General features: G+C 40.1%; 11 protein-coding genes and 1 long non-coding RNA gene across 21 annotated transcripts; 6 read left to right on the top strand and 6 right to left on the bottom strand.

Annotated features, from left to right (window-relative positions):
• Positions 1-1,881: 1,881 nt before the first annotated feature.
• On the bottom strand, positions 1,882-13,198 carry emilin3b (elastin microfibril interfacer 3b). The gene is made up of 4 exons (XM_066702400.1): positions 12,567-13,198; positions 5,402-5,521; positions 4,437-4,747; positions 1,882-4,011 (listed from the first exon to the last, which is right to left on the bottom strand). The coding sequence occupies exons 1-4, from the start codon at positions 12,731-12,733 to the stop codon at positions 2,213-2,215; spliced, it is 2,397 nt and encodes a 798-aa protein (XP_066558497.1). The 5' UTR covers positions 12,734-13,198; the 3' UTR covers positions 1,882-2,212.
• Positions 13,199-73,479: 60,281 nt separating this feature from the next.
• Positions 73,480-76,434, bottom strand: aar2 (AAR2 splicing factor). The gene is made up of 4 exons (XM_066702399.1): positions 76,350-76,434; positions 75,179-75,943; positions 74,696-74,925; positions 73,480-74,575 (listed from the first exon to the last, which is right to left on the bottom strand). Exons 2-4 carry the CDS (start codon positions 75,939-75,941, stop codon positions 74,408-74,410), a joined length of 1,161 nt encoding a protein of 386 aa, XP_066558496.1. The 5' UTR covers positions 75,942-75,943; positions 76,350-76,434; the 3' UTR covers positions 73,480-74,407.
• A 2,221-nt stretch (positions 76,435-78,655) lies between these two features.
• LOC136748547 (uncharacterized) lies at positions 78,656-82,830 on the bottom strand. Its single transcript, XR_010816592.1, has 5 exons — positions 82,464-82,830; positions 81,111-81,248; positions 80,641-80,709; positions 79,087-79,227; positions 78,656-78,985 (listed from the first exon to the last, which is right to left on the bottom strand). It is a non-coding gene; the product is annotated as an uncharacterized LOC136748547 (long non-coding RNA).
• Positions 82,831-83,937: 1,107 nt separating this feature from the next.
• prpf6 (PRP6 pre-mRNA processing factor 6 homolog (S. cerevisiae)) lies at positions 83,938-108,039 on the bottom strand. The gene is made up of 21 exons (XM_066702398.1): positions 107,682-108,039; positions 106,856-107,021; positions 106,439-106,557; positions 106,228-106,306; positions 105,870-106,046; positions 104,369-104,521; positions 103,987-104,081; positions 103,509-103,665; positions 101,385-101,547; positions 98,387-98,505; positions 97,720-97,938; positions 95,681-95,803; positions 95,406-95,527; positions 94,584-94,722; positions 93,970-94,089; positions 91,960-92,136; positions 91,589-91,722; positions 91,183-91,274; positions 85,611-85,725; positions 85,113-85,239; positions 83,938-84,755 (listed from the first exon to the last, which is right to left on the bottom strand). The coding sequence occupies exons 1-21, from the start codon at positions 108,002-108,004 to the stop codon at positions 84,603-84,605; spliced, it is 3,072 nt and encodes a 1,023-aa protein (XP_066558495.1). The 5' UTR covers positions 108,005-108,039; the 3' UTR covers positions 83,938-84,602.
• Positions 108,040-120,474: 12,435 nt separating this feature from the next.
• Positions 120,475-159,484, top strand: LOC136748544 (sterile alpha motif domain-containing protein 10). Its single transcript, XM_066702397.1, has 5 exons — positions 120,475-120,630; positions 141,151-141,332; positions 151,641-151,809; positions 155,327-155,467; positions 158,798-159,484. The coding sequence occupies exons 1-5, from the start codon at positions 120,618-120,620 to the stop codon at positions 158,818-158,820; spliced, it is 528 nt and encodes a 175-aa protein (XP_066558494.1). The 5' UTR covers positions 120,475-120,617; the 3' UTR covers positions 158,821-159,484.
• A 6,866-nt stretch (positions 159,485-166,350) lies between these two features.
• On the top strand, positions 166,351-187,074 carry znf512b (zinc finger protein 512B). Of its 2 annotated transcripts, XM_066702395.1 has the most exons (18): positions 166,351-166,442; positions 166,725-166,982; positions 168,210-168,335; positions 174,254-174,333; positions 175,376-175,504; positions 176,124-176,296; positions 176,441-176,667; positions 178,207-178,278; positions 179,571-179,702; positions 180,329-180,453; positions 181,070-181,162; positions 182,163-182,261; positions 182,716-182,898; positions 183,180-183,395; positions 183,693-183,794; positions 184,203-184,265; positions 184,526-184,624; positions 185,475-187,074. In XM_066702395.1, the coding sequence occupies exons 3-18, from the start codon at positions 168,212-168,214 to the stop codon at positions 185,772-185,774; spliced, it is 2,217 nt and encodes a 738-aa protein (XP_066558492.1). In that variant the 5' UTR covers positions 166,351-166,442; positions 166,725-166,982; positions 168,210-168,211; the 3' UTR covers positions 185,775-187,074. The 2 variants fall into 2 exon arrangements, with proteins under 2 accessions (XP_066558492.1, XP_066558493.1); XM_066702396.1 differs by lacking the exon at positions 175,376-175,504.
• A 3,537-nt stretch (positions 187,075-190,611) lies between these two features.
• Positions 190,612-212,249, top strand: LOC136748542 (uridine-cytidine kinase-like 1). Of its 4 annotated transcripts, none has more exons than XM_066702391.1 (15): positions 190,612-190,697; positions 197,286-197,479; positions 197,988-198,094; positions 199,329-199,499; positions 200,078-200,149; positions 200,752-200,941; positions 201,423-201,484; positions 205,039-205,058; positions 206,547-206,645; positions 207,334-207,427; positions 207,756-207,818; positions 208,028-208,150; positions 208,333-208,440; positions 208,551-208,707; positions 210,005-212,249. In XM_066702391.1, the coding sequence occupies exons 1-15, from the start codon at positions 190,624-190,626 to the stop codon at positions 210,082-210,084; spliced, it is 1,614 nt and encodes a 537-aa protein (XP_066558488.1). In that variant the 5' UTR covers positions 190,612-190,623; the 3' UTR covers positions 210,085-212,249. The 4 variants fall into 4 exon arrangements, with proteins under 4 accessions (XP_066558488.1, XP_066558489.1, XP_066558490.1 ...); XM_066702392.1 differs by lacking the exon at positions 205,039-205,058 and adding an exon at positions 203,874-203,890; XM_066702393.1 differs by lacking the exon at positions 190,612-190,697 and adding an exon at positions 192,812-193,229.
• Positions 212,250-221,420: 9,171 nt separating this feature from the next.
• On the top strand, positions 221,421-222,313 carry LOC136748541 (corticoliberin-2-like). Its single transcript, XM_066702390.1, has one exon. The coding sequence runs from the start codon at positions 221,430-221,432 to the stop codon at positions 221,958-221,960; it is 531 nt and encodes a 176-aa protein (XP_066558487.1). The 5' UTR covers positions 221,421-221,429; the 3' UTR covers positions 221,961-222,313.
• Positions 222,308-230,111, bottom strand: LOC136748540 (tripartite motif-containing protein 54). Of its 3 annotated transcripts, none has more exons than XM_066702386.1 (11): positions 229,858-230,111; positions 227,926-228,089; positions 226,731-226,905; positions 226,545-226,640; positions 226,169-226,402; positions 225,993-226,015; positions 225,782-225,906; positions 225,165-225,340; positions 224,533-224,907; positions 223,629-223,746; positions 222,308-223,305 (listed from the first exon to the last, which is right to left on the bottom strand). In XM_066702386.1, exons 1-10 carry the CDS (start codon positions 230,020-230,022, stop codon positions 223,654-223,656), a joined length of 1,626 nt encoding a protein of 541 aa, XP_066558483.1. In that variant the 5' UTR covers positions 230,023-230,111; the 3' UTR covers positions 222,308-223,305; positions 223,629-223,653. The 3 variants fall into 3 exon arrangements, with proteins under 3 accessions (XP_066558483.1, XP_066558484.1, XP_066558485.1); XM_066702387.1 differs by lacking the exon at positions 222,308-223,305 and adding an exon at positions 224,028-224,144 and having other exon boundaries at positions 223,660-223,746; XM_066702388.1 differs by lacking the exons at positions 222,308-223,305; positions 224,533-224,907 and adding an exon at positions 224,028-224,144 and having other exon boundaries at positions 223,660-223,746.
• A 4,611-nt stretch (positions 230,112-234,722) lies between these two features.
• On the bottom strand, positions 234,723-252,537 carry dnajc5aa (DnaJ (Hsp40) homolog, subfamily C, member 5aa). 2 transcript variants are annotated; one of them, XM_066702384.1, is made up of 5 exons: positions 252,376-252,537; positions 240,909-241,037; positions 239,354-239,567; positions 238,903-239,074; positions 234,723-236,845 (listed from the first exon to the last, which is right to left on the bottom strand). In XM_066702384.1, exons 2-5 carry the CDS (start codon positions 241,016-241,018, stop codon positions 236,742-236,744), a joined length of 600 nt encoding a protein of 199 aa, XP_066558481.1. In that variant the 5' UTR covers positions 241,019-241,037; positions 252,376-252,537; the 3' UTR covers positions 234,723-236,741. The 2 variants fall into 2 exon arrangements, with proteins under 2 accessions (XP_066558481.1, XP_066558482.1); XM_066702385.1 differs by lacking the exon at positions 252,376-252,537 and adding an exon at positions 241,712-241,788.
• Positions 252,538-252,633: 96 nt separating this feature from the next.
• LOC136748537 (glucose-induced degradation protein 8-B homolog) lies at positions 252,634-256,319 on the top strand. Of its 3 annotated transcripts, none has more exons than XM_066702383.1 (5): positions 252,634-252,658; positions 253,790-253,917; positions 254,324-254,520; positions 254,774-254,971; positions 255,191-256,319. In XM_066702383.1, the coding sequence occupies exons 2-5, from the start codon at positions 253,797-253,799 to the stop codon at positions 255,362-255,364; spliced, it is 690 nt and encodes a 229-aa protein (XP_066558480.1). In that variant the 5' UTR covers positions 252,634-252,658; positions 253,790-253,796; the 3' UTR covers positions 255,365-256,319. The 3 variants fall into 3 exon arrangements, with proteins under 3 accessions (XP_066558480.1, XP_066558479.1, XP_066558478.1); XM_066702382.1 differs by lacking the exon at positions 252,634-252,658 and adding an exon at positions 252,951-253,037; XM_066702381.1 differs by lacking the exon at positions 252,634-252,658 and adding an exon at positions 253,022-253,153.
• Positions 256,320-257,587: 1,268 nt separating this feature from the next.
• Positions 257,588-268,004, top strand: LOC136748536 (voltage-gated purine nucleotide uniporter SLC17A9). Its single transcript, XM_066702380.1, has 13 exons — positions 257,588-258,188; positions 259,995-260,192; positions 261,831-261,970; positions 262,240-262,339; positions 263,617-263,747; positions 263,929-264,025; positions 264,449-264,545; positions 265,350-265,437; positions 265,760-265,794; positions 266,063-266,178; positions 266,758-266,813; positions 267,076-267,105; positions 267,355-268,004. Exons 1-13 carry the CDS (start codon positions 258,058-258,060, stop codon positions 267,531-267,533), a joined length of 1,398 nt encoding a protein of 465 aa, XP_066558477.1. The 5' UTR covers positions 257,588-258,057; the 3' UTR covers positions 267,534-268,004.
• The last annotated feature ends 216 nt before the right edge of the window (positions 268,005-268,220 follow it).

Genomic DNA, 268,220 nt, shown 5'->3' with positions numbered 1-268,220 from the left:
GAATTAAGGGTTACATTAAGTAATCGAGAGCTCGGTTGGAACCAGAACGAGCAGGGCAGGGGCTCCTCCAGGACTAGGGTTAAGAACCACTAGTTTAAAGTTTTAATGAGGGCCATTCTTTTTACCCTCCCTTCCCCCACCTATTAATTGCACTGGTTTATTTTTCCTCACCACTTGATAATGCAGTGTGAGAAGCCTGTTTAATATAATGACAACAGAAGTTTCCAGAATCTACAGCCTTGCAGGAAATAGGTGAAAACCATGGTGCAGCTTGTCAGAGAATACGTGGGAGAAAAACAAGACACTACAAGCCTTTAAAATATAAAAACGTGAGAGAGCGCGAGACATCTACAGCACTGCAAGAATATGTGTAGAGAGGAGTTGACACTCAAGCTCTGCTGCAGACAGCAGTGTGATCAAACCCCATCTGTTTCTGCCTCTCATGCTTTATCTAGTATCTTAGCCATTAGTGAAAGGATTGGCCTCCAGCACTTGTGCTTCCAAAGGACCATTGTTGGGGGTGCAATCTCCGCCAATCTGCCTGTTCTACAGCAGATTAAAAGCCTAATGACAGTTTTATCATTCTCTACATCTGGGCTCAAGTCACGATGGGAATTTGATGGTGATTAAGCTGCTCCAGCTTACAATGACAAGACTGTTCAGCTCAGACTGTGTGCGAGCCAGATACCGAAGTCTCACCTCACATGGCGGCTGATGGCAGCTGATTTTTATCTTAATCGGCTGCCATGACAATCTGCTTTTTGTCAGTAATGTATGGCACTCAGCATCTCTTTTGGTTAACTGCTGTTGTTTTGGCAAACAAATTTATGAATCATGATTTCAATGTTCCTCCAGTGAAAGAACAAACTTGCAATTTAGGCTGGCCTGGTTTCACTCTAATGAAGCAAGAGGTTCATTATACAGGTTTGGATAACAGTAACAAAGCACCTGTTTGCCAAACAAAAGAGAAATCACATGTATCTTTGTTTCCTCACGCTTTGTGTCATGCGTGGTATGAAGGCGGCGATTTTTCTAGCACACAAAGAAAAACGTGTTTGGTTACAACTTCTTGACAACAATTGTTTCTTTTACAAATACCTGTTGTTTTCTTTAGAACCTTTATTATATAGAAAGTGCAAATATTTCAAGTGTTTCTCATGCTTATTCCAGCAGAGTTTTTATACCGAAACTAACTTATTTTGTGACTTAATCTAGCGATCAACTGCTATAATGCCTAACCTTCATTATTCAATGTCTAGTTAAGCACTTTAGTTGGTTGGCCATCCGTTTGTCTTTCTTTTTTGGAAATGACAACAATTTGGTTTCAGCAGAATTCAATCACATTTAATCACAGGTGTGTGCATTTCAACTAGCGAATTAGAACCGAATTACATTTGAAGTGTGCATTTTGAACTTGAATAGTTGTCTGTTTTTAATTGTAGTTTAATTGGATTTGGCATTGGTTCATTAAACAATCAGCTGCAAAAATATATATCCTGTAAATGTATATTTTATTCATATATACACTTTGTATAGCATTAGCTGCAGAGGTGTGTTTATAGTTTACAGGTTTTTATCTTCTACAGAACTTTCTAACTGTTTCGTAAAATAAAAAATAAAGAAAAAGTAAAAATTATATATTTGAAAATTAAGAATATGATGTCATGCTCTATCGTATACTTTTGAGTCATTTTTTGTTTTAGCTAGTCATGCACTTTATTTTAACTTGGGTGTTTTACTGCCACCTTGTGGACAATTTGCGAACAATCCACAGATATTTGTGCAAATACATTTACCACTGCAGATATTATTTGCATCATGGGTTCTCTAACAATATATAATTGAAACCACTGACCGGAAAGAAAGACAAGGAAATTAAGATTATTTTTTTACAAATTCATATTTTTCACACAAAAACAAATGTGTACAAAAAAGTTTAGCACCCTTGAAACAGAAAAAAAAAAAAAAAAGACTTGCCAGTAGAAACCCGTAGCAGCTTATTAGTTTCTGGTATAATTTTTCCTTTAAAAATATTACTAATAGTAATATGTCACATTGCAGTCTCTTTTTATTTCTTCATATAAGTTAAAAATGTCAGTATATCCATATAAAAGTGAAAAAATGCCCCATTAATACAAAACCTGGAAAAAAAAAATCTTCAACCTCTATACAACCACAACCCCCATCCCGTTTTTTTCTCAGTTGATGCAAATTAATGATCTCCTCTTGTTTCTGCTTCCCCCGTTTTGTTGAGGCAGTCTTTAAGTCCTTCTTTCAGCTCCACTAGCTGACTCGAGTGGTTGGAAATGGTCCCGTTCATCTGCGAGAGGTAACTGTTGGAGTGGCTCTCCAGCTCCGCCCGGATCCTCTCCAGGTCCTCTGCCAAGTCCCCCAGGTTTCCACAGAGCCCCTCTACCTGCGTCACTCGGCCGTCCACCAGGGTGACCTCCCTCTGCACCCCCAGCGCCGTGTTCTTGCAGCCCTGTACCTCTCCGTACAGCCGGTGCTTCAGGCCCTGCAGCTCCCCCTTCAGCTGGTGGAGCCGGCGCTCGCTGAGGCTCAGCTGGGAGGCTTGTCTCCCTACCAGCTGGTGGATACTCTGTACCTGGTCTGCTATCTTGAGCTCCTGCTGCTGCCAGGTGGAATTAGCGTGGCTCACCTCCCGAGAAAACAGGCTCACAGAGTCCCGCAGGCCCTTGAGGGTGCGGTTGACGGAGTTGACGTTGATCTTTAGGAGCGTGATCTCGCCCTGGATGGAGCCTTCCTCTTCCTCCCTCGCCAGCTTGGCCAAGATCTGCTGCAGCGTGCTGTTGAGCCGGTTCAAGAAGTCGGAGTGCACATCCAGTTGTCCAGACACTCTCTTCTCCGTGTCCCGGCACTCCTCCATCTCTGTGTGCAGCTTCTGCACATCCCCGGTGGCCTGTGTGCAGCCAGAGGAGCACAGGGTCTCCAGGTTAGACAGTTGCTTCTGCATGCCATCCAGCTCGCCCTCCATCCGCCTTCGAATGGCCTGCAGCTCTAGTGCAGGAACAGCCTGACCTTCAAGAAGAGCTGGGGAGGTGGCGTTACTGAGCTGCTCGACCGCGACGAGACGATCCTCCAGAACCTTCAACTTCTCATCCAGAATGTTCTTGAATCCATCCAGGCCAATAACCAAGCTCCCCTGCCCCTGGGGATCAGCACTGTCTTTCTCAGTAGAATTCAACCTGGCTTCTATATCTTCCAGACGTCCATCAATCGAAGTGACATCCCCATGCAATATGGACTGAATGTTTCTTAGTGATTCGGTCAGGTGCTTCACTGCTTCCTCCAGCAGCAGGACCCGGTTCGACAGGCTGGACACTTGGCCACAGCAGCTCTCTGTCAATGTCAGGCCCTGAATCTGTGCCTGCAGGTTTCCTAGCTCCTTCTTCAGGCCAGTCTCTGTTCCATCCAGAGTCTGCTGCATCTGCTGCTGCCCGGTGAGATGGTCCTGATGACACTGGCGCTGGATCTCCCCAATGCGGGTCTCACACTGAATCTCCAGCCCAGAGAAGCGCCTCTCGAAGCCGTCGAGGATCTCGGCCCGTATCCCTGCCAGCTTTGAATCCACAAGCTCCTCTATGGCAGTCTGGGAGATCACAGTAGAGGGTCTCCCTTTGGCAGAGTCCAGCAGGTGCTTCAGCTTCCCATCGTGGCCCAACACCGTGCCTTGGAGTTCGGTCAGCTCGTCTTTCACCGCCGTCACCCTCCCTGCCAGGTCCCCAAATCCAGGGAAATCCTCCCCTCCCGCCAGGCCATCGGGGGAGCCGGCAGGAAGGACTCCGAAGCCCACGCCGATGTCGGAGGGGCGAGGAGGGGTGTTGAGCAAGGAGCCCAGCATTTTGTTGGTGTCTTCACGCATGGACAGGCGCAGGCTGTCCTCCAGGCCAGTCACCATGCTGTTGAGCGAGTCGAAGCCCTGGGACAGCCGCCGCAGCTCCTCCTCCATTCGGTCCACGCGCTCCCCCAGGAGACCCTGGAACTTGTGAGCTGCAGGAGAGAAGGAAAGATCGGCCACATTAACCCTTTGGAAGACTGTCACTGTGGAAACCTAAGGGCAGTGGGGGCTGTGACACTGTATGCATGTTTTTTACAAATGTTTGGATGGATTGATATTATTATTATTCAAAAAGGAATACATTTAAAACAGGTTTGTATTCAAACTGAGGAGTCATTGTCTCCAATCACCAGTGTCTGAAAAGTGGTGGTGTTTAGAGTGGTTGCTGGGGCAACCCTGCCCATGTGACTGTCATATCCCCTCACCCCCACACTGTGTGACTCTCTTTTCCTGTCTTGCACAATATTTCTGCTGAGTAAAAACACATCTCCACTTGTGGTGCAGTGGAGTGGAAGTGAATGTCAGTCATCAACATGTCTGAAAGCTCTCTCTGTCATGAGCAATGACTCTGACTCACCATAGTGAGCTTTCGTGTGGCCAGGTGGCATGTGCCCCGTAGGGATGGGCTGTCCAACCGGGAAGGGCTTCATTGGCTCGAGGTGCCCAGTGGGGGGAGACTTGTGGTCGGGGTGTCCTCTGGGGTGTCCCCGGGGGTGCCCCTTGAAGCCCGGGGGAGTCATGGAGCCCTTGAAGGGAGGCATCATGTCCGGGAGAGACGTGGGACCCTCGTAGCAGCCCTCCCCTGAGAAGCCAGGGCAGCACCTCCACTCCAGCTCCGTCACTGTCTTGTAGCCAACCTTGTATTTGGGCTTGTAGAAAGTCCGATACCTGAGAAAGAATATGGTATAATCTCAGTTTCATGGAGCCAGTCCACTATATACCTCTGTTTTTCATTATTTTCTTTTTCTTTTTTTTTTTACATGATTTACATTATTTAGTTTTGACTTTTGTTCTTGTGATATATCAAATAAATGTAGTTTGAAAGGAGCACTTCCACAGTAATTTATGATTCTGGACTCGGCTACCATCAGACAACAACCAATTACATCCTGAAGAGGCAACTGCTCTGTACAAGCTTCACTCATGGAAAAACTTATAATTTTGTTAGTTTAGAAGGATATATAGAATATATTGAATTTTCCAATTGCTATTATTGTTCTATTTCACTGATATATTGTCTGTTGCACATCGTTATCTTGACACGAGAGGTCAGGGTCAGGGCAATTTATCTTGTGTCAAACTGGGATGAACTTCTAGAACCTTCGTTTTTTCAGTTTTTTTTATAAATTGTAGTAAGCAGCAGTTTTAACAACTGCTAAACTATGCCCTCTTCTGGTATTCCATTGTACTACATGTTCAGTTTTATATTAAATTGCAGTACTAGCAGTGTTGACAACTGCAATTCCTTTACAATCGCATTTGCATAGCCTATTTTGTTCATTTGTGATCAGTGAGACAGACACTCACTGATCCTCTACTTACATGACCACTGGGCATTTCTGCCCCCAGGCACACTTGGTGTATTCGGCCTTGACGTAGGTAGAAGTCCCATCCTGCATCGTGCATGTGATATTCCTCTGGACGACATATGCACAATAGTTTCTAAGAAAGAGAGAGAGAGAGAGAGAGTGAGAGAGAAGAGAGGAATTAAAAAACAGGAAGTCACCTTGTTGTCCTGCCAACATTCTGCCGGATTGGAAGTGTGTCCAGTGCAACAGAACCCGACTGCACAGCTGCGACAATGAGGAATTTGGAAACAGACGGAAAGCTGGATGAAAGAGGAATCCATTGCTTTTTTTGCTTCATGTTTCGTTCGTTTGTTTTACTCAAATGTAGCATCAAAACATCGGCTTTAAAACTCACCTGCTTCCAGTACACCACAAATATACCCTTTATCCTTAGATCAGTAATAGAAGTTGCAAAAACACTGGCAGACTGCGCCAACAGCTGAAAGCTTCATTTGCATGGAAAGTGACGAGGCAGGCGTGTGTTGAAGCACTCCTTCCCTTGTTTTTATCGGCCTCACAGTCAAAATGGTTACTAGGTGGGATATCATAGACATAACTCAATACACAGCACATAATTCAACACCATTGCCTATCCCAGCAGGAGATCTTCTTAAAGGGGAGCCAAAGACCGATGGACTTTGTGTAAAACTCATTCTCAGGAGAGGGGATCTTTAACAAGGTCTTTCTAACAGTTTTCTAAAGCAGACATAGTGCCTCAGAGTTGACACACTACAGGTTTGGTTAACAGAAACCAAATGTGCATTAAAACAGATTTTGGTGTTGTAATTTGTCCACACCTCCGTTCACAGCTAGAGAACATATTGACATCACATCTCAGTGGAGATCCACAGAGTGATAGAGTGAAGCTGCTATAAGGTGAACTGCACATTTGTAGACATGGCATAGCATGTCAAAGCCAATGAAAGCTACATATGAATGCTGTATGGGAACAATAATGGTATTTTAGTGATCGTTGAACTAATAATAATGGAATTAAAGTTGACTCGGCTCTTTCTGTTCAATAAGACTTTTGTTTTTCTTACAATGAAAATATGCCATGTGGGCGTACTGTTGTTAGTGCAGTATAAATACAACTATCTGGCCTCAAAGCTGCAGGTTTAAAGTTGGAAACAGACACAGGGATATAATGTTCCTTCCAGATCTGCACTGAAGAATCTCCATTTCGAATCCTATCTGCCATGGAAAATGAGTTAGTGGCTTTTACAAGCTGGCAGCTTTGTATCTGGCTAATAGAGACAGTGTTGGCAGTAATTACTTCAGTGCCCAGAAGTCTTTTCCTTCACATTTTATGAGGTATGTCAAGCCTATAAATCATGGGGGAAGCAGGATCACGGAGAGTTCGCCTGGGAAAGGCAACGAGGTTAGAGTTTCTAATGGGCCGTTTTCAGCATGCGGAGAAGATAGGAAGCTTGTAGGTTAATTGGCTGGATGAAATCACAATCACAGCTGGGTAAAATCAGCATCTCAAAAGCAAGACTGCTGTCACTGTCAGCCAATGAAGAAAGCTACGCTCGCTGCACTGAGACAGAAAACATGATATTATTCTTGAGCATACTGGTCATCTTTTGAAGAACTGATCCATATTTATTTGTGTGTCTCCCAGCAAATAAATGACGCCAACCAAATAGCAGTGGGGACCTTTCAAAGAATTCAAGATCAACATCAGTTATGTGCTATATGTTTTCAGCATATTACTTTCCGGACACCATTGTAATCAGTGTTAGATATGCACAAAGCAACCAATTTGGGAGTAGCAGCAGAGATTTTTTTTTTTTTTGTTGCTGTTGTTTTTGTCACTTGGAAATATAAGCAGCCTGTTTATGTGTTCATTGCGCAGCCCATTTCCACAGCGTTGCTGGAATACGGTATCACTTCGATGGAAGGCTATGAGAACGTCCCCTAAGAGGAACGGACTTCACCCAACTGGTCAGGTCAGCTGGAGGCTTGAGGAGAACCGCGATTTGGTCATCAGGTGCACATCTGGGAAAATTTATGAAAAATGTAAAGTTCCCAGCAAAAAGATCCAGATGTTATGAAAATAATCCCACTCCACTGCCTGCCTGTGTCATTTTTATTTCTTGAGATATTCAATCTGAACCTCACGTGTCTTTCCCCAGTCTCCGGCAAAAGGACAGGCATGAGACACCACTGGAGCGCAAGCACAGCCCTCTTCTCTTGTCCCCTGGGAGCAGTGTTGAGTTACAAAAACCGGCACAGGTTCAGATTCTGTGGGATGCATGCATTTTAAGTGGATATTGTTAATCACCAAAGAAAAGTAGGAATTGGCTTTTGAGTTATTTTCTTTTAGCATGGATGGCTTTTTTTTCTCCACAAAATATTCTTCTGCCACATCATCATCACTGAGTACCTGGCAATTTTACAAAAAGGACTGCACAGCCACTAGAATTTGAACATATTCCCCCCAGCTATTCACACATACTAAAACCTCTGGTAAGTCAGAGGTTTAAAAGCATACAAAACTATTCACATAGTGGCGTGCTAAGTTTGCAGCTCAGAAGCTACTTGCTGACCTATCATTACACTGCAAGTACAGCACATTCGCCTGCATAGCAGCTCTTTACAGTAAAAGGTATTTTGGGTTTCAAGAGCCAAATGTGGTTCTGAAGTCACATCTATCAGTCAATCAATTAGCCCATAGCAAATACTTTTAAGATGTGGCTCTTTTGGGTTCAGTTTGGTTTCAGTTTGAGTTTTCAGTTTGGCAAATCTTCCTTCCAAATCCTTCCCAAGATAAATATAATTAGAAGACGTCAGCCCTGGAACACAAAATATTTGCTACGTGGTAGAAATCAACCAAATTCAGGAAGACAAATCCTGGCCTCTACCTCGTTCAGAAATGACCTGATAATTAGGAAATTTGCTTTCTGCAATCCATCACATCTCTTTTTCAGTGACAGGAAATGAAGTAATGATGGTACAAGTTTAAAACACTCATTCAAAACCTCTACATACACCTAACATATATAATATTTGTACAAAATGACCCCAGAAAATAAACAAATAGATAAAGGGTCTAAGTTATGATAAGGGCTACTACAACAAGGCATGACTTCTCTTTTAATCCTGCAGATGCCCTCAGCTATTTCTGTCCAGCAAAAAGTAGTCCTTATCAGCGGGCCTGTGCTCATACTTCAGGACAAGTGCATTTTCAATCCATCTTAATGACACCGAGCAGGGATATTTGAGTTTATGCTGCTTTCATATCAAAGGCTTCCTGCAAACAAAGTGAGCGTGCTGCTCGCTGCTTTCAAAATATTTGCATTTTTTGGGTGAATACTTTTTTGGCAAGTCTGGTCCCACTATAAATATTTTCAGGATACCGTTACAGTTCGCATATGCCTCGGCTTCATCCCCGGAGGAAAAGAGAATTCCCTTTCAGATTCCCATATGGCGAATTTTGTTAAATATTATTGCAAGCCACTTTCTTCTTTTTTTTTCTCGTAATGAAATTGTATACGATGACTTTCAGGCAATTAAACCACGCGATCCTTTCACCTGTAGTCATGAGAAGCTGACCACAAGCTGACCTTCCTACAGATTTATTGTTGGGGGGAAAATAAATCCTCACTCTGCGGTTTCAGCAGCTTAGCAAATGATCTCAGCCGAGAGTCTCCTTTTAAGATTTTTCCTTTTTAATTTGGCTAATTCAAAATGATGAAATAAGCACCTGCACGAGTTGGAGCCTTTTGACTGCAGACAAAGTAACTATGATGTTACTGCAATGTCTTCTTCTCGAGTAACAGAAACTTCTCCTTTCACCTTGCATTGCTCCCACAATTCCTAGCAACTTTTGGTCCATATGGACAGTACAGGGTGTTGGGTACAGCACCGTACCTTATCAACCAGACCAAACATCTTGGGATACTATATTTATAAACATTCATTCACCTATTGCATTATATCTGGAATGAAGAGTTGCCATACAGATATTTCTGGGACATATAATAAATGTATAATTCAATGAATCTGAAAGATCTGCTCAAAAGGCACCTATCATATCTGCCACTAACCAACTGCAAACGAGACGTGCAGCATTCGCGTCATTATGAAGCTATTATCACATATCATGTCTGGAGGTCATGTATTACAGAAGAACTCTGCCAAATTAGACACGGTTTACCATGACATTGTAAGATTTCAGTATAAAGGCATAAAATGTAGAAATCCAGCAGGTATTGTCTGACGAAATCTGGGCCAGGACCAAATCAGCAAACTTAGTAAAACAACTCACTGGAATATCCTACAAAGTCTTCCAAAGGTTAATGCACTGTGGGAAAAGCAACCACATTTAAAACAGGGCTGTATCATGACACAAGGATGAACCTGTGTTGGGAAAGGGAGCAGAAGCATGTTGTAAGTAAATTTGTCATCTGCCCAACGTGTAACGCTCACAACATCAAGCTGTTTGTTGGAGTCAGCCCTGGAAGATACGTTTGTGACTTTGGTATCTGATTCCCAGATTTGCCGGGAGCTCAAAAATTCTTGGGGGAATAGAAAACGCTCCAGAAGACATGGAAGAATTCAGAAGATCGCTGAGTTTTGTATTTAGAGTGAAAAAATCTAAAAACCTGCAAGGCCAGAGTCACAATAAAAGCATCCCCCTGCAAACCAGGACAAGTTTACTTCATGCTTTATTCTTCATGATCAGCTGCAGTTACCATGCTACTGTATTTTAATATAAAACTAGAGTAATTTTACACCAGCTGTCCAACTTTATTGCAGTTATTATGTTCTGCAGGGATCCTTGAGTTGGAATTGCAGTGCAGTTGTCTTCCTTTGGGGAAATCATTGTTACTATAACCAAATAGCTCTTCCAGGCTCAACCCCAGTTTGAAGTCCAGTCTTTTGAGACATGCAGGGCTTTCAGAGCTCTGTGCCACCCAGGACTGATGCTGTGATCAAACCCAGACTCATGCATCTTGTATAAATCTACCTGGAACAAACAGAAGAGCTCAGATGCAGAAAACATTAAAAAAAAGATTACTGGCATCATATATTCTTCTCTGTTGCTTTTAAATTATGATCAAATCATATTTAATTTCTTATTAAGTTATCAATTCAAAACTGTTACTGGAGTGTGGAGCTGGGCAGGGGCTGAATGAATTAAAGCGTCAAATGCTTACAAAGCTGAACATTTTTTGGGGGGATAGTGTTGAGGCCACTCTGTAAAAAATGTGACTCAAACAAGATTAATTCAAAGCAGCAGGGGTTCATTTTGCAGCTCCTCAGTGGAAGCTACCTTCAAATAAAAACAGTGGCCAAAGTGCAAGTGCTCTCCCTCCCAACAAAGAAGAATGGATGGGCAAAAATCATCAAAGATGGGAAAACAGAGACTAATGATCTGTACTTTAGGGTGAAGCGAGAGTTTATTGTGGGGGCACGTCCGCTGCCTATACAGTACGGTGTGGCTTTTGTGATCATTGTCTGAGATGTCACTCCCAATAAGAACTTGCTCATAATGGTCTCTCACCGGGAACTGATTTTCTCAAAAGGGGGAACGGCTGTCAAATCACATGCTCCACTGCAGAGATGAAAAAGCGTCCTGTGTGAGGGAGACGATTCTGTTGAACTCGGCTACACGAATTCCCACTCAACTGACATTCATGCGAGACGAGAAACCCCTTTTCTAAATGGTCAAACTACTCAGCACCTGCCTGGTGTGATTAAAGCTTCTTCGACCTGGTAGTTTTTTTCTGCCATCAACCCACATTCAACACTAGTGGCTAATGAAGAGTTTACTTGTGCAATACTCACACTTTCCCTGACATTTTTATTTGCCTTTCGATTTCGATTAGCTTTTTTATGTGCAAACTGTGACACAGTCCTGAAACGTCATGTCCCCTCAGAGGCACTGCTCTGTTGTTACAGCCTCAACAGCTGTCGAAGATATTGCTTCCAGTTTGGATGTATCCCCCTAGTACTCTCCAGCAGAGGTGAGCTTTTGACCAACCCCCCCAATTTAAAAAACACTGAGTGCCACAGAAATACACTCAAAGAAGTCTGTGTTCAGGCAAGTTTTGAGTGTTATTGCCAATTGACTTCAGATTCCACTCAGGTCACGAAAGCTGTTTTAATCTGTTACTGCACTGCCCGTCAGCAAAATCAAATCTTGCCTGCAGACTTCTGACTGCAAAAGAAGGTATCCACCTGATTTTCCAATTTCCTTATTTACAACACTTGCTGTGAGTATAAATATATATATTAAGCTCTGGTGTTTAAATAACATGTTTCCAAGCTGGCCTCTGAAACGGTGTATTGCCACTGGCTGGACTTAAACTTCACTAAACTTTGCTGTGGTTTCAATGGCAAAAGAAAGCGTGTGCTGACATCACAGAGGGAGACACTCCAGCTTGTGTGGAAGAGCGATTCAATCCTATGTTATTTTGCACTGACATGAGCTGAAGCAGGCGTATTATCCTGGAAAGCAGCAGGTAGCATACAAACTGTCCAGAGAGATCAAACTCCAAAGGGAAAATGAGCAAAAGAAAAAAAGTTTTGTCTCTGTGACTTTGAACGTCTTTCCTTACATGCTTTTTATTTTTTCCTCCTGTGGAATCTCACTTAACTTATATTTACATGTATAGTGGTGTTGCATCATTACCTAATCAAAATAATCAGCCCACAACATTTCAAGAAATCAATAGGCATCTTCAATTTGAGAGAACAGGAGTTGCATGTGTTTTTTAAACTGTCAGTTATTCGTTAACAATCAGTCAAGCAGCACCTAGATTATATCAAGAATGACATTTTTTTTACACTTTTCTCTATATGATCCAGTCTTCATCATTTGTTATCCAAGCTTCCTAGGATATAAGAGTCCACTTTATTCTTAGTACACTGTGAGATATGTCCCTGATCATGTGGAAAAACATCTCACACACCTTTCAACCACCAACTGTTGCATCTGTTGCATTCCTCTCACCTGACATCCATGCCTGATTACATGTTTGCCAGCCTACTAGGAACAGGGAGCATTAAACTTTCCAACTTTCTGAATATTTAAGGATCGGCTTTACCTTCAAGATCTAACAGATGTCAGTCACACTCAGATTTCTTGTTTGTGATCAAGAAGGAAAAAACATAATGAGAATACTTACTTGTGTCGGCTCATCGGTTTGCCTGGAGTGAAATGAGGGTTTGGCCCAGATTTGTAAAGGTTGTATCTGTAAGGGCTTCCATAGAAGGTCCCTTTGGCATCAGCTAGAGATAAGAAAACTCCAAACAGGAATGGGTGGAGAACCACCTGTGAAAATGCCAGCTTCATTTCTGCACAGCTAGTGTTGTCAAACAGAAAAAATAAAAAGCTTGCACGACAATATAAAACAAAAAATGAATGAATTAAAAACAAAATCAGTGTCAAGTTTCCACTTGAAAGTCCTCCTTTTAATTGGTAAAAGAGCAGGTCCTCAAAATCCTGGTTTTGTCCCAAGGCTTTGAAGTTGAGCAGTTGAGATTTCAGACTGACATTAAGGGAATTTGCAGCTGAAACATCTGTACCATAACATCTCCTCCTTTTCTTGGACTTGGAAGGATGCTTTCAGAAATATATATATAGAGAGAAAGGGAGACACAGAGAGAGAGAGAGAGAGAGAGATAGAGAGAGAGAAGTCAGGGCAGAGACAGAGGGGAAAAAGGGAGAGAAAGTATGAGAGACAGTAGGAGAGCTACTGCATGCACTACACTTCTTGATGCTGACCTGCTAACTAGGCTTTCTGAGCCAGCTCTGCTTCCCTCTGAACTACAGCCTGCTGGTATCTCTTCAAGGAGGCAGGCTGCCGGGGCAGGATTTGCATATCCCGCCCAACTGCAGCCTTGAAATGCTATACCCAGGGACACCAGAGGGAAATAAATCCTCTCTCCAATCGGAATTTGAGGGAAACCTCATAAACCAACCAAAACCTTGGTGGCAGGCTCCCTTCTCCTCCCCTCAATCGTTCCAGTGACCGGACATCAAAGAAAGCTGGGAGAATTCCCCGGCACTGTGTACCCGAGTGGACCACTGATGGAGAGACAAAAAGCGGTGTCTAACCCCACACAAATACCCCCAGTCCTCCTGCACAACATATGCTAACCCCCCTCACTGCAAATCTTAAGAGCAGTGTTCAACATTAATCTACTGGTACAGAAAATAAAGTGTGTCTCTGTTTGTGCATCTGTATCTCGATCAATCTTTATATCTGTCTGTAGGATGTATGCTGCCACAATTCTTAAGTATTCTGCTTGATGCAGCTATTGTTAGGATTTAAAATTGGATAGGTGGTCTCTTACTGATGCAATACAAAGAGTCAGGTGTCAAGTATTTCCATTTTGCACTGTTAAAGCAGTATCACTGCTTAGAATAAAGAGTTGGAACATATTCAACAGTGGGAAATTTAACTCTTATTGTGCTTATTGTCAGTTTGTTTATTGTTTGTTTATTGTGTGGTGCACGGAGATCCCCCTAAAAAGAGCAGGTGGCCGCCCACAAAAAATCAATTAGCCCACCCAGATCTCTCTCTACATGCACATCCAGAGGTGTGAAATCTACAGGAAACACCTGGACAGAACCCTTATCTGTCAGTGGATAATGGCAGCAAACTAAGATAGGAAAATGTTAATGCACCACCGAGTTCCATTGATCTCTGGGCAACAATCCTTATTTTGGCTGATTTAAACAGGTGGTTGGTAGTGAAGAGTGTACAATCACTTTATTGCTTTTTTCTTTGGTGATGTTTGCTTCCACAGTCTCTGCTCCTTTTGTGAATACAGCACAACGCAATTAACACAGAGATAGGAGGCTCGGTCAGGTCTCATTGTGCCACTGTAACTTGAACAGAGCAAGGGGGCTGAGTGAGTATGCAAAGTCAGCATAGCCCTGTTTAGACATTGGCTCACCCACATTCATCACTTACAATAATTACAATAATCAAAAAAGAGATCAGGTCAACCTTCTACTCTGTCAGAATGGCACTTTTGCCATTCAACCAACCTTTTCAAATATTTAAGTGGGAAAACACACCACTTGAGAGAGCAGATAAGATATAGATGCCTAGCATTTGGTGAGTTAAAGACACCTGTGTAAAACATAAAAAATGTCAAATTAAAAGATAAAAGGTGCGTCATAAAACACAGTAAGAAACAGAGTGCCATGAACTTCAAAGTTCTTCCATATCAGTGGCTTAAAGCAATTGAACATGACAATGAATCAATGGGCTTACTTAAAGATTTACTTTAAAATATTTTGAAAAAAATACTATTTAAAGCAAGCTGATATTTCCAATATGGCTTTTTTATCAGTAATCTTCCCTGTCACTCTAAGGGGGAGAAAAGGTTGGGAGAGGGGTCACAATGGCATAAACTCTACATATGTATTAATTCAATCAGGAAAAGAAGGTTTCCAATTCCCTGCGCTCCTCGTACAGGAGATATAAGGTAATGCCAGCTAATAGCCCATTACTGTAATCATTCCTGTCTTCCCTTGGCTAAAGTAGAGCCATAGAGTCAGGTGCTGAACAGCTCACTGTAACAGATTCCAGATGGGATAATCATGGGTCTTAGATCTATCTGTTCAGAGGGCATTTGCCTTGAAATGCCATTGTAGTGCCTGGACCAAACTGTTTTAAAAACCAAAGACGATTGGTAATCAAATCGTGCATATATTCTACGGGAGTTATCGTTGCTTGGCCCCAGGTGCACGCAAACAATACTTCCACGATTCTGACAGGAAGCAGGTTTCAAAAGATTCCAATGTCTGACTTGCATGCATAAGGAGTCTGTCATTTATGGCGCAATTTTCTTTAAGATTAGTTTAATATGTTGCTCCGAATTCTTCTCTGTATGGTCTATAAACATCTGTGAGCAGTTTCAGATAAGGAGCGCTTATCGGTTTAAAAAATAGCTTCCATACAGTTCAGCTAATGGAAAAACAGGATCTTATTAAGGTGCTGGCCTTTCATCTCACACCTCCTGGAAATGCTAATATTCTGTAGATAGAATGCAAGAAATTGCCCCCATCCCCCCACCAAAAACAAAAAGTGCAGGTAATGTCAAGTACATGATTTATTTCTTGATGTTGTTGTTTTTGACAAATGTATTCATTTAACCCCTCCAGTGTTTTTTTTCTGTTTTTTTTCCTAAATCTGTATATTTTTTGATCCCTTATCTGCTATAAAATCAAACACTCTGAGGTCTGGACAGAAGCCAGAAAAGAGGATGGTTTGGAAAACACAGAGGCAATATCCTCATCTGACCCCTTAAGGTCAAGCTGCTGTATGCAAGGCCATACTACACATATCGAAGCATTCGTAATCTTCTCTTCTTATTCATATTCATATTATTATTACTTTCTAACCTGGTGTTTTGTCTAGTTGGTCTGTTTCAATTACATGTTTTCTAATCACAGGAACCGTATCCAGCTCTTTCATCACTGTTTAAATATTCTCGCCTGGTATCTCCTGGAAGGATTTTACACACTGCTCAGTTGGAGGGGGTTGTTGTCCAGTAGAAGAGCAAATCTGAATGTCAAACATGACGCACAAAACTCAAAATGTATTACCTTAGCCCACATTTTTTGTATTTTTATCATCAAAGGGAATAAAAACGTATTTGTTCAGACTGCACACTCAAGAGAAAAGGGAAAACGCTTTCACTCGGATGAAAGTGTCCCGAATGGCCGCCAATTGGCTGTATCCAAGTTTTCAACTGCCACACATTGCAATCACATGAAGTTACAAACTATCGACACACTTGTAATTAAATCTTTCTGTAAAACAGCACCGCACGATAGTTTATGTAACCTCAGCGGTGCATGTCTTTTGAAATTAATTTATTTTGTTTTGTTTTTTTTATTTATCCTAACTGTAATATTGTAAAGGGGCAGCCAGCGATCAGGAACAGATTCCAGAGCTGTGACATACAATCTCCAGCGCGGCAACACTCGATATGTATACACAGTAGTGACCAGGGAAATAGCCTGTTTTTAATAATACAAGAGAAGCCACATGTAGTTTTGCCCAGCTGCTAAATGTATTCATCTTGGAACCGACTTGTACACATGTGTATGTAGTTGGTGGGGCCTAATGAACAGATATGTACATTGCCAACCCTCACTTAAGAAACATGAGGGTGCAGAACATGCTGTTTTCTTTCCAAGGCTAATATGGAGCAGATATACTCATGTTCCTCTGAAGAATCGGAGAGACACCAGGGTAGTTCTGACCATGATAGCTTGTCTGACCTCATCGCAAAGCACAAAATGTTTGGCTGTTAACCTTTAATGCAAACATTAAAGCGAATCTCCCATTATAGTGTCTCTAAATGGATAGGCAAGGACCAGTTTTTTGGACTGGACAAACAGAAGATGTATTAGAGAGCTTCTCCATGTCACCACACTGTTCGAACCCACTGCTCGTTATAATCAGGCACCCGGTCTACATTCCACAAACACTGGCGTTTACCCTCAAAAGATACACAGCCCGTTTGCAAGACGGTGGCGAAGAGGGGCAGGGGGACATTGACCTTATGTGACACTCAAAAACCAACTCAGTTTTGCCTCTGCTCATGTCTCTCTGAGGGTAGGTTCAAACTCCACAGAGCAGGTAACCAATGACACTATTTTGAAAGACAAATGCATAAAAACTAAATCAATGAAAAAATCATTAAAAGCAATGTAAGGTTCTTTGATACGTCTACTCCATAAAATAAACACTCTCTTAAAACTCTGTGATATGTTCTTATTTTCATGTGATAAAAAACAAAACAGGAAAACCTATCCTTTACTTCGCTTGTTCAGTAGTTTTCTAAAGGAAAGTGGACCTAGTAACAGCACCTCTGAGGGAAATACAAAAAAGAGAGCAAAGAAATATGCTTTCAGCCGTGCCAGACTTTGCTTACTTCAAGGACTGGGGGTTGGCGGAGGTAAACTGTCTTAAATTTCAGATCGCTTTTTTTAGGGACTATAAACACTACAAATTTCTGTTTAAATCCTGACACTGGTGACATTTTTACTGTCCCCAACTCAGTGGCTTAGCATTTAAGAGGCTTCCCTTTGTGTTTGATTGATGATGGCCTTTAGCGGCCAGGGATTGTGGTCGACACGGCCGGCACAGCGGGAGTTGGTCCGACAGGGTCACTTTCCCAGTGGAGGACACACTCACAGATTGCTCTGAAGGGAGCTTTTAAATTATGTTATGTTAACTGTTGCCCACCAGCCCAACTCAAGTAGCTTAACAAAGCATGCCTCTTGAAATTGGATTCCTCATTCATGTCTGCAACCCGTTTCTGAAGTGGTTTGATAATCTTGCATAACAAACTCCTTGTTGCTGTTGTAGGAGATTGTTAGTGTATCTTGAAATTATATGATTATTTTTGTAAGCTTGTCACTTTGCACTTTTTAATCTCCAAGTTTAACTTTTTTTAATTTATGCATTCATGTTTTGAAAATAAATAGTTAAAAGCTGTATTTTTGCATCCCCCCAACTGTGAACGGAAATTAATTAATTTTGTTTTTCAGTGTGCTGAAAACATAGCTTCTCTTCTGTATTACTAAGGTAATACAATGTGTAAGACTAGTCATAGGTTTGGTCCTTATATTGCCATCACATTTTCCTAAAAATAGGAATACGCAAAAATAAAATCAGACAAAGTACTTTATCAATTATTTTCTTTTAAAAAGTTATTACAGAGATAGTTTAAATGTTTTACCAGTCTTTTGCTTTTGAACTTTTCCTTCTGAAGAACACTAGGTAAAAATAACTATTATCCTTAGCACTGTAAAGTCAAGGTTAAAGTTTAGCATTTTTTTATTTGACTTGAAACCTTTCCACAAAAGTGATTTTGCAGGGAGAAGTGACATCATCGAGTCAGGCAGTCATTGTGTTCAGGAATGCTGGGCAGGTTTTTCCAAGGGTTTGTCAGACAGGAGGCACTTTGTTAATTCACAAATCAGCCTGGATAGAAACACACTATGCCCTCTTCAGGGAGAGAGGTTTTCAAAGAGGTTAGAGTAAGCCTGCTGTAGTAAAAGAAGTAAAGCAATCAAAAATTGGCCTGTACACTGCTGAACGTATATGAACTGCACACTGGAGGTTCCGGATCTGGACTCCTTGACAGGCAAACAACCACAACTGGGAAACAGAGAATGCAATTTTTCAAGATTATTATTAAATCTACTTATTGTATGTGTATGTGTATGTGTATAAAGAAAACCAGCCACAACATCCAAGGAAATGAAGACACACTAGAAAAAGTTAGTTTACAGTTGTTGTTTGTTTCTGTTCCAATTACTTATAATTTCATATGTGCAAGTAAAATGTCACTTCCTGAGCATTCCAGTTCCTACAAAATACTTCAGTTTATATGAGTGGGGATTGCAGAGGATTTCGAATCATTGCTGCTTCTCATACATGCTATTAAGATCCCTTTCCTCCGTAGGTTAGTACTTTAGATCAAGTGAGCATCTGGTTTTAATTACATCCACAACCACCCCCCCAACCACACACACAACCCACTAACCTCATCACAGAAAACCATCAAGCCCAAACACAATGTCTCTCTTTCTTTGACACAAGTGCCTAACTCACGGTTTACCTAATTTCCAAATCGCTGTTAGTCTAACAAGCGGCTGCAAGCTATCAAGCCCTGGTCTTAATTTTCACTGAACACAATCTCTTTTCTGCTCTGCGCCCCTTTTAAATGGTTTATAGACCCATATTAAGGAGTGTGACTCATCGGCAGTGACAATATTAACGTGTGCTTGTGCGTTTTTGGAGGTGCGGTGGTGTGTTTTAAGTTAACTCTGAAAAGGTGGACTTTAATTGAGGAAATCTTTCTTTCACCCCCTTTTGCTTTTCTTTTTAAATGAGCCTCTCGTGTTTTCAAAGCCATTTCTGCTCTTAAATAAAATGTAACCAGAATGGAGATCAATCCCATCTGATAACTCCTGTAACGTGATCCCAACGATGGTAACCTTGTGGTTTTTGAATGACAGATTTTTTGCACCGTTTTTCCTGTATACTGAAAGAAAACTGCACTTGAAATGTGAGTCTGATGTGTAAGAGCCATGTTCTGTCCAAAATCTATTTTCATGGCACACTCAAATCAGCATCAGGGCAATATAATCATATGACCAAATGCAGTTGAAATACACAAGAGCAGTCAATGATGTAACTGAACTCATAATGAAATCACCCCAGCCTTGTGCAAAGTTGTTTCATTTCACAGCACTGGTCTTAAGAAATTATCTGAATTTCAAATGAATGATTCCAATTTAACTCTGAAGAAATTACAAAAATCAGGACATTAAAGGCTGGTCAGAGGCTCCTTTAAACAGAAGTCGTCTTTGAAAAGAACAGAATATTTAATTAAGATTTCTTGTTGTCCTAAAAGAACATGTGCTTTGTATATTTCCCCCATTGTCCTCCACCTCTTTTGTACTGCAAATGACGTTAGGATTTAATTTAAAAACGAACTACAAGATGAATTACTCTAGTAGCTACTTCTCCCTACCATGCTACACTGAAACAGTTGATCTTCTAAGATGGGAGGAAAAAAACTTTACTGCCAGTATCAATGTTCTGTTACATATTAATTCAGAGCCAAGTATCCAAACCGTGGTAGTATGTTTCATGAGAGTCAAAAGCCTCGTTTGTTTGATTGCTTAAATATCATGAGACTGGATTCCATTTCTGTCTTTTTGTTGTTGTTGAGGTTTTCTTTTAACACCATAAACCTGCAGATATGATTTAAATAACTGGCAATGACTCTGGCTGATCTCAAACTAAGATAAACATTGAAGGAGTCTATAGATTCTGCAGATGGAGTTGTTGGGAGAGAATATCCAAGTTCATATACCCTCCATGCCAAGTCAGAGACTGATGACAAGTGAATATCTTCCAGGATTCACTGAAGCCATAAATAGCACAGCATAAATACTCTTGTTTGTTCATTTAAAGAGTAATTGGCATGGAAATTCCACTAAGCACTGTATATAAATGGGTATTACATTTCTTTAGGCAAGAGCAAAGGGGTAAATCCAAATGTCTACACATCATTTTACAACAGTTACACTTTGGAAAGACTGTCTACGTTGGGGTGCATGCTTATTTTTCAGGGGGTCTTTGAGGTTCAGAAACAGTTTTACCCTCTTACCCTCACACACAGCTCTGTAGAAAGTACGCTAGTTTGCAGCAAAGCAGTCTGGCACACAGACAGACTGGCCAAAGCTCAAATTGGAGGCATAGAAACACAACTTCCATTATACTGCTGGCATAATCAACAAAACAACTTTTCTCTCTATATATATATATATAAAACAACATGCTGGTAACGATAAGGCCAGCTTTGTGTCAGGATGTTTGTGTTGGCATATGTCAGTTGATGTGTCGTAAACTTACAGGTGATTACCTATGGGAACGCTATGGCGCAGAGGCTTAATTTAGAAGCTGGTCTGAGGTAATTACCCCAACAGGAGTGACTCAGGGTGCTGTTGCAGGAGCCAGCTGAAACTGTTTCCATTATTATATGGAAAGTTGTAGGCGCCGCCGGCTCAATGCCCTGCATTATGGGACAGGCTCATTACAGCTGTTCGCACCTCGGCCCGTCACCCATATTCCTGCAGTCCAACAGCTAACACCCTCCACTCATACTTTCTGGCCTTGAAGAAAGCCTGTGATTTCTTTTCCTTTTTCGTCTGTCTTTTCCATCAATGGGACCCTGCCGGCTCTTCTAGGTTGCCCATAAAAGATCTACGAAGAATGTGAGATTCACCGTCTTCTTTTCTACACCCTCTGTCCTTTATACCCACATATCTTGGGGATTGTCCTGGTACAGCATCTTCCACTCGCTTCAAATCATGTCAAGCAGGAATCTTCTCATTATTGTCAAGTGCTCCTCTCGAGCAAAGCAGTTTGAAGCTCTCTGTGGCCACTTTCTTCAACAGGGCTTCTGACTTTTGTTAAAGGGACTTGGATAATATTCAGTTGTGAGCCGACACCTGGCAGATGAAATTCAATGTGGACAAGTGCAAGGTATTACATGCAGGTAACAAAAATGTCCACTATAATTACACTATGGGAGGAATAGAACTGAATGAAGAAACACATGAGAAAGACCTAGGAATCTACGTGGACTCCTCACTTTCTCCATCCAAACAATGTGGGGAAGCAATAAAAAAGGCAAACAGAATGTTAGGGTATATTGTCAAAAGTGTAGAATTGAGAACAAGGGCAGTGATGTTCAGACTGTACAATGCACTAGTTAGAGCTCATCTGGATACTGTGGACAGTTCTGGGCTCCACATTTCAAGAAAGATATCGCTGCTCTAGAGGCAGTTCAGAGGAGAGCAACCAGACTTATTCCAGGTCTGAAGGGAATGTCCTACTGAGAGACTGAGGACCTGAACCTTTTCACCCTGGAACAGAGGAGACTACGTGGGGACTTGAATCAATTCTTCAAAATCATGAAGGGCATCAACCACATCAAACCAGAGGAGCTATTCCAGATCAGCAGGGACACACGCACCCGGGGACACAAATGGAAATTGGGCTTCAAGGCATTCAAGAGAGAAAACAGGAGACACTTCTTCACACAGAGAGTTGTCACAATCTGGAACAAACTCCCCAGCGATGTGGCTGAAGTGACAATTTGGGAACATTCAAAAATAGACTTGATAGGATCCTTGGATCACTTAGTTATTAATGGACATCAAAAGAGCACGATGGGTCAAATGGCCTCCTCTTGTTTGTAAACTTTCTTATGTTTCTTAAGTCCATGAATGGCCCTGTCAGTATGAGGTCGACCGCTGTGATCCAAATACAATGATGATGGAGTTGTGAAGAGTGATAGTGGGGCTCCAGTCCTGCGCCTGTGCTTCACTGGTGATGTTTTCCAGGCAGATTCTGATAAACTCCCTCTCGCAGTCTTAATGGGCTGTGGGCTGCCTCCTGACTTCCTGTTTAGCGCTCTCTCCAGGGGGTAGTCAGAGCTCCACTCTTGCCCTGACAATGCAGTCCTTTGTTTCCCAAACCAGTTCAGTACCAAGCTTGCAGCTCAGCTGGCCCCCTTCTCTCACTCCCTTCCTCTCCGTATTTGTATACCACATTTTCTCACCTTATTCTAACAAAGACCTTGATTTGGGACGAAATGTTTCTGTCCCCTCAGCTACCTTCCATTTTCTGAGATTTAATCCATCCTCTACACTCAGAAGGAATGTGCGCAAAAGTCTTCATTTCTTTTCACCCCCCCCAAGCAAACTCTAACAAGTTACATACTTCAACTGTGTATACCTGGCCGAGCCCATTCCTAGGCTTTTGCAAAGGGCATCTTTGGCCTCTCAGCCTCAGCTGTTGAGAAAAGACTTATCCCGTTAATCTGCAATAAAACCGTCAACACCAATAACCTTTGGCAGGTTTCTCTTTTGGCCTTTCTTCAAAGAGGAGTCTGTCGAAAATCTCCTCAGTCACATCCATGCCCACCACTTCCAAAGCCATCGGCTGATCCCAAAGCTAAACAAACACGCTCAACACTCAAACTTACATCACTTTAGCATTCAAACCTTTTTGGAATTTCTTCACATTTTTAGGCAAGACAACCTGTTCAATATCCCACACATTTCTTCAGACAAAAATCATAAACTTGAAAAGAATAAGCGCACTACAAAATGTATGTAGTAAACCTTTGATCTATAGATATACAGTACTGTGCAAAAGTTTTAGGCAGGTGTGAAAAAATGCTGTAAAGTAAGAATGCTTTCAAAAATAGACATGTTAATAGATTATATTCATTCAACTAAATGCAAAGTGAGTGAACTTAAGAAAAATCTACATCAAATCCATATTTGGTGTGACCACCCTTTGCCTTAAAAACAGCATAAATTCTTCTAGGTACACTTGCACACAGTCAGGGATTTTGTAGGCATATAGTCATGTGTCTGATTAAACAATTATACCAAACAGGTGCTAATGATCATCAATTCAATATGTAGGTTGAAACACAATCATTAACTGAAACAGAAACAGCTGTGTAGGAGGAATAAAACGGGGTGAGGAACAGCCAAACTCAGCTAACAAGGTGAGGTTGCTGAAGACAGTTTAGTGTCAAAAGTCATACACCATGACTGAGCACAGCAACAAGACACAAGGTAGTTATACTGCATCAGTAAGGTCTCTCCCAGGCAGACTTTTCAAGGCAGACAGGGGTTTCCAGATGTGCTGTCCAAGCTCTTTTGAAGAAGCACAAAGAAACAGGCAGTGTCGAGGACCATAGACGCAGTGGTCGGCCAAGGAAACTTACTGCAACAGATGAAAGACACATCATGCTTACTTCCCTTCACAATCGGAAGATGTCCAGCAGTGCCATCAGCTCAGAATTTGCAGAAAACAGTGGGACCCTGGTACACCATCTACTGTCTGGAGAAGTCTGGTCAGAAGTGGCCTTCATGGAAGACTTGCAGCCAAAAAGCCATACCTCCAACATGGCAACAAGGCCATGTGACTCAACTATGCATGAAAACACAGGAACTGGGGTGCAAAAAAATGGCAGCAGGTGCTCTGGACTGGACTGGACTCAAAATCTGAAATATGTGGCTGTAGCAGAAGGCAGTTTGTTCCCGAAGGGCTGGAGAGCGATACACGAATGAGTGTCTGCAGGCAACAGTGAAGCATGGTAGAGGTTCCTTGCAAGTTTGGGGCTGCATTTCTGCAAATGGAGTTGGGGATTTGGTCAGAATGAATGGTCTCCTCAATGCTGAGAAGTACAGGCAGATACTTATCCATCATGCAATACCATCAGGGAGGCATCTGATTGGCCCCAAATTTATTCTGCAGCATGACAACGACCCCAAACATACGGTGACAGTCATTAAGAACTATCTTCAGCGTAAAGAAGAACAAGGAGTCCTGGAAGTGATGGCATGGCCCCCACAGAGCCCTGATCTCAACATCATCGAGTCTGTCTGGGATTACATGAAGAGAGAGAAGCAACTGAGGCTGCCTAAATCCACAGAAGAACTGTGGTTAGTTCTCCAAGATGTTTGGGCCAACCTACCTGCCGAGTTCCTTCAAAAACTGTGTGCAAGAATTGATGCTGTTTTGAAGACAAAGGGTGGTCACACCAAATATGGATTTGATGTAGATTTGTCTTCTGTTCACTCAATTTGCATTTAGTTAATTGATAAATATAATCTATTAACATGTCTATTTTTGAAAGCATTCTTACTTTACAGCATTTTTTTACACCTGTCTAAAACTTTTGCACAGTACTGTATATAATTTATAAAAACATTTAATTTGCAGAAAATAAGAAGTGAGTGATGTTCACTAAGACAATTTTGATTTTGTTTTTTTCTTACAAGCCTTTATTGTGAACGTAATATGCCCTCAAGTAAAAGAAAGTAGCTAAAAAATATTACTAACCTTTACCGTTTTCTTAATTTCCTGTCAGGTAGGCCATAAAACCTCATATGGACCTTTGTTTTGTGTGGAATTTGGGCTCCAAATACCTGCTGAAGAGATACAGGAAGCGGAATATTACCATCAAACACAGTGCTGAGAGTTCAAACGTGTCTGTGAAATATAAGGTCAGTCCAAACATTACAATAGTCTGGGTATTTATCGCATGGGGACCTTCTATTCTTAGAGACGGTGACAGCAGGTCAGGCTGTGGTATTTGTCACATCCGCATGATATGTTTGCTACACCCTGTGGTGTGTTGGGCCGCTGTGCAGTGCGGAAGTGGAGACACTGTTGCAACCAAATGTTAGGAACACAAGAAAAAGCAATTTATTTATTTTTCTGCTGCTACACATTGAAGCAAACAGAGCGATGTTGACCTATTCATCAAACGCATAACTTGCTATCTTGTCGGCCGGAGACACATCTGACCAATGGAGAGCTGCAGGTTTTGGAGTAGCTGGGTGGGCCGATGCTGTGTGTCTGGGGCTAAGAGCCTTGCAGTTGCGTTATTGTGCAAAGTTCATTTTAAGATCCAAGGAGTCTCTCTAACTTTGTAAGCACATTACTTTCAACAACACTAAATCCCCCAAAGTCTTCACCTCTTTGGGTCCTTTTTTTCATGTAAATTTGGAATCTCTTCCCAACAGTCCTATAGGATCATTGCTGGCAGCTGTCCTTCCCTGAGGTTGGGCAATGAAATGTGACAGAAACAGTCTGCACCTTCATCCTATTCCACTTTCATGTTTTGTTATTAAATGTGTTCACTCTGAGATTTTCCTGAAAACGTTAAAAGTTTGACATCTGACTGAATTTCTTGGCAAATCTCCAGCCCCTGCAGAATAATTCAGCATGCCAGTGTTTTAAAAGCATGGTCAACAGAAAGCAAGTACAGTGAGGGAAAAAGTATTTGATCCCCTGCTGATTTTGTACGTTTGCCCACTGACAAAGAAATGATCAGTCTATAATTTTAATGGTAGGTGTATTTTAACACTGGCTAGGCCACTCCAGGACCTTAATGTGCTTCTTCTTGAGCCACTCCTTTGTTGCCTTGGCTGTGTGTTTTGGGTCATTGTCATGCTGGAATACCCATCCACGACCCATTTTCAATGCCCTGGCTGAGGGAAGGAGGTTCTCACCCAAGATTTGACGATACATGGCCCCGTCCATCATCCCTTTGATGCGGTGCAGTTGTCCTGTCCCCTTAGCAGAAAACCCCCCCCAAAGCATAATGTTTCCACCTCCATGTTTGACGGTGGGGATGGTGTTCTTGGGGTCATTCCTCCTCCTCCAAACACGGCGAGTTGAGTTGATGCCAAAGAGCTCGATTTTGGTCTCATCTGACCACAACACTTTCACCCAGTTCTCCTCTGAATCATTCAGATGTTCATTGGCAAACTTCAGACGGGCCTGTACATGTGCTTTCTTGAGCAGGGGGACCTTGCTGGTGCTGCAGGATTTCAGTCCTTCACGGCGTAGTGTTACCAATTGTTTTCTTGGTGACTATGGTCCCAGCTGCCTTGAGATCATTAACAAGATCCTCCCGTGTAGTTCTGGGCTGATTCCTCACGGTTCTCATGATCATTGAAACTCCACGAGGTGAGATCTTGCATGGAGCCCCAGACCGAGGGAGACTGACAGCTATTTTGTGTTTCTTCCATTTGCGAATAATCGCACCAACTGTTGTCACCTTCTCACCAAGCTGCTTGGCGATGGTCTTGTAGCCCATTCCAGCCTTGTGTAGGTCAACAATCTTGTCCCTGACATCCTTGGACAGCTCTTTGGTCTTGGCCATGGTGGAGAGTTTGGAATCTGATTGATTGATTGCTTCTGTGGACAGGTGTCTTTTATACAGGTAACGAGCTGAGATTAGGAGCACTCCCTTTAAGAGAGTGCTCCTAATCTCAGCTCGTTACCTGTATAAAAGACACCTGGGAGCCAGAAATCTTGCTGATTGATAGGGGATCAAATACTTATTTCCCTCATTAACATGCAAATCAATGTATAACTTTTTTGAAATGCATTTTTCTGGATTTTTTTGTTGTTATTCTGTCTCTCACTGTTGAAATACACCTACCATTAAAATTATATTGAGCCCTAACCACTACTCCACACTGAAGAAGGTACATTTTGGTTTCTAATAGAACATCCTATGCTGCATATGAAAAGGTAATGGTTCCTTGAAAAACAGCATAAATAGTGTGACTGGACAATAACAGCAGCACTGTACTCTGTAACATATGACTAAAGGCAACACTTCACCTGTTCAAGCTATTTGACAGCAGTGATTACTTTGATTTAAACCTCTGTGAAGCTAAATTGAAATGTGGAGCTAATTGTTCATGGTGTGTGCTAGTTTAGTACCAGGCAAACATTATAGCTACTGCTCCCTGCTATTACCAAAACCACAGGAAAAAACTAAAAAACATTTTCTTTGTTGATTTCTTTCTTAGCATTAGCCTTAGATATTCCCCTGTGAAGTCTACACATTAATTCTGTTTCAGCCTGAAGGTTCAAAGAAAAAGGAGCTGGTTCTGTGAAAACTAATATCTTACGATTACTGTAGTCTGTGTGAACAGACCTCAGTTATACCAAATGCCCTGAGGGAAGCAGTTATACATTTCTATAAATAGGGCTCACTTTTTAGTTATTTAGTATCATACATTTGAAGCCTGTGTCAATTTGTAATGTATGAAGTGTGCCATTTATAGAAAATAATTGTCACACACTGAGGAAAATACTGAGCTGAAGGCCAGCAGACATCATAAGGAGAAATATGAAACCAAAGACAGTTAGGTGGCTTCTTGTCAACTTACAATGCTGATTTCATTTATAGAACAATGAACTTACTTCAAAATATGTATGTCTAAAAGTATATAGACTGTCCATAATCCAAATGTAATTAATAAAATCTCATAGTGTGATTTTGGGCATGATTAAAATATGTAAAATTTTGGGATGGTCTTCATTTTAATCAGACTCAAATTGAATGCCAGGCATCTGCACACCAAAAATTCGACATTATTCTTTATAGTCATACAAAAAGTGGGTAGCCCTTCAAAACTTGAAAGAAAACTTACAGAAAATGCACAGTACATTCAACAGCTGTTCAAATTATAATTCCCTCTTTAAAGTTTAACTTCTGCAGTTGGTTTCTTTCATTTTAAAAGTAATTAAAAGGTTTCTGTGCATGATCATACCATTGACGTTAGCTTACCATAAACCAGCTCTTTTAAAGTATGAGTTAGGTCATGAGAAATTGAAAAATAGATCCTATTCTTAAAGTTAGTCTCTGCAAATTTGGCCTCTCAGTTTAAAAAATATTGCTTCCGTATTTAAAGTTTATTCGATTTCTCTCTAAATTGCCTGCTGTGCTTATATAAAAACAAACTGTGTGTGTATATATACATAATATATATATATATATATATATATATATATATATATATATATATATATATATATATTACAATCATTAAATGGATTTGGCAAACCTTTTTATATTTTTGCATTTCTAATTGGTATCACAGTTGTGGCCCATATATTCGATGGGACTAGGTAGATCGCAAAAGTGCATGCTTTAAAAATGAAACCCTTCATTTAATTTTAAATACTATTCCTGCCTTCTATTTACTAGTCTCATAAGGCAGTTTTCTTTGCTTGCCAATTATTTCCTTTCCTCTTTCCAAAGGTAAATACTGTTGTGTACGCATAGTTGTGCCCTGCAAATTTTCACTCATTTCTGGGAGCATTTAGGTAGAAGAAATGAAATAAAAACTTTTGGAGGAGCACTAGTAATTATTACAACTTGTGCTCTGCTTTTATTTAAAGTACAGCTATGTGTGTTGGAATGACATTATATATAAGTATATTTTCGTGCATAGATATACCTACCATAATAACTTAAGAACTCATGAATGTGTGGTCTTAAGAAGCAGTATTATAGAAACCTGCCACAAATCTGTTAAACAACCAAGAGTTACCTTTTTCCCACTAAAAGTTGACTTGCCTCTGTTGACTTTACTAGCGAAATTGGGTCTCAATAAGGGTTTGTTTTCCATGCAAACTTAAGACATTTTAAGGGTGAGATGTAAAATGTATATGAGGGAAGAAAAACAAGAAAAGTTTGGCAATGTTTGGTTCCAATACAGGAATGATCCTGCTGTGTCATAACAACCTCATGATTATTCATCCAAAACGGGGGATAGAAATAAATGAAAACATGACTTGGCTCTTATAAACAGTTATTTATTTGAGTGGGCAGAACTTTACAATTAAATGTTAACATAAAGCTAGAACCTATAATTACTTAAGAGTAAGTCATTGTTATTCCCCAATACTGATTTCCTTAGTACTGGGTTATTAATTCCCATTTGAAGCAGGTGATTGCTATTCACATCATTCACATTGTACAGGTATGTCATTATACAACAAAAGAGTTCTCAAAGGTGCATTTCCACACTTGTGAAAAGTGTGATGACTTCCTGGGATATAATTATATAGCAGGCTACACATTTATCACATTAGTCAAAATAAAAGGTCTTCACCCAAAATGACTGGTTTTGATCATTTGTAAGGGAGCTTGAATCAATGTCTTGTAGTGTTGTAGTATTACCTATGTCCAGACGCTCACAGTGGGTCTATCCATAATTGTTTTGTCTGGCACAACATTCTTAGCCACCACAACATTAAGTTAATACGAATACCAAGCAGAGGAGCACGTTATCGGGTTTCTTGAACATTTTCTTCCCTTCGCTTGTTTTGTTTGGAACTAGATGTATTTTGTGGTGTTGCTGTGAGTTTTGTCTCGAAGGGGTTATTGATTAAGAACCACAAAGTGGCATTATTCATCTTTTGCCTTCTACACTTGTATGTTTTAATCCTGATAGCTCTTTCAGAGGGTGTGCAACTCTGATTGCATGGGTCTGAGAGGAGGGAGCTCATGGCACATCTCGATAAGTTCCCAGAGTGTCTCTTTTAATGACACCTTCTTTGCGACCAGTTAAACAGCGGTTTCACCTGAAAGGGCCAGAGGGCTAATCCTGCCTGAATGCGGCAGGGAGGAATACAGGAAAGGTTGACCCACTGAAAGGGCAGTGCAAGGATCAGTGGTGAATGCACAGAGAGATTGGAAGTGTACTGAAGCAGAACGAGAGCTATACGAGCCCAACAATGGGCACAATGGGGCTGTGACCTGGTGAATGGAGCCGGAGCGAAAAGGCACATTGATAGCCAGGATTGGAATGCAGATGAAGGGTTATGGGTGGCACAAGGACCCACAGTGCCACCTGCCCCATCAGGCTTCAGCTCCCTCCCACCCACCCAACCCTACTCTGAACTGTAATCGCCATCCATACTCAACCACACAGAGCTCCTGGTTCTGCACTTTCAAGAGCTATGTTTCAAACTGCCCACCTGCGCCAGGTAGACTGAAGAGATGACCCCATGGGTATTTATTTGTTTATTTTGTGGGGTCCAATCCACAGCAGCATCTACCTGTGCTTATATTGCCCTATTTAGCGGCACTTCTGTGAAGGGGAGCCAAACTCTGCAGTGTGCCACTTGTAAAACAGTTGACGTTTATATCAGATGAGTGAGTGGAGCGATGATAAGGAAAACAGTGAACATTGACTTTTGAAGTAACAGAGGAGAGTAACGATCCCAGTCTCATGCTGAGACGCTTTAAAGGAATCTACAACAGGGGGGTTTGTCCAGAAAATATAACTATCACCAATGTTTTAACAAAACTCCATTGCACTCCCGTTCAAGAAGAGAGCATGCATTCATGAAACAGGAGGACCCCAGCCGCTGGAGTTGCAGGCACTTTAACTGCGCGGAGGTATGGAGTTTCTCTGTCGCAGTCTTGCATGACATCAGACTTCAACAAATGTAGCTACACATGATGATGAATAATGCTGTATGTTTTGGAAGCCTGCCATTTCTGCTCTGTGAGCCATAGAACAGATCTTAAACACAGTTACATGCCTGATGGAAGTAATAAAGACTATATTAAAAACTCCCAAGCAAATTGTTCCCTGTATAGCTGCAGACAGATTTTTCTTTGGAGTTGCCACTGGCGTGATTGTGGTGTAATGGCTAAAATAACGCATGAACAGAGAAGTACACTTTGACCATGATATCATCTGTTCTGTTGAAGCAGATTGATAACTGGTTCCTGCCGTTCGCCTTTCACACTCTCAGGGCAAAACTAAAAGCACCCAGACTGTGAACTTCCATGCATAAGCTTATTAGGCACACAGAGTCTTAAGGGACTTGTAAATCTTATTTTAAAACATGCAATTTGATGCTTTTTTATGCAGAGGTGGTTGCAATTCTTTGACGATTACGTGAAAGTAATCCGCTGTTTGTTTCTTTTTTGTTTTTGTGGGGCCGGGAGAAAGGACCGTTTTGTGTAACTGGCTCAGGCTAAGTTTGGATTCACTTCTCTTCACGTCAGCTGGAACGCTGGATTGCCAGAATTAAAGTGTTTTTTCATTTCAGTGTTGATTTTTGCACCTGTGAAATGTCCCACACACAAAAAACAACAACACAAAATGCAACACCAATTGGTACTTGTACATTCCCTAACTCTGTGGGATTATTACCAGATGTTCTGAACGCCCCCCAACACAAAACTGTTAACATTCTGACACATCTTCAATTAATCCCTGCATCTGACAGTTAGATATTCAGAGAAGACCCTGCAGCCAGTTCAAGAGACCTAGAGGGAGCCCCAAGCAGCACTTGGGAGATGGACTGCACAATTGAAAACAGACTACAAATTCAAAGAGAAAGCACATTTCTCACATAGGGCAGTCCTTATACACCTAAATGTTATCTTAATATATATATATATATACATATATATATATATATATATATACACCGATCAACCATAACATTATGACCACTGACAGGTGAAGTGAATAACACTGATAATCTTGTTATCATGGCACCTGTCAGTGGGTGGGATATATTAGGCAGCAAGTGAACATTTTGTCCTCAAAGTTGATGTGTTTGAAGCAGGAAAAATGGGCAAGTGTAAGGATCTGAGCGACTTTGACAAGGGCCAAATTGTGATGGCTAGACGACTGGGTCAGAGCATCTCCAAAACTGCAGCTCTTGTGGGGTGTTCCCGGTCTGCAGTGGTCAGTACCTATCAAAAGTGGTCCAAGGAAGGAAAAGTGGTGAACCGGCGGCAGGGTCATGGGCGGCCAAGGCTCATTGATGCACGTGGGGAGCGAAGGCTGGCCTGTGTGGTCCAATCCAACAGACAAGCTACTGTAGCTCAAATTGCTGAAAAAGTGAATGCTGGTTCTGATAGAAAGGTGTCAGAACACACAGCGCATCGCAGTTTGTTGCGTTTGGGTCTGCGTAGCTGCAGACCAGTCAATGTGTCCATACTGACCCCTGTCCACTGCCGAAAGCGCCTACAATGGGCACGTGAGCATCAGAGTGAGCATCAGAACTGGACCACGGAGCAATGGAAGAAGGTGGCCTGGTCTGATGAATCACGAGTTCAAGGTGTTGACTTGGCCTCCAAATTCCCCAGATCTCAATCCAATCGAGCATATGTGGGATGTGCTGGACAAACAAGTCCGATCCATGGAGGCCCCACCTCGCATCTTGGTGCCAGATACACAGCACACCTTCAGAGGTCTAGTGGAGTCCATGCCTCGACGGGTCAGGGCTGTTTTGGCGACAAAAGGCGGACCTACACAATATTAGGCAGGTGGTCATAATGTTATGGCTGATCAGTGTATATAAAATGTCTATATAAAACAGGCCTTTTTATTACAATGTAGCTCTGGTGTTGTAAGGGTAACTGAAACGTTGTTTACAAGGGTTAAGTACAGTAACAGGAGGCGTACAGTGTTTAGGACAGACAGGAGCATGGAATTGGAGATTCATTTAGTTTCCCTCTTAGTGAGTCTAGAAAAACTGGGTGAAAGTTAAATACTGTATCAAAATAACCCAATGGTGTGGTAAGCATGTTCACATCCTTAAACACACAGGAAGTGCATAAGAAACTGAATTGTATTAAGTCATTTTGCAGAAAGCTTTTTAAAATCTTAATTGGAGGGTAGCAGTGTTAAATATCGCTTTATAAAACGACAGTGATTGTAGAGGCTCTGTGATTTTGGTTAGCCTGAAAAGTCTTAACATTTTAAAATAGAAGTTGAAGTGTTGTTTTTTTCAAGAAATCTACTATAGTAGAGTAAGATGTGTGGCAGGTCTGGAAAGCACAGTTTATTCCCTGGAGAACAGTTTTAAGGTAACAGCTTCTAGATTTCTGGAATATACAGCAGATCTCCACTATTCCCACATTCACATTCTCTACCCAACCCTTTTTCCAACGATCAAAACCTCACAGTAAGAGAGAGAGCAATTTAAAGTGGAATAAACTTGTTCCCCTTTCTGGTAAATCATACATAAAGAGTATTCAAACAAACTCTGCAGAGAAACCCATGGAAGCAGCTGTTACATCCCTCTCTGGTTAGCGCTGGTTCACGTTTTGGTTACAGTTGATTTCCTGTGCTGTCCTCTTATAGTATCAAAAGACTTGAGCTGCTAAAATTCAAATAGTGTGTTTGATATTTGGACACTGGATGGACTCCATGATATGTGAGACACTTTACATATTTGGAGAAGCCCTGGGGAACTCCGGTCTTCTCATAAAATATATATAGAACTGGACTGGATCTGGATCACAGCCAAGGTGCTTTGGGTGTTCTGCGCTATACGTTGTGTGGCCAGGACTGGGATTCAGCATTTTATCCAAATAAAGGCACCTTCATAGACAGCTCATTTCCAAATACAATAGAGGGGGGGCGGGGGATGCCTGGATTCTGTCCAAGTAGTAATACAGTCACTACAAGACCCTATACCAACTGCCACATAATCAAGGGGAAAGTATTTCAGGCAGGGAGTAACGTAAATCTAGCTCAAGTCCAGAATCCTAATCCTAATAGGGATTTGCCTAAACAGTATGCATATACAAAGGTCACATGGACGACTTGCAATGGCTGGCAATGCCCCTCACTTATAGAACTGGTAATTCAAGTCACAGCTCTCATTAATAGAGGCAAACAGCACTGGGACATAGTTGTTCAGCCCATCTGGAACACAAAAATAAAGGACAAGGGGCAATACAGGTATGCAGAGAGAAGCACCTGGATTGCCGCTTGTCATCGACTTAACCTAACAGTCTGAAAAATGAATGAATTCTGTTCCCATTTGACTATAACTTCCACGACACATTAACTGGACATATTTCAGCCTTTGGGGCATTGTTGACCACAGTCTACATTCACATTTAAATGAACTGTTCTGTTGTACTACCAAGTCTGAGTGTTTTCTGTCAGAAATGTTTGAGTACCAGTCTAGTTAGGTGTGTGGGGGGAGAGACCTCATTAATAGGGAGGGTGCAATTGTTTGCCGTTCCCCCAGCCTTCACAAAATGTTTACTTTTGGCACTGGGGGATAAAATTCAGACCCAAAACGTTAAGCTTTTTGAAGTGCTCCCGACAAAGATAGTCTGTTTGTCTCTTCAATTAGGTCATGGCTGACTGTTTGTCCTATGTTTTCTGGAGGGTGGAGATTGCCCTTCTGTTCTTCTGGCTCAGAGCGTGTTTGTGTGTGCAAGGAGAGCAGGAATCTTGAACTAGTGTGAATACCACTGACATTGCAATGTAGTGCCAATGGCACAGGGGACGATTGTTAGAATGAAAGACAAGGGTGAAGCAAAGCACTTGTGAAATGCCCTGCCTTATTATTTCACAGTGAGCTGCAAAGGAATACATGTGGTGTCTGTTTTAAAATGCTAAAACCTGTTTCTCACTTATAGTTTCCCATTTTCATGGATCTGATGGAAATTCTGCTTGGGCTGTAGTTAATGTAAACCTTCACATCTTTTATTTTCCTGTCATTGCCAGTCGAGTGTCTTTTATCCAAAAAGGGCTTCCTAACGGCAGGCTCAAATTAAACATACGACGGAGAAAAGAACTCCATTAAAAGAAGTGAAAAAGCCGTTTGAAATGCCACGCTGAGGTAATGCGTCCAGGGATCTTGAGGAAGCTGGGTGGTCCTGGCAGCTGGCACATGTAACATCTCCAGAGACAGCTGTGCAAGTTGCAAGTCCACTGGCATCCCGAGACACAGCTCTATTAGGGCACTGGGTTTCTCACGCCCATTCTTGACGGTACTGAATGATTTCAGTGAAAGTTGTCAAGCGTAACACACACAATCTGAGGTCCGCTTTGTCTGCGCTGTTTACTTTGTTTAATTCATCCATTGCCCGTAAAGTGTCTACTCTTCTATCTATCTACTCAAAGAATCAAAACCAATTATATGCCAAACAAATAGTGTACTTTGAGTCTAACAGCAGCATTATGCCTACAAAGTAACCGATAATGAATGAGATGCAGATGGGAGAAAAATAAATGTGAGTCAAATTAAATATATAGATAAAGTAAATAAATACAAATCTAGGTTCCACTTCCATCACAATTGTTATCCACTGAGAATATTTTATTTCCAAAGACATTTTCTGAATCTGAGGTTATGTCATGGTTGGTATTAATTAATCAGATTATATACATTATATACAATCTGATTTCTAAATGAGAAATATTAGAAAAATATGAATGCTGCATTTAGGTTCCAGTGTTTATATATATAATTATTATTTTATTTCTTTCCTACAAAGGCATCATTTATTTAAAAAAAAAAGTTTTGGCTGAGATTATAGAGGCACTTTCCACAAACAAGAAGCGTATGCCATCATCTTAACCCCACGGAATAAGAGACGCCAGTATTTTCCCTTGGCTTGGAACAGCTCTGCTTTTGTCAGTAAAGACATCTGTAATGAGACAAATTAATAAATATATATTTTTTTTCCAGTAAAGAAAATGAGACAGCTAATTAGAACTTCTGCCAGGAGGTCACCAACAGTTCATTAAAAAAATTGTCCTTTATAACCACGCCCTGAGACTGAATGTTAATATTGGACAGCAGTGCTGAAAATACGTGCTCAGTCCGTGCCTTCCTGCCGTCACCTTATGTATTTTAGGGTGATTATCTGTTAGGGTGTTTTGTGATCTTTTCACCAGTTTTGTGATCTTTTCACCAAACATCCATGAAGGAACTGCATGTGCTGAGGAAAATGATGGACAGAGGAAGACTTGATGGCTCGTTGATCCCATTGCAAAGACAATCTTAGAATTTGAATGTCTCAGGATTGCCCAAGAACAGTGCTGGCCAGGAAATGGCGGACGAATGACGAATAATTCGCTATGGGAATTACGAGGGTATATGCAAGATCTTCCAAAATTACATGGGCATATGGTGTATACCTGCGTATGCCCTCGAGCACAGCACTGCTCAAGAAGGATAATTGAATGGTGACATTGAGATTGTGGATACAATATCTTGATATGATGAGGTTACAGGACGGTTAAATTAAGATCTTTATTTTAAATATCTTTTGATAAAATGTATTAGTTTTATTTTGTCTTATACAGTGGCTCCAGCAGGCCACCACAGCGGACTGACATTTTTAATTGTTAATCAGTGACACTGTGCCTTATCTGTGCTGCTTACAGATTTGAAGTGAAAAACCACCCAATCTCAGCACTGGATCGGTACACCTTGAGAAAGAGTAACTTCTTTTGCATTTTCCTCTTAAGATGCATAAGGGCACCCCGCTTTCATTTCTTCTGGTCCTGCTGCCTTTGCACCTCAATGAACATGTAAACTCTCCTTCCCCAGTCCTGCACACCATACTAAACAGCTTACAACAAAGAGGAAAGGGGTGAGGGACTCCTTTCAAAAATCATGCCTATTCCACTGAAGAATACTACCAGTGTATGTCTTTATTTCCCAGATCTGCTTCAGCTGAAGAAGACTGTGAGGCGATAGTCATTCTGCTAATATCCTGCTTTCCGGGTTTCAGGTTAGGTAAGACTGATCTTCTGTGACCTTTCACATCAAACATGAAAGGGAGAGAGCCCGAGAGGGAACGTTTGGGAAGCAGTGCAGACACACAGAGAGCGGGCAGTCATGGTTATTACGGTGATGAAACAGGACCTTTCCACAAATATACAGCAGTGTTCAAATTATAAATCATTCAATCACTAGTCAAAGCTCCCCATTCATGAAGTTTTTAATATATTTTGTTTTGCAGGAAGTAATCTTGTCATGCATGGAGAACACAAAATATTTTACAGAAAGGCGTCTATTGGGATGAATGCTAGCAGAACATGCTTTGCTTCTTCTTGTTTTTGGAAATAAATGTACTTCGAAGGAGTCAGAATTGGAGATTTTTGTTTGCGGTGTAGATCCATCGTGTAGAGAGATGAAATCACTGTATTAAAGTTGAAAACTCCAGTTATTGAATCAGTATGGTCATTTCCCAACGTAAATCTTGGATGTGACCAGATGTTCCCACTTATTGAATGTAAATAAAGTTCAACATACAATTGCTTTCTAAACGTACATATTAATAAGGTCGGTTGTTGTATAGTCACTGCAGAGATGTCTAGCCACACACGAAGAGCAGGCTAGGAAGCGACATCTATTAATGTTTGCTCAAAATGTGACTTAATTAAAACATCTTGGTTTATTTAGGTTGGATATCCCTTGAGAAGAGAAACTAAAATGTCTTACTATCTCTATGAGTTATCATTCAGTTTACATTACTACACTCATAATCACCAAGTGAATTGATCTTAGCATGAAGCTGAAAAACAAAACAAAACAAAACAAGAAACGTCTGGAGCTGTAAAGGACCATAAATAGGGCAAGAGGGAAAGGCAGATTGGGGTGGTCTGATTATCTAGAAAACGTATGAGAATCCAGCCAGACGAGACTTCACTTAATATGTGGGTAGCCTGTAGATCATTGTCTCTGTGTTGATCTAGTCCTATTGGCGAACTCTCTCTTATACAAATCTGTATTCCAATGGGAGACGGGGGTGTAAAAGTCCCATACTGGCCTTTGACCCACGAGTCCATTAGAGACCCCAGCTAACTCAGCCAGGCTCTCTCTGCCGTCTGCTGCGTCTACTACATTTCCACGCTTCCTGTGTCCCAAGTGGGCAGTGCACTGACAGCTATGATAAAAACTGACCTGGAAGACAATCACCACTGTAAAGTACACAGGAGTCGATCAAATACTGTGTTGAAGGAAGAGGTGATTTTTTAAGATTTTGACGAAAGTTCTTTTCACAGGCCTTACGATTTTCCCACAGGAGACACTGTTAAAAACTGATATTGATCTTTATCATATTCTCATTACAGTAACTTACAGTCTATTTTTACCAGCAGCGCAACATTTCACATCACTCAGACTTGCGGAGGAGCGTTTCCCAAGAAAAACACGCCTGATTTTAATCTTCTGTGGAAAAACGTCTGTGGAGTCAATATTTTCTCACAGATCTGCAGGTCGGGACTTAGTGTGTTACTTATAAGACAACGTCATGACAGGCAGGGTGACCTTTGAACTGAATGCCAGTGAGATGCCATGTTCAACTGCTAATGAGTGGAAATATTGGGCATGCCACTTTGAGGTTTGTATTTCCATACACAGCTCTTCACTGGAAAGTAATTGTATAGGATCTTTATGGCAATCCTACTGCTTTTCACAGGCCTGCATCCTCTGAGATAAGATGTATCTAACCTTATTAAGATTCAGCAGGAAATGTATTTGTGGTAACAAAGCGTTCCTCTGTGCCCAAACGACATTGTCATGAATTAAATGTTTGTATGGAGGAGTGATTCCAAATATATTCTATTAATTTTCCAGTAAGGGAAGCCAATTCAGTCTATATTCTTCTCATCACAATATAATTAATTTCCCAAAGCTGTGAAGCTGGGAGTTTTCTTAGTCTAATCAGATAAACAATGGTTCATTAAAGAAATGTAAGTTTAAGATAATGATTTTCCTGTGGTGTCAATGGAATTCTTAGGGTACGGTCTTTGTTAATTTATGCCCTTAGTCAGCCATGGTTGTACTGGGGTAAGACCAGATTTCTAAGATGTGTTTTTCTTACCTGCTCATGTTCTTGCAGCAGTACTTGATTATCTTGCTTGACTAATGCAATAAGCAGTGGAGTCACAGTGCAATTTCTGCGGATAGTATGTTTAAAACTGTGACTTTGTGATGTTCTGTCTCTTTGACACTTGACCGCAAAAATGGTTGACTAGACCAAATCAGGCACTGGTCTTATGTATAGGCATGTTAACAGAAAGTCCCTTCACTGTGTTTTGCCTTTCTGTGGCAGTTTAATCAAGCCTGGTAAATAGTTGATCTGCACTAAGAAAGAGAGCACTTTAGCATATTGAAACTAGGCCATTGGTTAAGTTGCTTCCTGGTGAGATCTACTCAAAATAATTGAGCCTGGGGACAGGTTTAAGGGATTAACCCAACCCCTTGCCCCAAAATCAGATTTACTGTTAGTGTCTGCTGAAGCCTTCCCAATCCTTCCCCCACTAGGTTTCAAAAGAAAGAAGCCAATAAAGATATCAAAGCTTAACCTCTTAATCCTCTTTCATTCGAGACACTTTTATGTGCCATTCAAGGAAATCAAGGTAAAGCTGTCTTGGATGGCAGACTCCCGATCAACTTATATTGTGATGGAAGTTGCTTCCTTGCTCTAAGCTCTGGTGATACAGAGCTACCTCCTAAAGCTCCCATACTTAAGAGGAGAGAGGAATGTTATGGAAACCGGGGCATGTTTGTTTTGGGATATGATAGGTTTATTTTTGCAACCCCCACCCTATAACATGGACACAAGTTGCACCAGAAATGCATTGCAAAAATGGGAGTCAACTGAATATCTGTACTGTCCCAGTTATACTACATATAGTGCTGAATTTCAAGGGTATGAGTTACTGATTCACTCCCACCGTGGTGTCTGTGCACAGCACCTACTCACTGAATACAGCCTGCACAATCTATTTTTCACCTCTTCCAATCTCCACCGCACTCTCTGTAGAAAGAAAACGGCGGAAGTGTGTTTGTTTTTGTGGTTTGTGGATCACCATTTCAGATCAGCGGGCTTCCAGAGCGGCTTCTAATCCATTTGATTAGCTGAACTTCAGAACCCTGACAGAAACAAAAGGTCCTTTGAACAGAGAGCCCCTGCTTACAGCACCATGTGATTTCGAGGAATCTTTAGCTCACACATATCTTTTTTCTTGCATTTCTGTTTTCCTCTCAACATGTATCTCGAGAGTGCCTGTTTCCTGATCTTTCTGTTTAGACACAAAAAAAGGGACATTTCTGACACCCACATAAAACAGGGAAAACGATAACATTATTGTGTACTTTAAAGCTTACTTTAAATCAATGCACAGTGGTACCAGAGCTGTTGCACAACATCAGCTGTCACCTGCATCTGCTTCTAGGTCTGCTGTTCAGGGAGGACAGTACTCGTGATTTCATTTTTGTTTCATTCTACGAGCAATCAAATTAGGAAAGATGAATTCTCTTTCTTCCTTCAATAGGCCTATTCTCTTTACCCGGATCTCTTCTGGAAGAAATTGACAGATGTGCTGTATTTTCTGTCCAGATTTGACTCGCATTTGATACTGCACCATAAGGAGCGTGTGCTTGCAAGAAGAACTGCCACTTCTAGTTTGCACATGGCACTTAGTAATCACAGAGAACAAAGTTATTATCCTTTTCCCCTTTGGATTGCTATTTAAAACTCTCAGGACAATACTCAATGGTTCATACATCATTTGAAACCATCTTTCACAGTGTTTCAGACAATGGCAGACTGTTCCAACTATTTAATGAGAGAAATTAAGATTAATAAATTGGATTCCCTCATGTTACTTTTGCAAACTCTACAGGAAAATACATTATATATATATATATATATATATATATATGCTTTGCAGGCTGTGAAAGCTGTAATCATTAAGAGTAAAAGCTATTCTGAAATGCAAAACCCTTATGTGTTTTATGTTCTCAGTGAAGACACTTTTTAGCACTTTTTCCATGTTTCTGTGTTCCTGGACGATGGTTTTAAATGCACCCAAGGGCTTTTCCTAATGGGAATTTTCAGCTCACATCAAAGATGTACGCCTTTGAGACAATAAACAGCAAAAGATATTAAACATTATTTTTAGGCTTACTGCCGAAATGCATAAACGGTCTTATCCCAAAAACTGGATGCGCTTGAAATATAAAACAAGCTTTCCTTTTTCTGTTTTTGGCACCATCTGAGATCTGTAAAACAGGGTGTACTTGAGTGCTTGTTTACAGCACCATAACAAAATAGCAGCAGCAGATGTTGTTTAAGGGGATGTCTTATTGGAGCCGACATTGCATGCCCTGCCCCATGATGTAAGTTAACATTTCCTAAATAATGAAAATAATGTTTTGAACTATAATATACTCTATTGCATTATTAAACCTATAAACAACACAGGAGTCTGGCTATAAGCACCTACAATGGTTTATTCAGATATGAAATCACATCGTCTTTCTGCCAATTAACCTGGCTGTCAATTTGTTATTATGGGCCTAATAAGTTAGTCAGGCCAGTACATATGTGAACAGTAGATACTGTGACATACATAACAGCTTACTATATATATTTACAATATAATCATTATAAATGATCTTAATTTAAATAATTTAAGATTTGTATTTAAACTGCTGGTATTACTTTGTTTCCCTAAATCCTTTCCCAACTTATGTGTAATTGTAGCTAACAAAACAAAAAAAAGCCTTCGCTCAGACTCCAGTGTGGTGTGTAGGGAAAACATTACTTGCACGACTCACAAGCACAACAAATGGAGGTAAATAATTACAAAAGTTCAGTAATGCAATCAGTACAAAATACAAAAGTGATACGTCTCCTCTCCACTATGTCAGATACCGTATCACTTTTACCTTTCACTTTTTTCCCCGCCCTTTTTACACATAACGCCTACACCTTGAGATTTTTAGTTTTTTCTATCAGATGGAACTGCTTATGACATTTGCTTATTGATGCAATACGGAGCACGAGTTACGAATAACACGGCCCTGAGAGGCGCTGAGCAGACCAGAGACTGCTGATGTCACCATGCTAGAGCTGGCCGGATGGCTTCAGAGTACTTGTTGCTTGACAAATAAGTGCATGCCAGCGAATAAAGTGCTCGGGGCAAAGGCCACAGTTTTTATTTCCCATCCCACCACATGCCGGGCAAACAACAAGTCATCTGAGAGAGGTAATATAGGCTGAGAACAATCCTGTTGATATGTCTGAGATTTGAAGTTCAAAAGCATGAGAATTAAATCAAGGAGCCAATAAGAGCAGAATGTTCTCGCTGGAGTGCTACCTCAGGAAATTACAGATATAAAGTAAATACTATAATGCAGCGTAATACCTAGAACAGGTACTTAACTAATAATTATATTAAAACTGAAGAGCTTTTATTAAGTACATGTGTTCATACATGCTGCTGGGGGCTGGGAATTATATTTTCAGTTCTGTGATACATGATGTAACTGATGCTAATTTGTAATGTATCTACAATGTAACTATAGTGCCTGCAAGCAGAAGAGTATGGCTTACTTGTGTGCCTCCTTACTATGCCCATTGTTCTGGGTGTGATCCTCCCACTGAGTAAACGAAAGCTGGGGCCGCGCTGGGTAGCGGTAATTGTCACTTTCAGGTCTCACAAAACCTCAAGCCCTGCCGTCTCACAGTGAGGCTTGGGTCATCTGTGGTTCTTGCGGCGCAAGCCAGAAACATCTGGGATCAATTGTCCTTCTGAGCATAACAGCTGGAAAGCATTCCTACAGTTCTGAACAGATCTGTCATCTGCATCAAGCCACTTGGAGCAAGGAAGGGAGACTTCTAGGGATTGGTAAGGTACAGTGAAGTTTGGATCAAGCTGAAAACAGTTCAGGCACTCCGTCCGCATTTGATATATTATGTGAACACGTTTGATTCTGGAGCAAAACCAAACTAGTTAATATTTTCCTGTGCCTGATGTTCAAGGCTGACTGGAAGGAGTCATATTGCAGGGGGAACAAGCTGGCTTTATCCAGCATGAACTCCAATTATATTACACAAGCACTTTATACCCTGCATTAAGAATGTTATCTTCTTTCAACATTTGGACAAAACTAAAGGAACAATTCAAGTTTCAGGCTAGTATGTGACTCCACTAATCAGACTGGTTCAGTGTAGTTTGTCATGGCTGACTAAGTTGATGAGTACGCTGTCACTTCTTGTTTGGCCGGGCTGCCTCTGTGTCCTGTTTGACAGCCTTGAGGACAGCAGGGAGTTCTTGTCCAGTTCATAAGGTTAGGCCTAACCCGGCTTGGAGCCTGGCTGATGGGTAAGAAGCCTGATGCAGCGGGACAGGGGTGTGAGGAGAGGTCACTGAGCCACAGCCATTTGCTAACAAGGCCTGACAACACTAGCTCATGGCTATGACTGGGAAATGTAGGAACGTCAGTTGGCTATAATCCACTCACACTTGGCCATGTTATACACTTTCCCTTTGGGTAAGATTTCAATACTCCAGAACCCCCTGAACAAACATAAGGCACAAGTCCAAGTGTGGAAGGTCTTTATCTCAAAGGACACTGCGCAAACCTGCAATACCAAAGATTCCAGAGAATAAGGCAAAACACTGATCCGCAAAGCTATCATTGTGGTAAGTACACTTGTCATAAGGTATAACAAAGGTTTCGTGTTGTGATATTGTCAGTTCAGCTTAGTGTGTTGTGTTGTGGGTAATTTCACTCTTCATTCCAGCTCAAATATGAATCTTTTCATTTTCTCATGGTAATCAGTGGGCTAACTGTGATTTGATATTGACCAAGAGTTCATGAAATGCTGCTCAAATTAATTTATTGGACATTTCATAGGACTGATATTTTCAGAGCCCATACTGAACAAATCCTTTTAACATTGCTTGTTTCTAATTGCTGTAAACAAACCTATTTCATAAGATGGCATGATTCCCTGCATACACACAGACCTCAGCAAGCAAAACACCAAGACGTGCATTATTCAAAATAAGCCACAAAGGGAGCCTTGGAAATCACAAATCCCGACGACAACAATTTGAAAGACCGGCTTTAATCCATTAGTTCAGAACTCATTCTTTACATTTACACTGATGTGTTATTAACATTTGGCAAGGACCACGTCATTGTTCTTGCATTTCATGAGTAACTCAGTATTTACTGTAATACATTAAATACTTTTATATGTTAAATGTGATTTCCATGGAGAGCACTTCAAATGCCGCATTGTTGAATTGCTGATTTCATTCTCAGCAGACAAGCAACATCTGTTTGGGGCCACATCTGGCTGCGAAAGGCATTAACTCACCCAGGCTGAAATTAGTTAAAACTCACCCTCCTGGGATTACTGTATTTTCTACTAGACCAGTACAGTTGGTCTTTGCATGTGACAATGAAAATAGCATTTCCATACTATATTGAATCAGTCAAATAATGTAAAAAGTGAAGATTAGCAGAACCACACTTGCACATTTGCTTCATTGTAGACAGAGCATTATTGTGGAAAGGATACGATTTTAACTAAAAATGTGTTTTGAACATCCGTCACAGGCCACTTCTGGACAGCCTCCGTGTAGTAAGGTTTTTGCCAGGAGGGTCTCTGCATAAGATCCCTGTACCTCTTGTTCAACAGGAGCCCACAGACAAGTTCAACACTAACAGCCATGACAGAGATCTCAGGATATAGCTGACCCTGGTATAAAGCCTCTAATGCAATCCAAGCCTAAATCAAATCATTTAAACATATGTAAATAAAACATATATAACACATGTAAAAATTGTAAATCTGGACGGATGTCCATAGGTAATTTTTTCACTGTGGACGTTCCTTTTCAATACAAGTCCTTTCAAAGTTTGTTCTCCGTCAATGTAATAAAATATAACATCAGATCTGCCATAACAATAATCAAGCTGTGTTTATATTCCTCACTAATATGCTTTTAATAAGCAGTTGGCGACCCAATAAGAGGCCCATGGTTCCTGCAATGTGATTGGTTTGTGATTGGTTATAGAACCCACTGGCAGTAGTTGACTTGTATATTGAACGGAAACTTAATATCCTTTATTTCAGGTAAAGCTACGCTTGGTTTGCTAGTTCATTAACACAGTTTGGATTTTGTGCTTATTAGAGTGATGACAAAATGCATACAATAGGAAATAATGTAGTTACCGACATTATTATAACATTTCACCAAAATGTCTTCCAATGTCTGCTGACTTCTTCCTTAATGGACCCAGGTATTAACCCCTGAGCTTTTTGTTTTAGTCCCTCCAACAGAGCTCTTTTTCAGTGACCACAATTAATAACACTGGATGGTGCTTCCAATCAGTCTCCGTTGACAGACCTCCTGCAAACGACAGTAAGCATGAAAGTGATTAGTCAAAGACGTGCAATTTTAGTGAGTGTTGGGGGCACATGGGACCCATGCAACCGGCCACAGATGGATCCTTAATTAGCAGGTAGTTAGAAAAACAAACATAGCTAATCAACTCATCTGGGAGACACCCTCCCTTTCATTACTTCTTCTGTCTCTGGATTTAATCATCTCCTTTTCTTTTTAACTCCCTGTTTCTCCACTCTCTCGCTCCTCCTGCTTTCTTTTGTACTGTGTTCTCGTTGGTTTTATCTTTTCTCGGTGTACTTCTCCCAAGGAATGTCCAATTTCCTAATTTATTTTCTTCCCTTATTATATTCTTCCTCCCGCCACTCGCTAGACCCTCTCTGTGTTATTCTAAGACTTAGAAGAACTCAGAGGTCAGTTATTAGCCACATTTCCAATTGGTTATAGTAATTAGACTCAGTGCTAAGTATAAGCAGAAAAAAAAATATTTCCCATGGCGACCTGCTGGCAGAGACAGTTAATTCTCTGGCTTCAAAAACATTTCGAGTCTGGAAGCTTGGGATTTAAATCACAAATTAGTCACATGGCAAAATTAACTGGCAATTTGGCACAAAAAGAGCTTGTATACTAAACTATTTAATCTACAAGTTGATCAAACAGGATGAAAAAGCTATACTGCAGTGAATACATGAACAAATGTAGTCGATGCTCCTCTGAAAATGAACTGCTGTTGACAAAGTTCACAGGTGAAACCTCGGAGTAGCAGATCCACCTCCAATTGAGCAATCATGGAAAGTAGCTCAATAAAGTGACACGTAAATGATATCTATGGAAGCCAAAGATCACCCAAGATGAATTGCTTACGACAAGTACTGAAAGTTTTAATTGGGATATGAACTATTTAAAAAATGTTAATATGAGCAGTGCTTGCTGCCTTATAAAGCTTCCAAAGGAGAAAGGGTGTAAAATTAGGACCACAGGTGCTCTGCTTTTATACAAATACTTGCAAAAGAATTCAACACAAGCAGGCACTGTAAACATATATTTAAAAACGTGCCAAACAAAGCTGAACACCAGTCGTCTTCAAACGTCGAGTACATTTGGAGAACAGGTGTACAGTGTCAGGATCTCAACTTTCAACTGTGATGTTCTCTCCCTCACTGACTAAATCACACTTCCATACCAGTCTTCATTTCTGCGACTTCCCTTAATTTCCCTTTTTTCTAAACACCCCCCTCCTCCCTCCACAAAGATCCCACCCTCAGTCTCCATGGCACGTGCAGATGTTCTTCACACTTCAGATTGGCTTACAAATGGCAATGACCTCCTGACCCTGACAACCAGCTTTGAAACCCATAGTATCCTATCAGGACCATGACAATTGACCTTTTGTGTTGACTATTAGTTCTAGCCAGAGCACTGCCCATGTGGAGTATTTGTAAACATCTCTTTCTCAAGTGAGTTTCCATCAGGTTCTGTATTTTCTGGGTGAGACGGAAGCACATAATAGATACCACAGAATGTTTATTGGGTGCCACTTCCACACAAGCTTGTTTGCTGCATTGCTGCTGTAATGTGAACCATTATATACGTCCATGGAGAGAAATACAAAGTTTGCAAGTTGCCGTGGCAGCAAGAAGTATTTCAATTGAGTTCCACTTGTATATGGATCTTAGATACATTATGAGTTCAAGGTGTGGAGAACAGGAGTCTTCTGCCAATGTGAACCTTTCTGTGGAGTGTTGTAATCGGCATTTCAGTTTTATGTTTCAACCTCAGGCCAAAAGAATTATTGAAAGTGCTGTGAGACTGATTATAATTAATGCTTTTGTGAAAGCATACGAACAGTAAATCTTCATCTTAAAAGACACGTGCATTGAAGGAATACGTGTGCGCTCTGCAATGCATTTAGCTAGCAGACGGAGAAAGGGACGGGGGCAGAGCCTGGCTGTGGAGGAATAGCCAAAGTTTCCAGTTTATTTGATAAAGAAATATGAAAACCTTTTCATGGGTACAGTTTAATTAGACATACATACACAACACACATGATAAACGACACGCCACAGCCAATCTTTCACACTGTGGACCACTGATTCATGAGCTCAGGAGAGCTGGAGGTCAGATCATTGGTCACACTTAGTGCCTGCACATACTAGTGACCAGAAACACTCAACCATGACACAAGGCAGAACAGGGTCTGTTCTCCAGCCTCACATTCACATTTATTTCCAAAGGCCTTGAAAAGAGAGTGTTTATAAAAGGGATTCCAAGCTCAAACACTTTTTCACATGCAAAGAGCTGGCCGCCAAACTTCTTAGTACACCGTCAAGAAAAATTACAGGAACATGGTAGTTTACCCCTTGCAAAGACCTACTGACAGCTTACAAATGTGTAAGAGTTGCAGAAGAAAGCTAATTTCCTATTTACATTTCAGCTGGGAGCACATCATTTATCCTATTACTTATGTTATGGACACTTTCTTCCATATTATCAATCACAAGTGAGTTTTAGAAGATGAAAAAACTGCACAAGAATATGGAATATTACATCTCCTTTAAGCTATGTCAGCAATTATAATTAAGGTTTCTTGGAAAAAGGGTCCTAAAAACCTTCTATTGGTGGAGAATGAACTACATAAGATTCAGCTTTTTTATGTTGGTCCTTCATAGAAGCTCCTACATTTACAGATGTGCTGACAAACACAGACTCAATTCACATTCTACCTTGAACTTCAGACCCTCATATACTAGTCTGATGTGAACATTGGCCCCTTTCTGAGGGCTCTGATGTGTAGATGAAGATAGAGAGTTCAAATTGTGAGGAGGGGGAATTATTCTGGATGTCTTCCTGGCCAGTGAGTTGGAAAGTGAAGTGAAAGTAGATTGATGCATGTTTAATACTGTGGAGTACCAGTGTTAATGTTGCTGCCTTACATCGACATTGGGTATCACTTCCAGGGCAGACAGAGCATCTTAACTTCATTACCCTCTTCCACGCGCTGTGTTTATTTTTCTGCCCCGACCCACAAAACATCCCTCCCCCATGGCAAAAGGGGGCCAGCTGAACAAACACGTAGAGCCGAGGGGGTCCATGTCTCCTTTGGGAGAGAAACGGGATGGGAGAGAGGGAGAGACAGAGGAAGGCAAGGGGAGAAGAGAGGGGAAGGCGAAGAGGAGAGGAAACCTGGGGAGTGAAGGGAAGTTCATGAGAGGCAAGAGGGCAGGGAAAAGGCAGAGCAATGACACGGAGAGAGGCTGGTAACAGGGAATGGCAAAAGTGTTCTTTCGTGCAATGTGAGCTTCGTGGATGAACCCAGAAATGATTAGTCATGTATGACTTCAGTGTCATGCTAATAAAATATGTGGCTTTTTAAAAAGATGAACGTAAGAGCTTGTACTACCATTCTTGTCGAAGGGTAAAGGAATCTAACAACTGGCAACTCTTATCAGCCATAACAAGATTACGACGTTCAGAAATAAATCACCGCTTCTCCCCAACAAGCTGTCAGTACATTGTTAGCGTCACTGTTCCTCGAGTATCAAGATGGTCTTTTCCAAGCTGGGACCAAATACAAATTTAGGTTCTGGATACAATACAAAAAGCATTACAAACACTGAGAGGCTACATAGTTAATTGACTGTTGTAGTTATTGGAATATGTTTTCTCTAGGCATTTGCAATATTCAGAGAGCAACGTCCCTGATGAGCAATTTTCTGTAGGGATTTCTAGTCTCCATGCCTCAATAACTCACACAGGGATGCAGAGTCCTCAGAAGCCTAGACCATGCTGTGCCTCGGGCTACTGGTGGGTGATAATAGAGCGTAGTTGGCACCGGTACAAAGCTGCAGTGGGAGACCAAGGGCTGATCTCTGATCTCTCTGGCTCTGATCTTTTCATTACGCGCAGGCTCACTTCATTTTGCTCACTTCAGCTACCATGTACAGGGAGCAGGAAGCTGCCCATATGCCCAGCACTCTAGCAGAATATGACTTTCTTCCACCCCCAGATAAACTGCCCAGGCATCCCTGCCTATTCATTCCCTTACCCTATCAACTCAGGTACCACCCACCTATGGTAATGAAGCTCAGATGAAACATGCAAGAAGCAACCCTAGACCCCTTGCTCAATGATCGCTTACCCCAGTAACTTGCAATAGGCATTTCCCAAACCCCAACAGATGCTCAAAAGAGCACTTACCACAGAAACATTGCTGATCCATTCAAATACCTATAAAATCTGACATGAACATGAATATAATGTAATTAAGATGGCTGTAATATAATCCTCTTTAGTATGTCTAGAATCCTCTTTAGGTTCTATAATTCCAAACACCTTCAGTTTTGAAAAGCTGGGGATAACCTAGGTTGACTTCACATCAGTCGGGTCAAATATTTGCACTGTAGAGATAGTGGAGTTATACATTGAGGAAACCAAAATCATTTCACTCATTCATTCTAGAATTGCTAAAAAATGTATGGAATGGATCAATTGTTAAGTTACAAACCTCATTTCCATGGTTAGCTCCATCTCACATGTTTGAAAAGATACAAGATGAACAGAAAGCTGCTTCAACTGTCAATTCAGGGAAAGCACCTTTATTCCACCTGAAACATGAAAGAGGATACTTTGTGTTTGCTCTTCCCTTATTGTCCAGAAAGTTCAAGTGGAAAGCATTCTCAGACCCTCTGTATAAAGCTGACAGACCGCATTTCTCTGGTTATAGACCTGCCTGTAGCTTTCTGTTTGAAGACAGATTGCTATACCAAGAAAGGTTCCTCTTTCGCTGTGCCAGTGTGATTGTGTAACACAATCACTCCTCTGGGACACAATGAGTTTCCATTCTGTTTCAAGTTTGGGAACTCATTTTATAGTACTCACTACTAAGCAAATTGACTAGGAAAACTCCAGTTTCAATTACATTCACAGCATGAGTGCTCATTTTAGGTAATCGCTTCTTGGAAAACAGTGTCCTTGAGATGAGCAAGAATACAGCTATTCAACATATACCCAGCTCCTTATTGAGAGCACACAAAATACATTCATTAATAAATAAAAGTAAAAAAAAAAATATATATAAGAAAGAGGACTATTTGTCACAAAGCCTAGCCATGATGTAGCAACGCACTGAATGTAGTTTGTAATGTAATGAAATGAAAATGTGTGGACAACATCTTACTATGACATGGTAATTGTTTGATGATAAAAGCTTTAATTCTCCAATTCCTCTTTAAAGTGAGATTCTGTTACAGGGGCCATGGTAACAAGTATGCAATAGCAGGCCCAAGAGATAAATACCCTTTTTCAATCATGTAATTACACTGCAGTTCTCAAATTCAGTCTCCGCCAGTCACGGCAACCGCCACTCATTTTGCGAATCAATAGGAGGCTGTTTACCTCTAATGGCAGCAAAACACACACCAAGCCCGCCACTTACAGTCAAACAATCACTGTGGGTTTAATTCAAGCAAGGCATGGATTTAGTCGACTTACTGCCTGTTCTGTGGCACATCTTACTGTGGCCCACTCAAAGTCTGCATCTCCAGCCCCACAGCAATTGTTTATAACAGCTTACAGATGGATTTCATCAATGTATTTAATTGGTGTAATGGCAATAATGTTTCCTTCGCCATTCAAAGTTAATGAGGTTTGGCCCCTTAGACAATACTCCTGCTAAAAACGCTGCATTCATTAGAACTTGCTAAAGTTTGGTGGCCTTTGTAGCATGTTTGTGCCTTCCATGCCAAAGCTATACAAGCTGGATAACTGGGACACTGGGATTAGGGTGTGATTAATGGGTTTCCAAAAAGTCTACATTCCTGTGCCATGCAGCCCTTAACTGTATTCCCCTTAAATAAATGTCTAAGCGCCCTTGAAATATAAAGGAATGAGGAAAAATTCCCCTTCAAAGACGTTTCAGTCCTATTGTTCCTTCCTGTTAATTGGAAACTCTGACTTTAATAAGCGGTCTGAAAATATATAAGCACCAATCAAATTTCATGAGGTGTCTCATAGGTCTCTTTAAGAAGCACTGCCAGAAAACAAGCAGGGTTAATACTTTTGGGTGCTGCTCTTGGCTTTTATGGGTGTTACCCAAGTGCTTTCACTTTGTATGGACAAATCAAGAATCCAGTATAAGGGTCTTGGGCTTTCTGGGGCACATTCAACGGGATGGACCAATAGATGGTGTGGGGTGCAGATTGAGCAATTGAAGAACCCTAGATGGTCGTCTGTATTTTGAGATCATAAGTAGATGCTAAAAGTCATCTGTCGATTGAAGGCAGTGTTTATTTGGAAGCTACTCAGTCCCAGCTCATATCACCCATGCACCATTAAGATTGAAAAATGTGGTGTATGTGAAAAAGAAGGTTTTCAGAGAAGTGACTGAAAAAGATAAACTCCAGCCTGAAAATATATATCAAGTTGAGATTCCAACCTGGCACATTCCTCTACAGATTCTCCTTCTCTCATTGCAGCTGATTTTAAAAGTAAAAGCAAAGAAAATAATCTCTGGGTCAGAAATCCTAAGGGGACTGGCCCTTTTGGAAGTCCAGAAAAAAAAAAAACTAATTTAAACTATTAGCAGTCAGACAGCATGCAGTACACTTACTATTTCTGATATTATTCCCCTTTGCATTACACATAAAAGCTTCACAAACAGAAAGCCTTCTGGCTCATCTCGCTCATTTAGTTACTAATAGCTAATCAATTCCATAATCTGATCGAGCAGTCTCTTGAAGGCCCCGTGCCTAGGTAATTTGTTCCAGACCGATATGCCTTGCTGTGCCTCAATAAAAAAATGTTCAATAGGGAAAAAGCACCTGCTGTTAATTTTTACTTTTGTCCTCCGGTACTCGCTTAATTGTTTAGCTTATGGCCGGGTTGGCATCATCACTTCTTTTGAAGATTCGAATCTTAAAATCTTCCATTCTCCTTGCAATCCCCTGTGTTCAGAGATACTCAGCTCCTTTAACATGGCAGGATGTAGGATTCCCATGAGATTACGATCTCTTTCCAGGACAGAAATAATATTGTTGACACAACTTTAACACAGTATTGTGAATGAAATAAATGATCATTCTCATACTCTTTTCCTTGCTTTAAATTCTATGATTTTCAAATATATCTCAAAGCACTATGTTGATGTTTGTGCTTTGGACACAAAGCAGTTAAAACCATGATCCAATGGAAAGAATAAGAGAAGAACTCCTCTACAAAACTATTTTGCTATGAATATGTAAATATATTGCGTTGCTAAAATGCCTGCTGGGTCTATCTCTTTAATGTGCATTTGATATGAGGCCCATATGGCTGTTCCATATGGGATAATCTTAAAAAAATGTTAAGAACTGCAATAAAAAAGAACTTCTGACGTTCGCGAAATGGCAGGAAAAAATATGGAAAGCAGAATCTGGCAAGTGGAAAACACGTGTGCAAGAATTAAAAAAATGAACCAAGAAACTAAATATATTCCCAAACTCCAAAATGTATTCTTCCACACTAAAAAGAATGGAGCGGAAAACTCAAAAGAAGAAGAATAATGAGGAAGTTGGAAAAAAAATGTATTCCATGTCAGTACAAAGCTCTGGGGCACAGTGGAATAAGTCAAATCAATATAGGCATTCGGGATCCAGCTGTTGGCATCTAAGACAGATGTGTTAATGTGTTTTGGTAAATACAGCGAGCAAGTCAACTGGCACCAAAATAACAATTTGATGTAACATACGTACAAAGGCTAGAAGAAAGGATGACAATCTGTGACTCTATTTTGTGTTATTCCACTGTTTAACACTGTGACAGAACCGAGGGCAGGCCAGTCACTGAGGAATGAAAGAATCTGTTTTGCTTCACGCTGTGGAATCAGTTTGGCCGTAGCACAGACAAAGCACAGTGAAAAGGACTTTTCTTTCATAGCCAAGTCCAATCTTTACCCACTCTCCACAGTCCATTCCCCCCTTTTGTTGTCCTTTGTACTTCCATTTGTATGATATCAGTTGATCAGAATTGAACATATGGTGTTGGAATACAATATCACGCTAAGATGCTGTTATTAAGCTTCAAAAGGGAAGACTATGTCACCCGCATTTGCCAGTGATTTTATTCCTCTCTCGTTGCTGCGTGTCTTTTTGGAATGGACCTGCGGGATTGACTATTCCCCCCTCTGCTTTATTTCTCTCTATCCCTGCTAATTACCAGAAAAATAGCTCTTGGAAAGATTTCTAAAAAAGCTCATGCTAGGATGCTAGGATTCAAATTCCTTTAATATCAAGTTAATAGTCTTGAGCAACTCTTACCTTACCTCGAGCTGCCATTTTTCAGCACCAAAAACACAAATCTGTATACCGGTAACAGCAGAAGTGAGTTTAACACATAAATGATTCAGCAAACTGGACACTGACAATCTCTCTCTCTCTCTCCCCCCATTTGCTGTGAGAGTTAGCTACTTCCTGTTCTCCAGTAAACTATAGTTTCTGTATTGGTGCACCATTCATGCACGCCCACACTGTTGCAGAACACACGGCTTCACTTCACTTCTCAGAAACCGGACAGGCCGTGGAATGGGCGAGGACTGCAGGGCGATTCAAAGTGACACAGAAACCATCTGGACTCATGTTCATGCCCGCGGTAGCTGATTCCGCTTGTTTGTTGTAAGAAACAAGGAGATCGGCTTGATATTTACTACAGGCTGTTGTGTACATAGGAGGGTAATCCTACACTGTTTAATTATGGGCCAAGGCAACAGGGTAGTGAGGTCAGGGCAGCCAGGAGGGAGCCGAAAGTGCGGAGCAATTCCTCTTGTCACACTCCATTTGTAACCCTCCGCGGGGCTTTCAAATATACTTTGGTTGACACCTCAGGTCTGTAAAAGGTAGTGAACTGTAAATCCACTTAGCAACTGTATGGGTCATAATATAGCCTTGAAAAATAAACACAAGATGACCTTATTAACTATAGTATGAGCAGATATGACCCATATTGTTTTTTAAAGCCACAAGACAGTTTTTGTCTCCTGCTATATTGGTGTTAATGATAAAACACTATCCACCAGCTAACAGTAACTGCCAAGAGCATTGTACTGTAAGAAACAACGGCAGTTATTAGCTTGTAGCTCTTTGGTTCACCATGAGAATTCCTTGAGGAGTTTATTTGCAATATTTCACTTACTTTGAAAGACATCAGGAGAAAATTTCTGAGGTTCAATATCAAGTCTGATATTATAGTTTTGGAAAGAAAGCAAAGCTGCTAATAAAGAAATAAATATTGATACTAAAACAATTTCAATTAGCATAATTAGCATAGTAAATTAGTAAATTACAAACAATTGTGTTTTTTCTTCTCAGTTCTATATTACTTAATAAAAGTAATTGTCGTTCTCCCATGAACATGGAACTATTCTTCCCAGTGCTGTTTCGAAGAGAAACTGCAAAAGTCCTTCAACATGGCTGCTGTACTTGCTGCATAAAACTCGATCACGTCAGAGAATGGCCATTTCCAGTTGGTTTTACAGGAGGCAGTCAGTGGTTTGGGGTCCTTAATGGGCACTACTGGGAATACAGAAGTGTGGAAAACTGACAGAATCCTCTCGTTATATTTTACCTCATTTTTACATGCAATCATCTCATTTTACCCAATAACAACACAGCTGGTAGGACAGGCTTGTATTTCAAGAGCTCATTTTACTGGGGTGATAACATATAGGGACAATATGTACTTTCCATATTGGCTAGTGGGATTGCATAACCGTGCTTCGTTTTGCTCAGTCACTGCTTGAACGCTGTAGGGGGGAAATAATTGAGTTGGGAGGAATTTGAAGACGTTTTAGGATTCCCCCAGCACTACTATAAAGCCTCAATCTGCAGAATTAAAATGTGAGTTTCTACGCAAAAGTTCTAAATACAAAAACACACAGAAAACATGGGAAAGGGGAAACAAATCCTTATTTTCTGCTTCACAAATCAACCCCATTTTTCACCTTGACAGCTCAACAAGACAGCCGAGACTGGAATTCCGGGTTGAGCTTTGTTTTCTTCCGTGGGCAAAATGTGTTTATTCGCATGACACCGTGATGTAAGCCTGAAGTTGTGGAGCTGTGTTATTGTCCTTCAGGACCTGGATTGAGATTGGGCAGTCATGCAGGAGAAGTCATTCTCAAACAGCCTCCATTATATCCCTGCCATTAGGTGATGCTCATTCCCATGGGGAACAATTAAAGTGTTTAAAAAGGACTCGCAGGGTAAAGGGCGACGAGTGAGACACAGACAGCTGTTTATGATCTTTGACACTAAACCAAAGCTTGTATTAATAAGAGCAGCTTTAGCAGGTTATTGTGTCTGCCTTTGAGTTGTTTTCTTTTAATAAAACGGTACCGCTTCATGAAAGCAACAGTAGAGATTACATTTTCGGTATGCTAAAGCAACAAATTCCTCTTATGTAAATGGCAGGATATTACTGATGTCTCCCACACCAGGGGGCTAGTGTATACTATCATAACAAAACTGAATCGAACAAGTTCCGAATTCTCTCTTACAACATTCTCCACCGTTTCCCTTCACTGATACTACTTATACGACCTTGTACTCCCTATTCATTGGAAATGTTGTGGTTGTAAATGATAAATTAAAAATCCTCCATTTAGCCACTAATATACCTATACTCAACCTCTAAAGTCAAGGTCTTCAGAGAACTGAGAGAATCCTTTCTTAGTAAAACAAAATACAGTATAAGTACAATAGTCCACACCCAAATACTACGGTAAGATACTGTAGTCTGAAAATAAAATAATTTGCTCATATTGTAGTGCCTAATATTTTTATTTAATTTTCATGTTCATTAAAAACAACTAAAACTAAAGAAAATCAAAAACCAAACTCTTCACTCTACATTCTCTCTACACTCTACACTACATTTCCATAAGAAAAACAATAATAATAACAAAGTAGAAATTGGTAGGGATTTAGGGTATAGGAATTATGAGAACATATGGTCGATTGAAGAAATAGTATTTTGCCATATGGTCCTTCTCACTTATTTTTATTAGAGAAGCCCATCATTTCCTATCTCTACAGTAGCTCAGAGCCCTTACTCTCCTGTTGGTAGTAAATTGTCTGTAAGCCCATAACTCTGTGTTAACTGTAATTGACACAGGTGTTTACAGGGCTAATAGGAAACCCACCATTCGGCACTATCTATGCTGCTGGAATATAGAAACCAGGTATTCTGTGCTATAAATTTGTCAGGTCTTACAGTCAACTGACAGCATAATCTCTGACATCTACATGTCTGGTAGATATCAAATATCCATGTCTGAATTTGTCATTATGGAGGAGGAAATGTTGCGTCCAGCAGAAGGGCCACTGAATAAAGGTCCTTGGTCTTCCTTCCTGTAAATCTCAGGACTTCAGCACACAAACTGCAGATCTGAAGGCAGTTTCTGTCCTGTGGGTAGACCAAGAGAAAGATATGGAGTTGGATGATGACAGAATCCTGTTGTTTTATCATCTAAAGTCTCCCTATAAATAAAATATAGCCCTCGGTCTCTTACTCGTGCGATTACTTCAATAGGGAAAATACCTCTATTCACTGGCAGGGTTTGCTGAACACACTCCTTCTCAAATATATGAGAAAAAGGCTAATCCTTTTAAGGAAACAATTTATGATTTTACTTCCTGCCCCTATTGTTTAATCCCCAATCCCATCCTATACCCATGTCCAAAATGTACACCTGTCTGAGGGACACATCACAGAGGGCAGCAATGCATTCATACTTAAATATATCATAAGAAATGCAAAACCAAATTGAACAAGCATGATAAAGGAGAGATACTGTAAAGTACAGACACAAAGAAGGGTGTTCAGTAGCTGGACTCTGAGAGCCACAGGGAATGCTGGGAAAATCAAAATGGGAAGACACTCTGAAGCCGGTTGCATCGATGCAATGCTGTGGTATTACATTGATAACCCCAGGGTGCTTGAAGTGCAGAAGGAAACAACTGTCTCCTGAGAGGATAATGCTATCAAGACCGCAAAGCCGAGATCTGTGGACTGAACTGCTGAGAGCTGACACCAGGCACCCGGGGGGTTATGGACATTATGCAGTAAGTGTTTTCTTTATTAAATCAAATCGTACATTTTCCCTGTTCTATTTTGTGTCATTGCCAGGTGTTATTTTCTTCTGTTCGGTCTGGCAGCTACGCCGCTGTTTTTACAGGAAAAGACACAGACTGGGGCTCTGAGAGTAGCACAAAATGAAACTTTCTCTGGACTGTACAGGCTTCCCAAAAATCTCCATCTCACCTACCGTACCCAGCTGCTCCCGCCCACTACCAGCTGTCCATATAATAGGCCAATGTTTAATTCATTTCCTTTATTATATATGTGTTTTTACCTGGCTTTAATCTCCATCATCTCAGCCCCCACTAAACTGTCATTATTTGAACAAAAAGCACTTGCTTAGTATAACAGTGTAATGACTAGCAATAATATTAAAACACTTTGAACTTTGAAATCATATATGAATAACCATCACGTTGGAAGTGTTGAATGAATCAGTTTCAAGACTGCAGCCAAATGAAATTACCCAAATTACCTCAAGCCAACAGTCTACCACAGGCTGATATCCAAGCCCTGACTGGAAGGATTAGTTTTATTATAAATCTCCACATCAGGGATAATTGGGGGATGGAAATGATCCAAGGGCACTGCAAATGTTTTTCAGGTAATTATGCCAATTGTTTAAAAGAAAAAGAAAAAACAGACACAAAATAATAACCAACCTCTCCATAAAGGGCCCGAATTTGTCTCTTTTAAAAGTGTAATAATCTGAAGCTAGATAGATCCACACTGTCACCATGATCTGGTTGTTTTTAACGTGTTATGTGAATGAAGATAAAGAAGCCAAAAATACCACAGGCGTTTGAGTTTTCATCTGTTGTAAACAAGGAAATTAAATGAAGGCACGCTGTACAAAATGAACTACAGATACAAAAGAATATGTTTTATGTAACTGGATACATTTTGTCATTCTTTTTCTTATACCTACAGTAGAAATACATATTTGATGCAAATAATCTTAAACACATTATTATTTTGTTTGAAAAAAATGCTCTTATTCTGCAAACCAAGATCAGCAGAGATAATGTATACCGAATTAGAGTTTGCGTCTGTGATTTCTCTGTGGCTCCACTGTTCCCGCACATCCCAGGCCTGTTCCTGATTAGCATGGAGCCAAACAGACAGCTGTGGAGGGCTTCCAATACAACATCTGGACAAACCCACACCAGCAGACAGAGTGGCACAAGCAGAGACCAGCAGACTTAGTTCATGCATAATGTCTAATGTAAAGCATAGGAACTACAAGCTGGTAATATAATATACACGTGCATTTCCCAGATTAAGCCACTGGAATTTTTTACTCTGGTTTTAATAACAAGCCAATAATAGTTCATAAGGGTATATTTATTTAAGACATAAACATAAGATAGGTATGTTTTCAAAATATCAAAAAGATGGCGATGCAGTTCACAATGGCTCTAACATCTCGACTCTATCAGCTTTTCATAAAATAAACACTCCAGGACATGTAGAGTGCAGCTGGAAGGAAACCACACAAAACTGTCATCAAACCCGTCAGCACAGAGACAAAGTATTTTCCTGTTAATAAAACCAGGAAATCGATACAAATAATTGCGGAAGAGTGTCACTGATATTAGCAACCCATGAATTCATCCCTTTCCAATAACTGCCGACTTGAATACATGGTCACGGTGAGCCGGAGACTAATTCAACATCAGTCCATCACAGATTAGCATCCAATTATGTATTTTTATTTAGTGAAATGTATGCAGATAGGAGATCAGTAATATATCATTAGAATCCTTGCATGTAAATAAAGAGTCTATCCATAAATACACACTGTGGCATTAGGCCATTTGCAAAACAAAATCCTGCAACACAGTGCTGATAAACAATTACAACTAATGACTTAGGTATTAAACAGTTACTTTCATAATGTAGACCCTCACTGTAGTTTATGTTTTTCAACTGAATTAGGAAATCAATCGGCTGTGGAAAAAATCTGTAATAATTGGAACGGAACTAAAGAATGATAATAATCTTAAAACTGTATCGGTCCCAACTGAGTTTTCTGTGCTGCCAAGATGTTCTGATGAGCTCATGTTGTGGTTAACGGGAATCAGATTGACACACCACACAAGATCCAACATAAAACAAAAACTATCAGGAAAGTCATTCTTTGGTCTGACATTGCAACTGTGAACTGCAATTAAAAAAATATTTGAAAGAATACTTCAGAAGTCTTCTCAGCTTGCTATAGAAATATCTAATTCAATAAGGAATCTGCTCATAATGTGCCTTAAGGCGTGTGAAAAGTGAAAGTGATTGTCAAACCAATATTGGGAACAGTTTAAGAAAATATATGTTGCCATGATTGCTTAATACCCAAAGAGGGATGGGTGAGTGCTCTCTCTAGACACCCTTATCACTGGTTTGGTGTGACAGCTAAAGAATAGGAAGAGAGGACTTCAGCCAAAAAAAGGAAAATAATATTTTCCATCATATCAATGGCCATTGGGAGTGCACAATCAAGCCAACACACGTCTACAGTGTCTGAACCATATTAAACCTATACATAAAGCTGTTCACAATCTATGCAGTACCCTATCAGCACAACATTTTGGTAGTTCGCATGGCTGCAGTGGATACACGTGTCTCTTACATTCATTAATTCAGTACAAGAAATGTGCATTGGCAGTTGTTTCCCGTGAAAACAAAAATCCATTCCAAATTAAACCCAGACATTTGTTTATCAAAGAAAGCAAGATGCATTAGATATTTGAGTCAAAACTGATTAAAATATTATAGATGTGTCACCAAAAGAATTACTGTCAACATTAAATCCTCAATAATTTTAGTTTATATTAATATATATTCTACTGCATACTTAAGAGACAGCATTGACCTCCTCTCCCCTCCATCCTGCCATTCCTAGACACAATCCCATCAGGAATTGAGTCCGATAGAGACGCGGTGCTGTATTTCATGATGTTTGAGACAGTGCTCTTAGGACGAAGAAGCTCTGCAGAAGAGAAAAAGGCCACTTTTAACTGTTCGGCCTCTTGCCAGACAGATGAGGAATAACTCACAGAAAGCACAAGTCAGCTGGGATATGAGGACTGCTTTAAGGATTTATTGAGGTACTTATCTTGCGTACTGTAGGTAAGAAGTACGGAGCTGTTTTACACAATCTTACTCTCTTTCAGAAGCACCGCAGTTTCAATTTTAAGTCAAGAACTGTAAAGTTGACCACAGCCTTGTCGTCTCAGATTGGCTGATTTTAAAATTCTTTGCTTTTAGGTTAATATTTGTGTTGGTGATTAAAATTTGAATATTAGACCTGAGAAAGTGAAACTAAAGCTGTTCAATTTACCAGGTAAAATAGACAAATATGCAGATAAATTGCCTGTTGAGTGGTGGTTTGACAATATATTCATCACATTGGTTAACAGTGCATCATTCAGAGGATGGATGCATTTCATTATCTTTAAATTCTGAACAGTCCCCCCAGAGGGTGATGGGAATGATCCTTCAACAGGGAAGTATTACACTCACCTAAAGGATTATTAGGAACACCATACTAATACTGTGTTTGACCCCCTTTCGCCTTCAGAACTGCCTTAATTCTACGTGGCATTGATTCAACAAGGTGCTGAAAGCATTCTTTAGAAATGTTGGCCCATATTGATAGGATAGCATCTTGCAGTTGATGGAGATTTGTGGGATGCACATCCAGGGCACGAAGCTCCCGTTCCACCACATCCCAAAGATGCTCTATTGGGTTGAGATCTGGTGACTGTGGGGGCCAGTTTAGTACAGTGAACTCATTGTCATGTTCAAGAAACCAATTTGAAATGATTCGATCTTTGTGACATGGTGCATTATCCTGCTGGAAGTAGCCATCAGAGGATGGGTACATGGTGGTCATAAAGGGATGGACATGGTCAGAAACAATGCTCAGGTAGGCCGTGGCATTTAAACGATGCCCAATTGGCACTAAGGGGCCTAAAGTGTGCCAAGAAAACATCCCCCACACCATTACACCACCACCACCAGCCTGCACAGTGGTAACAAGGCATGATAGATCCGTGTTCTCATTCTGTTTACGCCAAATTCTGACTCTACCATCTGAATGTCTGACTCATCAGACCAGGCAACATTTTTCCAGTCTTCAACTGTCCAATTTTGGTGAGCTTGTGCAAATTGTAGCCTCTTTTTCCTATTTGTAGTGGAGATGAGTGGTACCCGGTGGGGTCTTCTGCTGTTGTAGCCCATCCGCCTCAAGGTTGTACGTGTTGTGGCTTCACAAATGCTTTGCTGCATACCTCGGTTGTAACGAGTGGTTATTTCAGTCAAAGTTGCTCTTCTATCAGCGTGAATCAGTCGGCCCATTCTCCTCTGACCTCTAGCATCAACAAGGCATTTTCGCCCACAGGACTGCCGCATACTGGATGTTTTTCCCTTTTCACACCATTCTTTGTAAACCCTAGAAATGGTTGTGCGTGAAAATCCCAGTAACTGAGCAGATTGTGAAATACTCAGACCGGCCCGTCTGGCACCAACAACCATGCCACGCTCAAAATTGCTTAAATCACCTTTCTTTCCCATTCAGACATTCAGTTTGGAGTTCAGGAGATTGTCTTGACCAGGACCACACCCCTAAATGCATTGAAGCAACTGCCATGTGATTGGTTGGTTAGATAATTGCATTAATGAGAAATTGAACAGGTGTTCCTAATAATCCTTTAGGTGAGTGTAGAAAAGCCTTGTGCAGTCTCTTGGCCCACCGCTTGCTTCAGCCCAAGTACACTGCACACAGGAGAAACGCCTTCTTTGCCTTTTCAACAAGACACGAGAGCTTTACTGCTGCTGCTGCTGCGCTTGAGTTAATTAATTCACCCAGCGTTTCATGCTACTGCAATTATCTATACATATATATTCATATTTATATACACTACTGGTCAAATGTTTTAGAACACCTCAGTTTTTACCAGTTGTTATTGAAATGTACGCAGTTTAATGTCTCAATGTATTTTTTCTACAATGGAAATCAAATATTGTTCTGAAAGTTCTTCCCAACACTGTTCCCACGAATGTGTTGCACTTGTAGGTTGCTTTTTCTTTCACCCTTCTGTCCAGTTCATCCCATGTTTTGGGTCATTATCTTGCTGTAGGATGAACCTCTGACCAACTAGGCATATACCAGAGGGTATTGCATGGCGCTGCAAAATGCTGTGGTAGCCGTTTTGGTTCAGGGTGCCACTCACTCTGTGCAAGTCACCGGCTCTGGATCCAGCAAGAGAGCCCCAGACCATCACCTCCTCCATGTTTGACAGTTGGTGTCACACTGAGGAACCATCCTTTCACCTACTCGATGATGTACAAAAACCCTGCACGATGAACCGAAAATTTCAAATTGTGATTCATCGCTCCATAAAACCTTCTTCCAGTCTTCAGTAGTCAACTGGTGGTGTTTCATGGCCCAGGCAAGCCTATTTTTCTTATTTTGCCATTTATTAACTGCCACTCGACCCGTCACACCTGCAGCTCGAAGTCTTCTCTTCACAGTTGAAACAGACTTGCTTACTTCGACCAGTGTTAAGCTGTGCTTGAAGCTGTTGTGCTGTGAGCCACCTATCACACAAGCTGTTGACTCTCAGAAACTTGATTCTGTTGTGGCTTTGGGTCTGCCAGACCTCTTGCTGTCAGAGTTTCCTCCAGTTTCCAAGTGCCTGTTGATGGTGTAGGAAACTACTTAAAAACTGTGCTTAAATGTCAATTAACTTTTGACTGGTAGTGTATGTGTATATATTGTGGTACCATGGTGGGTTGGACCCAATGCCAGGGATCTCAGGTCGGGGATCTTGCTGTGGTCCCAGTCATGGCTGGCCTTCCCTGTAAGTACTCCACCTGCCCAGCATGGAGAACTCAGCGGCTGACCTCCTCTCCAGTGGTGGTCCTTGGTCCTCTGAATTGCACCTTCACCCGCAGGTGGTGGAACACATTTGGACTAGGTTCAGCAGGGTGTGCACAGATCAAAACTAAATTTTAACGACTGCAATTACAAGACAGGTTGGTTATTAAGCAGCTTGCCCTAACAGACCAGACATTAACATTATTCAACAAACAAAGGACAAGGGAAAATGTACAACCGGACATTTTCACATACATGGTGTGACGAGAAAACTCTCTGTGGCTGCTCTACACGGAATACAGTATTATGTTTTCCCTGCATGTTGTTCTGGTCATCATTAGCAGGAGATAACGGACTAACACAGGGGTAAGAGATTTGAAACACATTTCAGAATGGGCTAAGAAACACAAAACAAGAATAAACTGAAAAGAGGATGCAATCCTCTTTCTTTAGATGGCTGATCCTATTTCTTGTAAAACATATCCGGCTCATTGTTGTGAAAATACGTATAAATTGGAGTAGGCTATTTTTAGACTAGTTTATCCTTGTGCCCTTCTTGTGGGGGACACTTGGGTTATAGGATAAAGGAAATCCATCTTCTAAATGTAGGCAACCGCAGCGGTTTGTGGGCTACTAGCTGCACTGGTCTCAGTAGGCTAGTCTCTTATAGCCTAAAACTCAGTCACAAGTGATTCTCCTACGGCTTGAATTCCATTTAATTATCATGTTATTATTCAAACAACAATTTCAAAAGTGGGCGTGGTTAGAGATTGAGGTCCACCAGTATTAATGGCCAAGAGCCGCTTTTTGCTACAGTTCCTCTTCTCCCGGGCCTTCTTAGAGAGGGTCTAGTCCGAGAGCGTGTCTGCGATCCTGGTGTCCCTGGAGGCTATGGTTTTTGGTGCTGATCCTGCTTCTTGATGGAGAACTTTGGTAGATCCCACTTAGAGAGGACCTGCTGTCTCAGGGGGAGGGTGCACTGTGGCACCTGAACGCAGCTGTATTCCAGCTCTGGCCTCTGAAAGGGACAGTCTCTCAGCGCTACGGTTGTCAGACGCAGTGGTCTCTACCAGGCAGGGTGCCAGGACTCACAGTCTCAGTACACCTACCGCTGGCAGCTATTTCAATCATGATGTTGGCACAGTGACCCTATCTCAGACCCTATCTCTTGCCCAATAGCTGTCATTCTCCAATTCCTACAGGATTTGCAGGACACGGACAAGCGGGCATGCACGCTCAAGCTCTATCTGGCAGTGATTTCTGCTCAGATTGACGGTGAGTCAGACGGATCTCATTTCCCGGCCTCTCATTTTTTGAAAGGGGCTCTTTATGTTGTGACATTTTTTGAGAGTTCTTTGGGTGTGTAGTTCCACTGTTTCATTGTGTCGTCCATTGTGCTGGTGTCTCTACAGATGAGTCCTCTCTCGTGACAAAGTGGGTAGACACCCTCTGGGGTAACTGTTTCAGAATTGAAAGATAACGTTGGGTTACTTGGTTATCTGAAATGGAGAAACAGTTCCCCCGACTTGCTCTATTGGCATTATATGACTGGGCATTTCTCTTGTGTGCTGTATAGTTGGGTTGAAGCAGGGGGCAGGTCAAGTGACTGACTGTACACAGGGGCCAATCGGTGACTGGAGGAACTGTTCTCCATTTCAAATAACCAAGGTTGCATCCATACCTGTCAACACTCCCGTTTTTACCGGGAGTCTCCCGTATTTCACACCCATCTCCTGCCCCCCTCCCGTTTTGTTATTTCTCCCGGGAAACTCACGTAATTTGTATGGCCAAACCTCGTTATATAAATAATGACATCGATATATTATTCCAAGGGTGTCCAGTTGCCAGATCTTGTATGAAACGCATCCTGCTCACACAATTGTCACATCATACAAATTTCAACCCATTTGTGACCTCAACCTGGCAACCTACAACCCAGTTGCGCTGTTGATATCTGTGCAGGTAGTAGAGGCAAGTTGAATCAAGCATCACTGGTAGAAATGGGAGGAGAAGACTCAGGTGGTGCTCCGGTGAAAAAAACAAAATATACATGTAAATGTAACAACAGCTGGATGGAAGAATTTAACTTCATATCTCGAAGCCATATCAACAATGCCCACGCCTTTTGCAAAGTGTGTCGCACTGTTTTTAATATCGGACATTATGGGAAAAATGACATTACCCAGCACATTAAATCACAACGGCACAATCACGCAGCGGAGGCACAGACGGGCACACCAGCCATTCTGACCTTCATCACTAAGGGAGGGGCGGACGGAGCCCAAACCGCAACCCCCCCCCTCCCTCCAATCAGAGGTCCCCCAGATTTTGTTACCCAAATGTTGACTGGTATGGTTGCATCCACAACCCAACGTTTTTTCATCTCACCCATGCCAGTACAAAGGTCATAGCAGTGAGCTAAGTGGATTAACAATGGCTGATTCCAACTTGGCAGGATATAAAAGAAAAAGTAATTCCTATTAAAAAGAAAAAAAAAAACTTAAATTTAAAAGCTAGAAATATTTCTCAAATTAACTGTTTTTCATGGGGATAAGTCCACTCACTCAGCTCTCTCCCAGAGCACTTGCAGTTGTCAGGGAAGTCACGCCATAAACTGACACACACTTATTTTGAACCAGAAGTGCTGAAATTTACTGTTATATATAACAATAAAATGTAAAAAACTCCCATCGCCTGTGATAAATCACTGTTCCCACAAAGGGATATGATTAACAGCTGGTCACTCTGCACACCTGCCACAGATTGACTATTGGCACGTCGCAGGTTCCAGCTTCACACCAGTGAACGAGTGAAAAGCAAGAGTTTAGAGGGAATAACGGAATAAGAGAGCTACCATCTGTACATTTCAATCCCATCATACGAGCTGCCTCTCGGAGGATCGATTCCCTTTGCAGTCACAGTTGAGAAAAGGTGGAACGGATCATTAATCGTTCTCCGAAACGCCTTTACTGTACCATCGGGAAATAAAGGGCGGGGGGCCACTGTAATAATATCACCAAGGAACGTAAACACCTCCGCACTGTTTTCAAAAACTTCAAAGGGTTGGTTTACAGACACTTGACATTGCTCTCATCAACCCTTTGTCTTTCTTCTACCTTCAGCGCTGTGCTTTCAGACCATACACAACAACTTGCAGATCTGTCTGCATTTTAAGAGAGAATGACAGTTGTTTTATCGATCCCAGAAGCCATAAAATCTTCAAAACATTTCTTGCTTGATTCCCAATACAAAAACAATCTGTGTTTTTAATCTGCGTAGTTTATTTCAGTTTAGGTGAGTATATTCTAAGCCATTTGCATCAAATATCAACCGAAAAAACTGGATATGTTGAAGAATCATGAGAAAGCCACAACATTGTGGAAGGTACATTGACTTTAATCTATTCCTAGAGGTTTCATATCAGGATCTTCAGGAGTATCCATGGTCAATCTCTTACCCACAAGGGAACGGCTCAGCATTTCTTTCTTCTTCTTTCTTGTTTTTTTCAGGAAAAACAGGGGGAAATAAATTCCAGCTACTCATCTCTCAGATCTCTCACTGATGACAAGGTCTGCCAGAGTTTAAGGAAAAGTGCCAAAGCAAAGAGCAACCAGCATGGCAGGCAGATGGGCTGCTACCTGTACAAGTGTGCGAGAGGTGGGAAGGGAGAAAGGGAGAGATGGAGAGGTGGTGAATTCGCTTAATTCAATTCCTCATCACCATCAAGCCATTTCAAAATTGTGATTCCTGTATAAAACAGCAAACAAAACAAAAAGAAATAAACACAGCACTATGAAATGTAATATAGCAGAAAAAAAAAAAAAAAACTACAGCCATTTCACAGGTGAGTAGTTGCAGTTGGTAACAAGGCCTGACAGCGCAGGTAGGGATGATCACTCCTGAACAGACAGCCGCGGCACCTCCATTTAATCCTCACCTCTCCTCTCCAGGCTGTTTAACCTCACCTCCCAAATGTAAGCAGAAACACTTGTTCATTCTGCATTTCCAAATAAACTCATTCAAGATGGGGCAGAGAATCCCAAGTGGCTCTCTATCAAACCAAAATAAACCTCCTTCCACAGCCTCCTCTCAGGCCACAACGCAGAGCACTCTGCTTATCCCCTCTCTGCTCTCTGAAGCCAGAGGCCAGGCCCAACCTGGCAGCTGTTTCATAAACTTCCGTTTTCAAAGGCTAATTTATATAAAACTATAGGACTTGTGTAAGTGCTTTTTAATTAGTGGTAATCCAGTTTCCTGGTTTTAAAAGAGTTGTTTCATCAAGTGGGAAACATACCATTTCTTTTGCTGCTTATTATAGTCAGAGAAATGCAGTGTGGCCTCTAGAATACAGTCTTTTAGGACTTTTAGGACCCATTATATCTTGCTATGTTAGTGCTTTAAGAAATATTTGATCTTGAAAAATGATTGCTTAGTAGGTGTCTATCAGGTGTTAAAGTTTAGGTTCTGTTATTGTTTATTAAAGAGAACATACGGAATTGGTCTTGTGTGAAATATGCCACATTGTACACTCAGAAAGAGCCTTCATGATGTTTCTGTAGGGTGAGACAGGGTTCCCTTCTGTGATGTCATCACAGTTCCAGAACCTCTCTGGTGAGAAGAGAACAATCAAAGCTCAATTACGGCTTGAAAAATTCTCCTCGTGGGCTCCCCTGTTTCATATCATATACTGACAGGTCCCCGCTGTTCTGGGTCTCCTGAGATTCTAAAACACCCAATCAAGATTATATCTCTCTGGTGTGAACCAATAAACATTGGGATGTCTGCCAAATTACTTTCATACCTCTCAGTGCTTACAAAGCAGTGATATGCACTACCAATAAGACCAAAGACTGCACAAAGCAGTCAGAGAACCTGTTATAATAAATTAACAAAGCAAATTCATAATTTTTCACCCAATTCTATATTCACACGTTGGTGGGACATGACATTAAACAGGACTGAAATAAACTAAACACAAGAGGCAAAGACACCTGGGACTGGCAGGGGAGAGAGCTGGGCCCCCTCCAGTCACTCCTATGAAATACAGCAGGGTGGGATATTCTACTCATATCACCACATACCCATAACATACCGAGCAGAAAGAGCTCAGCCCCCTGTCATAATGCCAGCGCTGGGCTGGGCTCGCCCTTTCCCCAGTAGCAGGTTTCCCCTTGGGCCCCGTGCTGATGTAGTAGGAGCATGAGAAAGATATGAACACGTTCTCAATAGAGCACAGGTCAGCGGCAAAGCGGGGCTGGGAAAGTGGCTTCGCTAAGATGGCCGAGGTGCTAAGGCCAGGGGGCAGGCACTTGTTGAAACTCAAGCCGGCTCGCCAGCTGTGAGAGGCAAAGACAAAGCTCTGTGTGTTTTGACAAATCCCCCCCTCCCGTGGGTCTCGTTCCTCCAATAAACAGGCCGGCCCGCTCCGAGCAGCTGTTGACGGTAGTGTGTATACACAGCGGCTCCAGGCCCTGAAACAAACCATCGCCAACACATACAACCGCCGCCCCCATCTCCGCTCACTCACTCCAGTCCTTGTTTGCCTATCAGAGAGTCAGAGTGCAGCCTCCCCAAACGCTACAATGAAATCTTATTTTCTCCTGCGAGCTGAGCCTCACTCAAAACAAATACAGAGGCAGGAGCACACGTGGTTTCAAAGGACAGCAAATTGCCTGCGGTTCTGCTAAGACTCGAACAAGATTTGCAAGTGATCAGTGTGGTATAAAAGAGCGGGCCTTACTCACAAGAGTAACCCGTAATTTATGGATTTTGCAAAGCTGAAACGATCAATCTGGGAATTCAACACGTGTTTGTTTCACATCTAGCGTGGAGAGATATCAGGACCTTCTGGATTCCCGGGGAAGCTCCACAGAACGGTTCACAGTGTTGACAACGTCTCCAGATACTCAGCAGTTTCAAATTAGTTTCTGTAAAAATACTGCCCCCAAAGTGAAGTAAAACCTGCAGGGATTTTACACTATATTTATGAACTCTTGCAGAACATAAAAACGCACTAATGAGGAGGTCATAAATTTAAAAAATCATGATTCATTTATCATCTGTTCAGTTCAGTAAATGAACAAGAATCTAACGTCATTAAAGCAATCTGTGTGCTTATTCATACTTTATCTCCTGTGCATAGAAAATGAGCATGTTGACAGAGTGTTAATAAATAGGCTTAGAATGCTGCACTTTTCTTTTTAACCCATGTGAACAGACTGGAAGATAAAACTCCCCAAACCCCAGAGAGGTCAGTACCTCTGAAGAAGTCCACCATATACAAAAGAGCTTTTTGCAATGCATCATAAAAAACACCTTATTTACACAGCAGGGTTTGTAGCCCCACAAGCAGGCATAAACCCGAGCCGTATACTGCAGGGATACGGGCCATTAAAAAGACCCGCCTACTGACAAGCCATTAATTTCAATTACAGTCACCAGGCTTTGCAAAGTTACTTTAATTTAAACTAATTGCTCATCAGTGTAGGTAATGGCCATATCGACCGTAACACTGTGATAGAGGCTTTTTTTAAGATTCCACACAGAAAACCACTCCGTTAATTAGATTTGCTTTTAAATTTGCTCTGTTTATCCCGTCCCCACATGCGCTGCTTGCGTCCCAGACGGTGCGTTTCTTTAAATCTCCTGATTTTGCAGGGCTGCTTTTGCAGAGACTGGACAGTTATTTGCTTTGGCAGCCAGTTCGCCCCGTGGCCGGTGATTACATGTAATTGATGAAAACTGGAATTAATGATAACACCACCATCAGCTGCAATCGAGGAACTAGAATTATTTCATCCCCAAAAAAGAGAGTGTTATATAGAGTGGGGAATTGTTAACATGCAGGACCAAAGCCAAACGTAGCTTATCGTATCGACAGTCCTCCTTGGGAAAAAATCCATTGGGGTGAATGATTTGTCAGCATTTTAATATTAGGATTGTACAGACCCGATTTAAAGAGTTGGCTCTAGTTTGGGATGGCAGAAAATGAGATAAAATACATATTAAGTATGTTGTGGAAGCAATTTTATATAAATATGGAGTTACTGCAATACATCTCACTCCATTGGTGTGAAAACTGAACCGTTATTTAATTGATCAGGAATTTCGATCATTTACTGAGGAAATTGGGTTCATTTTAAAGGGCTTCTTTTTCTCCAAGTGGTCGAATTTGAACTGAATTGTAGGGTTCTGGATGTTTGGACTTTGAATGCTTACAAGGGAGTCGGGCCATTTCATGCATCAGTAAAGCTCACAGATTTCACAGCCGCAGCTCTGTGAAAGTAATTACAGCTGGGCGGCATGAAAAAACATGCACACTGAGAAAGATGTGCTGTGGAGTACAGCAGCCCAGACCTGAAGTCGAGTGTAGTTTCTGAGTGCCGACGGGGGCGAGAGTACAGACAACAACAGGGATTTACTGTGTCAGCACCGTGACTGATTGCGTGGCTAATCCACCTGTCTGAATCCCCGAGCCCAATAGACATCGGGGATGAGTGATGCTTTCAAAATGTTTTCCTTTTCTTTTTTTAAGGCCGCATTTATTGTCGAGCAATGCTTCGCCTGTCACACGCTATCTGTGTTGGAGCTTTGTGGAAGATGGCTCATTGTAGGCTCTCAGTCTGTGCTGTAAGGGAAAGTAAAATCTGTTTGTTAGATGCAGTTCACTTAGGCCTGCATTTCATTGTGGACAGGGTATGGTTTCAGTCTATGTTGTTGTCCAGAGTGGGATACTGGCTATTTTGGGGATAAACATTTTGCTATTGGCAACGGATTGTGTTTACGGCGTTTTGTTGAATTGTACTATTTATGTGTGGTCCATGGAGAAAAAAAGTCACGCCAAATCAAGACAGCAAGTGCCGAGACTCCAGTCTGACGAGTCAATTGACCAGTTCACTCTTATTTCCTTTTTGTTGTGTAACTCCAATTGGTCCGTCTTTCTCTTTCACTATGAAAACTAAATCATTTTCCCTTAGGGTTCCTTTACTGTCGATTCAAATCTGAGGAGTTTTAATTTCTTTTTCATTCTTTTAGATAATGTTCAACGAACAATATTGTCCTTTGTGTAAAAACGTGGAAGTAATTAGTCAGGGTTTCCATCTAAAGTTATTGTAACCTCATGTGCTCAAATGTCATTAGCTTTCAGTACTTTAAGGCCACACAAGTGCTTCATTCTGCTCAACTTCTTAAGGCACCAGAAAGCAGATTTCCATCCGTGCCTCATAAACAGTGATTTAATGACAATTCTCGATGATTTGTAACTGTTTACAAACCTGACATCCACTGAGCTGATCAAGTGTAGTAAAATTTTGCATGAAGGCTTTCAGATCATGTAGGGTAGAGTTCTTGTCGGTGTTACGCTGGTCTACTGCACTAATTAGAAACAGTAGGAGGCAGTAAGGTAAAGTAAAACCCTATCCACAGCTAAAGAAGTCCTGTTTCAGGTTACCAAACAAGCTGAACAGACCTGACACTGTAGTAAGAGAGTTGAACCTCACAATTTCACAAAGCTCAAATAGCTCAGATGCATTTCTTTATATATGTATAAAATGAGTACTTGCAAACAACGGGGGGAAATGGGAAAGGCACAACTTGCTTGAATTTGTTTTCGTGTTCCTTCTTAGCACACATAATCAAAAGCCCAGTTTTGCCGCTTATAGCCCTGCAACTCATTTGCATCATTCATTCCAAAAGGCCCGGCTTAATAGAACAAGATGTGTTATTGATCAAATCTTGGCTATTATGCCGATGTATATCAAAGGCAAGGCTGTGGGAAAACAATATAGAACTTATTGCACTTTTGCATTCATTTCAGTCTTCATGTAGAACGCAGTCCAACATAAATCACTGGGATTGTACGGGTCTTGGCTTCGACTCCAAGTGATTAATCAACTAAATTAATTTAGGGAAACACTTTCACACACTTTACATGTTAATTACCCTTATTTTTTTTTTAATTATTATAGAGACCGCTAAAGAATAAGCAGAAACTGTCCTGTTTCCTAGTCTACAGTAATTACAGGGGGAGCTGGGAACGCAAGTTGCGATTCTAGGCAGAAATGTTACATAAGCTAGGGGTTAGCATGTCTCAGTGCTCTATGAAGGCAAATACATGCATTTTTCATAGATTAAAAGAATGCCGCCACAGCAATCAAGTTATCCAATCATGTCACTAAAGCAGGCTGCATATCCTACAGGGGGAATGTCTGACTTTATTAACTTAATAGACAGGAATTAAGTACGCCCCTGCAGGAAGAACACCACTGTAAGCATTTTTAAATCTTCGGAAAAGAGAGTAGTTCAGAAGAACAGACTTTCACTTCTGTTAAACAGCAGGGAGTCTTCCCCGAGTCCCTCAGAAAAGCTGGTTTTCAAGAGCGATCAGAAAGGCAGACAATGTCAGGAAAAGCCTGGAGAAAGACTTTCTAAAGCAGACATGATAGGCATGATAAAGCACTCGATTCAAAGGTAAAGACTTGCAGGACAAAGACGAAAAAAAGAAACGTCTTGATGTCAGTCAAGGATAACAAATTCCAGTTCTTTCCTCTGTAAATTGATTCACATAGTAAACACACATAAATATATAATTGATGTTTCGCATTGGGAACCTTCCAATAAATGCATTCAGTATTTTCTGGGGTTAGTATTTTGGGGTTATCGTTTGTTTGCATCTACATATTTAAAAACAAAACAAAAAGTAGGATTCAGATTTTAAGCACAGATTTACAACAAGGCTGTGTGGAATAAAAAAAAAAATGCAATTTATATTTTTGGTTTTCCATCTGTCTGGCAACGTACAGTGCGTTTTCATTTATTTTTTCTAGTACTTTATTTGAGAGACAACTGGCTTAAGTGCGCCATCTAGTGTAGGTTTACAGTCCTCCAGTGCAATACAATTTAACCGGGAAACCTTGCAAATTCACACAGAGGATGACAAAAAAACCATTAATTTAAATATGAGATCAGTCTAATTTTCTGAGGATTATTACTTGTATTGCAAAGATTTAAAAATGATAGCAAGTGGTCCCCCAGTCGCTCGTTTCCCCCAGTATGAATGATTACCCTACCCGATTTTGCACAGCGGTGCCCTCAGAGCTTTATTGCAGGACAATGCTCAGTATGACATCAAAGGAAATGCAATAGCTAGTTTTACACAGACCTGAACCTCGGGGAGACAGAAAGGCAAGAATATAAAAAGAAGAAAATAATCAGCTCCATAAAGTTCAGAAAAAAACCTTTATTGCAGGGGGAATGTGCGTGTTATTGAAGGTTAATGATTTTACAGTTAGCAGGTAAAGGGAGACAATAAAAAAAAATATTTTCAATCTGGAATCAGCCAATTATGGGTGGTAAAATCTTGTGCCAACACAGGTCATCATGGGTTGGAATAAGTAACAATGTCTCAATCAAACCCATTTTCCTGCAAGCTTTGTGCATTTTTTACTTTACTGCACTGCTCATTACATTCTCTGCTAGCCCTGCCCGGATCTCAGCTGGCTTCATACTGCAGACGCACAGGTGTACAGTATCCTGCACATGCATTCCTTTACTATTCTCTATTAGTGTTGGATTCAACGGGCTGAGAACTGGAAGGAAACTGGACAATAGTAGATGCATACGACCCCTCTCTTTTCAGGAACTTCACATCCCATAAGAATTTACTTTTATTGTCCTGTGATGAACTGCTTAAAAAATGGCCATTAAAAACATCCTGTAAAAAACTACAAAATAGATTTTCATTGCCATGTGTGGCTGTGGGTTCAGCTCTCACAGAAAAAACAAAACAAACTATTTAAGACCAGTTCTTCACAGCACCCCGATCTTCAGATTCAGAATTTCACAAAAACCCTGCAGCCGCCCCATCGGACCAGATTTACACCAACTGTTCAGATTCAACAATTGAAAAAGGGCTTGAGAGTCCATCACGATGATATAAATTCCAGTCTTTGACTTCAAGATACATCTGCTTTCGAAAGTCCAGGTTTGGAAGTAATTACATTCCCCATCCCAACTCCATACGACACCTTTACTAAAACCATGTTATCGAGGGCCGGCCGAGCAAAAGAAAGCTCCCGTCCCGTCTGTAGATGTCAAGGTGCTCACCTCTGTGAGGGTCCTGTCTGGGAGGGGACTCGATAAAGGGGGCAAAGTCAGTCCTGGACAACGCCCTCTGGCAGCTCCACCACCACGGGAGCACAGTCATCGGGGTCCATCTCGAAGTCCCATCGAAACTTCTTGGTGAGGTGGGCTTTGAACTTGACAGCCCGTTTCCGGAGCCCGTGGTCCACACCGGGGCTGCTGGCGAACATGAAGAACTCCTGCAAACAGAATAGAAACATTACGGGACTGAAAACTAATCGATTGTATTTTAACTACATGGTTAGTTCCCCCTAAATTGGTTGCCTTTGCTCGCGATGAATATTTATTGCAGAACATACCTGCAAGGTGCTGGTGAGGAAGTTGTCTTTGGACACGATGTCCACAAAGAAATCTGGGGGGATCTCGCCCAGCTGGTGGAAGAGGACGGTGATGAGGTTGAGGTAGAGGTCGCGCTGGCGCTGGATGGCATCCTCAGAGCGGCACAGCAGGTTCAAGAGCTGCTTCCAGTGCTCAAAGCCCTCGTACACATTGCCAATGAGGAAACACACGAAGGCAAACTGCAGCTCCCCTGAACAGACACAGCAGGATGAGAGAAGAGGGTCAATAACAAAACCAACTGCCAACGCAGCCAATCACTGAAGCTGTAGAAAACTAAAACAAGCATTCTGGGAAGCTTACAAACAGAGCCAGTGAGAATTACTGTGGTGATTCTTTGCTAGAAACAAGGCATTCATTTAGTCTCATTCATAAACAGGAATTAGCGGTGCTGTTTTATCTGTGTGAGATGGTGATAAGGTGGCGCGCTGCAGTATAGGGCTCACCCAGGATCTTCAGGGGGTCCTGTTTGTAGTAGCGCTCCAGTAGGCAGTTGAGGGCGTAGCTGAGGTCCATGCTGCACTGCGTGATCTGCGCCGGTGTGGCTCCCTCCGGGTAGTTCTGTTTGGGGATCTCGGAGAAGCGCAGCTCGGTGCCCTCTCTCAGCTTCATCTTGGGCAGCCTTTCCAAGCCCTCCTTCATGCTCTGGCACTCGGTGTCGTTGCGGGGGAGGTTCTGCTGCACCCGGTCCTGGGTGTGGGGCAGGGACAGCTCGGGGATCACATCGGCGAAGGCACAGATCTTGCCACTCAAGGGCTGCAGGTTCTGCACCACCTCCTGGGTCACCCGGTCGGTCAATGAGACCCACTTCCGCAGCACATCGTAAGGGTACGGCCCGAGGAAGCGGTCCAGGTCCCGCAGTCCTGCCCGCACCCGCGCCACCTCCTCCTCGTTCTGCGAGGCCGAGAAGTTCAGGTCCTCCTCCGTGCTGTCCCAGTGAGCCAACAACACGTCCCGGGGTTTGAGGCAGAGGAAGACCCCAGTCCGAGGGCCCGTCTCCCCTCCCTGGCCCTGCCGGTTGGAGGCGCTGCAGTGCAGGAAGTGCAGCCCCGGCGGGATCATTTTGACCCCACGGAAGCGGGGGCCGACCTGCCAGGTTTTGTAGTCGATGCCCAGCTCGGTCCCCTCAGGGACTCCCAGGAGAACCAGGGTGGCCCCCTCCTCGAACAGGTTGCGTGCCAATTCTGGGTCCATCTCCACCCCCGCCATGCCTGCAGGAACAACACACAATCAGCACACACACTGACACTCGTGGTATTTGTTTCATAAAGAGAAAAAAGCTTCATGTATTATTATGTTTAATGTAAAACTACAGAAAGCGCGTTTACCATTTAAAATATCAAAGGCATAATAAAGATTTTACATAAATTGTATTCACACAGCAGATTAGAGGTTAATATGTAAATAACCTGTCAGGTTATGCATTTAAAATATAGACAGATTCATCACGTACGAAATTAGTAACATCCAGTACAGTTTTAAATCATAGAAAAAGCCCCCTTTCATTTCCTACAATCTTACTTAAACTACTTTGAAATACATCTTTGGGCGTCTGTCTGTCTGTACTGTTGCGGAAGTTAAACTGGGTAGAGAAGGCCATTAAACCAGCGAGCTCACCTGCACAGCCGCTGCACTTCACACCGCGCTGCTCCAGCACAACAACACCCGCGTCTGAGCGGAAGTGCGTGTCCGAGCGTCCGCTTCCGCTTCCGCTTTCTCTCCGGAAACTGAAGTCGCGAGAACAAGGTTCCCAGGAGGGACTGGCACGTGACACGCGTCCGCTATAAACGTTTCATATTGATGATGTAATTATATCTTTATTGATCTTGTAATAATATCCATAATACAAAAAAAAAATCTGTGTTTCAAGATTTACAATATAACACAATAACCCTGCATAAACACATATGAAACAAAATATTCGTTTATAGGGATTTACAGCTCTGTGAGCTCCTGCTTATGCAGATGCGCAGCTGTAGTGTGAAGTGCTGAGAAGTGAAATGCTGGTTTTGAATGGTGTATGCTCAGACTTCTAACAATGTCATCATTTTGAGCATTTTATGCAAACTACTAGAATAACATTAAACATTATTTTCCTCTTAAACAACAACATTAAAACATGCTATACAAGATGTATTTGTCAGCAATATAAAAATCTTGAATTAAAGGTACTTAGACATTGGAACTGGTCTGGTTTGGTGGGTATAGTGCTTTATTAATCAGCACAGCAAATATATTGCATATTGCAGAAAAATAGACAAATAGCAGTTCTCATGTATTATTAGTTAATTTTGCAATACTGCAGCTATGACCATATATGACATTTAAGTGATTAACTAGGCTTTGATGGAAATACATTCTTCTGTATGCACTTCGTTTTTTTTTTGTATTAATTTTAAATAGAAGCACCAAATGTTAAGCACCATTAGTTTCCCTTTATGCACCAATTGATACATTAACTGTCAGTTATCATGTAGAAGATCATTTAACAACAAACCTGACCCCTGACAATCAAAATCTATGAAAACATTTGTAGTAAAATGTCAATTCTAAATGTATGGATGCTTTTAGGCAGTTAATAAAATATTTTGATGGTTAAAATTAACAAAATGAAGATAGCACAAATAGCACTGATATACTGGAAAGACATTCATTAAATACAAATTATAGTATATTTATATTATTAAACATCATTGCCATTTCACTATACAAACATTAATGCATAACACTATCTAACACAATTTTTGTTCCTGGGTAGTAAGTGTTATTTCCTAATTGCTTATGCCTCAAAGGTATAGAAAATGGCCGAATGTGTGTCTTTTCGTTCACATAAAGTCAGATAAAAACAACATATGAATCTAAATTAACGTGTATTTATACTAAAGTAATATAAAAATGACTACAAATGATTTTGAAGTGAGTAGTTTTTCAAGATTTATGATTATACTGTAAATTGTAGTATAATCGTAAATCAGTATAACAGTACATTTCAAAATATCACTGTCCTGGTCACAAAAGCAAAGTCTGTGGGGAATAATAGACATTTTCTATACTTTTGAGGCATAAGCAATTAGGAAATAACACTTACTACCCAGGAACAACAACAACAAAAAAATGTTACACGGTGTAATAGTGTAAAGAGAGGGTTTAATCCATATAAATATATAACATTTTATAGTATAATATGCAGTATGTGTGGCATCATGTACTGTGATATTGATGTAGGGGAGCATAACAATGTTAATTAGATTATCCTGGTGTTGGACACTTTCCAATAAATAAACACAATATGTTCTTCGTTTTATTAGCATATAATGGCTCAAGATGAACTTAGGAAATATTATCTTCATTGGCTCCAGTTCATTACTAACACAAACTCCAGTAATGCCTCTGTAATCAAATTGTGCTGTTTTCTAAATTGCTGACATACAAATGGGCTATTATAAACTGTTATACTCCCGTTTAATTTAATATACAGCTCTGGAAAGAATTAATAGAACATTGATTTCTGAACTTGGGAGTGGTCTCTTAATTTTTTCCAGAGCAGTATAGCTGTATTGACACTATAACACTAAATGCAATGGTACAGGTTTCTTTCTGTTGGTAAAGTCTGTATATCTAGCAACACAATAATGCACCATGTCACAGAGCTGGATGTATAACACAGAGGTTTGAGGAGACTTTTAAAAACATTTCTTGTCCTGCAAAGAGAGCTCATTCCAATCCCAGAGAACACCTTTGGGATGACCTGGAATGGCAAGCCAGGTAGAGATCACAGATTCCAGCTTCTCTCACTGCACTAGAAAATGCACAGCAGCAGAAATTATTCTGGTTTAAAAATATGATTTTAAACAGAATACATAAACCTTCCTCCAAATGTATTTATCTTTTATCTAAATATTTAAATTATATATATATATATATATATATATATACAAAAGCCATCAGATAATAGAAAATATATGCATGTAGTTCTTATGGTGTCAAGCTATAAAAAATAAAGCAAATAGCCACTAGTGTTTTTCATTAATTACTTATATCCTTTTTGGATATTCATAAAACAGTAAAGAAAATGTTCTTCAGATAGGCATTCTTCTTGGCTTATGTTTTTCTTCTTTTGGAGAGTACACAATTTGCAGTTTTTGCCAACATTGTATTAAGGCATTGATGGTTTCTTTTTGCCATTTGTTTCTTCTTTTCCTCCCAAAGTGTTTTTTATGTATGCATTCAGAACCCTTTTCTGTGCTTGTCAGCTGAAAAAGAAAACATAATTTGTATGTTATTTAAGTAATTTATTTTGCATTATTTGTGTGTTTATAAAAGTCATACTCCATATTGATTTCAACTAACTCACCAGGTAAGCGTTATTGCAATGCTCTTCTATAACCATTTCCATCTGGCCCACAGGGTTATATATACCACGTGAATCCTTTTCTTTGACTTGGCATTTAAATTGTTGTGTCATTTTGTAAATGGACCTCAAGATCTTCTGTACCTAAAATAAAATAAAAGTTTGTAATGTTATTTGAATTCAGCTTAGGAAATTAAGGGGATGGGGGTTGCACAATATTGTAATCATTATTTTAAAATAAAACCCTTAGACACTGATACACTGATCACAATATATGTGCAATTCAGATATTAAATAAGGCATAGTTCCAAAATATACACACACAGTGCATGAGAAAACTGAAATGGATTTCAAAACTTAATTGGAAAAGAGTTGCCAAAATGCTGCTATGGTGCAATGGAAATCACATGGGGTTAAAATAATGTTATATTTTTGAAAACTCACTACTTGCTCTTCAGGTCAGGAAAACCATATGAACCATGTTCATTCAAAACAATGTTTGCATAAGATCAGCCAATTGTACTTACAGATCAGCAGCCAAAGTAGAATGAAAAAAAGAATGTTCCTTAAAAATTCACAGCCAAACCATCGATCTTCAACTAGAGCAACTTGCTTCCAGGACAATTATACTCTAGTCTACTCCTTCACGACGAGGGGTAAAGGCTACAAACACATTATAGAAGGGAGTGCTGAAACTAAGTGTTTGGAAAAGCTTACAAATGAAGTCCCTCAGGTCCCCCCCATGCAGGTCTGTGATGATTGGAAGTATTTTTAAAAGAATATATATTACTTTTTTGTGCCTGATCCCCAAGAACCTGTCCAGAACTCCTAAACTGGGGAGGTCATAACAAAGAAATCTGGCACTGAACCCAAAGCTGTAGCAGTTTTGTCAACCTAGACCGCTGTGGGAATTGGAGAAGACAAAGGCTGTGTGCTGTCCTTGGTGCTGAACACCTCCCCTGTACTGGGGAATTGTGATGGTCAACTTATTACTTAAAGTAAAGACTTCCCTTGCACAGCAACTAAAGCAAATTCAATTCAGATTTTAGAATTAAATCTGAGTTGTCTTTCATGGGTAATGGTCCAGTAATTTAACTACCATACTGAGTGATTAGTACTATAAGTAAAAATGAGAAAACCAACACAGAATGTTAGTAATGCTTGATGAGAGGATACATCACAAAATCAATAAAAGATGATGCCTGGTTTGTAGAATTGAATTATTAAAATCTCTCTTGAAAATTCTATACATCTTTTTACACTGAAAAGTCACACTTACTCCTCAGTGTCACCCCAAATCACATGAATGGCGCTAAAACCAACATGCTTCCCAATCAATGAATGCATATACACTTGTGCATATTGTGAATTTGTAAAATGTATTATGCCTTGAATTGCACTGTATTATTGCACGTTGTATTGCGCTTATATTTTCACCCTGGACAAGGGCATCTGCTAAGAAATAAATAATAATAATAATAATAATAATAATAATAATAATAATAATAATATGTACATAAATTGCATGGTAGTAGGCACAGCAGAGAAAAACTTCACCTTTACAGAAGGGCACTGGTCCCTTTGATTCCTCCTTTCTTTTGATGAATCATACAGGCCTGTGAGATTCTAAAGTAAAAAGTAAAAATAAGCATTGTTTATTTCACTAGGAAATATAGAAGGATAGACTCCTCCACATACCCTCAGTATTTTGGGTACAGTTGTGATCTGTCAGCAGCCCTCAAGAGGGCAGTAGAGCATTGATACCGAAGCAGATATTTCAGGAGAAATGGGGTACCATTGCACATTTAAAATAATTTAAAATATACATAAGAAAACAGAGAAACAATGCTGCATCATCTATAGAGTGCGCATCTGGAATAGACTGAGGATAATCTGTCCACTTTACGTTATTGTGATTTTTGCTGATTGGGTCAGGTGATGTACTTTTGACACCTTGCCTGATGCCTTTGAGTAACATACGCACATGTATTACTTTCCCTGTGCATGGCCAAACTTAAAGTACATACCAGGCTCTGAAGTTCTGTCACGATCAACTCTTTGTAAGTGTTGAGGATCTCAGTATAGTTACACTTCTGTCGGCTGTTTGAGACGTCCAGAAACAGTACTGTTACCACTAAGACACAGATCACAGGCCTGGGGACACACTGGAAAAAATGAATGAATACATGAGGGAAAGAAACTATGATCTGCCTGCCGGTATAAATAGAGTTGCTTAATCAATACATATTAGTTTTGTTTCTGAATGTGCACAGAAGCAGCAGTTATGCAAAGGCTGCATTTTGGAACAATATTGCATCACACTTTACATTAAGTTATTATTATATTGCTTACCAGACACCCTTATCCACAGTAACTTACAATTGTTACAATATATCACATTATTTTCACATACAGTAACCCATGTGAAAAGACGTTTTTTGTTTTTTTTTAACTCTTTGAATAAATAAGAATGTATATATTGTATGCTTTCCCCACTTATTCACACATAGGATTTAAGTCAACATCAGTTAACACTTTACAACAATGAATTCATATATTAATTATTGAATTATTAATATACGAATTCCACAGGAGTAACATATGTCTGCCACTGAGTTAATCATATATGAGCTCTAACCACTAACTTCCTTAACCCTTATATACATGTACTTAACAGCAGTTAACTCAGAGTAAATGCATAACTTGTTATATCCGTGGGATTCATCAGTTCATTAAGAATTGGTGTCCATTTTCGTAAATTGTGACCATTAAACAAGATAACTCCCTTCCAGGGAACTCTTTATTTATACAGCCGGAGGAAACGTTTTCAATGTCGTATTGAAGTTAATTTCTGATATACTACTCTTAGAGTGCATGCCAACTATTTAATTACACACTTTCCGAGGAACATTGTCACACGGGGACAATAAAATAATTCTTAGTCAATCTCTCGATCACTTAAATTGTCTCCACAAAACATAAACCTGTAAATCTGACAGATTGCGCACTGGAGCCGGCTGCAGAGCGCCAGTTCCCCCGCCTACTAAACATAAATGCAATACAAGTCTTCATGAAAGTAATGGAGCTCCAAATAAAAGTTATAGAAATGATATAAATGGACTGGATTAGAAAAGTATTGCAGTCGGGTGAACTAGAGATCCGAATTGAAGTGACCCTGTTGTTTCACTGGTGTGAGACAATACGCACTGCACTTACAGGACTGCAGCACCCATCCCCAGCCCAGCCGACACGCTGCCTGCGCCCCCTGTTTCTTGCCCTGTCCGTCTGCGTGTCCCTCACGGCAGGTCCACGTTAGTCTCTGGTCTCAGACGCGGGGCTGTCCGGTTACACAGCTATCGCCCCGCATCGCTCTTACCTACCATTTATCATCGTCTGGATGGTCCTCAGATGTGCGAATCCCAGGTGTCAGCCAGCCACTGCCGCAGATGTTGCTCATGGTCAAACTACAGCCCGAGCCCGTCCCAGACATACACGTCCCGTATCCTGGGGTGAGGAGACCAGTAGCCCTGCTGTTGCTGTTGGGTGAGGATATAAACGGCTCGGCTGGAGCGGTGGAGTCTGCAGTGTGAGCGCCGATGCGCCGGACCTCATGCCTCAGTGCGCACAGAGCGCAGACTCGCCAGATCGTCATTACGCTGGGAGCCGGTGGTGGCTTCTGCTTTCCAATCTAGTCTGATCAAGTCCTGCAAACTTCCGCGATCAATCACCATCCATGCTTTCGGTTTCTCTGGGGGGGGGGGGGGGTGGCTCTAGCAGCATGTATAGGTCCTTTGTGCAGTCAATGCGAGCTGCGTCGTGCGTAAACATCCCCATGGAGAGGCGCAAAGCGGCTGCTGGGGATCCCACATCTCATGCCTGCACCAGCCCCACACCCTGCTGCTGGTTCCCTTTCAACTCTGACTACGCACCATAACAAGAGTTTTTGCTTTTGTATACATTGCTTAAGCAGTTGGGAATATACTGTAGAGCCTTACCCAAAAAATAAGAGAGCTACTGCAGCTTTAGCGACTTTGCAATGTGGATATCTACAGATTTATATGATGTTATGATGACATTGTTATAAAACGTTGCGAAATCAATATCCAATTAGCACAGCATAACGCATGTAGAGTAAAATGGAAATAAATTAACATCGACCTTAACTGCAGCACCATGTTTTTGTTTTTTTTAGTTTTAGTTTTTTCAATCATGCTTAGCTAGCTTTTAAGGTTGTAAATACAGCACATTTAAAACGGGTTATTAAACCGATTTGCACTTGAAATGTGCGTCACTTCCCAACTGAACTAGTACCACTTTTAAGTATGATTTATATTTCCCGTTTCATTGCCTAATGTCAGCATGTCAAAACAAGGTCCTTATTTTTAAGACACTCCAATTTTACAGCCATTCTTGGTCAAATTATTTAAAAAAAGTCCATAGACATAATTCCATGGAAAACTGAATCAGTCTACTGGTGAAGTCATCGTTTCTCACAGGGAACACTAATATACTCAGGCAAAACATGACTATTAATGAATATGGGCCTCAACATCTATTTTACATTAATTTATCTTTGCTTGACTTGTTTAGCCTTCCACTTAACCTTAATATTTCAAACAACAAGCTTAACTCCTTTGCAAACGATTCAGGCATTTCCTCTTTGGATGTTTGAGTCTTAACATTAGGACCAGGGAAAGCAAGACTAGAACATCCAAGACCGATAAGCAAGGCTACACCTTCAAATTGCATCAAGAAAATCAAGGAAAACGGACACACACACTATCACAAGCTCGTTCATTATGGGTTACAGGGCATTCTCTTAAGTGGTCAGACATAGTCTCAGTCACACTGAAGTCAGAATAATCAAATACCTTTTATTAGAAACATCATCTGAAAATAACTTATCTAATGCAACAGCACAGGTGTTTACAGCTCATTCATAAGTGTCAGACTGCATTTTTACTCCCTTCCCTAACAAATAACACTTATTGCAAACAAGATAGCAGGATTTTACAAGCAGCAGCTTGTGATCACATGACAGTTAGAACAACATTGTGCTTGTATAGCCGGTCAGTACTCATAAATACTGAACTATAAACACAGGGTTCAAACCATTCAAGCATTCTAACAATACACAGGACATCATAAACAGTTTCAAATAACTGTTGCTTAATCAAATACTGCAAAAGAAAACAACTAAAATCTTTAAAAAGAAGATGTTTTTCAGTTTATACTTTTAATCTGCCGATGAGTCATTTTCCAGTCACTGGAAAAGGGCAACATCATAGCCTCAAAACCAAAGTGGAAAAGAAAGAAGCTGGAAAAAGCACTGCCAATCCAAAGCTGATGAAATCCAAAACAGTATTTTAATATACATATTGATTCATTTAAGGGGAGGGGAAAAAGCTAAATACAAAGCCTTCAGTTTACATGCCATTTCAAAAGCAAAGCATGCTTGCAATGTGGTCTGATGTGGCTCTGGGAACTTTTATTTGGGGTATAAAAACAAGGAATGCTGTTCAGAAGGTGTTTCTGATCTTAGAGGAGACTTGGACGAGGATCTCTCCGATCTTCTTCTGCCAGTTGAGGATGTGTTTGGACTCGGCACACCACAGCTCCCCGTGCCGCGGCTCGGCGTTCTCACAGCGCTTCCGGATCTCCTCCTGCTGCTCCTGTATGGACAAAACACACAGCGCGCTGAACGAGAGGCAGCTGAGGACATCCCAGGGCCTGGCACGCGCAACGCGAGAGGCTCACTAGGGGAGAACAACTTCAAAGCACAGCAACGTGCAGCAAAGCAGGGGAAGTCAGGCCTTTACAGTGAATTATTGTATAAGCTATGAAAACAAATGAAAAGAGAAGTGGAACTATAGCAATGATGTGGGAACACCACCTGAAGATTGCAAAATGACTTGGTAAATTATCCTACGAAATGTAACTCCAAACCTAGTAAGCCTACAGTCTTTACAACAGCTTTCCCACCATATATTATTAATTAGTCTAATTAGCAGTAAACAATGAATGCTTACCTCAGTTCCATGTTGAAGTTCAAACTTATAGAAGAGAGCCCAGGCATCCCCCAGGTCTGGTTCGATTTTCACGGTCCTGAGAAACCACTCTCTAGACTTTGTTATTTTCCTCTCACTCCAGAATAATCTGTAGTAAAATAATAAATGCATATTATATATATATATATATATATATATATATATATATATATATATATATATATATATATATATATATATATATTCGGTCAAATGCCATTTTCAAGAATGAGAATTTCACACTGTACACAGTTTCTAGCAGGAGGTCTGTACTTTGATAGCACAACATAAATGAAGGTGTTCTTCTGAAAAGCCACCACAGAAAATGTCTACTTAATGTATATTTGGAAGGCTTTAAAAAAAATCCCATTCCTTCTCATGTGCAATTAATTTCTCTAGAAAATACACTGACAACATTCTCCTTTTAAAGGAAATAAAACAAGTTGGTACAAAGATACTGTTCCAGGCTGTATGACATACTTTGCTACTGCAAGCAAGACGTGAGGATCATGTTCACATTTCTTCAAAGCGTCTACACTCTTGGTCTTCCGTTGAGGTCGGGCTTCGAGGAAAATTGCTTCTGCCCAAAGTATTCCTGAAAAGTAAAAACAATAAAGATCTGTTAATTGCACTGTGGGGCAAATTTAGAAGTGTACTGGATAATAGCTACTGCTGAAGGACTCCAGGGTATAGAGTACAGCACTCAAACCTGACATTTCAGTTCTGTTAAATGTCAAATCTTTTCAACTCACTTTCCTACTTAATACATTTGTTTGTAATTTTTTATGTGAGGGGAGAGATCAGTTACTCACACTTAAAAAGTCCCTGAAGCCTTTTTTTTTAACCAGATAAGAACAACAAACTTACAGATGAGACAGAGATTCCAGAAACACTGCATAAGATAATAAAATTGTGCCGAATCCTGAGCAGATGCTTATTTTAAACAGTTTACACAAGTGCACTACATTTACACATTTCCTACTAGGGGGCACTGCGAGGCTGAATATACAGGGGTTTTCTGGAATACAGTGTGTTAACAGTGCTGTGACAAATACTTCCTTTTAATTTTGTGCGTTTCAGTTTATTTACAGGAGTAAAACAGTTTAAAGACACAAACTGAATTTCAATTGGCCAGGAAAATACAAAAGGTACTACAAATAATCACACACACTGTATATTATACATATACACACATATCATCATCATGTATTTCTTAGCATATAAATATCTTATATACACATGCATCTCTCAATCATCCTTTGTCGATCCACTGCCGGATACACATTACTAATTTTGTTTAAAACACATAATAGGTACAAACAAAAGTGAAAATCAATCAATGATGTGACCTATTCTCTCCAACGCAAGACTACATGCATACAATACACAAAATACACTTAATTTCAAATGTCCTTGGCTGACCAACATTAGTACTACAATAACTTTGCTGTTCGTGTGTGAAAACACTCGACTAAAACCTGACAGGTTGTTGGAGACGTGCTAATCTACCTCACCAGAATCTTGTTCTGCCAGGAACTCTTCTACTCTCGCTCTTTTAAGATAATTTAATACTTATGGGTAAAATAAAAGACCAAGCAGTCACAAGAAAAGTGTTTCATTGGCTATTTTATCTTGAAAAGCAAGGCATGTTAATAGTACCTGCTTCATTTATCAATAAACCATTCAAGGAACAACCCCCCCTCCCCCCAAAAGTAAACAGTGTACAAAATTTGGCTAAGCCTCACAGAGAGGGATTCATTACACATGCATGATTTCACCATGCATTACAGGAAGCTAACAGGCTCCTGTTTTTTAAGAATTTGACACGTTGTTTATTTCTGGTTCGCTAGTTTTTAACAGGAGCTTGCAATTGGCTGATTAGGGCCCTGGGGTTTCACTAATAAGTGTAGTTTCGATGACAGAATATCAAAACAAGTGGTACAATTCCCAAACCCAGATGTGTTGAAATGTCCATTTAGTGAACAAACTGAATAACCTTCTTACAAAACATACAGCAGCCTAATACTGCCCTCTGCAAAGTGTTTAACTTGTGTATGAACTATAGCCAACCGTACATACACATATTATAATTTCTTAGCATATATTTATCTTATATACACATCTCTCTCATCATCATCCTTTGTCGATGCACTGCTGGATAGATATGTATATACACACTAATTGTGTATAATTTGATCAGTCTTCCCATTAAGCAAAATACACGGCTACAAACAAGTGAAAAACAATCAATGATGCGAACTATTCCCACTCCAACGCAAGACTACATACAATACACAAAAAATTCACTTCAGAGAATGAGCCCGCTATGCACCAGGGCGCATCTCTCCCTGGGTATTTCAGGATCACACGGAGGGCTTTAAAACAAAGACAACCGCCCCATGAATCAACAGGAGTCTTATCCATCTCTAACTGTGAAAGGACAGTGACGGTAAAACGTTCTCATCTTGATTACATTATCAGCCGAACAAAGCCCATTAATCTTTTTCAAAGGACCCATCAAGATTGTCCAAAGAGGGAAAGTAATGCAAGTAAAAGCAAATCACTTACCTAAACACAGGCTATTGAAACACCATCCCTCAGGACTTAAGCACTTCAGAAATAGCTAGAGATGTGTGGAAGCGGCCAATGCAACAGTAACAGCTCAAGTCTCTCCCACACAGCCCTCATATGCCCGGCTCCTTATAAACATCCTCATCCAGTTAAGTCTTTCATATTTATATTTATGTCTTCCCCGAACCCCTCAACTACACACAATTCCCAGAACTTTAATTAAATTATATCTGGCATCTTTAACAGGGGTTATTAATTAATCTCCTTAAGCAAATTCTGACCTCAAACACACTAAACCGTGATCCAATTCAAACATTAATTCACAAACTGCACACTCCACCTACTTGGACTCACTAATTTCAACAGCCAAATAAGTGCATGTCTACTACGGTTTGTAAAAGCCGATCACTCATTTCAAATGTCCTTGGCTGACCAACATTAGTACTACAATAACTTTGCTGTTCGTGTGTGAAAACACTCAACTAAAACCTTGTAAATCACAAAGATGACAGGTTGTTGGAGACGTGCTAATCTACCTCACCAGAATCTTGTTCTGCCAGGAACTCGTCTATTCTCACTCTTTTAAGATAATTGAGGGGAATAAAAAGACCAAGCAGTCTCAAGAAAGGCGTTTCCAGGGTTCCCACGCAAATCAGATTTTTTTTCCCCCATGATAATTTTCTGATTTTCCATGATTAAATTTATTCATTTACAACTAAAATGATGGAAAGAATTGTACACAGAACATAATGAGGATATTGATAAACACAATAGGAAAGAATCACGTAATCAGTGTTTATGAAACACTACTTCACAAGCTTGTCTGATATTACGAGTATCTTGTCGGAACTCACACAGATGCTTGCTGGAGGTCGTGTGTTTGATATCACGCTCTACGACTGGCTCACATACGGAGACAGGACAGTGCTGGCGCTGACAGAATAAAGCAGCATGTAGAAAGCAAACCGCACAAGAAACTCGGCAAAAGTGAGCTTTGGGATAAAAAGTGTATATTGGTAAGTTTTGTAGAACTTGTTTATGGTTTTGAAATACAATTTAATTTGTTGAATAGAACAATATGTATTGTTATTTGCTTGATTTTAAATAAATATGTATATCATACATTTGGCTACTTAATTTAAATGCAATGGACACTTCATAAAAGTTTGAGCATTTGATGTAGGCAGGGGTTCTCAACACTGGTCCTGTGAACCCCTGTGTCTGCTGGTTTTTGTTCTAACAGAGCACTCACTTGTTTAATTGAAACTGTGTATGATAATGAGAGAAAAAAACCTATTTCTCAGAAACAACATTTCCATCTACAAGAGATCTTCATTAGGATCCATATCCTGATGATCGTGTGTAGATCGAAATTTTTTTGCTAAAAACCTGTGAAGCATGGGTTACATAAAACTTTTTATTTGTGCACTGGAGCTGTGGTAAGTGTGCAGGTATTTCTTTCTTTTGACTTTACATGGATTTTGTTGTACCCTGCACCTACTAAGTAAGTTGGATGTGCGTGTGATTAACTTTTACTATTAACTTTATTTCACATAAAAAGGTGATGATCATTCTGGCAGGTCCTGACCAATTTAGTCAGGATCGCGTAAACGGATTTACGTCATTCTGCTCAAAACCTACACAAACACTGTGAATTTAATGGCTGAATGGTCAGATTCTGCTCAGAATTACATACATTTGTAGTACAAGAATGCAACCAAGAATGCAACCAATGATCTTGAAAATGAGGAAAGTCTGCATGTTGTGAACACACTGAGCTGCTTTGTGTTGCTATATGGTTATAGGAGTTGTGCTTAGCGTATATGCGCTTCACACGAACTCTTCCAAGACTTGGAAATCCCTGTTTAGATAATATCGGCACAGAGCAGTGTGATCATAATAACCACGTATATTACAGAGTACGTACTAAAAGGAAAATTTAAACAGGATTTCATACAATTTTATTCTGCACCATGGAACTTACTTTGCATCATAGTGCACATTATATGTCATGTATGTTGTAAATGGGTTTGACTGTGTATATGTGTAGCTATTTACCATGACTTTCCATGACCATTGTTTTCCCCCATGACTTTTCCAGGATTTTCTATGACTGTGGGAACCCTGTGTTTCATTGGCTATTTTATCTTGAAAAGCAAGGCATGTTAAGAGTACCTGCTTAATTTACCCATTTGTCGCTAAACCATTCATGGAACAAGCCGCCCCCCCCCCCCCCCCCCAAAAGTAAACCGTATACAAAATGTGGCCTCACAGAGAGGAATTTGTTACATTGCATGATTTTACCATGTATTACAGGAAGCTAACAGGCTCCTGCCTTTTAAGAATGCATTGTTTATTTCTGGTTCGCTAGTTTTTAACAGGAGCTTGCAATTGTCTGATTAGGGCCCTGGGGTTTCATTAATAAGTGTAGTTTCGATGACAGAATATAAATCAGATAATGGTACCATTCCCAAACCCAGATGACATGCAATATCCATTTAGTGAACAAACTGAATAACCTTCTTACAAAACATACAGGAGCCCAAAACTACCCTCTGCAAAGTGTTTAACTTGCTGTAAACCTATTTGGAGTTTTTCACCCTGCTCCCGCTGTACCAGAGGTGCCAAAGCACAGAAGATGAACAGTTTCTTGCTGAACAGAATTTAAAACTGGTTTTCTACCTGACTCATGGCAGACTTAAATGTAGGATACATCTCTGAAATGCATCCGGTGCCATGACCATGTTCTGTTTGACAAAACTGGCCCTGGAGCTTGCAAGTAAGCACTGCCTGGGTTAGAAACGCTTAGCTGTTAGCGTTTACAAAGGAAATCTGATATTTAGAACAACATGCAATAGGTATTGTATCGCATATCCTCCATCTCTTCAGCAAATCTATATTATAGAAGTGCCGAACAAAATATGTTGGGATTTAATTGGTTTAGAAGCAAATCTCAACATTATATAAAAGTAACCTTTAGATCTGAGATTTAAAATGAGCACAATTATGACTTTTGTGACTACTAACTTTTTTTACATAAACTATAAAAACTAAGGTGAGGAAGCAACATCCGCAAAATATTTTGACACTGAGAACAAATTAAAGAGTTCATTATTTAATCATCTATCATTGTCTGAGATGGAAACTTTGTAGTTTAGGTTCTTAATAAAAAGCTTCACTTGCCAACAATAATAAAACATACCTGGATTTAACCCAACTTCCTAGAGACAATAAATCTGGCAGTTATTTATTTTATGTTTTTACACCTTGTGCCAAATTCTTGCTGTAAGCTTTCAGTAACGTATCACTTTTACCAAAAGCTGCATATGGGCAAGTAGAATCAACAGCATGATGTGTTGATAGATTTTGAAACTCCAGGCACAAATTTAAAACCACGTTCAATGAAACTAGTTCATTAGAAATGCTACATTGATGGGAAATGACATTTCAGAGAACCAGCAGACAGACGGGCAGCGCTTACCGGAGCTGGGACACTCCTGCAGGGCCTTGGCCATCAGCGTGTTCGCGATATTCTTGAGACCCGCTCTGTACTCCAGTCTGACAGACTCCAGCCTGAAATATCAACCACATTGCATGTAATGACAATCCTTGTTAGTGCAGTTTCTTATTTTTATTTAAACATTTGATTTCATTTGGAGAACAGAACAATAACAACACAAACTACAGTATTCTGACGCATCTACAAAGTATATGCTGTTCTTAGAGGAACATCTACTGGATTTTTTCTTTTCTTTTTCAGTATAATTTGGTTAACATGTTTTTAGATTAAGACTAATTTATATTTCTTAATTCATAAGAAATGAGGAGATGACTCATTGAAGCGAAGCAGAGGAGTTCAGACTGTGCGTGTGTGTCAATATACCCACCACAGGTCCGGGTTCTGGGGGTTCTTCAGTCGGGATTTCTCCAGGATGGCTCTGGCTCGAGTCAGCTGGCCAGCCTTCTCTTCCAGGCGGGAGAGGAGGAGCCACAGAGCAATGGACTGCGGGCATTTCTTCAGCTGGAACATGAGCAACAAGACATTTTTATAACTTATGTGGACCATTTCAAAACTGTCACTCACAGAAACTAACAGATTACGTTGTATACATACACTTTTTTTTTTTCTTTACCAAATGTTTTAACAAAGTACAGTGAAAGTTGGATTAAATATACATACATTCCCTGCTTTGTTCCAATAACACTAATAACTGAACATCGCAAGGACCATCTTTCTCTCGGTAAACACAGTCTTTACCCCTTGGTTGTAGGCCTCTCGAGCCTTGTCCATGTTCTCTGACTGCTCCTCTATCTGTCCCTTCATCATCCAGAGCTTGGGGAAGTCTTCGTAATGTTTCAGGGCCTCGGCACACAGCTCCTGAGCAGCTGCGATATTCCCCAACACCCACTCCAGCTTCACTGATTTCATAAACACCTGAAGAGCAAACGCCGTTCAGAAAGGTTTAGTAAATGCCTCTGTGAAAACTTCAATGGACTATGAATAAAGGAAATGTGCATTACAATGAGAATCAAAAGTCCTTTCCAAGGACCTGTAACTTAATCAAGGTCTGTCCTAAGATGACATCACTCTCCTTCAGTGAAGCAAAACCAATCTAGTATACAATCAATTATTTCAGACTAAAGTATAATTATATATTTTGTTTTAATAAAAAATCATAAGGTAGCCTATTAGAGTACTTGTCTGCCAATACCCCTGAATATACAAAGGAAACTTTAAATACATAGCGCAAAAACACTCTGGGCTGAATTTTAGGACAGACAACCATAATATTTATAGTCCTTTGTTCACTGTAGTAGAGAATCTCGCACTTTGATTCTTCCTTAAACGTTCATTATCTAGTATAATTACTGATAAGTAAGCTATTCCTTCTGACGTTCAATATAACAAATAGATGACAAATGTCTAACCTTGAACAGAGGATAATCAGGAATACATTTCACACATTTGATTGTAAAATGCTTCTAGAATGTCAGTGCCAGCATTAGGAATACAAATGGAAACTAAGTTACAGCCAACACAGAACTTAATAATTTCCCCACAAAGTAACCCCTTTGAATGGGAAGTCTGATGCCTACACTACACTGGTGCTAAAGGATCACTACGCTGTGATAATGTGTCAAACCCTTTCAGTTTCACAGGTTTCACTAGCACTGCAGTTATCAGATCATTTGATACAGCCTACACCACAGATAAGATAAATTGGCATTCCTTTGATGGAAGCCACACATCCAAGGTTTTCCCTTTCTGTCATGTATCAGGTTTACAAGCCCCAACTTGAGTTATCACAGCAGGCAAATTAAATGCACCATTAAGTTAAATAAACACAGCTGTAGATGCAGACCTAAGGCAGACAAAAAAAAAAAAAAGCCAACCTTCTACCTAATAAACGCTTTATTTTGACGCAGTTAAAAATGTGATTCCTCCTGTAACAAATGTCTCATCTAATGTTTTTAAAATTCAATATCTAACTTCTGACTGCAAAAAACACAATTGAAAAGTGAGAAATCAGGAAAAGAACAGTACTATTAGGACAGAATGGAGTCTGCAGATAAAGTAAGCAAGCATATAGTTTGCCCAGATCAGTTTTCCAGACTTTGTATAATTTCAAATGATTTCCATGCTTGCATTTATTCTGCATCATCTACACTCAAAATGTTACCCATTGGACATTGATAAAGCATCTAGGTCATTCACGAGGGTGTTTCCCTTTACTCGGCCAAGTTTTTGTTGGGTTTGTTTTTTGTTGTTTCTAAATGGCTTGAGGGCATTAGCAAAGCAACTTCTCACCCCTCCTCTAGTTTCACATAGGATCCGATGTCAAAGTTGAAAATTAAGATAAATGAGTTGCAGATCAAGGAGGGAGGCAGTTCCAAAGCCAAATTAGGGGATATTAACAGATAAAGAAAATATGTAGTTTCCAGTATCACTGGTGCAGGTGGAAAAAAAAAAACACTCTGGTAGGAAAGATACTTAATTCTTTCCCAGGCAAAGGTTAATTGATTTCCCCCCCCACACACATATACATGTTTATTAAAGACATAAACAAACACATATACACCCACACACATCCTCAAACAAATAGTCTCTTGTATTTTTACCCTTTTTAATTAAGGCATTTTGGTAAGAACAACGCTGATAAATGGGATACAATTGCATGGGAATTTTGGGAAATATTTGCACTGAATGAAACTAGTGTGCTCTCGTGTGTAATAAATTTAATTTGCTGGGCTCTTCCCACACACTGACCCTGGCGGTGGGTGCACTGCTCCGGGCCTTGGCCAGCAGTCTCCTCGCCCGCTCGTACTCATTGTTCTCAGACTCGAGCTTCACGGCTGCCAGCCAGATCTCTTCACTGTTCGGGTTTGCCTGCAATGAGGGATCAAGCGTGGTGTTGTCACAGGTACAGAAACAGTTAATGAACTAAAACATTCCCTTACAAAGTATATACATGTTTAAAACAGTGCTAGCTGGCCTACTGAATTCAAAGACTAGTCAGAAATAAGTCAATTCTGTTGATATTTTACAGGTAACTTTTTGCAAAATTATGCGACTCATCATTTCATCAAGTCTGTACAATATGAAGGACGAGTTGCCCAAAAGTCATGTTTACAAAGAACACAATGCACCTGGAGTAATGGGTGTAGTCCCAGCCTGATAAGCATCTATCGTTGTTCTCCAATTATCCCAGAGCTACTCACCTGGACTTGACGTCTCTGAATTGGGCACATGGCAGAGAAATAAGCCCAGGATACTCGCTAATTGTCCGATCCTGACCCATCTTCTGGGATTTCACAGTTTTGGTAGAATCCCAGGACCCGTTTCTTTCAGTTGCAGAGTTCCTTTTGATTTACATCAATTACCTGAAAAGCTAAAGCCAGGATGCTTCTCGCTGCAGGCACGTCCTCAGCCAGCCACTTTGACTTCGCTCCCATGAGCCACAGGACCTCGGCCTTGGGACAGTGAGCCACAGCCCTCTGTAGGAGAGCTTCTAGAGACTCCCTAAAAAACATGGATGATAATCAGAAAACATCGAAACAGCACTGTGCGGTCACCCACTTCATCTCACTACCAATTCATTCACACAGGTGTAACAAGTAAGGGCATCGCAGACGCCAATCACGGTGAAAGGTAACGTAATCAAATATAAAGCACAGCAGGGATAAGGATTTAACACCTGCTTAATTACAGTTAATGTTTAATGGAACTGCTGCAAGGACCATTACATAATTAGGGCTCACAGTAATCCAGAACGTACATGAGGCCAAGTAAATTGGATGTGAAAAGTATCCAGGTGTGACGAGCCAACAGATCTGTAACAAAACAGTTAATCAGATTCCTCACAGAGTGTTAAATGCAGAGCCAAACTACAGGAGTGTTTACAGCCCTAAGAGGGAGGAGATGCGTATTGTGAAAGAGTAAAGCATCAGTGCTGTCCACTTCAAGACCCAGATTCAAATGAATGGCAACTTCCATCCAACTGCCAATATCAACCTTCAAACAGGTTAGCATTTGCCACACGCTTCTCGACTCGTATGGATGAAAAGCTGCCATCACTGGGTTTGGAGCTAGCAGGTGGAAGTTTTGATTTAATCTTGGCCCAGAATCAAAGTAAGCAATTCTCACTGATCAGCGTACAAGGTTGAGTGTCTTTACTGGTTCGATATTTAACTACGAATCCACACCTGGTCCCGTGGTTCTTCTCAAAGTAGGCCGCCCGCAGCCACACACTCTTCTTGCTGGGGAAGACCTGCAGGGCGTGGGCATAAATGGCTCTTGCACACTCCAGGGCACCATGAGCAATGCACTGAAAGAAGAAAGTAGAGCAGAAGGATCAGACTACAGACGTTTCACGGGAGGTCTTGATGTAGTCAGTGAGCATCGCCAACATCTTAAGAGCCACTGGACGTTGCTCTAAACAAACAAAACATGTTTTTTAAAAAGTGATTTCAAGCATTACACTTTCAGAATCCTCCATCCAGGTGTGCTTGCAGTCTTCCTCTTCAATGCCGATGCCAATGACGGCTCGAATGACAGCCTGACAGGTAACCACACTGCCAGCCTTATCACACTCCTCTGCATCCTGAAACCAAAGAGAATGAGAACATTACCCACCAGCTTGGTCGCTCAGGAATGGACAATACAGTTAATTTTACATAGCATTATGAATCAAGTTCAAACTCCTGTAAAAACAGAATAACTTTGGGCAGAAAACTCCAAATTACAAGATAAATGCAATAAAAGAGTCCTTTGTGATGATCGTGCTGTGAAGGCATCCTGCCAATATTGGGTTTTATTTTTATTTGTATTAATATGATCTACTCCTAAAGAGTCACCTTTAAACAAAATGGAATGGGGAAACAGTAGTGATGAAAAAATAAATCAAATAGCAGAGATGTTTTTGACAAGCTCCAACTTCCTCGCTTTGAAAAACTGATTTTTATGTGCGTGATAAGGACGCTCTTATGAGTAGCTGCTTTTTATTTTTTTACCGTTGACCCCTAAAGGTCTCAAATAGAGACTTTGTTTCCCACGATCCCTTTTCCGGGTGGTCTTGTCATCAGTCTGCATGACCATCTTTGATGCCAATCAAGCTGTCCTTTCTTAACGGATGCCCTTCCAACTGGGGCTCACTTATATAATTATAAGACAACTTGGCTCTCTCCTGCCTTATATTGTTCTGTTATGTTCATCCAAATTTCAAGCCCGCATCACTGCCAAGTTCCATTCTAATGTAGAAAGTCAGTATTAGTCATTTCAGGGAAAGAAAGCGGACAAATAACTGCTGTCAGGGGATGGTTATGCAACAAGCGAAGAAAAATAACCGTGCTATGAACAGTTCAATGAGACAGACTCTAAAGCGGGCACAAATGGAATATGGTTTAAGGAAATAAAAATGTGCTGCATTTTGTTTATTTTATTTTCAATGCCTGTGTATAATTATATGGCATATTCTGAGGGGAAAACAGGACACCTAACCAAGGTCATTTTGACACCGCACCACACGCCAACTTTTAATGAAACAATCTGTCTAGACAAAGCGTCTCTGAACTGTCCAGTTAATGTTTCCGATTTCTGATCATTTGAACTAGGAGGGTCAAAGGCTCAAGGATATTGGTCGTTTACTTGTAACATAAATAAAGGAAAACTTAATTGTCCAAACAATATAAAAAATAAAACACTCAAACACACATCTCTGACTAAAATGGATATAAAAATGAAAATGGCAGAGGCAGAGAATAAGGGGGGATGGGGGGGAACTTTATGGATTCAAACAATGTTGTGTCCTGATTTACCAGGGATCACACACATGGTTCAACAGCTTGTGATGCATCCCCTTTCAAGAAACAGGTTTTTGCTTTAGACAATGTTTTCACTAAATTTCTCTCCCAAGAGAAGATCTCTTCATGTAAAATAAAACGTACAAAGCACCGGATTTACGATCAGTCCCAAATGTAGCCTAACGTGACAGTCTAAACAGGAAAAAAAAAAAAAAGACGACTTTCGGATAATATCCAGTAACCTGAACAAGTTTAACCTTGGCTTTTAATCAAGTCACACTGATGTGGTTTATAATTACATAACACCACAAAAAAGACGGAAAACAGTCAACAGTAGACACCCGAGGAATTGTACAACAAGGAACCACAGAGCATTCTTTGTGGTTGAAAAAGAATTAAAACATCATTTATCAGTTTACACAAATATGAATGAGATTGAGCTAACCAATACCATCATGAGGTAAACATTATTATATTCCTCAATTGTTCCAATACATCACATTTATAGAGCTGGGTTTAACTAGAGCAATCTACATATAGTGCCTTGCTAAAGGGTACAGCAGCAGTGTCCCCCACCTGAGACTGAACCCACGACCCTCCACTCTGGTGTCCACAGCCCTCACCAGAACTCCACACGTCCTGATTCATCAACACATCCAGAAACATATGTGCAATGCAGTCTTTGAGACCCAACCCCACACAGAAATGACGGCTATACCTGAATCCACTGCTCTCTGTTGATTTCCACTCCATTGGCACGCAGAGAAGTGATGGCTCTGTCGATGATCTTCTCAACCATCTGCGTGTTGCCATTGGCCTCCTCCAGCTTGGCTGCTGTGATCCAGATGTGTCTGTCGGTGGGGATGTTCTCTCGTGCCTTGTTCAGGACCCGTCTAGCGTTCTCATAGGTCTCCAGCCTGGCAAGCGCCAGCCAAAGCTGAAATGAAACAAGAACCAATTGACCTCCGACAACTTTGATTGATGTTACGGTTTAGAATCTGCTCTGAATATGAATAGGAGAATCTCCAGGTTTAAAATGAGAAAGATAAAGCACAGTAGCTTTTTAGTACTAGACTAAAAAAAAAAGTTTGTTAGGTGCAAACAGGAAGAAAAATCTTGTAGGTTATCTTAGCAGTCATACATTTCAGACATCAGCTAATTATCAACTACGAAGATAACAGTCAGTGGGATAAGTGATAAGTTTCTGTTGTCGTAGGTAGCCCAATGCACCTACAAGGCAAAGGGCTGAATTCTGGGTGAACTACTATGAATCTGATCATCAAAAGATCTCCTCAGCTGACAGAACACGGAAGTCCACACGACGTTCCAAAACAGAAAAATATATCGTAAAGGGCCGAACCACAACTATTCAAACTGCTCCTGACCTCCACGCTGGTGGGACAGCACTCCACCGCCCTGCTGAGCATGATCCTGGCATCCTCCGGCTCCTCCAGCTCCACCGCGGCCTTCCACAGCCGCACGGACTTTGACACGTTCTCCAGCGCTGCGGGGGACAGAGAGGCATTTACAGGAATTGCAGCAAACTGTCACCCAAGATTTACTGCGGACCACGGAATTACAAAGCCAACCATTGTCAACCATCATAGAAACCCTTGTTGTAAGCCGTTCAGGATCCATCAAATGGAATTAAAGAAGAGTGCCCCCACCACCCACCACAATTCAAAACAAGACCATACAAAAAAATTATTGGCGTACAATTTGTGATTGAGTAACAGAAAAGGCTATTGATGGCACCAGTGACTGGAAATGCTATGTCAATAAAGAATACTTTACTACAGCAACAATACTATAATAATAAACATGAACACAGTGTTATTTTTAATTCTTAAGCACTTTATAGTATAGCAAATCCACATATTACTGTCTTTTGTGGCATCCATCATCAAACCTAAGAAAAATGTTTTGAAACCCACATTCTAGGTGTTGAAAGATGTTGTTTAAAGATGCATAAATTAGCTTCTACTATGACTGATATCACTTATGTTTGGAACAAATTGCCAAAATCTAGATTGCCTTTGAAATTCCATTTTAATGCCAAAATTTTATTATATTAAAAGTAAAATGACAGGCAAAATCCTGGTTTAGAAGATTTTATCTAGCATAAAAATATCCCTTCTTTCAATAGTTCAGTTAAGTGCTGCTCAATAGGACACGTGTATTCTTGAAAGAGTGCGAGTACAAAACAAAAAATCCATTAATAAAGATTAAATTAAAAAGCTCTAACATGTTGGTGCAGATTAAACATCTAAAGGAGCACCTCCACAAAGCTGTCATGAAGAGGAAACAGGCTATTTATCCATGTCATCTAAGTATGCTTACTTGGAAGAGGCCAACAGAGGCAAGACGAGCAAGAAACACTGGATCCGTCCTGCAGAATGAGAGCAGGGGAACCTGAACCCGGCCTCAGACGGTGCGTTTTCAGCTTTCCTTATTCCCAGCCAAGCATTGCCTCGACACAATTCATCTCACCCCCTCCGTAACGCTCGATAACAATCATTACCAGCTGTCCTGTGCGAAACATTACACCTCAATAGACGGCATCTTAAACAACCTCTGCAAGAGCCCGACTTGACACTAAAGCCGTTTGAACTACCAGCTATAGTTTCCACTTATATTAGCCAAAAAAAAGCATCCATTTACATTTTTAGATTAAAGCCGCATTAAATGATACAGAATGGTTAAATGCAATGTTTTGCAAAAATATTCACACTCACGATCAAATCTTGGGAGGCTGTATTTGACTACACCCCCCTCTACAGAGTCCTTAACTCTCTCCAGATGCACAACGGGCTGCTAATCTGCACCTCTGTATGTCAACAAGGGCTCTACGCTTACTTTTTCCTTAGGAGCACTGTGCCCCTAAATTGAAAAATGTAGGGGCAGTCTAAAATTTAGGGGCAATCAAAAACAATGAGTTGCACATCATCATAAATGGTTCATATTTAATGCTAAAATGAAAAACAAATGCAACAATGTTCAAGACATTTAAATACAGTGCTGTACAGTAGCTAAAACCAAAAAAGGGGCAATTCGTTCTGGGGAGGCAGCTAGCAAAGTGCGGTCCGTGGGGGGGATGGCGGGGACAGTCAGGTCATATAGGGCACTTCCGGGGAACAGCAGCACCATTTGTTTTTTCAATTATTATATCCATTTATATTTTGAATTCAATATGTATGGCACTAGTTTGATCATATAGTATAACACGCCATGGTTGTGCAACGCACTTCCAGAGGCTCTGAGGCACGCACTACACATTTAAAGAAATGTGTTAATCACTTTTTGGAAAAAAAAGAATTAGGATCTGTTAGTTACAAGTTTTAAAATAATCTTTTCAGACTTTTTATTGCTTGCTCTCCTTTATTGGCTAACCTAGCCACTTGTTTTCTTGCTAATTTTGTTGTCTGTGTGTACTGTACCGCTGTATTACATCTTTGTACTGTGTCTGTTTTGACTGTTGCTTGAGTGCAGTGCGTGGGTATAATAAGAGCGTGTTATGAATAAAATGTATAATAATAATGTAGTTCAGGAGGTAAAGAAACAGGCGTAGCTTCTGAGACACACATGAGTTCAAGTAACGGGAAAGGCTGAGTACTTTGTGCAGTTTAAACAGATCCAATGTGCAATATCCTTGACGGACAGCTTTTCGGATCCAGAGGCAGCGGCCTGCAGCAGCCAAGCGTCTCCATCCTGCCCTTGCGGCTCAGTGCGTCTCTCTCCAGCACTCTGCGTCATTGTTGTGATCACCATGTGAGTTCAACTGTGCACATGTTGCAGCAAACTGTCTTCAGTGTAATTCAATGTGAAGTGCTTCTATACTTTCCACGGGTGTAGCTGCTGCCTGCGCCATCTCTCAAGGATTTTTTTGTAGTAGCTGGGCCTAGGTAGACCCAACTAATCGATGATTCATTACATTTTAAGATTTTAATAATCAATGCGAAGTTGATGCAGCCCTGGTGTGTTTTAATGACGAGGCCGCTTAGACCAGCTAGTAGATGATTGGATATTGTGCCAATGAACCGCTGCAACACTGGGGCATAAACGTCATTCACAGGACTTGTAGTTTTCGTTGCCGCCTTGGTTAACAACAATCAACAATCCACAACCGAACTACATTTCCCACATCTTCCCCCGTAATAACGATTAGTGTAAAATATCATTATCATAATCATGTCAATGTAGTATTTCCTTATAGAGCTCAAAAATTGTATTTGCACTGTGCACCCAAATTGTATTTCACATTTGCACAACATTAGTTTTACTCGCAAATGCGAGTAAAATGCTCGCACTGTAGAGCCCTGTCAACGTTAGCAGCTGGGTAAAATAAACCACTGAAAGCAGCCACATTTGGGCGCAGGTCCTCACCTTTCCTCAGGACGCGCTTCTTGGCCCGGATGTCCGTCTCCAGCTCGGCGGCGCGGATGTAGATGCGGACGGACTGAGGCAGGTGCCGTACCGCCTGGGCCACCACAGCCTTGGCCGTGTCTCCGGGCTGCAGCCGGGCCGCCTCCAGCCACACGTCCTCACTCTGAAACACAAGAGGCGCCCAGAGTTGAACGGCATCCCCGCACCTTTCATTTTGAAACGACAACACTGTGCCGCATGAATGAACAAAGATCACAGTACCCACCTGATGCCAGCAGTCAGACTGACTGCAGACAATACATTATATGGCCTGTGTCTGCCAAATGAGTCAATTGTCTTGAATTTAACCATATAGGGCGGTTAAAAGGAAACAACTAGTCTTCAAGTACACATCTGTACAGCACTAATGAATAATATATATATATATATATATATATATATATATATATAATATATACAGTGAGGGAAAAAAGTATTTGATCCCCTGCTGATTTTGTACATTTGCCCACTGACAAAGAAATGATCAGTCTATAATTTTAATGGTAGGTGTATTTTAATAGTGAGAGACAGAATAACAACAAAAAAATCCAGAAAAACACATTTCAAAAAAGTTATAACTTGATTTGCATGTTAATGAGGGAAATAAGTATTTGATCCCCTATCAATCAGCAAGATTTCTGGCTCCCAGGTGTCTTTTATACAGGTAACGAGCTGAGATTAGGAGCACTCTCTTAAAGGGAGTGCTCCTAATCTCAGCTCGTTACCTGTATAAAAGACACCTGTCCACAGAAGCAATCAATCAATCAGATTCCAAACTCTCCACCATGGCCAAGACCAAAGAGCTGTCCAAGGATGTCAGGGACAAGATTGTAGACCTACACAAGGCTGGAATGGGCTACAAGACCATCGCCAAGCAGCTTGGTGAGAAGGTGACAACAGTTGGTGCGATTATTCACAAATGGAAGAAACACAAAATAACTGTCAGTCTCCCTCAGTCTGGGGCTCCATGCAAGATCTCACCTCGTGGAGTTTCAATGATCATGAGAACGGTGAGGAATCAGCCCAGAACTACACGGGAGGATCTTGTTAATGATCTCAAGGCAGCTGGGACCATAGTCACAAAGAAAACAATTGGTTACACACTACGCCGTGAAGGACTGAAATCCTGCAGCGCCCGCAAGGTCCCCCTGCTCAAGAAAGCACATGTACAGGCCCGTCTGAAGTTTGCCAATGATCATCTGAATGATTCAGAGGAGAACTGGGTGAAAGTGTTGTGGTCAGTTGAGACCAAAATCGAGCTCTTTGGCATCAACTCAACTCGCCGTGTTTGGAGGAGGAGGAATGACCCCAAGAACACCATCCCCACCGTCAAACATGGAGGTGGAAACATTATGCTTTGGGGGTGTTTTTCTGCTAAGGGGACAGGACAACTGCACCGCATCAAAGGGACGATGGACGGGGCCATGTACCCTCAAATCTTGGGTGAGAACCTCCTTCCCTCAGCCAGGGCATTGAAAATGGGTCGTGGATGGGTATTCCAGCATGACAATGACCCAAAACACACAGCCAAGGCAACAAAGGAGTGGCTCAAGAAGAAGCACATGAAGGTCCTGGAGTGGCCTAGCCAGTCTCCAGACCTTAATCCCATAGAAAATCTGTGGAGGGAGCTGAAGGTTCGAGTTGCCAAACGTCAGCCTCGAAACCTTAATGACTTGGAGAGGATCTGCAAAGAGGAGTGGGACAAAATCCCTCCTGAGATGTGTGCAAACCTGGTGGCCAACTACAAGAAACATCTGACCTCTGTGATTGCCAACAAGGGTTTTGCCACCAAGTACTAAGTCGAAGGGGTCAAATACTTATTTCCCTCATTAACATGCAAATCAAGTTATAACTTTTTTGAAATGCGTTTTTCTGGATTTTTTTGTTGTTATTCTGTCTCTCACTGTTAAGATACACCTACCATTAAAATTATAGACTGATCATTTCTTTGTCAGTGGGCAAACACACAAAATCAGCAGGGGATCAAATACTTTTTTCCCCTCACTGTATATATATATATATATATATATATATATATATATATATATATATATATAACGGAGCAAAGCCCTCTGGCTCCCTTACTTTGGGACACATCTCCGTGCCCTTCATGATGAGGTTCCTGGCCACCTGCAGTTTGCCTGTCACCTCCTCCAGACGGGCCGAGGCGATCCAGGCAGGGGGGTGGTGAGGGTTGGTTTCCCGCACAGATTTCAACAGCAAGCGGGCCTTCTTGATATCGCTGCCAGGAAACAGAGCAGGGAATCAAACGATTAAATCTCACTAATGAGACAGCAGGGATCACAATATCATTATTAGGATTATTATTATTATTATTATAATCATCATCAAGGAGACTTTCACAGTCAGGGATGATTGTTTAAACTCAATATAAACTCATAATGTGTTACATAATATATGTTTGACGTATTGTATTTTAAGCCTTATTATGATGTTTGATTTTATGGAAGTGATATCTTTGCAGCTTCCATGCTCACTGACTTAATGAAGATTCAGAGTCAGCTTGTTTAAGTGCAGCATTATTGCAAATAATTCAGCTTACTTGATGTCACCACCGTGGGTAGGTATCATGGAGTTCAGATCAGTCAGGTAGCCCTTTGGGTCGACAACGGTCTGTCCGCTGACCGAATCAGACACCTGGAGGACACACAGAAGCACCGTCAAGCAAATGACAACACGTCAAACATCAAAACCTAAAGTAATTTACAATACTCGAACACTGGCTGAAGACATTAGTTGCTACACAGCTGTAAAACACTACAACATTTTTACGTGGATCTTCATAACACAAACAAGCTCTCAAAGGCCAAGAGTCCTGCAGTATCTTGCATGCGGGGGGTTGAGTTTGTCGAGGAAATGGGGGGGGGGGGGGGGAGAATATTTTTGTACAATAAGAGAAAGAGCCGAGAAGCCACCACCCCTACCTGACTGAGCCTCATGTCCATCAGCGTGTTCCTGGCCTGGCCGATCTTCCTCATGTCCAGCTCACCTGTGCCTGGGGTCATGAGGCCAGGTGTCATTCCTCCGGGGTAGGGGGTGTTCAGCCCTCCAGGGAACGGAGTATTAAGCCCGAAATTCTGTCACAAAGAAGATCCAATTCATTAAAGTGGCACTTAATGAAAACACATTCTAATAGGACTGCTAATCAATCTCAGAGCAGTCAAACTCCTAAAATTCTCATCTCTATAGTTGGCATGTATTTGAATAAAAAAAATGACATGAAACTATGTACTGATACATTATAGAAAAAATAAATGTATATATACAAATTTAATATATAACTTATTATGGATGACATTATACATTCATTACTCTACTTACATATACTGTCACAAATCAAAAGATGGCCATGGAATTAATATTGTTCTTATAGGTGCTGACATCTAGTGGTAGCCTGTATACTGTAGAACTGCAACATCGTTTTCAATTTTTACAAATTATTTGCTCACAGTAAAGAGGCTCTAGAACTGCGTGACAATGTGTGCATATTTCTATGATGGTTAAGTTAGATTAGGGATGCTGATTACAGTTGGTTTTAAGAATAATATTTTGAATAATTAAGCTGCATTCCACATTTTAATTAATTTTAATTAGTTATGTTTAGACAGAGTGGCTTCCAAAAGGGGTTGGGTTTGCATTTCCAGTTAACTTCCACAAAGTCAGTTTGAGAAAGGGCTTAGTTTCAAATGTTGGTGTTGGTTGAGGGCTGGGGCTATTGTCAGGGCTAATGTAATAGTGGTTACACCATAATGTATAGTATGAAGACCTTCAGATTTTTCAATACAGTATTAGACTTAAGAACAAAGATTCATCACAGTGTGATTTTAGCATGATACATTATAAATTATCTTTGCATTAAATTCCAAGTTGGATGTTTAAATAAAAATAAAATACAAGAGTGGAAAAATCAATCTCATCAATTAAAATGTATGGGAAAATGTAAAAACAAAACATAATTACGGTTTAAAATTAAAAAAAAACTAGAAAGCTCCAGTACATAAATCTGTATTGTTAACAGTGACTTATTAAATTACTGTGTATTATTAAGCAATTCCAGTTTATTGGGTAATTCAATAACAAAATAGTTTGACAATCACTGTAGTAGACATGCTATAAAAATTGCAATATTCTTGGTATAAGTGAAAACTAACACTGCAATATGACAGTTATTCCTCCCAGAATTATCCTCTTCTCTTCTCTTAACTGAGCCAAGTTTTTTTATTATTATTATTATAATGACATTGAACGAAAGTCATTTAACCAGGTAAAAAGAGATTAATTGATACTTTTCTGCTTCTTGTAGCAACGATGACTTTCACTCACGCCATAACTACAAATATAAAACTATATTAAAACAAAATCACGTGAGTCTCTTTCATCTTTCAGGGGGAGGGAACAATATTATAATAATAAAAGCACACTTACCCCTTGCCTGGGATCCACCGAGGTATGGTTTTCTCCTGTCTGCAGGTGCTTGGCGAAGAAGCTGTCTGGCACAGGTGTGAGTTTCTCATAGCGAGGGTTCCTCTGACGCTTGTTTCGGGCATCGCCCACTTCCGGAATACTGAGCCATTCATCTTCTGTGACCTCAGCGAGCTTCCTCTGCAGGCAGGAGACGGGACAATTAGTTGGCCCTCTGCTTTGCAAAATATATTTTTTAAACAATAGCACAGCCCTTTAAAAAATAAACAAATGTGTTGGAAGGTGTAAGTGTGTTCGATAACTGAGTACACATCCTGTCTGGGAAAATATTAGGACCCATTTGTGTTCCCACTGTACACACCTTAAGGTCAGAAAACTGCTGCTGAATTTTGGGACGCTCCATACGGTATTTCTCAATCTCTTCCTTCTCTCGCTGTTCTCTGAAGAAAACAACAACAAAAAAAGCTCATGAAAGGTGACTTGAAGACATAAAAAAGCTGTATTTTACTGTTTTTGTTCGTTGGTTTTGACAAGTTAGGGATTTAAGAAATCTGTTAACTTATACAACTTACCTTCTCTCTTTCCTTCTTTCATCCATTCTCTTGTCCAGAGCTGCATAAATGGCGTCTGCTTCCTCATCATCCTTTTCATATGGTCCGCTTGAGAAGAGACTGCCAGCATAGCCGTTAAACTGCAATGGAAATGCAATCAATGAGGAGCTTCTTAAGAGGGATATTTAAAATCTGATTTGAATAAATTATTGCTGTTAACTTCTAGTAAACACCTCACACACAATCTTTGTAAATATTAGTTCACTTGTTAATGTTTACATCAGGGGTGCAGGCTTTAGGATGACACTAAAATCATTACTGGGATAAAATGTACAATCATATTTTATGAAAGCAGCAGTGACAGATGTCTTTGTAAATATGAAACAAAGCTGGACAAGGTGGATATAGTTGGCACGCCGTGTGGGCCTGGCTCATTACCTCATCATAATTGGTGTCGTTGAGATCTTCATCATCATCATCCGCCTGGTTCTTCTTCATCTGATCCCCCACGGTCCTTTTTCCCGGGGGAGCATGGCGATCATCCACCGGGTCGTTGGCATCGCGGGCAGGACCGATATCAGAGCGAGTGGTGAACCCAGTGGCGCTGAAGACAATGTCAAAGTCAGTCTCAATGTAGTACCCCTCACAACTCTCACTTACTACACAATTACACAACAACAACATCAACAACAATAATCTCCATGTGCTCCAAGATCTACATTAGTGCACTGAAATACATTTAATCACTCATATTGTGGGACACACTATCAAGCAACTTTACTATTATGCAAATAAAATCATTATACAAAGTTTGTATTGAATTAAAACAATTTGACACGCATCCAGTAGAACACTCTTAAACCATATTTTATATATTATTACGTTAATAATTACATATCAAAGGAATTTTGACATAAAAACTGGTTCATTCGTCTGGAGGACTCTTCCACTTTATGATTATTTCAGTTGTTACGTAAACTTCGGATTTTAAGAAGTGATAAAGTACGACTCATATGGCATAACCATCAATACCATTTGACACAGGCAACTTTCTACACTTACTCAAGCTTACCAAAGGAATTAGATTTGAATTCAAGTGCATGCATAGGTTAAGGTTTAAGCCATGCATGCAAAGCAAAACTGTAATACTACAAGTTAGCTGGTTAAGACACATTACAAGTGCACCCATATCTTACAGATTGCATTTATTGTTTTTCAAGCTGCATAGAATTAAGGCAGAAAGACTATAATCACATCACATTACCCTCTGCCGAGGCCAGGTACATATCCCAGGGGCGCAGGCATCCCCAGGAAAGGCTTCTTCTTCTTGTTGAGCGTCCCGGTGAGGGCCGACGCTGCCCCGGCCCCGGAGAGACTGGAGGTTAACCCGCCTCCTCCACCGCCGCCGCCGCCGCCGCCACTATTCGAGCCTCCTGATGCATTTGAATTGTTCCTCGACCCTCCTGATGCATTTGAATTGTTCCTCGACCCTCCTGATGCATTTGAATTGTTCCTCGACCCTCCTGATGCATTTGAATTGTTCCTCGATCCTCCCCTGGACGAGTGGTTGAAGTTTCCACTAGCCATGTTGTTTCTTCCTCGCCAGCAACTACTTCCGGGTTAAGCAACGATTCTAGAATGTGTGGGCAGGTCTCTTCCGGTCTTTTACCATAGAAGTTTAACAGAAGTAGATTGTCTTATTATTATATTTTGCGGATTTCATTTCAGTTGATCTAACAAATACAAGCGCTACAATAACACAATCTATAATATGTGCGTGAGGCATATATATGTGTATCTTTATCGCTTAGTAAGTATCCGTCGCTATCTCTGTGTAGAGTTCACTTCTCCAAATCAGGGCTGGAGCCCCCTGCTGTACTGTGCTGAGAGATGTTTTAATTGCAATTTTTGTATAAGGAATACATTTATGCAGATACATTCATTATATATATATATATATATATATATATATATATATATATATATATATAGCCAAAGGTGGTGCTAGAACACATACAGAATTTATTAAAATTAAATTAAATATTGAAACTAGAATGTACAGTATCTGAGGATGTTTTGCATGTGACAGTTACCATGATATATAATGGATATGTATAATTAGTATGGTGGTTTCGCAAGTTAATATCAGTGATAGTATTTACACAGGTATTAAAAAAATGTGTTGAATTAGATTTTTTGTTTTATTCTATTTTTATACATAGTGTTTATATGTTTACAGATGTAGTTTTATTTATCGTTATATTTCGAATTTGCGGTACATTGCTCTTATTATCACTAAAGATGGCCGCACGGTTTCTTACTGTTAAACAATGGTCACCATTTATGTCTGGTAACAGCTCCCCCTATAAATTATTATTATTATTATTATTATTATTATTATTATTATTATTATTATTATTATTCCAGGGTCTGTTCTGAAGTCGAAATAAAACAACAAATGACTCCCTGCTCCAGCTGAGATCTTTTACCAACATGCCAACATCTGTATAGCATGTTGTATGTTTTTGTATCCTATTTTAGAGATCTAACAATTGATAATTTAGAGATATCTCTAAATCATTTCAAGATATCTTCAAATGACTTATCACTTCCTGTTTACTCATTCAGTTACGTAGAAATGAATGAACAAGTGAACAGGACGTGATAATACATACAGTACTTATACAAATGTATGACACAGCATACACATTAGAGGGCAGCACAGCGATATCTGATAGATAGTTCACAGAGCTGAAGGGACTGAGATGTGTAGAAAAAAGAAAATATATACCAACCATTATCTCCACGTCTTTGTGCAGGAGGAGGCAAAGGGCCTTGTTTAATTTAATAATCTGACCTGTATTTTCCAGACATACATTATATAATCAGTAATCTTCCGTCATGAATAATGCATGTGCCATTTAAAAAATCTGTGTTAAATTCTTCTCGCTGCACATCAGGTTTGCACTATTGAAACTTAATGGAACAGAACACTGTCCCATGTTAAACATATATTTATGTATTTTATTACAGAGACTGCAGTTGCGCTAAACTCAAAGGAAAGGAAGAGATTGTCTCCATTATTGAGCTAATTTATTAACCAACTACATAAACAGGTTGTATTGGTGATCCCCAGAGATCCGTGGTAGGTTCATCTTAAAACGGATTAATTTATATGCATTTGTCCCCTACTATCCCTAAATCTCAATGTTACTAATAAGATATGTGGTATAGAAATTAAATCCACCCCTCCCAATTGTTTCCCCATAATGTTTGTTTTTTAGTCATAAGATACTTTTTTGCATGTCAGTTGACAGAAAAAAAAATGTTTCTTACACTTTTCTTTTTTTTTTTCTATTGGCATTACCTGAAAGATGATTGCTTTAGCCAAACTCATTTGCCTTTGAACAGCATAAATGTCAACACCCCCCCTTGGAGATTCAGTCAGCATCTATTACTGCAGTCACAAAACTGATGTGATCAGAGCTCTAGAGTTTATATTGAAGTTTACAAGGAAGATGACTTAAACAGACATTTTTCATCTCAGAGCTCAGTTTTTACTCCTTAACAGGTAACATGTTAAAAGACATTCCTGCAGTTAGCATCCTTCTGATAAACTCTTGTTTTTGCAATGTAGCTTTATTATCAAATGCACAGCACTGTAAGGAGGAGGTGGGCTAGGATTCCACAGTAGATATTCAATAGATTAAACAGACCATGTATACAGCGTAAGGATCTGAGCGACTTTGACAAGGGCTAAATTGTGATGGCTAGATGACTGGGTCAGATCATCTCCAAAACTGCAGCTCTTGTGGGGTGTTCCCGGTCTGCAGTGGTCAGTACCTATCAAAAGTGGTCCAAGGAAGGAAAAGAGGTGAACCCGTGACAGGGTCATGGGCAGCCAAGGCTCACTGATGCACGTGGGGAGTGAAGACTGGCCCATGTTGTCAGATCCAATAGACGAGTTACTGTAGCTCAAATTGCTTGAAAAGTTCATGTTGGTTCTGATAGAAAGGTGTCAGAACACACAGTGCATCGCAGTTTGTTGCGTTTGGGGCTGCGTAGCCGCAGACCAGTCAGGGTGCCCATGCTGACCCCTGTCCACTGCCGAAAGCACCTACAATGGGCACGTGAGCATCAGAACTGGACCACGGAGCAATGGAAGAAGGTGGCCTGGTCTGATGAATCACGAGTTCAAGGTGTTGACTTGGCCTCCAAATTCCCCAGATCTCAATCCAATCGAGCATATGTGGGATGTGCTGGACAAACAAGTCCGATCCATGGAGGCCCCACCTCGCAACTTACAGGACTTAAAGGATCTGCTGCTAACGTCTTGGTGCCAGATACCACAGCACAACTTCAGAGGTCTAGTGGAGTCCATGCCTCGACGGGTCAGGGCTGTTTTGATTGCAAAAGGGGGACCTACACAATATTAGGCAGGTGGTCATAATGTTATGCCTGATCAGTGTGTGTATATATATATATATATATATAGACAGGTGACAAATTAAAGGGAAAACCTGAATAATTGAGTGGAGGAACATAACAAATGCAGATGCCTCCAAACTGCATGATACAATTAAGCAATTAACATCCTATCATGCTCTGTGGCTTGTATACAAATGCTGAGCAGGTCCAGTTGACCTCGATTTTGGATCAAGATGGCAAGAGGAAAGGATCTAAGTGACTTTGAAAGAGGGGGGGGTCATTATTGGGGCACGAACGGCAGGAGCTTCAGTCACAAAGACGCTCAACTGGCTCGTGTTCTGGACAAGTGGGCGAGTGCATGTGTGGGACACCAAGAGAACGATACAGGTCTGACTGCTTGAGCCCTACAGTGAGGGGGTCCGGAGGCTCTGTTATGCTGTGGGGGGCATCTTCCTGGCATGGTTTGGTTCCACTTGTCCCCTAAGAGGGAAGGGTCACTACAAATCATTACAAAGTTATTCTGAGTGATCACCTTTATCCTATGGTGACACATTTCTATCCTGATGGGAGTGGGCTCTTCCAGGATGACAATGCCCCATCCACAGGGCACGAGGGTCACTGAATGGTGTGATGAGTATGAAAATGATGTGAATCATATGCTATGGCCTTTGCAGTCACCAGATCTCAACCCAATTGAACACCTGTGGGAGAGTTTGGACTGACGTGTTAGACAGCGCTCTCCCCCACCATCATCAAAACCCCAAATGAGGGAATATCTTTTGGAAGAATGGTGTTCATCCCTCCAGTAGAGTCCAGAGACTCGTAGAATCTGTGCCAAGAGCATTGAAGCTGTTCTGGTGACTCGTGGTGCCCAACACCTCACTGAGACACTTTACATTGGTTTTTCCTTTAATTTGTCACCTGTCTGTATATATATTATTCCGATTCACCTTGTCTATTGTATCTAATATTGTGTGAATTCTGATCCCTATTAAATCATGGGAGGCAAAAAAGTTATATTCCCTCACAGAATACTATGACAGAGCAGGCCAGAGTGGATCGAGGTTCTGGCATTCGGTGTAAAATTACACTGGAAAATGTCTCCGCTAGTACAGCACTGGGAGCAACTGATTTGATTATATTGCTAACGGTGCAGTCACTTTATTTTCAGCTGATGGTATCCAAAGTTCAGCTGGGTTGATCCTATAAGATCTGCTGACAAGTGCGCCTGAAGTCAAACACATATTGCTTTATGGGGTATCTTGTGTACAGACTTACAGCAGGTTAAGAGAAGAAAAGGAAGTTTTTATGTAACACTGGGCAGTACAATTTAACAAGAAATGTGTTAATGGCAGCTTTACGAAGAATATTGTAACCAAAAATTGCAAAACAATTAAAAGCTAAACAAAACAAAAAGTAGAGGAAAAAACACTGATTAGCAAATTATTCCTTTCACATTTTCATACAAATCCATATTGTTGGAATCTTTATCATGATGCTCCCGAAAGACCAGAATAAATAGAATATATACAGATTATGTGTATTTTTATACATATATAATTGTGTGTTAGAAGATTTATTGTGAATTGCTAATGTGTTCTGATTTGATTTACCCCAGTTTTAGAATACTTTTTTTTTTTTTCATAGCCTCTGAAAGGGTTATTGCAATATGTCAAAGTGAGTTTCTCCTCTTTGAAGTGTGGTGGGCTGTCTGAAACAGCTTGTTAAAAATATATTTCTTTAGGAGCCTATGAAGGTTCCCTTGAAATGAAATGAATGTAGCGCAGTGCTGAAGGGGAAAGCTGGATAGAAAGAAGTGGAAAACTAATCATGTCTTTAGACCCAGGGGCTGAGACCCTAGAAAAGCAGCAAAGTTCTAGCCTAGGGATCTAATCATCTTCTTTGATGTGTTCCAGTAGAATTTTTAGCTTTTGCAATTCGTCTAAACCCTTCCCTGAGCTATACACCTGTGGAAGACCTTTTTACAGTCTGGAATATACTGTAAAGTCCATGACATATAAATAAATAAATAAATGCAGCCACTGGAATAATTGAAACTGCAGCAGATTAACACAGATGGTGGGGGATAAAACAAGATTAGTTTCTGGGTGACTGTTCGCTTTGCACTAAATCTGGCCCTATGTTAATAAAATGTTGGAAAGTTGAGATTTGGAAACATATAGTGTATACTGTCCTATGCTTGATCGAAATATTATTTAAATCTTATTCTATGCCATATGTACAATATGCATTTTATATATTACACTTGCATGAAACCTCACAGGAGCTATGAATGAAATGAATGATTAGAATACGTTTAAAATATTATTATTCTCAGTAGTAGTAGAATTGTCATCTATCTTTCTAGAAGTGCCCCCCATTATAACAATAGCCTAACTTAAGACCATTTCCCCCACAATTCTGTACCCCCTCACAATTTAGTTTATTGTTAGGAGACACTTTATACTATTTATAAATCAAAACATCATAAAATGTAGGGAACAATTTAGTGATTTGCAATTTGTGAGTGGGTCAATGTTTTGATTTGGTATTAAAATGATTATTATTATTATTATTATTATTATTAATAATAATATAAGTAATAAGCAGTAGTATAAATGTCAAGAGCCTTTTGACCTAATAAATGGAAAAACAGTCTACACTCCACTATCGCAGTCTTCCTGGTTTATCCCTCAGGGATTAATTGCTATCACTCTTTCCCAGCTGCAATAAAATTGAAAAGAAAAAACATCTCTTAGTTTTATTACCACTTGGAGTTTTTATTTCTATAAATGGCATAAACATGAAATATGGCCCAACGTGTTAGAACGATTACAGTAGGTGGTGACGGACTTGCTCCTGGCTGCAGTGGTGTCCGATTTATGAAGCGCGGTGCTGCGTAATTCCCATGCAGTACAAGGTTAACTATCTTAATATCAAGTATGATAAAAGCTACACGGCCCAGACTGCCGGTTTTCTGGAAGATGTTTAAAGAAGCATTTTTGTAGAACAGCCAGACAAAACTCTTTGCCCACAGGCACTTTTTGACCCACATATCAACTTAATGATGCAGATATACAAATGTATAATTTAACAGAGACAGTAGGCTTACTGTCAGGCCCATGGAAATACACCTGAATTTCCGATCAATCCGCTCTCGCAGGGAAGACAACTTCACCGCCTTAGGGTTTATGATTCAAGTTAATTGACATTGATAAAAGTTTTTCTGTTACGGTCTATGGAGAGTGGATGCTTCATTTTGAAACACGGGTATGTGATTAATTTAGGTTCAGAATTATTGTTCATTAAACTAACCTTATTTATCAATTATATATTTTCTTGAACATCTGAAATTGGGAAAGGGTGAGAGTAAGGTCTGAATTGGGGTGGTGTTACATTTTGTTGTTGAAAGAGTAATATTTGGTGTAATTTTGGTACATTTTGGATAATACAAAAAACATAAGACACTGAGACCTCACAGGACCAGGGTTGGCCAAGCCTGGGCTGGAGTCAACCTTCACTATATTCCTCGCTATATTCCAGAATTGAACCCTCTAACAGAAGCAGGCTGAAACCAGGGTGACGTGTGAAATACCAGCGCTTCACTACGGCAGCAAAATTTGGCATCCTCTGAAGAGAAAAAGTCCCCCACCAAATTGTACAGACTGGTGCCAGATGGGAATTGGAAAGTGACAAACATCCTTTAGGGCTGGCAGGAAGACAAATGTGACAAGAAGAGCCGTGTATTCTTTCAAAGCAGAGTATCAGAGACAACACAAAATGCCAAATAAGCAAGCAGCACGTTCTCAAGACAGAGGTGTCAAGGCACTTGTCAGGCAATTAGTGCCAGATCTTTAATTTCCTCACAGTGGATAACTGACAGCGTTTGTCTTCCTCTCACACCAATGTAGTATTTCCCTGGTGATATCCACTATTTATAAAAGTGAGCAAAGGCTTTAATATTGGTAGAAAATCTGCATTTGTGTATGTATGTATGTATTTATTTATTTATTATAAAACAAAAGGGAAAATAATTTGGCAGCTGGCAACCTTCATAATGTTTTCTTTATTTCCTATCAAGAACAATAATAGGAAAAGATCAGGATAATACTTTTATAACCTGTATGCTTTTTTTTTTTACAATTATGTTCAATATCAGGTCTGTAACAGAGAATGTTTCATAATGCAGCTATTGTTGTCTTTCTGTAATACACTGAGGTAAGATTTATTCAGTCTGTTCTTTATCATTTTTATACTTTCCAAAGTGTTTCATTAATATTCAGGGTTACATTAAGATCTCTAGCTCAGATAAGGAGCTGCAGAGATCAGATTAAAGGAACATCAAAACTACTATGAATTCTAGGTGTGAGGGATCTGGCATTAAAAAAAAGATGTAAAGGTTGATTTTAGGTCCAATTTACCAGGCAGTGGAGGGGAAACATTTATTACCCTCCAAATATGCATTAAATCTACATTCTGCCGTGTCATCTGAAGTTGGAAAGCAGTGTTGTGCCGTTTACAGATGACAGCAGCGGTGCAGTCTATCAAAAACAAATCTGAATGTGTACAACACTATTTTCATTGCAGCCAAGGAAAGCTGATAAATCTAAGTGCTGGCATTTGTGTAGACTGACACCTTGATTATAGGAGCCCTGTATTATGGTATATTTTCATATTTCCCCCCCCCCACATTGAGCCTTGTTTGCAGTTTCACACTTTAAAAATGACTCTGATCGGTTCAATATTAACATTCGTTCCCATGTCTCCAACTCTACATGGATACAACTCTCAATGGCCCTGAAGGTTTTGATTCGTTCATATTGCATTTCTGACAGGAAACATATTTCACTGGAAAAGTGTGAAGAAGCGGGTGGAGGAGAAAGTGTATCAGCTCCTACGCAGTCTGGTTAACCACTATAACTGCAAGCCATGCTTTGGTGAGGTCTTGATGCAATTTGTAGGAGAACAAGCAGGCAACATTTTTATACTGCATTATTTATCATCTAACACTGTTCTGAAGCAGGTGCTGGTCCAGGGCTTTGTAGTAGGAGTGACTGGAGGTGGTTTATTAGTTTTTGCACTTTGATTTGTTTTGATCTGAACATTCCCTCTGAGACAGCTGACTAGAACTGCAATCATTCCCCCATCCACATGTTTAGCACAAGGTGTTAAACCATTCTGGCCAGTTGAAAAATAGAAAATCCAGTTGGATTCTTGGTTCTTCATTTTATTCAGGAATAGTTTTCACACAATAAAGAATTAACTGAATGAAGTGGAGGGCTGAGGAAAACACTACTATTGTTATTGCTTTGTACTCACATCCTAAGGGCATTATTTGGCTATTTGAACAAGAGTCCCCCTGTTTATTTCCTAATTCAGTTTAGTAGAATGCTTTTACTTTTATCAGATGTTTTATGACAGGTGGGGGACATCAATACTCCTAACTAGGCCTTGGCACTGTCAGTGACAAACTCAATTGAGCTGGATCAAATTCATGGAAAGATGGCATTCTTCAATTACTTAGGAGCTAAGGCAGATTTGCGGAGAATAGTGTCACAAATATCCCTAGGGCTTGTGCAAAAGGAGAAAAAATGCTCAAACAAAACAGTGTCGTCTGCCAAATCATCTTGGCTATAATTGCACATACACTGTAAGGTACCACAGGCACGGGAACAGAGGAACCCAGCTGCTGTGCTGGTGGGATCATCAAGTCAGGCGGGGGTCGGATACCGGCAGGACAGTACAATCATGGCAAGGCAAATATGTGGTCGTGGTCATGGTCACGGGCAAGGGTGAGGCGATCAGGCAAACGGGAAGAGCAAAGTCATGGTTGTCAAGTCAAGCGGGAGGCCAAGAATACACAGTAGATTCAAGGCTAAACAAGGCACATGGAGACAGCTCAGAAATGTAGTTTACACTAACAAAACTTCACAACTTGTGACTGACAGTGAAGGGTTTATATGAGGACCAGGGGGATGCAAGGAACCAGGTTTGGGAGGTGCAGGGCGAATGGGAGCACAGGGTGATTGAACAAGTTCACATGGTGTTCAGGAATGTTAATGAAATGATGGAATGAAGGGAGCTGGGAGAAGTGACTGATAAGGAAGGGTGATGGCGACATCTAGTGTGGAACTGGGGATGTGTTATGAACTGTGACATGCACGCACAAAATTGTTCCCAGTTCCACTTACTGTAGAATTTACTGTTTTATAAGAGTGTGTTTGTAGGACGGCATGGTAATATGGAGGGAAATTCAATTCCTACAAAGATGAAAAATTAAAAAGGCAGATTTTTCTGTTACAACGGGGTGTCTGTATTCTTTGGTTATAAGAGGAAAGATGCACATATTCCCGTTTCTGGTGCTCACGTGATCAATCAGAGGAGATACAACTAAAATTAAACTTCAATTACACTAGCCTCTTAAGAATATTCATTATAAAACACACTGTACCTTCCCTGACAAATGTCTGTGTTTGCTGATTATGTTTGCAGGACATAATATTGGAACAGAATGTAATCGCCAATTGCCACACAATCTTATTTCTGCCTTCATTGCTTAAGCAAGTAAAGAAGTATGTTTAATGTTTTCCCCTCTTAAATGTGCATCAAGGGACCTCAATGAAATGTTGCCTTCGGTTTGAACTCATGTTCTCCCACACCCAGTGCTGTATCGCTTCCTTCAAAATAAGCAGTGTAACAGGCCATGCTGTGTTCTTTGAAATCAGTGTGACAGATCAACAGAAAGTGCCTTCCAAATGAATGTGAAGTTTGCCCCATTAAAAGGAGCCATTTGCATAAGACTGACTGAGTCTAATGTGTGATTTGAATTGTAAAGATTCCCTTTACTATCTCCTTCACACAGTCAGGCACAAGGCACGGGGTATCTATATGCATAATCCTTCAAACTGGAATGTGTCATTGAACATTGGGGGGTTTTCAAAATCAAGAACCATTATAAAGACAGCGATTCCCTGAAGTAGGGGACACGTGCATAAATATAGGCAATCAAGGGTAATCTAAGGAGCGTGTTCTGAATTTCTACAGGACCGCTGCGATAAGAAACACAATTCATTGCAGAATACTTCCATATGTAGAATCAGAAAAGCAGACGATTAAGTATTAAACCACTTAAAGTAGAGAGCTGCAAAGATTTGGTTTGGCCTTCACTGAGCTAATAGCTCTGGCAAAACTGGCAAAGACAATCAATGCATCCAGAATGTTCCTTTGAAAATGCCGTTCTGCTGTGTAATGTTGTCATGGAAATAGCACTCCTTGGCATGAATACTAGCCATATGAAGCAGCATAATGCAATACAACTTTAATTAGTTGCCTGCGTGAAATTCACTTTATGACCAGTGATAGTGGTTATCCTTTTCAATATAATTTATTTTCATTTATCTGATGTGGCTTGGTGGTATGGCATGTCAGAGGATTTATAAACATCTGGTTTAATAATTTTTCTGCAGACTTTTGCCATATTTTATGAACAAAATGAACGCTACTAATTTGTGCTTGTGGGTTAGCACTATGAATTAAGGCAGCATAATTTATGTCTGGTGGATTACCTCCTTTTTCCCTTCAGCTATATGCCTGCATTATGCAATATTTTTCAATTAATCTCCCAATACCTGGCAGGTTGACACCGGATATTATACTGAATGCAAGGGGAACAATATTACGCTGTTGTTTTTATTTTTATTTTTTATCAGCATTAAAGGTTGCACTCTGAATTGAAATGCTAGTGTCAGTAGGATGGAGATGTGTGTTTGTGCTGCTTATGGTATTGCACTGAAACCAAGTGTGCTGCTGCTAAACACTTCAGAAGGGTTTTCGATTGTTTTTCCTTCTTTGTAGAGATCCATTTATTTCCTGACTGCACGTGTCATTTTCCCATAGAATAAGCCGAGTTTATAACAGGTTTCAAAGTATCGAAAAATGACTTTGATGTGGCAGTGATTTGTCATTGTGTGAAGTGAGAACGAACTCTGGAACGTCTACTTGAAACACAAAATGTTTTGTTCAGAGTGTATTCTCTACTGGCAATTACAAACGAACAGCTCTGTTGAACCCATCTCCCACCATTCACTTCATATTCCATTTGATTGTCCCCTTAAAAAATCAAATCAACACAAAACTGGAAAGCAACTCAACCAGTATCTTTGAGAGGCTATAGACTACATTGCGTTCCTTGGTCTGGTGGATGTGCAAGATTTCACATTTGTGCTAAATTGTGTATTTGCCTTTCTAAAGTCCAGCTTCCAGTATTGACATTCATGGGATTTATCGACAGAATTGGGACATAAGCTTTTCTCTCATACTACTTGCATGACAATAACCATCTATGTGTTCAGTCTGATTTGAATAAGACAGGTCAAAAGGTCAGCCAGAAAAAGGGTCTTTCAGTATCTGTGGGCTCCCGTCCTAGAAAGGAAGAAAGAATGAGGAAATTGCTAGTCCGGCTGAAAGATAGGAGACATTGTACAATTCTGTGCAGCTCTCAAAGTGAGTGACAAAAAGACCTTTTAAATCCATCACTATATTACAGTTAAAGCCTTAATACAGAGCACAAAATCACTACCCTGTCAACCATCCAAATTACATCCCATCTATTGGTTTCCAACGGCATGTTTCTGAGCCAATACAAACTGCCCACCTCAATTAAACAATGCATTTCACAGGGAGTGAAGGACCTGATTTAGATTAATTGAGCATCTGTCATGTCCAGATAATTTTTCAGCTAATGTGCTACATGTTTTCCAAACAGCTATTTTCGTCTGAAAGCTCCTTTTGAGATGAAGTTACAATACAATACATATATTTCCTGTCTGAGCATTAAATAGCTGCAATTTAAATTAAATGTAAGTTGTGTTTTCATGGCTATGTCTATTTGTAAATTACTAATACAAGCCTTGCATTTGTATTCAACGGGATAATACAGCAAAGGTGCCGTTTTAATAGGAAATGAACATTTAAAAACGTGAATAACAACCCAAATGGAACTATCTATACACCCCAAGAATACATTTTTCAACATAGTTTCAAAGCAACATTTGTTTCATTTCACGGTTGCTGTGGTCCATTTTGCAGTTGCAATAATGATTTAAAACGTTCTTCATACTAGATTAATGTGTATAAATTTGGTATAATTAATATCTTCATTGCACATGGGTCGGGAAGAAAATAAACACTTTAAAATAGTTAGCATGCAAATTAAATCCGCGAAGTGCATGCATTTTTTTTTTTTTTTTTTTTTAATAATAAGGATTTTGTTCGCAAAATTGCAAGTCGTTTGCGCTATCACATTTTGCATGTTCAAGCTATATAATTGGATAAGTTCTTGACAATTACTGCTAGACAAGCAGATTTAGCAAATACCGGAGTGGTCGGAACTCAAAGACATGGGATATAAATTCGCACTAGTAATTGTGTATGTTGCATAAATAAAAGGTGGGCTTTCTCCTCATGTGCTCATGTTATTATTATTATTATTATTATTATTATTATTTAAGGGTCAGGTCTGCTCACTGACCACTGCACTGGGCACTGCTTTAGACGGTCAGGTATGTAGGGAGGAGTTATTTGAATGTGTTTCCGGCTGCTATAGATTGAACACAAGAGCAGAGGCTGGCAGAGCATCAGTCAGTGTGGCGACAGGGAAGCGCAGCGCAGCGCAGCACCGAGCCCCCTCTCCCTGTCTGTTACAGCGGCCAGTGTCCACCACAGCATGGGACATTTGTAAGCAAACACGGCGAGAGAAACACTGCGACCTGCAATGGCTGTGGACGGTAAGAAATACGGCTATTTTGTACATTTCTTACGGCTTTTCAGTTTTGAAATTTGACTCTAGCGTTGTATGCCGGTGAATGCTGGGATTTACGGGGATGCTGGACTACAGTAGTAGCAGTACTAGTTGTTGTAGTAGTGGTGATATTATCATTATTATGTCATAATAATAATAATAATAATAATATGACAGTGCCTTGTGTTGCTTTTAGGTAAATGTTTAGGTATACAATTGTTCAAGTTCTCCGCACATGATTTCTGTGCTTTCACATTTCTTACGAACCTCTTGTCATCAGGCGTCAGCTTTTGCTAAAACGTTGCGGGAGGGATTCACACAGGTTACCCTGGAAAAGTTGAAAGGATGCGCTGCGTTTGATTACAGTGCAGGCAGGGTGTGAGCTCCAAGTTGTCCTTCATTGGGGATTTCAGATGCATTTGCTTTCGCGAACCACAGTCTAGCGCAGCAGATTGCTTTACGTTACGGTTATTGATTGGGATTTGTTTGACTAATTCGTGGCATGGTGTCTGAGTCTGGGAAGAAGGCGATCAAATGTGTAAGTGGCAGGTTGGGCATCGCAAGACGACATGCGTTTGTGTTCTGGATGTGTAGGCTGTACACATAAGGGCAGTGCACATTACCGACATAGTGACACACTATCACAGACACTTACATTAACACACAATTCAGAATCGGAAAGACAACCTACAATGCTAAGGTTAATACCGTTAGATCCGCCTCAGTTACAGAGTTTTAATGGTAATTTCACAAATATCCATATGTAGTCTTTGCTGAGGTCTGAGGGGTTGTCCTCTCCAAGATGACATGGAAAGAATGGAAGAAAAGCCTTTATAGGGAGATGTTACATAACGCAGTGTTTTTATCACACTGTGTAGCATACAGGAGAATATGACATCAACATACGCAGACAATGGCCGGAATGAAAACATTCATTCCATGACCATCATTCTCTGGCCTTTATATAAACCTCAACTGCACCAGCTTTCCTTAGCCTTAACGACTGACTAGGCGAAGCGGTCGACCGTGGCCCCACGCCCCTCTGGGAGCCTGTGGTTTTGGGACACTGACGACAGGGCTTACCTGGTCTGACTGTAGGACCACAGCCCCCAAACCGGCCGCCCGCAGGACTCAACAGAGGCCGGATCATGGACAGCCCGGTGGAGAAGCGTGGTGCTGAAGGGACAGCAGCGAGGAGCCGGCACTTTCCCCCAGCCTTCCTTTGCTGTAGGAACTGGAGGACATGTAATGTACCATACAGACGCAAAGCAGACATCAAAACAAATAACAAAGACAAAACACACCTGCACTATAAAAAGTATGACACATTATCTAAAGTTGTCATTTGTATATAAGTATTATTACGAAAAATACTTATCTAATGTTTTATTTAAACTGCATTATGCAAAACAGGAACCATATTACAGTGATACATACATAAATAGTATCTGTTTTATTTATATATAATTGAACATCTTGAAACTTCAATTAGAGCTTAAAACAAGAAACTATATTGAACACAGTGTACACAATATCCTATACATACGTCTTTTAAAAGAACTGTTTGTGAATAGTGTGAAAATAAACCACATATTTACATTTGATTTAAAAACAGCAAGAACCAACAAATTACAATTGTTGCTTTCTGAATATACCCATTATCCAACCGCAATCAAATGTCCCAGTGTGTGGGGAGAGCCACAATAGGCACTGTATGTTCTCTCAATGCAAGCAGGTATTCAAAGGTTGGCCAAAGTCTCAGTGGGAGAGACTACAACGCTAGAAGGTTATCTTATCAAATTTGAAGTTTGTTCACAGTTAGAAAAGCCTTGCTGACTCATATGTGCCTGGTGGAACATTGCAGAATAACTAAGTTGTGTTGCTGATAGCAAAATTATTTAATGTTTTTCCCAAAACTGCACATGAAAGCTATATGTTTGGTTTTCAGCTCTCCCACTTTTTAATGTGTATTCATGTTAAAATAAGATTTTTATGGATGTTTTGTCAGACCATGGTTTTGGCATTGGTTGATTGTTTGCTTTGGTTTGGAACAATTGTATTAGAATGTATCAAGTTTAAAATGTCAATATTGCATATTCGATTCAATTAGGAACTCGTTTAATTGTGTGATTTGTAAATTAACCATCCATTATAGTAATATTGACCTACCCCAGGATTTTGATTAATGGACGCTTACTTTTATTAATGCCCCTTATATAAACATGACTGTATTTGTTTGTTGTTGGTTCCATGTTGTATTATTTTCTTCATAGGGGACTAAAGCTGCAGAATATAATTTTATTTATAGTCATAAAATGGACTTGTGGGAGATGACACCAGACTGTTTAGTAAGTGCTCTATTTCCGCAACAGCTGTGAGAAACCTATATTCAGAGGTGAGATAGATCTGAGTTATTTCAGAATCAATGTTTAAAAGGTCAGTTCAGTCTGAGATCTAGACAGCAGGTGTCTGATAGTGCGAGTATTATAGGCAGAAACTAATCCTATTATAGCTTAAGATGTAAAACGCTGGTTGTGACAATTTAAAAAAATATATAAATCTTTTATTTTTCTCTCCCCCCCTTTTTTTTAAGGGAAGGTCAGATTATTATGTTTTCTTTAAATAATGAACTCAGCAGGACAACTAAGCAATCTGTACTAGCCAACATACTGGAGAAGAAAGAATAATGACAACAAAATTGCATTACCTCATCAATAATGTTTTAAAGGCCATTTTAAATGGAGAAAGGCATTATAATGCAGTTTGGGCGCTGGCTCTCCTTATTTTCATTCCGCCAGTGAGAAGTGTGTGTTTTAGGAGTGACTCATTGTTTACCAACCTGAGCTGTTTTCATGTTTTTGAAAGAGGTGTTATTGAGTTGTCACAAATTGAGTTGTCTCCTTTTACCTGAATCTCTGTCTTCTTCCCTGTTTGTAACCTGTGGAGGTTATTTGAAAAAGGAAAAGGTGTATCTTTTATAAGGTGTAAACCTCTCATTAACCATTACGACTCCTCCTTTCATATATTCTCCTCTAATCTCCTCTAATCCCCTAATTTAATAGCCACAATTAACCTTTCTTTTGTAGGCAATCATTTGAAAAACCTATAACAGAAATGGCTCCACGTCATCTCGTCATCGCTAATAACTAATAATCTCAAACTTTATTGAGAGTAAAAGGAAATAAGTTAATCAGCGACAGGCTAACCTAGAACAAACCATTTTTATACTTTCTGTTGCACTAATCACTCAGACCTGCACAACCTCCTAATTACTTAACAATATAGGAAAAAAAATCATACGATAAATAGTTAAAACAAAATACTTTTAAAACTGGTTCTATTAAGTGAAAAATACATTATAGGCCAAATTTAATGTGCATGGGGCATACAAATGTGAAACCTCTTCATCTCAGAGGATGTGTCTCAGATGACACCTCAGATGTCACTTAGCAAGACAGAAGGTCCTGCTAATGCATCCTCCTCATACCAGGGGTTTTACCTATATATATATATATAAAATCTTTTGCCATTGACAAACCTTACTAGTAGTAGCCCCCTGCATAAAGCTAACACTAAGCCATGTTTTCTTTTGAAACAAACGTTTTCAATTGCTTTAATGAGGGCAGTTTGCTGCCTTACCCATTTGTTCGCTGTCCCAAAAGGTGTGTCTGGCTTTGAAATCTGACTCTATTGCCTTCAGGCACTGCAGGCTGGGCTGTGTGCATTTGGTAGACTCTGCTTTGTTTTTCCAGGTGCTCCTCCTCACAACAAATCATCCTGTTAACACAAGGACTCTTCACATTAAGGGGGAATCGCACGTATAGGCTGAACAAACAATGCACAATACTTGTTTTAAGCTCTTCTTCGAGGGTTTAGCCTGTAAAGATGCCCTAAAGCCTCTCAGCATGGGCTAGAAATCTAGGAGGCGTCCTGGAATAACTCACATCCTGTTGGATCCCATTTCTTTCTTACGAATGTCCTTTGATATTTAAAAAAATAATCTAAATAGCTTCTGCTTATCACACTGTATCAGTCAGAATAATAATAATGTTGAGGATGATCGTCATCATCATTGGCATCATTGTCGTAGACAAGCTGAAGCTATTGTACATTGGAGCACAACATTTCTTTATTGCATCTTCCCTCTAAACTAAGAGCAGAATTCAGCTTGCAGGTAATTTGATAAGGACCTGCGCTGTGGCAGTTTTAAAATTTCAATTTTTCCAGCATTTCTTTTCTCATTTATATGTCCTGAAGGATGTCATAAGTGTACTTCACTCTTTATGAGACGAGGAGAGAGAGAGAGAGAGAGACTTCTGTTGGAAGTGGAAGTTTACTTTTGATCAATAAATGTGTTGAATTCTCAAAGTCACGAGAGCTCTTATGATGGAGTAGACGACAATGTGAATAATCCTTCATTCGAGCTGTGTGCAGTGTAATCCTTCTTACCCAGGGATGTTTTACTACTTTGTGTGTGAGTGGAAGAGGGTGTTAAGACAAACATGCAGTGAAGGGCTTTGTTAGAGGAATGAAAGGATTTTGAGAATTATTCAGCCAAATTAAATAATTCGAAAGTGAATTAAATGGTGGATACCTGCTAACTAGTAGTTTCTCACCACACTTTGCACATGCATTTATGAATGACACTCATGGCAGTAGGACGGTTTTAATTCAAAGCAAGTTTAAGGAAGTGTGGCCAGGAATGTTAGAAGATGATGCTGAGTAGATTAGTTCCTATTTCTCCCCATCCTCTCCCCCACCAACACACTTTTAAGTCGCACTCTGAGGTTGCAGCATAAATACATTGTGAAAGGTGATACAATATCCTGTTTTGCTCTTTGGCGCACCGAGTGGGCTCCAATAAACATTTGCCTATTAGTCTCCGAGGCTTAAATACATTGATTAAACATAAGAGGGGAGAAATCAATACACTATAAATCTACTTAAGTCTCAGGGGACTGAGTTTAGCTTCTATTAAGGAATTAAGGGCTGCCAAAAGGAGCAGAGTGATCATTGATTTAACCAGTGTAGGCTCTCTTTAGTTAAAGAATTAACAGCATACAATTGTTGAATTTTGAATAATTATTTAAAAAAACACCACTGTGCCTCAGCTTCTGATTTTTTCGGAGTGCTGCAGCCTCTTTATTCCACTTCACTAATCCCATTTAAGATTTGAGCAGCTCTTCTTGACTTTCCCATTGCATTATGAAGCTCACACGGCCGTATCCAATATCTCAACTTTAATTAGCTTTGCTTCGAGTTAGAAAAAAAAGCAAAATGCTGAGAGGGTGAAACTAATTAGTCATAATTTTTGGAGCTTTTTTTCCTTTCTCTGATTAGTGACCTAACACAAGCTAGCGGCCTAAAGCGTCTTGGCATTATTTTCTCCCTCCCTTCTCTCTGAGCCACTTCTCACATTAGAGAAAAAGAAATGATGCGGTGTGATGCATATATTTTAATTAAACAACCGCCAAACTGAACTGAGGATGTTAGCTAAAACCATGTTTCTTTCTTTCTGTTTTTTGTGTGCATTTGCTTAGACCAGGGGAGCCATACAGATTAGTTCACGAGTCTTTGTTCAGTTTGACAAGCTCTAAATTAATTTAAGCACCTACATAGCATCCAGGTGTCAGAACAAGTTCAATGACATTAAGAAAGCAGCCTTTCAAATTCATTATAATATCCTGGTTTTCATACAGCCATCGAAGCAAATGCCTTCTGTTTCAGTTACAGCAGAGATCCGCTACATCACTAAATCACTGCTCTTTCAAAATACATATAGAACTAAAAAATAAGAAAAGTAGTCTTTGTGTCAGTGCTCAGCAAATAACATTCTTACCCTGCATCTGAGAAGTGTCCAACACCATCAAAATTAAGTCAAAGTGTTACCAAAAACAATTCAAGTTAGAATTATTCTCAGACCCAATTGTTCTGAATTTAATAGGGACACGAGGGGACTTTTGGAAAATACTCATTCTGTTCAAGAATCATGGCAAGCCCTGCGTTTGTGTATAAAGTAGATACACTACTAGCTTCTCCCTTCACCAGCTGCTTAAAATACTCCTGAAGGGATTTTTTTTTCCCTGACTGGATCCTCAGAGGGATACTAAGACAAAACAGGAGACATGCAAAGATTCCTGCAAGTGATGCTTCTTCAAAGTGTTGCAAGAGGAGCACAAAGCAGATTAAAAATATAAACAGATGGCAATTAGAGCATTTGCCAAATGTAGACAATGTGCCTTGTGAAAAGATAACAGAGAATCATCAGCAGTTGAGCTCAGGGAACCTGTAATCCTCTCTCTTTCAAAAAACGAGCTTATGGATAGTCTTTTCGCACTGGAATGTATTCTGATCCATACTGTAAACTGGATGAGGCTAGTTTCCTTTTATAGATCTATATATTTTTACATTTATTCAGTTTCAAATTGTTAATCAGCGTGGTCCATGCAATATAATCCCACAGGGGCCACAATCTTTAATTTGTCCGGTAAGTGTCCTGCAGCACTCCTCTGGGAATCCTACAGGGAAGACCTAGCAGGAAAACTGCAGGGTCAGCTCCTTGCAGACACCTTTAGGGATGCTGGCCAAAAAATCGTGCAGGTTTTCTGGATGGGGGTTGTAGCACAGGAGATGTGAAGCCCGTGGAGATGTAGCTGTGCAGTTGTTCGGTTCCAGCCTGCAAGATTACAGGGCAGGCGACCGATCGAAAGCCTCAGATGGAGGAGTTCATGCATTCAGGACGCTTAGCGCATGTTTAGTCCGGCACTAAATTGAAAGGAAATGGTCCCGTTTTTTCCTCAGCTCGCAATAACTTTGAAATGCGCTGGATTTATGGGAGGCAGCCCAAAGGTGTCAGATCAGCATCAATAGGGCCTCCAGTTCAGTCTGTCACTCAAGGAACAAACTCCACTGAACGCACATTTTTCAAGATATCGTTCTCCATTTCCCCAGCTCATATATAGATCATAAAGAAAGCATATAGCAAATAGTAATTTCACTCCTGACCACCTAATGCTCCATATCTCCATATTCCACAAACACATTTCCCTGCAACTGATGTGCTGTAGAAGTCGGCAGGACAAATTTGCATTTATCTGGCTTGTATGAAGATATCAAGCTACAAGAACTAGCCAGGAGCAGTGACTAACACGAAAGGGTATTTTGGGTCATTTTCTCAGTCAGTTTTATCAAGGCTATGAGTACACCACAGACTGCTCTATAATCTAGACAGAAGGTATTTGAATTATATTTTTTTTGTGCAGACATTTGTAGGGTTCGATCCTTTACAATCCAATCCAATAGATGACTTCTTAGCTAATGGCAGATGGCTCTCATATTAATGTATGAATCATAAACAATCATTAATACAAAAAATACATGTTTCTGGCAGTTATTTTTATTTTTTAGATTCCATTAGGAATCACTTATATAAATTCACCATCATAGTATACACAAGTAAAGTCTCTGGCATTTATTATTCTGTACATTGACTCCACTGTCCTATTTTTCCCAGCTTTAACCTGCTTTCATTGTGCTGTAATTCACCGCAGGTACATTATTGCAGCTTAGAAAGGATTTAGGGTATCAACGCATCGCCCAGAAAAATGTGAAGACGGTAAATGCAGTGCAAGGAGAACGAGATGAAGCAGAAAATGTGGAGCAATGTGTGTCATAAAAATGGTAATGTCTATCAGCACACTTTGAAAATGGATGAAAGTTTCTACTGCTGTGTCCCTCAAAGAAGGGCCTGTTAATTAATTCAGGAGAAAAGAGGGCTTTGGAAGGAGAAAACAGGAAAACGCTGTGGGCATAAAACAAAAACCGCAGTCTCGTCAAGGAGAATGCCCTTTACTCGAGACCTCAAAACATTGCTTGTTTTGTTCTCATTATACGGCTCTTGTCTGTGGGAAAGACATGGTAAAACGGTGCATTTTATGTTCTCTTACCAAATTGATTTTCACTTTAAGGATACATTGGTAGCGTTGAGACGCCATGCGTGTTATATCATTTATTCAGCACCTGTTATTTTATTAATCCTCCCTTTAGGAGAAAAAAAAATGTAGTTACATGCCAAATCCCCCAAATCCCCGGTTCTAAGTGGAGATGTATTTAAAATTGTATCCACTGCTTCTCTTTCTTGTGTTTTGTGAATGAATGAAGTGTGGCGGTAAGTGATTAGATTAAGAGCTAAAGAAGTATTAAAGGAGGGTCAATTCTGATTAGAAGAACTATTGAGAACTTTGTAATGAAGCACTTACTGCAACATAAATATGAATGGCTAATGACTAGTGGCAACATAATAAAACATTTTCACTTCTGTAAATGCCAAATGCTTAATTCTTAATTTGTTTATTTGTTTGTTACTTTTCTATTGATACAGTTGTTGTCTTATAAAATTGTATGTATTACATTAATGCAAGTATTTTGCTTCACTGGGCGATTGTGACATGATTTTGCAATTCACTTAAATCTAAATTTATCCGAGTACATCTAGGCATATAGGGATATTATGTAATGTGTCAGTACTAGAACTGTTCTACTGTTATGTGTGCTTGTTTTCCTGAATTTAATATGAATTAACAGATGTGAAGTACCAGTACAGTACAGAACATGTGGGCCCTGCATCTTCCCTGGGGCTGTGCATCCCATTAAACACCATTCCTTAATCAGGACACTTTTAAATGGCTCTTTCATATGTACACTGGTTTTGTTGGGGTTAAACAACAGTGCACCCCCCGGTACGTTGGCTTGAGTTTGGGATGAGGCGTACATTCAAAGACATGCAACCACAAACCGACATGGCACCTTGCCTCACGATCATGTCTAGTGGTTGGTAAAAGCCCAACTGAATCAACAGCTGTAGCCTCCACTAGATCCAAATCTGGGCTGAAATGTGGCAACTATGTTGTGGAGCAGATCAAAAAGAGGTTGGAGAGATTTGGGGCAATCCTGTTAGTATTATGATTGTTAGAAATGTGTCGGCCTTGGTGAGCTGGCATCCATTTGCATTGCTGGTATTTGAAGGGTAGAGACAAAATCCGAACCTTGCCCCATTCACCACTCATTCGTTCTCAAACTGTAAAGTTGTAGCAAAGAAAGCTCACACTATTTCTCTCTTGATGCTGGAGAGAGGGGTGTGGTTAATTAGGAAGCATTGAGAATGACTGCCAAATCTAAATTGATGCAGTAAGGGTTGGAAAGTGGCCTTCGACACATTTTATTGGCAGTCAATCGCAAGAGAAAACAGGCGTGGAATAATTTTAGCTTTGAGACAACTGTGAAATGTAATTACAGGCGATGATCTTAAGGGGGTTAGGTTCTTAATTAACACTGGACACCTTGACTGTGAGAGAGAAGATACATTATTTGGTTACATCCTTTTCTTTTCCAGGAGGAGAACTTGTTAGATTTACAATTAGTGTTTGTACGTATTAAGATGTTTATGTTAATATCCAGTAACAAGCAGGATTACAGGAGCAACCATAAATGTTTTATTTTAGTTTTATTTAAGCCATCCTCTGGACAGCAGAGTTAGAAGCCTCGGACAAGCAAGACTGTGGACGTCAGGTTAAGCCGATGATAGACAGTTTGAAAGTAAAAGTATTGGACATTTAATCTTGCGTGAAAGAGGAAAATGTGGAGCAGTCACAGTCCTTTTTGACGTGGAAATTAAAACAAGCAGAAAAATCTATTAAATTGTGTGGTCAATAGGGCTGGCAGGTTTTCTAAAAGATAGCGTTGCCATTGATTTTGTGAGATGCTCCAAACCTTCCAGCTCAGAGGCCTGTCCGCGCTCACTGTGACAAAAGGTGATTTAATCTGTATGCCTGTACTGATGCTCTTCAAGAGCACGACACAGTTTCACAATTTGGGATTCTTTCAAGGCAGTGAATCCTGTGTGAACCCGTCCCTGGCAATTGTGCTGTGAGCCAGTAGAGGTATTAGGATCTTATTAGTTTCTGGTGTGGGGTTGTATTGATTTCAGCAATGGAAGTACAACAAGCAGTGGTTGATTGAACTCTTTAAAGTGTGATGGTCATCCCCACTGACAAATACCATTATATCTCGTCCGGTGGAAAAGTAGTTGTTATTGTATGGTCTACTCAAGTCCACTGCAACTCAGTTTAGATAAAAACACTGTCTAATAAAAATCAGTCAATGATAATAATGATGATAATCATGATGTTGGTATAATACATAACCTAAACATAATGTTTAGGATGTTGGCCAGTATTTGTATTGTATGAATTTGGGGCATACACAATAAGAAATCTCAGTGCAAACCTTGTTTATATTGGGATACACTACACCAGTTCAGACAAAGGATTGCAGTTGTGTAAGAAATCCCAATAGGGTCTTGAAAGTGTAGCTCATTTATGGCAAGGTGGAAGGTAAATGAAGTAACGTTGTTGTTGTTCAGGTGTTTTTGTGAAGGGCTTAGCCAATAGTTGTGTCAATTACGTTTTGAATAGGTTTTTTGGCTGGGTTGTGATTGGGAAAGTAGCTTAATGAAATGCAGGATAAAGGTTTGAATGTAGCTGCTTGCTTGAATGAGGATATTGGGCACAAAAGCCATTTATGTTTCCTTTTTCAACCAAATGACAGTTGAGAATGTGAGGTGGGAAGAATGGCACCATGGGGACTTGTTTGTACTGTTTGGCACAGTCATTGCCAGGAGGGTTTCAAACGGGGTAAAATGGCTCTTTAATTTTCTTTCTTTAATTGCTGATGGCTGTCCGCTACCTGGGAGCTCGGAGCCCTGCAACAGATTTAAAGGTAATTGGCTCTGTTCTCAGACACATGGGCTAAAGCAGACCGATAGCACACAGCACGGTTAGCATAGCAATTAAGTCCGAAAAAATTGAGAGACTGGAAGAGAATGTGCTTTGAATGAAAGGCGCAGAGCAGCCAGAGGAGAGGGGCTCAAATTAATTTAGCTGTTCAGCTTCAGAAAATAAGAACACATAGCGTGTCACCCTTGCACTTTACAATGTCGAAGCGAGTCCAAGTGAGGTGTCATCACAGAAAATTGTACACAACTGTTTTATAGAAACAAAAATATCCTTGTTGTTGATCGTCTGTCCCCCCCCCCACTTGGCTGGAAACCTGCCAAAGCACATTGCTTTAATGACAATCGCCTTGCACACAGAGGCTGTCACTGGTAGGGGCGTAAATGGAAGCGGTCCAGAAGTAACTGATTTAAATGAAAAGGAGCTGGGAAATTAGCAGGGCTGACTGGGCAGACAAATTGAAGGTCAAAGCATGAGGCCATTACTTGGCACCATGGAGAATCCAGTGCAGAATGGCAGAATGGTCCAAATCCTGCCTTCTGGGCCACGGATATGTTTTCCTGAGAGAACTGAAGTCGTGTAAGTGGGCAATTTGCTTCCCTCAGCAAACAACCCGTTGAATTGGCATGAAAGGGGGTTCGTTTTCCGGCACACTGAGATGTTGATACAATTAGACTGGTATGTCAGAGCCCTGCTTCATCAAAGCCTGCTTCTGCGTCGACCTCCTCATGCTAAGTAAGTGATATCACCAAGACTACAAAGGATTGAATAAATTACCAAAGAAAGTGGATTTATTTGAATACCTGACCTCTTGAAAGCCACTAAACGAAGCTCCCAGTATGAGACCCTAAATCTTGACTTTAGTATCCAAATTCTCTCCAGTTTTCCTTCATTAGAACATAAGAAAGTTTACAAATGAGAGGAGGCCATTCGACCCATCGTGCTTGTTTGATGTCCATTAATAACTAAGTGATCCAAGGATCCTATCCTATGTCTATTTTTAAATGTTCCCACATTGTCGCTTCAACCACATCGCTGGGTAGTTTGTTCAGATTGTGACAACTCTCTGTGTGAAGAAGTGTCTCCTGTTTTCCATCTTGAATGCCTTATAGCCCAATTTCCATTTGTGTCCCGGGGTGCGTGTGTCCCTGCTGATCTGGAAAAGCTCCTCTGGTTTGATGTGGTCGATGCCTTTCATGATGTTGAAGACTTGAATCAAGTTCCCATGCAGTCTCCTCTGTTCCAGGGAGAAAAGGTTCAGGTCCCTCAGTCTCTCAGTAGGACATTCCATTGCTCTCCTCTGAACTGCCTCTAGAGCAGCGATATCCTTCAGGCCGGATTGAAACAGAACTGTGACCCATTTGCAAATAACAATCCCACAATGCCTTACTGGGTAGGAGCAAGAGGAACCTGATGAAGAAGCTGTCATCAAGTACTCGGTTTTGTAATTTGAAAATCATTCTCATGTGGATCATAGAATAGTTATTGTGAATAGTGTAGCTAGTGTAGAATAGTATATTAGCGAGGTGTTGAATGAGTTTTCCTCCTCCCCCATTTCCACCTGATGTCTAAAAGCCCCTGAGACTGACACAGCATTGACAGGGAAGGTAGGACAATTCTGCCGTGTGTGGCAGTTGAGTGACACTGAGATTCGGCTCCGTTGTCCACCCCCCCTCCCCCAACCATCCTTAAAGCTTGCTCTTCAGTGTCATGGACTCTAGTATCAGGTCTCAGGATAGGGCATAGCGTACGGTCCAATGAAACAGAAACACCAAGAGCTGTGTAACAGTCAGATGGTATTAAACCATAGCATTATTATTATCATTATTAGAAGAAGAGGTTGAAGAAGAAGAAGAAAATAAGAACATTGTGACCTGACATGAATTATTAAAAATGCTGAGAAGACTTTTAACCTATTCATTTCATTAAACAGAACCTGCAGGTTTACAGATGCTTTGCATATCCCGGGTATTAAACAATACATTTGGAGGTTCAGTTGCACACACACCAGCTGTGTTTGATTTCTTATTTGGACTATGATTCTTTACGGAGAATAGATTCCCCGGTTGCCTCTTTCGAGTGGAGAATGAACGTGAGAGCAATAAATGTCTGCCTTCGTCTTTGGACAGAAACAAGTTTGACAGATTGCCAGACATGATAATAACCTTTTGGGTTACGACGGATTGTCCAATCTGTGGAAGAGTCATGTCAAGATACTGGCAATTAGACAGCAGGAAATGTCTCATTTGATATCTGCTTCCACTTTGAATAACTAACGACCTGCTGGGCTGCTAAGCAACCCCCCAAAAAAATAAAAGGCAGAGCAATTCCACAATGGAAATATAGGAGTGAAGTTTAATAAGCTTGATAAAACACAAAGAGCAATATGGAATTGTTTGCAAATTAAATTTCCCTCTCCTCTAAAAGCATGCAATGGTAATATGTATTGATTGGCAAGGAGGCTCTTTCATTATTTACTTTCACCCATACCATCACTATGGGGAACAAAGGTTATTGTGAAAGATAAATGAAGGTTCATTATTAAAAATGCATTGGTTTTGATACACTACATACATCTTGCTGACACTGGACTGTGTCGTTAACAGCACCACCCCCTACCACTGCCATACCCCAGTGTTAAGGATTATCTAACTGGTTCAGCTGTGCTTTCTCCGTTAGACCATTTTATTTAAGGCACAATTCAAGAGTGAATGCATTTGAATTTCTACATATATGCAATTTGTCTTTAACATGACTTTAACAGAGCATATAGAGAACGCTCTTGTCTCCCAAAACATCTAATATGTAATATTGTATTTTAATTATAATTTTACAGAATATACTTCAGATGCAAATCAGTGACTTTTGAAATTGCTAAAGATTGTGCAGTTCTGCAGTTGTGCAAAAGGTCCCCTAGGAGAATACTTTCTGCTGATACTCAAAGTAGTTAATTATGTGTCATTCCTGAGAAATGTTAATTGACTCTTAAAGTTTTACCACGTCTCCTAAACGCCACTCATGTGTTCTTTTAATTTGCATTTAGGAAGAAAATATTTGTGTATGATTATCTAATTCCTTTTTACTGTTACCTTCCAGGGGAAATGAATGACCCATTCAATGTATTATATCAAAATATGTGCTGCGCTTTCCGAGTTGTATTTTTATTTTGAATCATTTGTTTGGCCCTTTAGTTTTGCTGTTTCTAAATAGGATGTGACTGTATTCTCTGTACCATACATGTCACCTGAGGAGATTCTGTTTGCTTCCAGCTTCCCTAGATTGTAAGATAGCCTAAACTGGCAACATTTTGCCAATAGGAAGGAAGATCTTTCTTTCAGACAGGTCCAGCTCTTCCAAATAAAATATCTCTTAACTCCTTCACTGCCTGTATATTTATAACTCCAGGAATAAAGCATTCTACACTTTCGGCTTCATCGTGTGCCTTAACCATTACTTCTCATCATGGTATTATAAACTAAATTTAAATCTACATGCATAGTGCTACAGACAATAAAACAAGTGAATACTGTGCAGACAAAAACATAATTTCTCATTCATCCAGTTTTAATCACTCTTTGAAGATTCTGGCAGATTCTCCTCTCTCTGAATTTGAAGGGTTCATTGTCCGCTGTCCACTATACCTTAAATGCTGTGTATTGATTGTAACGTGAATCACACAGCAGCAGACACAGCCAGCCACTGATAGTTATGCATTAATTATGAAATGTAAAAAGTAATTGGCATAAAATGGAAATTAAACTCCTGTGCACCCTGTATTGGGCTGTAATGTAATACTCAGGAACAAGACCATGTTAATTGATGAGCAATTATATGCTTAATAATTGAGTCGTAAACCCATCTCCTTTGGTTTACTCCGCTCGTTTACACGGCTAGCGTTCGCTCGTGCTCGTTTCAGACGTCTGCGGTCTCTTTGGAAGCTTCCATGCTTCACTGTGTCTCCCTCCTTACCTCCCTTCCTATAGAGAGATAAGCTTTCTGTATGCACACCCTTTTCCCATCCACTCGGGGCCCAGACTTATCAGATGTCAGCAGAAGGTAACCTTGCACCGTATTTCTCCTTCACTGCCTTGTGAGGGGGCGAGAGGTGGGGTGGCACAGACAGGCAGAGTTTACCTGCCACTGTGTTCTCGTCAGACCTCGTGGTACTCGTTCGCCATCCATATCAAGGAAGCCATCGTTTTCCTCGATGTTCAGGATGTTCTTGACTGATAAGAAGGTGTGTCGATAAAAGCCACCACAACAGCAAGGAGCACAAAGAGAACTCACCCTTGCTTGATACCAAATTGCCTTTTTATCATATACAGTGCGAAAATCAATAGCCTGCACTGTAATGACTTTGCAGCTCTCAGCAGGGTCAGAACACCTACCGGCAGACAGCTGAGCTTAAAATAGACCTCCAGTGGCTGTTTATATAGGGTTTCTTTTCTGTTTTTTGGAGGCAGGTGAGGGTCAGTAATGGAGACAGTGGTAGAAGGTTAAATCATTGCCTCTCTGGGTCACTTAAGGTGAGAAACAGATATTTAGCAAATGTCTACCCAACACAAACTCTGGCCTCCATTCTTGGGATCCCATCTGGGGCTGGCCAGGGGGTCATGGAGGCTTATTCATTGGGATTTTGTTTCAGGGCTTAAAAAAAGAGGAATGCATCTGCCAGGAGAGATTTTTTTTTTTTTTCCTGATTTCCCCGGTAATCTCTCCCACTCCGTGGTGGTGATTGGTGATTGTACAGTGCAAGCCTCCAGGGGTTTAAAAGTACTTGATTGCATAGATGCTAAGTGCTTACCACTGCTCTTTCAAGATCAAATCATTTTATGCTCCGTTCCTAGAGCTATGGCTAAGACTCCTATTGTTCACAGTACACATGACGCCAGTTGTGAATGGAGAGCTCATTGATGTGGACATGTCTTATTCTTCTGGTTTTTGGAGCACTATATGTTGAACAGACGTGTGAGGTCAACATAAGATCAAATGAAGGCTACACTGCTAAACATTGGAATGCAGAAATATCACTTTTTCTTTAAGTATATCCCATCCCATCCCATTTTCTACCTACGGAAATAAATAAACATTCCTGGGGTTGCATTTATGACTCAATATTAGTTTTCCTTGTTTCCCCTAGGAGAGATAAACAGTGTATCCTGCATTTTCATTATTAGCATTTAGGATTATTTTTGCAATAACCTTTTCAAGTGTCACTAACTGCAACGCATTTTTGCATGTTGGCAAAATGCAGCGCAATATTTACACACATTTTGTACCCAGTGAACACAGTGGATCCAAAGTAAATAAGTACATTATTTCAAACCGCAGTTTGTTCCCCAGGCTTTACACTTTGCCAGAACCCAAACAGAGCGCTGTTTGTACTTTCTGACTACCTCCCTTCATCTGCATTGAAAGGTTTGTTTATCCATCGATACTCGCGAAATATTGAATTAATTAAGGAGAATGTTCAAGCTCTTTAATCAGACAGTGCTTATTGTAATATCCATTATCCGAAGGTCAGAAAAACATGGACTCTAAATAATCCAGTCGTCTCGTAAATATATCTGATAAGACTGGATGGAGATAGATAATAATAAACATGCAATTTAAAACACAAAGGCAATGAATTATCATCTGTATTGATGACACAACAACATAAACAATCCTGCCATTGGTTGTTCGGACTATTAATTTCAATTGGTTCTCCTCTGGAAGATATCAGACTGTTGTTAGGAAAACCGTCATGAGCTGCAAGTTTAAAATGTAAAATCCAATTAGGGATGGTAAACAGTGCCATAAGGTAGTATTTCATACCCAGCCAATGACTCTGAATGTTTGATCTACTGATGTACATTTTATAATGATAGTAAATACAATTTATTCAACTCTGCCAAGCAAAGGTTAATAGTTCTGCATTTAATTCACAAGTGCTGCTAAGTTTTGCAAATAGACAAAAGTCTTTAAAAAAAAGGTTGATTTGATTTTAGGAAACCCCTGAAAAGAAAGCTGCTTTTTAGCATTATATGTCAGGCCTGGAATTACTTTGCCGTTCTAGGTAAGATTGATGTTGAATTACAACAAAATAGGCTTTAAAAAGAATAAAACCTATAATCCCCATTTAAATACAGCCGAACACTTCATTTTAGAATCCTAACCCTGGGTGAGGGTTTGTCCTGTGTGAATAATGGAAGAAAAATGAACAACATTCTTATTCATAGTACAAAGTAAAACAAATAACATGAATACATCATGAATATTAATCTCCTATACCAATTCATTGCATATGTCTGTGTTTATGCCCAGAACTACATACATATTTATATAAAATGGACTCACAATAACTTGTTCTCATTCACAACATTACCCTGTTTGTATATATACCTACTCAAACACACATATACAGACGGGTGACAAATTAAAGGAAAAACCAACATAAAGTGTCTCAGTGAGGTGTTGGGCACCACGAGCCACCAGAACAGCTTCAATGCTCTTGGCACAGATTCTACGAGTCTCTGGACTCTACTGGAGGGATGAACACCATTCTTCCAAAAGATATTCCCTCATTTGGGGTTTTGATGATGGTGGGGGAGAGCGCTGTCTAACACGTTGCTCCAAACTCTCCCACAGGTGTTAAATTTGGTTGAGATCTGGTGATTGCTTAGGCCATAGCATATGATTCACATCATTCACATCATTGTCATACTCATCACACCATTCAGTGACCGCTCGTGCCCTGTTGATGGGGGCATTGTCATCCTGGAAGAGCCCATTCCCATCAGGATAGAAATGTGTCACCATAGGATAAAGGTGATCAATCAGAATAACTTTGTAATGATTTGCAGTGACCCGTCCCTCTAAGGGGACAAGTGGACCCAAATCATGCCAGGAAGATGCCCCCCACAGCATAACAGAGCCTCCGGACCCCCTCACTGTAGGGCTCAAGCAGTCAGACCTGTATCGTTCTCTTGGTGTCCCACACATGCACTCGCCCACTTGTCCAGAACACGAGCCAGTTGAGCGTCTTTGTGACTGAAGCTCCTGCCGTTCGTGCCCCAATAATGACCCCCCCCTCTTTCAAAGTCACTTAGATCCTTTCCTCTTGCCATCTTGATCCAAAATCGAGGTCAACTGGACCTGCTCAGCATTTGTATACATGCCACAGACCATGATAGGATGTTCATTGCTTAATTGTATCATGCAGTTTGGATGCATCTGCATTCGTTATGTTCCTCCTCTCATTTATTCAGTTTTTTCCTTTAATTTGTCACCCGTCTGTATATACACACACAAACACACATATATGTTTATAATATGACCCTGTTCATACTAACCTCCGATGGAAACACAACAGAAGAGGCTGCCTGCATTCACAGACAGGGAGGGGCAGCCATTTGCGAAGGGAAGATTTTAAATGTAGTTGGTTCTGTATCCGTAGGCTGTGTTTGTGGAGTACGAGAGAATCCCAAATGGCTCCAATGGGCAGTAATCAGTCTGTCAGGAAGGCAGGCAGGCAGTCTGTCAGTTAAATAGGCAGGCAGACAGTCAGTCTATCACCCATGGATCAGCACACCTGACACAACCTGCCATCCCATCTATATATGCTCAATTCCTGCCCTCTCCTTCAGAAAAGACTGACAGTAATGAGCTGAGGATTTCCGACTGAGATACAATAAAGAATATGCTAATATACACCCAGGAATAAAAGTGAATAATACAACAGTGCTCTTTTGCCTGTTTTTAACTGTTTACCTTGAACTGTATCCTCTCTTGGCTTCAGAAGGACTTTGATGTCGAGAGCTTTATTCATAAGAGCTGGGGTCTCAGATTTGTTATGCATTTTTAAGCTGCTGTTTTTGACTCCTTTTCTTAAACCCAACCAGAATCACTAACTTAATAAAGGGATTTCTCATTCTCAGTTCGTAACATTCCTTTCTTTTCGGTTCTTTTCTTCTTTTTAAATTAGGTTAGGAGTTGAAAGAGGGAGATGCTTGCTGAGAATTAGGCGTATTGCTGAGGTCCACTGTGCATTTTAATACATGTAAAATGTATTGGGGGTTGCTCCAGTTTTAACGCTGCTGTCTGATATGCATTTGTGTAGTCCTGCACTGTTCATTAAGTATTTTGTAGCTGCCAAATAGCTCTGGTCCAAATCACATTAGTAATGAAGAGAAAGTTTTATATAAGGGGCCTTACTGATCTACTGAAAGTTAGATCCCCCCGCCAAACCAGAATTATTAATTTGACATTTGTCTTCCAGTGAATATTCAATGCTATATATGAGCAAACCTTTGGGGGTTATGTTTTAGCTTTCAATTTCTGTCTCAAGTATCGGCTCGTTGTGTGAAATGTCTTTGATGAGAGCAGTGTTATTAGTTGGAATCCTCGTATCACAATCACAAATGAAAGAGTACAGGCAGGGAACAGCAACGCCAGTTCCCCAACAACAGGGATTTGCAACCCTGTATCTTCTGGTTTTGCATTCCAGCTGAGGCCTTAATTACTTAAGCTTACTGAAGCCTTTAATTGAACTATTTGCTTGATTAGACATTGTGTTTTTTTGCTGGTAAACATCGGGCAGGGTTAGATTTTAGCATTAAACTGATACCAGTAGTGTTTCAAGGAATGGCGGGAATTTAGGCAATGTGGCGTATGCAGAAATAAGAATGATATGATATGGTGGTCAGGTGGGCACTGTACCCGTATGTGTTTATGGCGCTGTATGCATATGCACCCAGCACCCCATCAAATGTTAGCACGCCTATTCCATGTTAGTATTGACACGTGACAATCAGATTTGGGAGCAATTGCGTGTTTTCTGTGAGACAGATGTGTGCGAAACCTGGGGCCATGCTCCTACCCCCTCTCTGCCTTCAGGACTCGGAAGAGCAGTACTACCCGTGAGAGATGCCCCCTCAGTGACCCCCAGAGAGTTGCAGACTTCATAGACTGAGGACTCTTGTGTTCCCTCTCTTCGATCTGTGCGAGAGCAGTGTCCAATTTCCCCTCGTTGATTGGGCTGCAGCGCAGATCATTAGAGTGCGGAAAAGATTAACACCGTCCTCGTATTTCCTCTCTCCGATGGCTGGGACTTGGTCGTCTGCCAGCTCTGGTCAGATAGACTCTTATCAGATACGAATGGAGCCAGGCAGCTGCCATTCAAATTTATAACAAGCGGGTAAACATCAGGCCAGAGTTTGTGTTTGTTTTTCTTCAGGTGTTTTTGCTTCTGCATGCAATGAAGTGTAAGTGGATATTTTTGCAATCTTTCTTGGAGCATTTTAAAAATATTTTCCTTCTTTCTTTCCGCATCTCATAAGCTATCACTCTTTCATCCTGGAACTTTGAGTGGTTGCTTTCGGATCACGCTTTCTGTTTTTGCCGCCCCCCCCACTCATAATTATCAAAGGGTTTTAATAGATGCCATTTATTTATTCATTGATGAGTTGATGATCTGAAATTGTAAGATGAAATTCACAACCACATAGGGATTTGCTTGGCTGGTTTTGCAGAATCGTCGAGCTCAGACTGTTTAAGTTGATTGGGAATATGGCCCCCAGGTCTTATGTTTCAAGAGATGTTTTGATTACACTATTAATCAGAATGAAGGGAAATATATTGTTGGAGTGGTGTGTGCTGGCAGGGGGAGAGTCCCAGCTGTTGGCAAATTAGATTATCCAGGGCACTGACAAGACTTCTGTCCCTTGTGTTCGCAGCGGCTGCTAGTTTCAGTTTTTGCCGGAACGTTCTAGAGCACACCGTCTCGGCAGAAGACCTCAATTACCAGCTTCCCAGGAAGACAGGAGGCAGCCTGACCTGGCACGATGGCCGAGGCCAGAAGACAGCAGGGGGCAGAACTGTCAAACTTCTGCAGCAGCCGGGCACTGAGGCCCTGCAGGTAATTTCGATCTCACCCCCGGCTCACCTGCTCACAGAAACAATCATGTATGATTCCTGTAAAAAAAGATAACTGCTGGATTTTGAAGACCATACAAAATCCTAACAATTCCTCAGTATCTGCCTGCATTGTGCGGGATTCCTTCAGAAATCCTTTATTTTCTGTTGTGAAAGGAGACTTGTGGGATCTGGCCTGTGGAGACCCGAAGACGTCCTACAGGCTGTTTGCAGGAATCCTACAGAAGTGTGTGTGTGTGTGTGTGTCAGCAACAGAGCTTTTCATTAAAAGGCTTGCAAATTAACTCTTTTGTGACCAACAAAGGAAACTTTTATTCTGCTTTTCCAAGGTTGCACTCCTTTACAATTTTTGCAATACCTTTCAGGCAATGGAGAGAGGATTTTACGTAGACAATTGCCCATTTAGTAAAACCTTGACCATATACAAGTATACATTGTTTTCTATAGTGAGATCATTTTTTATAGTTTTCATATGCTTACCTTTTATTCAAATTTTCGTGTGAAGCATATTCATAATCCACGATAACAGAAACAGTCTGGAATTTGAGAAGTTGTTGTTAATCAGTCTACGGTAGTCTTTTATATACATAAAAAAGTATTAATAGTTTCAGCTTCCTTTTTAGACAATGTAATCGGGCTACCTTTTCAAATAATATCTAAAATTCCGAATAACAAGACAAGAATACACAAGTTGATTTGCAGAATAGCTTTTACAATTAAAGATACACAATTGCTTTATGCAGATAGGTTGTTGTCATGCACATTTAAACACTTACTTGTATGTTTCTGGCTTTCAAAAGTATGGACACACACAAGTATACCTGCCATGGGATGTTTTTTAATGATACGTTTTGGAAGACCAAAAAGAAAGGCTGCAAAACAAGCAGACTTTGTCTTGAATAATTAAACAGGCTCGCTGATGTATGATGTTTTATCTTTCCAGAAATACATTCTTACAAAGGCTTTTTTTTAAGGAATAAATGGAGTCTTTTTAGTCATGTTTCTTCCTTCCAAATGATCACTTTGTTCCAAGAGAATGGAAAACAAGCTGTTTGGCCAGAAGAGCTCTTTCTGACTTGGTGATGCACATTTATACAATGTCTTTAAATAGAATGGATTTCTTTTTTCATGGCCATTGAGCTGATAGGTTACACATTGTCTGAGAGCCATGAATAGAAATGTTCAGCTTTGAAGTTTAATCTGTGTGTTATTCATTCCCTAAAGATACCAGTTATCATGAAATGTTCACAGTTGGGTCGGAGTTAAATTGGAGTTTTTATAATTTCTATCCATATTCAATTAGATTTTATTTGATTTTATTATTATAAACACATAAAATCTCAACGCTACCATTAACATTACTAATTTACCATTCAGTTTTTTTTTCTTTATAAATGCCCCATACAGTCGTTTTTAACAGGAGCTCCTTAACATTTTTCTTGAAATAATAAACAAGTTATTGTGTCTGTAGTCTCAGTAGTCTTAAAAGCTGTTACTGGCATCTTAATTGACATGTTGGTGCTGAGCTCCACCTCCAAACTGAACACTTAATTTGTCTGTTCCTTGCGCTTTGTTTTAGCTTTTGTGTGTGTCTGTGTATGTGTGTAAAGAAATTTCCAATTTACAAACGTACAATTAGAAAAGGTGGTTCTAATGAAGCAAATTAAGTGATTAATTACTGATCCAAGTCTTTCTATGGGCTTTATGTGTGATTTTTCAAAACGTTCTTCTAGAATCCACTTTTTTTTGGATGAGTTGTTGAACATGTTTGTGGGATAGACTGAGATAGACATTAGTACATCACTTTTAAAGGGTAGAAAAACATCCACTTTGGAAACGCTAAGGTACAACAGCTTCCTGAAATAAAAAAACACATCTCTTTGGTAGCTGTTTCCCCTATGCGAGTTTCTAACGTGCTAGGAAAACATAATTACATTTTGTAACAGAACTACTGGAAACAATTTGTCAAAATGCAACATCAGACAGCTCATTATTTGCAAGGTTTGCATAAAGCAAGTTGTCGCATTTCTTGACATTTTATATTGGAAGGTTAATTACGAAGTCTTAAAATCTATAACCTTTCTGAGGTTTTCAGACCTTATTATAGAACCGTTTCCTGATCTCCTGCCATGTTAAAACAACCACGGGAACATAAAGAAATTAAAACGTCCAATGATCAAATCCCCTTGAATGGAAGTAAAAGGTTATTTAGAAATAATGTTGCCTTTCTTCTTTGCATTGCTATAATTATTTTGTACTGAGTACCTCTGAAATGCGAACTTTAAAGCACTTTACAGGAAACGTTATTGGAGTAAACCAAGTGCCCTCCTTTACATCTGACCTTGTGGCTGTGCTGTATAATGGGCACCGTCAAGGCCAGCCGCCGTGTATTTGTACATGATATCACCCCAGACATTACATAATATTGCTGAAAGCCTCTAATCAAATAAGGAGGCAGACAGGCCATAAATTGAACGGATGATCTAAATGTTCCTCCTCGTAGGTAAGCACCTTATATCCAACCTCCCACGGCTTTGCGTTTCCTCCTGTTTTGCCCACTTAACAAATATCTGTCAAACAAGTGGATGATGCAATAAGCCAATTTCAGTAATTGCTCTGTTTGCTTTCATGTATAAAGTAGCACACAATCACAATAACTACATCTGTTTAAATTCCCTCTTGCAGTAATTGACAGAGTTTTAACTAAATATATTGGGGTGGGGGGAGGGAACAAACTGACTTCTTTGATGTTGATTTAAAGCACCAGTAACTGAATATATGTACTAAAAACCTGCTATGTGCACGTTTATCCATTTATTTTATTTTATTTGGCTTCTGCAAACTGTATTAACTTATCTGAAGCCCTCTAATTATTTTAAGCATGGAGGATAAAGACAACACCTTGATCAGTCCCCCAGTGAGACAAGTGTAAAGGCCCCTAAGCAACCATTCTTATCTCGTTGGCATGCATGGAAAAATTGAAATGTCTTTAACTGTATTTCAATATCAGCACATTAAAGGAGGCCTAGGCTGCTTACTGGTGCCTAAAATAAACACATAAACACATTGAATGGGGTGTTTACTTGAGTGCTGCAGGTCTTTCATGTTTTAAATAAATTCCATAATGCTCCTCCTAAACTAGTTATCTCAGCAAACTTGTTATTTTGAAAACGCTGAGCTGGCGTTCAGAGGGGGGAAGAAAAAGTCACAAGTGATTTGTTTCCATGGGGAGCTTGAACCTGGAAAATAAATAAATAAGTGCCGATGATGTAGAAGAAAGGACTAAACTGCATCAAGCTACTTTACATTCACGAGACACCCATCATTACTGGCCACTCTGATTTGAATTGCAAAGGCAGCAGCCTAGAAAGATTAGCCTTTGATTTGTTTGTGTTTCCTTATTACCCTGCCAGGTTGCTGACCCTTCTGGAAGAAAACAATTCCTTCTGCAGGGATTACAATAGGAAGACACATTCAGTCTGTTATAATTAATCTTGGACCCATTTCTTTTCCAGTAAACAACAAATTAAATCAATTAAAAAGGAAGAGAAAATAATCCTAAATCGAAACGGATCCCCTTCTCCTTGTGTTCAAGATTGGTAATCGTATGCCCAACCATTGTACTGTCAGGGTGGGGAAGAATAGGACCTCTGGTGAACTGGTTTTACAGGCTGTTGCAAGCTGTGATTGACTTACAATTTGTTGATTTAACATGTAATTCAAGGTTGACTGCACGATGCAGGTGCATGAAGTAGACCAAGCTCTCGAATCTGTCAAAAATGGAAGGAAAACGCAAAGTAAATAAAGCATTTTACCAAGCGTGTCCTGTGCGGTCGGCTCCCAAGACTTAAAGAAATTTGAATTAAAATGTTTATTAGGGGGTGATTGAAAGAAACATTTCAGGAGCAGCCAGCGTGAAAGAGCAGCTAGCCGGCCACATCTGTGCTGCCGACTGGCTTTACTTCTGAAGCTCGGCGCTTTAAGGCCTAATTAGCTCGGGTGTCTTTGATCGATGAGAAAAAAATAAACAAGTGCGAGTCGACCGGTGCACTCTTGACAATATCAGCCGCACGGGGCGGGGGTGGAATTTTAAAAAGCCTCCCGGACTCCGACAGACGCGCGGATCCTGAATCGGCGCCTTGTGGTGCGGAATTCTAAAGCCGGCCTGACTTCCTCTCAAGGTCGTTGCGCGGCGCAGCAGAGGGAGAGGAACCCAAACTGGGAGCTGCCTGGCCCTGCTTTACATTCTAGCTCCGCAGCCACAAACAAAGTGGAGGCCAAGAGAGGCTAAGACCTTACCAGCAAGACTGTTTCAATAATTGTGTTGAATAACATTGTCAAGCATAGCATGACGGCCCTCCAGACTAAAAAGCGTGCGCTCAGACAAGTGGGGCTGATCGCTGCCGCCAGATCGAGCTGCTCAAGCTTGCCCACCCTGGGACGGAACATAATTTGGTTCTGCTGAACAAGAAAGAAAACAAGATCAACAACTTCAAATGTTTTAACAGAGTCGTTTATATTGACAATGTGTAATGCATTCTGGGCACAAAATGAAATGGACACTAGCCAGGGTTTTGCTGTGTGTTTTTCTCTCTCTGTGTAGGGCTAATATGATATGTGGACTAGGAGGAAAATGGAGTATATCTCAGCAAATTACTTCTGTAGTTCCCAACTGTTAGCTCCAGTGTAAGGCCGAGTTGTGGACGGTTATAAATGACTCCCCATCCCCAGCTGGACAGAAGCAGGTCTGTGGGGTTTAAAGGTGATCTTTGATCGTAGAAGAGCTTCCCTGGTGTAATAAGGCGTGATTGATGGCCTTGCGGATGTAACTGGGGTGAGAGTCTGAATTTCTCCTGCATTCATTTCCCTCTAGTCTGATTCCTAGGCCATTACTCTTTGGAAATCTGAGTCTCCATCAAGTTCTATATGTCACTGTTGCAAAAGAGCAATATGTCCCTCACCCCCCGCCACCACTATATACATCGCACAGTATATCACTGCTAATGCAACAATGATGTTTGTAAGGAGTCACAACAAGATCTATTACTCTGAGGAGAGAACGAGGCCTAACTATGTACACTTAGTACCCTCTGCCCTCCTTTAATTAAAAACAGAATCGATCTCCACTTATTATTTATGAAAGTAAATGAAACATACTTTCAGAACTGACTTAAGTAAGTGCACAAATAGACACACAAGCGGCATTAACATTGCACAAGTAAGACAACATACGCAATGACAAAATGTTGTTTTAGCTATTTAATCCATCTTAACCCATAATTTAAACTGTAAAATAACAGCAGATAATCAGATAATGCTGATAGGATTACAGAAAGATATAAGTGTTGATTAAACTGTATAAAATAGTGCAGTTTCATAACATCTGCTACACGTTCTTAAATGGTCTATGTAGAAAAATAATAAACAGCATTTAGTTATAGGATTGAAATTATGTAGGGCGATTTTCTGTCCCAGTTTTTAAATGTTCTCCTAACTGTGACATAGGATGACGTAAGTATATCTGAAAATACAATTGAGTAGAGGGGAAATGACAAAATAGCAGGTGGAGAAGCGTATTCTTTTATTTACCTAGCTCCTTTGTGAAATCTATGTGAAGATCTTGACGGTGTAACCGGTTTAATCCATCAATAGAGATAGATGGAGTTGCCGTGGGCCGTCGTTTACTTTGTGCTTTCGATTTTGGTCTACTTCAGGCGAGCCAAGGAAATTAAAAAGAATGCACCAACTCTAAGAATGTAAATGAGTCTCCAGAATAAATAGAATGCTCAATCTTAATTATGGCTAACGGCACCCTGAACTTCGGCTATTAAAATTATTGTAACTGATCGTGGCTTGGGTGAAATATTATGTGAACAATACTGAAGGCACACATTCCGAATTTTCCTGGAGTTGTTGGTGTGTATCTCTTAAACCTGTATAACGCAAGACCTGTACATATCACACACACGTGAAACTCTACAGTATTCCTGCAAAGCAAAATCATTAAAAAATCACTTCAGCAGAACTTTTTTTACCAAAAAAATTTCAGAATTCCTTCAGTGGAAATGTACTAAGTAAATATAGATACAGAATTATGCACCCAATGTCCTTTCAATTGAAAAGTCTCAGTCAATTGAAATAAAGACCTGACACTGAATAGCCCATCCTGTCTTGAAAGTACAAAAAGCCCCCAAGTGTTGCCTGTCCCTGGGTCCTTCTGTTGTTAATAACATTTCGACTGTCATTCTAGCTAGCTCCATCAATCAGAGCTGACAGCTTCTTGTCTTCTGTGCCATTTGTCATTTGTCATTGCAGCCAGGTGTTTTTATTTTTATTGTTGAAAAAATGGAACCATAATACAGTCTAAATTTTAAATCAAGTCTCTGTACATGATAAGTTATAGTGAGGGCAAGCTTCGTGCGCTGGCGTCATGGGGTACATTCTCCGAGCAACAGCCAGGTGTCCATGCTGTTTCTTCTATTACCTTCAGCAGCATCTTTTCACGGTCTGTGTCTCGTTGTTTACAGCCCCTAGCTGGACCACAAATAATGGCAATGTGATCTTGGAGTCGGCTTTGTAATTACAATACCATGAATCAATACTTTTAATTTCCGGTGAATACCATGGTGCCCCTCAGACAAAACCTATTTAGCAATTTCCAAGGAGAACTTGTAACACGTTTTCTTGAAGCTATAGTGAATTATACACGTACTTTTTTTCTGATAAAGCATTCCCATTAACACCATTTGTATTTTAAATTGATATTCAAATTGGGTCTCAGATTAAATTTTTCAAAGCATATAGATTTATTTCAATATGTGCTTTTTAAAGAAGCACCAGTGCTCCGCAAAGTTAAACGTCAAGAAAATTTGGAAAGGCTTATCTGGGTTCAGACAAAATGGCATCCTTGTTCGTGTGCCGATAGCAGCAAACATTAACCCGACACGTATAAACAGATTAGTGTAATGAAATATTTTACATACATAATAAAATGCTTTTGCTAATGGGATTGAGAAGTGAGGCAGAGAGCACCAGGAAAGTTGAAGGCTTGAATTGTTATAGATGTCTACTGGAAGGTAAACATTTCTGACTGAAAACGTGGATTTCTGGGAGCAAATTCAATATCTGCACTCTGTTTAAAGAGCAGTGGTTATGAGCTTAGTGGCAGATGTCTATGCGGGTCTCAAGGGTGGATCAGTAATAGATTGTGTGTTGAGTGGAAGAAGATGAAGCACATCTTCCAAGACTGGAATAAACAGCTGGGTCAGAGGGCTATAAAAACACAGTATCTCGGATCCATACATGTATGGATATTAACAGGCCTCAGTTTTTGTATACGATGGTATTTGCCATTCCGAATTCTGTCTCAGGAGCCTCCAATTGCTTTCCTAGCAAGTGTGTGCTTCACTAAACGCTTGATGGAGTTTTAAGTTTCTTCATTATAGGGTGAATAAAAAATAAAACACTGCAAGCTCCATTTTCTCCTGTTTGATATGCAACCTGCTACTTAAAATTCACAGCCTGAACTCGCCCTCGGGAATGAGATCCGCCAGTCTCAGGCAGTGCGGTCACTGCAGCAGTGCGGGGCTGAGACAGAAGGAGGCCGAACTGCCGAACCACACAGTGGTGTGTACCGGCGGCGGTGTGACTGACAGGTGACCACATCTGACTGATTCCTCCTGCCCTGCCCCACTGGCTTGGCGTTGGCTGTTCTGTAGGATCAAGTCATAATTCTATTGGGTGCCGCCAAACATGGTAACAAAATTCAACCGGGCCCATGGCTTACGTGGCTCCGCTACCTCGGCGATCCGTCTACACTCACCTAAAGGATTATTAGGAACACCATACTAATACTGTGTTTGACCCCCTTTCACCTTCAGAACTGCCTTAATTCTACGTGGCATTGATTCAACAAGGTGCTGAAAGCATTCTTTAGAAATGTTGGCCCATATTGATAGGATAGCATCTTGCAGTTGATGGAGATTTGTGGGATGCACATCCAGGACACGAAGCTCCCGTTCCACCACATACCAAAGATGCTCTATTGGGTTGAGATCTGGTGACTGTGGGGGCCAGTTTAGTACAGTGAACTCATTGTCATGTTCAAGAAACCAGTTTGAAATGATTCGACCTTTGTGACATGGTGCATTATCCTGCTGGAAGTAGCCATCAGAGGATGGGTACATGGTGGTCATAAAGGGATGGACATGGTCAGAAACAATGCTCAGGTAGGCCGTGGCATTTAAACGATGCCCAATTGGCACTAAGGGGCCTAAAGTGTGCCAAGAAAATATCCCCCACACCATTACACCACCACCACCAGCCTGCACAGTGGTAACAAGGCATGATGGATCCATGTTCTCATTCTGTTTACGCCAAATTCTGACTCTACCATCTGAATGTCTCAACAGAAATCGAGACTCATCAGACCAGGCAACATTTTTCCATTCTTCAACTGTCCAATTTTGGTGAGCTTGTGCAAATTGTAGCCTCTTTTTCCTATTTGTAGTGGAGATGAGTGGTACCCGGTGGGGTCTTCTGCTGTTGTAGCCCATCCGCCTCAAGGTTATACGTGTTGTGGCTTCACAAATGCTTTGCTGCATACCTCGGTTGTAACGAGTGGTTATTTCAGTCAAAGTTGCTCTTCTATCAGCTTGAATCAGTCGGCCCATTCTCCTCTGACCTCTAGCATCAACAAGGCATTTTCGCCCACAGGACTGCCGCATACTGGATGTTTTTCCCTTTTCACACCATTCTTTGTAAACCCTAGAAATGGTTGTGCGTGAAAATCCCAGTAACTGAGCAGATTGTGAAATACTCAGACCGGCCCGTCTGGCACCAACAATCATGCCACGCTCAAAATTGCTTAAATCACATTTCTTTCCTATTCAGACATTCAGTTTGGAGTTCAGGAGATTGTCTTGACCAGGACCACACCCCTAAATGCATTGAAGCAACTGCCATGTGATTGGTTGGTTAGATAATTGCATTAATGAGAAATTGAACAGGTGTTCCTAATAATCCTTTAGGTGAGTGTATGTCGTGGTGACTGAGCCGAGCATGTGAAACGCCTGTCATTTTGATGGAGAGGTTGTGTGAGGGCTGTCGCCGTCTTTCTCCTCCTTCACAGAGCTGAAAGTCAAGTCTTAAAATAGAGTTGTTGTTTTTTTCTTTCCATAGAGCGTTCTGCTGATTGATTGTCTTTTTTTGGGAAGTGTGTGCTTAGAGTAATTAGAGGCAATTAGGTCCACCACCTTTTGGCTTTACTTGCAAATGCTTGCTGATGGACAATTTTCCTATTCTAATGAAGCGGACTGTGCTGGAGATTTTTTAAAGGATAATGCTGACCTACAGAACTGTGGCTTTAGCTGGATTTGACCTTTTCATGCGTTCTCAGATCTTAACCTTAACCTCGGTACAAACTAAGCAGCCTGTTGGTGTCAACACTCAGTTTGTCACTTCAGCACAGTATCACAGTTCAGAAGTTTTTGAATGTCAGAGAAATCCTGTTAGGATAATTAATTCATTTAACTAAATGAGGATTTAAATGTTTAAGTAAGTAAGTAAAGAAGGAAGGACAGAAAGGAAGAAAGAAAGAATGGGGTACATTTTATTTATGGATAAACTTGAAGTTTGGAATTGTCTTACAGTTAGATTTATTTTATTCATTTAAGTCATTTGGCCAGACTTTTCCCTAAAAGTAAGTTAAAAGATCAACTCAGGATTACATCATTGTCTTGGCTAGGCTTTGCATTAGAGTCCCCTGTGAAGGTTAAGGTTAAGGTTAGGGTTTGGTATTCTACTAAATTAACTAAATCGGGTGTAGATTTGTATAGGCTTTGAAATTGTGGTGTTGGCTAGGGTTGGGGATCAGGCTGCTGTTTGGCCTTAAAATCAGACAGGTACATACTGGTGTAGTACAAAGGGTATATACAGCATAAGGATTATTAATTTGATTAATTAATTGATATCCTTGTATAAAATTAACAGTTGGATGATTTAGAACCAAATTCCAAGCTTTTGCGAGATATTGTATAAGAGTAATTTAATTCTGGGAGGAGCTTAGGTAATTAACATAAATTAAAATACATTTCTTCTTAGTTTTTTCTCTCCTGTGTGACTTCTCCACAATCTGAGGCCCCCTTCTTCAATGCTGACAAAGTGCACAATGGTTGGGTGGCACGGCAGTAAATGAATAAGTGCTTAGTTGGAAAGAAAACTTGAAGACCCTTTCATTCTTCTCTTTCACTGACTGTTTCTCTCGCTCCGTGTTGCTCGGCTTGTTTTCCAGATCCGTCCAGGGGAGGCGTTTGCTGTTTACCACACCAGCCCCACGTTGTCCAGCCTCTCCAAGCCTGTTGTTCTCTGGACGCAGCAGGACGTGTGTAAGTGGCTGAAGAAACACTGTCCGCACAACTACCTAACCTACGTAGAGGCCTTCTCACATCACGCTATCACAGGTACTGCGTTTTCACCTTTTTTATCAGACTGCAAATCTGTTGGTCATATAACGGTCATATCACAAAAACGTGTACTCCAACAGAATGTCATATGCAAAATCTAAGAAAAAATTTGCAAAAAAACATAGCATTGCAAATCTGAGACTTTTAATATGCAGATCTTCTCTTAATTGATTGGTGGTGAGGATGGTCATGTGACTGAAACATTTGCACATAGCTCTTTTGGACACTTTTTTGCTCGACTTTTCATAAATAACGGATATAGCACTTTGCACATGACTTTAAGGCTTTTAGTGTGTCAGAATCCAAGCCCCGATGCTAAGAACACACTGAGCATGTCTCGTTTCCAGCATGTACACATAACCCACTTGTTATATAAAACTACATCATACATGTATTTAAAACCAGAGCACAATTTACAGAAACTCACACAAGAGGTATTCAATATTGCTAATGGTTTATCTCTTCAAGCAAATGTCTTCAAATATAAGTTGGAAAGAGTAAAAATATTGAAGCAAATGCAATGTTGTGTGTTTATTCAGAGAACCCCTTCCTTCTGGCCTGTCATGGGTCTCTGCAGTACCGGGCTGATGGCAGGGTGTCTTGGGTTTGCTGTACATCCTGACAGGTCTGAACACTGGCACTCAGCACAGCACTGCTGAAGCGTGAATGAGTGAAAGCACATTGTCCGGCCTTGGCCTCAATTTCGATCTCCCTTTTTCTCTGCTGTGCTCAAGCCGTTTACCCTAGGGATGAAATGGGAGGTATATAATAGCAGAAACCCACTCTGTGTCTCATTCAGGGGAAAATAGTATTTTTCAAATGCATTGAAAGAGCATAGATGACTTCCAAAGGCTTCAGGTCATATTACTACCATGCTGGACTCCTCTCAGCAACTTCCATGGTTACATTTCATATATAATTATATATTTTTAATTGCTTTTATGCATTTGATTTTCACTGTCTTTCCATTAAATCATTGTGAAGTATAATAATAATAATAATAATAATAATAATAATAATAATAATAATAATAAAATAATAATTGCTGAACCAGTTAAAGATGCATCACAGTTTACAGGTACAAAAACAAATATTAATTTATTAAAAATAATTGCATTTGCACTAATAATTTGTTAAGACCTGATCTTCCCACGATTTCCCCTATAAGATCTCATCTCCTATTATCTTTTCACCAGTTATAATGACACTACACATTTACACCGTCTTTATTTCCCTAAGAGTTTTTTATTTTATAGGCGAGTTTTAAGAGCTTCAACTCCAATTGGAGTGCCATTGTTGACAGGCCTGCTAATGCTATCTGCAGGCAATTATTAGGAACCATATTAAGCCTGTCTGAAGGGAATTGAATTGAGCTCCATTCATCTCCTCTGTCTAATTGTACACAAAGGATCAAGGACAACAGCATTCTAGGACAAACTGTTTCTAGAGGCTAAATAGCTCATGTATTAAATGAACAGTGAGTTCTTGTACATTAAACAGAGTTCAAAACAAGCAACATCAATGGAAAATATAAGGCAAACACACCAGCTTTACAGTACGATTGGAAGTTAATCTTATCTGGTGCAGCTTTGTTTGTTGTTTCAAAAGGCTTGGGCTGAAGTTGGAAAGTTATTTATTGGTTACTTTGTGGTGTTTCATCTCTGAGATATACCAATGCACTTTGGACATTCATTGTTCTCCATGTGATGAAAATAACTAAAAATCGTGTTTGCTGTGTGAGTTTAGTGGAGCCATGCTGGAAATAAAATGGAGGACAATTAGTCCAGATAAGTAAAATCAATTCAATTCAGTGTCTCGGCCCGCCATCCTGCCAGTGACTTTCAGCGATTTTAAATTTCTGAGATGGGATTCTGAGCTGTAAGGGAGTGAGGTAGCGTTTCAAGAAGGCAGCTTTCTGTGACTGCAACACTAAAATGCTTTATGGAGTCCAAGGGCAAATATAGACGAACCAACATTATATTGGAGGTAACCTTGTTAGATTCCCCTGTCAGGATTTCCCTTAAGTGAAGGCTTCTTCAAGGGAAAACAAACAAACAAGCAGCGCATCTTGTTTCTTCCTGTGTGCCTTGGGAGTGGAAGCGAATCCAGAGTTTAGCTTGCAAGTCATCCGTTAGTAAGTAGGTCAGTGACACGAGTTGGAGGTCAAGCCTGATTGCGGTGGGGGTCGTTGTAATTCCCAGTCCCCTAGCGCGAGATTAACACCGCTTTCCACTCCACCTGCTTCTCCCAGCCTCCCTCTCCAGTCAGGCACATTAAGTGGGCAGCCGACTCACACCATCTTTTCGGGGAAAATCATGTTGTGACAACGCATTTATAGACAATCTCTTGTCACGGGGGAATGTTTGGATGTCCCTTTTTTCTTTTTTTCTCCACCGTTTCCACGGACTGTACAAAAGCGAAACATTTAAAGCACAATCAGCGGGGAATTGCTTCTGCGGCTGGAGACAGATCTAAACGCCGTGCGGTTTTCAGGGCTGGATCTGTTCCAGAGCCCGATGAGTGGAGATCTGAGGGTTTTTTTTCCTTCTCGTTCTGCCGTTTCCAGACTTCACTAACTGTCCTTCCCAATGTCATCATAGCTGGGCCCCCATCGGCAGCCCTGCCTCACTTTGAGAAAACTCCCTCTTTAGCATTCCTGCCGCTTGCGTTGACTTCTTTCGGGACCCAGACGAGGTCAGGTTCCATTAGCCTCGAACTCGGCAACACAAACGGTGAAATATTTATCATTAGGCTCCCTAATATTCCGAGGAATAAAAAATCACAGCTGACAGTTTATTAAGGTCATTCATATTTTATAGGGAGCGTTCAATCCGCCGTTACGAGCCGAGCTGCATGGCGTTGCGTTCCATGCTGCATAAACCAAGGTCACATTATATTCCTATCTATAAGCCTTCATTGACCTTCTTTAGTTACGTTACCACTGTGATACAATTTGTAATAAATGATATAAAGTAATCTACACACACACACACACACACACACACACATATATATATATATATATATATATATATATATATATATATATAAATGCATCTGTGCCTTTCTGACATTGCCTGTGTCTCAACCGCGAAGGGGAACTTCTAAGAGAGTTTATGTTGGAAGCCTAAGGGTCTGATTTATATCTGTAATTATTATGTAGACCCTCTGAGTGTTCATGCATCCCAAAGATACATTTCTTCTGTTCTCCCTGTATTTGAAGGGCAAATGTCTACATGAGCAGTTTAATGAGGAGAAAATAAAGCTCCCCATTTTGATTACATTTTTATGCTTTCGGAGGGTAATGGAATGGTAAATTTCCATGATTCCCCAGGTTTTTATGCTTTGCGCTCCAAACCATGTGGATCTGAACACCGCCATCAATTCCGAATTGGAATATCTTTCCATATTTGCATCTGATGTTTGTGGGGTTTTTTTTTAACCAATAAAATAATGTCATTGTGTTATCGTGTCATTGCCGCCCGGTTTCAGCAGTGTGTGATCTTCTCCGCAGGACGAGCTCTGCTGCGGCTCAACGGTGAGAAACTGGAGCGTATGGGGATCGTACAGGAGACCCTGCGCCAGGAGGTCCTACAGCAGGTTCTGCAACTGCAAGTGCGAGAGGAGGTCCGGAACCTGCAGCTGCTCAGTCAAGGTACGGGTCACAGGGCTTCCCAGCACAGCAGACAGTTTGCAACTACAGAGTGTAAGATGTATGGGTAGGGCCGTCCCTGGCTTTGATACAAGTCAATGATTAAATAGTACTGTCTAAAAAACCCTGAAATGGTCCCAAAGATCATACCTCACCACTTCTGTCTATTCTTTATGTACAGGGAGACAATGTGGCAGATATTGACCTTGAGACAAGGCTGTATAGATGCCTGTAGAACATCTGGCAGGATATGCCTGTGCTCATAATTGTATTAGGATGTTTTTGTAGTGTCGTCTCCCTCAGCAGAAACGCACAATCATTACATCAAGGTCAATGCAGGCTTGATGTGTCTTGGAATTGATGCCGAATTTACCACTGAAGCCAACTGCTGGTTCCCACCGACCATTAGGAACAGAGCACTTTGTTTCCGAGGCTAGTTTTTGGGTCTTGTCTGAGAGAAATACAAGGTCAGCCCTATCCGTACTCAAAGAACGTGTCAAGTGGATGTCAAGTAAATGTGTACGCATTAGGGCCGGAGAGAGATTTTTAAGTGTGTGTCTGAAAATGCTATTAATAGCTCAGTGAAAATTTAATTTAACAGTTCAACAGGCTATGACTTTGAGATTGCTAATTGTGTAGCACTATGAAACACCTGAGACTTTGGGAGAATTAAACCTTCCCCGGCACAGATTAAATTGTCTCTGATAGTTGCTATCAGCTGTCTGTTTGCATTTCGCGCCGTGTTGCACTCAGTTTATTACAGGAGCTACAAAGTCAGACTCGGGCAGCGCTGGTGCAATTTTCTTTTTTAATTCTATGCAAGAGCGAGTTTTAGAGTTTGCTAAATGTGGGTTTGGGAAAGCAGGAAAGCAGTGTGTGGTGTTGTTACCAATGCTAGGGGTTAAGCCAGAGGACCACAGAAAATGAAACTGCATGCTTTGAAATCAGTGTAGCTGGTTTCCTGAATTTACCTCAAATCTCCAAATCTCCAGGTCCATATTAGGTACACCTTGGATGGGAAATCACGTCTTGCCAATTAGTACCCCCTCTCAAACATCAACCCATGAAAGGAACATTTTAAACTGTAATTTCACATAATTTGTTCTGCTCAAATAAAACCAATATATTTTACACACGATAAACTTGGTACATCATTTCATGCAAACCCAGCACAGACCCACATATGAAGTTGCATCCTTCATGTTGTGATAATTATACGCCATATTATAAGTGTGAATTCCCTGCCACCCTGTCAGGCAACGACGGCAGCTTCCCAGACATCAGTAACTGTGACTTTGTGCTCCTGACTGTTCAAAGTTGCGGCGCTCTCGATTTATCCCTTGTTGTGTTAAATGCAAGAGAAAGATGGCAGTTGATGGAAGTGCATTCAATATTTTCGGAAGGGTCTATAACTCAAGAGAGGGAGACAGATGGAGTTGCTGTCAGGGCTTGGTTAGGTGTAACGTGACTTACAGTTTCTAGAAGAAGAAATGGAGCATTCGCCTAGCCTATAAACATACACTTCACTAACTCTTATTTCACATGGCAGGACAGGCTCATAAATTTGCCCAACGGCCCAAACATTTTATTTAAAAAAAAAGCCCACTTTTTTCTGTATTAAAATAGTTCCTGTGGATTATATGCAGCACAGTAAAACCAGGCAGCTTTTATAAGCTCAAACGGTGGTGTGTGCAAGATTGGATAATTTATTTATCTAGCTGAAAGTAGCGCTGCTCTCTTTACACAGTGCTGGCGTTCATTATCCTCTCTGGTGTATCGGCACTTTTGTGGCTCCCAGGCTACAGAGCAATTTAGCTGCAAACACAGAGGGCATTTCCATAGTTGTAATTGCTATTCAAATGAAATGCTGTTGCTTGGGAAAACCTGGGAACTATTGTGTTAACATCCACGTAGAGGAGACGATTATGAGAGGAGAGTCCGAGAGGGGAAACTGTTCCATGCTCTTGTTTCTCTGTGTTATAGCTTTTATTTTTTTCAAATATGATCCTTTCCCTTTTGACCAAGTCATGAATGTGATTTAAATTCTTCACTCCACTTTTTTGTAACCATTTCCACTTAGGATTTATTTGCATTTATATTTATTTAACCTTCCTCAGCAAATACAATTGTGGCCCCTGATTGCTTGATCACGCTTTTCTTCATTACACTTTTAAGTACCTTTTTATACTCTGCATTTATTTCCCAAAAGGTTAATCCAAATCCGCTTACAGTTTGCTTATTTCAATTAGCTGATCTGACCCCAATGCCTGATATTCCGGCTGTGTTTTAACTGACGTCTCCCATGTTTTGCTTTTAAACCGAAGATTGAATTTGAAATCTTTTGTGTTACAGTGTAATAAGGGGAATACGTTAGTGTGTTTACAGTGCTGCCTGTTTGGGATGGTGCATTCCAGGAATATGGATTATAGTGGCTGGGGATTTAGTTTGTTTAATCAGTTCTTCTTCTCTGGTGCGTTTCCATACGCTTTCGGTATCAGGAAAAGGCCATAAGGCATTTCGAACATCTGGTGCGGTCACAGGGGAACGGAGCTGTCTTGTAGATTTCTCAGCTCATACACTCCCTCAGTCAAATATCTCTGTGTTTCCAGAAAATCAGCATCTTGCTTGGACTAAAACAGCTGCGCTGGCTGCTTCTGCTGAAGGAACTGATGGTGTTAGCTCCTGTAAAGTAATTACTGAAAAACGAGAGCATGTAATTACTCAGGAAAAAATATTCTGTTTTGGCGAAGCATTTTTTAGTCCGGTTCTACAGAGAGATTAAGAAAGTAATTAAAAATATGGTCTAATATACAGCCCTGTATTGTCTTCTAGTCCTACACAAATGATTTTATCACCAATATAAAAGTTGCCATCATTTGCACTCATTTGTTTACAGTACACAGATAACTTTGTAAAGGTCTAAACAGCAGAGTTTTTTCGATGGATTATAACTTCCCTAATCTCTAAAGATTTTAGATGTCAGTAAAGTTTTTCGATTATTATTTTGTTCCCTTGAATATTCCCTGGATGGCTCAGTTTTGATTTATCTTAAACTCTTTTTAAATTGGAACAAAAATGGAGACCAGCATATATACAAACAAAATAGTGTGACTTCTGCAAACACAGAGACAATGACAGCTTTCCTACAACCCAGAAAGCTAGATATAGATTTTTAATAGACTGTTACAGACGTATCTTTATTCTGCTCAAATAAAGCTGTTGGAGACGTGATTGGTGGATGTGAGGAGATAGACTCCTGAGGAGCAGCCTTTGCGATGTTTATCCCCTCTCTGTTTTCCTGCATTATTTATTCCCTGTCTTCTCTCTTCCCAGCTTCCTTCGGAAACCTTTCTTAGCTCATCCGTCCGTTTGGCAGCCTGCTCTGGCACAATGGATGCCTGATACCTCTGGGAGGAACTGCAGACTCCAGATATCAGAACGGGGAAAATCATGCCCTGAATCGGAAAGGAGGCTTTAGCCAACCAGGGACGGATTCGAACGAACTGCAATTCTGCTTGGTTTAAGATGAACACACTGTCTAGGAGGGATGGACATTGTATAAAAGAGGATTCACAATAACAGCCTGCAATCTCATTTGAACATTATTAGTGAAAATCAAAGGAAAACTCTTTTTTTTTTTACTCCACGGACAGAGCTTTCATCGGCCGAAAATAAGAATAATTTATCTTAGAGTCATCTTAGAGTCCTCACAGACGTGAAATTGTTAAAATGTTGGTGTGCTTTTTCTTTTCCACGTGCTATAGGTTTTCTTTTTTCTTGCAGGTTTGTGTCTCGGAATATATGTGTCTTGAAAACCTGGGGGGTTTCCAAGACACATTGTTGTTTCCTAACTCATCATACTGAATGTGGTTGAATGTCAGTATTCTTCAAATCCAGTCCTCAAGAGTCAGTGTTTCTGGTTTTCATTCCACCTATATGCTCTTAATTAGGTGATTGAACTAATTGAACTCCCATTTCCGGTTTCTAATGGTGGTGATTTCAATAAACTTATAAAACCTGTTAGAGTGTGACAGATGTTGTCTATACAAATTCTCAAAATAAAACACTCTCAGCAGAACAAATAAAAACATTTGGTTGGTAAAGGCATTATAATAATTACTTGTCCCCCCATTATTGAGAGAGCGTCAATTGAAAGCATCACCCCACTTTTCTGTAAGACACGTTCATTTTTAGAAGTTATTTACAAGGTGTACAGGTGAAATTGTCCCACAACTATTTTTTCTATGTCCCCGAACCCTGCTCTACGACTCGACAACCCCACCTCCCTGCCGCTCAACAACACAATGAATGCCCCCCACACACAACTGCATAGAACCAAGGCCACCTGAAATTTTGACAAAACATTTTGATGTAGGGCATTTCTTCCATTCTTGAGAAAGCAATAACTACACAAGCATTAATGCTCCTTCACAACTGTGGTGTCGTGCCCAAGAACATTCTATGGTGACACTATTACTATGTGTACTAAATGTGTTCTCCATTTTTGGTTTCTCTTTGTGCGATGAATCATTCCCCTAAACTATTTTGTGGCTCCAAAGCTGTTTCCAGCATTCTTACTAAGTCTTTGATTGCTGACACATAATAAAGTATAAACCTTTTCATTACTGCACTTGCTCAAATGTGTGCCGTCACACATTGGGTAACATTTCATGAAGTGTATTTCCAAATCAAAATACATGTTGAGCTCTGAATCATTATATTTCACATTTGTTATGTAGTCAACACTATGCTCATGGACTTTTGACTTTAAAATGTTCTAGTTTTCCTACGAGGCAGATACCACTCAGGGGTTGGATATAGTGTGGAAAATTCTATGTCACTGTTGAGTCATTTGCCTATTCTAATACAGCTTTGAAGGATATTGCTCAGTATAACTACAGTATAAGAGTATTCAAACTTATCTAAAAATGTCCTGTTTTGTAGGTAGTTAACAAGATACAAAAGTTATATATATATGTATAAATATATATATAATATAAAATATACAATATATATAAACACACACAATGGAACACTTCCCTGTGTGTTATAAATAGAAGTGTATGTACTTTACTTGCAGATTCAGCATGGAAGTGCTTTCAGAACAAAGCTTGTTTTCCAACCATTTCATTCCTGCTTCCTACATAAAAAACAAACAAACTGTGAGCCATTTTGAAAATCTGAGTTCTGTTCATTTGTTTGTGATGCCGTTACCTTCGGGGAAGATGTCCGGTGGAAGTGACGAACAGTCACTGTTGTAGGAGACAACCTGACGTGTGTGGATTCTGTTTGCTATTCTTCACTTCTTTATTCGACCTCTCCCACAGACTAGCCTTCAGCGTTTTGCCATCTCTGTACATTCACAAGGGCGTCTGATCCTCGGCTGCGCTCGAATCGCGTGGATCTCTCTTCAACAGACTTTGACTGTTTGGAGGTCGGACAGACTGTTACTGCAGATGCACCTTCTCCACAGCTTCACCCACATGGTCTTTCTTTGTAACACTTTTTTTGCAAAAGGGATTTGAATAAAATAAAAAATAAAATGTGTGTAATTACCAGCTGTACAGAAATTAATATAAACAGAAAGGAAAACAGTTGTCTTTTTTAATAAAAAACTAAAATTAGGACCTTCTTTCTGGTTGCGTGTCCTGTGTGCCATGTAGAAATGTTGGTGTTTCGTTTGTTTACTTACAACCTATTATGCTATCTGGAATCTTTATTCATCCTTGCCTCTTAAAATCAGCTTGATATTGATATTTATGTTTTGTTCTTGTTGATGCGTTCACTTGTTTGAGCTGCAAACGAAAAGGTCCCGTCTGGCTGTCCTGGGGCCACATCTTGGTACCTTGATTGCTTGTGACAGCAGTTTAAAGCCACTGCGCATCTGCACTCTGTCCCCAGGTAGTCCTCCCATGGTAGTAGCCACATCTGCGGCAGGAGTGGTGACCGCCAATGCAAAAGTGCAGCCTCTGTTCTTTTTATGATGTCTGTCTTCTCGGAAAAGATGATATTGCATCCCTAGCTTGATTCATAGCAGTCGAGTATATATAAGCCTGGGACTTTCTGCAGACTAAATGAGGTGTAGAAAATCACTCGGGGGAAGCACGGTCAGTCACACACCTGAGGAATCAATCTGAGGAGAATCAAACACTGGCGGACAGGTCTGTGGTACCTAAAGGCCTCTCTCTGCGGAATTGTGCATTGCCTGCTGTGCCTGTGATGAAGGCCGGTCTTTGTAGACCAGGCCAGCTGCAAACGCCTGTGGCACAAACACAAAACCAACTGCATTCCTCCCGAGTGCACGCTTTGAACAGGGCACGATATGACAGTGCTCTCCAGTCTCCTCTATTAGACTCGAGTGTGTTTGCAGCACATCTGCCTCTGAAGAAGTGGACTAAATAGTTGTATTAAAAGCACGGGGCTTTCATACAGAAATAAAGAGAATGTATAGTTTGCCACTTTCCTTTGTCCAATAACTTTTGATGTTGCAGAGTTAATAAGCTGTATTGTGAGTTAAAAGTGTTTGAAAGGCTTGAGTGGGGCCAGGGAGAGACTATGGACTGGCATGCACAGAGAAGCAGAATAATTGAGTCAATTAATGTGCTCTCCCTGTCTAACATTTACATCAATTAAGAATTCGACACAATAAGAGACATTACTTGGAGTTAGACCATTTTGATTCATTCTTGAAATGGAAAAAGGAGCTCACAATGAAGTTTTTCAAGTTTCTAAATACTCTGTTTTTTTTCATATCAATACTATTCATATTTTTGGCAGAGGCAGTGCTATGACCCATGTCACGAAGGCTGCTGTGCTGTATAAAGCAGCTGACAGTTTTTGCATTCATTTGCTCTGGAAAAACAGGCTCAAAATGGGAAAACTTCCAGAGAGCTCAGAAGACTAATGGTCTTCCCAGGAGAGCTTCCTTCCAGCCTCCCCTCCTGAAGCACTGAACTTCCCCTCCACAAGCCCGGGGGCAATTTTCATGATATGACACAGGATACCTACAGAATCTGTAATGAGAAATGCAAAGATTTACGCCTTAAGCAGTCTTTTTTCCCAGGAAACAGGAAGGTATAGCTTCAAGTCTGTGATAAACGTATAAAGGCCCGTAACAGGGCAGAGCCTGTGTTTCCCGGCCTCAGGCAGACACTCTCGTGATCACAAGTAATCATGTCTTTGACCCGCCTCATTTACCTGGGTTATTTATTTCCGTCGAGTCTCTGCTGAACGACTTCTGCGCTACAGAGATCATTATTTCAGTGGCTCAGAACCATTCGTTTCCACTATGCTAAGCACTTGTCTAAATTTCATAGCCGGCCATGCACATTAGAGTTTCAACATCCTCAATTTACATGCATTAAAATTACATTTTCTCCGGGTTTAATCACCGAACTTAACTTTTGCCGAGTGTTTGTCGCATTTCAATCTAAGAAGCTGTGACTGCAAGTGCTGTTTGTTGATTGTATTTGTTTGATTGGCCAGATCTCTGCGTGCAATCCCTTGCTTTTTTCGCCTTTTTGAAAAACAAGATGAAGGACTGTTGTGGACATATTTTTTCACTTGATTCTTAGGGCCATATTCATAAAACTTTAATGTCATTTTACATTTACCATCCCTTCCTTACAAAGTTGAAAAAACAAACACCCAATAGCATACAATAATAAAAAACTATTTCCTTTGCATTAGCACTGTAAAAGATGTATGTGACATGTCTCCAGGTCTTTGTACTTATATCTATTAAGGCGCTACCCAGCTTTAGTTTCTTCTAAAAATGTTATTCCTATAACACATATAATAGAATAGTTGTAACTTGTGGAACCACAACAAAAAAAAAAACACCTTTTCCGTTTTTCTCCAACCCCTCATAAAATCAGCTCTAAGTGATTGCCTGAGTGAGACTCGGGAGCCCAGAGGCATTGTGGTTTCCCAGCAAAGGGTGGATGTTTGAAGTTTGTTGGAAGAAGAGACACAAATCTATAACTCAGTGTGACAGCTATGCTTCGGCTCTCTGCGATTTATGAAACACATTTCACTCATTATTGGCATGTGTGTAATGATGTTAGATAGACAACAGATAATTGCTGAAAGTTAGGAGGAAGACGGCGCGTTGTATTATGAGAGATTAACGATCTATTCCCTGTTGTTTCTGCTTCACATTGTACATCCCACTCCCCCTGGGCCAGTTTTCTCCCTGTGTGAGAGAGTGAGACAGTAGCAAACGTATCACACACACACACACACACACACACACAGCGTCAAACTCTTCACACACACATACACAATTGTCATCGGGCTTCTGTAGGTTAATGTAGCACAACACACTAAACAGTACAACACAAAGGTGTCCTCTGCATGTCACCGGCTGCAACAGGCAGATGCTGGCGAACGTTTCAATGCGGCCATCGAAGAGACGCCGAGCACAACATTTCTCAAAGACTTACAGAAGCTCTCCCCTTTTACAGGAGAAAAGTAGGCCGTGGGTCTGTAGTTTTGTTCTCGAGTACGAAGCCATCAAATTGAAGGAGGATGCCATTGTGCTGTTTTGAAAAGCTCACTTTGTATTGTCGGTGACTTTTATCGCCATTAGGGGACTGTTTTTTGTTTTTCTATAGAGCTTTACAGTTTATTTCCATTTTTGTATGATGTTGCTCTGATGTTAGGATTGAACTGAAAAGGACTTTGTGATATTTTGTTTTGCTACAGTATGTATGATAATATTCATATTCTTAATCATAATCATAGTAATAATCATAGTCATAATGGCTCCTGAGCAGAGGGTTGTGGGTTCAGTCCCAGGTGGGGGCACTGCTGTGGTACCCCTGCGTCAGGTACTTTGCCTAGATTGCGCCAATAAAACCCCAGCTGCGTAATTTCATGTAAAATAATAATGTGATATATTGTCATAATTGTAAGTTGCCCTGGATAAGGGTGTCTGCTAAGAAATGTAATGATTGTTGTTATTATATAAATGTGACTACAGCAGCACTTCCTGTAAGGAAAGATTGTGGCCGTGCAATCGCGTTCCCCCTGGCCCGGCGCAGCTGACATAACCAGATGGCCTGTGGATTTTCCTGGCTCTCTGAAGAAGCTGCTAACTCCTTGGCCACTCTGCTTGACAGTTGTTACTCATAACATTTTTTTTTTTATTAATTAGTAACAAATCACAGCAACTGCATTAGGCTGCTTTTTAACTGTTTTATTTCTGTGGCTTTCAAATCCAATCCAAGTGAATACAGTGAAAAATGCACAGGTGTCTACTGCCCTCTGGCGGCTCAGATAGCTACATGTTTTTCCGATTGAAATAGGAATGTGTTTTAATGTGTACTGAACAGATGATTGCAACTGGCAATGTTTAACGTCATTATAGGAGTTGTTTTACATCATTGGATTTTCCTGGACATAACTGTAAATTGGCATTGATATTTATGTCACTCGTTAGGGCCCTGGTTCTCAGTCCTGCCCTGCTGTTTTTCTTTCCAACCAAGCTCTCAATTACTTAATTGAACGCCCAATTGAACTCAACTGCTTCATGTGACTCGTTAAGTTGTGTAACTTGTAAGTTGGAGATTTCAAGTTCCACCTACAGTTTCACATTTAAAATGAACTCTACAACTGTTTTAAAACATAAGATCTCAGATTAGTCAAATGATTAGTTCAATTAGGGTTCAATTAAGTACCCTACTAGTAATCAAATCATTTAGAGCTCAGCTAGAACAAAAAAAAAAAAAAAAAAAAAACAGCAGGGCAGGGGGTCCCCAGTACCAGGATTGACACTCACTGCTTTAGGGCATTAACTAATTAATTAATTACTAATACATAATTAATTAATTAATACTACTACTACTACTACTACTACTACTACTAATATTTTAGTAACTTATAAGTCACTATATAAACAATGTCACAAAGTACTATATAGCCCTTTTTTTGTGTTATTATTAGTATTAGTATTAGTCTGTGTGTATGTGTGCACACACCCTTCCCTTGAAACAATGGTATTCCTTGATACATTTAAACAGCCCCTTGCTACAGGTCATTCAATCAGCTGTGACCTTCACAAGTCTCTGGAGGGAATCAGAGATCAATATACCCAGAACATAAGTTTTATTTAAGAATCTCTGAATAACTTTCCAATGAACTGTAGATTACGCTTTACGTGCCTTTTACTGTAAGATGGCCATTTACGTGTATGTTGTGTGGAACACATGACATATTACGCCCAATGTTAAGTGCACAGTAGATACAGTAACACAGTTATTAATGGGTGTATTTCTGCGGTGGGGGTAGGGCTGGTGCAGACTGATGGTGAACTGTAATTACACTACATTGTATCTTACATTATGATTCTGTTCACATGAAGTTTGTAATGAAAGCTGCTGTGGGTCTTACTGTTTGATCAGGATACCTGTGCAACTACTTTGACCTACATCGCAGAGGCCCAGCATAAACGGATAAAGCGGGCACATTTATATTGAAGACACATATATAAATAGTCCCTTTGCATATGTGCAGTTCAACTGGAAACGTAGCCGAGGGTGGGAGGGGGGAAGTGGCCAGCAGCACCAGGCACACAATACTACATGCACACTATTCGCACAATAAATAAGGACGATGCAATCCTAGAAGAAGCGAAAGGCTTGAATCACATCCAGAGGCACCCAGCTCAGGATGCATCCGGACTGACCCTCCAGCAGAGGACTGAGCCGCAGCACGCCGCTGGAAATACACGGTCAGTCGGCCTTTTTATGTCTGCTCATCCCATTTATTTATTTTTTTATCTTTTTTTTATTTGCCGAATCAAAAAAAAAAAATAATAATAATAATAATAATAAAATAAAAAAATACTAATCCTAACGCGAGAGTTTGCAAGTTGCTCTCCCAGTTCGGCTGGAGCCGCGCATGACCCGATGCGTGTGTGTATTACTGTACCGGCCCGCAGGTCCAATCTCTGCTGCACAAACCACACTCGCCCGAGGTAGGCTGCTCTCCTCCTCCTCCTCTCCTCTCCTCCTCCTCCTCTCTTTCCCTGCCTGCGCTACACATTTCGGTCTCCCTTTCGCAGCGCCAGGATTTTTTTTTTTTTTTTTTTTTTACTCCTCCTTCGTATTATAAAGTCGCCATTTTGCTTCAGTGCCTATAAAAGCTGCTTGTGTTTTTATTTTATTTGAAAAGCCGAGGACCTGGCTTTTTTTTTTTTCTTTTTTTTGTTGCTTTCTTTCTTTTTTAATGGTGCATAGCTTTTTGTTTTTACCCACAGACGGCTGGGGGCACAGGAGGCGCCCCGTATTCATGGAGGGAGGGGGCAAGTGGCTGGAAAGAGGTGCACCCGTCCAGGTTGTTTAATTCTCCTCCTCCTCCTCCTCCTGCTCCTTCCTCCCTGGGAAGCCCGGCAGGATCTGCGAGATCAGGTCCCGGACTGCAGGGGTGATGCCAATGTCTCCTTAAGCTGCCAGCTGAGGGCACACCCTGACCCCACCGGCCACTGTGCTGGCACTGGGGGACTCCAGCACCCCAGGTAGGTGTGGCCTAGAGGAGCAAAACATGGGCAGTGGGGGTTATTACTGTGAATATAGACAGTGTTCATATTCAGCTTGGCCAGCAGTTTCTTAGTCCTAGTAGGCATGATTATGGGCATAAAGGCAAACTGTTTTGGTCTTCTGCTTCTCCTACATGATGTTATAGAGAATAGAGGGTATTATGTTATCAGATGTATTATGCACCAGCTCCCACCGTTATGTCACAGCCTTGTTTGTTTGTTTGTATGCCTGTGTTTGTTTCTTTATTCGTCCCGGTTTATTTGTAGTATTGCATGGAGTGAGTTGTAAACGCTGGCTAGTCGGTGCAGGCAGGTCCTCAGAGGAGGCCTAGGCTTTGAAACTCTGTCCAGCGCCAAGCCTCGGGGCTGGACGGGAGGTCTCCAGTTCCAGGAACTGCACGAGGCGCAGCCGTCCGCAGCTCGTTATCGTCCCGCTCTTAGGCCAGGAGTTTGGTCAGGCGTGTTCTTGGTGCGGCCCACCGCTAGGTTTCTCTTGTGTGTCGGCGTGGAATGGGGGGTGTTCGTCCCCGCTTCATCTTTGGCACGAGGATCCACGCCTCAGTGGGATAATGTTGGCAGGGCTGCTCTGAGATGAGGGAATAAGTAGAGGAAATGTTCATGCTTCTGGGAAGATCCTGGCGTAATTGACTGATTGAGATGCGTTGCTCCTGTCAGCCCTTCAGTGTATGATGGGCTGCATAATGAAAAGGCGAAAAAGTGGATTTAAGAGAATTAGTACGAAACCCAGACTGTTGGTTCTGTTATGCTGCTCTGATCTGTCAGGATTTATGGATTTGTGTCTTTTTTTTGTATTAGTGATTAGTTCAAAACAGTGACCCTTCCATGCCCCTTTAAATCAATGATTCAAGTCGCAGAAATAGTTGATAGACAGGACCTTTCTGTCTAGTAATCTTACCTGCTGACTGTGTTTAATTTTCTATGAATTATAAACTACTGATCATTATCTGTTTTGCACAGTGTCCATGTTTCCCTCAAATTTCAGATGCTAAAGAGTATATAAACCCTGTCAACGATATTGAAAAGAATAACAAAATACTAAACTTATTAAAGAATAACTAAAAAGGTGTTGTCAATGTAACTGGCATAGCTGGACATGTAGATTCTCTCTTAAAGGTGAAGAACAGATGCTGCTGATTGCTGTCTGATTTAGTGCTGAGCGTTACGATTTCCCCACGTCTACCCCAGGTATGGCAGACTCGAGCAAGAGCCGGCCGGGCAGCACGCCCTCTGGAGTAATCAAAGCCAGATCCACAAAGCAGTCCGGCCTGACAGAGGCGGCGAAGAAATTGGGCACAGAGGACAATAAACTGGGTGAGTGATGATTGGTTTTATTTTGTTTTCTCCATGCTGGTTGGGTTGGAGTGCCCTCCGTGGTGTTGTTGGGCTCCAAGAGGAACATAAAAGGTCCACACTTAGGATGTATTGAAAAGCTTTTCATTTCCCTTCAGGAGAAAGGCCAACATATGTTTGCTGCATCCTGGGTTGTTCACCAGCTGATAGCAAACACAGAAAAACAGGAATCTAATCCCACATCCAGTGGCATCTTTGCCCCCAAAAGAACATCTCCGCCTCCCCAAACGTCCATCTTTAATGTGGTGATTCCTGGCCTTGCTGATGATCGTTCCCTTGTTCATCTGGGTTCTATTTTTTCTCCTCCCTCGTCTAGTCTCTTCTTATTCAGTATGACATGATGTGGCCCATCAGGATAATGGTACATTATGCATTAGACTTCATATGGCAATCGCTGCCTCATTTTGTGGCTCAAACTCTAGAATCTAGAATCGAGTGCTATATTACGTGAGGAGGGTCGAGAGAGACTGCACATGTTGTTGTGTACTATACAGCCCAAACAAATAAATAGATGAAAAAATCATTCAGCACACCAAGCACTCCATGATACAGAAATATGACAAATATGTTTGTAATCTGGCAGCTGAAGGACGATTGATGGGCTTTTTAGGTGCATGCTCATCGCTCTATGTATTTTTAATTGTATGTGGGCGGCTACAAACATATTTGTGTGAAAGGTGGTAAACGCAATGGCAGACAAAGGTCTTTTTGAGTGATATTGGCTATGTTATTGCTGCTGCTTATTTGGTATGAGTTTTTTGGCCAACACAGAATGTGAGATGTTAGATTAAAGGTATTAGATGAAATGCAGTCTTAGTAATTGTCTGGAATCAGCTGTTTCTGGTGAAGTCTCAAACCAATTAGAAGCTGTAATCGCCTCATGAGTGAATCCTGTAATTGAAGGGGCCTGTTGAGGCATTTACTCGAAATGAATCAAGAAATCATTTGACGAGATGCTTGGATCGATAAGCTACTGGGAACCACACGAGTCTCTTCTCGTCTTTAACCTGTCTTATGTTCTTACGTTCGGCAACTCTCTCATTCCAGATACGTCTCTCTTGCTGCGGAAATGCAATTATAATCTGTGAAGGAATTCCTTGACCAATTTAGCAATGTTTTATATTAGCATTAAGTCTAGGAATGCAACTTGGTGTACATTCTGTTTTTTATATTCGAGTTCCAAGTAAAACTAGACTTCAGTTAGACTTAGGCCTGCATTTCTGCTTAACTAAGAGATGTGCAGTTAGAGATTAGTTACAGTTAGCGTTGGTTAATGATTTTAAGGGCAAACGGGTAGGTAGGAGGTGTAATAAAGCTTGTGGTTTGAGCACCACTCCTCTACTCTGTACACTCAGTATATTTCATCGGACCGCAAAGGCTGCGCGAGCCAAAACGAGACAACTGGGGAGCCCTGTTCCCAAGACAAACTATTTCTGTTCTAAGGGAAAATGTGTTATTAATTTCTGTCTTAGAAGACATTAAAGATGGAGAAAGGGACTATGAAATGTATCGTATAATTTGGAATCCAGTCAAAAGAATAATTAAAGGGATTCCTCAAATCCCATGGTGCGTTTCTGCTCTTACATTGGGACTTTTAATGAGGCAAAGTCTGCTTTTGGGTGGAAGAATATAAAGGAAATAATGAAGGAGTTTTTTTAGGCCCTCGTTACTGTCTTTCGCTGTCACACCTCATCTGCTTTACGCAAAGTCTGAATCCATTCAGGGATTTAAATTAGTCTTCAGCGCTCCCTGACAAGAGCTTCCTTTAACATGTCTTCCCTGATCATGGCTCTGTTTATTTCCCATTCCTTTAACCTGTTATGAAGCATATTATTCACTTTATTAACAATATGTATATATTTTTGTAAGTTTCTTTACTTATCACGTTCCTTTGAAAATCAATACCGTGCAATAAAGGGCGAATATATAAATGAATAATGTCTTTCAAGTGCCGAGGAGAAACAAAGAGTTCCAGCTGTAGATATACTGAGGGGCAGCATTTTCATCTGGGAAAACTTACATTGAGTTCTAAATATCATGAATTGTATTACCATCTCATTTGCAGATTATAGTAACTTTGTGATTAAAACGGGAGCAAGGCAAAATACAAGCACTGGCTTTATTAAGAGAAATGTTTTGTTTTGAAGTGTCAGAAGTCAAAAGCCATTTCTATGTGCTTGACCAGTGCAACCTGCAGAGAACTCTGGGTAATCAGCTGTAGAGTGACTTGCAATAGGACTGGTTTTAAATCTCATCTGACAGGCAGAGGAGAAGCAGGTTAAATAACTTGCTCAGGGTGACACACAGTGAGTGGTCAGAGCTCGATTCAGACTTGGCATCTTCCTGCTAACGAATCGTAACCCTCTAGCCTGCTCTTAAGTGCATAATTTGGGGACTTTGGGGTCCACATAAGCATAATCGTATGCAACATCACCCGGGAATGGAACACAATGGATACACGACACGGCACAGTGTGTTTATTTATGTTTTCGGTTGTAACTCCCGAAGGTGCATTAACAATTGCAGTAGCAACACTTTCATAAACACAGGCAGTTCAGCTCAGCTCACCGCAGTGAGAGATCTCCCACTTCCACCGAGAATGCAGGGATTGTCTGGAGAACGATATCAATCAAGTCATTAATAAATAGATATATAAATAATCATTCCAATTACAGCCATATCCCTCTGTATACGCCAGGGGTGATTTCCAGAGTGATTTGACCCTAGTGTATAATTGGAGTCCACACTGTGTAAAATATGTCCAGGAGATTGGGAGTGTCTGTAAGGGATGGCTGTTTTTCACTCTGGTGTTAAAGTGTTCCCATTTTCTAGATGCTTCATCTTTACCTCCGTGTAATTTGTGCCCAGTAACAGACACCAAACTGTTATGAAGGCACTTCAGGCGAGAACATTTTTCTCCCATTATATCTCTCCCCTCTTGTTGTAATAATTATTTAGTACGAGGAGGAGCTGCGGTAGGCATTTAATGTGCATACTTACGAGAATATCTTATGAGAAACAGAGGTTGTAATTATTCTGTCCAGCTTTGGGGCGGCAGTAACTGAGAGATCTTAAAATGCCTCGGCTGAATTGTACTGGTGATGTAGCATTTTTACGGAAGTGGAAATAATTGCCCTGGTGAACCTGAGACTGGGCCCTCGGTGTGCTGCGTCTTCTGGCTCATCTGTCAGTGCCTCACGAGTACCAGATCATTTGAACTATTGATATGTGGTCAGGCCTACCACGCCGTGCTTATGGATTTTATTTCATCCCCCCAAATGTTTTAATTACGATATGTACTGGGTGGAGACAATATTTATCGAAAAACACTTAATCATTTCAATGACTGGGATAAAAACCCTCTTGTTTTTCACTGATTCAGGTCTCTCTGTGTGTATTTATTTAATTCATTTAAGGAAATTAGAGGATAATATTTCTGCAACTGCGAATGCGCTTGCTTGTGTTGACTAAGAATATTGGATACCTCTTACTTTAGATAGTATCAGTTATAGTTTTGTAATATTTGTGTAGCCTGAAATCTGCTGAATACTCGACTGTGTGCAGGCAGTTGTGCGGGTAGCCATTTGTCTATGAGATTAGTGGGGGGTTGTGAGTCACCTTTCCAAAGAGGGCATTGAACTGTGAGAGAGTATACGCTAGCTCAGGATAATTTCATCTCAAGCATGCACATCATCTGAGAAATGACTTTCTCCTCCTTCCAAGGGCTCCTTTATCCTGCCCTCTGGCTTCGCTTTCCATCTTTTTAATAAGCTCTCCAGAAAAAAATGGTTTCTCATGTCGTTTCTCGTGCCCCCGAGCTTGTGTTATGTTGACATTATACAGACCTACCTTCTAAACAAAACTGGCACGTGCCAGACTTCTTTCTCAACCGTTGATGAATCTTACAGACTTTGAAATGGAGTCCCAAGGGCCCCCTAAACAATAGGAAAATATAGTAATATGAAAGGAAAAACAGTATTTTTAATATTATATTCATGCGTCCCCCATTTTATCTCAGCTGTTCTTATTGAAAACATCTAGAAAATACTTGTAGGCAAACACAATATCCCATTACCATGTAACCTCTGGGTCTCTAGTTGCAGTGTTGTTTATCACAGTGCTTTTAAAATAAATAAAGCTTGCTTTATGCTAAGATATTTTCTTGTTGGTTTTTGCACCAGCTCTTGTTTATTTATTTGTTTGTTTGCTTGTTTATTGATTGAGTGATTGATTCATTGATTGGTGAGATGGGATGCTAACAAGACCCAGGTGTTTTTGAAATGTGCATTTTAAAACATATGAATCAATAATATATAGAAAAACAGATGCCCGGACTAAACTTGCAGCTGTTGAGTATACTACTTACAAGGCTGAGTTATTGCAATATTGCATATTCTTGAAAATATCTAGCTTGGGAAAGATTTGCTAGGAACTACAGTGTGAAATTGTAGCCTGAATGACTAATTACTTAAGGATGTGGTAATTATCAGGGAATGCATGTTTTTTTATACTTAAAGAAAGGTGTTTACAGCTTTATAAATCGCAAGAGAGCCCAAATGAATATTAATTGTTTTTGCGTAAACGAAGAGAAGAAAAACTAAATTCTCGAAGCACTTATGACCAAAAAATAACCCTTTTTCTGTTTCTTATTATGAGGTTTATAGTTATGGGGTACATTCGCACAAATTGGAATTAAATTGTTACAGGCTTGTCAAACAAATGACGCCGTTATTTGATATTATTTTGCTGTTGGCAGCTTTTCAAAACTGCATTTCTTAGTCTTACTTGGCTCCGGCGCTTAGAAATGAACAATAAAGTGCAGCTGTATCTTGAGAACAGTTGTCTGATCCCCCTCCTATTAAATATGCATAAATTACAGATTAGTGTAGAGAGAAGGAAGATATTAATATAGTTGGATCTTATTCCCATAGCAACAGGCAAATAGCTAACCCCAGAACTGAATCAATTAACTACACTGTTCAAAACTATTTTTTTATTTTATTTGAATTTAAAATGCACACCCAGATTTACTAAAGTGCTGGTAAGTTTGATAAATCCACTTTCCATTAGCGTGTTATGAATATTTTAATATCTTTAAAGTGGGTAAAGAAGTTGGTGCAGTAGATGAGTAAATCTCTGGCTTTCAGAAACTCTCAACCGAGGTCTTTAAAGTTCTAATGCAGTTCAATGTTAGCATCTGTTCTTGAATATTAAAATGTACCCATCCTTGTTATTCAGCTTATTACGTACAATTAAGTACTATTTTGTCTTCTGCTGAATAAAACAAACACAAGAGCCTAAGAACGCCTCTTGTATCCTCCCCCTTCATTGGTGGCCACAGATCACTGGACACAATGTGGACCTTCTCCATTTAATGTAATGTTTAAGGAGTACACTGAGCGTGAAAGCCCCCTAATGAAATCAGCTGCTGGTTCGTACGCAAATGCAAACGTAAACGGAGGATTACAGCCCAGAAGCTTCCTGATTTACACGCTATCTAATTGTGGCAACAGAAGATGGTGTTAATTAGCATGCTTGTCCTTATTAAGCCGTGTTTGATACTTGAAGGAAGTCTTCAAAGAGAATTATGACGAGACGATAACTGGCTGGCACTAAAATTCAAGGAGTGTGCCGTTTTCCACTCGTCTTCACACTCGAGTGTCGCTAGTTGTACTTTTATGAGGACATTTATGTGGATGCATACATAAACCAGAGAAGGCCCAGAAGCAATGCCTGGATGGATTCTCTCCTGATGTCATTTTTATCTGTTGTACGTTTTAAGGCCTGTATTACCTTAATGACTTATAGGTTTTATTGAACCTAAACACATGAGTCATATTTAAATCCAATAACACTCTTCTATTCTGCTGTATTTGAAGGCACTTCTGCTAACGAGAAGGTCGAAGTCAAGAAAAAAGGACGTCCCAGGGCAGAAAATCAGGAACTTAGAAGTATTCCAGTAAGTAACACATCCTGAGGCCTAAATCTAAAGGCTGTATATTCTAGTTATTTCCTTTCCTCTTTATAAACACAAACCAGTGGTACTGATATTTGTCACGCAATTTGACATTGCAGGTTAGTCTTTACGATGTAAACTAGAGCTGGAGAGAAAGTAATCTGATTTTGGTCGACCTCAGAGGGGCTTTGTATTGTGGCACTTTAACAGACATTCCTCACATAATTTTATCTCCCCGAGGTATTTACTTTCGTGATACAGTGAAAGTCTAGTTACTAATTAAATTCACACAAAGAATAGTCGAAGTGATTGTATTAAAGGCTGAAGACAGTAATATTAAAAGTCCTCTGAGACAGAAGTACAGAAGGACGCTGTGTGCTTTGAAGTGTGCGCTATTTTGCAAATCAGAATAACACACCATTCTGTAATTGTTGTTTGTTTAGTGAGTGTTGAAGAACCATACTTGAATATTGCTTTTAATATTTAGGATTCACTTAAAACAAGTGATAATTGTTACAAAATCAAACAAAATGTCTGGACTTTAGCCTGCATATCTAAATGGCTGTTAGTCTTTTATATAACACTGTCCATTTTAAAGCTGGATCAACCCTGTCTAGCAAGCCTATTGTAGTTTGCTATAGTAGCTTGGTGTCTGTAATGAAAATCAGTGCTTTTATTTATGCTTTAACACTTTCCTTTTATATTTACATAAACCAATGGGTTAAATATTAGGCCTTTTAATGAAGAAAGGGTACATACTCTCACATTGCTCTTTTTATTTTGACTAAATGAAACTAAGATTTAAGTCACTTCTCTTTGGGGAAGTATTGTCTATAGAAGTCCACTGTTGAACAGTTTGGCTGATGTATTAATCTAAAATGAGAACTTAATAACTGTTGAGATGGGCTGTACAACTTTTTTTGTCTTCTCTTAAAGACTAACATGTTGTGATGTGGCTTTTGTTTCACATCCTCTTTCTGGAACTAACCAGTATTAACTGCACCGTCCCTAGGGCTTCTACTAACCTCTCGATTTTGCCCTGTAGGCTGGTATGATGGCTCAGTGGAAGGAAGAGTTTAAGAATCACTCCCGCGTAAAATGCCCCAGCTCTGGGTGCTGGCTAGAATTTCCAAGTATTTACGGACTAAAGTACCATTACCAGCGGTGCCAGGGGGTAAGAACGGAATGGACCCATGATGCTTTGTGTTTATGCTACCGTAGAATTAAAGGGGAACTCCACCGAAATTCCATAATTTCTCAGGCTATTCTATAAGGAGAAACATATTCTGTGGAGTGAGCTTATCATGTCTAGAAAACAGCAAGAGAACTCACTCCACAGAAAATGTTTCTACTATGGAATTTCGGTGGAGTTCCCCTTTAAGAATACAAATTGCTTTGCTTGTGCTGCACAAAATGGCAGGCAGATTCTCCTTTGAACCCCTGAATCCTGCTCAAGCATATATTCTCTGTGGAAGGGAGAGAACAGTAAATTCACAAAGTCACCCCATTTCAAAAGTACTGTATCATAAGAAATAGCCCCAACCTTGCAATTCAACCTATTGATGTGGTCCAGAGTAGAGGGAAGCTTTACTCACTGATTGGTGAATGGAAGCAATAAACAAAACCAATTAAACCAATAATTGAAAATTCTGGAAAGATTCTGAAAGTGGACAGGTGATTTTGTTTTATCACTAGGCAGTGGGCAAACATAATCTCCTCTCATTGTTAACTGTTGTGGCAGTGCTTGACTGTAATTGACCTTCTACTGTTGTTCTATCATTTTCTTTTCTTAGGCTACTATAGCAGAGAAACTGAGCCACCAGTGCCCTTATTGCGAAGCTGTATTTGCATCCAAAATCCGCCTGCAGAAGCACAAGGCCTGGAACCACGCTGAGAAGGTTTCACAAGAACAAAAAGTTGACAACAAAGTGCAGAAAGCGACCGTCAAGGGCAATGCTAAGAAAAGGTGCTCTTACTGGATAAATCTGTCATGCGATTTACTACCTAAAACAATCAGATCTGCAGTTACTTGAACTTTCTTTTTGTTACATGATGTCACTCATCCATTCATCTGTTTATTCATGTTTGTTTTGTTTGTTTTCTAATCAAGGGCTGCGGAGAACAGTGGAGCCACCCCGGTCATGAGTAAAGTGAAGAAGATGCAGGAGGTGTCGCAGCTCTCTCAGAACGGCGAATGTGTTGCACAGAAAGCTGACAAGAAACACACGCAGGGCACGTCCTCTGAGGAGTCCCCCAAGACCCCCGGTGGCAGCGAGAGCGAGACAGGCAGCCTGCCTCCCCCGTTTCCCGAGGAGGACCCCGAGCGAACAAGGCACAGTAAGATTACTACACCTCGTAGACTAGCAGGACCCTGAAATGGATGCAGTGTTTTTGTTTTTATTTTGCTAGTTTTGGGGATTTGTTGGTTTTTAAGAAAAGCTCAATAAAGCTACAAAAAGTACAAAACAGCAGCAATCACAGACAAGGAAACATTCAGAGGAATATCACAAAATAGAGATAGTACAATATTAGATTCGTTAATTTCAGAATTAGAATCTAGAAATTTGGTATTGGATATATAGTATTGCATTATCTGCAGTAAACTGAATGTGCTACCTTTTTGAATTGCCTGACAATGAAAAGGTGCTGGTACAGTTTTGTTTCCAGAACTGCTATGGAGACTTAGAAAGTCCCTTTTCCCTTGGAGCACAAGTCTCCTGATACGTGGAAGTGGTGTGGCTGGGGATCGTGGTGATGGGGGACACAGATCAAAACAGGACATTGGTTTCCACACAAAGAATGGTGAGGGGTAGGCTTTTAAAACTGAGCCGCCCTTGAACTGAGAGCTTGCGTTGATCCCAGGAGACTTCAATGAAGCTAGAGCACAGAGCTCCCTGTGTGAGAGCCTAATTATACCTCGTCTTTAAGAGTATATGGGCATATTTTACCAAGAAACTGGAGATCTTTTTATTGTGTTGCTAAAGGCACTGGGCTAATGAAAGCAGCATCAGGAAGTAAACCCTTTCAGCATGAGAGACTGTTCTGAGTTGTTGTGATGCTGTAGAGATAAAGCTAGTACAGCGCATCACCAAGAAAAGGGGAGGAAAACATTTTCACATTGCTTAAAGGCAGTGGAAATATATTTCGGTGGCTCTGTGTTTTGGGCCTTTGTGGATGTATTCATCCCTCTTGCACAGTGCAACCTAGCAGTGCTGTATTTGCAGAAGGAAACACAAGCTATAATCTCTGATCTACAAGGCATGATAGTATTTTACTCACACTATATATTTATCACCTGATAATGATGAGCAAACTACTGTTGTGAAGGCTGTCTAAGTAATGTGTGGTGCAGCCTGAGCTTTCTTGCATTGTTAAAAAGCTGCTTACCTTGGGCACTACCAGGCATCGGCCACACCTGCATACAGTGTGTATGAGGGGAAATCTGCGTGAATAATTGACAGATTGGCTTTGAGGAAACATTAGCAATACATTTTGGAGTGTAGAAATAAAAATAAATCTAGATTTTGTGGTTTATGTCTTATACAAATCTAAAGAGGTGTGATTTTCAAGCTTTACAGTTAGATAAGAGTGTATAAATCATTAATTGTAATCATTCATTTATAGAATGCAGTTGTTTTGTTGTCAGGTGGGGGTAAGAGCAAAAAGTTAATATTTATTTTCCATAAATCAGGCAGGATTTTTTTGTAAATGCATCAGTATATTTCTGTCACCTGTAATTATAGTTATAGTCATTTTGTATTTTTTGATGTCCAAGAATGCTGTCTTAGCTACCTCGGCTAGAGTTGGTGTCACTTTAGTGTCCTCTAGGTTTTTGAAAGTGTTTGATCGGATTGTTTTACTCTTCACTCGAGCCAGGAAGGAAACAGAAAACTCCAAAGAAGTTCACAGGGGAACAGCCATCCATTTCAGGAACCTTCGGCATGAAAGGTAATTATAGTCTCCAGTCTTCACGAGATTAAACTAACTTGTTGGCTTTGTTACGCGTCTGGAATTTCCATGGTATTTACATTGTTCATTAAACAAGGTAATGTACTCTTAATTTTCCAGTAACATCTGCAGCAACGGCCTATAAATTATTACACTTTCTTTGCCAACTTAGTTTGGAGAACAGCCGCTTTCTATATGTTTGTAATATTTTCCATTTGCTGCTTTCTCATGGTCTAAAGCATCTCAAGACCGTTCTCTGGTTTGCCATACCTTGCAACCCTGATCGGCCATTGCCTGAATTTATCGCATGTTACTTTTAGCCCCTTTAATTGTGCTTTCCAGTACTTAACCAAGATGCCAGTCATTTATATCAGCAACTCAAAGCTTTTAAAGACGTTTCCCCATCACCCCCCAAAGAGGCCTTGATATTCCATATGTTAGTGATTTTCCTCTTCGTAATTGTCTCGGGAATTAAGGAGGTGTGTAATTTCCTGCTACAGCATGGTAGCAGTCTCAAACATCCATCAGAAGATGCCCACCCAAGGGTAGAAACACAGAGCCCCCTGCCTATTGCAATAGTTTGTTTTGTCACCTGTCATACTTGTTAAAAAAAAAAACTTTTCATGTACAGAACACAAACACAGCAGGAATCAAACGGTTATAATACAATCAATCGCAAAAAGTGTTGTGAAAAATGTAGTGTTAGACATCGCCAACGTGTTGCTTTAATTGTGAAAGTAATGGGTCTATACACACAGTGTTGTGCAACGCTACATTTTCCAGAACTTCATTGGCTCTTATGCAACAGGGAATCACCCTTAAAGTACAACTGAAGACTCCTGTATCAGACCAGGTAGTTTTGAGTTAGACTTCTTTTGTCAACGTTTGATAGAATCATAACTCACATTCATATAGTCTCCTGGCTTAGCTCAATATTTTGCACACTAGTAATGGACTTTTTGCTGCAACGACTAATATCAAGTTTGTCTTTCATTAAGAGACCACCTTCAGCCCAAGACACTTAATTATCGACTTGGCCTATTATCTAACAGGGGAGTTCTCCCTGTGTCAGGTATTATTGTTTAAATGATTTATTTTTTTGTTTGATGTAACAAAATTGACACTCATACCGTAATGTAATTTCTTTAACTAGACCATTAAATGACATGCAAAATGATGTTCACGAAAAATGCTAATCAGACACATGAATGCAAAGCAGAGGTTTGAACTTCATGCTGTGTTTTTCGGACCGTCGTTTTCGTCTGACTTGGTTATAAATACGTATTTTTAAGGGCTGAACAAATCAGAGGAGAAGATGAAGTCTGGGAGAGGGAAGAAATCCGACGGCAATGTCTTTAATGAAGAGGCGATAAGGAAGCTGCAGAGCTCGGCTTTGAGGAAGGAATCTGGCGCTTTCTCACCTGGTAAAGATTTGTATTTTCTCTCAACAAGGCAGATGGTCCTGTACTTTGAAGTGTGCAGAGGGTGAATCTGCCAAATTTACTATCGTCTCTGAGACAGACTCTTACGGAGGTTTAATCAATGAGTCGGGTGAAATGTACTAAGAAAGTTGACAGTTGAGAGGCGTAATTAGGCGTTTTCATGAAAGCGCAGTGTGTGATCAATGCTCCTGTGGAGAAGAGGAGCATTAGTAAACTGAAAAAGGCAGAGAGTTCATTATTTTGAGTTAGGAATTTAAAAAAAGACAGAGGACATGGCATCAAACACGTTAAAAGCCAGGCAAAGCATTGTCAACATGAACAAAATACAGAAACCTTAGAGTCATAGTAATAGTAACTGTTTAGTAATTACCCCTATCTTTATTGCAGCTAATGCAGTTCAAGAAATGTACTTTAATTTATTTTTGTGCAAGACATGTACTGAATTTTGTGCAGACGTATCCCGCTTTCTAGCACAATGAACAGTCCCTCTGTCCCGATAGGGCTAGATGTTTGTGATGTGATGTTTTACTACGCAGGCAGCTGGGGGACCCCTTAGGTGCGTCTGTCGCCTTGCCGATGGTTCTGTTTGTGTTGATTCCGCCCCTCAGGGAGTCCCGAGGCGCAGTGGCAGCACGCGATCACAGAGAGAGGCGAGGTTGTCTGCCCGACCTGCTCTCTAGTCACCAGGAAGACTGTTCTCGGCCTCAAGAAACACATGGAGATCTGCCAGAAGGTATGGAGTCGAGGGGGCTTGGCTGTTAATTTTTCCATTTTAAAAATAGCATCTGTTTATAGTAAGCTGTCATCTGCCAAGTGTTATTGTTTCTATAGTTTTTTTGTTTGTTTGTTAACCCATAGTAAGGCTAGGCTGTGTTCGTGCTTCAGTCCTGTTCAGTCCAGTTCAGTTGTTTACTGCGTTCAGCTCGAACAGCAAAACAGGCTGTAGTGGATGAGTCACGCAATTAGACAGTGTCTGGACTCGGTCCCAGTCTCACCAGACAACTTGTTTTGGTTACAAACCCATTAAGGCCACTGTATTCACTGCATTATTAAATAAATTGCACAATGCACCATAATTGTCTTCTATTTATAACTAGATGGAAGGCTACACAGCAAAAAGAAAATCCTCCAGCTTTCCCTACACCTGGAGTTTGGGACAGGTTACCTGTTTCAAATATCACACTGTTTTCTCACCAGTGTGATTTTTAAGTTGTGTTAGTACATTAGTGTTATATTTCAGCCGCAGTGAAGCCACTCGCCCGTGCTTCGGTATTTTCTGAAATTCCACGCCGTTTTGATTTGAAGGTTAAGACCTCTGTAAGTGACTAACTGTGTCTTTGTATTCATAGCTGCAGGACGCCTTGAAGTGTCAGCACTGCCAGAAGCAGTTTAAATCCAAAGCTGGCTTGAATTACCACACAATGGCAGAGCACAGCAACAAGGTGGGCGGCTCTTGCGTGCTTTATTGTAACTGACGAACAGAGGTTTAATGAAGATCTTAAATCATGCATATGACAACATGGCAGTAATGCAATTTTGTGAGATTCGTAACCCATCAGCTTTATGCAAATTTAAGTGAATCACCCTTAAATAAAAAGTCAAAACTCAATGTCCTTTTTTTCTCAACACAACCCTTCCAGTAACTGAACTGGAACTGTTTGACAGCCAGAGAGGGATGAGAAATTCGCCTGAGGGCTGAGGTATTACAAGAGAAAAACAAGTTTCAAAAGTTATCTGGAGACCAGATTGTATTCCCACTGAGTGCTGCTGCCTGGGGCAAATGTTGATCTAAGGAGCAGAAATAATGTGGTGCATCGTCAGGGCTACAGCAAGGATAGGCAAATAACATCTGTGGCTCTTTGAAGACAGAGCTGTGCCAGAGCTGGTCCCAAAGGTATATACTGTTCATTGTTTCTCAGGCCAGAGTCTAATATTATATACTATTATTTCAAAGCACTCCTGATGTAGTGGTTTCCAAATCCAATGCACAATAGGGGCTGTGGTTTCGACATGTACTGTGGTTCACCACAGAGAGTGCGTCTGCGAGCCAAGCCCGTCTGTCTGCCTGCTGGAAGAAGCGCTCTCGTCTTCTGTTGTTGTTCAGAGCGAGAAAAACAAGGTTCTGCTGCAGATAGGGTTCATGGGAATTACAGGCCATGTGTTTTCATCTCCCTGGACTGTATACAACCAGGATGCAATCGAGAGTTAATTCTCAGTAGGATTGTACTATATATGAATGTGGATCATAGTTGCTTAGCAGTTTTCTGAGTTGAAGAAGGATGTGGCCGGAATGATTTGAAAACGGCTGCAATGCGAACAAGCCCTTAGAAAAGATCGATATCATCATCCCTGTGCATCTGCGGGAGAAAAAGGAAGCCCTGGTTTTCATCATTATTTTTTATCATTATGCTCAAAAATAAGATGCTGTTTTTGTTTCTGAAGCCAATCGTGAATGAAGGTCTCGTTCAAGATGGACAGGAGGAGAGGGAGAGACTGCGGAGAGTTCTCAAGCAGATGGGGAAGCTGAAGTGTCCTAATGAGGTAAACGCAGGCAGCATTTTCCTACTGGCATTAAAATACTATTACTTGAGCTTAAAAGAACAACACGAATATACTTAAATACGAGTTTGCCAGTCTGTGGAACTAGGTCTAGACAATTCAGGAAGCACCACGTTTACAGTGGAAAATTACACAGATGATTTCTACAGTTCTACATATTTTATTTTATTTTTTACCTTACAATTCTTTCCATTCATGTTTTTATTAAAAGGGGGATTGGGAATGTACAGCTGCAGTTTCAACGTGGAAAACGTATCATTGCTAGTAATATTTATGTATTGTACAAGACATTTACAGACATCTGGAACCTAATAATAGTCCTTAATATAGTGATTTATAATTTAACATTACACTTACTTAAATGAGTATTCTGTAATTCAGCACCCAGGTGTTTCCACCCTGGGTCTATGTCACCTGCTGCTCCTGTCTCCCCCAGGGCTGCACAGCCACTTTCTCCAGCCTCATGGGCTACCAGTATCATCAGAGGCGCTGTGGGAAGGAGCCGTCGGACCTGGAGAAGCCGATGTTCAAGTGCAGCCACTGTGGGAAGACCTACAAATCCAAAGCTGGCCATGATTACCACGTGCGATGCGAACACACCGCCATCAACGCCACGCCGGTAAGAGAAGCAGAGTCCTGTTCATATGTGCTACTCCTAAGGGCTCAGTCAGGGGAATCTGGAGCTGCAACCCCCGCTGGGTCAACCCGTTCCCCAGTGTAGCTGTGTTTGTCGCTCTGTTTGTACCCGACGCATCTGCGCCGCATGAATCTGTGTGCGGTGTGTCTGCTGTACCTGGTGACTCAGCTGTTGTTGTTTTTTTTTTTACCTGTTTTTGAGTATCAGATCATTTGCTTGTTTCTGGGAATGCATGCTTCTGTTCTGGTGTGTGTGCACTACAGACTCCTGTGGAGACGCTGCAGGAGGTACAGGAGGAGGACCACCCGATGCAGGAGGAGGAGGCGGTGGAGGATTTTGAGAGGACCCCCAGTGGGAGGGTGCGGCGCCGTTCAGCCCAGGTCGCCGTCTTCCACCTGCAGGAGATCGCCGAGGACGAACTGGCCAAGGACTGGAGCAAGCGCCGCATGAAAGATGACCTGGTCCCCGACAGCAAGAGAGTAAGGGTCCAATTTCAGAAGAGACAGAGCAGACTCAGTGGCAGGTTGTGTCATTTAGGGCTCTGTTGAAGTCAACACACAATAAAGAGAAACTTTGCTGACTCACTCTAAATTCTTGGTCTAAGTACAGATAACGCTTAATAATGTAAATTCATGTAATTGTTTTTTAATCACTCATCTCCAGCTTCAGTTTTATACGACTACGCTTGATCGGTGATGGTGCTGCTTTTAAATGAATTCCTGAAATCAGTTTTGTATTACTTTAATGTAATTTGAAATCACTCCTTTTCCCTTCAGCTCAACTACACTCGTCCAGGGCTTCCAATATTTAATCCGAAAATGCTAGAAAGCTGGAAGAATGAAGTCAAGGACAAGGGCTTCATCTGTTGTCCTAACAGCGTAAGGCAATATACTTCTTATTTATGAGTACTACGCTATCAACAAGACAGTAAGATTTGCACTTCATTACAGGAAAGGTTAATTATTGTAATTGTAATTTGTGGGTCAAAGTTTAGATCTGGTCCAGGCCTAGCTGCACTAGAAAACATAGGTCTGATATACCTCCATACTTTGCTGTTCAATACCCACAACAGATAGTCATTCAGGAACATAGGTATCCTTAGATATTGTTCCTTGCAAGGAGACTTTTAAGTTGTATACATCTGCCTGTTGTGTGTAATGGTACAAATGGTACAAATGTAAATATGCTTTTCATCGTGATTATTGGGGAGACTGTACTATAATGTAGAGCAATATTGTAATGTTTTCAATTTACTCTAATCATTTTCTGTAATAATTTATTTGCAGGGCTGTGAAGCTGTCTATTCAAGTGTTTCAGGACTAAAAGCTCATTTAGCAAACTGTAATAAGGTATGCACTTTTTAACATACACATTTAAAACACTAGTATACTAGATTACCTTTTACACTGTCATTATATAATACAATACTTTATAATCAATAAATGTTCACCAGTTTGAATAGGGCTAACTATATATAATACACCCCAAAAAAGTGCCTTGCTTCCTCTTACGTAAAAACACAGTAGAAAATGTCAGGCCGCTTTGTCAGTGGGGTCTGTAGTGGTCACTGTTACCCCAGAAGATGGACCAGTCTCCTTATGTTCTCCAGGGCAGCGGCGCTGTTGGCAAGTATCGATGCTTGCTGTGCCAGAAAGAGTTCAACTCAGAAAGTGGAGTGAAATACCACATCAGTAAGACTCATTCTCAGGTAGGCCCTGCTTCTGCCTTCGTCCAGTCCAGAAATCCATTGTGTGACATGCAGAGTTTAAGGGGATACTTCGGTATTTTGGCATTTTAGCCTGATTTCCTACTCACCCAGAGTCATACAAATGCATGGATACCTTTTTTATGTTGTGCATCCACTTTGAAGAAATTTGAGTTTATCATTTCGTCAGCTTAGCACAAATGCTGAAGCAAATGGTCGCGAATCACTGACTCTCAAAAAAGCCGGCTAATAGGTGTGGAGCACATTTGTACATTATGTCTTCTCTACAAGTCTATACAAAATCTAAAGTATTTTGATTAATGTTTTAAAAATATTTTTCTGTTGGACCTATCTCGCCGAACTACGCATTTCATCAGCTGTGATGCAGTCAGCTCAAGTATAAGCTTGCTGTGCGGGAATGAAAACACAGAGACCACAGGCAGAACCCAAAGTAGTCCATAAATCATTTCTTACGATTACCAGTAAATTAACTATTTATTTACTATTTATAATATTGTAAGACAACAAATGACAAACGGCCAACTTTTGAATAGTTAAAAGATCTATTAGCCAGATTTGGGAGTGAGCGAATTGCGATCATTGGCTTCCAGCAATTGTGCTATGCTAACGAAACTTAATTTATGCTTAATTTCACAGATCTAGTAGCAAACTATCCAGGCTTACATGTTATCAACAGATTTTCCTATGAAGTAGCAGTTTTTAACTGTGAATCTGTTTAATCTTAACAAATGGAGTATACAGGAGGGAGGAATTAGGGGACTGTTTTTAAATGGTGTTCGTGGGGGGTGAGACATGCACTTATCTCAGTGTTTCTGATTATGTCTGGGTGCAGAACTGGTTCCGGGCGTCTCATACTGTAGCTCCCAATAGCAAAAGGAAAGAACAACGTAATGGTTTAAAGAAGGACTTAAAGAACAGCACAACTGGAAAGAAACGAGGACGGAAGCCCAAGGAGAGACTACCTGAAGCCCCACAGAGGCCTGTGGAGGTTCCTCAGTCAAAGACTAGCACTGCAAGCTCCTCGGACAGCAGTCCTTCTCCGGCAGCAAACAGAACCAACCCAGTCCAACAGAGAGACACAAAGACGCCTACAAAGAAAAGAGGGAAGCCCAGGAAGGTGCCATCTAACTAATCTGAGCATAGAAGATGTACAATGAAATTCAAGAAATCGCAAGCAATTGCATTTCACTTCTAGATATGAAGGAGTACATAAAGAACCAGACAGTAAAGAAGAAAAAAAAACTAAAACATTATTTCCTGTATTTAATTTGAATTTACCATGTGTTTTTTAACCTTATATATATATATATGTAAGTATGTGTGTATATATATATTATACATACATACATACATACATACATACAGTATATGTGTGTGCTGGTATATACTGATATATAGTACTCTTTTTCATTCCATTTTCAGACCTCATTTAAATTCTTAGGCTATTAACAAAAGGGGCGTCTATACCTGCAATCAAGGCAAAACCCCTGTTATATATATATCTCTTTTTTTTAAACAAAGTAATATTTCAATAACTTTTGCGTAGTTATCTCAACATGTACGTAGGTTTATGTTGTGTTTGAGAGGTCATAAAAGGATCTGTAAGCTATTTGATTAGCATGGTCAGGTAATTTCTAGTGTTTTGTTTTATGTATTCAAATCCAGATCTTGTCCATCTTACTCTAAAAGGAAGAACTTAAAAAACATAAAAGGTCAAACTTCTGCTTTTTTCCTGTTTGTGTATTCTTGTTGGTTTGATTGTGGCAGCTGAACTTTGAGAGTGACAAATTCCTTAATCTTTGATGGTAGCAGGGTGGCTTTGATAATGAGCTGCAGTGCAATATTTTATTCTAAATAGCCAACTCCATATTTTCGAAAGTAATATTACACAACCAAGGCCATTAACTCAGCTCCTTCCCTCACTCCTTAGTTATTACACTCGCACTTCAAACACACTAATTGTGGTAAACTAAGTGTGGTGAACTAAACTAAGTGTGGTTTATTGGGGTTCCACCACTGTATTTGGTATTTTCTTAACTCTTTGCCTTATATCACAAATAACATTGTGTGTGTGTGGGGGGGTGGGGGTTACCCACAGAATCAAGAAAAAGTCTGTAAATTAACAACTTTATTTTCATCAGAAACTGTTTACCTTCGGATCGCAGCAAAAATACTCACCTTAAACAATCGACTGTCTTTCTTGTCGGCAAATAAATAATGTCAGAGTGGTACAATAACTGCTATTCTTCTAAAGAATAGCGAGCATTTACAGCGCTGTTTTAGACCCTGTCCTGAATTATTGCAGTGAAGAGGCAATGTAAATATATGTGTCTGTATTTTAGTCTTTGAAAGAGATTTTACTCTAGAAGATGGTTTTAAAAGATGCGTTAAGACACTTTGTTGAAAATAAAAAAAAATCTTGCAAAAGCCAATTTGCACCCTATCCCCTTTCTCCACAATTGCAGTTTTATTCAGCGCGGCATTGCCAGGATTCATAAGCATGGTCAAGCTCAATGTCCATATGCAACGATGCCAGCAGGTTTAGCATTTAAGATATAAATACAGTTTATATTTTTAGAACTTGCAGCACAATTAAAGTCGTTATTTTGTGTTGTTGTTTTGTATTGTTTTCATTTGCTAGGGTTTAGATGTCGCTAGCAAAGCATTTGTTTTAAACCAATTATAAAACTGACATATTTTTTAAATTAAATGAATCTAGAAATATACAACGTAATAAAAGCGTGTTGAAAGAGCTCATGAGTATTCTAACCTGTGAGGAGGGATACTATTTACTGCTGGTTGTTAAACTTTGTTGCCTTGCACTTTAAAACTCCCATTGATCTTGCACTTCACGGGTAAAATGTAGTTCTCTGAAGTGGGTGTGTATACCAAGCTTAAGGAACATTACAGGGCTTAGCCGTCCAGTACTTCACCCATGGCGTCACACTTTATATGTTGATAGCTTTTAACGTACTATAGTGTGACACAAAAAGGTGAATGAAATCAATTTATAATCTCATGAAACTTGTACCTTATATATTTTTAGGAAAATAAATACTTGAAGTTTAAACAAATGATTAAAAATGAAATTATAGCTAGTCAATATATTTTGATTTAACGATTTAAGCTCCACTCTTACAAGGTATTTGACTTTATACTAGATGTAGGACAAACCACCATAGATTAGAAGCCATACATTTGTTTCTTTCTTCCTTCTTACTTCGATGGCCACCAGCTTATTACACAGATTTTGGGAAATTAGTATGTGTTGAAGTTGTTACCGGAAGAATCCCTTACACAAGAACTCCTGAGTGGAATGAGATGAAATGGGTGAACTAACAGCTAATCTACCTAATATACACCTAACCGGGTGCATAGCAATTCAACATGTCCATCTAATAATGTCATAATTTATTTTTTTCCTGAGCTTACACTGCAGTGAAGCAGAAAAACTGAACATAAACCATAACAGGAAGTGTCTCATGGTAGTTATTAATCCGTTAACATTATAGGGTATGTGCTTCCTTCATTAAGCTTGACTTCTATAGCTGACAGTTCTAAGCCGATGTGTAAAAGGAGATCTGTACAAGCAGTTCACATAATATTGTTTTATTTCACTCCAGAAACCTCATAGTTGTACAGTCGGATCCACCTTAGGGAAAACATAAGCTCCATTGCCAAAGTTGTTTTCACATTTTGGTATTGTTACTGAAACTGGTATTATTTTAATAATTACTTTAATTTATAGCCCAGGTCTAAACACATTTACGAGTGTTTGGGGGAATTAACACCACCTTGGACAGCCAAGTGTTATTCACAGAATTTGTTTCCACTTCTAGTTACCTAATACTATTCAATATTTAATATTTAATGTATGGTAACTAGCGCCCCACAATGTGTCTGCACTAATCTGTGTTTTTTATTTTATTATTTCTAAAGAGCCTCTGTTGTGGGCATTTAAGCTTTCTTAGCTTTGAAGAGGTGTCCAGCGCTAGTGTGGCCATGGAGAAAAGAAAATGAGATACCGTCGTTTTAAATCCTGGCCTATAAATAAACCTGCCTAGCATACACATTATGTGGAATATCTTTCTAGTGGCTCTGGAGGAAATATTGACCTGTGTGCTGTTAGGAATCTGTTTTTTGTTGTATTTTAAACTGCCTCTTTTGAACTGCTTGTTTACAGTACAAGCCTTCAGGTTCTTCTCATGAAATGTCAGCACGTGACTTGCAACGTTTTTTTTTTTAACCATCTGTTCATTCTGATATACTACAACTATATATGGTCATGTGGAAGTGTTTCTCCCTTTTCTAGGAGTTCAATATACTGAGCGTCAATATCTCAATATGATCATAATCACTGTGCTTACAGAGAAACTATTTAATCTTAGCATCTGTGATCTGTCTTCCTAGACTACCTGGCATACTTATGCGTCACTTTTAAATGCAGTACAGAAAGTACTCTTAAAGCTCAAACACTCTGCAACTACCATAATAAACATTAATATCGCCTTTCAGAAACATAATTCTGGCCTATTTTAGTCAGCTTCTCTATATTACTTTATTCCACATATACTATTGCTACTTTAAGGGTACATGGCTACATTTGTGTGTGTGTGTGTGTGTGTGTGTGTGTGTTGCATTTTATTTTATTTTTCTAAAGGACGACGAAATAAACATTAGGTAGCCACAATTGAGTTTGAAAATATCATGTATTGTATCTCAAAAGTGCACTATTCCCCTTAACAAGCTTGAATTGCAGAGGTGTGGGCATCCCAGTTGGCCTGCATAATGTGATTTAGATTTTAGGGTCTCTGGGGCAACTTTGGCATGTGTCCTTTTGCAGCATTTTTCAGCTTATTTGGTTGTAGTTTTTACCTGGAAAAGCTGCCTGTATAGTAAAAAGCAATGCAGCATTCAGGTGGGTTGTTATTTTAACGCAACCTTTTTAGAGGACATCTGAGGCTGAGAAGTTAAGAGTAAAAAAAACAACAACAGTTCAATATCTGAAGAAACTGTGAAGGAACTGTTATCCGTATCTGTCCAGAGAGTAGCAAGTTTACAGTAATAAAATAGGAAATTGTTCAATCTTATTTTTGTTTCTCTGTTGCAGATCTTCCTGTTTGAAGCTATTTAAAGTGAGGGGTTGGGTGGGGGGAGGGGGCGGCGGGTACTGCACCTTTGCTTAATCTGAACTGTTACAATTTTACAAATTGTTGTATTAACTGTGCATTATTGCCCTTCATCTAATTAATAAAAAATGTTGTTGATTAAGTGTGTGTGTGATATGTATATTTTTACTGTTAGGAACTCAAAGCACAGCCCTTCCCAGGTGACCCTGAACACTGAACACTGCTTGACCCCAAACTCTGCCTGAGCTATTAAGGGTTGAGTGTCCAGCAACCAAAATATAATGCTAGCAGCTATTGTTTGCGCTCATTATGGGGACACTAATTCATGTCTCTCACAAAAGATAAATGATTTGAAACTCTCTGCCTTTAAATAAATGACATTTAAATCTTTCTCCTTTTCAATCCGAGCCTAGATCTAATGCTTGACAAAGCAAATTGCGCGACTTAATCAGTTCCCTTAAATAGAAGTGCATGTCACAGCAACAGCTGAAATCAAGCTCAAATGCTAAATAAAAGTTGCATAACTAGCTCTGCCTTTTCAGAGTTGACTGCTTTAGAAGCATGCTCATATGCCAGTCCTCTGTGGTCCTGGGTACATTTGTTCCTCTCTTGAAGGAAAAAACAGAAAGAATAGAATAAGTGGGTTGTCTCTTAATTTAAATCTACCCTTATATGAACTATGCACAGTCCAAGCGTAAGCTGAATAGCAGGCCTGGGGGAGCCCTGGGAGATGTAGTCCGGCGCTGTCGTCTGCACACCCGCAGCCACGCACGCTTGCGGGTACGGAACTACATTTCCCAGCAAGCCCCTCGGGGAGCTCCGTCGCAGCTGACTGTCAGAAGAAGCGCAGCAATGTCCGCCGTGTGTCGAGAGGCAGGGGGGCCGGCGATGCAACGCATGGAGAAAGCCTCCTCCCGGTCTGACAGGTAAAGGAAACGTGTTTTATGATTCATGTATTAACACGAACTAAACACACCAGTCTCCTTGGCTGCTAAATCTGACCAAGCGCCCGTTTGAATTGATTGAGTCATCAGGGTTACAGCAAGCACATTGACTGTTTTATTGTATGTATTTCATTGTTTACAGTGTATTTATTATTTTCGTTGTCTGTGTCTGGCTACCCTGCGAAGGGCGCAATACAAAATACAGATTGAGTGAGTGAGTGAGTGAGTGAGTGGTATACAAGCATGTCGCTCTCGCACACAGGAAGTGATTCAGTGAAATGTGCTTTCGAGCAAGATCTCTGGCTTACGCGCCAATTCATTCCAATAAAATCAATTACATAGTGCAGCCACCTTTTACATTGGACTATTAAACCCCGTATCTTCAGTATGACCCTTCGGACACGAGTGTCCCCGAAGTACGACGTGCTGGTCTGGTTTTAGGAATGACGTCACCATTGTGTCATTGTTGCGTTCTTATAATGGGAGTGTCATTGACCTCGCCCAGGCCATGTGCTAAACTAAACCTCCGAAATGCGCATGTTTACGTCATGCTGGTCACACAGTATTAGATACAGAAACGAACTGTAGTAATACCCTGCCGCTGTATACAACAACAACAACAACAACACCAACACAGACTCGTACATTTGTATTGTTATATAATTCTAATCAGGTTTTGATGCATGCCAATTAGAAGTACATTAAAATCAACAGCCTGCACTGCAGATCTGACAGTGTTGCTCACTGTTTTATGCAAAGTTGGTGAACATGACAGGACAACGCCTTGGTATAAACAGTAACCGCAGGCAATTAGAGCAGGTGCATTTTGCATTTCCATATCTGCCACAAGAGGGAGAACCGAACTACTATCTGCATACTTCAAGGCTTAGTGTATGACAAATATATCCCTAGTAACAGGTGTATGTCTACCAGGTGGCCGTGTGCAAACGAGAATCATTACAGCTCCTGTGGAAGTTTGTTTGTTTTTTGTACAATATTCAGTAGCATGCAAAACAAATGCAAGTAAAAATAGACTAAATATTTTTTTCAGTAGAAGAGGCTTTAAACCAAGTCATAGGGTTTTGTTCTGGTTGTTTCAAGCTTTTGGCTCTCTGATGCACTTGGATACAAATGAAAGTCTGTACATTTACTTGGACACAGTTGAACGTTAAGTCAATTAGGGGTGGATTTGTGCAGATGCCTTGGCTGATAATGTCTTGGTTACAATACCAAGTTAAGATGGGATACAGATGTAAAAGTAAGTGACTGACTGAGGTTTTATATATTGAAAGTGGCTGAATTCCCTCTGTAAACATACTCAGTGGAAGCCTGCGTTCTTGTATTTTTTGGGGAGGCTGCATTGTTAAGAGGTCTAACCACAAGAAAATGTTGTTTCTAAACATAATTTGCACTGCCAAAGCCACTTCCCCGCCCTTATTTGTATAGCTTTGGGTGCGTTCATTCAGAAGGTGATGCAAAACCAGGCACTGCAGGTCTCTGCTTGTTTTGTGGCAAAAAACAATTGCCGGTGGGCAAAAAACTTGGCATAGCTGTTAACCCTCTGTTCAGACCACAAGGCATCCTTCGATAATGAGAGTCTTTGGCAAGGACTGGGAAATGGGAAGTTGACAAGGCAGTAGGACGCGGCGGCGACTGCAGCGCAGCCTTGGGGAGAGAGTGCAGCTCAGCTGGGGAGGTGTTGAGTTTCAGCGCTTTGTTTATGCACATCTCCGAGATTGAAGTAGAGCCACGCTCTGAACTGTAGAGGCAGTCGATTGTGCTCGTCTTCCCTTGACAACCTTGCACAACGCAGCACGTACAAAGTCCTCCCCGGGGAATAAGAAACTGGCTGTCCTCTGTTTTGCTTTTGTCTCTTGCTTTGTTTTCTTCCACCCATCCGTTTGTGAGAAGAGCAGCGAAAGAAAGCACAAATTCCAGCCCTTGTGAGAACAGTTCTAGCTGGAGCCCTCGCTCAGTTCCCCTTTCCCTCCGATGGACCGTTGTGACACTAAATGTCAGAGACAGATGACTGGGCTGCTCCAAAACAGGGAGTGGGGGGGTGGCTGGTGAGTGTGTGAGTGGAGGAGGTCTCTTATGAACCTGCTTCTATTAATAACATGTAACGAACATAATCTGCAGGATAAGTTATCCTCTTATGTTTGTTGGCAGTGTTGAGATCGAAAAGCCATTGCAGTTTCATTTCTAATGTTCTTAGCCAGCCCTGCCGTAGTAATTGAAGAAAAGAGAAAGCAAAACCCATGTTAGAAGTGTAGTTTCGGTTTCCCCATTATCCCACACCACTGCCCTGCCACAGGACAGAGAAACTCAACCCATACAGAGTGCCAGCACACTCTTATTGTATGACCGTTCCACTGCCTATAAAGCACTGAATTAAAGTGCTGTGCTCTTTGCTGAATCAAGGATAATAAATCCGTCTGCTGTGATAAACATGGCTCTGCCTGCGTACTCTGGTGCTAGGATATCTGGTTGTTGGGCTCTCAGGTCCAGTGGCAGGTAAGCATCTTTTTTTTGTATTGATATATTTCCTTTGTTTCATGTTTGCTTACTGTGTCGAATTGGTCTGTTGACTTCCTTATTTTGACAGTTGGTTTTATGTTTTTGTGGAAGCAACCTTGATTTCCAGAGTAGAAGGTCAGCAAAACAGCACTGGGAGCTAACAGTGAGAGAGGGAATGTACCGTTTGTTTTGAAGACTTTAAAGTTTACCCTGATGCACCCTGAAGTACTCTGTAATATATTTATATATGCACCCTAGTTTCCAGATTAATAACCTCATAGCACATCAAGGGAATAAAAATTGCATGGAATTTAAAGTTATATTTCTGCCAATGCAACTCAGACTTAAATAACGGAGTATTATGTATTATCAGGTATTATGCTGTTTCGAATAAGAAATGTTAATGATAACATAATAATAATAACCTGAAAGCTTTAGCTTTTTTCATTTGTCTGCTCTACCACTGCAATGTAAAGTTATAAACTATATCTGGTTAAGATGGCAGGAGAAAGAGCTGTAGACATTTTTCTTACTTGCTTTGATTTTAGATACTTAAACATTTTACAAAACAAATATAAGAATAAGCAAAACAATACTCTACCGGTATATGCAGGGGAAGGAAAGTAATAAACAAATTAACTAGCAATGGGGGTGAGAGCAGAGGCATGGCAGCACATATGTATGTGTTCATCTGCTTAAATACAAACGGCACATTTCAGCATAACTTTTCACAGTATAGATGGACTATAACAATCTTCGATGGGAACCGGTTTGAATTCCTAAGTGTTTATGCATATTCTGCATGCCATACAATAGACAAACAGCTTGAGATGTTATGCAAAATAAACATCAGAAATGAAATCTAGAAAGAAGAACTTGCTGTCTTGTGTCTTTATAGTTTGCTGATTATCAATGGACAGCTTGTTCCCTGGACTAGCTGTATAAATTAGTTTGATAAGGGTGTCCGTAGCAATATAATTGTTAAAATGGGTAACACTACGCCAAGTCTAATCTTAATGCAGACTTAATAAGAGGCTTAAGTCTTTTTTTCTGTTATTGATCTGTTTTTCATAACCATGAGTTTGAAAGAAAAACTCTTTACGTTCTCTTTTATACTTTAACTTTGTAAATGGCTAAACTAGAGCCCAAGCTTGGCTGTGATGAATAATTGATTTGTATGAAAAAGTCAAATCTCTTATTTTGTTTTGAACTTATGACTCAAGTTCCTGACAACATTTGTTTGAGTTGCCAAGCCTAATATTTTTCATGCATGAGTATGACTCTTGCTCTGGGCAAATGAAATTTCCATTGTAAAGCTTGTTTTAACTATACTGCACAGAAACAAGCACGCATAGGCTAAGCTGCTTTGAATACTTTTGGGTCCATTCTTTGCTCTTTGTTTTGAGTAGACATCAATTCCATGGAAACAGCTTGACCTGGTTTAGTAACACTTTATAATGACATGTAATTTTGTAAGAATGATAATACATTAGTAGATTCAAAGATTATTTCTATTAAACATAGTGTGGTGCTTAATAACTATGCAGCAGTAGACTAAGTATGTACTCTAAGGCATGACAAGGAAGAAATAGCAAGTCCCAAAATAATTTTCCAGGTATCGTTCTGTTGGTCTCTTCACAGTATCCCAAGCCAGATAATAGACACAATTTAATATGCTCAAGGCTTCATATTATCATAATGGACTTTTTATTTGTTGTATAGTATACAGTGCCTTGCAAAATTATTCAGACCCTTCCTATGGTGTTCCATCTTGTGAAATTACAAAATTATGTATTACATTTTTCAAAATTTGAATGCTCAAACTGAAATCTTTTAAGGGTGAAATGTTACAGTGCATGTCAGCAAAAACTACAGAGAGTTGATTGCATAAATATTCTGACCCATCAGCTCATTATGTGGTGAAAGTACCTTAGTCAGAAATTACAGCTGCAAGTCTTTTTGGGAAAGGTTTCTACCAGCTTGGCACACTGGTTTGGTGCAATTTCTGCCAGATCTTTTTGGCAGATTTGCTCCAGCTCTCTCACGTTGCTTGGGGATCGCTGAAGGACAGCAATTTTCAAGTTTTATCCACAGATTCTCCATAGGAATCAAGTCAGGGCTTTACTGGGCCACTCAAGGACATTCACTTTCTTATTTTTTTGCCGCTCCAGTGTAGCTTTCCATCATTGTCCCGCTGAATGTTAACCGCAGAATTTAGCAGATTAACAGGTTTTCCTATTGTATTTTCCTGTACTTTGCTCCACCCATTTTTCCTTCAGTCCTAACCAATCTTTCCATTTCCTGCTGAAGTGAAGCATCCATATAGCATGATGCTGCCACCACCAGACATGACTGTAGGGATGGTGCTGACTGGGAGATGAGCTGTGTTGGGTAAAGTAGCGTAATGCTTGGCCTTTAGACCAACATTTTCCAGTTTAGTCTCGTCATTTTTGCAGGATGACTCAGACTCAGGTGCTTTGTTGCAAACTCCATGCAGGCTTTTAGATGCCACCCTCACATACAGTCTAGTTTTGTGAATTGTTATGGGTATTATTGACTGAAGCACATTCTCCCATCTCATCCACTGAACTCTGTAGCTCTTACAAAGCTTTCGTTGGCCTCACAGTGACATCCCTCGCCAGTGTCCTCCTCGGTCGGCTGCTCAGTTTGGAGGGACGACCTGATCTAGACAGTGTCTGGGTGATACTATGCACATTGAGTACACTGTGCTCACATGGATATTCAGAGACTTTGATATTTTTTGTTTTGCATTTCAAAGACTTTATTCTTGACTTGCTTTGAAAGCTCCTTAGTCTTCATGTTTGAACTTCATGCTCCTTGGTCTTTGTTTGAAATTCACTACCTGACCAAGGAACCTCACTGAGACGGGTGTTTGTATTTTGAATACTTATGCAATCATGGCTTTTTCATTATTTCTATTTACTTATTTTTTTCATGCGTGAGCAGGTTGTTTATATAACATACATTTTTATTTCAAGCTGTCATGACTGCAAGCTTTAAAGCAAAATGTGAAAGCTGTGGGAGGGTCTGAATACATTTGCAAGGCACTATATCTTGTACAGTACATTATAAGCATAAGCAGTCCTCAGTTGTAAATTGCCCGAATCATTAAATTGGATCTTAACCACTTTGACGCTTTGATTTTTAAATACCCACTTTCCTAAACAGCCATTAATCAATCTGAATCTTCCATTGTGGAAAGTGTCAGTGTTTGGCTTCTCATTTCTCCTTCAGGACAGTAGAGAGGACACTGTGTCATAGCTGTAAAGTAGGAATATGTAAGGCTTTAAAAGGTGTCTGGAATAGAAATGACCCAGATTTTAATCTACTTACCAGTAATAAATAAAGAGCTTTATGTCACTGAAGATGTGGCTGTGATTTACTTGACAATGGAGATGCATCGTATTTAACAAAGCCTGATAATCAAAGTGAAAACTACCAATTATTTTCAAACTCCTCAATTGCGAAATAAATCAATAACAATTGATCAACTAGTCTAGCTAACCCAATACTCGCAGCAGCACAGTCGTGATGGAGACGGTGTACAGTTGTCTTCTGAGACCGGTGTTGGCAGTACTGAGGCACCGAGGGGACTGGTGGAGCTCCTCCCACTGATCACACTGAAGGGCACACGGGCGCCTTGCAGACCACACGGGTCACTGTTGCCAGGCAGGAGATCCTGGCCAACTTTGAACCCACCCAAACCCAGTAGTTATTTTTTAATTGTGCGCTGCCCAACGACACCCAGGGAATGAGAGCCCAGAGACAAGCCCTTGTTTTGCTGAACTACATTTTCTAACGTGAGCACTTGGCAAAATGAGCCACTCGTTACTGTCAGGCAACTGTTGGAATCTCCCTTATAATTTGATTGACAACTCTTAGGGAGATTGAATGACATAATTGACTAATTTTGATAATGACAACAACGTGGGAGCTCTAGACAGAAATATGCAACTCTTCCATTAGCTTTGATATCAGCTGCTGACGGACATGTGACTGATCTTGCCCTGAATGTTCTGTGCTTGGTTTCAGTGGGGGCAGTGAAGACTCGCTAGACAGACTGCTCCCTCCTGTGAACATCACTCTTTCTCCGCGGAAGAGGACGACGAGCCAGTGCAAATCCGAACCGCCTCTGCTCCGAACCAGCAAGAGGACGATTTACACCGCAGGGCGACCGCCTTGGTATAACGAACATGGTACACAGTCAAAGGAAGCTTTTGTTATTGGTAAGCAAGGAAATCCTCTCGACAGGCACTTTAGTTATGACTTCCTCCTCGGTCAGAATGGCTTCACTCTGGTAGAGGAGCAGTCATTTTTACAGTCTGACTATAACTATAACTGTAACTGTATTGCTCCATGGGGAAGCACTTGCTCTAAGAATAAGTCTGCCAAGAAATAAAATAAAAAATAATAATAATTCATATTTTTGACTCCACCTTGCTCTTGTAAAATTTAAATGAAACAAAATAATTAAGCAATCACACATTGACACAGTGGTGTCTCACGATTCAGATCTGTATTTTCTTTACACTCCATTTAAAATGACTCTTTTACATGCGCTTAAAACCATATCATAGTTTGATTTATCCTGGGTGAATTGAGGTTGTGGAATAGGCATTGGCTGTGTTTTGGGAATAGATTATCATGGTCTATTTCTTCTCCCAGGTATTGTTGCACATCATCTTTTGTTTTGCTTGGAAGTGTGTTGTTCATGGTGTCCCTGAATTTCCACAGGACTTTGTGGTGGCAGTGCCTCTGGGAAAACTACTGTGGCCAGGAAGATAATCGAAGCCCTAGATGTGCCCTGGGTGGTGCTGCTTTCAATGGATTCATTTTACAAGGTGCCGGTGGAATCGTGGGGGTTTTTAAGATCAGTGTTATATTAAGCCATTCTGTTGTCATTACCCACAGTATTGGAACACAATTGCCCATTTAAACTTGTTTATTTTTACAATCAAACAGGATCCTCCGTCCCTATGATTGCAATTGCTTTTTCCTAAGGGGAACCAGAGAATTCCTGAAATGCAGTACTTGTCAATACTTGTATTGAAAATGCGAAACTTGTCCATTTTGGGCCTTGGTCCTTTATTATTGGCAGCAGGAAACAACATTTTTATATTCTTCCCGCTTTTAGTAAATGCAAAGCTTTAAACAAAACAAAACAAAAAGTCCCTTAATCTCTTATCTTTGTTAGTAATTGATGATATTGATGTAAAGCCTTCCCATTGACAGAACGAGTTAATGGAATAGCAGGTAATTGTGTTACCAGGTGTGTCATTGTGTACGTGAGTCTGTTGTGGTGATGTCACTACCCTTGACTTGGTAGAGCATTCAAATGACCTGCAATATGGCACCAGTCTTTTAGCACAGCAGGTTTGTCACTCATCCTGGCCGTGTGGATTAGGCATTCGCTCATATCCAAGTGGGATCAGATCTCAGGCCATATGGGCGTTTATGTAATACGTTGTAAGCAAGAGCATTAAGGCTCTCTAAAAAATTGACAACAGCTCCACGAGGCCTAATTTAGAGCAGGGTTAATGCTTTGTAGAAGCTGCTATAAATATCCACTAAACGCTTTTGTTGCAACAGGGTTACAGATCTCTCCTGCAGCACAGAAAAATGAGCATCTGTAATCCTGTGCCATGAAGTCACAAACCAGCCTCCTGTGTGGATAAATCCTGAAAATTATATTGGTCCCCAGCAGCGTTCTCCTTTTGATATTTCCCTCAGTTCGAATCTTATTAGCCAGAATCTCTGTGGCCCCATCTGCTGCATTGCTGTGGTTACTGCACTGATGATGATAACATCGATTTCACTGGTGTTTTGAAAGAGGCAGGTGCATGTATAAATGCATTCGTGCTGTGAAGCTACAGAAAATGTAGACCAGCCTCGCGTGGAACGAATCATTATTTGTTTGCTCCCGATTGCAGTTGTTATCCTTTATCTCAATGAATAAAATCAAGATCTCAACATGTTAAACCAGTAAGGCATCTCACAGAAGGCTTGTGTTGAGAAAGTCAAAGAGGTGTCTGACTAACGTAACGCTAACATGGGCCACGGGCTCGCTCTCCTCAGGTGCTGTCTCATGAAGAGGAGGAGTTGGCCGCTAGTAACGACTACAATTTTGACCACCCGGACGCCTTTGATTTTACACTCCTGGTCCACACGCTGCGCAAGCTGAAACAGGGCAAAAGTGTGAAGATCCCTGTGTATGACTTCACCACACACGGCCGACAGAAGGAATGGGTAAGACCAGGAAGAGGAACCCTACTCAAAATTTGCAACCTGCAGCACAAAAAATGAAAAACAAAGAATATTGTTTGGAGAGTCTGGTAACTTTCCCTTTTTGTTTAATGGTGTATTCAGTCTCTGGACTAACAACAGCTGAAAGTCACTAGATCTATAGCTTTCTCTTTTGTGTGAAACATAAAAGAGCAAGAACAAAATAAGAGGTAGATAAAACCCACATATTCAAAACTATGGGCCCAGATTAATTACATTTGAGTAACAGAAGCGTTGCATACTGTCACATTGGGAGATTGCTCGGGTGAATATTGTTCATATAATCCATGTTGGTATTAGAAGTAAATGACATATTGTGAAACCCCATGTTTGGACACTTATCTAAATCATCTTGTTACATAACCCTGAAAAAATTAAAACTGATTGTGTTTGTATGAGAAGATCGAGTGAAAATATAATGCCCTGCATAATAAAACCTGATCTGCCCGTCCATTCTGCATTAATACCCGCCGATTCACCTTTTTGTCGACAGATGTGTGTCCCCGAGATGTTTATAATGTTCGTCTGTCTTGTTGATCTAGAAAACTGTGTATGGAGCCAGTGTTATCATTTTCGAAGGTATCATGTCTTTTGCTGATAAGGAACTGTTAAAGGTAAGGATTCATTACTGTGCTCTAGAAATATGGGGAAAAGAATAATTTTGAAACACTTAATAAATGTTTTGATAATTTGACCTGTTTACACTGGTTTTATACTTTTTTTTATAAAAAGCTGCTTGACTAGACCTTCTCAGGCATACCTTTTCTGAATCCAGTGTATAGTTCACCATACATTGAATGTGATTTGTTTACATCTTTGGAAAGCAAATTATTATAAAAAATAAAAATAATAAAAGCCTGCCCCAGTAGCTTACTTCTACAATGAAGCAATGTTTCCAGGCTCTTGTTACCCTGCATGAGTCCACGATGTCTTTTTATTGATGGATGTTTAATACAATCGCTGGTCTTCAATTGACGCCGGGGCTTCTTGCAGTTATCTTGATGTTAATTGACGTTCTACGGTATGTGATTTTATCTGGTGACTATGTCTATCTATGTGATCAAATTAAGTAAGAGGAAAGGATTTTTTTTTTTTTTTTTTTTTTTTTTTTTTTTTTTAATGCATCGCTACCATGTTTTTTCCATCACGCTATGCAGCGGATGTGAAGTATCAATTGGCAGTTCGAAGCTTTACAGTATTTTTCTGTTTGTTTCAGCTCTTAGACATGAAGATCTTCGTTGATACAGACTCTGATATCCGGCTGGTGCGTCGCCTACGCAGAGACATCACCGAGCGTGGGCGGGACATCGAGGGTGTCATCAAACAGTACAACAAGTTTGTGAAGCCTGCCTTTGAACAGTACATTGAACCCACCATGCGTCTGGCTGACATCGTTGTGCCCAGAGGTACAAGCCAACTTGCACTGCAGTTGTATTATTTTGTGGTCTTTTATGTTTTGTAGGTCACCAAAGCAGTCCATTTCACACACAAACACACACACACACACACACACACACACACACACAAGCAAATTACTTTTTAACTGTTACCTGCTTTTAATATTGAAAAGAAATCCAGCATTCGCAGTTGTTGCAATGCAATATGGAAAGGGCTTGGACAGGACACATTGTATAGAATATATTTGTGAGGAATTTATGCTACCTCTGAATATAAGCAAATGGCTTATTTTTATACTAATTAATGTCATATTTTAGCATGATCTCCAGTGTAAACCAAACACAAATACCATTCATAAATCAGCTCTGAAGGATAGTAGAGTGCTATTAACAAGCTAAATGACATGCTTAGATCATGGAGGGGACGGGAGGTATGCCAATATCATGCTTTTCTGAATGAAGAATATTATAGAACTGTTTTAACTTCCAGGTGGAGGGAATATGGTTGCTATTGATCTCATAGTTCAGCACGTGCACAGTCAGCTTGAGGAGGTAAGTGTGTCTTCTTGTCCGCCCAATAAAGGTGGTAGGAAATACAGTGCAGGTCCTGTCACTCTCTATTAATTTGCAAAGTCACTTAAAATGCCTCCATTGGCCAACATCCTACAAACTGTCCTGTACGCGGCTATGTCACAGTAACAGGTCACTGAAGATGTACGTTTTTGTACATTTCACAAACCACAGTTTGATTTTCCACATGATTCGTTGCAGAGTTGAATAGATCTGGAGAAATACAATATTTTGTGTTTGGCTACACTACAGTAGAAGTGTGGCCTTGTTCTCTGGTGGTTTTCTGTAAAATAAAATCACGAATCTTAAAGAGGCGAAACTTGATATTAGTGACCTTCAGAATCATTTCATTTTATAGGAATATTTAGAAGCACACAGCAACTTCTAAATTTCCCACGTGACATTTCTTCTTATCTACATCACGTATATGTATAAATGTACTTCCTGTCACCTTCAGTTATATTTAATTTAAACATTTATTCTGTTTTTGCATGTTGGGAATTATGAAGGGGCATCTTCTTTTTTGTCTTACAAACTTGTTTGTTTGCATTTTTAACCAAGTGCTAACTAGAAAAGTGGAGCTGTAATTTAGGGAACTCTTGCATATTGATCGTGGTTTGCAAAGAAGGAGAGTCCCTCTCTATTGGTTCGTTGGTGTGAAGCTAATAAATCCCTTAATTTCACACTGTGATATTTGTCTAATAAAATGCAATTTATATTTTTAAAGAAAGCATTGATCTCGTTTATTGCTTTAATTCTAGATCAGAATTGTAATTGTACTGTACCGTTACCTGTTTCTTAAAATGACTAAAGGGATTTTACCTGACAGGGTCTCAGAAATATTAATGTTAAGTATCTTTTTGTTTAAACATTTAATACAATCATATTTTTATTATGATAATAATAATCAATAATAATGTAATGGCATAGTACTTCTCCACTCATGTCGGGTCTTGGGATTATCAGATTGTATGTTTTTGTAGTGAGTGTGCAAGCGCAAGTGTGTTAAATGTTTTTTCAGAAATGTAATATTTAACACCTTGTTGATTGTTAACCAGGGAGGTCCAAGTACTGATCTAGTGTCAATCCTGCCCACCGAGTAGCCATCACTGTGGCCTTGTGTCACATTCTCACAAAAAACTAGATTATGGGCCTTTTGGGGGACAATGAGAAAAATAGGTAAACAGCGACTTGATGAAAACCAATTGAATGTGATTCAAATTTGTGTTTACAGTTCTAAATTCATATTATCTTATTTTAGCTTATTAGTGAAAATAAAAAAAATATATATATTTTATTGAGAAAATAACAAAATAAATGCTCATTCTTTCCCCTGAAATGGTCTTTGGAAAGCTTTTTCCCCCCCCTGGTCTAGATCGAGGAAACATTTGCTGTGTCAACATTATGAAATCCCTATTTTCTGGACATATTTGGCACCATCTAGTGTAAGATTTTATTACACTTTTTCAGTTTTTTTTTTTAGTTTTGTTTGGTTTTGTGCTTTATACTTTTATATCTTAGGCAGCAGTGGGTAGGGCCCTGGACTCTGATGCAGAGGGAAACAACTGTTGTACCCTTGAGCAAGATTCTTTACCTAGACTGCTCCAGTGAAACCTCAGCTGTATAAACGAATAATTTATGTAAAAATAATTATTTATTGTAACTGTTGCAAGTCACCCTGGATAAGGGAGTCTGCTAAGAAATAATACTAATAATAACATTAGTACATACGGAGGATAAATATTCAGTAACCACATTCCCTTTCAACTGTCCAGTCTGTTGTTTATTTAACAGTATACATTGTTTCTGTACAAGTTCATACGTTTCAGCTTTGCAACCGTTCTTTGTAAGTAAGTAAACAAACAAACGTTAAATATTTAATAGTCAGTCAATCAGCCAGTAAATCCAAAAATAATATAATCCAAATGAGAAATATGAGAAACAACAACAACAGTATCTCTCTGTTGAATTTTCCGAATGAACCATGAATAATTGATCTGGAAACATTCCATCTGTGGATACTGTTCAAGTTACAAACAAAAGCATGAATATTTGCACATCAAAAAAACTAAAAACTACAACTGTAATAAATTAATACAGAAGGTATCTATATTTAGAAAATGCTGAATATATAATTGCATAATTAACTTGATGTAATGAATGGGTTATTAAATCCTGAATACTCTCCCTGTTGGTTTTATTTAGATAATGTTGGCACTTAGCAAAGCACAAAGTGAACTAATTATTAATTGCGTTGTTTGTCACTGCTAATAAATAGGAAATGAATGTTCATTTTCTATTTTTTTCTCCTTTGTGCTTGTGATATTGGCATTGCATTTCATGGACTGCGTTCTCACTGTAACCTGCGCAGCGCGAGCTCAGTGTCAGGTAGAGTAAGACACGGTTGTACATTTTTTGTTTCTCGCTGCAAGGCCAAGGCACTGTTTCCGTCCGAACAAACTGCTGCACTCGAGTTACACAACCGTTTCTCAAAGACTCGAATGTCTGACGATTCAACATGAATAACACTTGATTTTACCTCAGGGTCTCAGAAAGTGCATTTTAGAGCTTCCGTATAGAGACAAAAACCTGAAGAAAAAATACAACAAAGTTAATACATTCTTGTACAGAGTTTTACATGAACCAGATACCGAATACCATGATTATCACCGAGTTGTAATGGCTTCCAAATTAAGAAAAACTGAACCTGTAATCGCTGTGACAGGGCAGTGGCATTTCTAAATTAAACGGATTAGATGAATGTACCTTTCTCCAGAAAGCCATGAGCATTTACCAAAACTAAAAACAGAGTGCAGGAGGTTGTGTGACAAAATGTGCCTTCTCCAATCAGCTGTAAGAAAAATAAGACTCTCTCTTCTATCCTCTAGCTTTCTGTGTCTAAAAAATATTACCTTGTGTTGTTTTGCAAGCACTTGGTCCTCTTTACTATTGAAAAGGCTGAACCTTGCTTCTAGCTCGCTGTAAAGTTTCCAATCTGTCAGCTAGACGGGGGCTAAGTTCAATTTTCCATTAGCCAGTTGGCCACAATTGTGTTCAGAAAGGAAACCCACTTACTTTAGACACAGGAAGTATTGAGGCCTAAAGCTTCAGCTCAGCATTACATTTACAGTGAGTGACAACTCGAATACACAGAGCCTTCTTGAAAGGAACAACTATGCAAACAACTCGGGTTTAAAATGGACTTTGTTTGTTTGTAATGTGTAAACCGAGTGTGAATTATTCTATAAGAGAACACGAATGATGTTTTAAATATTATTGATTTTAACTTTAATATTAAAGCGTCTGGAACAAAATGACCGTGTTCTATTTCTATTAAAGATGTTCTGTCAAGATTGCTCGGTGTGAGAGCTGTCACCCGCTTTGATAATGTGGTAACTTTAATTCTCATACATTTGATGTTACGTGTTTTTGTTTTTTCTGTTTTTCTTTTGTTTTTGTGTTTGTTTTTCTTTTCTTGTGGTTGTCATGCGTTTCCCTCCATCCTCTCCTCTGAATAAAAACTCCCTTCTCCACAGAGGAAACTGCGCTGGGATCTGTGAGGAGAATTTGCACTTTTTTATTTTTGTGTCGTAGAGATTTCCCTCCTGTGTTTTGAGAGTGTGGTTTACTGCAGATCATTCCAGCTCGGGCCGCTCGAATCCTCATCCTTCACTGCATGGTTTCTGCTACGTTGAGACATTAACCGACTCGAGCACACACAACTGTCTGCTGCGATGCAAGGCCGACAGTCTAATTACAGTGGAAATGATGACGCAGTTCTTCTCAGTGGAAACATTTGAATTATCCAAACAGACGATTAATAAGTACTGGGCATCTGAATGCTTTATTCGTTTGGTGGAAAGAACAAGGCCACACTAAGAGTTGGAAAGATCAGAGTCACGCACACCTGCTTTGAATTGTCACATAGTGGGATTATGGATTGTGGAAATGATCGATTTATCTGTCATCCTTAGCAGTGAGACATTCCAGGTACTGTCTGGCCAGTCCTTTCATGGCATATTTATTTTGTGTTGAAAGAAGCCAGAGCAATTTGTAATGGGGTTATATTTTTTTATCACGATCTATATTTGTGTGTCAATCTTTCAACTACTCTGGTTGAATTAAAGGATACGTCTAGTTTTGAGCATTTTAGTTCTCAATTATTTGTATTACTTTTGTTGCAAATGCTCATTTTTGTACAAAATACTTCTACATCTGGGAGTATGACATTTTTTAGGTGAACTATTTTTGTGTATTAATAATAAAGGGATATTTCCAAATAAACAACATTTTTTTTTTTTTTTTTATTCAATGCCAAGAAATAACTTCTGCATTTTTTTTATTATTTAGTACCTTGGCTATTTTTAAATAGTTTGTTTGTTTACGCCTTGCATGACAAATAATACTATTAAAACATTTAGGTTAGCCGAGCTCACTAAGATTTTAGTTTTAGTTTTATAATTAAACCGTGGGAAATACACTTGGCCTATACAATTTCTGCTTAATTGTGTCTTGGACTATTTTTGTGTGATAAGATCTGTGCCAACACTGTGATAAAGCAGTAGTTTTCTATGTTCTGACCTAAATTCATCCCCAGTGAACTGATTTTATTGTAATTTTCAATTTTAAGAGTTAATCTATAATCCCACTTTGGACTATTATATATATTGTTTTCAATTTAGTTGGTTTCAGCTTTGTATGAAACAAACTAAATGCATGTAATTTCTTCTTAATCTGTCTCTGCACTGCTCACACTAACTTTCGCTTGTTCGTTTGTCGGGGCTGTTTGTTCACTCACAAACGGAAAATAGCGCTTGAGTTTTTGCACTATATATAAAAAATAAACCAATATAAAGAAAGAAAAAAAAAACTGCTGCACTGTGCACAGATGTTTTTAAAAATAATCTTGCAGTATTCACTCTGTCTCGTCTTTAGAATCTAAAATTATAATGATTTATTTTTACTTTTGAGTTTAAGTTGCGTTATGTTCAAAAGCACAGCATGGCATGACTGAGGCATGTTTGTGCTGTTGTTGTTGTTACAGGGCGGCCCTGGCCTCGGCCCACCAGTCCCAGCCCCTGCCAGAGACCCTCAGCGTCCTGGAGAGCAGCCCGCAGGTCAAGGGCATGCACACGATCATCAGGTCAGAGCCCCACGGCCGCCTCTCCGCCCCCAGCCGGCGCCTCCGCCAACACCCTGCTCTGAGCAGGCCATTCACAACCACTGTGTCACAGTTACGAGCTCACAAAAACAAATCACAAGTACATTATACTACTTTACACCATGTTTACACTTTGGTCATGTTTATGTGCTCTTCATTTGACTTTTGATATTCTATTGAGAAAATCAATAGATACACACTCACAGATGTGTGTGTGTGTGTTTGTGTATATATATATATATATATATATATATATATATATATATATATATATACACACATGTTTCTTTAAGATTGGTCACATGGTTTATTTCCATATACATATGTATGTATGCATTTATTTTTCTGACACTCTTATCAAAGCTGATCATTGCATTAAGGTGTAGGAGGACATAATTAAACAAAATCCTATTTCTGTTGGCTTTTGTATTTTTCTACGTGTGATTTATTGTTCCTGTCTGACATGTTAATGTTTACTATTGCCTGTGCTACTGGTCACAGCCTTAAAAAATATTCACCACAAGAACTTGTGAAATTGTACTCTTTCCTTTTTAAAAGAATACGGATCATTATTTCGGTGGGGTAAAAAGGAACTGGTAAATGCCATCTATTTTGACCACAGCGTCAGTGTTCTCTTTAGTAACTGCCAGTTTCTTTCCTTTGCGCTCAGAAATAAAGAAACGAGCCGCGATGAGTTCATTTTCTACTCCAAGAGGCTGATGAGACTGCTGATTGAGCATGCTCTGTCCTTTCTGCCTTTTCAGGTGTGTGATACTCACTATGTTGAAAGCCCACCTCTTGCAAGGGTTAGAGTAGAGATTTTACAGTGTGACCATTAAAAGGCACAGAACACTAAATTACTGCCTTTGACTCCTGCACTCCCAAGCAGCTCAAGGGCAAATGTATATTTCTGACATATGAATTCCAACAGAAACCACAAATTCAAAATAATTAACAGATAAATACATTAAAATGATATGTAATAAACTGCAATGTGGTAAAGTGTTCATTGGGGGGGTAATGTTGGTTTGAATAATTAGTTTTAATCCTTGCTTAAATGTGTGTGTTTATTCTTTGAACTGTCCTGTACAGACCTTCACAGTGCAGACCCCCCAAGACCAGGACTATGAGGGCAGAACCTTCCATGGGAAAAGGGTGAGGACTGGGATTATTATTGTTTTATTTGTGTAGTTGTTTATTTTTAAATGTCACTTCTGAAATAGAACCCCTGATAGTTCCAGACCTGACCACCAGATTAAATGACCACCTTTCCTCCATAGCTTTGTAATTCTCTGTGAAAAGTAGAGTAGCTTCTTGTGTTCAGTAGTTCTCCTGTGGCTGACAGTGTGGGATGTTTGTTCAAGATCACAGGCGTGTCCATCCTGCGTGCCGGAGAGACCATGGAGCCGGCGCTCAGGGCCGTGTGCAAAGACGTCCGGATCGGCAAGATCCTCATCCAGACCAACCAGGACACCGGAGAACCAGAGGTGGCCTTCTCATGAAAAACTAAAACTGAAAAAAATGCAATATGTATAGCGTTTGAAAAGAAAATAATGTATATATGTGCATGAGTAGATTTGAATAACAGGATTGTCTTATATAATTTGATTGATTGAAGGGTTGTTGTTTTTCCAGCATTGCACCTTACTAAAGCTGTCTCCTTCCTCAGCTGCACTACCTGAGACTGCCCAAGGACATCGGTGAGGACCATGTGATCCTGATGGACTGCACAGTGTCCACGGGCGCCGCGGCCATGATGGCAGTGAGAGTCTTGCTGGTAGGTCATGACACCCAGGGTCAAAAGCATCTGTTCACTGTGTTTCCAAATGGCCGGAGTGAAAGGTTTGCTGTGCCACCATTCCCCATGCTGTTGTGTTGTGTGTGCAGGACCACGATGTCCAAGAGGAAAAGATCTTCCTGGTGTCGCTGCTGATGGCTGAGATGGGGGTGCACTCCGTCGCTTACGCCTTCCCCCAGGTCAAGATCATCACCACCGCCGTCGACAAGAAGGTCAACGACCTCTTCCACATCATCCCAGGGATAGGTAAGCATGGAGGAGCCTGGAGAGACAGCAGTCCCATTATTATTTTATTATTATTTTCAAAGCCTGGTGTCAAAATTATTGGCAGCCCTGAATATTCTTATAAGTAAAATCAAACACAATTAAATCTACATCAACATTCTAGATTTTGAAGTACATCTCATGTTGTGGCCTTCCATGGCTTCCTGTTTCACTGGGCTGTTAAAATGCGATTACACTCATGTGCAATCCATCTGTCATCCATCTCCACGGGGAAAGGCAATGAACTCGCACAAGAAGAGACAGATTGTTGTTGACCTTCATAAATCTTTGATCTTTGATGTAATGGGTCTGTTTGTTTCCGCTGGTCCTGGGGCACTTGCAGTGGTGGTTCTAGACCATTTCAGCTTGGGGGGCCATCAGTTTCTCCACGGTGCTGGAGTAGGGGGGTGTTTTGTCAGCGATGCTAGCGGGGGTGGTGCTGATGGTGTTTTGTTCGCAGTGCTAGATAGGGGGGCCACAGAGGGGACCAAGCTTGCTGTCACGGGGGCACTGGCCTCCCCTGGCCCCCCCTCCGAACCCCTGGGCCCTTGTTACGATCAACTGCATCATAACCTCTACCAAGTACCAGGACATTTAGCCAAAACCTGGTTGCCTCTGCCAGGAGCCTGAAACTTCCAGCAAGGCAGTGACACTAAGCACACATCACAATCCACAAGTACACGGTTAATTGACCACAAAATCAACATTTGTCAATGGCCATTGTTTTCAGACTTCAGTCACATTGAAAACCAGTAGTTTGAATTGAAGGGGGCCGTCCATAAGCACAGAGCGGAGCATATCTGCACAGATTCTGTGTGGAGGAACGGTCTAAGATCCCTTCCAGTGTGTTCTCCAATTTCATAGCAATACATAGAAAATTGCTCAGTGCAGTTATCCTTGCAAAGTACAGACAACAAGGGTGCCAATAATTGTGACACGTATTTTGTTTTGGAAATACTTTAGAAATGTGTAATTTCTCTTTAATAAAGCGCAATATATTCAACGTGTTGGAAAATGAAGATGTATGTGGTTTAGTTCACTGATCTTGGATTTGATCTACTGTTAATTAGTGGCAGAAAATGTCTGCTACTTCATAATAACACACATCTACATTGTGTTATTAACTGAATTCAGCGAGGCGACCCCAGCTAAATGCATGAGTTTTTAGAGTTACGGGAGGATATTCTAACAGTGAAGTTCCCTCCTGGTCCTGCAGGGCCAAAGGGCAGCTGCAATGCCACACTACACTAAAGCCCACCATACTGTGCCTCTTGTTTAGGTAACTTTGGAGATCGTTATTTTGGCACCGACGCCCCCCCGGACTGGAGCGACGACGATCTGGATGAGCCAAGCTGCTGAGGACAGACTCTCGCTTCACACTGTGGCCGTTCACAGACACAGGCAGCTACACAGTCCGCTCACGCTGGGACAACAGCAACATGGGGACCAGGGCGTCGCTCAGAAGTCAAAGGACTCGGACATGTTTTGTGTTTTTTTTGTTTTTATAATCCACACAGTACTTTGTAAATATGGGAATGGGAAAAAATATAAATATGTATATTTAACAGATTTTTCTATTTTATCTAGGGTTTAGAAAGGATCCACTGTTATGATCAAAACGTTCAAGAGTAAAAATAATTTTAAATGAAGGCTATATATTTTTAAAAATGATGACTTTTCCGGGTTTTTTTTAATTTGTTTTTTGCTGGAGATCATGATTACAACTTTCTAAACGGGGACAAAGTACAAAAGTAACTCTGCAGACTTATGTGGTTTAGTCAGTTGATCTTGGAGTTTTATCTACTTTTCATCTACTGCTACTTCATGATAACAGTTTGTATGCAACCCATTGCCCAGAAACTTCCCTTGAAGGCCCGTTGTAAAGAGACAGATGATAGATATATTGTTCTGTAGAAGAGAAATGCATCTAATGTAATGCAAACTTCAGGTGTGTCTTTTTTTTTGTTTTGTTTTTTTGTCACTCTTACAATGAAGTGTTGCAAGGACCACTGCGTCGGAAATGTGTGTGGGTGTAGCAATTTAACTCTTCTCTTCCCGCTTTGGCTAAAGCATGACTGACCAAACCACTATCTTGCAAAAGCTGCAGAGATCACTAGCCATAGGAGATAGTTTTTGCAGAGAAATAAAAATACACATCTGCACCGAATTGCTATTTAGAGCTTTCCATTAGATTTTTCCATTGCAATCGCAACATCCGTATTCAAACAGCTTTACTGTATGAGAGGCTGTGAACGTGTGTGATTTTCCTATATCTCTGCACGATGTGATTTCTTTTAAATAATATCGTACGAAATGCCATGGACATAAAGGGACGTTTTTATTTACTGCAATCTCGACATTACCTGCACCAGATCCCGTTATTTAAAGTATATAGTTTGTCTTGGTGTTTTTTATATTTATTTGACACTGTCATAGTGTGCTACCTCTGTGTTCAAAACTACTTGATGCATCGTATACTGTATATTGGTTTGTTGCAATTTTCAAAACACACATTTTTGTACATTTTGTAAATGTATTCCCAAGACATTGCCATCGATCAAAGTGTAGCTGATGGAAAGAGCAGTATTAATGTCTAAAATATAAAATACAGATACTCATTGAAGGTTATTTTTTCATTTTTCACATTTTACATAATCATTTTTGAAAACCATTGCTTTGTCTTTTTGTGCGATTTTAATTAATTTTAAAGTATTTGGACAGATGTTAGTTGGATTTGATACATGTAACAATACAAGTGCGCTTTGGTAATTGAACTCGATGTATCCATACCTTGGTCTAACAGTTTTTGTATATACATTTTATTACCATATATGGTCTGTCTGTGGAAATTTTAACATACGCTGGAAAATTGTACGCTGTTCAACGTGCTGTACTGTGCGATATAGATGTGGCTGCAACAAAACACTCCTTTCAACCTCTTCAGCAGCCCAGTTTGTGTATATCTTTTGATGTATTGTCGATTTGTATTGTTTCTTTTTAAGCATATTAACCTCATCAGATGCTTGGAAGTATTGCAATTATTGAAAAAACATACATAATGATGTCTAATTTGTATCTCCGTTATGTGGATGCTGTTTAGTAGCACAGCGTTCATACAATATAAAAAGAAAACATTGTGCTGTGGTGTTCAAAATAAATTGTTTGCATTGCTTTCTTGTGTTGAACCTAACCTAACATAAGAAAGGCAGCCAATGCTTTGGGTAATAGGAGGTTCATAGTTGTGGAAGTTGTGCATGTTAGGGTCTAGCATTGTTTTGTTTCCTTGATTTCAAAAGAAAACTAAAAATCTGTTTAATATTTATTATATTGTGTTATCTGATGCTTTCTTGTTTTTAAAATGTATTAATTTCATTGTTCAAAGCCTGTTTCAGTTTAAGATAATGGAACGCTGCAAACCCAGAGATAAATGAATGGTCAGAGAGGAACAAAACTAAAACCATTGTATGGGTTTCAGCTTCTGTTTCAGCTGCAGTGGCACTGGCTATTAAATCAATTTGCCTTTGCATGCCGCATGGTGTAACATTATTTTGAGGAAATCTAAGCAGTGCTGTTTGTTTTTCGCAGAGATAAGACATGGTTGATGGCATTATTCTCTCAAGATATATGTTGTGGTTTTCTTTATTACCAACTTTTGAATTTCTGACATTTAACTTTCTTCTTTCTGATATTCAACAAGAATGCAAACGTAATCTCTCTCGCATTTCAAACCAGAATGTTATCCCTGCAGTTTAGTGTGCTGTGTTTCTTTTCAATTGTATTTGAAATGCAGCAGCATGTGTTTATGATTGTTGTCTCACAAGTGGCCTCTTCAAGTAAATACTATATGCAGAGATCTATAGAGATAGAGATACTAAACACAGGTGTGTGTGTGTTTTTTAAATCCATACTTTAACCCTTATTTGGGAAAAACCAAACCAAAAAAAAATCATCAATATTCTTTTCCTAAGAAATGTATTTTCAGACATTAATTGCTACATCTGGAAGTGTGCTGTGCTCTGTGCCACAGTTCGCTTTTTGGTTGCAACACTTTTTATGATGCCATCGATATGAGACGTTTTCAATTCTCCCCATTTCAATCATTTTTCTCCCCTTCATGATGTTAAACGGGGTCAGGCAGTGTACAGCCAGTTTTATTTCAGTGATAATGCTGCACAGGTGTACTGTTCTGCCAATCTGCCAGTCCCCTCTGATTGGATCATTTTCCATGTTTAACATAAACTTGTACGGTCCTGAGATCACATGAAAGTACATTCTGATTAAATGTCTGCTTGCTATAAAGACTGTGGCAGTCATATAATGTATCTTTAGGTGTGCTATACAGATAGCTGTTGGTGTTTATTGCTTTCATATGAGGTTTTACTTGCAGAGGGACATTATTCCACACCAATCATACATTTTAGTCATATTCCAGGTGTGGTGTTCCTTGATTGGTCAGCCATGCCCTGCACCTCATTGCAGACTTCAAATGAAGTGGTTTTAAAAGCCTTTTTGTATGTATTTCCTTCTTTAATTAAAGAAAGAAAATATTTTCCACGAGCAAGTTTCACTTTGAACAATACTAGGCTGGGTATTTCCGGTGCGACTGCTACAATACCTTGTTACAGTTAAATGTGAAAAAGTCAGCCTCATCCAATAAGAAAGTGCTTGTGTGAGGAATTAATGTGGTAGTATAAAAGTTTTTGAAGAACTTGTGACACATTAACGCACACAATGTGAAAATGCAGTTCTTAATGCACAGACTTCAATGGATGTTTTAATTAATTTGTGGGAATTTGGCTCATTTGAACACCATGCCTTTACGGAAAGGAACGACACATTATAACATGTTGTGCTGATAGGCATCTGATAGGGACATGATATGGATAGGGCCTTCTTCTCAATTCAAGCATTCTGTGTTTACATAGACTCTGCTTTGTTTTTTTCTTTTGAATTGTATGTCAAAGTGTGCTGATATTTCTCTCAGCTACAAACCCCTCTCCACTCCCACCCACACAGCAATCCTGCAGAGGAAGCCCTGGGGGCACATTTAACTGCTAATTTTAAACTGTACATCAGCACGAAGTCATTTAATAATCATCATAATAGCGGTGGTTCTATTATAAATACAAACACGGCTCAGATAGCCAGCAAAGCGACTCGTTTACCACCTCTGGACATATGAGAAGGAACTGGCACCCTGGACGAATACCCTGTGCGATGCGTCCTAAATGAAGGCCCAGAAGTCTGTGCCTCTTGTTGATAATTTGATACCAAAAGCAGATGAGTTTCAAATTCAAAACATGAATCTTTGTCAAAGTGTTTCTCCACTCTTGAAAAGAGTGGCTGGGGGTGGGGATATGTGCTATCTACACTTCATTTCCTGCAGCGCTCTGGCCTTACTGCGTCTCTCTGAACTGCTTCGGTCCCTCTGGTCAGCCTCTGACCTCAAAGCTAGGTTTCAACTCACATCCACACACAAGCACCAGCCTCGTCTTAATCGGAGTTATTTTGGACACATTCGAGCGACACCGAACTAATGTCTGACTCTCACGCCGCCCCTCCCCACTGTCCCTGCTCCCCGTGGGGGCCTTTTCACTCCCCTTCATACAATATCCTTTATTTCTTAGACCTTTATTGTGCTGACAGTTATATTTATAAGCTGTACAATTTCATTCATTTTTAACACACAGGAAGGATATTGTGGTTGTCATCTTCACATGGAAAGTAACCTCGATATCTTTTATCAGTTTCCATTATTAAGACACTTAGCTCTGAGGTCCTTGTCAGTCACTGGGGAGGAGAGCGTGGCGAGCTTGATCACGCGCTGCTCAGATACCAGCCAGACCTGGGGGTCCCTCGAGTCCTGAAGGCGGGAAACGGGTATTGTCATCTTTACGCTTGTTCAGAGTTTGTTTTGATGTAAACGTCAGCTTGTAAAATCCTATCCTTACTCAGGTTGGTGTGCTATATGTGTAACTGTGGCTGTAAATAACTTTAGAGTGCTGATGGCATTTTAAAAGCAACCTCCAGTGAATGTTGTTTTAAGTGAGTAGATTGAGAGATCACAGCGGTTTGAAATCACGTCCAACTGTATGTGTACTTAATGGTGAATTTCAGCAATTATGAACAAAAACTGCAAACACTGGGCAGGCATTTTCCTTTGACTTCAAGGGCTTAAAGTAACTGATGTCAAAGTTTTACTTTTTATCATGTTTATCATTTGCTTTGATCAACACCTCTAGTTCTGGTTCCTAGATGGTTTAGATCTGACAGTTTTGGAAACCTATTAGTGTGTTTTTATATTTTGTGTCCTCATACATCAAACTTTTTGTAATGCTCATTTAAGTTTAAAGCATAGAGCTGAAAATGTAGGGATACCATTAAACATTGGTCAAAAGGGGGTAGAACATTATTTAACTTTCACATTTATTTTTAAACACGTAATCAAGCAAAACAAAATATAGAGAAAAATTGGACTTTCTCTCATATATATGCAGATAAAATGATGAAACGAGAGCATTGCAATTGTCCAAAGCAGAGATGCAATGGAAAATTCACCACAAGCCATTCTAATTGACAAACAGGAAGTGCAGTATTTGGCAGAACTCTAGTTGCCAGAGTAGAGCAGCATGGGCCACTGAGGACAGTATAAAGCAGCTCCTGTAGTCGCATTTGCTCTCGAACTTCTGAAGGTCTTCACTGGAACAGCATCTGTCCTGTGAAGGCACGGGAGACACAAGCTCGACCTGTGTGTGTCTGCAGAAAGGATAAAATGGTAAGACTGATCATGCAGACTATAGAAATGGCTGTATGCTTTAGTTGTACATCTTTAACCATTTTTAAACTGGTGCTTTCTAAGAAAGGGTTTTTGTGTCTCAGATGTACCGAAAGACATTAAACTGTAGAAATGAAACTGCTTTTATAATGCATTGAGATGAACAAAGTTACTTGTAATGAAGTTATAATCAATAGCTAATGGCTAAAGGCTTTTAATGGCTTTTACTGCAGAGAGGCTGCAACCCAAAGTGTTAAAGTACTGAATTAATTGATTGTGAAGTTTTTTTAAGTTAAAATAACCAGTGAGACGCTTTCAGACCAAAAAACTCAAAGAAACCCTGCAGTCAGTTTCATTCTTTTTGTATTTCTTTTTAAACCTGTATTATGTTAGTATTTCACCAGTTACTACTCTAAAATTCTACAAAATGTAGCTAATCTGACATTTCATTTTAATGTATTTGACATTTTGACTGCATTATAAAGCCCATACATTGAAAATGTTTGTCTATTGCTGGTGTGGTGAAGAGGTAAAACGATTAGTGGTTTGGTAGTTTACTGTTATGCATTGGCTTCCGTATTCAATTTATATTTTACTTAATGTTTTTATTAATATTTTTACTTTTATGTTAGCTGTAAAAAGCAGGAAATACATGGAAATTGCACTTGAAATTATTTGTCTTGGCAATTGCAATTCATTTTAAAGCCAGGCCTCATTTAACCCATTTTCATGGCAGTATGGAATTAAATCACAATATACTATCCTCTGGTCAGGTAACTGTAAGGGATGGAGATGATCTAAGAATTTGCATTTTCCCCCAGTGAATTTGGCGCTTATTTCCAGGTGGGATAACATTACAGAAAAGTGCGATAATTACGATTACATTCAGAAGCACATCAGAGCACACAGCCCTGTAACTGGCATTGTTAACCGTTTTTAGTTCCTGGAATAATTTTGCATCCCTTACAAAGAACCAGATTTTTGTATTGAACCTTTTTTCACGAGCTTGAGAATTACTTTTAATCCTTTAGGATTTACATCAAACAAAACATTTGGAATGATATTCAACGATTACCACTTTACTTCAAATTAATTCCTGATTTAAACAAATTATACATAACATAATTTAATAATTTATGCATAATTAGCACATTCTCTGTTAGATTGTTTTTTCTCCCTTAATACGTACTTGGCAAAAATAATCATGTGGCACTTCCTGCTCTATTTCTCGTGGAAAGTTTAAACCACCTAATGTTATAGACCAAGGGAATGAAATAAGAATTAACAATGTGGGTCTTATAAGGCTCTTAGCTACACTGTAGTGTAATAAACTGTATACATTGCAACATTAAAAGGATTTCCACATGAAACCCCTAGCTCCGTAACTTTTGCATTCTAGTTTTGTAGTAAACATCAGAGAAGACACTTCATAAAAAAAGAAATAATAGCAAACAAAAAACATATTTTTGATGAATCTACATATTTTGAATTAATAGGACACAACGGCCTAATAGCTAAAAGACAATGAACATGTAGGACTTTCTTAACAAGAAGGCAAGTCATCCCAAAGACAGGCATCAGTCACCAAAGGGTTACAGGGGCTGTGGTTTGAGTTGCCCTTCAGGTACAAGGCTTTCGACCCGTATATGGGCTTGTTCGCAGATTGCTGTGTAACTGAGAGCAATTTGGAGGTGTAGCATATTAAAACACATATGCCAAACATTCAAGAGGAAATGAATATACATCAGGTGTTCTCTGGTAGTGAATTAACTAGAGCAGTGGATATACCTATATATAGAGAGACGATATATATATATATGTATATGTATATGATAGCCAAATCACCAACCACTAATTACAAATCTGTATATTTATATTGTCATCTGTGATTGGCGGTTGAACCTACGTTTCGACCAAATCGAGTCCTTGGTCCACTCTTACAAGAAGAACTTCAATGGAATAGCTCTATATTCGAATTCTGAATTGCTAAACGGGCTCAATATTTTACAATAATTTAATTTATTAAAAAACAGTCCAAATGTCTTCCATGACGTGGAGGGAAATTTTAATTGAATTCAATAATACAAAAAAAACTTGAATACATGCATTTTTTAATGTGCATTCAAACAATAAAGTCTTATACTACTTTAATTTTAAAAGGTTGTTTAAAATGTAATGTAAAAAAAAAGTAAAATATGTCTCGTAGCATAACCTTCTGAAAACCCCGTTTTTGGATCGTCTTCGTTAAAAGGTGGCCTGCAAGCAAAGAGTAACAGAACAGAAATATGTAATACAAACTTATTTTTAGCATTCCTAAAGCATGCATGCATGTATGACACATGGAATAATCTCCTTCGCCCTATTTTACTTCTCATCTTGGTGACCTTTAATTCAACCGTTCAGTCAGTTTAATTCAGTCTAATGGGAAAATGTTACATCACTATACTTTATTTTAGAAGTTGTGTCCTTGTTTGTTGAACAAGCTGTGCATTTCCAAATACATTTCTTTTTATATCTTACATCTTAAAAATATATTATTATCAGAAAGCTTTGAAATGAGAATAGGTGCAATTCAGAGACTTTGTGAAGCTGCAAAGGCTAGCAAACAACAGCAATGTGTTAACAGACTCTGATTGTTCTACTGTTAGTCATTGTTGGCACCTTTTAAAAGAATACTATATAAATATATATATATATATATATATATATATATATATATATATTCATGTACCAAAGTAAATACATTAGAAATATCTTAGGTGAAGATTATGTAAAGTGATTAGATGTTAGAGTCAACCAAGGCACAATTATGTAAAGTGAAATTGGAATGAATGGATGATTAAAGGGTTATTTTTAAAATGTTTGTAAACTAAATGAATTACAATGTTTTTCCCTTTTATAAATACTAACAATAATAGTTACTGGAATATATGTATATATATCTGACTTAATACATTTGATGAATACATTGTTTGAGCAGGTCATCAAAGGGTTTCTGTCCATTGTTTTTAGTTTGGGTTTCCACTTTAAATGAAAGAAACAAAAACATCTGTATACTCAGTAATACTAAGCCTTAGATTTGTAAATATTTTCACACATACCGAATCGTCTTTTCTCTCCTGTGTTTTGTTGCAGTTCTGTGGGTTACTTGTGTAAAACTTGAATTGGAAATGGAACTTCGGCCTTCTTAGATGTTCAGTCGAAGTGAACAGGAGATTGCACTCAAAAGTGCGTTACCCAAGAAGACTTCGGCCCTGTCGTTCAGAGTGGTGCTTCCAGGACTGTCTAACCTGAGAATGGTAACATCTATGGTCAATCTCAGGTTCGTCAGCCCATGAAGCACTTTCTCAATAAAAAAAAGACGGAGAAAGCGATGATCTCGCCACCCGACTTCATTTGACTTTCATTGTGACCTTCAGCACAGATCAATGAAGTCAAAGAAGGAATTATCGACTTGATTGCTGTGTGTGTTTTGTCGTTGTTGTTTTTTTTTTGGACTGTGCAAAACATGAACATGAACAAGTATTTCAAAATGATGTGTCTAAACAAAATAAGTAGATTTTAATGCTAATTTAGAAAAAACGAAACTATCAAAAGTTTACTCTCATGCAAAATGTCTTTTCTGCATGAAATATTGTCTCTTGACAGACCTTAAAAACATCTACAATTGCTGTTGTGAACCTAAGAGTAATTATTTCTCTGGAGCAAAAAAGTTTGCAAATCAGTTTGTTTATGCATGTAAGATGAGGATACTTGAAAAAGGAAAAAACACAGATTTGCCAGACATAACATTTCAAATAAACTGAGTGCACAGTTAGTGTAGCCTGTTTCGAGAGGCCTGCTGGAGTGACACTAAAGTAAATTTAGCCCAGGTCAAACCCATCTGGAGACGAGCTGGCGTTTCATGTTGTGGTGTTGTGTGAAATAAATAAATAAATACAGAAATAAAAACGAAGCTTTGTGCCACCTGGACTGTAAAAATAAGACTTTAAATAAACTGACTTTTCAACACCACAGTGCCTTGGGAATGCTTGATTATTTGCTGTGTGTTTATTCATCTTTGGGGCTTATTGATGGTTTTGACATCTCTGACAGGCCCCTTGTCAGAGGAAAGTTTGAAACCCAGACAAACAGCGTCTCCGTGAGCCTGACGAGTCCCAGTGCAGATCCCGGGAGCGCAGGGGGCGCGGTAATTAACGGCCTGCTGGGAGATGGATCTGAACGTTAGCACTGATCAGGGACCGGCGACTGATCCCAGAGCGCCTTGTCTGGAGTCTCAGAGCCTAAACTTCCACAATGTAGTTCGCAAGAAAAATAAAAAATAATTACAGGGTGGTTTAAGAAGCTTTTTTTTTAAATTATTTTCTGCAGTCAGATTTTTCTGCCATATTTCCCTAATAGTAAAAGTAAAAAATCTAGTACCAATGTAAAATAAAAATAAGAAAGTTAGATTTGTGAAGCAAAACAATTGTGAAAAATAGTGTTTATTGTTATTGTATTATTGTAACGAGGTTATAAGTGGCTTATAGAGTGTTTATAGAGGCAAGTCTGTGGACAGAAGCAATGTGGGTTAGTTATCAATGGATTCTTATATAATCAGTCACAAATGGGTTCTCAAAATGATCTTAGTGTGCTTAAAGAGATTAGGGGCTGTTCAATTAAAAAATAACAAATTAAATGTATTATGTACCAAAGTGGATATATCATAAAGCAGAAAATATAAACTAGTTTCTGGAAATTAAAATATGCACAATACTGATTAAAAGCACGTTACATCATGTTGATAGCTCATCTTTCTGCAGATAACTGAAATGTTTCACTCTTAACACATCACTGCCAGTGTGCATTACAGCAGGACCGCAATAATTATTATTCATATTGTGACCTTCATAATCTAATACACACGATAACAGTAATATATCAGACATCAATATTACATATCTACATATAATAAGACCAAACTGGTTGTCTTAAAAATGGTGTAAACACAGAAAGAGGTATAGAGAGGCACTATGATCAATCTTTATTTTATCATTTAAAAAGCAAGGATTTATATTATCTAGATTCAAGGAACAAATGCCTTTATATACTGTATTATGAGAGATACCTCAGGCTGGAAAAAAGTGTATAGTACAGGTTTTAAAACAGCATCATAATTAATTAATTCATTCATTCATTCATCCAACAATATCTCTGAACAACAATTGTATGCGAGGAAACTGAAAATCACAGTACTTCTAATGTGTTACATGAAATCGAATGACCTACATACTGCTACTAATAATAATATAATTTGACTATGTTTGAATTAAATTAAAAAGTTGTGGGTTTCACACAGTTATGTAAATGCTGCCCTGCTTGACTTCAGACCAGAAACGATGCGCCTCGGTATATTTTAATGAAGACATTCTCAGCTCACTGATTCACAGATTCCATCTCTGCGACGTCAGAGACATCAGCGTTCTCCTGCGATCTCCGGTCTCAGGTCACTTCTCTGAGAAGACGGGAAGGCAGCTGAAAAAATAACAACAGTTCTGTTTCTGCTCCAACACACAACGCCAGGCCCCATGGAATAGTGTGCGGCGGCGGTGGGCTATATAAGGGGGTCTGTCACTCCACTCCCTGCGCTGAACAACAATACTTCAGTCTGGCATCGCACAGGAAACAGGAGGTTTTCTTCGACAGGGACTTTGTAAGTATCACTTCCATTTTTAGTCGGATTTACTATAAATAACTGTAATTTAATTCAGACAAAAAAGTGTTGGTTTGAATCTCTGTGATGTATTTCAAGCACACTGAGGTTTGCAGAAGTAATTCTTACAATATCCTTGATTCTGAACGTCATTGAACTTAGGACCTACTAGACTGGCCATGTCTTAGCAAGGATTCACGTCAGCTTCCCCGACAGTAGCTTGTCTTTGAGGTGCAGATGTGTTTTACTGCATGCTGTTTGGTGTATTCTCCCCCCCACCCGCAGGTTGGGATAGCCAGAGGGGGAAAAGCCATGAGCAAGTTTCTTCTCCTGGTCTCATCTTTGCTGGTCTTAATCTTGCCATCGTCGAGTGAATGCCATCCTGCAGACATCCCCAAACAGCAGAGCAGGAGGCTCAGCAGCACAGACTATGAGCTGTGGGCAAAACAGCAGCAGCCCGCATCGCAGACGGACAGCGTGGAGCTGATCCCTGAGCCGGACAATGATTCTGCACTGGAAGAGGACGCCCTCCTGGCCAAGAAAGGGTTAAGTCAGGTGTGCTCCGCCACCGGGCAGAAGACAAGCTTGGAAGATGTCCGCAACGAGAAGGAAGAGATGCGATCGAAGAGGCTTGAGGCCAAAGGCAAACCCAACTCCCTGGATCTCACATTTCATTTGCTCAGAGAGTTTCTAGAAATGGCCAAAGCTGAGAAAATGGCCCAAAAAGCCATGAATAATAAAAAACTAATGCAAGCCATAGGGAAGTGAAGGTTAGAATAATCTGCTGTTCATAGCTCATCCACTGTACAATTTTAATGGAATATGATGAGTATTTGTTGTTAAATATATTAACTCTATTTTCCCTGCTGAATGTAAAAAACAAAAAACAAAACAAACAAAAAAAAAACAGTGCAGTATTTATTTTATGGTTTTAAGATGTAGAGAATAAAATTAATCAACAACTGAGTCCGCTCTCCAAGGTAAATATTTGCTGTTATAATTCACGTTTTTTGACACTAATGATTCAAATGAGATATTTTGATACAAAGTGCTGATGGTAAATACTGATTGTAACATTGTTTGTAGTGAAATGCATTTGAACTAGCTCTACCATATTAGCATACGTGGGGTTTTAAAGCTAGGCTCTCAGATTTAAAAATAAAATCAATGTTAATAATTCAACTTACATGACTTTTCCTAATTGCTTTTTTGCTTTTCTGTTCTTGATGAGAACCTGTGACTCCAAAAATGTAAATATTCTCATTAATCTCTCAGCACAAATATGCCAAAATGCTCATTACATTAAGACTTACTAGTATTAAAGAACAAGCAACAGTTTTTTTTATTTATTTTAAAATTCCTTTTCTAAACAAATGTTGGCTTTTGTTTAAAGAAAAATGTTCTCACAATTCTGGGTTCACTCAATTATTTTTCAAATGGAAGGAAAACAAATTGACTTAAACTAGCACCTCTACCTATAGTAGCTCTTTATTACCATACAACAAAGTCTTGAGATAAATATACTGAATCCAGTGGTAAATAACTGTAGTAATGAATGTTTTTTTGTGTTTGTTTTTTTAATTAAAACACATAACAGTCCATACTGAACAACAGTCAGGGAAATTGCACCACTCTTCTTGAAAATAAATTGTAGCAATAACTATTATCTGCAGTAAACCTAAAATCAAAAGTACAAAAGTGTAAATTTTAAGACATTTAAGTGAAACGAATCCTCAGTGTTTGCTGTATAATCATTTGCTTTGTTTTTTAAGACCTCTTAGTAACAAATCTATATACTGTTTTAATTATTAAAGTTATTGCGCTCAGCAAATGGCAAATTCTATGCATGCAGATTTCCAGCAGGCTTCTATTTTTGTCTTCATAAATCCACCCCAGCTCATTACAGTCCCATCTTCCCGATTTGCTTTTTCAGCAGATGATCTCTGGAATATTGTGAACACAAAACCAGGGGTGCCTTCGTGCTTTATTTCTTCTTTTTGGCGAGGGCATTTAACCAGGAAAATGAAAAGAGGTGTCGCACGGGCTCTGCGTTTGGTGTCGTTGGGAGCGATGGTGCTGGGTTGGGATTCTCTACAGGAATTCCATGTTCTCTCTGTAATGAATGGAACCATATTATATTCTGGGCATTCTGGGACACTCTAACTAATATTGTAAGAAGGCGTTATGTAGTAATGGTACACAGAGACACAATGCCAAGCAATCCCTTTCATGCCACAAGCACTTTCACATTCTTATGGAAGCTAAGCGAAGCAATGAGGTCATCAAGTAAATCAAATATTATTTCAGTGAGAGTGACTACGCCTTAAGCTGACCTTGAGAATACGTAGCTCCAGAAGCCCAAAGTATTGTCCACTAGGGCTGGAGCAGGATATCAATTGGCAGCTTGGGGCTCTATAGAGATGGACCAACACCCACCTTTGCACCTTGCCTGCCTTTCCTTCTACATGTCGAGCCACAAGGAGGAAATAGGGCTGGGCTCAGAGGGCAGCTCAGTGCTCTGCTCTGTCACTCTCCCATCTGCGGAGACAAGACCCTAGAAAAGGAGGGGAGGGAACACACATTCAAAACGGATAGCGTGACTATTGCACCCTCTCTCTCTCTGACTCCTCCATCATCTTAAGAACCCTCAGGGTCTTCTAGTCATAGTCCCCAGTATCCTTTAACCGCAGAGCTGCTTCATAGTCAAAGGGGTGACTGCGGAAATGACTGCACAATGACAGAACAAGCTGGCAACACGTGATGCTAAGATGAGATGTGTGCGATGGAAAATAAGTGCTCAGTTGGGTATCATAGGGGTCCCAAGAGGCCTAATACCTTTGTTCAGTCAAGCTCCCTCCAGCCTTGCTAAGTGCAAGCGCCACACTGAATGTGACTCCAGACACGCTGCAGGACGGCCACCATGCCCAACATGGTGAGGAAGAGGACAACGGCCTAGTGAGGGACAACAAGCAGTGTGAAATGAAGGTGATGAGAAAATGGGACAGGACTAAAATCCACAGCTCCACAAGCAGAGAAGGAACATCACTAGACATCTTAGACATTGCAGTAGTGGTATTTATGTGACATTTCAGAAAGAGCTGGGGTATCTATGCTGATTCTATGCAAGAATATTGTGGTTTTTGTTTGTGGAAAATGGTTCAGAATTCATTGAAAGATGTGCTGGGGAAACAAGAATGCAGAAGACATCTAATGAGGTCCTTCTCTATACAGACAGGTAACTGACAAAGACTGACTCAGAGACTGACTGAAATGAAGGCCATGATGCAGCCGTGACTTGATGAATGAGCACAGTGGGTCGGCCTGGTCTGTCCGCACTGACCTGTACAGGTGCCAGTGCCAGGCTGAGCTGACTGGCAGGCCTTTCACTGACCCCAGCCCTCTCCACAGCCAGGGGCACACAGTCCTGGCAAATCTCCGGCCCTCCTCTCAGCACAGGACCGGCTACGTCATCTGTGGCCACCGGGATGAAATCAGTGGTCATCCACAGCTGCCTGGGGTCCCCCTTTGGCTGAGGGTTTGAGTTTGTGCTCTCCAGAGGCTCACTGGACAGGCCCATGGTGGGACTAACTACCTGCCAAGCATTGGACTTATACCAGCTTGGATAGAGCCTGGTCTCATCACTGGCCTCTGCCAAAAGTCCTTGTATCTCCAAGTCATTTGCATCATGCTCCTCAAGAGATGGCTCCGGGTCGTCCTTGTAAGAAACAAACATTAACAAGAGCAGAAAAACCCGGCAGCATGTATTGCTCCACAGGCTCCACCAAGCCATGATTTAGCTATGCAACTTCAAACCACAGTGAGCTTTCACATTTAAACAGCATTTGTGTTAGAAAAACTTTACAACTACAGTTACACAACAGTGACTATAGGGAATGATTGACACCATACCGACAAATTGTGAATGAAATTGATCTCACTAAGCAGCAAATGGCCACTGGGTGAGCGGAATACCTGCTGGTCACCAGCTCCCTCCTTGTCCGCTGCTTCCTCTTTCTTGACGTAGCCCTCAACCTGCCCCTTGGCCTCCTCTGTCTCCCCAAAGACGCTCTTCACCAGGGCTTCTTCACTCTCCTCCACCGCCCCCTGCTCAGGCTCCTCGTCCCCGGCCTCCTCCACCTCCTCTTCCACTAGAAACAAGATTCCCATTAAAGAGACCCATATGCTCCACGACTGTGATCTCTAATCGTCTAATAATGTCTGTGCAATGGATGAAACAAAAATAAAAGAGAGAGAGAAGGGTCCTAATCTTGAATCTGCCTGGTGTCATGCCATCTCTGGAGACCTCCAACTACGTCCTTTTCAGCTGTAGAACCTGATTGACATTTTTCCTCCAGTGCTTACAAACAGGGATAGTGATATGTGGTTTAGGAAGATGAACTAATCAGAGCGCAGATTGAAGCTGCCCAGCAATTCCCACTGTATTCCTGTCCGTACAGAATAAGGAACAGGAACATGACTCTTACTAGAGCCACTCACCTGCCAACTACAAGAACTCCCCTGAACACCAGGGCAACTAAAAATAAGAAACACCAACCTCACCATTTAGGCTACGGTCTGCTGGTATTTACTTTTGACAAAGTCCAGCTGGTAGAGCACTCTCTCCTCGGCATTGAAATCCACTCTGTAGTGATCCATGTTCTCGTAGCCCAGCTCCAGAGACTCCACCGTGGAGGAGTTTGTTGCCTCCGTGAGTCTAAAGGAAATCAGGCAGAGTCACAGACGCACACAACACTGGACTGTGTGCTGACTTTGACAAGCAAGCAAAACGGAGACACTTACTTTTCAATCAGATTTCTCGCACTCTATAAAAAAGAACAAATACAAAAGATGCCATGAGGAAAGTGTCCAAGTATAAAGCAGGCAAAATAATAACCTCTTAAAACTGGCAACCTCTTAGTGTCTTCACGGAATGTTCTTTTCTGTATCTTATTCACACACCAAACATGAAGTCCTACCTGCAGAAAGCCAGCCATCTGTGGCTCCTCCATGGACTGCAGAGCCGTCTCCACCAATTTTGAGTTGGCTTCGATGTGCGTCCCATACATGTTGATGAGGGAGCGCATGTTTGAGGTCTTCTCCTCCTGCTCGTAGGTGATCCTCTGCATCATGATCTTCTTCCTCTCCTCCAGGATGGTGTACATGCGGTCAAACTTCTCAACCAGCGTCTGCTTCTGGCTTTTGCAGTTTTCCTGCAGTCACACGAGGAGGGAGAGCACTGCTATTGTGATTCCGACTCAGGCTTTCTATTCTATTCTCTAATAACTCTGTCTCAATATGCACTGGGCCCAGAAATACCCAACGTATTGGGTTTCCAACTGGTCCCCAACACACCTCAATGTTTCTGCAGGTGTCCTCCAGCTGGCCGATGAAGGCCTGCACACGGTCATTGGCTGCAACCAGACATCCGATGCCATCGCTGAGCTCGGTCTATCAAAAGAAACCGGTCGATAAATGGTAGTGCCCCCTTACCTTAGGACATACATCTCAGTGCTCAAGTTGTACCCCAGCATAGCTCACCTTCTGTTGCTTGTAAACATCAGGTAGTGGGGCGACCTGGCAGTCTTTGTGTGAGCCAAACACCTTACACAGTGAGCAGGTGGGAACTTCGCAGGTCATACAGTAGATGTTGACCTTCTCGTCCTCGTGTTCCACACAGGTGGGGTGACCCGTGGGCTTGGGCAGAGGTCTGGAGCTGGATATTGTTTCAAGGTGGGGGGGAAAGACCAAAAACACTCAAGTCCATGTATTAACGTCCGTATACTCATGATATGTTAGGAAAGAATAATATAATCACGGCAGAATCGAGTAAACTGTGTTGAAAGATAATGGAGTATTGAAATAATCTTCTAAGATTGTTATGATGTTTCTGTATGAACTCAGCACGGACCTTCCTGAAGTCCCCTGTGGTTTTATTTATTATGCCTTTGAATATCATCACACAGAGGATCAGTTTAATGACAAGCAGAGACCGTTTGGTTTTACAGGGGCTTATTACAGGGAGGGAGAGACAATAGGTTTCAGCAGATGGTTACCCTGGGATCACCACCTAAAAATAGATCTTGATTTAAGCTGCTAGTTCCTCCAGTGCTTGGTAATGCTGCAGATATGAGGGCACAAGTTAACACGGCAGGTTAGAGGTTGATGTCTTTGACAACTTCAAAATATCACAGAATCCAAAGGTCGCCGAAGGGTTAAATGATTGACTTGTGCGGTTGTTACAGAGCCGTTCTCATAGTTACAGAGATGTAAGAGTAGATGGAGAGTGGAGCTAATGAGATGCATTTCAAGAATGTGTAACGGCAGAGCAACAGGCAGCAGATACTTAAAAGACGTAACGCAGGAACATTAAAAGAAACTTGAAGCCACAACACAGGAATAAATCAGTTTCATGTTGTTGACACGGTACAGAAATGGCTTCATACAAAAGGTTATTTTTACTGTTAGCAGAGACTTTCCAGTTTTCAGCAGGTGTGCTGCCGAGGGGCGAAAGTGAAAGGATCCTGGTAACACTTCGCTGCAGAATACAATGGTGAGAAAAGCGAGGTGAAATCGTGATGAAGCCTGGAGAGAGTTAATAAACCATGACACAAACAAAGAGAAAAAAGACAACCATGGCAAGCAATAGATGGATGGTAAGGCCACAGAGAAAACTACCAAATCGCCTAGCAAATGTACTGTGATAGAAATTCTCAAGAGGAGACTGGAGGTATACCTGGCAGACTCTTGTTTGTAGATATCGATTATATTTTCCACCAGCAGGTTGCGCTGCAGGCCGTACACGCCGTGTCTGTCCAGAACCACCTCGTGCCGACAAGACGGGCATCTGAATCGCCCTCCCGCGCCTACCGTGGTTCCCCGGGCCTGAAACAGAGAGGGCTATCCTTTCACGTGTAATGCAGTTCACTTCCCCGACTTGAAAATAACTTGATGACATTTTAAGGGTTAAATATATCGGTTTAATTATGATGTCATTTTCTCTGATTACTCATGACATATTCTCAATGAATTCATGCCATAGTAACCAAAATATAATTCAGTATTTGTTTGTCCTGGGTTAATAGGGTTAATCAGAATCAAAACCAAATATCTGCTTGACATTCACCTAAAATAAAAACACAGTCAATGTTTCTAAAGTAAATTATTTCATTAGGGGCACTGAAATGCATCTTAACAAATATTGAGCTTCTGGAAATGCTCATGAATCCACCGCAATTACAACTGTCGAAAAACTGCGGTTGCAAAATGATGGTATCTAATTTAAACCATTTCCTAATTGTCCTCCCTGCGAGCTCAGACTCGCAGTTGTCAACTTGTCAAATGAAGGGCATTGAAATCCAGAGTACCCAGCCCCAATGTTTTTTTTTTTTTTTAATAGGGGTAAATGATTTTGTAAACAAGTGGGTCGAGAGCAGTTTCTGGCGGCTGGTTACTGGAGAACTCGGATCACAGGTGTTGCTCCTCCCAGGGGAAGAAAGGGAGGCCAGAAATAGGCAACCAGATATCAGCTGCTTTGGCACGGCTGCTGTAATCATCATTTCACAATTCAACCAGCAGCATAGAAAGAGCCGAGGAGCTGGAATTACTGTAATCATGTCAATTACCCTGCCTAAGAAACATGGATTTTCATATTGCTTTATCTCTCTTCTAACCATCCTTACGAATCCCCACCTTCTTTCAGTTTTTTGCGCTTTGCCTCAGTTCAGAAAATCTCGGCTTTCAAAATGAGACTTAATACAAAGTCCACCTAATGTCTAAACATAGTAGTTCATTTACTCAAGCCAAGGCTTAGGTTGATGGTTGGTTGAGCAGTTTTGTCTGTGCGATCGCTTAATTTACACTAGGATTTGAAGTGTCATGTCAAGACCGTGCTGGAAATCAAGATCTAGGGAAATTTCAGGTCAGGAAATCGTCAGGAAAACTGAATATGTTACTGATGGCATCACTTGCTACATCTGCTACATCTGACACAACCAACACAAGCGCCTTCCATAAAGTCATCAGGACATTTTTGTAACTCAGATGATCTTTCCGTTTAGAATGCTGTGGTTCGTTCTGTTGCTTTTATCAATTATTTAAGAATAAGAATCGCATTGCGACTCCCACAATTATATACAGAAATACGCTCTGACATTCATTTTGCATTTTAGGGGCTTTGTCCTAATCAGAGTGAATGTATTTTCTGTGCCTAATCTACCTTTCTGGTTCTTTCTACTTGTATATGTCTTGTTGATGCCACTGGAGCCAAACATGTCTGTCTGTCCCTCGAGCTTTCTGGATATCTGCCAGCTACACGTCAGTACAGCTACTCATGGATTCCTTGTGATTTCAAGGAGAAGGTTGAAGTGAAGGTGCAGATTGATTCCCTCGTCCCAAATATAAAAAACAACAAAAACAATTCAATACAATTTTCTGCTTTATAAACATTTAACCTGTGATTTACTCTAGTACTCTAGATTTACTCTAATATAGATAGCAATGACTCAGCACAAATTAGAGGATAGTGAAGAGATTAAAAAATGTAAACAAAAACAACTAAACCTGAGCGTTTCCTCCATTTTTCACTACATTATAAAAGACGTGTCAACTGGAGAGCAGCAGAGCTCTCCAAAACATCAGCCTGAGAAGAAATGCTCTCGGTTCTCACCTGAAAGATGTCATTGGCGCACTTACGGCACAGGTTGTGCTGGCAGGGCAGGATGACGACCGGCTTGGTGAAGACCTCCAAGCAGATCGGGCAAATGAGTTGCCGCTCCAGGCTGTCCATGGTCTGGTCTCTGAGGAAGCTGCCGTACTCCATGGGGAGCGACATCACACTAGGCTCGCGGTGACGGAGAGAGGGAGAGCGCTCTGAGTCCGGGTCCTGGCGAGACGGTCTTCAGAGAGCGCTGTGCTGTTAGTGTGAACTGAACTGGCACCGTCTGCTCGACACAACTAGAATTTAAAGCCCAGGTGTCACTTTACATTTTCCAGGGCTGCCTCTTTCGCCATATTAGAGACCAGCGGGACTGTGATGCAAAAGCTGTGCTCTTCTCGGGTTACACCCCCACATTATCCTTCATGCCTGCAGGGGGTACGACAAATGCTAAATTCTTGATCCTTTGGGACTAAAACTACTTATAAAAATTAAAAAAAAGTTATGTGGCTGATCGCATTTACCCTGGGTGGAAAACTGATCTGTTTTCGGTTTGTTTTGGACATACAATAAAAAAAATATCCCCAACAACACATACCAACCCACTGAGACTAGGATGTCAAGTGACTTTGACGCAATAATACTTGTGAAGTAATAATTATTATTAAAGGGACAACACTTGGAATTGCAATACCAAGAAGAGCTTTGCGAAAGTTAGGAAAAACTTGTACAAGAAGCACAGCAAACTTTTTTTAAGCATCAGAAACATTTATTTTACAACAGCAAATCAGATAAATTACCCATGGTTTCTTTCAGACATACAGTACATAAATTACCATGCTAAAACATAAAACTATTAATATAATCATTATTTAAGTGTATGTACAAGAGATCTTAACCATTAAGTTCTGTATCACACATTGTTTAATGGCCACATCTACTTACATACCACTGAAACTATGGTCCTTTATTAAAAACAGAACAAAAAAGAAAAATAATGCAGCATAATACCGTTCACTATAACCCCAGTAGTTGTTTTTAAAAGACTCAAAAATAACATTATCGGTTATCCAATACAGCTCCAATAAACAATGCATTCACTCAAATACGGGTTGCATTCTCCCACATCTAAAAAAAAAAATGTGCCAAAAGCATGGCTTGAGGTTCTGGGACTCCTATAGTAACTGACCACAGATATCACACGACCAATAGAAGCAGGGGAGGTTACCAGAAATTAATATTAAACCATTTAAACACGTTATTGGCATAAAGATTGACACAAAGCAGCAGGTTGCAAGGAGTAGTAGAAAATGTCGGTAGCGTTCACCTGCTTTTTTTTTTTTTTTTTAATTCTAGACTTGAACAGGAACCAGGTTTTCTTTAAGAGCAAAACAAAGCGAAAGATTAGTCAGATAAAAGGATTAAAAGCATATTTTTGAGTACAATCCTTAAAAAAAAGAATGCATTTTTTAAAACATTGTGTATATATATATATATATATATATATATATATATATATATATATTCCAACGTAAAAAACATATACTGTCTGGCCACATAGTATTCACTGTAACGGTTATATTTTCCAATGAACAGAAACAATTGGATAGTTAAAAATACATTTCACCTACAAACTCATACCCTACATCAGCTGCAAAGTAAAGTGACTGGCAACGGCTTAGAAACAGACATGGCGTACCTTCACCTAATGGAGTGATAAAATGCTCAAAACACTGAACGTGTACCAGTGCAATATTACACTTAAAACTGGCTTAATTGGCTTCAATTAAATGGTAGCTTGAATGTTCAAATTGGTTTATTTTCTCGTGATTTTACACACATACACACACTTTAAGTCAGTACACAGTGCAAACAAGCTGCATGGATGCAGTAATGATATGTCACTGCGGAGGAACAATAAACCAATTTAAAAAGAGGGGACATTCTTGCATTTCTTTTTATCACTTTGGATGTCAGGCTGCTTCAGTTTAAATATCCACTGGGAATGAGTGTTAACTGATAATTTTATAATATTTTTCTGCTGTAAATCGTTATGCAGACAATTGTTAGTATGATCATCTAACGAAATAGGTTCAAGTGAGGGGGCCTATACAAACAAAATTCAAATTAATTCAATCAAAACATGTCGATCCCACCAGCATTAGAATACAAAGTTTGGATCAAGACACACTGGCCTGTCCCTAAAATGCATGTTCCTTCTCTTTACACAGTGTACCAATACTGTATCTACTGCAGTTCATACAAAATAATACAATTTAAACAAAAGTAAAAATAAAATACAAAAAAGCAGTGCAAAACCACAAATCTACAGTATTTGGACATTACTTTAAAACTACATTATTTGTGTGTATGTGTGGTTATATTATTACACATGTTGTGTTACATCTTGTACCATACCTGTAGTAAACATTGTAGACAACTTCTCCAAAATGTGCTACAGAGCGAATGTTAGACAAGCAACTGCAAATTCAAAGAAACCGTCCAATACAGACAAATCAAAACAAACTGGTCTCCCTTTGCTTAATTTCACCCTCATAAACTTGCCATTTAAGACCCTTGGTGGCTTAGAGAAACTGCAGTGCCATAGAATATACTTCAGTGCTATTCCCACCAGAAGTTTAGTTTAGTATTTGGACACAACCTTGCAAATTTTACATTTAGAGAAGCTACATTTCCACCAACGCCTTTTCTGTGCAGTAACAGTTTCCCTTTTCAGTAAAGGGACACAGGTACTCCAATCCATTATTAACTATTAATTGCTTTATTTATAGACCTACAGTACTGATCCTTGGGTGAGCTAAAAATACAATAACCTTTACTTTTCGTGGAGAACTCATGCATTCAGGCGTAGTTGGATCTGTTCTTTAACAAAAGCTTCATTGTGGTGATAAAACAATTAGGTCAAAGTTAAGGTTCTTAGAAATTAAGTGTGCAATCATGTGGCTGCAAGCAGATTTCCTTCCACTATCAACTTAACGTTTCCCCTTTTCTTCACCACCACCAAAACTCAGACCGAAGCTTCAATTTAGAACAAATTTCAGTGTTTGTGAATAAATGACTTTGACCTAAGAAGTTTATCAGTAAGGAAGAAAAATGTTTTATATATTTGTTTGGCATCTAAACTGCACAACTTTGGAGTGTCAATTTAATGCCCACCTTTGGCTTTTGAATTCCAAATGTTGGCAATGCAGATACACAAGACCAGGGAATCTTAAATGTATTCCTAACCCTGCAAGAATAAGCCTGTATAGCAGATGCGATTAGACAGATGACTTTTCTAGCAAATACCAGCGGCTAATTTCAACAGAAAAACAAACAAAAACCAAGATGACAGAAGAAAAGCCATTAGCATTCAACTCTCATTGTCCGATGAAAACGAAGCAGGAATGACGTTACAGTACTTGATTCCCAGATTTAAGGTTGGCCAATTTAGTAGTCTTTAGTACCCTAATTATTTTCTAGACACTTCTAGACACACTCTCTATAGTTGCAGCTGTCATTACTTTGCCTTCATGCCGTATGAGTACCCATGCAATATATTCCCTGCACATAGACACCATTTCAATTTCTAGGCGTTGTTCGTAATTCCTTGCCTGCCTGAGTGGAAATGCTGAGCTCTCCAGAAGATTGGGAAGTTTTACGGGCAAAGGAGGGATGCACACAGTCTATGCTTGATGGATTTGCCATTGCAACAAAGCTCAGAAACAATAGGCTTCAAATTTCATAAGTGTACAGTAATTGCATTTAACAAGATTTCAGATTGCATCTTGCGTTGCCCCACCCCTAGAGACAGACTGGATTCAATAGCTCAAGCAATCCAAAATATTCTGACAAATGGCAGCGTTCCTAAGGGACGCAGTGAAGAATGAAAAGCAGCAGATATCAGCAGTTGTGAAAAAGTAAAGAACACTTTAAATAGTACCTGTACCTTGTTATGAGAAAGTAGTGTGACAATACAAATGCTATGACGACCTATAAAGACAACCCTGCTTCTTTCAGAGTACTAAATTGCTTACCACCAACATGGATAATTTAGAAATCTTTCAGAGAACAAGGATGGCCATATTAAAATAAACTGCCCATATTTGGGCAGTGGCACATTCACTACACAAATTGGAGGAAGCACTCAGAGGTAAGGGAAGAGACAATTTGAACTTGAACATACACACAGTTGAACATCTCTAACAGCAATGGTAAAATGAGCTTTTACCCTGGTATGCTTTACCATGGATCACAATAGTGGCAGACCAATCAATAATTACAGTTTCTAACCGAATGAACGCCACCACATTCATATCCAAACGGACCATGCTGCCAACTAATAGCCATGCCATTGAGTCAAATCAGGCAAGAGCTTTCAAATGCACCTTCTGATACACCTTGTATAGACGGACAAAATTGAATTGACATAATGTTAGTGCAAACTCTGTGGCAGAAGCTTATTGTAAAATCAGCTTGTGTGATGTAAAACTACGCAGTCATGCCAATAAATTGCCGAGATCAGCCTGCAAAGAACTCTGGAAGCAAAGAAAGCAGAAATTGTCCTTAAAATGTGCTGTAACTGAATAAATAAAGCTGTGTTATTTTCAAATGGTCCCTTTGAATTCAGGGAACAGCCACATAAAACAAAAGAATGAGGTTTGTTTTAAAACTGAGGTATATAATAAGAGTTGGTGTTTTTCCACTATCTTTGCTTGGTTGATACCGTATGTCATTTTCATTATTTCTTGTGCAAAAGAACTTTGTTTCAAATTTGGTCGTCTTTTTTGCGACCCCGATACAAACTCTCAAATATTGTGCTGGGGCGCAAACAAACAGTTCTCTATATCCGAAAAAGTAAGACATTACACAGAATAGCAAGTTTACCTTGTATTTGGACAGTACACCATTGAGCAGAAAGTTATCTGCAATCGTTGTAATGCTTTATAATAACAAATAAATAAAAATCCAGGCTAAATACAATGTATACACAAGGTACTGTTTTAAACTCCTCCCGATTAAATTATCAACATGCTCCATACATCTACATTGAGATTATCAGATTTTAAATTAATTAAAATCAACTTTATAAAATGGCCAACATTTCAGATCGGATTTGTCAAGTTGTACAACAGTGTTTCTCATTGAGGCAATTTTAAAACCAGTCCAGTGTGGCAGTATCTCCTCATTTTATTGCACCTTGTAAAATCTGAAGCATTATTTCAACCGTGAACAAAATTTGCAACACTCTGAACATGTGCTTTATTGATTTAGTTCAACTCGAAAAAACAAGAACTGCATTTTGTTTCTTGGAAAAAAATAACAGCATAATCTGCATGGATGCAAAACCATGGAAAGCAGTATAGCTGCTGTACGTTTATACTATAGTATTTTGAAGAATTAAAACCTCCGGTCATTTGACTATTTCATAAGAAAAACACAGACAGGTAAATCTTAACTTCTGATTGTATATATAAGCTCCGTTCCATTTAATATACAGTATTTAGGAAAATAAATTAGCACTAAAGTCATCATAGGGACATCAGGACAAATTATATGGCATTGATCACTTAAAAGGGCAAGAAGCAGGATTCGCAAAAATAGTGTTCTTCGATCCACAGATGTTGCTACAGCTGTTTAGCCATTACATTCCTTCCTGCAACCGAGGATTCCCGACAGGATTTTAAACTTCTGATATTCGAATCTCAAACCCTGACTGGAAGTGCAGTTGTGCGAAGGAGAGCATCCTGGAAGCGTGTAGAGATCTAGGGTCACACCTCCGGGGGGGTGTTTGTGATATCGGAGACAAAGACGCATCCAGCCCACCACCCTGCACAGACTGTTCCACTATGACACCGTCAACATGAAGGAGAGCGAGTTCAAATTTTTGAAGGACATTAAAACACTGAAAAACTGTTGCCAAAGGCAGCTGTAGCAAGACATGGATATGCTTAATGCAAATTTCGTTTCAGGAACCCCATTACTTAACCCTCAGGGAATGTAACTTGTAACTTGAAAAACCGTAAAAGGCTCACAATCATTTGATAATGAAAGTCCACAAAAACACAATTTAGTTAGGCCTTCGCATTGTTTTAAAGCCTTTTTGTGTTCAGAAAAGAAACCAAAACATGGATTGTACTGTGCGGATGAAATATAACAACTGATTGTACTTTCTAAAGGTTTTTGTTTTTCTGTTCCTTGGTGTTTAGCTCATTCAAACTAAAATTCACATTTGAAGCGTAACAACATGCAGCCTGGGGATAGTGCCATGGTCTCAGAGAACACAACATGACATCAACATCTTTCAGCAAAACCCCGACAAAACGAGAAACGCATGTCGCCTCGCGGTTTCGGGATTCATAAATTAATGGACGATTCTGGGTGGGGAAAATTGACGTAGATGTAGTTTCTGGGACATCGAAGCATGACTGCTAGCATGCAAAACCTTTACTCTCAATGCATTGTTAAATAAAAACATGAATTGACGGTGTTGCAAATAAATCACAAGTATGTGTGTGTGTGTGTGTGTGTGTGTGTGTATATACACACATACACACACACACACACACAAACACAAAACTAGAACACATAAAAAGTAAAAACCTACCTAACTGCTTTAAACAGAGCATGCTATAGAACATCACATGACGTGGAAAGGATTTGGGAGCAGTGGCGAAAAAAGGCAAAACTCATGATTGAACAAATGCTGATGTCTGTTGCGGCATTGGCAGAAGATGTCTATGAAAGTTCATTTTCCCCCATCTCTCTCCCTTGGCGTTCTCTGTTCCAGTGTTGAAATGACCTTTTATTTCGTCGTCGTCGTTTTTTTCCTTTTCTTGCTTGCGTTTCCTTGTCAAAACTGTAAGGAGTGAATTTACAGGGCCAGGTGGGGAGCTCTAGTTAAATCCAGTGTCGGTGTGGTAGCTGGGGTGGTTGTCAGCTGTGAGTTGTGTGGTTTCTGTGGCTGATGATGGCTGCATCACAATCGGCGCATCTCCCTCTGCAAAAGACAAACGGTCTCAAGGTCTCAATTGTGGAAAAACAGAAAAATACACCCAGATCGTTTTATACCAAGAAGATTTTTCAGTGATTAAGTGAAAAAACTAAATGAAACCAAAAGCTAGAAAAAGCTGTCAAATCTTATAATTTCCAAATAGTTAAAATATAGTTTACCTAGCAGTTATATTTCACTCGTAACAATCCAAAACCTGTAACTTCTCTCATTTATTTACATATATTAAGAACTGTACCAAATGCAAGAACAGAAAAACAAATTATGAAATACTAATTGAGAGTAAATTTAAATTGTATCCTCTCTGCTGGCATGAAATCAAAAATGAAAAAAAAAAACACTTTCTGGGGATCGATTGATTTTCCAAATCAGAACTAAATAACTACAAATCGCTGGGATAAAAAAAAAAAAAAAAAAAAAAAAAAAACACAGAAAGCACACAAAGACAGGAAAAAGTTAGCCAAAAGGGACTGCTGGTATCCCTCTGATATTACAATTAGTCATGTGAATATGGAGAGGTTTGTTTATCAGCTTTTTCGTCACGGACGAAAAGATTCAGGATGGTGAAAGGAGTCTGATCTCTGTTCCTTAAGGACTAAATCACAGACAACGAGAGATTGCTCTTCTGGAAAATAAACTTTTAACTTATTTGACAAGTCACCAGGGAGAAGCCTTAATTAATACTGAATCAAAGGATTATGGTAAGATAAGGCAATACAGTCTGTTATGCAGCACTTAGAACAATGGTAACTTGATACTAAAGCTCATCCGGCACTTACAATGCATGGAACGTAAACCATAATTAGTGAGGACATCATAATCATGAATAGAGGTTGATGGGATCTACGCAACAACCACAGAATAGCCCTGATCTATAGAACATATTAACCCAAGATAAGTAGGATGGATTCTGGTGGAGAGCCAGGACCCACAACAGTAAAGACGATGGCATTCTGGCATTTATGTGCATGGACTAGGGTTGTGACGAATTTCAAATCCGCATTCGTTGACATTGAACTTCGCACATTTTTAGCGAATCTGAACTCCATCGAATGCTAAATTAAATGTTTTTGACAAATTCGGATTTGTAACAAAATAGGTTTGTCTTCCCACTGCAACTTGCACATCCAGTCAGCTCATTCAGTCGGTATGTTCCAGAATTTACTCTCAGTCAGTCTCAGTCACTTCAGTTCAAAATTGCTTAGGGAAAAATCGAACTTGGCACTTGTGTAATAATATATTATATTGTGTTTCGTGGTATGATATTAAGCATTAGTTTATTTTTTAAATTTGAAACCTATTGAATAATTGTATGTCCACACGGCGTGCCTATTCTGTGTTAAAACAAATTACATTTTATGGCATGTCATAATTACTTCTTACAGATTAATAAAATGTATGAAAATCTATCTGCTAGTACTCTAAAGCCTTGCCACCTATTGTGTTTTTCGAAAATGTAACATTATAAACAATGAGAAGATACCAAATTACGAGGGTAAAATGTATTAGTACATGCATATTTTATTATCGGCATATTTTGAAAAGAGTAAAACATGGCGGAAGTAGTGTGGGTTTAAGAAATTACGTAAAAAGTTGTTGAAATGTTTAAATACCCAGTTGTTGACAGGAAAACCACCCAGTCGAGTACAAAGTGAACATATTTTCAGTGTTGCTGGTGGCATCTGTGATGATCATAAAAGCAGGCTACTGCCTAAAAATGCAACTTGTGTTTTAATTTACCACTACTAAACAAGTAAAGTAATAATGGTATTAGATACATGATAAGACATTATGATGACTTGTGCAACTGCTACAATTTAAAAAGTGAAATACAAATCTCCATTACGAGTGGATGTTAATTTCAGATCTAACACACTTACAGCTTTCATTTAAAATAAAAGTTTAATATTGCATATTTTTTTTATAAAGATTTTACAGTAATACTGGCAAGTTAAAAAATGCCTCAACTAAATACACTACACGCGCGCATTTAATGCTTTTAAATCTGCATTCGACGTTACCCGGACGCTTACTCTTCCGCTCACCTCGCTCGTCGGACTGTAGCTGTGCTTCCAGGTCTTCTGGGGAGACGTAGAACTCCCGCTCCTCGCCCTCGGGGGGCTTGGGTTTACACTTCCCGCAGCAGCAGTTACAGCAGCAGCACAGGCAGCAGCAGAAGTAGCAGCCCGTCACCAGGCCGCAGAACACGAACAGAGCCTGCGCAGAGGGGCGGAACAGAGGGGTCAAATGGGACGGGGCGTCTCACACCTGACACCTCCCACACAGGTACCCCGAGCTCCCTCGTTGGGTCCATTTAAACTATAAGGCACAAACGACTAATCATGGACAAATATCAGCGGTTTTATCATCTTGCAAGTCGATCGTGTGTTACAAGTTCATAATACTGTAAAGGTTTTCGTCATTAGTTTTAATATCAGGCATATTTACTGACTTGAGTATTGATAGCTATGGATCTGATGTAAAAAATCCTCTTACCTTTGCCCACCAGCTGGACAAGACGAAATACGTATTTACATTCTCCTCTCCGAACTGCTCCGCTACGTAGAGCCCCAGCGAGCCGTACTTGTCGTAGATGTTGCGTTTGGTGGGGTCGTTCAGGATCGCATGGGCGTTGTTGATCTCTTTGAACTTGTCTGCAGCTTCTGGGTTGTCTGGATTCTTGTCAGGGTGATACTTCAGGGCAAGTTTCCTGTGAAGAGGAGGGGGGAATAGATGAGAAAAAAAAATAAAAAAATAAAACAATTTGCCGCTATGCAAAACAAGGTCAAGTGAAATTCAAAATACGTGTATGTGGCAAGCAAATACAGACGCATGTCCTTTCAGATCTACAGAGCAAGCATTACTACAGTAACTCAGACCTGGATAAACAGTTTCTGTTCAAGGGAAAGTAGAAGACAAGAAGACAAGAATCCCAGAAGATGCTCTTAACTTCTTAACATACATTGTATAAAACCACAAAGCCCTGAATATTTGGTCTATGTGCAGGTTAATGTGCAACTGTGTCAAGGGATTTTTATTCTTAATCTGGAATGTATACAATTGGAAAATTACAAAAAATGCAGCAATGTTTACTGGAGACGAAGAGGGAGAAGGCCAACTAAACGGCCAGCACTTTATAGACAAAACAGCCCACTGTCTCCTCCTGCTGGATTTTATCACAAACGAAATAATACATATGAAAATAACCAAATTAAAAACAGACCTTCCCGCATGAAACACGTACATTGGCAGCACTTTCGAAGAGCACTCAGCATATCTTTTTGTATCAAGTCCTTAGGCAGTACTTTGTACTTCAAACATACTGTATCATGCAAAGACTCAAAACTCTCATCACATTAACTGGAAGGAAAGGTGGATTAAAATTTTAAAGAATGACCTAAAATGCTGCAATATTTAAACCATGACACCATCATTAAGCAATAGCTCAAAGTATTCTTCATGCTACGCTGGCATTACAAGAATAAACGGCGCATCCAGGACTCCACTGCACAACTCCAAGTCTATATTTCTGCTTTTCATACACACAGCAGCTGTCCCTACAGTACGATGAGACGTCTGGTTTGGTTTTTCACTACATTAACCTGTGCCTCTTAGGAATTCCCTGCTGCCAACACAAAAAAAAAAAAAACTCAATTTTTAATGAGAACAAACTAAAGGGTTTTAATTTGGTTTAGGATATAGTGGTGCTGCACTTTGTGCCCCATTTGTGGCCCATTTTCAAATTTAACATTTAATCTTTAGTTGTAGAGTTAAAATACAAACACTTACAGAACAATTAGTCATCAATCATGGTGCTATACCAGCCTGCCTGGCCAAACATCTACAAAAAGCACACATGCTCTGCCCCCCCACTCTAGTTAGCCACTGCTAAACCCCATCCGAAAGCACCCCCCCACCCTCAACAATTCAGTATCACACAACCTTTCCTACATTTATGTGGGAAACCCTGTTTACTCAGGTGTGTCTTGGAAAACTGCACTCAAGATATAACCCTGACTGAACCGTTTTAACTCCAAACGTGACGACTTACCTATAAGATTTCTTGATGTCGTCTGGAGTGGCATTCTTGTCTATACCCAGCACGTGGTATAGCGTCTCCCCTGATGTGGACAGGGATCGCTGCCTCTGCTGTTCCGCCATGTTTTACTCTCTGGGCAATCTGGAGAAGAGACAACAAATTAGACAACAAATTAGGAAACTCCTTCAATAACGTTTCTGGCTAGAGAGATTCATTTTGTGTTATTGTGGAGACTTAAAAATAAAAAGTCAGCCATTTACTGTGTGCCACTGACAAGTGAAAATGCTCTGAAGAGACTTCTCAGATGGAATGGTATGGAATGATTCAAAAATGGAATTAAACAAACCCAGGCCATTCACTGACTGAAAACTTCAGTACAAACACTGTACTGAATTCACACAATTCAATTCAAAATGCTACATCAGGTCTGTTCAAGTAGCATGTGCTGGACTTGAACTGCTGTTAAACAGTTAAACATGGTGGCATACAATGAAACAGTCCACGTGTGTTTATTGGATCACCTTGATACAAACTGGTGAACTGTATTTGAACTTTGTTAGAGGCAAAGGAAATCCTCCGTATACATAAGCAAATGGGGAGGAGAAACCAGAGCAGTGAATCACAGGTTTATTCAAAACAGGAGTGTGTGGCCGTAGATCACACTTTCTGAGTCAAAATTAAAGTGCACTGTGGGGTCAGCACATTAACAGACTTTGTGACATAGTGGTTATAGAACACAGTTACAGTCATATGCAAATGCACACAAAAATAAAGGTATAAATGTGTGTGTGCCCACATGGGGGAAAGACACTAACAAGGGCTCATCCAATGTGCCAGCAGCTCCTGCCTCCTGTATCCTTCATGTCCTGGCCATTTAGTTCTGCAGAGATTTAGCCCAGGGACTAGCCATCTGAGGATTATTGCAGATTGAGTCTTAACCTGAGAAAATCACCCCCCCCAACAACAAAAAAAAACATCAGACCAATTGGTTATCTAACCCTGTGGTATTTTGACTCCTGGAATTGTAGTTTTTAAGGAGTTGTAGAGTAATATCTGTATGAAGAATGCAGATCTTATACACAGGTTTAAGACTACAGACAAACAAATGATTTACATACATACTTAGTCTTTTATGGATGGTACTAAACTAGATGTATCATTTAAGAGCAAGAATTAAAAGATCACTGAGCATTTCAGGCGGTTTACATTACGGAGAATATCAAAATACAATGATATGATCTGGAAGGATCTCGGGTTGCACTGAGGTTTAAATTAATCTTAATAATAGTTAATAACAAAGAAAATAACAAAATAAAATGCAATCTTTTCCTTCCGCCCAATCAGCAAAGGTGTAACCCTATCTTAATGTATAATCTGACAGCCTGTCAGGGAAAATTAACAGATTATCCCGACTATGTATCGGGATACATGGTGGGTTATTTCAGAACCGCACGCCTGTTCAGTGTAGAGATCAAAATAGCTCCAGCACTCGGATGTATAAAACAGGGGAATTAGCAAGTTACACTGTACAGCAGGGGAATTCTGGCTCTGGCTAACAGGCTGCAATAAAACTGAAATAAATCCTAGAGGGCACAGATGAAGTTAAATCCTGTGTTTTCCTGTCAGCTGAAGGCCTTGTATTTAAAGCATGAGGGAGAGGTCCTACATAAGCAGCCTTGAAAAATACAAAAGTCTTCAAGAACTGTGCTACATTAGCAATCACCTGGGTCAATACAGCAGATGAATAAAACAAAAAAACACTTGAAATATCAATCAAGAAACATGAGAAACAGGCCTGCAGATACAACCGAATTCTAATGTATACAAAATCCTATAGCTTCCAACTATAATAAATAGTTATATGCCAGACTGACCAACAGTCATCAATTCAAAAAAAGTTAAAATACTAAAACACAAATAAAAATTATACGAATGTCCGTTTCTCTGTTCCTCTGCTACCAGACATGGCAGCTCAGTAGGTCATTAAGCCTGATTACTCCAGGAGATTCCCTGACTAAGAAACAACCCTGCAATGCAGCTTTAAAGCCCCTGGCTTTCCCACTGCGCCATATGGACAAACTAAATTACCCCCCCCCCTCCCCTCTACTGACCCACTTATGTCAACTGGGGGAAAAAATACAAAAAGCATTTTAAAAACCTTTACCCATGTATAAGGTATGAGGTGTCTGAAAGAGCAAAACTAACCTCTGCCTGTCATACAGCAAAAAACAAAAACACAAAACAGTGTACAGCCAGGTTTACTTCCCCATCATCTGAAATTCCAAGGTGTCATAACATATCACAGACAGGCTATCCCCGTCACTTCTGGCTTTGGAGTCTCCTTCCATATCCATCCTTCTAGATCTGTGCTAGTCTGTCACAGGCTTTCAAAATCACTGACAGATGGTTAGTTACTTCGGGGTAGTTGAACATAGATGTGTGAACATCCGAGGACAAGCTTTTGGAAATAACAGAACATGAAAAATAAACAAAACAAACAACAAGCAAGAAAAACTCACCACAATGTTGTAGAGGGACTTCAATGCAATGATAAACGAAAGCCCGAATCATTTGCGAAATTGGTTAGGCACGAGAAGAAAAAATAAAAATAAAAAGCCAGTGAAATCTCGGGCACCATTTCTAACGTGACCAATTAATGGGATCTTACTGCACCAGAAAACTGCAACAAAAACAGTGACAGCTTCAACAAAATGCCAGATCTGCTTATTGCTAAATTCATCTCTGCCCCAGCCTTGAAATGCAGCAGAACAGTGTGCCGGTACAGTAGAACTGAGCCAAACATTTCCTACCAATCCAGCGATTATTATTGTGCAAGACTTGCAACTGCCAAGAGGAAAACTGCTTCAGTTAATGAGACAATTCATTATCACAGTCTGCCCTGAAAGAGGCACACACAGCACATTACACTGTGGATGCTTAGTAAAACGAGAGTGCAATTTACATTGTGAACACAGGATTTCAGTATATATATATATATATACACAAGCTTGTTTAATGCATGAGATCAGCTTTATTCCAAAAAAGGTTGTGTATCCTGAAAACAGGAAGACAGCCAGACCGAAATATACTAATACCGAATGTACCAGGGCAATTTAAGTGAATTCGTAAGCGACCTTCAGTTCTCTGTAACTGCTTCAAGGCAATTAGGAGTGACATCAGGACTGCATAAAGCACCACACATAACATAATAGCCTTGGGTTGCTGCTGGATTACGTTTTGTTTGTTTCGTGCATCAAACCTAGTCTCTTGCCATTCATTTCACATCAATAGCACCGTTTTAAATCTTTTATCTGTTAACTTATACATCATGACATCTTTCAAATATTCAGTTTTGAAAACAAGTGGACCACAGTGCACGGCCCTGGAAACAAAATGGGCTTTCAAATATTCTAGGACAATCGTTACAGGCATATTATCACAGTAATTTGGTTGCTGGTTGAAAAGCTTGTTTAACCAAAAAATACATAAAAGTAGTAAGCACTCTTTCGATGCAGATCCATGTTTTTCCGTTTTGGAGGCAGTATTAGCCAGCCGAGGGTCGAGTCAGGTTTGCAGTAATCTAATAAGCTGCTACATTGTCACCACCGGGGAACAGCAGCCTTTAAAGCAAACCACGTCCACCTGGCAGTCATCCATTTGCTTTTACTACCGCAACTGCTTTACACAGCCCCCATGCAGGCCTCTTCTGCGCATGCCCCTCAAGGTTTCTGTCCTAAACGCCTGTGCGAAACGCCTCCTAAGCTCTTCTTTACCAGGTTACCCCAACCAGCTGATCAACTCAACTCCAAAGCCCTTTCTTTTCTCTGATCCATATGCTCACTTCTCCACTCTCAAACACTCAAACCAGGGTCCTCCCATTAAGCAAAATGACCTCCCTTTGCTTTTAGCCCGTGGCAGTTGGCTCTCATTCACTCCCATTTCATTTCCTGCATTTTCCTTCCTCCTCCAAATCCCCAATTATTGCTGTCCATCGATGTAAAGTGATTTTGTGCAGAAAACCATGAAACAAAAATGAGGCCTTAACTGCAATTGTGCATTCTTGAAACATATCTTCCTGGTGTTTTGAGGAAGTACAATTTATATTTACAAAAAATGAGGCTGCCCAGATACAAAATTAAACCACTTTTGGTTTGGAAGGGGAGGTATTCATGTGACTATGTCCTTGAATAGGAACTCAAGACTTGCAGAGTTTGAGATGCATCTTGATTTTGATTACCACTATTACAGGAGAAATATAGCTTCCCACCCCCAAGAGCAGTTTCCTTACGAGGCGCAGTGAAGTCGGTGTAGCGCAGTGGAGTTGGTGGAGCTGCTATCGACCTTTCTTTTTGATGGGCGGCCACACGAAATTAAAGCAGCTGGTCGTCAGCAAAAATCACCCCAGTTCAAAACATTTAACCCTAACCTCCCCTAAACAGTGCTATGCTATCTCAGTCTGGTCTTCAAGTAGGCAACATCCAATCAGATGCCCCTCAGCATGTGAGAAGAGCATCACATTACCATTATGGTGACAAGACCCTGCTTCCTCAGTTATGTTAACCTTTATAACACCCCCTTCACTGTAGCAGTGCTGTATCGGGTGTGGAGTTTTCTAAGGATTAACATCCCTGTTCCTGGACAGTTGCATATTTCAGGACCTTTGGGAAAGCTGGTGGAAATATCGGCCATTTCTCTGATAAGTGACCATTCCAAAAATTGAAAATACAAAATACAAGTTAGAGCAATGATATAAAAATATAGGAGGGGGAAAACGATACACATTATATTGCATAGTGAGATACAAACCCCCAGTTGTGAACATTTCTGCATACAAGTTACTCAAAGGAAAACGCTTTCACCATAAAAAACCCTAAACAGCAACTCAGGTTTCAAATCTGAATATAGTTTCCACCCCCCAACATACAATGAAAGAAAAAAACATGGGGAGGACCATCTAGACATTTAAAACCTTGTAATGATTATAGTAGTCTTTAGGATAATATAATCAATGTATTTGTTCTCTGTGTTCACATGATTTAGTTTTAAAATGTGCCTCATTTGAATAATCAACAAAGAGGAAAAAGTATAGATTCATAGGACCATAGGTCGATCTCCATTGGACAGACACATAAGTTGGACTACAATTAGATATACTACATCTATATTTAAGCTAATTTATCTGTCATTCTGCAATGTGCTGAGCACTTATGGTATCTACATATAAATAATATTGAAGATGTGACTAAAGTAACATTATCTTAAAGTTAGGTAGACTCCTTAACAGTATTTCACCATCTAAACCCCGCTCCACGGTTAAGTGTCTTTAAAACACTGACTGTCTGCAAATTACTACGAGTCTGATTCGTGCATCTACAGTACTGAATACACTGAACTCTCTCCAAGGCCTGCTGTAAGGCTTAACTTGTAAGGGGGAATCTGGCCTCTTGTCTAAGATATCTAGAGCTCTAGTTTAAATTTGCCACAGGTGCCTTTTATGGTAGAAGCCCTCTCTAGAACACTGATTGAGAACAATCTAATCTTTGAAATATCTGGCAGCACAAAGTACAATTAAAATACTGTATGAGCAGTTTTCAAAGAACAATTGCCTTTTTTTTCTTGCGTCCCCATAAAATACATTGCAATTTCAAAACGATTTAAACCCAAAAAAAAAAAAAAAAGATTTAAAACTGGTCTTAATTCTTGGGTTGTCAAGACAGCAAAATGAAATGCATTAGCAGCTTGAATGAAATGGAAATGGCAGTAGCAAAATCTACAAGAGTGACTTTTTTAATAACTTTGTGAAACGTGTAGTGTTATCATGGTTTTAACTGCAGAATACTTTGGGTTTTCTAAAAAACAAAAAGTGTTAAACAAAACATACTGCAGTGATAGGCTGTATGATGCAGCGGGTTACTGTGCAAGATTGCTAGTAAATGAATAAACCAACTGAAGACGTACATAATTGAGATTTCTTTTACCTTCTCCGATTCATGCCACTTGGGGGTGAGAGAAATATAATTGAAAACAATAAAAGCCTTCTAGTAGAGTCTATAAAAAGTGAAGCAAATGATAATCTCAACATTCAAGGCAGGGGAGGGATGGGGGCTCAAATACACACAGGGCTTGTCTTACAGATCCAGATGAGAGGTAGTCTTGAACCACCCAATGTTATTTCAGGTAGGCTATTCCTAGTCGGTGAAACTGGCCAATAGGGGTGAGAAGGCAACAAACATTATGAACATTTTCACTGACAATTAATTGATGCAAAAGTCTTAACTATTGATAGTAATCAAATCATAAAATATATTAATGAACAGCTGAAAAGGCCTTGGTTTCAATTTGCTGAACCCACAACAAAATGAGAGACATGGCTGAGACTTACAGCAGCTTAAGCGTCATCTTCTGTTACAGGGTACAGCTACTGGTGGTGATGGGAAGACGATATACACCGACATCCCAAGAATGAGTGACAATTCTCTATGAATCCTCTCCAGATGCTATTGCTCAAACAGCTGTCATCACTTTCATTAACCAACTCGCATCAGGAAGCACCTTTCCTAACACCCCCATCAGTATTTCCACCCTCCGCTGTTGTACATCGAGGCTGTGGTTACAATCAATTTTACGATCTGCACTCCATGGACAAAATCAGGGTCTGCTCACTTGCCATGACAAAGCCAATTATATTTAGTTGCATTTTTTCTTCTTTTGGGCATTTAGAAAAGCCACGAGCCACTAAACACAAAGACTAGAAGTCAGGTGGTGTGATTAATAACTTCTGCAAAGCACAGATGGATGACTGTCACAAGACCTATAAAATGCTTCCACCACCATAATGTAAATTAAGAAATAGTTGTAACTTCAATGTATTTGGAATACTTCACAACTTCTGATTAACACTGTCGTTAGATCTTGTAAATTCAGATACTGATATGAAGGTATCACAGAAAGCAGTAGAGCTTTTTCCATTGATGGCTGTACAGTGCAGTGTTGAAGGTCTATGTGATCATTTCATATTTTGACAAAACTGAAGTCTTACATATACAAAAATCTTCCTCCCATTGTTTAGACTAATGCAGAACATCGACATTTCAACCATACAGTAATGGAGATGACAAATATTTAAATATGACTTCTCTCATCTGGAAATGAGCAAAAAACTATTAATATCAGACACTTCTATATGCAGTTCCAGTCACAAAATAAACATGATGAGAAAGTCAAAAACAAATAGGATTATAACCTTTTCTATTGGTCGGCCTTGACAAAGCGTTTCCACTAAAACCTATTAACCCTAAAGCTTGCACTGTGGGTGGACCTCAATTAAAATCAATAAAGTGTAATATGATCACCTCATTACGCCCTACAGGTACACACAGCTGCCTAGACTCAGTCTTTCTATGCTGCTGCATTAACACTTTTCAATAATAATAAAAATAAAGCATTTTATAGTCCATATCTGGGTTTAAATTCTCTATTTCGGTGTAGCACAAGTTGGTAATCGTCTTTTTAAACCCTTCGGCATCCACACAAGTTTGATTCAATGTAATGGGGCATACTAAGGCAGGGGAAATGGTACAAAAATTAAACTTATAGATCCACTGAAGTTATTCTTTGGGAATCTCTGCTTGATAGCCTTCCTTTTTTGTGTTATGATCCTTCAGTTTGTTATTCAGTACCAAACTGTATGGCTCTGTTTTTGTTTATTCCAGAGCAATTATTCCTGCTGCTTTCTCAGAAAGCTTTACTGACATTTTAAACAACTACATAAGATTATAAAGTGCCTAATTATGGCATAAAAAACACCTAGAAGAACATTTTCTTGGAGGCATACACATAAATAAATAAGCAGGGGATGTGAAGTGACTAAGCCTTATTAAGTAAACGTACGATTTTGCATTCCTAGGCCTGAATACAGCATACAAAGGCTGGGAAAAATCTCTTCTTATACATGATGTGTTCAGATGAAACTCACTTTTCTAAGTTTGTGTAGTGATAAGATCAGAGTATCTTTTAAGCGTTTCATGCATGTTTTAAGAGTCTGGCTTGATATAAAAAAATAAAAAAAAACACGGGGATAAACTAATGCTACATTTTCAATAAGGATTTCAAATGATTGATTCCCACTCTGCTGTGCAAAATTCAATTACCCATCTGTGGACATGCTTGGGTTACTGCTACAAGCAGGTGCTTCACCGATGATAAAATACAGAGAGACCTTACTATGATATAGGTTGAGCAAGTTGATCTCTGATCTCTAGCAAACGGATTAGATTGTCATAAGAGTGGGAATGAGAAACTTTTAAAGCAAATGTAAATAAAAAATCCAAAATAAACATTTGAGCACAGAGCAGAAATTAGATAAGGGGAGGGAAAAAACAACATTCAATCTTATATCACAGCACGCACCCTTTGTATACAGCAGGTCAGCCTGCGAGGCATATTAAAATCGGCCCTACTCCAAATCCAGCCGAGTGATCCTCACCCCCTCCCCCATGATGCTAATGATGTCATAATCACAACATAAAAACAGTTCATACTCTGAGTCAGACATCTGTCATAACTCACAGAACGTCATCTTCTTGTACTACACTGACCCACATTTTACCTCATGTCCAAGCTTTGGGTTCAGCCATTGACCACCAACACCAAATGGACTCTTTAAAGCATTGTAAGAGAATTAAAAGCATCCACAGCACTTTAATTAATTAGCTAATGGGGTAAGCATCAATCCTTTTTCTACAAAACAGTAACTGCTATGGGTATCAATACAAACTGTACTTATCCAATAGTAAGTCAAATTAAATGTATTTAAACATTCCTGGCATCTGTCAGGCTACACAATTTAAAACAAATTGAAGGGATATTCGAAAGCTATACCCATAGTTCATTCATACGATTACATAATGTATGAATAACCAAACTTTTAGTTAAATAAACATCATACAAAATATGAAGCTTAGAACAACTACTTCTGTTTATATATGGTGCACTGTGACCTTCCAGATCCCAAAAAATGGCATGCCTGTTTGCATAAAAGAAGCGTAACAGATTTTATTAAAGATTAGATCTGGGGACACAAATAAAAACATTCAGTTTCTTTATCTGGGAGTGATGCATAACAAACATGCTTCTATTGCAATAGTATAATGTGTTGTAAATAAGGCCTTATTTGCAAAGCAAACTAAATGTCCTTCAAATGTTTAGGAGAATCCCACAGGATAAAACATTTGGAAACATCTTCCATAAAACAAGACAAACAAAGCATATAATACCACTTTTACTTCTTATCAAATTAAAATATCTTAATATAACACTGATATGTTGATCAAATTCTCCTGTTAGTCTGCTTTCTGCAGAGCAACTGCTCACTGTTGAAATATAAAAGACCTTTCTATGAAATGGATATGCTATAAATGTAAGATTTGGGATGCTAACAGACATGCAATACATTCTGGTCCCCAGTGTCCTGATAAATCCAGAAAGATGTAACGAACACTCCTATTTTGAGGCATAACTCCCTCACACCTCTATAGTACATTTCATTTAGAATCAGTTACTCTACTAAACATTTTAATGTAAAAAAATGATGTTCACTGCTCTTTAGAGAGTCTCTGTACTTAATTATCAGAATGAGTTAATGTAACAAGAAATAAAGAAGGCACAACATGATAGCGTATTCCTTTTAGAGAAGATTAATACAAATGTCACATTAACAATGCTTACCTTATTTTAAGAGAGTATTCTGCACATCTCTGCAGTGCCCGAGCCTACACAGTGACAATACACTTTACATCTGAACCAATCTATAATCATGTCTTGACGAGATCATTGCAGTGAAATCATCTATTCCAGTACAAGTCTCTAGGCTGCAGTGACTCAGTCAGGCTTTAGCACCTTTGACTTGAAGAAAATTAACACCAGAAAAGAAGGTGTTATTGAATTTTAGACCAGTAAAATGTCACTGTATAGAAGGAGAATAAATGCTTGTAAAACTACGCACTGTACGGAGGCACAGTATTCAGGTTTTTTTGGGGAGATGAGATGTTGCGATGCTAAAATTGTATATAAGAAATGTTTTTATCCCAGAGCGTGTGGGTCTAAAACCTATGAAAACAAAAAGTGCTCTCAATTAGTTTCTTACAGGAATGTTGCTTTAATCTCACTAAAGGCCTGTTTTTGCTGAAGATGTGCTTGTACTTCAGTGAGTCTTGCAGCAAGTTCCTTCCAATACTTAGGCTACATAGTGCTGCTCAAACAAGCAAGGAAGGAAACAAGCAATGGTTAAAATGGTTAAACATAGGGTTAAACCAAATTTTAACCACAGCCTCATAACACCCTCATCCAGTGCGCACATAGCCTACATACACACACCTCAACTACTACTGCAGTTGACCACAGCTTGGCCTAGAAATCCTCTTCAGGGCTAAGGGCTACAACGCACACTTTTGTGAAATAACTCATTTTAAATCATGCTGGAACAGGTTGTTATTTATTTATGTGTATGTGTTTATTTGGGGGATTGACTGTACCATTTCCCATTACTTCCAAATGCCTAAACACTTGGGTAATGCTATTTAACTAAAACAAAAATACAATATATAATGTGGACTTTTCTGAAAATCAAGTGGCCTTCCGTGTGAGCCAGGAGAAACGACATATCAAAGAATTACTTCACGATTATTATAAAGAGGGAAAATGAAAGAAAATACAATGGAACGCATGAATGCTCAAAGTCATACGTCACAGACAGAAAGGTTCATTCGTTTAATGTAAATTGTAACTGTACGTTAAAAAAATAAAATATATAGATAGATTATGATTGAATGCATTTCATCTATTAATACATAAAGCTTAACTAATCATGAAGTGTGATCCATGGCCTAGGATTAGGTCTACTCTGAGATCCCTCACGCCTGGCTTTTTTGCAATGGGAAAAATACTGCGCCTGATCGTAAGAAAAGCCAAACGTGATCTGCGATCCAGCTCCCGTTCACATCACACGCATTCAAACAGACCCTGGGCTTGAATAACACACCGTCAATCGTAAGCATTACCTTAATCCACTGTATTTAAGAAAACGAGTGAATGAATCGCTGATTTCTAACACCATCGACATCATCGAGGCTTCCAGATTTATTTTAAAACTATTAGCAGGGAGAAAACCCACAAAAACAGCGAAAGCCTTCAAAGTTGAAGCGAATGGGGGGGAAAGGTGAGCGAAGCCAAAAGCAAATCATCTGCGTTCAACAGGATTGTGTTTATTTTATTCCCCCCCCCCCCCCCCATCGTTTGACAGAATGGATTTAAAGCGGCTAATCTGAGTGCTGCATCAAAAGCAGCAGCAGCAGCAGCAGCATCCATATTGGTTACTAGGCAAGACCACAGTCAGCAGTAATCCAAGGGCAGAATAAAGCAAAGCGTGCTATGCAAACGGGATGACATGTTTTTGCAAAAGCCGACCAAGTGCACCTCTTACCGTTGTGTCAGACTCGGCGGGTCGTGTCTCGGTCGGTGCAGGATCTGGCTGGATAAACGCTTTTGAATTATGGTTGCATCCCCAGCAAGAGCAAGAGCAAGAGCAAGAGCGAGCACGGGCAGCTGCAGAGCTCTCCCTCCGTCCCCGGTCACGCAGGACGTGCGCGCACCCCGGCGCCGGGGGAGTGACGTCACTGACGCGCGCACACCCCCTAGAAGGAAGGGGCTTTATTTGTGTAGATTAAAAGGACACAATAAAACATTTGGAAAGATGACATAAACGGGTAAGAACACCAACTTCATCTATTTAATTTATGACAGAACTGGTTCAATCGTCTTTTTTTTTTTTAATTCGCGGTGTTGTGGATACCGGTTGCAATAACGCACTCTGAAGAACTGCGCATTTATTTGGAAATGTCTGGGATATTTACCTTAATTAAAGTGAAACATACACCGATATTTGCTTTAAAAAATCACCCCTCTCGGTGTGCGTCAAACGCGTCCAGACACATAAACGTGACGTCATGCTGTTTCGCTCGCACTGGCCAGCCAATCACCGAGGCGCTCCGGTGAACTCTCGTCCGGTGGTCGCCGCTTCTCGCGTGATTTGTCGGCGGCCCTGCTCACACACAGCTGCTGCGGAGAGAAAGCAGCATATTTCAGGTATCAATTTAATGCCGCAACGGACTAATCCAGTAGGGACCTGAGCTTTGATATTGCGAAGCGACGACGTGAATATCGTCTGTCGGTTTTTCGCTGATGCACAGGCGTCTGCAAGGGTATATATCGCAAAGCCCGCTGTTCTGTGATGCTCGACAGGCTGCAATGTTTTCTCCGGCGGCCGAGGCCTCAATGTTTTGAGTGGTCGGCGGTGTACGCTTGTTTTTGTTGTGGCTGCAGCTGGCGATTTAATTGTGTGGCCTTATTATACAGGGTGTCGCCGACATATTTCCGATTTCTGTACAGACGCACAAACATGCTTTCGTGTTTATGGATGTATTTGCATGGTGGGGAATGATACATGTCCAGTTCTGTGACTAGATATAGCAAAGTATGCCGACTGTCTTATTGATACGCACCCTCCGCTTAATTCCTTCAAGTTTGCATGGTCTGAAATCGGCTGTCAACTATTTGAAAGGGTTAAAAGTAAAGCATAAATGGATCATGACATGTAAGATGATCGATAACTGTAGAACATGTTTAGGAGAGCGATATGCACCTATTACGTCAGTGTTTTTCCAGCTGCTTGTTTGGGTCTGTGCACAGTACTGCTTTATCATAAACACTGGCGTTCAGGTGGATGCAACATACAGGCAGTCATGAAGAAGGTGACATGTTTGATCAGCTAGTGACTAATCGCATTGTTTTATGTGAACTTGATATGACTTACATATGCTTTTTTTGTTCACTTTCAGAATATTCATGATGAGTTATGCGGAAAAGCCAGAGGATATAACGAAAGATGAGTGGATGGACAAACTCAATAATGTGCACATACAGAGAGCCGACATGAATCGGCTCATTATGAATTATTTAGTAACAGGTAAAGATTTCAGTTTGCTGGTGTTGCCGAGACTATATATATTTTCTAATTCAATAGTGCAATACATCAGTTATTCACGGGCCTGTATGCTGACTTTTTAATCTAAAATGAAACTTAGATCACACACTTCCACTCGCATTAATCTAGTCCTGTTATGAATTGTGTGTGGAGTGTCTTGTGAAGTGAAGTGTGTATAGAAACTAATTATTACATGATCATACTTTTGTAGCACTGTTAGTAAATAATTAAAACCATCCAATGTTTAGAATATCTTGTTCTAGGTTTAAAAGAGACCATTGTGTCGATGGCAGGTAATTGGAGTACTGTGTCACAGGCATCACGTTTTCCCATCTGGTTTAATCATTAAAAATGGAAATCTCAAGCAGGATTGTTTTTTCCTTTGTAGAGGGATTTAAGGAAGCAGCTGAAAAGTTCAGGATGGAGTCGGGAATTGAACCCAGCATAGACCTTGATTCCCTCGACGAGCGAATAAAAATCCGGGAGATGATCCTGAAAGGACAGATTCAAGAAGCGATTGCACTCATTAACAGTTTGCACCCAGAGTTGTTGGACACAAATCGCTATCTCTACTTTCATCTGCAGGTAAGTCGGTAAAGTTTTTGCCATGGGACGGGGGGGGGGGGGGGGGGGTATATATCAAAAGGTACGGTAAATTCTGACATTTTGCTTGTGTACTGTGTTTACTGCACAGTTTGGTTACTAGAACAAACAAAATACATGTTTTATTAAAAGAAAAATGTCTACTTCAGTAGGAAAAACAATTTGAGAGTAATGACACATTCATCTCAGGAAGTGGATAATAGTTTGATTTTCTCCTGCCATGATGAATTCCCAGCAACAGCATCTGATCGAGCTGATCCGCCAGCGGGAGACTGAGGCGGCCCTAGAGTTCGCTCAGACACAGCTAGCGGAGCAGGGGGAGGAGAGCCGGGAGTGCCTCACGGAGATGGAGCGAACCCTGGCCTTGCTCGCTTTTGACAACCCCGAGGAGTCGCCCTTCGGGGACCTGCTCAACATGATGCAGCGGCAGAAGGTAAAAGAAAAAAGAAACCTTGCTGTCATTCCTTCATTGCAATGAATTAAGTAAAAGTAAATGCTGAAAAGTTGGGGGACATGTTTATAAATTCTCCATATTTTTTATGTTTTTAAATGTTGTGAAGGATGCTGTACTGTATTTGGATAATTAATTCTATAAGAGGTGAAACAATAAAAAGCAAGAGTTAAATGTTTTCTGTTTGAATTTTCTCTGTAGGTATGGAGTGAAGTTAACCAGGCTGTGTTAGACTATGAAAACCGAGAGTCGACACCTAAGCTTGCAAAACTACTGAAATTGTTACTATGGGCTCAGAACGAACTAGACCAGAAGAAAGTCAAATATCCTAAAATGACTGACCTCAGCAAGGGAACAATCGAAGATCCCAAGTAAAGTGAAGACTGGGGCAAACGCACTTTGGGGACTAAAAAAAGGACACCTATGCTTTTCCTCCTATTTATAATCAGTCTGTGACTGGACCATATATATATATATATTATTATTTTTTGCTTATGAGAGAACTTAATAAATCGGTTGTGCACCTAGATTGTTGAATTTTAAAGTGATATCTCAGTTATAAGGCCAAAAATGACATGTTCAGACACTGAAGTTCAACAGTTGCTACATTTCCTGCACATTCAAGTTACTGGTCGTTACCTGAGGTTTTAGATGAGGAGTAAGGAAAGCTCATTATCCTTTAAAGTATCAATCACTTATCGTTTTGTTTTGTTTAGTGTTGCTTTTTTAATTTGATTTTTTTTTAACTACTTGGTTTAAAAGCCACTTTACATTTTCAGATTATCAAGTGTGGAGATGAAGATGTGTACATACAGTATTCATGTATTTTTAAGCCTAAATTAGGCCCCTGAATAAGGGATCGGACATCTTTCAGATCACGGTGTCTTGTGTAATATACAAAATGGTGGGGAATTTTTGGCATCTTTAGTCAAAACTCTGAAACCTTTCTTAAAACAAGCAGCAGTCATATAGAGGTGTGAAATACTAGAGGAAATGATAGTAAAGAATGCCATTCATTGTTCTCAAACACTTCATTGCTAATTTGCTTTTTGCTGAACATAAGCATGCAAGGTCGTCATTTTTTTTTTGTAATATTTGTTATGAAGGGTACTAGGGATCTGCTCATGCCCACTATATGTTAAACAATTCTCAATGCATTGTAATACTTTTTACTTACTGCAGGAATTTACTGTTCATTTCATCATAGGTTTTATTGTATAGAAACAGATTATAATGTGACTACAGAGAATATAATCATCCCGGTTAGTAAGTTTTTGCAATCAGATTTACAGATATTAAATAAATGATTCTTTTGAAAAAAGTGAACAAAGAGTGGACATTTTAATTTATACTCTAACTAACTTTCGTACAGTCTACAGGTCATTAACATTTTCAGCATTAGATGGGGCCCCTTCAGAATCCAAAAGCAACTACCAAACATTTTTACTTTTGAATGGAAGTGGTCTATAAGTGAAAAAGAAAATAATATCAGCAACATAGTATTATTAGTGGGAATATAAAATACTACACACGTTGGTATACATTTCTTTCAGATGTCAAGCCGAGCAGGAAAGATCTGAAGATAATTTACTGATAAATGAGTATTTCATTTAGATGAGGAAACGGATTACTTCAAACTTTTGAGTATCTATCTGTCACCTACAACCTATAAGCTATACATTCTAGTCTGGTTAAGAAGCCAGTTTGTTTAAGTATCAATGGGAGGCTGCTTACCCCAGATAGGAACAAGTACGGTCAAGAACGGCTTGAAATGTGTGGGTTAACCCTCAAGAGTAACATTGTGTCACATGTTGAACTACTCCCTCAACATGTTCTCTTTGTGCAATTCTTGCTTTCATATTCTAAAATGACTGGGATATTTTCACCAGTCACAAATGGATGTAGTACAGAAACCCAGCATGAGTTTTAAATGTCTGAAGGAAGTGCAAAATGAATTCCCTTAACTTAACTTAACCTATGAACTATAGTAAATGACATGCTGTTCTGTTTCCCGAACTCTTCCTATGTGAAGAAAGTCATGAAGTGAGTATTTGTATAGAAGGAGGTTGGTCGAGAGGAGATCTTGTTTATTAAAGGATCATGGTAATGTTCACGTGTATTGTTTTACTGTTTATACCACAGTACACAAGTGCTTTGGCAACACAACTATCGGTCATGTAGGAATGAATGGAATACAGACATTCATTTATACATAACATTAACAATGACATGTGCAGTGAAAGCATTAACAACAGAAACCTTTCACTAACCTGGTGACATCGTAGCTTGAAACTTGTCAGTGCAGGACCGACACAGTGTTACAAGTGTAGGTCATGGCGGTTTTACTGCAGCAAATCATAATTTCACAGGAGACCTTGACATTTCCACTGCATACATTGCTAGCGATGGAGGGGGTCGTCATTTCTCCACATTTAATTCAGAAGCCCTTGCAATCCCTGCCTCACACACGATCAATGATGTCTGTGGCGCTAGATGCGCATTTCGTAACGCCGCGTTTGCAAAAGCAGCGGGGAGCAGGTGATGCGCGTCTCCAGCCCCCACGCCTGCCTGCCTGCCTGCCTGCCTGCCTGCCCGCCTCTCCAGCCTTAGAAATGCCACGAATCACGCATTATTACGCAGGCCGATATTGCTGCTTTCCCCCCCCCCAGGCACTTCAGTGACAGTGCGCTATTTCTGCGGGAGCAAGAGCTGCAAAAAGACGGCGTTTGTTTGCACCGTCATGATGGGGAAGAGCATCACGCCGAGACGGAGGCTCCCGACGCAAGCCCTGGGTGTGCGCGGCGGCTGCCTGCCTCTCACTTCCTGACTGCGTGGCCCACAACGGACACGTGGATTATAACACTCCCCGAAGGAAAAAAAAAGATCATTAGCATTGATCTACCCGCCCATTCACCTGTCCTGAATGTGGGGTTTGTCGGTGGCGTAGCCCTGCTTTGCTAAGGAGATGAGCCTGCGTCCCGGACAAGTTCTTCTGGTTTGCCCCCCGACGCGGCCAGTTGCTCGGATTGTCTGCTGATTTGAGGCAGCTGGCGCGCAGGAGCCGTTGAATGGCAGTTCTACAAAAACATGGCAAGAGCCCGGGTGCAGATTTGGTCAGCCTCAAATCAAATCCCCAGACTGGCTTTGGAGGAAATGGGACTCCAAAAAAGTGGACTGACAACAATCCCTACTGGTCCCGGTGAGTAGTAGTTATGTTATTCGTCTATATGTTATGAATGTTGCCAGCTAGCAGCGTTTTAGTAACGTTGTCCGAATGTGGCGGTTTGGTTACTGTTGCGCTCGTTCGGAAGGTTGCAGAAACATTCGAAATTCGATCATTCATGTTGCTAATAATAATGGAATCAGGGGTTGTGTTGATTGAACTTGTCCTGAAAGAGCCTTCGCCTAAATGCGTGTTTGAAGCGAAGTAGACACTCTTTCTAATGAAGGCGATGGGAGCGTTACACACAGTTGACTTCACTCATGTGTTTAGTTATTTACAGTTAGCATATTCAAGATAAGCGCATAAGCTCCACCTTTTTTCCACAGATCAGCAGCATTTCATTCAAAATACTCCAGTTACGTGTTTACGACTTGTTGTGCTGGTGTAGCCCACGCCAACAAAACAATAGCACAACTAACTTTATTTCGTATTTTAAATGCTGGGCGCTACCTGGTTGCATATTCGTCACAATTGGGGAAGTCTTCACAATTTCAGGACGCAAGCAATTATAACCAGTCTTGTCACCTATTTGAAATGTTCCAAATACCTTGCAGTTAGGACTGCACACACCCAAAACTGAACTATGAAATGTCTCGGAAGAGGAACACGTTTAAAGTTTAAAAGATGTACAAGGAGCCCATTTCTCCATTTGCCGTCTGTAACCAGATCCCAACTGGGGCAATCAATACACTAGATCAACAGCTGAATAGAATGAGGCTGCCATGGATCTGGACTTGTACCTCCTTGGATGGGATAGGTGGAATGAGTGCCAACAAATAAAACTACCCAAAATGGTGATCAATCTTCCAAAACCTCACTTCCAATCTGCACTGTTTCTATGCATAGTTTGTAAGACTTCAGTGTAACATGGAATTGTAATTTAAGTTATAAAAATATCCAGGTTGTTCACAATGAAGATGGGTAGTATGCAAAATAGATCCAGACATTAATGGCTCATTATATAGATAGGATAAGATTATAGACAGCCTGTCTTCTGTGAGTGTAATTGTTCACTTTCATGCAGACTAACAGTTGTTTGTCTGGGAAAGTATAATGAAAACATAAAAGGCTATATTGAACAGATGCGTTTTATTTACAGACAATAGCCATTCTTTTTTCCTTTGAAATTGGAGTAATGATAAATACACCTTTATGTTGAATAGAATATATTCTAGCAGCCGGGAGAGGCGGAGGGCACAAGAATAGATTACACGTGTTGAAACCTTTTCGGAGCAAACAAAGAAATGGGCAAAACAATACTCGGGCTACTTACTATACAAATGCACGGTCACTCAATCACAAATCAAACACACACAGGTGAATGAAACCAGTGTCTTGAACAACATGGACAGAATCAGGTTGTGGGAACTAAATAAACCACACATTGAATTAGATAAAGTGAACTATTTTAGAAAACTGCTGACATCATCTCAACCAGCACAGGTAGGATAATGAGCACAAAATCACCTGAAACAACCACCTTCTCTGTGAAATCATTTGTATTTGTTTTTGCAGCTTATGTACACCACGTTGATATGAGTTCAAGGGAATCTATATATTGACACTTGTTTAGATGAGAACCAACCGACCAACTAGACAAATAAACCATCAGTCAAAACAAATAGGATATGAAAGCCTGAGGAGAAGGTATTTGGTAACGCAACACTGGCTATTTACACAGCTGATAGATTTGCTTGTAAGGGTAGCATGACATAACAATTCAAACTGAAAGATATGGTCTGTTGAAGCACTTCACTGCTCACTGTGTCTCCTTCCCTGCAGGCCGTTAGCCCGGGTCTGGACGGCCGTGCTTCTGCTGGGGACATGCCTGCTATACTGTGCCAGGGTGGCGATGCCTATCTGTGCCGTCTCCATGGCAGAGCAGTTCAGCTGGAGCAAGAGGGAGTCTGGCATTGTCCTGGGCAGCTTCTTCTGGGGATACTGCTTCACTCAGGTCATTGGCGGGTACATTAGCGACCGGTAAGGCATAGGATGGGATGGCACAAAAACTGCCCAACTGTTGTGTTTGTTACCTCCTCCCTGGGTGCTGGAATGTCCACAGCTATATCATTTCAAGGAAAGGAACTAAAGTAGTCTTGTCTATGCAGTCTTTAATTACGCAGATGTTTGCTTAGAAGGAAGGTTACTGTTCCTGTTCAACAGGCACTTTACGTCATGCATCAGAAACAAATGGTGCTTGTTTTATTTTAGGAAACTACAGAGAGTTTATAATTGGCCATAAAAGCCTGTAGCGATATCCCTTCTTCATCTGTTAGGTCTTTAACCTCTAACGTCCAATAACTTCAACTTTTTCTCTCGCCTCTCATGTTATATATGTTTATTTATAATGGTAAAAGCTGTTCTTTTCTTATTACATATTAAACAATGGTAACAAGGTTAAATCCAAACGTTTGCATGTTGCAAGACAGCTTTTGAAATCGGTGAGCTTAAACATTTTATAACCTTCCCTTTCCCTCCCCCTAAGGTGTTTACGACTGAGTAGGTGTCTCACAAGTTGTAAATTGTTAGTCGCTCTCTCTGAGAAGCTCGTCTCGCCTCTTTTTGTGATTGGCGTGTCATTGGTTACACAAGTTTGTAGTGGATTCTTATTATTTGTATGGGTAAACCAACAATACAGGTCAAATATACCTACAAGGGAAAGATCAGAAAATGTCATTGTATCGAAAGTGTAGCATTACTCGTGTTACTATTGACAATGGACTGGGACTTGAACATATTTACATTTTCCGTACAGTGTTTTAATGAGATTCGACAAGTATTTTATTTTACAACATCAAAAATGAGTCCAAAACGCTTAATGGGACTTAATGTGCTTTAAACATAACCATTACTTTTCTGCGTTTAATGTACTTACCAGATAATAATAATAATAATAATCAATTAGACTTAACACAATCAAATACCAACTTTACATTAAGCCCAATATAGTAAACCATATCAATATTAAGTGCAACACATGCTTGGCTAAACACTAATATTTATTTTCACAATGTTATATTTAAATCGGGTCTTGGTGGTGCCTTATAGCTTCCACTTCTTAATAATTGTCTTGATCATGCTCCAAGGGATGTCCCAGGCCTTTTTTAATTTTTATACCCATACTCTGATCTGTGCCTTTCAAAAACGTAGTCCCTTTGTGCTCATGGTTGAGCTTTGAAACTCGCTCATCAGCAGAAGGAACCTACAGAACCTGCATTATTACACCTGTATCCTGAAATAATGGGAATTAGTACAATTTAACAGCCACTTAACTAGATGTGTGATCCTGAAGGCGACTGGTTACACCTGAGCTTATTTAGGGTTTGCTATTACAAGTTTATTTTTTATTTTTAATACATTTTGTAGACATTTCTAGATTTTTTTTTTTTCACTTGGAAGTTGTGGCATTGTAATGCATTTTAATCACAGGCAGCAAAAGACTATTTTGAAAGGGGCTGTGGACTTTCTGTAGGCGCTGTATGTGTATGTACATCAAATATGATACTGTATACTTTTTTTCCTCCCCAAGACAACTTAAAGTGTGTAGAGTACATATCCAGTTAGAGTTGAATTCAAAGGCAGGTCTATATAGTAACACTGTTTCTGCTCCGTTCACAGGGTTGGGGGGGAGAAGATTATGTTGCTCTCCGCTGCCGCGTGGGGCTCGATGACTGCCTTCACGCCTGTCCTCGCTCACTTCTGCTCCCAGCCCATAGTTTCCATGACGCTGTGCCGCTTTCTCATGGGGCTGCTGCAAGGTGAGGGATAACCGCCGAGCACTGAGGTGAAGAGCTGGGAAGCAGAGCCTGACTGCCACTGCTTTGACATCCACAGCATTTGACCGCACTTACTTAGTGAGGCTGTGTTCACCTTGTATAATATCATGTTTGCTTAAACCTGTATCGAGGAAAGGTTAACGGTTTATGTACATATTCTCTTCGACGGCTGTTGCTTTGAAGACAGTATTCTGTGAGATCAGACTGCACTGCTAATGTCCCTCCCCCCCCCACCCCGTTTGTTGTTCTAGGTGTCCATTACCCCTCTTTGGCCAGTCTCTGCTCTCAGAAAGTGCCCGAGGGGGAGAGAGGCTTTTTAATGAGCACGGTGGGAAGTGGCTCCTACTTAGGGTAAGTTGTTGAAAATGAATGCCCGTATCACCTATAAAAAGATAACACTTTTTGGCACCTTACTGTGCCGCTTACTTCCTGCTGCAAAGTGGAGAGCAGTGAAAGTGCTTGAAGTTCACTTGTAATGTTGTTGAGAGCTGGTGTTCTTGTAGCTTAATATTTAACAATAGACCATGTCACAGGCTGGCCGTTGCCTGGGCATGCAAATGATCAGGAGACTCAGAGTTGTGGTGAAATAAAAAGTTCAGTTTTATTTAGTGACAAGGGTCTTCAAACTAACCAGCTCAGTCAGTCAAATTCGACCGTTGTACAGGTCCATCAAGTGTAGGAGTCGAAATCAAAATGCCCCAAAACAAACAAAGAAACAAAAAGATTGAGGCCGCGCTCCTAAAGGTGAAGCAAGTCCGTTCCGCTCAGCCTTCAGACGACGGCCACTCCCGGCTGGCTCACTTCACTCTCCTTTTAAATGGTGCACAGGTGATTACATCAATAGGCATTACAATTACCTTGTTAACCCAAACCAAAAGGTGTCAATCATAATAAGGCAGCAATTAACTGGCTGTTTAAATGTAATTGGCGAAATAGTACTAATAACAGTTAATGAAAAATGGATAGATTAAATGCATGGGATCCCATTAGATATAATTGTTCATTGTTATTTGCCTTGTCATTTAACAGCAAACATACACACACACATAAATACATGTCCTGACCCTGGATCTTTACTGCCCCTTTATTTCCTTCCAGGTAAGTGCATTCATAGGGAACCTTCAATGTCCATGCAACCCATGTGAGGGTCTCCCGTCACAGACCGACTATACATTTGAGGATTGCACGAACCTAAAGGACTTGAGCCAAGTTTTGTCATCCGACCAAAAGCAAGAGCTCTTTCTCGAACCGGTAGCCATGTTTTCGGTCTCTCCAGCTCTCCGTCTAAGGGGGTTGAGCCTCATATTCAGAATATGTCGTTTACATGGCTCAGGACTCCTTTAGTATCCTGAATACTAGAGGAATATTCCACCCTCAATATTCTGAATATTCAGTTTCATATTCTAAATATGCTGTTTACATGTTGGAGTATATATTCACAATATGCAGTATTTTGAATACTTATGGAATTTTACTGGACAGTGTATGACAGTGTATGAAAAATCATGCCATTCCTCTATGGACTTTCAGTGATACAGACCGAGAGAATTGTTAAGACTACAAATCAAAAACCTGTTAAGATCTGTAAGTCTACACTTCTAGTACTCATGATATAAATTGTCTTTCAGGACCTTGGTGATTGGCGGGGCGGGCTCCTTAATGCTAGACCTGTATGGCTGGGAGAGTGTTTTCTACATTTCTGGTCTGTCTGCTGTCCTCTGGGCATACTGCATGTGGAAATACCTCTTAAAAGGAGAGGGTAAGGTGGTCTTTTAATATAAAAATAAAATGATAAATAGTCAAACTGCTATTCATTTTTATTTTTTATTTTTTTAAATGGGTACTACGGTATCCATTTATACTTGCCCATACACACAGTTTTTGTTCTTTATGATTCTTATGATTAAACTTTCCAACGTTTTGTCTGTGAAAATGTGCAGGTCCTGTCATCTTATTAGAGTCTTTTGGAAATGGAGTATCCCAATGCAAAGTATCCAAGAGGCATTGGTTCCAACTTTTCAGACAGCGTCCAGTATGGTAAGATGATACATTAACTATCCTTTATTGTCCTTGAACATTGATCCGTTTTTATTATGCTCTGTAAGAAAACTCTTCACACCTTGATTTACCACCTTGTATTATTTCACTTGCTAAGTGAAAGGGAAATTTAAGATCTGTAAAGTAAAATTCAATCTCGCACTACTGTAGGCAAAACACGACAATCCCGCTTGTAAGATTTGCATAGCTTGTGAATCGAGTGAGAGGTTGTGAAAACATTTTACCGGTGAAACTTTTCACGAAGAACCCGAGTAGTTCAATGTTTATTTTAGTACGTTCCATTCTGGTGGTTTAGAATTGGGATTGCAGCCGTAAATTCACGTTTTGAAGTGTTATTACCAACGAGGGTCGGTGCTGACGAGGGCCTTGGGTTGTCAGTAAGGTGTTTTGTGTTTGTCGCAGGGCTGTGATCATCACTCACCTTTGTACCGCAAGCACCTTCTTCACTCTGTTGTCGTGGCTCCCAACCTTCTTCAATGACAGCTTTCCCGATTCGAAGGTAATCTGCTCGGGGGTTTTGATTTAAGGCCGCTCACCACTCACCAGGAACTGTCCTGGATTTTATGGATATGGATTTCATATGGGCTTTAGCATAGGTACACGAGTGGATAATATGGAAGATGTTGAACATCTTTATTAAATAAATACATTTAACAAATAAGAGAAAATAATGAGACACCTGTTTGTTCTGTAACTTTTTAATACTGAGTTTAAAATCAGAAAACACAATAAATATTGTGGAGTCTATTTAGTGATCTAACTAGTTTTGGGGAAAGAAAAACAATTCAAGACTCAAAATGAAAGAAGAATGCATAAATGACCACTAGATGTCACTACAACCATCCAGTCGAATATCTGAAGGCTGAGGTTCTCAAACTGCTTTCTTAAGAAGGGAAGGACGTAGAAGCACAGTGGTTTAATTGGGGATAGATGGCAGCATAGAAAAGGCCTTACTGTAACCTATAGGTAATTAGATTAGTGTTTCAAACATGTCCACTTCACTTAGGTTTGGGGATCAAATTGGGGTTATATTTTGGTTGTGCTAGAATTCTGTTAGGATTGTGTTTATGCTTACTAAACGAATTTACAAACTAAATGCATTTAATTGGGGGTTCTGGCTATTGTTAGGGCAAACTGTATGAAGGCTTTTTCTTTGGTACTACAATGTAGTATCACAGTTCAGAATAAAGACTGAGCATCCATTTTTCTTTCTGCAATTTAGCCAACTTCCTCTAATTTTAAATACCTTTTAATTGATTAATGAATTATAATCGCAACTTTGTTTTCCTGTGTTCGTCTGCAGGGCTGGGTGTTCAATGTGATCCCCTGGTTTGTTGCCATTCCATCGTCCTTATTTAGTGGATGTCTTTCTGACCACCTTATAAGTCAAGGTAAAGGAGCACATCTAGTTTAGTATTCGTATCTGGTTTGAAGTGTAATATATAGTGCCCCAGAGCTCTCCTTTATAGCTGCCGAGCAAATGCCTATTCATAAAACACACTATTGTGGAAATTAGGATTGCTGCTGCTTCAATGAAAATATAGTTTCTGGTCATTTTCAGTATTAAAACAATGCAGTTGCCGCACAGTGAATTTCCCTTTTTTTTTTGTATATACAAGTATTTTTCAATTAACAGTTTTACCCTAGAAGCGGCAGAATGTTTTGTGCTTCGACTTATGAACGGATACTCACTAAATTGCATCCTTGTTGTAGGGTTTGATACGGCTGCAGTAAGGAAATTAATGCAGGTAGGTGTGCTATATTTGCATTGATATGGGATTTTTGTGGACCTTGCAACACCAGGAAATTTGCATCCTACTAAATTATTGCTTTTCAACTGGGAGGTTTTCCAAGCTGGTATTTCTCAGTGCCGTGAAAAAATGAAATACTGCATATTTATTATAAACCATCAATTTTGTATGTATGTATAAATACCTGTTATATAAATCAGTCATAGCCATGTAACACTAGAGTGAGGTTTAACCTGTTAACTTGCTTTCCTTGTGTTTTTAATAGTTCTTTTCCATGGGAGTGTCCAGTGTGTTTACCCTCCTCTTGTGTCGAACTACAACCTTTCCTACGGCCATCGCCTTTGTCTCGGCCACAATGGGACTCACAACATTCAGCCATAGGTATGTAAAATCTTTATCACTCCGCATCGCAACCAGCTTCCCTTTTAATCATCGTGCTGTTTATAAGCAGTGGACCTATATTGAGGGAATGACAAATTAGCACTTTTCAGAGTTTAGCAGCATCTGTAAACTGATCTGTTTAGACCAGTGGTTCTCAAACCTGCCCTGTTGGTTTTTGTTCGAACTTAATTGATCCCTTAATTGAAATAATTTGATTACATTTGTGTAACTGATAAAAAGTTGGTTCCTTAATAATTTCCTTATATGAGAGTACTGTTCCCTTTGTTCTTTGTTTCAGCTGATACCAGTTAAGCAAATAAGTGGTTTGTGTATGAATTGAATTTGTATTTTGATGTTTCAAAGACTTTATAGAGCACAATGTGAAAGACCCTTTTAGGGTTTATTTTAAGTTACTGGCTCATTTTGTTGTATGAAAAAGATGGGTGTGTTCCAAGCTGTGAAGTAGGTCTATATGACAACTTCTATTTGTCGGCTCAAGCGATGCATCAAAATGTAGATGTATTTGTAATGCATTATACAGGAAAAAAACATCTAATATACTTCTGTCTTCCATTATAGTGGTGTTTCTGTGAATGTCCAAGATTTGGCGCCCTCTTGTGCTGGATCTTTGTTTGGTGAGTTTAATTGAGTTTTTGACTGAATGTCAGTCGGCCGCTGCAATAACCACCACAGGATAACCATTGTATCTTTTTAAGTCTTTAATGGAATCCAGATTAGATCTGAGGAATAAAATCAGGTTAAAGATGAAAGTTGACAGTAGTTTGCACCCACCATGAACTGGAGCTGAGCACCTTCTATGACCTTTTACATTAAGTTTTGGTTGATGGAGAAGTATTAGTGTTTTAAGGCTGAAATATTATCAATTTTTAATTACAGGTGTAATGAATACATGTGGAGCATTTTCAGGTAAGCAAAATGTTATGCTAATATTCTGTGTTTTGTGCTGTATTAATGAGAAACGACAATATATAATAAACATTCGTAAATCACAAATTTTGTGCTGTGATATTATTCTAGGATGATAATTTACTCAAGATACAAACACTGAAGTTCTTAGTTGCTTACTTTAATAAAAGGCAAACAATCCCATTACTTAATATAGATATACAGTAAAGGTACTGTACTTGTATTTACAGTTCTCTTGGTTTTGTGCAGGGGTGATCATGGTGTATTTCTCTGGATACCTCATTGAAACTACCAACTCGTGGGCTTCGGTCTTTGCCCTCATCTCGGTGGTCAATCTGTTTGGGCTGGCCACGTTCCTGCTGTTTGCCGAGGCCAGGCGAGTGGACATCGAGACCAGCAAGCCCAAATACCACAGCGTACACATCTGAGGAGACCAAGCGCCAGCCGAACTCCTGTGTGCCGTCGCAGGTAAAACGGATGCCTCCAAGGGCCGGGGCTTTGGTCGGCACTCAGAAACCGGCCTCCGCTCCATTCCAGATTGATGCAAGCTTAAATGACTTCCCTTTTTTCAGTCCTGTAAAGGATTATGTTCCTGGGGACATTACAGAAGGATCTCGACAGGCAGGATTCGTAAGGATGATCGCGGTCACTCGTGTTGTCCATAAGGTTTACAGCCTACGCTCACACCTTTCAGTGATTTCAAATGAACGTCTCAGACTTCAGATCTGTCGTACACTAAAGGGCAATGTGAAGAAATCCATTTAACTTTAACTGTAATGTCCTGGTACTGGTAGAACATTTTTCTATGCAAGGAATGGACTGATTGAGCTTAAGAATCCACACATTTTTCTGAAAGGCAACTGTAGAAATTAAAATTAATTAAAAATAATTCAACACGCTCAACAGCTTTAGCTTCTTGTATACCAATATTCCCCAGACATTGGTTAAGGCCCGAACTGAGTTGTGAATTTGCTCTAATAATTCACTGCTCTTTATTTCCGTAGTTTCTAGTTTGCCCATTACAAAGCTGTAGTCCTGGTTACCCTTTAGTTCCAGCCCTTGGTATCGCCTCCTCTTCAGAGGCCATTTCCTGCAATTAAACAGTTTGATTACTG

The sequence above is a fragment of the Amia ocellicauda genome, chromosome 4 (genome assembly GCF_036373705.1).
Source record: "Amia ocellicauda isolate fAmiCal2 chromosome 4, fAmiCal2.hap1, whole genome shotgun sequence".
Classification (NCBI taxonomy): domain Eukaryota; kingdom Metazoa; phylum Chordata; class Actinopteri; order Amiiformes; family Amiidae; genus Amia; species Amia ocellicauda.
Note: the sequence above shows the minus strand (reverse complement) of the source record. Positions and strands in the feature narration are given on the sequence as shown.

Excerpts from the sequence above, each read along its gene's own strand:
- LOC136748536 (XM_066702380.1), top strand. The coding sequence starts at position 258,058 with ATGGCAGTTCTACAAAAACATGGCAAGAGCCCGGGTGCAGATTTGGTC. Across the intron at positions 261,971-262,239 it reads TCTCATGGGGCTGCTGCAAG|GTGTCCATTACCCCTCTTTG; the intron begins GTGAGGGATAAC and ends TTGTTGTTCTAG. Across the intron at positions 264,546-265,349 it reads ACAGCTTTCCCGATTCGAAG|GGCTGGGTGTTCAATGTGAT; the intron begins GTAATCTGCTCG and ends GTTCGTCTGCAG.
- prpf6 (XM_066702398.1), bottom strand. The coding sequence starts at position 108,004 with ATGGCTAGTGGAAACTTCAACCACTCGTCCAGGGGAGGATCGAGGAAC. Across the intron at positions 104,522-105,869 it reads CGGTGGATCCCAGGCAAGGG|AATTTCGGGCTTAATACTCC; the intron begins GTAAGTGTGCTT and ends TCTTTGTGACAG. Across the intron at positions 91,275-91,588 it reads CCCCAGAACCCGGACCTGTG|GCTGGAGTCTGTCAGACTGG; the intron begins GTGGGTATATTG and ends TTGATATTTCAG.
- emilin3b (XM_066702400.1), bottom strand. The coding sequence starts at position 12,733 with ATGAAGCTGGCATTTTCACAGGTGGTTCTCCACCCATTCCTGTTTGGA. Across the intron at positions 4,748-5,401 it reads CAGAAATGCCCAGTGGTCAT|GTATCGGACTTTCTACAAGC; the intron begins GTAAGTAGAGGA and ends ATTCTTTCTCAG. Across the intron at positions 4,012-4,436 it reads CCACACGAAAGCTCACTATG|CTCACAAGTTCCAGGGTCTC; the intron begins GTGAGTCAGAGT and ends TCTCTCCTGCAG.
- LOC136748537 (XM_066702381.1), top strand. The coding sequence starts at position 253,134 with ATGCACAGGCGTCTGCAAGG. Across the intron at positions 253,918-254,323 it reads TATGAATTATTTAGTAACAG|AGGGATTTAAGGAAGCAGCT; the intron begins GTAAAGATTTCA and ends TTTCCTTTGTAG. Across the intron at positions 254,521-254,773 it reads ATCTCTACTTTCATCTGCAG|CAACAGCATCTGATCGAGCT; the intron begins GTAAGTCGGTAA and ends ATGAATTCCCAG.
- LOC136748542 (XM_066702391.1), top strand. The coding sequence starts at position 190,624 with ATGTCCGCCGTGTGTCGAGAGGCAGGGGGGCCGGCGATGCAACGCATG. Across the intron at positions 198,095-199,328 it reads CAATGGATTCATTTTACAAG|GTGCTGTCTCATGAAGAGGA; the intron begins GTGCCGGTGGAA and ends CGCTCTCCTCAG. Across the intron at positions 207,819-208,027 it reads GAACCTTCCATGGGAAAAGG|ATCACAGGCGTGTCCATCCT; the intron begins GTGAGGACTGGG and ends TGTTTGTTCAAG.
- LOC136748541 (XM_066702390.1), top strand. The coding sequence starts at position 221,430 with ATGTGTTTTACTGCATGCTGTTTGGTGTATTCTCCCCCCCACCCGCAG.
- LOC136748544 (XM_066702397.1), top strand. Across the intron at positions 141,333-151,640 it reads CGGGCACTGAGGCCCTGCAG|ATCCGTCCAGGGGAGGCGTT; the intron begins GTAATTTCGATC and ends CTTGTTTTCCAG. Across the intron at positions 155,468-158,797 it reads CCTGCAGCTGCTCAGTCAAG|CTTCCTTCGGAAACCTTTCT; the intron begins GTACGGGTCACA and ends CTCTCTTCCCAG.
- znf512b (XM_066702395.1), top strand. The coding sequence starts at position 168,212 with ATGGCAGACTCGAGCAAGAGCCGGCCGGGCAGCACGCCCTCTGGAGTA. Across the intron at positions 183,396-183,692 it reads TGGTCCCCGACAGCAAGAGA|CTCAACTACACTCGTCCAGG; the intron begins GTAAGGGTCCAA and ends TTTTCCCTTCAG. Across the intron at positions 183,795-184,202 it reads TCATCTGTTGTCCTAACAGC|GGCTGTGAAGCTGTCTATTC; the intron begins GTAAGGCAATAT and ends ATTTATTTGCAG.
- aar2 (XM_066702399.1), bottom strand. The coding sequence starts at position 75,941 with ATGGCGGGGGTGGAGATGGACCCAGAATTGGCACGCAACCTGTTCGAG. Across the intron at positions 74,926-75,178 it reads GGACCCCCTGAAGATCCTGG|GGGAGCTGCAGTTTGCCTTC; the intron begins GTGAGCCCTATA and ends GTGTCTGTTCAG. Across the intron at positions 74,576-74,695 it reads TCCTCACCAGCACCTTGCAG|GAGTTCTTCATGTTCGCCAG; the intron begins GTATGTTCTGCA and ends TTCTGTTTGCAG.
- LOC136748540 (XM_066702386.1), bottom strand. The coding sequence starts at position 230,022 with ATGTCGCTCCCCATGGAGTACGGCAGCTTCCTCAGAGACCAGACCATG. Across the intron at positions 226,906-227,925 it reads TACAAACAAGAGTCTGCCAG|CTCCAGACCTCTGCCCAAGC; the intron begins GTATACCTCCAG and ends AACAATATCCAG. Across the intron at positions 226,016-226,168 it reads AGATGGCTGGCTTTCTGCAG|AGTGCGAGAAATCTGATTGA; the intron begins GTAGGACTTCAT and ends TCTTTTTTATAG.
- dnajc5aa (XM_066702384.1), bottom strand. The coding sequence starts at position 241,018 with ATGGCGGAACAGCAGAGGCAGCGATCCCTGTCCACATCAGGGGAGACG. Across the intron at positions 239,568-240,908 it reads GACATCAAGAAATCTTATAG|GAAACTTGCCCTGAAGTATC; the intron begins GTAAGTCGTCAC and ends TCCTCTTCACAG. Across the intron at positions 239,075-239,353 it reads TGTCCAGCTGGTGGGCAAAG|GCTCTGTTCGTGTTCTGCGG; the intron begins GTAAGAGGATTT and ends CCCTCTGCGCAG.